Here is a 288,358-nt window from a genome sequence, read left to right as displayed (position 1 = left end):
TCTACAGTGTGCAAACTTCAGTGAAGACTTACGTTGTCATGAAGACAAAGTTCGTATGCATTTTTGCAGCGACGAACCAGCTGAAGTCGTTTCTTCAGTTTCTTGACGGTAGCACTGTAAACTTCAGAGTTGATCGTTGCACCATTAGCGAGGACATCAAACAGAATAAGTCCTTCAGAGTTCCTGGAGACGGGGGCCATGACTTTACAGCTTTGAACTTTTTCTTCGGAGTTGAGATGGTGAGGCGCTACTCCATGGATTGCCGTTCAGCTTCCGGCTCGAAGTAATGAATCCATATTTCATTGCCTTTGACTATGTTCGACGATAAACTGTCACGATCAGCCCCGCAACGCACAAGCAATTCCGCACAGATGGTCGTTCGTTACTCTTTATACTCTTCTGTTAGGCGGCGAGGAACCCAGCGTGCTGACACCTTCTAGTACCCCACTGGTGGACGAGTATGAGAGCACTACCAACAGAGAAAGCCGATTTGTTTGATTGTGATCCATCGATGATCTCGAATGAGAGTGAACGGACGTTCCAACATTCCAGAAGCCACAGCTGTGTGGGGTCAGTCGGCACGCGGGACGCCGGACAGGTTTGTTCGACCTAGTTGCGATGACAGACGCCTCACCCAACGACTCGCCGTGCTTTTGTTCACAGCCAGACCTCCGTTGAAATTCTGCGAGTGCCTGTGAATATCTGCAATGCTCTGTTTTCCACCAAAAGAAACTTCATTACAGTTCTCTGCTTGGAATGCATCTCCGTTGTAGACGCCATTTTGAAGGCTGCTTATGGTGTCGGCACCTATCGGAACTTCATAAAACTATGGGGGCTGAAGCGGGAATATTTCACAATGTCCCACTGAATGCCCCTCGTAAAAATAAAGCTACCAGTTTTCAAAATGTACATTGTACACATGGCTTCTCTTTATGGACTAAAATAAATTTGATATATGATTTGTCAATAATTATTATGTAGGAATATAAGCAACCAACCACATTCGTGTTTTCTCACGGTATCACGCTACTGCACACTGCCACAATCAGTTGTTGATATTTTTGTAGTGATGCACAACAGGTGGCAGTAAATGTGCATTATGAAGAGACTGAACATTACATAACGTGTACATGGAGTTTCCATAAAGGAAAATTACGTCTGTATCAACTAAGAAATAGTAAAAACTACTGTATACAGTTGTAACCAATGAGTCTGAAACGGTTAAATTATAAACGACGGACTAAAGCATAAGGCGAAACTAAAATACAAACTTATAACACGTTACTGAAACGGTGAAGAGCTTTTAGAACAGAGAATTGTACTTTCACTAAAAATCTGAAGGACCTGCACTGGGGAAACAAAAGGATTCGTGGAGGGGAAAATGTGTTCTATAGGGGTATATTGGACAATATCTACGGAGATGTTGGTGAGTCTTGGTCTGGATAGTGAGAAAAAAAGTTAATGTGTGTCTGGTGTCTGTGCAGGGTCTTGGTATTGAGGACAGAAGCGATAGGGAAAGATGGATAGGAAAAGTGAGGAAAGACTCCTGATGTAGAAAAGGAGTCAGTTGGAGTTGCGTGTTACGTGTAGGCGCAGAGAGGGTAAAATGTTTTGGCGTAGTCGGGGCAGCTTACCAGTATTGATGATTGAGAAACAATAAGATTATTAGAATCGAGTGTCTGGTTGGTTGGTTTGGGGGAGGGCAGCAAACAGCTAGATCATCGGTCCCATCGGTTTAGGGAAGAATGGGGAAGGAAACCGGCCGTGCCTTTTCAGAGGAAGGACCCCGGCATTTGCTTGAAACGATTTAGGGAAATCGCGGAAAACCTAAATCAGGATATCCGGACGCGGGTTTGAACTGTCGCCCTCCCGAATGCGAGTTCCGTGTGCTAACCTTTGCGCCACCTCGCTCGGTGGTGTTTTTGGATAGTGTTGGATATGTGGAGTTGTTTAGTTCAGGTTAGAAGGGGTGGGATTTTGATGAGTTGCTAATAGATCCATATGACGGAAGGTAAACGGATACAGATAGAAAGATGGTGTCCATAGCGCTGACAGTTTTGCAGGGAATAGAACTTGGTTGGAGCGGTCATCGAGGCAACACTGGCGTAGGAGATGACAGCGTAGATCGGTGATTTTTAGGTGCGGGTTAGAGTTTGGGGTCACAGTCTTCACGTTCGGCCAGTTAGCAGCTTTAGTGCATTTAGTGTATCGTGAGCATTCTATTGGATGTTTAGTAGGTGTGGTTTCCATGTTAATAACTGGTCGAGGGTTAGTTCAAAATACTGAGTATATAACTTAATTGGATAAGATAGTTGTAAATAGTGAGGTGTAAGTCATAGATATGGAAGCTACGGGTGGTTTGCTTTATCGTTGTTGCCTGTGACGTAGAGTGGTTTACCTTCAGTAGTCACTGGTTAAACTGGTCGATGAACTGATTAACATGTTGGGATATGGGTAGGGACTAGGAATGCTGGGTCACAACCATACTGAAGTGGACTGGAGGAGGTGATTTTTACATATCAGTAATGCAGAGGATATAAAGGAGAAGATCGAGGACAGAGCCGTGGGGCACATCTGTAGTAGGACAGAACATACGTCCGCAACAGCAACAGCTTATTGTGTTCTAGTTTTGTAATCAACTAGATAATCACACCCTGTTTCACGCAATCTGCTCGCATGTCGGGAAAACACTATCATTTCTAGCTTCCACAACGAATTATAATTCAAGTGGTGTTTACTTTATAATTCTAGGTTATGAAAAATGAAATAACACAGGACTTGTGGTAACACCTATTTTTAAACACGGGATCATTACGATAATAATAAATAGTCATGATTGCACGAGAACGGATACAGCTGATTTCTATAAGTTTCATGAGCAAAATCGATGAGAGAACTATGTGTGTCCAAACTCTTACCAGTTATGCCACGTCTTGCTGTAGAATACTGTCAGTGTGTTGACACCGAGTGTATTACGTTATTTGCGTATTATTTAAGTTTTCAACATACTCCTTTCTTCTCCGATTCTGCGCATAACCTCCTTATTCCTTACCTTAGCAGTACATCTACTTTTTAACATTCGTCTGTAGCACCACATCTCAAATGCTTCGATTCTCTTCTGTTCAGATTTACCCACAGTCAGTGCTTCACTACCATAAAATGCTGTGCTCCCAACGTACATCCTCAGAAATTTCTTCCTGAACAGACTAAAAGCACTGAAACTACATTACGAGGGGTGGGATTTTGATGAGATGGTAGTCGATCCATATGGGGGACGGTAAACGGATGCAGAAAGGAAGATGGTGTCCATAGCGCTGACCGGTTCGCACGGAATAGAACTTGGGTGGAGCGGATATCCATGTTTGGGTTTCGCAAATTTCTAGAAAACGTTACCTGCCTTCAAGCGTAATGCCAAAAGTGAAGTAAGCTGGAGTTACGATATGGAGCTGCTTGTTGCGGTTAGGGTTGGTCCCTGTACTGTGTTGCAGAAAACGCTGATTGCAGAAGGATGTGAACACATTTACAGCACTGTGTCCTGTGTACAACAGAACAACAACTCCTGTCATAAAGCATCGTCTGTGACACTCTGGTTTGTGATCTGCTCAGATTCCAGACCTGAAGCCAATGGAATGTTGTTAGGATGAGTTTGAACGTCGAACGCGCTCGAGACCGCAGAGACCAACATCACTTTTGTTTTTGCTCTTGAGAAAGAATGGGCTGCCATTCCTCCACAGACGTACAGACTTCTGACTGACAGTGTCCCCAGCAGAGTTAAAACCAGCGTGAAGGTGAAGGGTGGACGCACCCCATATTAGGGTCCACGAGTAGGTGTCTGGATACTTCTGATCAGATAGTGTGTATCACAAAAGTAAACTTTCACACCTAAAAAATTAGCAATAGTTTTGCGCCACCTCCGACAATGGGATGGGAGTTTCTCATTACGAGACGGCTGGAAGAATCAGTAGTGCATATGTACTCCTAAAGCATGCCGATACTTCGTCCATGTTAGTAGTACACACTACAGCTACAGTAACAAAGAAACATTGCCGCTGGAAACGAAATATAAAACTGGGGAACCCAGACGAGACTTTTCGTTTAAATCATCTTTCTTTCGACAGGCTTCGTGTTGTCCTCCATCCTTTCTTGTCTTGCTCTCATCTGCCCATCCTTACAGAACTGCTCTACCCAATATCATCCACAGGGTGAATCGGAACCTCATAGATGTTTCCAGCGGCTAAAGACGGAGATATGTCCAGCCGAAATTTTTACATACGAGCTGACATTGTTCAGAAAGGATGTATTAAATACAGTTGGTGGAGGCATATTTCTTGTTTTTACAAGCAGACTAACTAGTAGCGAAATTGAAGTAGATTGTTCCTGCCAGAGTATGGATAGAGGTTACACTTGACAACCGGAACAAATTAATAACTGGTTCCTTTTATCGTCCTCTCGATCAAAAAATGGCTCTAAGCACTATGAGACTTAACATCTGAGGTCATCGGTCCCCTAGACTTAGAACTACTTAAACCTAACTAATCTAAAGACATCACTCACATTCATAAGTGAGGTAGGATTAGAACCTGCGACCGTAGCAGCAGCGTGATTCCGGACTGAAGCGCCTAGAACCGCTCGGCCACAGTGGTCGACCCTCTCGACTCACTCAGGCGATACAGTTGCTCAACAGTTCGAAGGGAACTTGAGTCTCCAAAGGAGACTTGAATCTAATTTTAATAGGTACTCCACTCACACAATTATACTTATTATGTAGAATTACCTTCAATCTACTCTCAGTTTATTGGTGAAACTACATGTTCAGTGTCGGTGATAGGAATAACAGATCATCGGAAATAGCACTAAATACTTTCTCCGAAAATTATCTTGAGAAATTAGTTCAGCAGCTCTCTCGAAACGTAGATGGCTGTGAAAACATGTTAGACCTCCCAGCAACAAATAATGGCGAGCAAAAACGTTGTTGTAGCGATACTGAATACCATAATATCCAAACCCACCAAAATTCAACGAAAAATATATCTACTTAAAAAAGTGGACAAAAATTTGCATGTCGCCTTCTTGAGACACAGTCCCCAGTTCTTCCCAACTTCCTATGTAAGCGTACACCAGATGTGGCTTGCATTCAGAGAAATAGTATCGACAGCAATGAAAAGTTTTATACCAGATAAATTAATAAGAGACGGAACTGACAGTCCTCATGGTACACAAAATTGGTCAGAACACTGTTGCAGAAGTACCGAGAAATGCATAACATATTTAAAAGTTTCCACAACTAAACTCTGTCTCTAAATGTGGTAAAAAATCCATAGAGAGTCTGGTCATATGTAAAGTACACCAGCGGCAAAATACATTCAATACCTTCACTACACGATAGCTATAGTAATGTTGCCGATGACAGTGCCACTAAAGCGAGTTACTAAACGCGGTTTTACGAAATTCCTTCCCCAAAGAAGACCAAGTAAATATTCCAGAAATCGGATAAAAAACTTCTGTCAACAAGCGTAATGTAAAAGTAGGCATCCTAAATGTAGCGATACAGCTTAAATCACTTAATAGAGGGAAGTCCTCCGGTCCAGATTGTATACCAAGTAGATTCCTTTCAGAGTATGCTGATACAATAGCTCTGCAGTGAGCAATCACATAAACCGTTCGCTCGGCAAGAGATCCGTAGCTAAAAACTGGAAAGTTGCACGGGACACACCAATCCTCAAGAAAGGAAGTACGAGTAGCCCGATGAATTACAGACCACCATCACTGACGTCGAATTGCAGTAGGATATTTGAACATACACTGTGTTTGGACGTTATGAATTACCTCGAAGAAAATTACCTGATGACACACAGTTAGCCCAAATGCAGAAAATATCGTTCTTGTTAAACACAATAAGTGCTTTATTCTCACGAACTAATGAGAGACATTGACAGGGGATCTCAAATAGAGTCCACCTTTCTAGATTTCCCAAATGCTTTTTATACCGTGTCTCGCAAGTGGCGTCTAATAAAGTTGTGTGTCTACGGAAAGTCGTTTCAATTGTGTGACTGGATTTTTGTTTCGAGTCAGAAAGGTGACAGCTCGTAGTAATCAAAGAAAAGTCACTGAGTGAAACAGGTAATATCTGGAGTTCCGTAAAGAAATGTTGAGTCCCCTCTGCTGTCTGTGATCTATATGAATGACTTCGGAGACAATGTGAGCGGTCATCCTCAATTGTTTGAAGACGATCAGTAAATTAAGCAGAAGATCAAAACTGTAGCATGGCACTACGGTGACAATGTGTGTGTGATCGGGTTAGCACATTATGAATGGAGAGGTCGTGAGGGGGATTGAACATTGTTTTTCTAAAAAAACATTCTTAAATTCGATGGGACACAAATATATTATTATTACAAATTAAAATTGACCACCAGATAATTCAAAAATGGCTCTGAGCACTATGGGACTCAACTGCTGAGGTCATTAGTCCCCTAGAACTTAGAACTAATTAAACCTAACTAACCTAAGGACATCACAAACATCCATGCCCGAGGCAGGATTCGAACCTGCGACCGTAGCGGTCTTGCGGTTCCAGACTGCAGCGCCTTTAACCACACGGCCACTTCGGCCGGCACCAGATAATTATTGTGAATTAAAATGACTTTAACCGGGGAATCGTATTTCATTAGAAATAACGTAAAACAGAGCCGTTAAAACTATCGAACGAGGTGATGCAGTAGTTGGCATACTAGATTCGCATTTGGGAAGACGATTGTTCAAATCCGCGTCCGGCCACACTGATTTAGGTTTTCTGTGATTTCACGAAATCGCTTCAGGCAATGTTACAATGGTTCCTTTGAAAGGACGCGGCGACTTCCTTCCCTAATCGGATGGGAAAGATAACTTCTCTGTTTGGTCCCCTCCCCCAAGTCAACCACCAACCAACCATTAAAACTTACTAGATGGGTAACAGAATTTGAGTGCTCTTTCGTGACTCGTTTGAGAAGGTGATGCCTCGAGAGAGTTTGCAACTCTTAACAAATTCAAGCATGAAATAACAAAAGGTGGTAAAACAACCAAACATATTTAAAAAAATTAAATCATTACAGTAGCCCTGACTTGATGCATGAAGCCCAACCAACTGGTGAGCACAGTAAATCAGCTTGTAAATAGAATCAAAAAGCTGATGCGCCACTTCAGGGCAAATGGGCAAGCTGCCGACTAATATTACAAGAACCGTGATAAACACTTCACTGTGGAAATCCGTCAAACCACAAGGATAATTAAGGCGCTCTCCCTGTGTCAAGTCCATGAACAGCAAGGCTTCGTTCTCCGGATCAACCAGCATCAACAGCGAGATCTGATAAACAGAAGTTGCCACAAGGTGCACGTCTTCTGGCTGTGGCAAGTCCCCAGTGCAGGAACTCTTTCCTTGGTGCGGTTACTCTGTTTCTCCTTACCCGCCCATTGAGCTCCAAGCAGAGTCATTCTATACCGAGTACTTCGTAGCCAAAACAGACCGTCAGCAACCTCTTTCGACAGCAACCACCAGAAATCTCTCCCCGCGTGCTTGCCCAGCCTGCTCTGTCTAAACAAATCAAAGAGAACCTCGAATCACGACATCACAGACGTACTCGCAAGTCAGACACGAAATATCGACCTTGCACCACGGCTCAGCGTCCCCCCTCCCTCCCTTTGGTCGTTTGGGGCTAGCACTTTTGGCTTGGCTAACATGTACTCTCTGGACTTGTCCCATCTCTTCATTTTGGAAGCGGATGGTGACTGGGACCAATGAAGCCCAGCGCTAACTTTCTCGATATCGCACTTCTCTGCAGCCCATTCCTGTTACTTGATTTGGGCTTTGCTAACTAACGCACCTCGCACCAGCTGACATGCCACCTAATACCTTTATACAGAGATGGCCAAGTTACGACTTCTCTAACTTTGTGTATGATCTTGCATATTAAAATATGTCATTTTGAAAGGGACTCATGATAATAGTCAAAGACTGCCAGCAACAATACACGGGGCAAACAAACAAACTGATCCCGGCATTGAGCCCTGAGACACAAGGTTCCCTTTTTGATCTGATACCCTAGCACCTCCTCGCCTGGCAATAAACACCACCTAAGAGCACATGACTCTTGATCTGCTTCTTGTTCCTCCCGTAAACAATGCCGGCACCTCTGCAAAAACACCTCCCACTATTTCCCACTCATCAGAGGGTCAAAAAATCTTCTACACCTTACTCCTCGAACTTGAGGCTGAGGGCATCAGTCACCACATGCTCACTGTTCCTAAGATGCGTCACTAAGAATATGATAGCAGTGAGCTGCACTGACCAATGAGCTATGCAGCAATTCTTACGTCGGCGACCAGAACCCAAGAGTAGTAGGGAGATGGGGGAACTACCCCAATTTTGGTATTAAATTGATATACAAATTGATTAAATTGATCAATTAATTACTCTGAACCTTAACCCCATTCCCAACCCTCTGTGATGCTATGCATTCCCCTGAGCCAACACATGGATGCCCCCTCCCCCTCTATACCCCTCCCTCTCCCCCACTTATAGGATTTCGAATTATGGCAGGAATTTCGAATTTTGGCTGGGGTTTCTTGGCTGTACTGACGTCCCACCACACCTCCCCACCTGGGAATTGGTAGGAAATATAAAATGGTGGTGCTGTTTCCAGGACTCGAACTCTGGTCATTCTGGACAGGGCACCCGAGTACACCCCCCAACACATAGAAACTATCCAGATGCAGAAGAGGATGGGTACGTTAGGGTAAATTATTTATTTTGGTTGGAAAACTGAAAAAAGAACGGTCCTAATTGCCTAATTAACCATAAAGATGGTCCTAATTACACAACTATATGTGTAGTGCTACACAAAATTCGCAATATAGCTCAAAAATTGACGATGGCTTGTAACTGGTGTTACCCCACAGGGAAATACCACTTGAAACTAGTGGCAGGCACACTCAAACTCTATCCTTCACCTAAAAGGAGGAGGAGAAGATTAGTGTTTAACGTACTGTTGACAATGAGGGCATTAGAGATGGAGCACGAGCTCGAGTTAGGGAAGGATGGGGAAGGAAATCGGCCATGCCCTTTCACAGGAACCATCCTGGCATTTTCCTGAAGCGATTTAGGGAAATCACGGAAAACCTAAATCAGGATGGCCGGACACGGGTTTGAACCATCGTCCTTCCGAATGCGAGTCAAGTGTGCTAGCCACTGCGTCACCTCGCTTGGTCCTTCACCTAAAAGCTGGCGGGAAAAAAGGCTGGAGTGGAAGGTACTATCTAGTTTTTTAGTGGGAAATGTGTTCTGCTGGAGAGATGCTAGTGTTGGTCCAAGAGGAGTTTAACAGATGTATTACCTGTAAGCATACAGCTGAGGACTGTATTGTCGCTGTTTGACATCAGAGTTCGCTACAGACGCTTCCTGATGCATTCCTCGGCAGTTACCCTGCAACCCATGTGCTCGAATATGTACGCACTACTATAACTCATGGTAAATGCTTCACTGTTGTAATTACACATCAAAATTGTCGTGAAAAAAAAAAACAGCACTCGTAAACAAGGCTCATAATGCAACACATGTACTGGGGATTGGGAAAAATCATAGTAATAACACAACTACAACAACAACCGACCCCACTAGATGCATCATGAGGGAGTGGTGGCAGTTGCAGCTGTGTCCCCCTCAATGCGGATCACAAACTATCTTACAGGCAGTCTTACCCTAGCCCCCTACCATCTCTCATCCGTCCCTCTCCTCGCCACAAGTAGGGATAGAGGCATGTTCTATCTTGCCATTGATGGTCCAGAAAGAGATCCTTCTGGTGGCATTGATATACTGTCTCCAGTCTGTGGAAATCAGCCACGGTACACTGAAGACACAAACAGGATTCTTCATACAGTCTGTTAAATGTATTTCTCAGAAAGGTTGGAACCTCCTCGAACGACAACGAAATTCTGGAGAACATTCCAGATCGCTTTTTCCAACGTCCGCTGATTGGAGAATAGGCAACTGCTTCCATCGCCTCTGACAACTGAAGCTCCCACACTTCCATATCTTAAGTCAACTTCGGCATACCACCCTTCTGCTGGCAAACGACTGGGAGCCCCACATGCAGCACCTGGACTTCGTTGAGGCGACACTCTAGGAATCGGCGCTTCGCCAGCACAAAAGGATGTAAACCCAACTAAACAACGTCAGATAAATGAGGGCTGCCTCAAGTGCAACTTGCTTGTTCAGCTAAAATGCAGTGAATGGCTCCAATAAACCCAGCCCAGTCCTATCGCTGGTGGATCCATATTTGAACCTTATCCTAAATGTGCCACACTTTGTATCATCTTCTAGACACTGTACCGGACATAATGCATGGTGGCACCACCTTCGAACCCTGTCTGAGACGTAGTGCATTGTGGATCCACATATAGACACCATTCTGGGTATAACCTTGAGGTGGATCTGCATTCTAACAGTGGGATCCATCTGTAATACTTGCATAGACTTGAATATACAGAAAATAGAGCAAATGCACTGCATCTTTATCTTATTTGGTTGTGGGTGACTGGGTGCATTTGAGTACAGTACTATACTATTCCATTTGACCAGTGTGCTGTTCTATTGTGTACGTAAGAATAATACTCATGAAGGCCTGTCTCCATCCTTCCACCAGCCGGAGTGGCTGAGCAGTTCTAGGCGCTACAGTCTGGAACCGCTATGGTCGCAGGTTCGAATCCTGCCTCGGTCATGGATATGTGTGATGTCCTTAGATTAGTTAGGTTTAAATAGTTCTAAGTTCTAGGGGACTGATGACCACAGCAGTTAAGTCCCGTAGTGCTCAGAGCCATTTGAACCATTTGAATCCATCCTTCCAACGGATATCTGGCACACAAAATAGTGGAATTGGGATGTTCATGTGCCATCATCATGTATATTTAAGAGCATAAAAGGTGGAGTGACGGATGTGAAAGGATGACATGGTTTGTTGTTATTACTGGATAGTCTACACAATATTATTACCAAGTATCGGTAATGTAACTGGCATAGAAGAAGTTATGCTCTTTTTCGGGATGAATTTAAATGTACTTACATCCCTATAGAATCGTTTAGCGAAGGGGCTGTAGCACTGCCAAAAATAACGTACAAGTGGTTGAAGCCAAGACTTGTGATTGGTAATATGCATGCATAGTCTCTGTATATGTGTGCGTAGGGCTGTCAGCGGTAGACAGTTGCGGTTCGAATGCATAACTTGCTACTTGTTTGTCTATAAATTACATTGTCAGGTAGTGCACTCTGCAGATTTTCATGGCAGTCCTCCCAGCTACCTCTAATTAGTCCAACTGGTGCACACAATAGTTTTCCAGAAACCATAAAACACAGTGAAGTTAAATTCTTGTAAACATAAAGCTCAACGTACTAACTGATCAAGTATTAACTTAGCAGACATTAAAAACTGCGATGTACAGTCATCAGTATATACCTAAGCGTGTTTGCCATACAAATAGTAATGGAATTTAGTGAAACTAAGACTGTAGCCTATGCTTTTAATTCTCTAACTGGGTGATTTCTTTCAGACTTTGATAAGATGCCATAACCAAGTGCTATGCTACTCTGAGTAATAATATGATCCTTCTCAATTCCTTAAAATAAATGTATACCAAAACTCGTTTTCGAACTGTCAATGACAACGCAAAAATCACATGATAAATCTGGGTGATATAAGGTGGGAGCAATAAGAAATGCATCTTTCAGAGTTTGGAACTCGGTCTAAGCCCTGACATCACACTGGCAAACTATGTTCTTCCCAGCAAGTTCACATAAATTAAGTACTGATAAGTGCTTCAAATTAACAAAACGACAATAAAAAATTATAAGTCCTAGGAATCCTCTAACTTGAAGTTTAGTGATTGGAGCTGGAATTTCCCCAATAGCTTTTAGTTTCTATAGGTCTGGCTGAATTCCTCCTGCCAAAATAATATGACCATGGCACTTAATTTTGAATCTACCAAACTCCAATTTTTCAACATTAGTTGTAATGCCAGAATCTCAAAATACCCCTAGTTGAAACTTTAATACATAACTGTGTTCTGACCAAGACTTTTCCTCAATCAGTATGTCATGAACATAGGATGTAATCTTTTCCTTTCGACTATTAAGTAGAAAAGTGTTTTATCCTTGAATGTAACCAGCACTCGAAATATTGAGACTAAACAGTAACTTACAAAACTGATGACATAATCTAATACATAGAAAGGTTGTGTATTTTCTACAGGAAGAGTGCAGTTCAATTGCCAAAAGTTGGAATGTAAATCGAGAGAAGATAGCATCTTCGCATTAAAAAAACGTTTTTAATAACTCATCTAAGGTTTGCTGTCCATCTGTTTCTGGTGAACTGATAGTACTGATTTGCCTTAAATCAGGCACTAGTCTTATAGATTCATCTTTTTTGTTAGCAGTATGGAGTGGGCTCTTGCAAAAGCTTACAATAGGTTCAGTAATTCCTTGAGAGAACATCTAAATTTTTTGTTTTACCTTTTTGCTATACATAAGAGGAATCCCATATAGTGGTGAGAAATACTTAGCATTCTTTTACTTTGAATTCATAGAGAAAATTTCGTATATTTCCTAGTCTATTAGCGGGAACATTGGAATAAGAATTCTGAATTTCAAATAGGTCTTGCTTGTATGCCTCAGATGAACCTTGAGAAATGCCTACTTTATCTCATACCATATAATGTTCTTCAACGAATTGTTCACTTTCGTAATTAGATGCCATTACATTACCCATGACACTACAGAAAGACTCACATGAAATTTATGATGACACTACAGAAAGACTCACATGAAATTTATGATTTGAGTGGAGAAAAAATTTTAAACAATTCATATTTTTCCATTCCTTTGAAATCCACTCTTCAGACTTCAAGCACATGAACATACCATTAACTTCCAGTTTTCCATCTGCACCAATAAAGTGTAAAATCTCTTTATGTTCACTTAAGAAATCAACACCCAAAATTATTTCTGTACTAAGTAGTGGGACTATTAAAATATTTGCTGGAAACTTATGTACCTAGCATACAAAACCTAATCGACTGTGGTTCCTCACATCAACGTCCTTATCTGCAATAATATCTTATACCTCTATACATGATAGTAGTAATGTTGGACAGACAGCTACTTTCTCACATTTACCGAATGCAGTGGCACTAATAGCAGAAATGGGACTACCATAATCTAAAACAGTAGAGAACAACACTTTTCCAATTGAGGTGTTGACAATAGGTTGAGATAAAGTATTTTGTGTGTTGTCATCTCCCTCTGAGTGTCTTTAATGTCTTCCAAATATAATCTACTATATTTACTGTGTTAGCTGAAATGTTTCTGTGTCAGCAAATATATCTGTTATTGGCTGTGCTATGTGTCACTGTTGTTATGCACTGATGCATCTTAGATTATGACATCAGTCTGGTGGCCTAAGTAGGGTGTCTACAAGGGTGCCACCCCACATTCCATTGTTACCAGATGTATCCAAGATGGCAGCGGGGATGTCATCCAAGATGGCGACCGTGAGATCATCCAAGATGGAGGATTTTGGCAGGAAGTTTGAATTTTGGCGGGAAGATAGGACAATTGGGCTACCTCCACTAACCTAACCCCCCTCCTTTCCCCCAGAAAATGGCAGGAAGTTCAAATTCCAACAGGATAATGCATCATACCACAGTTATCTCTACCAACCTAAGAAAATCAGAGGAAGATAGGTCACTTGGGCTACCTCCACTAACCTAAGTTACTCGACCACTACCTCCTCCTAGGGATTGGTGGGAAAATACTTAGCCTGCACTGGGCTGCTGGAGAGAGGAAGGAGTGTACGTTACTTATTTTGGAACAATTTATTTAGGAATGGTGTATATTTATCACAGTGATACAGAACACACTCTCTGACATGCCACACAGCATACATAACTGCAAACTACTCCTAAATAACTCATTTATAATGCTCTACACACACGTTTGCTAATTGTAAACTGTCAAAATAACACATTGCACTACCTACAGACATGCAAACACTCAATACATTTACGTCCAGAGAGCCGAACAACTCGTAAATTGTAAAACAATAATCCATCTAAAAGACTCTGCAAACATGCTTGCTAATTGTCAACTGTCAAAATCAAGCACCAGTCTTTATTAAAACAATTAGAGGCAGCACCACCATCCAGTGTGTTTGGCACGAGGTCGGCACTCCAACTAACCTATTACACAGTACCACTACCAGAGGGCACTGTTGTCCATTCCGTGATATAATCCAAAATGGCAGTCGTGGTGTCAACTGATGACGCATGTACCATTATCCAATATGGCGGCAAACAGTGTATTCACCACAAGGCCTGGACTTAGTACACAGTACCACCACCAGAGAGCACTGTAGTCCATTTCATGACATAATCCAAGATCGTGGGGGGAAATGGTGGGAAAACGACTCTGTCTGTGCTGGACATAAGTTTTTATTTTGCAGGCAGTGTCTCAACCACTGGATCTAGACTCCAACTCACCTAGTACACAATACTGCCACCAGAGGGTGCTGTCATCCCTCCTGTGTTGTAATCCAAGATGGTCGTCTGGAGTGGGAAAAATGGCTCGATAATGACTCACCCTGCGCTGGGCTGCTCGAGAGAGTAAGGGAGGAGTGTACTTTATTTATTTTGGATCAATAATTTAGGGACAGAGTATATTAATCGCACTGATATGAAACACATGCTTGGGGTCGCGCCACACAGCCCACAGACCTGTAAACTACTCCTAAATAATGCTCTGCAAAGACCCAAACAACTCCTAATTTACTGAAATAATTTCAATATAGACTCCTCCTAAATAACGCAGTACACAGGTGTGTACACACGCTCTGTTCTCGTAAAATGTCAAAATAATGCATAGTGCAGCCTACTGACCTGTTCGCAAAATAATGCAACAGACATGCAAACAATGTACACAACACTGTATGCCAGCCCCTGTCCAGTAGATGGCACAGGAGACTACCTGCAGCCCCGTGAAGTGACGCAGCCGTCAGCTGTCAAACAACGCACAGATGCCTTCAAACATGAGGTGGTGACATCCCTTTCGTACTTGGTACCTGAGAAATTCCTCTCGAAATTCATGTTCACCTAGGCACCATTGCTGACACGACCGGGCGGGGGTGCAGGCCCTCCAGGGGCACATGCTCCATCATAGCTGCGAGCATCCACCAGATGTAGGTGAAAGTTGTTTCTGTTTTCGGTTATGCAGTCAGAGTTATACTGACGTCACAGAACTCCAAGGTATGCTCACGCTGGTCTCGTATGCGGGACACCTCTGGGCAGCATATGTCTTTACCGTTGATGACAGAGTAGCACAGGGTGCATTGTTTCTTGTGCGACGTGAGAGACATGTCTAACCATGCTTAACTGCCCATCATGACTGACACAATGCAGCGAAGTGCGTTCTGTTTCTACATGGGTTGCAGAAGGTGGTGGATATGTCTTTCTCTGACTTTTGTTCAGTTCTAACTTAAATTGGAAGAATCACATGCACTATTCTGTAGAATTTGGATCAGTTGCAAGATGCATAGGGGCTGACTAAAAGCGCATTGGAATTTTACTGCAGCAGAAGTATTCGAGAAAGGTGTGTCGTTTGGAGATAAGAGAGTGCCAGAAATATGATTCACTTGTGGATGTGATCTAACGCAAGTATGTGGTTGAATGGAAAGACTTGATTCCATATAATGGACATCATTTCTAGCAGACAGTGTAATGCTAGAGCTCTGAAGAGCTAGTGTACATTTTCTTAGGACCTCAATCAGCACATCCTGTCCTACTGTTGTTTGTGCTCCTTCTCAATCAGTCATTGCCTATAACTCAGTGGATATATCGCAGAACCTCTGATATGGTACCAAGTCAGAATACATTACAAGTACTATAGAAATATCTAGCTGGGGGGATGTGAGTTAGTTCCAATTACTGCGTACATACCTCTTCCCATAGCCGAATCACTGTCAAAAATCAGCGATATTATAATGAGGTTGCATCATAGGCTATGTGTAACTGAAGTGCTGATCTGATAATATGCACTCCAGCAATCACTGTCTCGGTATTTGTACGGATAGAAAACCACCTCAATCAGAGGTAATTGTCATACCTTGATTTATAAAGCCTGTATAGATTTTAACATGGATACTTGTGTGCAACTGTAGAACCATGACCACTTCTGACAGTAACATACAGTAGTTGTTGGGTTTGAGTTAACATCTGGCTGATTACATCTCTCTTTCTAGGACACAGTGGTAGCACTTATATGAAAAACTTATGAGACATGTCCACCTATGGTTGATTTTCTCTCAGTATTATTTCATATCGCTAGCGATCAGTTATTGACGAAGTATTACACTTAGTAGTGTTTGCATTTGAGCATCTGGTTTATAAAGTATCTGTTTGTGTTCCTACATGTGCAAAGGAAATGACTATGTCCAGTCGTAAGGGAGGTATTGATTTAATATGGAATACTGTGATAGCATGGGAAGAGTATGTCAAGTCATAAGAATGGTACTGATATTTCTATTTCCAGAGCCACAGCCATCAACGGAGTGTATTTCAGATACTTTGCTTATTGTCGAATGTCGTTCAGCTGAGACCATGATCATAACATTAGTTGTATGTACAGCGATAAAATATATATGTGACCGATTTCTTAGGATAAACATTCTACTGGTGCATGTGTTCTTGTAATCCCTGAGTCTGGAGATGTGTGTAGAAAAGCTGGTTCAGACCAGAAACAGTAATGCGTTTGTGCTGAAGGGAAACGAGTCAGAATTTGTAGAACAGTTCTGAGAGCGACTTCAGTCTCCAGATGGTGCTCTGGTTGTACATTGGGGTTGATGACTTGTGATAGTCGTCTGCAGGAAAATATCTGGTGCTTTGAGGAGTATATACTGTACTGTCCATCTTCACGGTATATGTGCAAATGATGTAAAAGGGATGATTTTGTTTGGTGAAGATACGAATTGTATGTTTACTACATCGACACAGTACGTGTTGATATATTGCTGTGTTGGAGATCGGTTTTGCGCACTAATATTCAAGCTCCTGTGCTCAGTGGGAGAGTAGTGTAATTGAGTAGGAGTCTTTCTGTATTTGACATTATGTAGGGTACACAGTGATATATTGATGGCTTGCGGGTCAGTTTCACATTTTAATATTCAAGCACATGTCCTCAGTGGGAGAGCAGTGTAAACGAGCAAGAGTCTCTCCATGTTTGAGGATATGTAAGGTAGTTTATAAGATTTCATTGCCAGTGCAATATTGTGATCTGTGTAAAATAACTGCTGAAAGTCTCATCTGCAGAAGGAAAAAAGGCGGATGGTGCTTCGATACTGGCGGCGTCAGTAATTCGGTAAAAGCCAATCATAATGCTCAATTCATTCACATCCTTTGTGCTAGGATATAGGAGCCTCTACGTAGTGGACGGACCGTTTGTGTGTGTTGAAAGCAGGAAGGGAAACACCTGATGGATGGGGCACCACGTTAGGTCTGCGAGGAAGACTGCGTTCGACGTTATTCTGCGTTGTTTTCATAAACAGGATATATTAGGGCAAGAATTCCCATGCATACAAGCAGAGAATTAACGAAAGCGAGCATTAACTATTTCTGGGACACTATACAATTTCCGCGAGGTCGACTCAGTTCTTATTTTTACATTGTCATGTGACATCAGTATAAGATTGAGTACCTTGCTAGATGCGCTTGTGACGATTTGTAGTTACAGTAGCTACACTCGTGCACTTTGCAGCATTGTGTCAGTCATGCTGGGCAATTAAGCATGGTTAGACACGTCTCTCATGTCGCGCTAGGAACAATGAGCCCTGTGCTGCTCTGTCATCAACAGTAAAGACCCATGCTGCCCACAGGCATCTCGCCTTAGAGACCGGCGTGAGCATGCTTTGGATTTCTGTGACGTCAGTATAACTCTGACTGTATACCCGAAAATAGAAACAACTTTCACTTGTGTCAGGTGGCTGCTCACAGCTGTGATGGCACGTGGGCCCCTTGAGGGCCTGTGCTCCTGCCCGGTCATGTCAGCAACGGTGCCTAGGTGAACATGTATTTCGAGAGGAACTTATCAGGTACCAAGTATCAAAGGGATGTCGCCGCCTCATGTTTGAGGGCATCTGTGCGTGGTTTGACAGCTGATAGCTGTGTCACTTCACAGGGCTGCAGGTAGCCTCCTGTGTGAACTACTGGACACAGGATGGTGGACAGTGTCTGCGTACGATGTTTGCATGTCTTTTGCATATTTTCCGAGCAGGTCTGTAGGCTGCACTACGCGTTATTAGGAAATTTTACAAGTACAGAGCGTGTTTACACATCTGTGCACTGCATTATTTAAGAGGAGTCTGATGGCTGTACTGAAATTATTTCAGTAAATTAGGAGTTGTCTGTGTGTTTGCAGAGCATTATTTAGGAGTAGTTTACAGGTCTGTGGGGTGTGTGGCGTGATCGCAAGCATGTGTTTTGTATCAGTGCGATAAATATACTTCAACTCTAAATTAATTGATCCAAAATAAATAAAGTACACTCCTCTACTCTCTCCAGCAGCTCAGCGCAGTATGAGTCATTTTCGAGCCATTTTTCCCACTCCAGACCACCATCATAGATCAGCTGGCCAGAGTGGCCATGCGGTTCTAGGTGCTGCAGTTTGGAGCCAAGCGACCACTATCGTCGCAGGTTCGAATCCTGCCTCGGGTATTGATGTGTGTGATGTCCTTAGGTTAGTTAAGTTTGATTAGTTCTACGTTCTAGGCGACTTATGACCTCAGAAGTTAAGACGCATAGTGCTCAGAGCCATTTTGAACCATTTTTCGAACCATCTTAGATTATGACACAGGAGGGATGACAGCACCCTCTGGTGGCAGTATTGTACACTAGGTCAGTTGGAGTCTAGATCTCGTCGTCGAGACACTGCCTGCAAAATAAAAACTTATGTCCAGCACAGGCAGAATCGTTTTTCCGTCATTTCCACCCCCCCCCCCCCCCCCCCCCCCCGCAATCTTGGATTATGTCACGAAATGGACGACAGCGCACTCTGGTGGTGGTACTGTGTACTAAGTTCAGTGAACACACTGTTTGTCGCCATCTTGGATAATGTTACTTGCTTCATCAGCTGAAGTCATGGCTGCCAACTTGGATTATGTCGTGGAATGGACGACAGTGCCTTCTGGTCGTGGTACTGTGTACTAGGTTAGTTGGAGTGCAGACCTTGTGGCGAACACACTGGTTGTTGCTGCTGCCCCTAATTGACTGGTGCCTGATTTCGACAGTTGACGATTACCATGTTTGCACAGTCTTTTAGATGGATTATTATTTTAACAATTTACTATTTGTTTGGCTCTCTGGACATAAGTATATTGCATTATTTACGAGTGATTTGCATGTCTGTAGGTTGTACAATGCGTTGTTTTCACAGTTTACAACTAGCAAATGCGTGTGTAGAGCAGTATAGATGAGTTATTTAGGAGTAGTTTGCAGGTCTGTATGCTGTGTGGCATGTCAGAAAGTGTGTTCTGTATCACTGTGATAAATATACTCCATCCCTAAATAAATTGTTCCAAAATGAATAAAGTAGACTCCTTCCACTGCAGGCTAATTCCTTTTCCCACCAATCCCTGGGAGGAGGTGGCGGTTGGGTGACTTAGGTTAGTGGAGGTAGTCCAAGTGACCTATCTTCCCACGATTGTCTTAGGTTAGTGGAGATAACCATGGTGTGATGCATTATCCTGTTGGAATTTGAACTTCCCGCCATATTTCTGGGGGAAGGGAGGGTGGATCTGGTTAGTGGAGGTAGCCCAATTGTCCTATCTTCGCACCAAAATTCAAACTGCCCACCAAAATCCGCCATGTAGGATAACCACAGGACCGCCATCTTGGATGACGTCGTGCGCTGTTGGCAAGTTACACGCCATCATCTTGGATGACGCCATCGCCGCCATCTTGGATACATCTGGCAACAATCGAATGTGGAGTGGCACCCATGTAGCCCCCCTGCTGGCCTGATCTCAATGATCCCCACATTCAACTTTAGTCTAAAATTTCTTTGATCTCGCCAATTCCGACGAGATCTGTCGTCATAATTACTATGATTAAAATGATTTTCATTTCCATAAGTTCTTCAGTTCCAAAGGCAAGAATTTCTGTTGCTGCCTCGGTAGCCTTTCAAATTGTGAAGATTATCTCTGAAATTCCAAGTATTAGCACAATTTGGGTGATGCCATATTGTGTGTCTCCTATTTTCTCGATCACAGTTAACTTGCCCTCTCGATTTCCAGTCATGCACCTGATCGTGCTGTAGGTAGTAGTATTGTCTGTAATTATAATTATTGTTATAACGTGGTGGCTGTTCATCGTTGTCCAATTCAAATTCTTGTAACAAACTTTGGAATGCTTCTATGTCGTCCTTACAAAGATCTCTCAAAATTATGTTCCAATATGATAAGATTTGTTGAGAAAATAGGGGTATGTCATGACAGCACATTCTATAGATCATTCTTTTGTAAAAGATTTTTTGAGTGGGCTGCTTAAGTTATTCCAAACCGACAGCACCCTGCATCCCCCCTCTCTTTCATACAGAATCTGTTTACGCTCCTGAAATACTATAATAACTGAAACTAGAAATTCCATGCAAAATTAAATCTTGAAATACGTGCATTCTTGCACTATCAAATAACCAAACACGCACAATTAAAGATTAGGTATGCTTTGTCAGAATTGTATCTTTTTGTGATGCATTTTATTTTATTTTAAATCTATGTGCAACAATGAGTATTTCTTAATTCTTCACCGACCAGACGGCTCTACGCATTGAGGCATTGTACTAGCAGTTCCTGGATTTGGGAGGTGAGGTGCTTCGAATCCATCGACTGGCAACTTTGAAAATGTTGTGTGTTTTCCCATTTTCAGTTTAGGCTAAATGCCGAGGTTAGTCTCCAGCTATAGGCCACAGGCAATTACTTCTGAACTTTTTTCTTTCCTGGCGGATTCAAATTCCCTTAAAGATGCAGCTTCTCTTTTTAAGTGGAGAGAGCTGCGTCCAGTTCAAGTTCTTGTAACAAATATCCTTTCAGAGACTCTTGCCACTAAAAGCCATACCATAAATAAATAATAAACCAAACTGCGCTCATTTAGGCTCATGCATTTATCTGCCAGGACACACTTTAACGCAGAAAATGATCCTTACACATTGACAGAAGTTACAAATCCATAAATGAGGTAATCTGGGAAATTATAAGATTAAATAAACGCAGATTACTTATATTTTCACCATCAAAAATTGTTTTGGCTTCCTGTCCAAGCGAACACTATCAGATCCGTCTATTCCAACAGTCCTGCTGATAACGATCCCGAAGTACAAAGAAATTCGCGCTCGCCCTTTCCTGACCATGTCCTCAGCTCAAACCCTGACTGTAAGAAGAAGACTGTTGAATGGCCTTGGAGAGCGAAGGGCGACTGGAAAATAACTGTTTCTTAGGGATTTGCCAATATATAACACTATTAAGCAACGAGATTATATCTCTGAAGACGTCATATTTTAAGGATCAAAATTCAGAAAATGCACTGTTATGCACAATAGCTTAATAAAATGCACTAAAGGCAGAAACGGGTGAGTATATGCAGGATTAAAGTGTAAAACTTGTCAAATTAAGTATTGGGATTCAAAGTATGCAGTATGCGTAAATTTACTTCCTGTAAGGTCAAATGCACAAACAAGCATGGAAAAAATATGGTTGTTTGCTATTACTAATCCATGAATTAAATAATATCAGAGTTTGAGAAGTGTAATCAGCAGATACAAAACCATACGTTTGCTTGTAAATCCTGGCTGTGATACCAGTTATAGCCGAAGTGAGTCTGATTGCAGATAAACTGTAAATACGTTAATTTTTTAAATTTATTTGTAAACATCTATTACACAAGAATTTTAACTACTATCGGTGCAATACAAATAAGTAAACAACAAAATCGTCAGTTGACTCGACGAAAAATACAGGAGGAAAAATGATTTCACAATTACAGTAACGAAAACAAACATAACATTCCGCATTGTCACCATTTCCAGCTGCCAACAAGACTTTTATGCAATGAACAAACTGCTCAATTCGAAAACATCTCAGTCAAACATTAAGCTGTTATGGGAATGGATACTTACTAGGGACACTCCGGAAGACTGTTATGTTAATATTCATATGCTGATCTATTTGTTGCATGTTTGACAACGCATTATTCGTCTATTGGACGTAAACTGCGAAAAATCTTGTGTGTATTGGTTTGAGAGCGACATAATACTTCGATTATCGCCGTAGCACAATGCACAAGTGCAATTAGACACTTTGGGAACTTGAACACGACGTGTTGTTGGCAGTAGGTGAATAGACACCACGCAAGAGGAGTAGATATTGCACTTTACGTTTTTTTCAAGAACTCCAAAACGGTAAAGTAACATTTCATTTATTCTTCTCCCACAGTATGTCTCGACCAGTCAGGATCAGACCATTATATATGCAGTGCGACATGTTGTGAACAGTCTGAGATGAAAAATAGTAAAAATTGGAAGTTAAGTATCTTGGTCAATTGTGGAATTTGCATAAAAATTTGTGACAAAAATTTCTTGTGAACGAGATATGTTAATATCGTAAAATAACAAACAACCGCCTTCAGTCATAATCGTCATTTCATTTCAGTGCATTGGAATGAAATCGCGATTGTGACTGAAGGCGGTTGTTCTTTATTTTACGAAGGTGATACAGTCATGGAAGACACACTGACAGCAATAGATATAATTAAACTATATTAAATTTGGCTCTATCTCCAAAATAGACCTTTTTAGGTATTTTAAATGTGTCTTTATGGATGGTATCCTCTTTGAAATGTATAAGATTATACGCAGGTTTTTATGCACATATCAGCTAAAGATTAAAATAGGTTTTTACTTCAGATACGAACCCCAGTGACGAGTAAGGGGTTTTGCATTTATATGTGCAGATAATCAAGCCGTGATCCAAAAATGGATGTGGTCGCAATGAGGGAAGGAAACACCGTGATGCAAAACATAGAGGATCTCAGTTTGTCGTAGTTCAGTTCTAATAGTAAGTCTCTTTACTTTTCTACTTTCCGACCCTACCGAGAAACATGTTTCTTGCGATCTGTGCTATGTGGGGTTTAGTAATCTATGTTCTGACAAAATAGTCAGACAAATTTATACAGGCTAATCGGATCAGTACGAAATTTCAAAATTGGATGGATGTCGAAAGTTGATTCAGTACCTAAGTCTTCAACATTTTTCTTCCCTTGTATAGTGTAGGAGTAGTTTTTATTTTAATGTAGTTTAGTTTTTTCAGTCGAATAAATGAACTTACACAGAAAAAGTCTTTGAAATTTGTAAATCAGTAATTCATCATACTTTTGTCGTATGTCAGAAGTCGTTGAAACTTTGTTTTATAGTTCTTATAATGAATGTGAACCATCTACCAGCTCTCAACCTGAACTTTTGCTTTTCAATACTTGCTGTATGAAGCAACAACTAAGCGAAGTACACCTCCATCCAGAGCCACTGAATGAAACAGCCTGTTTCCTCCAAGCAAACGTAAGTCATTCACAATCTGCAAATAATATCTTCGAATTTCCTACACCAGTGAAGACTAGTGATCTAGAAAGTCCCAAATACTATTGTGGCAGTTTAATACCATAAAAAGAACCTTAAATCCCAACATTTCAGGCTTCAAAGATAGGGAGTAGCTGGGTTATTTGAAGATGAATGATGTAATTTTTTGTAAGTACTGAATCATTTTTGGGCCAGAATACCTTGGGAAAGATGACTACTCAATGAGAAACGCTTGATTAACAGGTCAAACCACCAGAAACTGGAAAGCCGCAGTCGACAAGTTCCAAGGACTTTCCAAAAAAAAAAAAATCATTTCTGCTGTAGTTCCTGCTGATAATTTTCTGTAACTAGTTTCAGGTAAAGCTGAGGATACTGGTACTTGGTCAGACAAAAAAAGGTGGCTATAAATAGAACAAATCAGGGCTGCTTCACTGCCTATCATATAATCAATTATATTTTGTGAAGAGAATGAATCACACTTCTGAAGAGGTAACGATAGTGACCCTATCACCCTTGGAATTCCCAACAAGAGAGATGGAAAATTTTGTGCCATAATAAGGTATCATGCTAAGTAAGCCTTGAAATCCAAAACGATATTATACATACACGTGGAAAGTTGATTCAAGAGAAATTAGTAAAAGATATTAATGGGTCTGAGTATTTTTGTATTATTAGGGATGAATTATCTGATGTGTCTGCTCATGACCAGTTTTCATTGTGTGTACGATATGTAAAAGAAGAATCCGTCCTTCCTGTACTAATGGAAGGTTTTGTTACTCTGTTTCCACTAACAGATCTGTTTGCAGTGAACGTTTCTGCAAAGATTCTTGATATATACAGTAGTTTGGGCACTGATTTAGAGAAACTGATAGGTCAGGGACGTGATGAAGCTTCAACAATGAGTGGGTGTAATACAAGAGTACAAACTAGGATTTCAAAAGCAATGTATTTTCATTGTTCAAGCCACTGTTTCAATCTCGTTCTCAGTCATTCTTGGTACTCAAAAAGTAGTCACCAAATTTTTCAGGCTCAATACCAAAAAAAAAAATAAAAATAAAAAATGTTCAAATGGGTGTCAAATCTTATGGGACTTAACTGCTAAGGTCATCAATTCCTAAGCTTACACACTACTTAACCTAAATTATGCTAAGGACAAACAAACACACTCATGCCCGAGGGAGCACTCGAACCTCCACTGGGACCAGCCGCACAGTCCATGACTGCAGCGCCCAAGACCGCTCGGCTAATTCCGCGCGGCTCTCAATACTCAAGCTGAACATCTTTTGAAAGAGAATATAGTAAATACCCCATCCACATAAGAAAGGCAAGGTTTATGGCTATCTGTGACACCAGATTACTTCTTCTTTTTCTTGTGCCTTTGCAGAGCGTTTTCACAGGGTCGCTTTGGTTATGGTTGGATTTGGCATGGTTAATTTAAGAAGTGGCTGGATGCCCTTCCTGTCGCCACCTCTTTGAAGACGACACAAACACCCAGTCCCTGAGCAGAGAAAATCTCTGACCTAAGCGGAAATCGAACCCAGGCCCCTTGGTGCGACAACTTGTCAAATTGACCACTCAGCTATAGGGGCAAACTATCTGTGACACCAGACTTACTGGCTTCAGTCAGTGTTTTTGTTGAACTTGTTCCTGCAGTTCTTCAAAATCTTCAAGAACTTTCTGTTTTGGGCAGAAGTTTAAGTACTGCGTCGACACTTTTTGCTGCTATTGAAAAAGGAGCTTTACAGTGACTTTGCTAATTACTGAAAATGTTTCCAGCTTTATATTAAAACTTTCAATGTATCCTCAAAATCTGCAATGTATTTTGTCCCCATTTCTTCGATATAGTAACGAGATTGAATATCACAATATATTTGAAAAGTAATCAGCCTTAGCTAAGGAAGTGTCTGAATCTGCTATTAAGGACCTGGACAGGTAAAAAACAAACTGAAAGAGACAACCATCCACATGTCTCTCCTGAAGTGTGTTATAGAAGAGCAGTATTTTTGTCAGCAATAAATGGACCCATTCAAAACCTGGAGATGAGATTTCATCGAAACGAGTATTTTTTATTTTCAATTGAAATAATGTTACCCATTAACTGTTATCAAAAGAATTTAGATAAGCAGTATGAATTGAAAGTTATTTTGGGAATAGGGAACCTCAAACTGATATTTGGAGCAGAGTAAACTTTATAGTGTGAGAAATAGTGGCATCAGGAAAAGCCTGTCCTCTTTGCAAAACTTATGCTGATTACGGATGCTTGTGACAAGAACTTTTATCCAGGCATACGATACCTTTTGGGTGTACTTGCGTCCCTACCAGTATCAACATACAAAGCTGAGAGATCAATTTTCACAATGTATTGGGTGAAGACTGTTTCTGAAAGACAGTGGGCAATGAAAGATTTAGCGGACTAGCGTTAATGTCAGTGCATTATTCTCTTTATTTTTCAGCAGATGATGTCTTAAATATCATGGAATGCTGTGGCAAGAAATGGGAAACGAAGACTTTGACTACAGATGTCAAGTCAAGTTCAGTGCTATTTATATGTGAATACAAGCAAATTTATTGTTATTTAAGGAAACTAATGACAAATTGCAGTCACACCAAACATATTTTTAAACAATTTACCATTTAAGAAGTCCATCCTTTATGTAAAAAAATTGCTGTTTAGTTGACAGGCCTATTTAATCTTCAATGAATACTCATGGCCAGTGTAAGGAAATAACATTTTCATTTCATTGTACTTGTACATTGAAATATTTTTAGTTAAATACATTAACTCAGTTCATAATTTCCTTGTCGCTATCACATAAAGATAATTGATATATAAGATATTCACATAACGATTTGTGTGACCAAACTACAACTGAAGTACTGTTTTAACCTATTTAAAATTATTCAAATTAATTATTTTACTCATGTATCTTTGTTTGGTAGTTATTATTCTTATTCAGATGTATTATTATTTCTTCTAACTGTAATGTTATTAAGTTGTAGAAACAGTGATATAAAAAGTGGTTTCAGTACTTTTGTGACAGTACTTATCTCGATTTGTGGAGTAATTATTTATTCCTTGGGCAGACAGTATTTAATTTTAATGTTGGTTCACATAAGATTTCGACAATAAGTGTAGTTCAGCGATATTTAGATTGGAAGTCAGTTAGTGATCATCATTTTGTACTATGTATCTGGGGAAAAAGATGAATCACTACTTGTGGAACAGCGATATATCATGCATTCAAGTTTTACAAGAAGATCGATGTTGTACTGCGAAATGTCTTATTTCCAATATCTTTATAGCATGAGACCCAGAACCACAACTATAAAATATTTGTAAATGACTGTCACATAAACGACAATGCATGCTGCACATCATGAATGAGTTAATTATCATCAAAGACTGTATTACCATATTATCATGGATAAATACAAAATCATTTATGATGTTGCATACATTATAAGTCTAGCTGAGATGAATGCATGAACAGTGTCAATATCCCAAAACTGTAAGTCTTAGTATTTCTCTAATCAATTTTGTTTTATAAATAAATTTCGCTGCTACAGTTTTAATTTGACTGTTGAAATAATGATTAAAAAAAATTGTTTGTCAGTTATGGAAATAAAAGAACTTTAATGAGATGAACGATATTTCAATAAAATTTGAGACTGAAGTTAGGAACTTGGGATGCTTTGATGTCTTGAAGGAATTCTGAATTGGTTTCAGATAATTTAAATACAAGAGTTGTAGGAAAAAGATAGTTGCTGTCAAAAGAGATTTGAACCAATTTAACTTCAAAATTTATTCAACTCAACATGATGAGTCTTCTGCTTTGTCATAGTGAACCTTATGTTAAAAGATTGAGTTGTGTTTTGTTCGCAAAGAGGCAATACAATACATTAGAACTTTAATTCATTTGGCAGTAGAGTGCAGTTATCATATGGAAATATTTATTTATGTATTTGAGTTTTTCTCAGACATAGACTGTTGAGAATGTATGTCATATTAAAAAAAAAGACTTTTCTTGCTTAATTTTGTGAACAAAGTATTATTTATATGAAGGCCTTAAAAAGCAAATTATGCACATAAAATTAAAAAATAAAAGTTTTAATGTTAAATGAAGAAAACAATCCTTTTAATTGTCCTCTTTAATAAATTGGGTCCCCTTTGATAAAATCCTGGCACTGTCCTCACCTAGGGTGAACTTCATTACCAACATTTTCCCAACAGTGAGACAATATTGATGGTAATTCCTGTGAGTATTGTGTGTGCCTGAATTTTCACTTGAAGTGTTACATTCATGAGTAAGCTCTCTCATGTGCCATGAGCTCATTTGCCCATCAGAATCTCCAGTATGAAAACTGTCTACCCTATTATGGAGACATGCCTGATTAATTTTCTTTTTAATGTAAGAAACATGTACATGAATTTTCTTAACTTCTTACTTATGTAGTTGGTAAATGGTCACATGACCTTGTTTGAAACGTTGCATCGACTGAAGATCCTCAGTGATGGTAAAAGGGACTGGCTGAATATCATCAGAATTACTATTAGACTTGGTGGACAATTGTGCTATGCTCATAGTGAGTTTCTCTACCTGTTTTGTAGCTGTGATCAAAAGCTGATTAATTTTTGCAGACTCAGTTTCCAATGTAATTTGAAAGTTCATAATACTTGTATGCACATATCGTGTTGATTTCCTTGCTCTTTAGCAAATTTCAACCGTATCTGTATATCGACTTTTTTTTAAATTTCAGGTTTGAAATTCTCACACAGCTCTTTCCTACTCTGTTCTGATAACCCATTGAAGATAACCAAAATCCATCTCTAAGCTTTTTGTTGTTCTCTCCCAGCCTCCTAACAGTGCAATTGTCTTGTGTTTTGTTACTTTATGTAATTTCTTTCCGAAACTCTCTAACAATATTTTCTTCCTGTCTTTGGTAAACTCCTCTGAGAAGTCTGCAAGTGGATTCTGCATAGCCTTCACATCTAGAGAAGAAGAGGTTATGTTAGTCCATTAATCTGCAAGGGATCCTTTCTATCAAGTCCTGTGTTATTACTGGAAGATGAAAAAACTGTATCAGTCTTCGTATATGCCACTGATGCAAGACCTGAACCAACATCCACTAAACTAAAATGTTATGACAAGTCACATTCTACTGTTTATTTTCAGGTATGGGCTCTCCTATTACATTCTCATATTTACCTCTGTTTACTAAAAGGAGATTACTCTGATTATGTTATTAGTAGTACAATATTTTATTAAAAATGTAGTTGAAGAGCAGTGCCTTTCCATGTAACTGCGAAACCAAAAAACTGCAAAGAAAGGTCTTATCCTTAGCAGATCCTGAGCAGAAAGGTCGAGAAGTGGAAATTTCTAAATATAATTTGCTACTGTAACTGAATGAACATGATGCGACTATTACGTTTTACTTGGAAACTGAGTAATTTTTAAATTTTGGTTATAGGTTCTGATCAAGAGTCGCCTTAGCTACCCTATTTTTCAACGTGAATGTAACTGCGTAAATTACTTTCTATGTGTGTGATACCAATTAATCTAACCTACATCCATCTGTAAATGGGACTTAATAGGAAGAATAGTTTTCAGTAATACTCAAAATGGATTTTCATGAAACAAAGGTTAACTGTTATGTATTCAAATTGTGCCCTATTTTGTCCTGTATTTTGCTAATGAATAATGCTCCTCATTTCATGTCAGAACGTTCATTTAGGCCTTAAAATTGTCTCTTAACTTTCCAAGAGACAAGTCGGTTCCACTCTGTTTGCATACTGCAGCAATCTGAAGTCGTGATTTGAATGTTCCTGAAATAAATCACTGTGCGGCAAACTGCCTTATGTATTTTGTTTTACTTTTGTAAATTAAACTTCTGTTTTTTCCCAAGATATGATTCATTGTCCACGCAGTAGCGCAAGGCTTGATAGGACGATAGGACGGGTATTACAAAATTTGTCTTTCACTTACTTTGTGGGGATAAGCTTCTGTCCGAAAATTTGTAAATGAGAAAACGAAAATATTCTGCAGTTATACTGAGCTGTTTTAACGAGACAAAAAAGATACTGGAGAGTAACTTTGTCTTGGCATTGCCAAATACCATAAAATTGCTTTTATGCAGAATTTTTAAATTGCGTAAGATTTACACTTTGCCTTTTGAAATGAAATACTACTAATTAACAATGCTGGAAGAAAACTAATTAGTATACTGAATACATGACTGATAGTTCGTTATGGATACCAACACAGACATTATTAAACACAATGGAATCTTTACATAACAATGGTTATTCAGCTAGTGCTTACAACAAAATAAACTCATTGCAAATAACCTTTCTTCAAAAGTGCCGTTGCTCTATAAAAACATCTAAAAATCATCCTTTTCTCCTGATCCTTAATTGCACTCCAGGAAGGGTCACAAATAAAATTCTATTGTTCGTGCGGCACGTCCGCCATCCAGGGTCTTCATTCTGTCATTACACCATACTCTACCTCTTTAACTGAAAGCTGTTTCCCTCTCTCGCTCAAGTTCTTCTCAATCGTATTACAACCCCTGCAGCCAAAGAATACGCATAACTCATGTGTTCAGACATGCAAAGGTGGCCATGGTGCTAAAGATCCCAACTAAACTGTCAATTATACCAAAAAACTGTCAGTTTACGTTATATACATATTTTTCACAACCATTTCTCCAAATACGTACACTTTTCAAGCTTATCGATCCGATCACTTACGTTTTTGATAAAAGGGAGATAAACTTTGCTCCTCTGTTGCCATTTTTCATGGTTGTTCTTAGATCTACTATTGTCTGGCCGCAGAACTCTATTTACTTGTTTTCGGAACAGTCATTTATCTGGAAAGCTTGCTTCAGCTGTTTTTATTCGTCGTAGAGGTGTTCCGGTGTACAAATTCTTTCGTGCTGTCGGCAACACTTTTACTGACACCCTTCTCTTGCTGTGGATAATGGTAGGAGGTTTTTATATAAATACAATTCCCGAAAAACTTTATATTCGAACCTTCTATCGATTTGACTCATACATCTTGTGTGTGAGTTGTAGAAGTTGATGCAGCAATTGAAGGCGTGGCTGATAATTAATGAGCGAAAAAGAAGAGAAATTTCCATAATATTTGACAATTTCTTTCTTTACGATAATATACAAGAAAAGCTTCGCTCTTGAAGCATTATTCGTCGTTGTTAAGGGTGTAACGTCAACTTTCTTATTTTAATATTACTCTTCTGCATTTACATTCTGAGGACTAATGTGTTCCTTCCTGTTCCGTCCAAGGATGCAGTATGGAAAATCGACAGTTTGTACACCTCTGTGCAAGGTGTCACTCTGTCAGTGAATCGCACGCGCCATTTGATTTGGTTAGTAGATTTGGGGTAGGGGACCAAATAGCAAGGTGATCGGCCCCATCAGGTTAGGAAAGGATGAGGAAGGAAATCTGCCGTGCCCTTTCAAAGGAACCATCCCAGCATTTGATTTTAGCGATTTAGAAAAATCATGCCATTTGATTTGCCTGCGACTGTGTGGTTGTTGCATTATTTATCTTTACACAGTTTTACCCCCAAATATTTGTAAGATAAGACTGATTCTTGTAGACACTCGCTGATCACATACCCAAGTGTTACTGTAATTCTACGACTGGTGAAGTGTCCAATTTCTCATTTATCTAAATTAAGACCAAGTTGTCACGGTTAGCATCAACGATAACTAATCGAGATGTAGTTGGATTACTGCAATTTTCTCTTCGTAGATAATTGCATCATTTCCGAAAAGAAAAATATTGCAATCAGTTTTATTAACTTAATAATTAATCGGACCGGTAATCCTGTGGATACGATTAACCAACTTTTTGAAAGGAGGATGATGCTATACTGCTTTCTAACTTCGAGGCCCATAAGTTGGTGAACCAAAATCTTACGAACACTGCCGACAATGAGACAGGATGAGGCCTAGTGGTGTTGCAGGCACATGCAGTAAGGAAAGTAGATAAGTGGAGCAGAAACGGACGGGCAGTCGTTTTGGCGACGATACGGACCACAAAAGGGGAAATCCATTGATAAAAGGGACTTTGAGAAATGACAGATTTTTATGGTCTGGCACTTGGAAACGAGCATCTCGGCGTAGCTCGTCGTGTGTATCTATATAAAGTGGTTGAAAGACAAGGTGTTCCACGTAACAGTCTAATAAGAGAACGAGGCCTCAGGCTTACCTGCTCTGTAAAGCAGGATAGGAGTCAGAAACGACGACATAGTTCAGTGTTGGTGCAGGAAAGATGTTTTTGAGCACAGCTTTCACCGCACCTAGTAGAAAACGGGTTCAGGTTAGATGATTCGTTCGTGTTCCCGTGTTAACACAACGAACCCGACTGTTACTATTACACTGAGCACGGGATCATCGAGACTGGATTCGTGAAAACGTGACACCTGGTCGGATAAATCACGTCTATTGTTACAACAGGTCGTTGGTCGTATGGATATGCCATCATCCATGTGATAGACTGTTACAAACATGCACCGCACCATGAACACAGGTTGGTGGGGGGGGCAGTATTAATCTACAGGTGACATTCACCTGGACTACCACGGGACCTGTGGAGTATTCTATCGCACCATGACAACTGCAAATTATGCGAACATTATTGCGATCCGTCCTCATCCCTTAGTGCTTGATGCCTTCCCCTACGGTGATGGCAGTCAATGTCACAAGGCAGAGTCATGCTACAGTAGTTTGAAAATCATGACAGTCAACTCACGCTTGTTTTCTGGCCAGCACATTCGCCTGATCTGAACCCGTCTGGGACGATCCGGCGGCAGGTCGACACCCGCAAACAACCGGTCCGTGCTCTACAGAAATCACATGATCTGTATGTAGACATTTGGTGTTACTAAAATGATTGAAAAGCCACGATCGCTTCAATATCGTTTACTAGATGTTGAAGCGATCGTGGCTTTTCAATTATTTTAAAAACAGAGTGATCGGCCGACGACACACCATGTGTTCACTGCAGAATTTGATGTTACATACCTACTAAGGACACGTATCCATGCTTGTGACACCGGTGCTGTATGGCATTTCAAAGATGGACCAGCACGCTGTTAAGCGAACGGTCATAATGTTTTGGCTCATCAGTGTATATATAATTACTGAAATGTCCAAACAAACTCTCTCTCCAAAACCCAGAAATCGGCTACAATGGATGCTATCGTGCATACGGCTCCGAAAACACCAAGAGGGCCCAAAGGCCACCATTTCAACAGATTAGCCGCTGTCTGTACCTGTTGCCGCCTCGTACCATCACCAACTCAGCAACCGAGGCGCGGTCACATTTTTTCCTCTCTCGCAAATAGCGATGAACCGAGCGAATCAGTGCGACACTCGCGCCTCCTACCGTCACGCCGGTCAGTCAGAGGATTCAAATACAGCAGAACGCTACCACGCCTCAATTATATGGCATCATTTGTCTGTTATAAAACATATAATTATTACTTCAATGAAAACTGCGAGCGTGTTGTTATGATTTCTATAGTAAAATGTTTATTTAATCAGGTCCCTCATAATTATTTTTATTTTGCTTTTCTGTTTCACATAATTGAACAGAATATCCGTTTCCATACTATTCTTTTGATGAAGAGGTTCTACTGTTTGTTATATTATAATTAATGCTCATTCAGCATGTATTGCATGTAGTAAAATATTTACGCCCCGTGAACTGTGTAACATTTATGTACATACTGTAACCTCTACATCTACATCTACATACCTACACACATACTCCGCAATCCACCATACGGTGCGTGGTGGAGGGTACCTCGTACCACAACTAGCATCTTCTCTCCCTGTTCCACTCCCAAACAGAACGATGGAAAAATGACCCCTATATGCCTCTGTACGAGCCCTAATCTCTCTTATCTTATCTTTGTGGTCTTTCCGCGGAATATAAGTTGGCGGCAGTAAAACTGTACTGCAGTCAGCCTTATATGCTGGTTCTCTAAATTTCCTCATTAGCGATTCACGAAAAGAAAGCCTCCTTTCCTCCAGAGACTCCCACCCGAGTTCCTGAAGCATTTCCGTAACACTCACGTGATGATCAAACCTACCAGTAACAAATCTAGCAGCCCGCCTCTGAATTGCTTCTATGTCCTCCCTCAATCCGACCTGATAGGGATCCCAAACGCTCGAGCAGTACTCAAGAATAGGTCGTATTAGTGTTTTATAAGCGGTCTCCTTTACAGATGAACCACATCTTCCCAAAATTCTACCAATGAACCGAAGACGACTATCCGCCTTCCCCACAACTGCCATTACATGCTTGTCCCACTTCATATCGCTCTGCAATGTTACGCCCAAATATTTAATCGACGTGACTGTGTCAAGCGCTACACTACTAATGGAGTATTCAAACATTACGGGATTCTTTTTCCTATTTATCTGCATTAATTTACATTTATCTATATTTAGAGTTAGCTGCCATTCTTTACACCAATTACAAATCCTGCCCAAGTCATCTTGTATCCTCCTACAGTCACTCAACGACAGCACCTTGCCATAAACCACAGCATCATCAGCAAACAGCCACCTATTGCTTCCACCCTATCCAAAAGATCATTTACGTTGATAGAAAACAACAGTGGACCTACCACACTTCCCTGGGGCACTCCAGATGACAGATGATACCCTCACCTCCGATGAACACTCACCATCGAGGACAACGTACTGGGTTCTATTACTTATGGAGTCTTCGAGCCACTCACAGATTTGGGAACCAATCCCATATGCTCGTACCTTAGTTAGGAGTCTGCAGTGGGGCACCGAGTCAAACGCTTTCCGGAAGTCAAGGAATATGGCATCCGTCTGATACCCTTCATCCATGGTTCGCAAGATATCATGTGAAAAAAGGATGAGTTGCGTTTCGCAGGAGCGATGCTTTCTAAAGCCGTGCTGATGCATGGACAGCAACTTCGCTGTATCAAGGAAATTCATTATATTCGAACTGAGAATATGTTCGAGAATTCTGCAACAAACCGATGTTAAGGATATTACTCTGTAATTTTGAGGATCCATCCTTCTACCCTTCTTATATACAGGAGTCATCTGCGCTTTTTTCCAGTCGCTCGGGACTTTACGTTGAGCAAGAGATTCGCGATAAATGCAGGCTAAGTAAGGAGCCAATGCAGTAGAGTACTCCCTGTAAAACCGAACTGGAATTCCATCAGGACCTCGCGATTTATTTATTTTCAACCCATTCAGCTGCTTCACAACCCCAGGGATGTCTACCACTATGTCCTCCTTACGGGTATCTGTACGAGACTCAAACGGCGGTATGTTTGTACGATCCTCCTGCGTGAAAGATTTCTCAAATGCTAAATTTAAAATTTCAGCTTTCGTTTTGGTGTCTTCCGTTGCCAGGCCAGACTGATCAGTGAGTGACTGGATGGAAGCCTTCGACCCGCTTACCGATTTTACGTAAGACCAGAATTTCCTTGGGTTTTCAGCAAGATCTTTTGCTAAGGTATGATGGTGGTAGTGGTTGTATGCTTCGCGCATCGCTCTTTTTACAACAGCACGAATCTCTACTAACTTTTGCCAGTCCTCATTCTCTCGATCTTTCTTGTACCGCGAGTGCAACTGTCTTTGCTTCCTGAGCATTCTCTGAATTGCGCTGTCAAACCGTAACCCACTTTTTCGGCACATACTTGTCCAATACGTGATTTACAATGTGTTTAAAATTTGCCCATAATTCTTCCACGCCCATCGTACCGGAAGTAAATGAAGTCGATTCATTTACTAAGTGGGATGCTAACAACTGCTTATCTGCTCTTTCTAGTAATAATACTCTCCTAGCCTTCTTGACCGACTTTTTAGCTTTCGCAACCATAGTCATAATGACAACATCATGATCACTAATCCCTGTCTCAACACTGACACCGTCGATGAGGTCTGGTATGTTCGTGTCTAAAATATTTCCATTACGCGTTGGCTGTCGATTTAGCTGCTCAAGACCGTTTTCGGATAATGGGTTCAAAAGTAATTCACATGACGGCTTGTCTGTACCACCTGTAATGAATCCATAGACATCCCAGTCTATACTAGGTGAAGTGTATGACAGAAATATTTTGGCACCGCTTTGTTTTCATAAATTGCCATCTTTGTACGACAATTTCCGTGTGTCCGTAATATCTGTTTGTGTGTGTGTGTGTGTGTGTGTGGTACTCTACCCTGTATCTTCAGCGTTGTGCCTTGGTTACCAGATACGACCGACAGATTAAATAAAGAAACTTCAAAGAAGAACAGCGTGTTTCGTCATAGGTTCATGTAGTAAACGAAAAACAGTCACCCGGGTACCCAACTACAGACGCTACAAGAGAAGCCTTGTGCATGACGATGTGGCTTACTGTTAAAATTGCGAGCCCCTATAGGTGTCATTCATTGCCTCCTTCTATGTATATTTTCGGAAAAGACCATGAAGAGAAGATTAGCGAGTTGCGAGCTCTCACGGAGGCCTACCAGCAATCATTCTTCTCGTTTACCATTCATTATTCGAACAGGAACTGGGGAAGTGAGAGTGACGTAAAGTACCCTCCGCCACATACCATAGTGTGGCTTGCGGTGTATATCTAAAACTGTCTAAAGGTTTTCAATCTTATCTATTATTTGGCAAAACATGAAAGCCTTCAAAAGCAATCGACAGTGTTATAAAGGACGCAGTATTTTCCTTACGTAACTCAACTGTTATCTTAGAAAACTGACTGTGTTATTTAATTCATTGCTATGACCAAGTACAGTAAAGTAGTTATTTTTCTTGCATCGGTTTTTGCTGCAGGACATCAGAACCAAAACGAAAACCAGTCATCATTGCATGCATAGTATAATAAACGCTGCTCTGTACGTGAACACCTCTTTGATGATGAACCTGTGAATTCGAAACGGGTAACGGCGTTATGCGCTCTTCATAAATAGCACTGTGAACAGTTCCTGGTTGCTGTTTTGACTAGGTTGTATGATTTAAATTGTAACATTACAAGCAACGAAGATAACATGCCTCAAGAATGCCTGTTAGGACTTGTAACGTTTTCAGTACGCAAAAACAATTTACGAGGTAATGTCGTGTGACTAGGGCCTCCAGTCGGATAGACAGTTCGCCAGGTGAAAGTCTTTCGATTTGACGCCATTTCGATGACTTGCACGTCAATGGGGATGAAATGATGATGATAAGAACAACACAACACCCAGTCCCTGAGCGGAGAAAATCTCCGACCCGGCCGGGAATCGAACCCGGGCCCTCAGGCTTGACATTCTGCCGCGCTGAGCACTCAGCTACCGAGGGCGGACATTTATGACATAGAACCCACAGCGCTGAAAGATTGTTCACTAACGGTGCAGTTCTGCATAGAAAAGTATCATCACTGAACAACGGATGCATCTTGAGAAAAATTCCACTCATTGTAACGAATGGCAACTCTTTACAAATGGATAGAAGTAAGATACGAGTCATAACAAGGAGAAAGAACCGTATAGTTTCTGATTATAAGTAATGTGGTAAACGTACTGGGCAAGTCACTTTATGCAAGTATTTAAGGGTGACGCTAAGAAGCGAATGAAACTGGACGATCACGCAAAATCAGTGTTAGGAAAGAGTTCTGGGGAAGAGCGGTGAGTCTGTAGAGGAAATCACGTACGAGGTGCTACTTCGACCAATCCTAGAGTATTTTTTCAGCGTTTGAAATCCTCACCAAGCAGGCACGACAACAGGCATCGAACGCACTCAGTGTTGCACTGCTGGGATCGCCACAGTCGCTATAGCCCATAAGAAAATATTACAGAAATGTTTGGGCAATTTTAATAGGAATTCTTGGGAAAAAACGATGTAGTTCTCTCGAAAGACTGTCGGGTAAATTAAGAGAACCTGTACTGGAAAATGCTGCCACAGATATACAAAGTGTGGACACAATATGGAAACTGCAAGAGAAACGCATGGTTGCTCATAAATGCGGATGCTAGCCAAGCCTGCCGGTTGCGCCGTTTTATTTCACCACGAACGCCGTCTGTGCAATGTCTTCAATTCGTTGCAAGTCAGAATAGTGTTCTGTGTAGTAGTGAGTGCGTTACGATGGAGCTAAGTGGCTTCGAACGTGGGCAAATTTTTGGTGCTCTTATGGTAGGTGATTCCGCAAACAAGGTAGCTGAAGTGTTTGATGTTTCAACAGGCACCTTGTGGAAGATTTATACCGCATACAGGGAAGGCGTACAAACATCGTCCGCTAAGTCACAAGGCGGACGAAAGCGTAAAGCGTGTGTTCAGTGGTCGTGACAAACGGTTGTTGTAGAGAACTGTGACGAGAAATCGTAAGACGACAGCTCCCAAAGTCACTGCAGAGCTGAACCCTGCCAACACTAAAACAACAATAAGTGAACTACAGAAGCAGGGAATTTCAGGGTGAGCTGGAATTGCAAAACCAATCATCAGTGGTGAAAACTTCCTTAACAGGAAAACGTGCTACCGAAGCCAACAAAACTGGACTAGGGAGCAATGGAAGAATGTCATTTGATCGCCTGAGCCTTGTTTAACACTGCTTACTTCCCAAGAGTGAAACATGGCGCCGGTTCGGTGATGATTTTGGATGTAGTCTTTCGCCCCTACTGTTCAATGTGTACATCGAAGAAGCAGTGGTGGAAATGAAAGAAAGGTTCAGGAGTGGTATTAAAATTCGAGGTGAGAGGATATCAATGATACAATTCGCTGATGACATAGCTATCCTGAACGAAAGTGAACATGGATTACATGACAGGCTGAATGGAATGAACAGTCTAATGAGTTCAGAATATGGATTGAGAGTTAGACCAAAGTAATGAGAAGTAGCAGAAACGAGAACAGCGAGAAACTTAACATCAGGACTGATGGTCATAAAGTACCGGGTGATCAAAAAGTCAGTATAAATTTGAAAACTGAATAAATCACGGAGTAATGTAGATAGAGAGGTACAAATTGACGCACATGATTGGAATGACATGGGGTTCTATTAGAACAAAAAAAAAAAAAAAGGAAAAGTTCAAAAAATGACCGACTGATGGCGCTTCATCTGATCAGAATAGCAATAATTAGCATAACAAAGTAAGACAAAGCAAACATTATGTTCTTTACAGGAAATGCTCGATATGTCCACCATCATTCCTCAACAATAGCTGTAGTCGAGGAATAATGTTGTAGCAGCACTGTAAAGCATGTCCGGAGTTATGGTGGTGAGGCATTGGCATCGGATGTTGTCTTTGAGCATCCCTGGAGATGTCGGTCGCTCACGATACACTTGTGACTTCAGGTAACTCCAAAGCCAATAATCGCACGGACTGAGGTCTGGGGACCTGGGAGGCCAAGCATGACGAAAGTGGCGGTTGAGCACACGATCATCACCAAACGACGCGCGCAAGAGATCTGTAGGACATTTTGTGAACTTTTTTTTGTTCTAATAAAACCCCATGTCATTCCAAGCATGTGTGTCAATTTTTACCTCTCTATCTACATTATTCCGTGGTTTACTAAGTTTTCAAATTAATACTGATTTTTTGATCACCCGGTAGATTAAGTTAAGGAATTCTGCTATCTAGGCAGCAAAGTGACCAATGACGGACGTTGCAAGGGGGACATCAAAAACAGATAAGCACTGGCAAAAAGGACATTCCTGGCCAAGAGAATTCTACTAATCTCAAACAAAAGCATTAATTTGAGGAAGAAATTTCTGAGAATGTACGTCTGGAGTACAGCACGGTATGGTAGTGAAACACGGACTGTGGGAACTGAAGAGAATCGACGCATTTGAAATGTGGTACTACAGACGAATTGAAATTTATATACACAGGGTAAAATGTGGTAAGAAAGTTTTATATTGAACCAGAGATGGTCAAATTTAGTAACAATTGTGTAGTGGCGTCGGTGCTCAATTTCGATCGCTGATTCAAGGTGTTACGGGTAATGCGTTAGAGCAACTTTAGATCTAGAGATGTGTGGAGGACTCTCAAGCGTAAAAGCGTGTTGTATAAGATGTCGCTGGATGTATACTAATTCGTTACGGGCAGTAATGATTCTTTATTTGCAAGATACCATACTGGAAATAATTTAGGTAAAGAAAGTTGTTTTGTTTCAATTGCAATGCACTTTTTCATAAGTGATGATTGTGACAATGTATAGCACTCTAATGATTTTGTAAAGCTAATTGTTAATGTATAATCAGTTTACTGTGTGTTAATTGTGAGCATTATTAATTTTCAAAGAGGCAAAATACAAGTTTTAAAGTTAGTGCCATATTGTTACTTACCACAAATAAATACCAGTTCCCAGATCCAAGTCGTTTTTGATTAACTATTTTGCTCAAGAAGTTATTGACTCAATCATAATCGATTTAATTAAAATGTGTGCTAAGCAACAGCCTTGCACAATAGCTGTATTCTAACTATACAATTTAAAGCGCTAACAGACAGCAGAGAGCATTACGCAGTTAAAGCTAAGAAATTTTATTATTTCAGGGATAGCATTCATTAAGTACAGGGACCGTTATTTTCAAATTGATCAAGTTTTGTTTTATTAGCAGGACGAATTTTAAATCAATAGTGTTGCTTCAGATTCAGTTTTTGTGTTACGTAAATTCATGCAGTTTTCGTTTAGTTTGAAGTTATTGATAGTTTACATTCTCGCAGTCATTAGAGTTCAGTACAGGGAAAAGCGCATAAGTGACGAGATAAAATACACGTTCACATGCCATTCCCATTGTAACAGGCGGCCCGAGTGGCCGAGCGGTTCTAGGCGCTTCAGTCTGGAACCTCGCGACCGTTACGGTCACAGGTTCGAATCCTGCCTCGGGCATGGTTGTGTGTGATGTCCTTAGGTTAGTTAGGTTTAAGTAGTTCTAAGTTCTACGGGACTGATGACCTCAGAAGTTAAGTCCCATAGTGGTCAGAGCCATTTGAACCAACCATTGTAACAGATGTGTTGCAGGCTACTGTCAATTACGTTATTTCAAACGTACATGTTTCAGAATGTTGAAAATTAGGCGGACTGATAGGGAAACGAATGAGGATGTTCTGCGCAGAATCGAAGAAGAAAGGAATATATGGAAAACACTGACAAAGAGAAGGGATAGGATAATAAGATATCTGTTAAGACGTCAGGGAATGACTTCCATGGTACTAGAGGGAGCTGTACCGGGCAGAAACTGTAGAGAAAGGCAGAAATTGGAATACATCCTGCAAACATCCAGGACGTAGATTGCAAGTGATACTCTGAGATGAGGAGGTTGGCACAGGAGAAGAATTCTTGGCGAACCGCATCAAACCAGTCAGAAGACTGATGACTCACAAAAAAATAAAAAAATAAAAAAAGTAAATCGTGGTATTCCACGGGGCACATGGTTACTCTGAATGTTCGCATTACTGGGGTTGTGTTGGGGGTCATAGGTCTCATCGGATTAGGGAAGGACGGGGAAGGAAGTCGGCCGTGCCCTTTCAAACGAACCATCCCGGCATTTGCCTGGAGCGATTTAGGGAAATCGCGGAAAACATAAATCAGGATGGCCGGACGCGGGATTGAACCGACGTCCTCCCGAATGCGAGTCCAGTGTGCTAACAACTGCGCCACCTCGCTCGGTGGTCGCATTGCTGCCAACGGTTATTGCGTAACCATTCTAGAGGATCAGTTTTCCTCAATGGCGATGCTGTGTTCCAAGGTGACAGGGCCCTTGTTCATACTGCGCAGATCCTCCAAGACTGGTATTTTAGCACAAGGTTGAATTTTCGCCTGTTCCCTGGCCATTGCAGTCACTGTATGTCAATATCATCGAATCCTTGTGGTGTGCTTTGGAGAGAATGGAGCTTGGTCACTGTCAATCTCCATTTCGTAACCTGAAGTTGCAACTATTGTGCGGGAAAAATATTATAAGATTGAAGAATAGTATAAGATTGCATTGAAAACCCTACAATGTGTTTATCCATTCTTAGACAACTGGAACTGGAAGCTGTTTTGAATGAAATGGAAGCTGTTTTGAACGCCACTGGTTTTTCTGCACCGTATTAGGCGCTGTAATGCCTCGTGTTTTTGGTGTTTCCGTATTTCTGTCCATCCCCCCCCCCCACCCCTCCCCCCCCCCCCCACCACCCCAGTAGTTTCTGCGAAAGAGAGAACCTATACTCGAAGATGACTGTGCTACCTTTATGCTGCCACGTAAAATATATCTCATGTGTAGATCATGAGAAAGAGATAAGAAAGAGATCAGGGAGCGCACTGAGAGATATAGACAGTGACTCCTCTTTCGTTCGATAGCAAATGGAAGAGGACAGAAAACTTACAATACTGGTACGATGAACACTGTGCCATGCACTGCGCAGTGCCTTGCGAGGTATTTACGTAGTTGTAGATGTAGTCAAGGCCCCACCGTGTGAGGGATCGAGAAAACTGCTAGCTGTCTTATTGAAGACAGAAGACCAGGTGGTATTCAGGTTTGTTAGAAGGTGCAGTTTCTGGATAAGGACTGCCGCGGAGTAACTATCGCCCGTGAATGGGGTAGCGCGCCGTGTTGAGTGACTGGCTGGGGAAACCAGTGCGCTGCGCTAGTCGCGCTGTTTTTGCCGCTCGCACTGTCGCGTCGTCCCAGAGGCCGGAGAGCGGCTACCTCTTAGTATTCGGCGTGCGTCCAGTGTCGCGTCCTCGTGGCCCATATAGCACGCACTCACGCACTCGCACGCGACCACACCCCGACAAGGAAGGGCAGCTTTCCCTCGTCTCGTACCGGGCACTACGGGGAACTGAAGCCGGAAGCTGCGAAGTCGCCTAGCCGTGGTACTCGAAACAGTCCACGGTGTCGGAAGGGGGCGAGAGAGGCGGGGAGCTGCGAAGGAGGACTGCAACTAATTTTTTTTTATAATTATCAGCCTTATGGCTGTTGATTTTCTTACAAAGAATGGTTGTTTTGCCTAATAGCCATTAGATAGCATCCGATGCGATGCGCTAAAGTTCATTAACACTGTAAGTTTGTTTTACAATGCGGCTCGTGAGAGGTACATAGATAAATATCCCCTGGGAAAATTAATTTCCCGGTAGCTTAAAATTCATAACTGGAGCGCTAGATGTAGTATCCGACTGCAATAAAATGTTTCGCTGCTAACAAAACAGTTAAGGGAAAACGATAATTCACAGAATAAATATTTCTCTGAGGAAGATCGCAATGTAGCTCTCCAATAAATCGCCACATTAACGACAAACCGACAAATATCGAAACAAGTTGCCTTGGGGTTGATAAGCAACTGAAATCGAGCAACAGGGGAAAGGGCACTGGGTCCGAAGGCACACCAGTACGATTCACATATATTACGTGAAAGAACTTGCCCTTCTCCTAAAACAACAGTGTAGGTAGTTCGTTGGAGAAGCGAACCAATCATAATTATTCAAAAAGAGTGCGAGTCATTCCGGTTTTCAAGAAGGGTCGTAGAACAGCTGTACAAAACTATAGGCCTCTGGCTGTCTGTTGTAGAGTTTTGGAACACGATTTATGCCCGCTTATTATTATATTTCTAGAGGCCGAAAATGTCGTCTGTTGGAATCAACATGGGTTCTGAAAACAACGATCGACTGAAACCCAGCTTGCGCTGTTCATCTACGAGACCGAGAAAGAAGTTGATACGGACACCCAGGTTGATGCAGTATTCCTTGAGTTCGGGAAGGCTTTCAGTACCGTTCCGCACTGCCACCTAATAATCAAAACAAGAGCTTAAACAATATCAGACCAGCTGTTGACTGAATTGAAGAGATCACACCATGTCGTTCTCAACGGCAGAAATCTTCAGACGTAAAAATAGCTTCGAGTGTATCTCAAGGGAGTGTTGTAGGAGCATTACTTTTCACAGTATACAGAAATGACCAACTGGATAACAATGGAAATTGCATGAGACTTTTCGCGGGTGATGCTGTTGCATACATGTAAGTCGTGCGGTAGAAAATTGTAGAGAAATCTAGAAAGACCTACAGAGGATCGACATTCAGCGCTGGGAATTGCGACTGAGCTTCAGCATAAATAAATATAACGTACTGCGCATAACTAGCTCAAACGTCGATTCTCTCATGATTATACGATTGCAGAGCAATCATTGGAAAAAGTCACATCCATGAAGTACGTAAGAGTAAGCGTACAGAGCAATTTAAAAGAGAACTATCACATAAAACTAATCGCAGGTACGGCAGAGGCCAGACGGACATTCTTTGGAAGAATGTTCAGGAAATGTAGTCCACTCCAAAGAAAGTAGCTTAGAAGGCCCTCGTTTGACCGACACTTGAATATTGCTTGTCAGTCTAGGATCTGTACCAGAAAGGAGTGATAGAGGAAACAGAGAAGATTCCACGAAGAGCAGAGCGTTTGGTTACAAGTTCATTTAGTAATTTCGAAAGCGTCACGGAGTCAACTCCAGTTCTTTATCAGAAAACTTAGAAGGTGCAACAGGTGTACTAAACAGACTGCTTACACCGCGGTTGTCTGCCCTATTCTGGAGAATTGCTGTGTTATGTGGGATTCGCATCAGGTGGGGCTGACGGATGACATCGAAAAAGTTCTTAGAAGGGCAGCCTGTTTGGTATTATAGTGAAATAGAGGAGATAGTACCAGAGACATGATACGTGGATTGGAGTGGCAATCATTAAAACAAAGGCGTTTTTCTTTGCGGTGGTATCTTCTCATGAAATCTCAATCATCAGTTTTCCCCTCTGATTATTCTGGTACCCACCTACATAGGGAGAAATGATCATCACGATAAAATAAGAGGAATCAGGGCTCGCTCAGAAAAATTTAAGTGCTCGTTTTTCCCACGCGCCGCTAGACAGTGAAACGGTAGAGGGACAGCTTGAAAGTGGTTCATTGAACCCTCTGGCAGGCACTTTATTGTGAATAGCAGAGTAATCACGTATACGTAGACTTAGTGGCAGACACTGCAAGAGAGGCACTCTGCATGACGGTGCTATTTACTGTAAAATTCCGAGCTCGTACGTTCCTGGAAGAGTCAACCATTCGCGACAGGAACGGGAAAGGTAGGAAGTGACAATGGTTCACAAAATACCCTCTCCCACACACCGTATGCCGGCTTGGGAAGCGTAGATGTAGACTTCAAACTAATCAAAACTCTTTGGAAATAAATCGAGCAAACTTTTATATACATTGATGTTATAAAGATAAACTATCGATCACAGATTTAGAAACATAATGTATTCTCCGCACTGAGTTGCAAACACTGCACCTCGTAGTATTAAACTTGACAATAGCTTTTTAAAATATTAATACTCATAACTGCAAGATTTTTGGTCTGGAGGAACTATAAACACGTCAGTCCACAATGGATATAAAGCAATGAGTGACTACAAGTAAGATGTAATCAAAACTTAATTGCGCCTATTAAAAGATGTATCCCCCGTGCCGAATGTCCTACGCTTCCACAGCACACACGTTAGTTTCCCAGCCACCCATTCACGGTAGCGAAGTGCTGTACGGCGGATGGAACGTTCTTGGCAGTAGACATGCCATACATTTTTACAAAACTATTAGTAAGAGATTCTTTTCCCCCTTGCAGTCAGCAATCGTTAAAGATTGATTATCTCTGTTTATTGATATTAATTTAATGCTTTTGAAGGGAAATAAAGTAAGAGATTAAACGCAAACAAACACGGAAAACGATAGTTCAGGTATACGTGCCTACGTCGCAAGCTGAAGATGAAGAGATAGAGAAAGTGTATGAGGATATTGAAAGTATAATACATAAAAGGAGATAAAAATCTAATATTCATGGGGGACTGGATGCAGTTGTAGGCGAAGGAATGGAAGAAAAGGACGACGAAAGAGAGAGATGAAAGACGAATTGAGTTCCGTAATAAATTTCAGCTAATAATAACGAATTCTCTGTTCTAGAATCACGAGAGGAGGTGGTACACTTGGAAAAGGCCGGGCGATACGGGAAGATTTCAGTTAGATTACACCATGGTCAGACACAAATTCCGAAATCAGATACTGGATTGTAAGGCTTACCCAGGAGCAGTTACAGACCCAGATCGCAGTATAGTACTGATGAACAGTAGGTTGAAGTTTAAGACATTAGTCAGGAAGAATCAATGCAAAAAGAAGAGGAATACGGAACTACTAAGGAATAATGAAATACGCTTGAAGTTCTCTAAGGCTATAGATACAGCAATAAGGAGTAGCACAGTAGGCAGTACAGTTAAAGAGGAATGGACATCTCTAAAAAGGGAAATCACAGAAGTTGGAAGGAAAACATAGGTACAAAGAAGTTAACTGCGAAGAAGCCCTGGATAACAGAAGAAGTACTTCAGTTGATCGATGAAAGATTGAAGTACAAAAATGTTCAGAGAAATTCGGGAGTACAGAAATACAAGTACAGAAATACAAGTATACAAGTCGCTGAGGAATGAAATAAATAGTACACGTAAGCCAAGACGAAATGGCTGCATTAAAAATGTGAAGAAATCTAAAAATAAATGATTGTCAGAAGGACTGACTCAGCATAAAGGGAAGGTCAAACAACCTGCGGTGACATTAAAACCAAGGTGGTAACATTAAGAGTACAATGAGAACTCCACTGTTGAGGAGAATGCGGATAGATGGAAAGACTATATTGAAGTGTCTATTAGGGGGAAGAGTTCTCTGATGACGTGATAGAAGAAGAAACAGGAGTCGAAATAGAACAGATAGGACATCATATCATTCGACGTAACATTAATGTACCCTTGTATTCCAATAAATGAAACAATCAACATCATCACACAAAGATTAAAACAACAAGGAAACAAACCAGACACACACATCCATGAAATAACAACCATACTCAAGACCATAACTTCACAAAATTATTTTATATTCAACAAAGAATTTTTTTCTCAATTGAAGGTGCCAATGGGATCATCAATCAGTGGCCTCCTAGCTAACATACTCATGAACAACCTGGAGAATATGATCTTCAGACACACAATAAAACCAAAATCTACAAAGTTTTATGCTGGTACCGTTATCTCGATGACATAATGTGCCTGATTGATGAAGCACATACACACATAGAATAGCTACACAATGAAATAAACAACTTACACCCAAAAATTAACTTCACATTAGAAATAGAAACTAACAACACACTACACTTTCCAGACCTCACCACACATAAAACAAACAACACACACACAACTTCACAATATCCAGGGAACCGACAACCACAAGCACCACCATTCACAACCTATCAAACCACCCATTGACACATAAGCATGAAAACTTCAGATTCATGCTCCAAAGATTAAACAGAAGACCCATGAACAAACAGAACTACACACAAGAACTAAACACAATAAAACAAGTAGCAGTAGAAAATGGTTATACTACCCATATGGTACACAAGTTAAATCGAAAAATATGCAAACAATACAAAAATGAACACACCACACACACAAATCCTCACCCAGCACAGAACAACACAAAACACAAACAATGACCACACAAGGCACACAGCAACAACACACACACAAAACGAAATGGCACATACTCACCTACAATAACAAGATTGTTCACAGAATAGGTAACATATTAAAGAAACAGGTACTCCAAATAGGATAAAGGATGGAGTACTTCACACAGAAAAAGATCAGAACACAAGAAACACCCATGGATAAATTTAACAATCAGGAATATATGAACTCACATGCAACACTTACCAGTCAGCGTACATAGGACAAACATCCAGAAATTTCAGAACCAGATATTCAGATCATCTTAGAGCATTAAAAGCAACAGCTCCCACAGCACATTTGTTGAGCACCTTATAGCCAACAACCACCACCCAACCACAGTAGAAACAGACTTAAGAATGCTAAAACACAGCCACAGCCTATACAGTAAACTGACCATTGAGGAAAACTTCCATATACAGAAGCCAATAACAGAAGGAAAACAGGTCTTAAACGAATACACTACACTCTGCAAGGGCACACTATTTAACACATTAAAGGAACTTTACAAATAAAAACAGCAGAAACATATAAAGCCTACACACACACACACACACACACACACACACACACACACACGAAAAATAGATACACTGAAATCTACAAAGACGCACCATTTACACACAAAAGGAATACCATTTAAAAGACAACATACACAGCCGAGAAGCGCACAGAAAACTCTCACACACACACACACACACACACACACACACACACACACAAAGATAAAATACAAACAAAATTCAAATTTGACGCCGAACTCTCTGGTGAACAAATGAACACTGACTGGGCTAGAACACAAAACAAACCACAATCACACTGTGTTTTGGTGAAGTGAAAAGTGTTTTACTATGTTATTTGTGGAAAATACTTGTTATAGTTACGTGTGCATCACAACACCTCAGCATGATGCGGAGAATGGAAGTGCTTGCCACACGAAAACGTAAGTAAAAACGAATATGGGTGCGGAAACATCGCGACAAACTAAATTACTTCATAGAAGATAGGTTAACTCCCAGCAGAAAACTTTCTCATCAACATCGTTTGGTTGCAGATGACAAGCTACCTGTAGTAACTGACACACAAGTGATCCAGAAAATTCATGCACACCAAATGTAAAGGTATTTACAAAAAGATACGCTCTGTTGATTGAACTAAAGATGCACATAATTTTATAATCATGTAACAAAAATGTTCACATTGCAGAATAAATAAAAACGAAAAACCACGGAAGATGGCACAGTGGTGCCGAAACATGTTTGGGTACTGAGAAAAAACGATGTTTTGCATAACTGGCGGACCTCACATCCAACAAAAATTACAGGATGTGTTGAGTGGAATGAACAGTCTAATGCGTACAGAATAGGGATTGAGAGTAAACTGAAGAAAAGCGAAAGTAATGAGAAGTACCAGAAATGAGAACAGCGGGAAACTTATGAAATTGAGGAATTCTTCTACCCAGGCAGCAAAAGAACACATGACGGGCGGAGCAAGGAAGACATAAAAAAGCAGACTAGGACAAGGAAAAGGTGAATTCCTGGCAAAGATATGTCTACTAGTATCAAACGTAGTACTTATTTTACAAAGAAATTTCTAAGAATGTAAGTTTGGAGCACAGCGTTGTATGCTAGTGAAACGTGAACTTGGGAAAACTGGAACAGAAGAGAATCGAAGTATTTGAGATGCGGTGTTACAGAAGAATGTTAAAAACGAGGTAGACTGATAAGGTAAGGAATGAGGAGGTTCTCTGGAGAATCGGCGAGGAAAGGAACATATGGAAAACACTGACAGGAAGAAGCTACAGGATGATAGGACAAAAAAAAAAAAATGGTTCAAATGGCTCTGAGCACTATGGGACTTAACATCTGTGGTCGTCAGTCCCCTAGAACTTAGAACTACTTAAACCTAACTAACCTAAGGACATCACACACATCCATGCCCGAGGCAGGATTCGAACCTGCGACCGTAGCAGTCGCGCGGTTCCGGACCGAGCGCCTCAACCGCGAGACCACCGCGGCCGGCCGATGATAGGACATTTATTATGGCATCAGGACATAATTTCCACGGTACTAGAGGGTATTCTACATGGTAAAAACCTTAGAGGAAGACTGGTATACATCGAACACAGAACAGAGGACATAGGTTGCAACTGACACTGTGAGACGAAATTGTTGGCCCAGGAGAGGTGTTCGGGATGGGCCACATGAAACCAGTCATAAGACTGATGACTCATTCCATATTTCACCCCCTTAGAGGTTGAATTCCCGAAAACCTCTTTACTTAGCGTCCGCTGCTTCGCTCATGTAGACTGTATGGTGTGCACTATTTCTCTTTGTTTTTCTGCAATCGAATTTTTATTTTGGTCACAAATTACAGCACCTTCTTAACCTTTCAACCTAATTAAGGCCATAGAAGGATGTTTCCCAATGTACTTCTGGCCAAAAAGCGATACTAGTAGGTGGAGTCGGAGACTTTTTTACGCCCGCCTTTTAATTTATAGTGGTGACATTTTCACAGAAACATTCATCTCGAGCAGTGAAATACCAATGTTAGTAGATGTAGCTTTAAATTATGTAACGAAATATTTTCTTAAAAATTTTCACCCCTGTTTCACCCCCTTGGGTGTCGAATTTCCGAAAACACTGAAGCACATGTCTTGTTTTTATTTGGAACAGGGATAAAACTCTTAATTCCTATTTCGGTCTCCTAGGAATTGAATTTCCAAAAACATTGAAATACATAATTCTATACTTCTGACCTAGAAGTCAAGTACCAATTTCCACAGATGTAGCATTAAAATGATTTAGTAGATCTTTAAAATGATTTATTTTTAAGAAAACTTTCACCGACTATTTTATCCCCTTAGTGGTTGAATTTCCAAAAATGCTGAAACATGTATTTTTTAATTTCTAACTGCGAAACTAATTACGAGTTTTCGTAGTTTTAGCCTCAAAATTGTCCTAACAGGATCATATTTTCAAAAGCATTTAGCCTCCTATTTCACACCCTTAGGATTGGAATTTCGAACAATACCTCCGTAAACGATGACTGCAGTATAAGATCAACACCCTCTACAAATTTCAAGTTTCTGTCCTTAGCGGTGTGCGCTGGGCGATGATGTCTCAGTGAATCAGTTAGGCCCCACGCCCCATTCCACCCCTTTGGGGTTGAATTTCCAAAAACAGTTAAACGTTCAGTTTTTAATGTCCAACGGGGAGACAAAATACCAATTTCATAGATTTAGCTTTAACACGGATTTAGCTTTAAAAATACTTTCACAATGAAATATTTTCAGAACAATTTTCAGGCTCTATTTCATTTCCTTAGGGGTTGAATTTCTAAAATCAGCGGAACACGTATTTTTTCTGACTGAGAAGCCAAATGCCAATTTTCATAGATGTGGCTTTGAAAATGCTTTAGTAGTTCTTTAATAATGATTTATTTTTTAAAAAATCACCTAATAGAGGGTCAATTTTCAAAAATGCTGAAACACGTATTTCGTCATATCTGACCGACAAACCAAATACCAATTTTCGTAGTTTTAGCTTAAAACTTGCGTTGACAGCGACTTATTTTCAGACAATCTTTCATCACGTATTCCACTCTCTGATGGGTAGAATTTCGAAAAATCCATTTTTAAACGATGTCTACAATATAGGATCAAGACCCTCTCCAAATTTCTAATTTCCATCCCTCGCGATCTGTGTGTCACACGAGACACACACAATGTTTCGGCTGAAGTTAGTGATTCTGTCAACGATTACAAGTACACAATGCCACGCTGATAGGTAGAATTTCTAAAAATCCATTTTTAAACGATGTCTGCAATATAGGATCAAGACCCTCTCCAAATTTCTAGTTTCCATCCTTCGCGGTCTGTGTCTCACATGAGACACACACAACGTTCCGGCTGAAGTTAGTGATGCTGTCAACGATTACAAGTACATAATGCAAGGCCTGTTACTTTGGGAACTATAGCATGTTAACGTGATTTAGTATAAGGCCAAATTAACGTACATTTGATTAACGAACTATATGTCCAACATGTGGCTTACCTTTTAGCGAAATTGAAGTAGATAGTTCCCTTGAGTTAGTATGGGAAGAGGTCGTTCTTGGCAACCGGAATAAAATAATAACTGGATTCTTTTTGCCGACCTCCCAACTCAGATGATACAATTGCTGAAATGTTTAAAGAAAACTTTAATTTCGAACACGTACCCGACTCATACAATTATAGTTGGTGGTGACTTTAATTTACATTCGATATTTTGGCCAAAAACACGTTTAAATCCTGCGCTACACATAAAACATCATCCGAAATTGTACTAAAAGCATTCTCTGAAAATTTTTTCAAGCAGTTGGTTCATGAACCGAAGCGAATAGTTAACAGTTGCGACAACATACTTGACCTCTTAGTAATAAATAATCCTGAGCTAATAGCGAGCATCGAAACGGATACAGGAAATAGTTAACACAGGGTTATCATAGCGAAATTACACCTATTCAAAACAGCGGGTCCTGAGAGATAATTTCCACAGATTTTTTACCATACAGATTAACGAACAACGGAGCTGATCCCCCTTGGTACACAAAATGGCTCAGAACATTGTTGCAAAAACAACGAAAAAAGCAAGCCAAATTTGAACGAACATAAAATCTTCAAGATTGGCGATCTTTAAGAAAAGCTCCAAATTTAGTGTAGATTTCAATGCGAAATGCTTATAATACACCGAAGACCCAAAGAAACTGGTACACTCGCCTAATATCGTGTAGGGCTCTCGAGAGCACGGAGGAATGCCGAACCACGACTCGACTAGTGCCTGATGAAGTGCTGGAGGGAAATGACACCATGAATGCTGCAGGGCTGTCCATAAATCCGCGAGAGTACGAGGGGCCGGATGTCTTCTCTGAACAGCGCGTTGCAAGCCATCTCAGATAGGCTCAATAACGTTCACGTCTGGGGAGGTTGGTATCCAGGGGAAGTGTTTAAACATAGAAGAGTGTTCCTGGAGCCACTCTGTTTTATGTCCAGCCTTGTCGTCAAATATGGGGTGTCTAGGAAGTCTGTATAAAACATTCAAACAAATCGTATTCATAAGTTTTATTACAAAATGAAAGGAGACAAACTTGACTTTGAAAACTACGCAGATGTGTCGCAAGCAAAGGGCGACATACGAAATACTGAATCTTCTTCAGTACAAACAATCTTAAGTCGCTGCTATACAAGTGCCTAATATTGAAGCTACTATGCAACTGACCACGACCAGTCGGTCGCGGCGCTTATATCCTCTTCATATAGGAGCCGCTGCTGTAGCATTGTAGTCTTGGAGGGAGGTCCAGTCAGCGTGCGATTGCCTAACTTCTTCTCACAGCCATCTTTTCTCTATTGTTCCCAACTGGCGTGCGGGTGCCTGACTTTACGCCCTAACACTCTGTAGCAATCCTATACTTGTGGGGTGTCGCATTGTCCTGCTGGGATTGGCAAAGTCCGTCGGAATGTACAATGGACATGAATGGATGCATGTGATCAGACAGGATGCTAACGTGCGTGTCACCTGTCAGAGTGCTACCTAGGCGTATCAAGGCTCCCATACGCTGCAATTGCACACGCCCCACACCATTACAGAGCCTCCACCAGCTTAAACAGTCCCCTGCTGACATGCAGGGACCATGATGTCATGAAGTTGTCACTATACCCGTACACGTCCATCTGCTCGATGCAATTTGAAACGAGACTCGTCCGATCAGGCAACGTGTTTCGGACCCAGGTGAGGCGTAAAGCTTTGTGTAGTGCAGTCATCAAGGGTACATGACAGGGCCTTCGGCTCCAAAAGCCCATTTCGATGATGTTTCGTTGAATGGTTCGCATGCCGAGACTTGTTGTTGGCCCAGCATTGAAATCTGCAGCAATTTGCGGGAAGGTTGCACTTCTGTCACCTTGAAAAATTCTCTTCAGTCGTCGCTGGTCCCGTTCTCGCAGGATTTTTTCCGGCCGCATTGATGTCGGGGATTTGATGTTTTACCGGATTCCTGATATTTATTGTACACTTCATCGCTACCCCGGACATGCTGTGTCCCATCGCTCGTGCGCCGACTGTAACAGCACGGTTAAGCTCACTTAAATCCTGATAACCTGCCATTGTAGCAGCAGTAACCGATCTAACAGCTGCGCCGCACACTTGTCTTATTTAGGCGTTGTGATCGCAGCGTCGTATTCTGCCTGTTTACTTACAAGGGAACCTCCCCATCACACCCCCCTCAGATTTAGTTATAAGTTGGCCCAGTGGATAGGCCTTGAAAAACTGAACACAGATCAATCGAGAAAACAGGAAGAAGTTGTGTGGAACTATGAAAAAATAAGCAAAATATACAAACTGAGTAGTCCATGCGAAGATATGCAACATCAAGGATAATCGGAACTCAGGAGCGCCGTGGTCCCGGTGTTAGCGTGAGCAGCTGCAGAACGAGAGGTCCTTGGTTCAAATCTCCCCTCAAGTGAAAAGTTTTTCTTTATTTTCGCAAAGTTATGATCTGCCCGTTCGTTCATTGACGTCTCTGTTCACTGTAATAAGTTTAGTGTCTGTGTTTTGCGACCGCACCGCAAAACCGTGCAATTAGTAGACGAAAGGACGTGCCTCTCCAATGGGAACCGAAAACATTTGATCGCAAGGTCATAGGTCAACCGATTCCTCCACAGGAAAACACGTCTGAAATGATCTATACGACACTGGTGAGGGCATGTACGTCATATGACAGGAATATGTTGTCGACCCACCTAACTTGTACACTTGGCGAATGGGTAAAAAGATTCTTCAACATTGCCCGATTTAGATTTTCTTGTGGATATGAGAATTACTCCCAAAAAAGTGATGAAAACATAAGAGTTTGTCACATAAACTGCAATAAATGAATCCAACAGTTTCACTGTCGCACACTTTTCCCTGTGCTCTGTCAAAACATATGTTTTTAACGTTTTCAAATTTTTCCAAGTGTAGACCGTCAAATACTGCATATGTCCAAGCAAATCTGAGCATGTCCTGGAATTCTGGAGAGCGAAATTGATTATGTGTGAGTGCCTGAACTTTGATAATTGTCTGAAAATAAAAAATAAAATTTTACATTCGAAGGAAGACTTGAACCACGTACCTCTCGGTCCGCAGCTGCTCAGGCAAACCACGGGATCACGGCGCTCCTGAGCTCAGATTCTCCTTGATGTTGCCTTCTTCGCATGGACTACTCAGTTTGTATATTTTGCTTATTTTTTTCATAGTTCCACACAACTTCTTCCTGTTTTCTCGATTGATCTGTGTTCAGTTTTTCAAGGCCTATACACTGTGCCAACTTATAACTAAATCTGAGGGGGGGTGCGATGGGGAAGTTCCCTTGTTAGCACTGTATTTGAATACGCATGCCTGTACCAGTTTCTTTGGCGCTTCAGTGTAGTTTCCACAAAGAAATTTTGTCTCGAAACCTGGCGGAAAATCCAAAGAGATACTGGTCTTCTGTAAAGCATGCTATTGGCAAGGCACAATCGACACCTTCTCTACGCGGTAGCAATGGAAATACTCTCGACGACAGTAGTGCTAGAGGTGAGTTACTAAACTCAGCCTTCGAAATTCCTTCACCAAAGAAGACGATGTAAATATTCCAGAATTCGAATCAAGAACAGCTGCCAACATGAGTGACCTAGAAGTAGATATCCTCGGAGTAGTGAAGCAACTTAAATCACTTAATAAAAGCAAGTCTTCTGGTGCAGACTCTATACCAGTTAGGTTGCTTTCAGAGTATGCTGATGCAATAGCTCCATGCTTAACAATCATATAAATCCGTTCCTCGACAAAAGATCCGTAACCAAAGACTGTAAAGTTGCACGGGTCGCACCAATGTTCAAGAGAGGTAGTAGGAGTAATCCACTGAATTACAGGCCCATGTCATTGACGTCGATATGCAGTAGGATTTTGGAAATACGAGGGTTATTCCAAAAGTAAGGTCCGATTGATTGCCAAATTGAAACCACAGTGAACATCAGAAATGTTTTACTTGTAACAATTAGCTACACCTTTCAGCTACTTCTCTACGTAGTCGCCGTTCTGACTTAGACTTTTGTCATAGCGTTGTACCAACTTTTCAATAGCCTCATCATAGAAGGCAGCCGCCAGTGCTTTCCGCCAATTCTCCACGCTGGCCTACACCTCGTTGTCTGTGTCAAAATGTTGTCGTCAAAGACAGCGGTTCATGTGACCAGAGATGAAACTCAGGGGGAGACAATTGCGGACTGTATTGTGGGTAATCTAACATTTCCATTTGAAAACGATGCAGGAGCATCTTCATTGCCCCTGCAGAATGCGGCTGAGAATTGTCGTGAAGACGAAACAGCACGACAGTTATGTAATGTTGGCTGCATAGCTTCAGGCGAAATTTCTCACCAGGCCCTCGTACTTGGCGGCAGACACTATTTTCTAGACATCTTTACGCACTCACTGCGAGCTCAGAAATGAGAAGAGCGACGTGATGCTAACTGGGGTTATACTAGAGACACTACCCAACACATCTGTGCAAAGCTTTATCGGATTTTCATAGTCGTTTCCATTCCGCGACCGATCGGACCTTACTTTTGGAATAACCCTCGTATATTGTGTTCGAACATTGTGCATTACCTCAAAGAGAATCGTCTATTACACACAGTCAACACGGGTTTAGAAGACATCGTTCTTGTGAAACACAACTAGTTCTTTACTCATACGAAGTGATAAGTGCCATTGGTAAGGGGTGTCAAATTGATTCGATGTTTCTAGATAACCGGAAGGCTTCTGACACTGTACCACTCAAGCGGCTTGTAGTGAAATTGTGTGCTTATGGAATATCGTCTCATTTATGTGAGTGGATACGTGATTTCATGTCAGAGAGATCACAGTTAGTAGTAATTGACGGAAAGTCATCGAGTAAAACGGAAGTTATTTCTGGCGTTCCCCAAGGGAGTGTTTTAGGCCCTCTGCTGTTCCTTATCCATATAAACAATTTAAGAGAGAATCCGAATAGGCGTCTTACATTGTTTGCAGATGATGCTGTCGTTTATCGTCCAGTAAACTCATCAGAAGATCAAAACAAATTGCAAAACGATTTAGAAAAGATACCTGAATGGTGCGAAAAGTGGCAGTTGGCCCTAAATAACGATAAGGGTGAGGTCATCCACACGAGTGCTAAAAGGAATCCGTTGAACTTCGATTTCATGATAAATCAGTCAAATCAAACCTAGGAATTACAATTACGAACAACTTCACTTGGAAAGAACACAAAGAAAATGTTGTGGGGTAGGCAAACCGAAGACTGCCTTTTATTGGCAGAACACTTAGAAAATCTAAAATATCTACTAAAGAGACTGTCTACACTACGCTTGTCCGACCTCTTTTGTAGTACTGCTGCACGTGTGGGATCCTTACCTGACAGGATTAGCGGTGTACCCCGAAGAAATTCAAAGAAGAGCAGCATGTTTAGGATTATCGCGAAATGGGGGAGAGAGTGTCATTGGCATGATATAGGCTTTTGGGTGGGCATCATTAAAGCAAAGGAGTTTTTCGTTGCGGCGGAACCTTCTCACGAAATTTCAGTCACCAGCTTTCTCCTCCGAATGCGAAAACCTTTCGTTGACGCCGACCTACATAGGGAGAAACGATCATCATAATAAAGTAAGGGATTTCAGAGCTCGCAAGGAAAGTTGCAAAGGGTAAAAGGGAACAGGTGTTCGCTTTTTCCGCGGGCTCTTAGAGGTTGGAGTAATAGAGAATGATTGTGAAGGTGGTTCGATGAACCCTCTGCCAGGTACTTAAATGTAATTTGCAGAAAATCATGTAGAAACTTGAGACTATGTGTGATATGACGCCAACTTTTAACACGACTTCACTTAAGCTACTAACACGGAGGAAACATTTTGCAAAACATTTCACAGCATCAGCTTCAGGAATTACGACAGAAATGGATTTCTTGAGTCTTTTAAGTATTCTGCCAATAAGAACGTATCAAGAATCCGCTAGGCAATACTGCATTACGGTGACTACATGATCGTTCTCTAATTCATTATCTGTGGAATGTTAACTGAGAGTTTCAGAACACGAATATTCAGGCCAAGGGCAAGGTTACTTTCAGAGCTCCAGCATACCGAACGGCGTTTACCGTGGTTTAGTATCTACAGCCTCTCAGCTACTCGAAAATTCACATCTCGTCGGAGCAACTTCACACTATTTCCCTACCGTTCCACTCACGAATAATGCGCGGGAAAAACTAACACTAAAATGTCTCCATACGATTTCTGATTTCTTATGTCTTATAGCGGTCGTCATTTGTCCGTATATAGGTGGGAGTCAGCAAAATATTTACGCATTCAAAGGAGAAAGTTGACGACTAAAATTTCGTGGCAGGATCTCGATGCCACGAGAAAACTCCTTTGCTTTAATAATTTCCACCCTAACCTGGGCACCATATCTGTGACACTCTCTCCCGCATTTCGCTGTAGTATAAAAGGAACTGCCTTTCTTTGTACTCTCCCACTGACCTCCGGTCAATCCTACCTGCAGTACTTTAGCAGAGGACGGACAAGCGAAGCGTAGGCAATCTCTTCAGTGGATTTCTTGCGTGTCTCAAGTATTGTCAATAAACCGAAGTCTTTGGTTCGCCTTCTCTATAACATTTAATGTTTGATCATTCAACTTTAAGTCGTTTGTAATTGTTATCCCTATATATTTAGTCGATCTGAGAGCCTTTACATTTGTTTGGTTTATCATGTAGCCGAAATTTAACGGATTCCTTTTAGAACTCACTTAGATGGCGTCACACTTTCCCTTATTTAGAGTCAATTGTCACTTATCGCATTACACAGATACCTTGCCTAAATCATTTTGAAATTGATATTGATCTTCTGATGACTTCACTGCATGGTAAATGACATCATAATCTGTAAACAATACAGCTATTCAAACTGTCTCCTGAGTCATTTATAGAAGGTATTCGAGAAATAAGCACAGAGTTTTTGTGGGATGATGTGTTAGATGTATACAGGGTGAGTCACCTAACATTACCGCTGGATGTATTTCGTAAATCACATTAAATACTGACGAATCGATTCCACAGACCGAAAGTGAGGAGAGGGGCTAGTGTAATTGGTTAATACAAACCATAAAAAATGCACGGAAGTATGTTTTTTAACACAAACCTACGTTTTTTTAAATGGAACCACGTTAGTTTTGTTAGCACATCTGAACATATAAACAAATACGTAATCAGTACCGTTTGTTGCATTGTAAAATGTTAATTACATCCGGAGATATTGTAACCTAAAGTTGACGCTTGAGTACCATTCCTCCGCTGTTCGATCGTGTGTATCGGAGAGCACCGAATTACGTAGGGATCCAAAGGGAACGGTGATGGACCTTAGGTACAGAAGAGACTGGAACAGCACATTACGTCCACATGCTAACACCTTTTTATTTGTCTTTTTCACTGACGCACATGTACATTACTATAAGGGGTGAGGTACACGTACACACGTGGTTTCCGTTTTCAATTACGGAGTGGAATAGAGTGTGTCCCGATATGTCAGGCCAATAGATGTCCAATGTGGTGGCCATCATTTGCTGCACACAATTGCAATCTCTGGCGTAATGAATGTCGTACACGCCGCAGTACATCTGGTGTAATGTCGCCGCAGGCTGCTACAGTACGTTATTGCATATCCTCTGGGGTTGTAGGCACATCACGGTACACATTCTCCTTTAACGTACCGCACAGAAAGAAGTCCAGAGGTGTAAGATCAGGAGAACGGGCTGGCACATTTATGCGTCTTCCACGTCCTATGAAACGCCCGTCGAACATCCTGTGAAGGGTCAGCCTAGTGTTAATTGCGGAATGTGCAGGTGCACCATCATGCTGATACCACATACGTCGACGCGTGTCCAATGTGACATTTTCGAGCAACGTTGGCAGATCACTCTGTAGAAAAGCGATGTATGTTGCAGCTGTTTGGGCCCCTGCAATGAAGTGAGGACCAGTGAGGTGGTCGCTAATGATTCCGCACCATACATTTACAGTTTTACGGTCGCTGTCGCTCTACCTGTCTGAGACAGCGAGGATTGTCCACGGACCAGTAATGCATGTTCCGTAGATTCACTGCCCCGTGGTTTGTGAAACCGACCGTGGCCCGTGTTTGTTACAACACGCAACTGAACGTCGGAGGTTTCAAGCGTCAACTGTAGGTTACAATATCTCCGGATGTAATTAACATTTTACAATGCAACAAACGGTACTGATTACGTATTTGTTTATATGTTCAGATATGCTAACTAAACTAACGTGGTTCCATTAAAAAAAAACGTAGGTTTGTGTTAAAAAACATACTTCCGTGCATTTTTATATGGTTTGTATTAAACAATTACACTAGCCCCTCTCCTCACCTTCGGTCTGTGCAATCGGTTCGTCAGTATTTGATGTGGTTTACGAAATATACCCAGCGGTAACGTTAGGTGACTCACCCTGTATAATCATTTTAAGTGTACGAACATGTGGTCTCTGACAGTAATAGGGCCACAATGATATGGCCCCACTCTATTCAAGATAGCGCATGCAAGATGGCGGCCATAGACGAGGCAATGTCGCAGTTCAAATTTTGGCAGGAAAATAGGTCAGTTGGGCTACCTCCACTAACCTAGCCCCCTCTCCTCCCTCCCAACCCCTCCCCCCCCCAAAATCGAATGGTAGGAAAATTTTGGCGGGAAAAAACGGCGGGATAAAAGGTCACTTGGGCTACCTCTACTAACCTACGAAAACGGAGGGAAAATTTGGGCGGGAAGTTCAAATTTTGGTGGGAAAATAGGTCAATTGGGCAACCTCTACTAACCCAAGTCATCCAACCACCACCTCTTACTTGGAATTGGCTGGAAATGATATCTGTCCAGCTGCTGGATAGGAAGGAGTGTACTTTATTTATTTTCAGAGGGAAGCTGGAACAATTTATTTATGGGGTGAATTTCACATAGTTAATTTATTATGCTGATACAAAAATCATGCCTTGACGTGTTTGGAGTCACAATACATAGAATACAGACATGCAAACTATCCATAAATTAGCGAAATAACGCAGTACACTGAAGTAGACACTGAAAAAACTCGTAAACTGCGAAAATAATGAATGTGAAACGTTTTGCAAATACGCCCACAACACTTAAATAGCCAAAACGCTTTCGAACTACCATTAGAAAATTCGATCATGACATATCAGTGATCTTTTCCCTACAATGGCCAAGGCGCAGATACCAGATGGAGTGTGCATGCTGGTCCAGACTGCCCCACATGCGAGATGCCTCTCAGCATGGATGTGTTTACCTGGCCAACATGGCTGGTGCGCTGTCACGTTGCCTTTGTACATCCTGGTCCAGCGCCGGCCTAACTGTCAAGCAAGATGTTTTCCCAGAGATCCACCCTCGCAGGTGCAGCTAAAAGGTGCATAATGATTGACTGAGATCGCTTGTTTGAGATGTAGAAAGAGTCCTGGAGAGGCAACACCTTCTGGGGATGGCTAGCACTGACACAGTGATCGTGTGCATGACCACAATAGGAGGAATTAGTCGAAATGGAACACTGAGTCATCAGCTATTCCATCACTGTGAAATATGAGTTAAAATGTAGAGGCTGTCAGTCACTTCAGACAGCAATTTGGAAACGCTCCACAAAGCTGCAGAACTCTTCCAGCTTCCATATCTTATGACTGTCTTTTATTTAAAATCGTCCAGTGAGTGTATGTGTGTTGTGGTAGCTGCAGCAACAACATGATTTACGCCGTGCGACGTTTAGTTTTCAGTGAGAGGCAATGGATCAACATGTGTTAATGTCAGTTTAGAACCTGACACAGACGTCGAAGTCGTGGTGGAAAAAATAAAATGTATAGCAGTGTACAAAGCGTGTGACAGCAGAAAAAAGAGCAGTGTATCAAAAAACAAATCAGGGACCCTCCTCTTGCAAGTGATAGTATTTGAAATACAGTTCTCAGACAATACAGGCGATGAAACTTTACACTGGTCTGTGCAAGCGACTCCGATCACTCTCCACCTGCTCCAGTAGAACATTACCTGTATATTTAATAGGGTTGACGCAAGTGCTCCATGCCAGCACATAGACGGTATTTGTTTTTGATATATCAGAAGAGAGTGACACGGTAAAAATCTTATCAAGTTCTCTATCGGATGAAGTTAGAGGAGCTTTTATAGTTCGTAATTTTTTTCTGTTGGATTGTACAGAACAACAATGACAGAATGTTGTGCTGATAGATGTGAATGGACCTTGACGGACGTGGATCTGCTTTGGACTGCAGTATCTGTGTGATGTTGAGTCTTTCTAATTTTCCTGACAAGGAACACCACCATAACTGTTCATACTGCCTTTTATACTATCTTGTGTTGCAGGGGCAGGTTTTGTATGGCGCTGCTCTTACACATCGTACACAGTTGGCCGAGCTACGACAACATGTTCCCTTTTCCACTGAGCGGTCAAAACACTGTCTTGTTGCATTAACTCAGATTAATCTGTTTCTATACAGGTTGCACGATATGGCAGATAAAGCTCCCTCCAACTTCTGCTGACTTCCGACTTAAATTGGAACGATCACATTCCCAAGGTGCAAGGATGGCAGGGCAGAGTCTGAGGAGCAGTTACAAGATGCATAGGGACTATCTAAAACCACGTTGGAAATTTACTGTAACAGATAGGTCCGAAAAAGGTGACTCGTTTCGAGATATGAGAGTGCCACAAATGTGATTCACTTGTGGCTGTAATCATTAAAAGGCTTCTCCATAGGCTCCAATGCAGGTTTGTGACTGAATGGAAAGACTTGATTCCAAATCGCAGACAGTACTTCTACCGGAAAGAGTAACACTAGAGATATGAAAAACCAGTGTACATTTCTTACGACCTGAATCGGTAAACCATCTACTGTATGTGATCATTTTCAATCAACCGCCGCCTATAACAGTGGATATCTCGTATAACCTCTGACATGGCATTGAGACCGAATGCTTCACAAATAATGGAGAAATATCTAGCGGCAGCATGAGGAAATTGCAAATACTGGCTTCATACCACGTTCCTTAGCCGAATCATATCTAAATTCAATGATTTTATTAAGAGTTTACGCCGTCGGCGGCGTGTAGCCGCGCTATTGGTCAGTTAATATACACTTCGACGATCACTGTCTATGTTCAGTGTCGTGGTATTTCTGTGGAAAAATACTTCCTTCGGAGGTAATGCTATACCTCGATTTATAAGGCTTGTATAGCCTTTAACGTGGATATAGTTAGCGATACTTGTGAGCAACTGTAGAACCAAGACCGCTTATGACAGTAACATGGCCGCTGCGATCGTGTTTTAAACATTTCGTGGCTTGTGAGACGATTACACCTCTTTTTCTAAGACACAGTGGTACAATTCGCAAGAAAAACTTATGAGACATGTCCACCCATCGCTGACTTTCGCTCAGTATTGTTTCGTATCGCCAGTATTCAGTTATTGATGAAGTATTGTACTTAGTAGTAGGGGATGCGTGATAGATCTGCCTTGAGCAGCAGGCTTATGAAGTATGCGTGCGTTCTAGCAGGTACATAGAAAATGACTATGTCCTGTCGTAAGGAGGGTTTGGATTTGACGTGGAAAACTATGATAGCTGCAAAGAGAAGGAAAGATTTTTTTCCTTGGAAAATTATGTCCAGTCATAAGAATGATACAGATATTTCTATGTTCTGAGCCACACCTGTCAGCAGCGGGTATGTCCGATACTTTACTCATTGTCAAATGTCGTCCGATTGAGTCTGCAATCGTAATATTTAATTGTAAGTACAGTGATGAAATGTATACGTTATCTGTTTCCTAGGACGATTCTGTCTGGTGTGCGAGGAGTACATGGCGGCTGTGGACTGTGGCGGGAACGATAGATGCTTCCAGTGTACAGTGGGATCCATTCCAATGGAAAGGTCAGCAATGTAGCTGACCTAATCATGTCGACCACCAGATGGCTGAATAGCGAACTAATAGTATGAGTTGGACAGCCTTCGTGATCATGTGTGTTCTCTATGCAAATTTAAGCTGTACCGTTATACCCTCCCATGTAAATTGTTTGGTTGACTGCGTCTGTACATTTGCCGTCTTTATTTTGTTGAGAGAACATCGGTTGTGGTGTGTGTTGTGTGCATCCAGCAGGTGAAAGATGAGTGGAAGACACTTTGCTGGTTCTGTAGACATGAGAGACACCTATGTTGACTTTGTAAATTATAAGCATGATTTGGAATCGTTATATCACCGACATTGGTATTCGCGAGTGGAAATATCAGTTTCCTCTATCGTTTTCGAGTTTTCACGTAAAGTTCTTCGCTGACGAGATAAGTTTCTAGTTCTCAGTGGTTTACAGAACGTTCCATCTCGCTGCACCTCGCTGAAGTTTTAGGTTTCTGTCTGTATCTTCGAAATTATACTGTGCAAGCGACTGGTAGCATACTGCTATGTGTTTGATATCGAGAAGCATCGCGTGAATGGTATGATATTCTGGCAAACCATGTGATAATACATATGTCCTTGTAATTCCGAGTGTTGATATGGGTGCAGAAAGCAAGCAAACAAGCATGTCGGAACCAGAAACATTAACATTTTCGTGTGGAGGGGAACCACCCTGTGGTTCGTGTATGGGTGTCTGGTGGTTCATAACTATATGCAGGATGGAGAAGTGATGATTTTGTATGGTGCAGGATATGAATTGTATGTTTACTACATCGATACGGTATGTGGTGATATATTGCCAGGTTGGAGATCAGCCCACAATGAAATATCCAAGCTTTCATCGTCTGTGGCACAGGAGTGTAATTGAGGAAGTGTCTCTCTGTATATCATGATTTGTAGATCACTGTTGCAGGGTTTAACTGTCAGTGTGATATGCCGATCTGTACAAAAAAGTGTTGGTGCTGGAAGTCTCATCTGCAGAAAATGGCGCACGGTGCTTCCACACGGGCAGCAGCAGCAGCAGCAGTTTCGCTGGTAAATTTAGTAAGAGCAAATCAGAATGCTCCATTTGCTCAGAAGACATCCTTTGTACGGGGCATAGGGGCCTCTACAGACTGGTGTGAACAAGGTAGGAGAAAGGTATCTATGGAAAGTTCTGAGAGTGAAATGATGTCTTCTCTGTCCTAGTGATCAGAGACATGTTCAAGCAGACAATCCATCTCTGGCAGGATGCTGTCCCTCATCCGCCATTGTGGCATTAGGACCTCTCCAGACCAGCAGCGATAGGACACCAAAAATTCCAGCCATTTTTCTTTTCTGTAGGACAGTGCTTCGAATTCTGTTTGGGTAATAGTTCTGATTTTCCCATCTGTGGTTAAAAAGTCCTCTCTTTCCAAACAACATGTGTAAGTAGGCTGTTTAGGTTTTTATATTGGTAACGCCACCTCTGTATGAAAATCACTGGCTGTGCTGTGTGCAGTCTGTGTCTAGTTTGCATTGTTGTCTGCCATTGTAGTGTTGGGTAGCGGCAGCTGGGTGTGAACAGCGCATAGCGTTGCGCAGTTGGAGGTGAGCCGCCAGCAGTTGTGGATGTGGGGAGAGAGATGGCGGAGTTTTGAAATTTGTCATGAACTGCTATATATATTATGACTATTCTGGTATATACATTGGTTGTTCTCTATCAAAATCTTTCATTTGCTTACTATCCCTATCAGTAGTTAGTGCCTTCAGTAGTTTGAATCTTTTATTTAGCTGGCAGTAGTGGCGCTCACTGTATTGCAGTAGCTTGAGTAGCGAAGATTTTTGTGAGGTAAGTGATTTGTGAAAGGTATAGTTTAATGTTAGTCAGGGCCCATTCTTTTGTAGGGAATTTTGAAAGTCAGATTGCGTTGCGCTAACAAAATATTGTGTGTCAGTTTAAGCACAGTCCTGTATAAATTGTTCTAAGGGGACGTTTCACATGAATGCTTTTATGATTAACAGCACTTTTAACAAGGATGCATAGACATGATGAAGGCATTTAGTGGTGCGAACAAGAGCGAATGTTTACCTTTTCTGAGACGTTTGTTGAAGGCAGGACGTTGTGATTTCCAATAAGGGTACACATAATGGACAGGGTGCCACGTCAGGACCGTCAGGAAGAATGCATTCGATGTTTTTATTGGATATTTTCGTAAACAGTTTCTGAAAGCATTGCAAAAGATTCCCACAGTGTGTCGAGAGGGAGATCTGGCTTTCGTTTACATGGACATTGAGACGTCAGTATAACACTGACAACCTTTCAGCTGCGCCTGCGAGGTGAGTCGCTAGGAAAACATATCGCTTGACAGTTAGGCCGGCGCTGGACCAGCAGGTACAAAGACAACGCTTCAGTGCATGAGCCACAGTGGCCAGGTAAATAAGTGCGCGCCCAGATGCGTCTTGTGTGTGGGACCGGCTGTACCAGCGTGTGCATGTTGCTCTGGCGTGCGCGTCTTGGACCTCTGTTGGGAAAAGATCGCTGATATGTCGAATTTCTTAATGATGGATCGAAATCGTTTTTACATGCAATGAGTGTTTGTGCACTGTGTTATTTCGGGGGCTTAATCGTTGGGAGCATGTTTGGAGACGGTATACATGCGTTATTTTGACAGTTTTAAGCATAGGGACATGTCTGTACATCAGTGTACTGCATCATTTTGTGAATGTGTCTGTAGGCTGTGCAATGCATTATTTCGACAGTTTACATTTAGCGAGCTTGTTTGCAGACCGTTCTATACGCATTATTTTGGCAATTTACAATTGTTTGCATGTCTGTACATCAATGTACTGCATTATTTAACCTAATTTGCGAGTAGTCTGCAGGACTGTAGGCTATGTATTGCGGCCTCAAGCACATCAGGGCGAATGTTTTGTGTCAACATAGTAAATTAACGATGGGAAATCCACCCCCTAAATAAATTGTTCCAGCTTCCCATTGAAAATAAATCAAGTAGACTCCTTACTCTCTAGCAACTGGATGGATACCGTTTCCCTCAATTCCAAGGAAGAGATGGTGGTTGGATGATTGAGGTTAGTGAAGGTTGTCTAGTTAACCTATTTTCTCACCAAGATTTGAACTTTCCGCCAAAATTTTATCTCAAATTTCTTAGGTTAGTGGAGGTAGCCCAAGTGACCTTCTTTCTCTGCCATTTTGTCCGCCAAAATTTTCCAACTATTTTCTTGGGGAGAGAGGGAGGGAGGGGGGAGGGGATGGGTTAGGTTAGTGGAGGTAGCCCAGTTGACCTATTTTCCCGCCAAAATTTGAACTTCCTGCCATGATGTCATTGTGATGTTGCCACATATATGGCCTCCATTTTGGATCACATCTTGATTAAAGTTGGCAGCAATGGACAGTGGTTCCATGACCCTGTTGTCGTACTACTTCTGACACATAGCACTCAAGAAAACGCCAAAACCCATTGGCTTTGCCTGGAAGAAACATCACTGTTCATTGTGATTATTGCAGTAAATGCTCGAAGTGTACGCCATTGACTCGATGGCATAACTCAAACCGTCGAATCACGGATCGGTGGACTTTGGGTAATTTTGAATTGGCTTGATCACCGACTTCTGCTCCAGCAACAGCAATTCGAGCTGCGAGTTCTTCCACAGTGTTTACAGGAATTCGATGCACTAGGAGCTTGGCGAGGCCCAAAGATAAAAGTCAAGTGGTGTAAGATCTGGGCCAACTGTCATGCCGCAGTGGTAACACCGGTTCCCGTCAGAACACCGAAGTTAAGCGCTGTCGGGCTGGGCTAACACTTGGATGGGTGACCATCCGGTCTGCCGAGCACTGTTGGCCAGCGGGGTGCACTCAGCCCTTGTGAGGCAAACTGAGCAGCTACTTGATTGAGCAGTAGCGGTTCCGGTCTCGGAAACTGATATCCGGCCGGGAGAGCGGTGTGCTGATCACTTGCCCCTTCATACCCGCATCCAGTGACGCCTATGAGCTGAAGATGACACGGCGGCCGGTCGGTACCATTGGGCCTTCGTGGTCTGTTCAGGGGGAGATAAGTTTTAGTTTTAGGTGTTTGACCTGGGGATCTTACAGATCAGTGAACAGTTTCATTACGTCCAGTGCTCAGGGTATTGTCTGTCCAAGAAGCTTCTGACTTGATTTGTGAAATGGGGAGGTGCCCCATTATGCTGGAAAAACATTTGTCTTCTGCTTTGAAGCGGCACATCTTCTAGAAGGCTGGGAAGTGCGTGTTCGAGAAGTACACGACAAACAGGAGCAGTTAGACGGTGTGGAATAATGTATGGCCTCACTAATTCGTTGTGAATAAACCCAGTCCAAACATTAACCGAAAATCGTTTCTTAAAATAGCGGACAGCCATACCTCGAGGATTTTCACGAGAACATACATGCGAGTAGCAACTGTCGAACATTCCTTCGCGGGTGAAAGTCAATTCATTTGTCCTCAAAACAATGTTTGCGAAGTTGGGAGTTGGCATTCTTTGCTGCAAAAAACCATACAGCAAAATCGTTCCGAATCGGAAAATCAATGGGTGCCTTACACAACTTGTAGGGACGAGATGATCACTACTCAGGATTCAGAAAACATTGCTGGATCTAACATGTAGGGCATGAGCAACAGACCGTAATCTACCTGAAGGATTGTTGTCGAATGTTAGTAGTACTCGTTCCTTGAAATCAGAATTGCCTACCCTCCGTAATAGCCCTAGAACTCTCCCTGTAATTTGCTCTTTCCACTGAGACGACGATCCACAGCAAATGTTCACTGATTTGAGATTCGTCTCTTTGCATAACGTTCTGCTTACAAACGACGTGCTCCTTCCGTAGTTTCTGCACCACTAAAGACCAAGTGCGTGTCGGCAAGTTCATTCCAAGTGAAAAATTTCATGTCCTACTCATGGTGACACAGAGTAAACTACCTTTTTAAATTTGCAAGTGCATACCATTGTCCTACAACCTTAAGTTTGCTACAACACTTGATTACGAATTACGTTGAAGTGGAGTCGAAGTCCACAAACGACAACACACTTCAGGTACACAGCAACGAATGAGGACAAAGGGAATTAGTACAGAGATTCCTCGTTAGAGAGCGAGTATCGACATCCAAACTTATGGATACGTATTGTCGGCTATTGCACCATCAGGCCGACCGATGAATTTTTGAGGTCACCTACCGTCGTAAATAGGCGTCAGCTACCCCATATTCACATACTAAAAAAGATTACTTTTATCCAAACTACCATCCCAAAAAAATTCTGTACTTATTTCTGAAACTCCTGGTATAGATTAGGAACAGCAGAGTGTCCATAACACTGCCTTGTAGAACACTAGTTATCACTTTCGTTACATTCGATTAATTTCCGTCAGTTCCTGCGAAATGTGACCTTTCTGACAAAAAATCATGCATCCAGTCGCACAGATGAGATGATATTATAGATACACGCAATCTGATTACAAGTCGCATGTGAGGAACGGTATCAAAAGTGTTCTGGAAATCCAGAAATATGGAATAAATCTGATATCCCTTGTCGATAGTATTCATTACTAGATGAGAATAAAAAGCTAATTGTGTTGCTCAAGAACGATTTTTCCTTAATCCGTGCTAACTATGTGTCAATGGATCTTTCCCTTCGAGGTAATTCATAAAGTTCGAACGCAGTATATGTTCGAAAATCCTACTGCAAAGAAATATTTTGAGTAGGCGATATTGAACAGCTTTAACAGCGATTACAAACTGCCCCATATAACACACAGCTCTACTTACTCTTATTTTGACAGTAGATTTCGGTCACAATCCGACCGTCCTCGGCCCACAGCCCACCTGTATCATAAGGAACAAGCTATATATCAAGTGCATACTATAACTGTACAGAGTGATTTATAAAACTTTTATAATTACGCTGCATTTGTATGAGTTACTTTCATTACTTGACTGTTTTTATTGATGGTAATACGAGGGTTGGAACTTAAATAGTGGCAACTATTTATTTACAACCGATACAAAAGAGATACATGTTTTCTCCTGTTACTGTCCTTCAAAGTAGTCACCAGCGTTGTGTAGAACCCGTTGCCAGCGATGTGGAAGGCGTAATATACCGTTAGCAGAGCCTGTTCTGTTGATGGTGCGAATGGAGCAGTCTAAAGTTATAGTGATTCTCGTGTACGACTGTGATGGTGTTATCCTAACGCATTACTTTCCTCCACGGCAGACCATCAATGCACAGTATTTCTGTTCGTTTTTGAAGCAGCACCGGCGACCAGCTTAGCGAAAGAAGCGGCAACACTTTCTGCGCAACCCACGCATCATTTTGCACGACAATGCGAGGGGAGCATACAGCGCAAGCTGTGGCCGCTCTGTTCGGTCGATGGGACTGGGAAGTACTGTACCATCCACCATACTCCCTGACTTTGATTTGATTACGAAGATGAAGGAACTACTTCGTGGCATTCGCTTCAGAACGGTTCCAGAGATTCGACAGGCAGTAGACTGCTCCATTCGCTCCATCAACAGAACAGGCTCTGCTTACGCTATACTACGCCTTCCACATAGCTGGCAACGGGTTCTACACAACATGTAACTCTTTTGTATCGGTTATGAATAAGTAGTTGCCACTATTTAAGTTCCAACCCTCATATAACAATTTAATCTCAATTGTTATTAGTATGTAACGAAAGAATAATGTAAACTCCACCAACTGCGATAATTTATCGAAATTTTAGATCAATATGACCGGGAAATGTTGCTGGTCAGAATATATTGACAGTCAAAATGTTTGTAATATCTAGAGCCCGTAACGTAAGATATTTGGGCAGTTGTAGATGTACACAAAGCACTAGGGTTGTTTCAAGAGTGTTAACAATTTACTTCATTAAATTATTAGTTACATCCCAAATTTTAACAAAATGGAACATTTCAATATTTCGATTACTTATTGCATCTGTGTAACGCACAGTTAAACACATCTTTTGCAAGTACATTATTTCTATAATGAAGTGACTCTCTCTGTATAATGCACGTATACTTGATAAAATGTGTTTGAGACGTTAGGTATATTTATTCTATGTACCTGATATATAGTTATTTTCCTTTGATGCAGATGGCTGGAGGATGGTTAGATTGTGACAGAATTCAATGGAAAAAAATAAATAAATAAAATAAAATAAAAATAAAAGACAGTTATGTATTGCATGTAGCAGCTTCGTAATACTATAAAGAGTTTAAACAATGGTGTAGGATTATTTTACAGTATACACATTGGTATAATATTTATAACTGAAGAATGTTGATATTGCATTAGCTATAGGTAAAACGTGATAAAAAAGAAGAATCCAACAGAAACTGGAGATCATACACTTAGAGATTGGAGTATGTAACTGCAGATAGTGTGCCAAATTTCACGGACACACATTTCTGTCTCATATAAAAACAAAAACGAGTTTCTATATTTGAGTGTCTCAACAACAATAAAAAAGGAGCATTTTTTTGGAAGGGGAACCTTATATTTAACAACGATTTGCAGTAAGCAGTTTTGGTATGCCTCGAGGAAATTGCAGGAGCGCTGCAAGTGGCTTACAGCTCCTTCTTTCTTCTCACAGTTGTAGAAAGAGTTATCCTTGAGCTTATATAAGTGTTTAGGGCTATGTTCTTATTGGATCTGCAGCCGCTTCATACAGCACTCTCATCTGAACATGGAAACCAGATGGACGGCTGAAATACTGTGTCAAGATGACTATATGATCCAGTAACAGACCCGGCAAGAATGTAATAAATTAATCGCAGTGGAAAGGAGCTGAATCGCATCAGCCTAAGCTCATCAGAAACTGTCTAAACCAGGGGAGCTTCTGATTACTGGTTGAACTGCAGTTTAGTATTGGCCTTTGCTTTAGACTCAAACGTGTCAACCCTCCGATCCTTCATCTTCGGCCAGTTTCCGTATCCATATTCTGTAAAGTTTACAAAGGACTTAATGGCGACAAACTATTGTCAGAACTCTGCGTGAAATAAAAACAAGAACCCATTTATTAAATATTCTGTCATCTTGCAACTAATGATCGATAAGGCAGATGTTTTTAATACGCGTTTTCACAACACATTCGTGGATTTGCGATTTCAGTTATGTCGCTGTATTTTTATGGAAACTACATAGCAATGTTAAATCCATGATTTAAATAAATAAATAAGTCATCATCACTCCGTTTTTTTTCTAAATGGAGTCATTACTGCGCTTATGAGCAGTGGAATCTGTGGCAGGGGGTAGGCTCCATAAATACACTGCGGGAAAGGAAGGAAAGAAAAGTACACCTGGAAAGAGGATTTTTATCCGGTGACGGCATATGCTACCTGGCGATAGTAGATCGACTGATAATGATTTCAACGTCGTCCGCCAACAGACGGCGTAGTGGCATAGTTACCAGAGAGCCATCTGTGTCTACGCTTTAATAGGGAATTCTCACAACCAGAAGCCTCAACGTCGTGCAGGCAACCAAGCCTGCCATGAAATGCACTCGCGCATCCTACAGCCAACTGATCGAGTCTGAAAGCGGTCAAACTGTGGCCTTCCGAAAGGTGGGATGGTTCTTTCGGAGAACTGTAACACAAGTTGGGCGTGCTGCGTCAATTGTGCAACGATGCGGGTATCATTGGTGACGTGAACATTCTCACATCCGTAGATGAGGCTCTGGACGCCCGCCGGCCGTTGTGGCCGGGCGGTTCTAGGCGCTACAGTCTGCAACCGCGTGACCGCTACGGTCGCAGGTTCGAATCCTGCCTCGGGCATGGATGTGTGTGTTGTCCTTAGGTTAGTTAGTGCTCAGAACCATTTGAACCATCTGGACGCCCACACAGCACAGATGCCCGTCAGGATCGTCGTACTGGAAGGGCAGCAGCGGCTGATCGTACAGCTACCACAGCACAGATAAGGCGGCTTGTAAGCCCAGACGTGTCAACACGAACTGTTGCGAACCGGTTATTAGCAGTGGGACTGCGGCTACACTCAGCATTAGTCCGTCTCCCACTCACACCACGGCATATTCCTGTTATGACAAAGTTTGACGTTAGGTTAAGAATTTCGTGATAGGTTAAGAATCTCGAACTATTGGAAAAGACGTTCATATTTTCCACTGCTTCGCACATATTTTCCTCGTTTGACCTATATTTAATCAGTGAGTGAAAGCCGAGCGCCTCTCCCGGAGGCCTCTGACCTTGTCGGTGGTATGTGGTCGTTGCAGCCTGTATGCAATTAATAGAATAAAAAATCCGATTCAATTGAAAGTAATTTCTTATTTTTGTTGATTGGAACGGGCGAGGAGTGGCTGTTGGCCTGAGAGAATTGGCTGGGAACACGTGATGTACTCGGTGTCCCGCTCAAGCAATTTTATTAGAGATATATAAATACTTGATCGATAAATGTGATAACTGCATTTGTAGCGATGTAAGCACGTACGATGCCGATCTTTGAATTAAGGTATGATTGTACTGTGCCTCTGCTCTGGGTTTACTGAAGAAGCCCCGTGGAATTCTATGTAACGTTGCCTCTGTAAAAGGAAAACACGCCATATACAAGTTCTATACTCCTGAATTAGTGGACAGGATAGGAGCAGCGATTGAGGTGTGCTGTAACAGAAGGGAAGCCATTTTTTGTATTCAGTATACATTTCTGTACCTCTGTAAATGATACTGTAGAAGGTCTTCATCTAATAGTTTCTCACCTGGATCGGAAGACTAGTGGGTTCCATACATCAATATGATTATATTATGATTTTATATAAGTAATAATTTTGGATTTGTTGTTTTCAAAAATTCTTGTCTTAATAATATCCTGTTAAGATTTTGATTATCAGGAACTATATCATGGAAGATAAAGGTTATAATGTGTTAACGGATAAGATTTTGCTGCAGAAATTCAATTTTTAGTAGCTTTATCCTGAAAATCATTCTTATATTAACTTACAATCATTATGCTGTACTAGTTATGCCGTTTATTCTGGGGGTCACTACTGCGTAATCTGACATTAAATTTGGCTTTGTATTGTACCTTCAATCAATCGACTACACGAGTAGTTATTCCGAACCTGACTTCTTGCTTTTATCGCATTGGTTAATGTACAGGCATTTCAGCCTTTTTTAAAGTTTACGATCAAAGATTCAAAAATGGCTCTACGCACTATGGGACTTCATATCTGAGGTCATCAGTCCCCTAGACGTAGAACTACTTAAACCTAAGTTAACCAAAGGACATCACACACATCCATGCCCGAGGCAGGATTCGAACCTGCGACCGTAGCAGCAGCGCGGTTCCGGACTGAATGAAGCGCCTAGTACCGCCGATCAAATGTTGTTTGGAGTTCTATAAAGGACAACCTTGCTACAGTTAGCATGTATAAAAGCGTGATGGATCGTTAATAATAGTGTCTCATCCCTGGATATTTTACTGTTATAAAATTAGATCGTGTTTAAATGTGTAAGACAGGTGGTCACTCCCTACGTACAGCCTCTGGCGGCTGGCATTAAGAGTCGCTTATCTGTTTCTGGTGTGAGAGAAGTGGTTTAATTTCTTTGTGTGCATGCGGCAGCCTTTCCCTGAGCGTGTTGTCCGATCTAGGCACCTTCTGGTAACTTCTAGTTTGGGCAGATCCATACTAACATATAATTCCTAAGGAAGTTTCTCATGTTGGAATGCTGAGTGGTAGTGTAGAAATCCAAAGGTACAAAATTCGAAATTACATCCGTTCCACGATTCGTTTCTGTCACTTATCTCGTATTTCACCTCTGGCATTTACTTTCTTAACGTGAAATGCCAAGCTGCATCGTGGTTCTGATTCCACTTTAAGATGTAGGTCCCTTTGAAGTGGCTGGATAAATCGATTCAAAGTTGGAAGGAAGTCAAAGGCAGCTGCTCATAGGGCCATGCGTGCAACACCCCCATAAAAATCATATTGTATTTTTGATGTCGATCTGTAGAGAACTCATAGGAGATATGCTATGCACGTTTTGATGAGTTTTGTGTCAACAACTCTTGATATAAGGCCGTTTAAGCTCGCTCGATACGGCCGATACAGACTTGAAATTTGACCAGTAAGTCTATTTTGCTAGTTTCATGATATACAAAGTGATGTAAAGTTATTTAAATTTTCCCTCATTTTCTCTGCCATCTTGCCTTTACTTTCTGGTTCACAATGAGTATTTGGAATAGATTGTAAGACCAAATGTAATAGTAATGTGTGGATTGCTATATTTCATTGAAGATTAAGTTTCATTGAATCTTTTGGCAACCCTAAAGTATCTGAATTACGTGTTCTAAAAAAATTATGCAGTTTTTATTTAGTAGAGAGTTAGGGCGATATTTTCCCTCTTGCTTTAAGTGGAGAATAGCCCTAGCCCGAATAAATCCTCGCTTTAGAACGGTGACACGATTTGTGGATGAATGAGTTCGGTGGCAGTTGGAAGAAGGAAGGAAGATTAGGTCATTAAATTTGGAGCACAAGCTCCAATTGTGTCCTTAAGGATGGGCAATGAAATTCACCGTGACTTTCAAAGGAACAATCCCTGCATTTTCCTGGAGCTATTTTGAGGAATCACGGAAAACCTAAATCTGGATGGCCAGACGCGTATTTGAATCGTCGTTCTCCCGGATGTGCGTCCAGTGTACCAACCATTGCGACTCTTTCCTGCCGGCCGCTGTTGGCGAGCAGATTTAGGTGCTTCAATCCGGAACCGCGATGTTGCTGCGTTCGCAGGTTCGAAGCCTGCCTAAGGCATGGATCTGTGCGATGTCCTTAAGTGAGTTATGTTCAAGTAGTTCTAAGTCTAGGGAACTGATGACCTCAGATGTTAAGTCCTATAGTGCTTAGAGCCATTTGAACCATTTTGACTCTTTGCTCGGTACTGCTAATCGTGGTGAATGTCTGAACGTTTTAGCTGAGCGTTGCTTAAACAGCGGGTCAGTCTGGGCACGGAATAAAGCCAGACTTGTTAGCTATACGGATTTGTCTCGGTGAACGTTTTGCAGAAGCATTAAAAATGTATTTGTGATTTCGATCTGTTATAGTACTCTGTCACGACTGCCTTTAAATTTTCTAGACCTGAGCACTCCGAATTTAGACCTTTTGCTAGTGTTTATTTGTGATTTCGATCTGTTATAGTACTCTGTCACGACTGCCTTTAAATTGTCTAGACCTGAGCACTCCGAATTTAGACCTTTTGCTAGTGTTAGCGGCACCAGGAAATGAGTTTCGATTGATTATGGCGTGTTACCTTTTTTTTATATATAAGAAACTACCGTTCAGCGTCTATGTGTAGATTTGTTAATTGTAATTTTTGTACTGGCCGAAAGTAATCGACCAACGATTGTATACCGATTGTAAATATAGTAGACGCTCTGGCAAGAGGGTTACTCCATGAATGTTGAATCGGATTGTGCATATGTATGGAATGTGGACGATATTGAATTGTGGAGGGAAAGAGAAATAAAATTCAGTCATCATCACGAGATCGCTGCTGAGACTCTAATTCAATCATATAAAGTACTCACTTTATCAATCAAGAAGTCAATTTTCAGGTGGTACGAATTATATAGGATGTAGGATGCTGCGAACAAGCCTGAAGCACTGTCGCCGCTATTTCACACCTCCGTTACAACAACAGTCCAGTTTCACTATTTGGGCTCGCATTGTGAAGTCCCTCAACCATAAATTAGTCTTTATTTACAAGTTCTGCTGACACACCTGGAGATGTAAATCTAATATTCATAGTAACAGGCAACATACTAAGAGTTAATTCTTTCTGGCAACACGAAGAAGTTAGGACGTATTGTGAAATAGGAACATTATAGATTTAATATTAGAGATTTATACCATTGAAACGAGATCGTTGACTTGTACCTTATCTGAATCAATTTTGGACTTTAGCTTTGGACTAATGATATCAAGGGCTCCGAGTCACTGTAGACACGCAGTTCACTAGTATCAGTCTCCTTTAACGGCATGAGACAGTCAGTACATCGGCCATTTCGATGTCTGTATTTAGTCCTACCTAAATCTTTTTAGAGGTGTGAAACGCAGCTTTGTTATTGGTTATGTCAGTTCGTTTCTGTTATTCTGTGATGCTGTGTTACGAGATTTCTGGTCACCACGGAACTGGTTCATTGGTGTGGATCTACTGTTAGCACGTAAGAGATAATTGTTCAACAGTCTGAATAAATTTTATGACGTGTTGTGGTTATAATCCATCACATGTTTAAAATGTCACAACGAAACGAAAGGAATATTCAGCAGGCAGTGAACAGTGGGGCTGTAAGTAGTGAATAGGCTTTTCACAAATGTTAATAAGATCCGTTCGAACACCATGACGAGGACTTGTCGGAGCCTTTAAAACAAGATTTATGTGAGAGTTTAATTCAGGAACTGTCCATGAAACAGCAAACTTTCAAACAAGTTTTGTCTGAGAGTTCAAAGCAGAAACTGTCCATGCAGCAGCAAACTTCCAAACAAGACTTGTCTGAGAGTTTAAAGCAGGAAATATCCACGCAAATACAGAGATCGAAGGAGTTTGATTTATTCTCCAGAAAGAGATATCCGTTTCTCATACTGCCCTGCAGAGTGGAATAAAGGAATTTTCACAGTCTCATTCTACTATACTTAATGAGATTACAGAATTTTGGGAGACACACAGGAATCTGCCTGAAGTGATTAGAAACTTACATGGTGAAGCGCCAGAATTAAAGAAAGGTCATGAAAGCTTATCTGTCAGTAAAAATTAAAAAGAAGGTTATCTGTTAGTGTTGATGGATAGCTAACCGAGTTTCGCAGTTGTTTCACGAGCAAGACGAGGCTATAAACGAAATGTACACTGCACCGAAAGAGAAATTAGCTGATGACTTCCTTACACAGTAAGTCATAAGGATAATCAATTAATCGGCAAAGTACCGGAAGAAGTAAACTTAGCTGCAGAGACAATTATATTGCAGAAAGATAATTTGCCTAAAAAATTTATTAAAGGATTAAAGTAAGTGAAAACACAGGAGGTTATTTTAACCAACGGCAGAATGGGAAAAAAATCGTCGTATAGACACAGTGAGGCATGAATTAGTTGGAATAGAGTGAGAATTGTGCAATAATCAGTTTTTTAACAGTGATACCGAAAGAGGAAACGGACAACATTCCATGGATTTTGTTTCACAATATCAAACCATACCTAGCGATCCGAATTTGTCAACCCATTTGCATACAATGCAGGGGGCACGGAATGAATTTGCTGCTCTCATTATGGAAGAGAAACTCATTAAACACCATCAGTTTCAAGCGTTTAAAGGAGCATTTCCACGAGTGTCGAGTGGAGCACAGACGACTGGTTATGTGAGTGGATTTTTATATGGTGTAGTGCACTCTGGGCAGTGGATGCAGCTAAATCATGTCATACCTACGAACAATTCGAGAAAGCACTTATTGCGAAATATTGGTCAAATGCGATAAAGGAGTGTTTGTGTAAAGAAGTATTTGATTCTGAATATTTTAATGTTTTTCAAGTCAACTTACGTAAGTACCTTGAAAAATGTATTAATAAAACCAAATATTGTCTGGAACCAATAGCGAATAAAGATTTGCTACGGATTCTCAAGGCCAAGCTGCACCCTACAAGTCAAGAAAGACTGATACATTTCAGTGACTCGAATCTGGAAAAGTTCTTGTCTGTATTAGACACTCATGATATGTTTTATAAAGACTCAGAGGTGAATGAAACACAACTCACCATCGCCGGCCGCAGTGGCCATGCGGTTCTAGGCGCTTCAATCTGGAACCGCGCAACCACTACGGTCGCAGGTTCGAGTCCTGCCTCGGACATGGATGTGTGTGATGTCCTTAGGTTAGTTACGTTTAATTAGTTCTAAGTTCTAGGGGACTGATGACCTCAGATGTTAAGTCCCATAGTGCTCAGAGCCATTTGAACCATTTGAACAACTCACCATCAGACGAGTTCTAGTAATCAGATCAACTATCACAGATCCAGGACAACACACACTACCTTAATAAGAATAGGATAAGTTCACAAAATCCCACTGTAGATAAAATGCACAACAATGGCAATGGTGAAAGAAAAGGTAACTTGATGAATCATAACTGCTTCTCAGGTAGGAGACAAGAAAGGAGATCTAATCCTAGTTATCAGGCAAACCAAGGACGTAACGATTGGCATAAAAATCAACTTTCACCATCTAAGATTGACAATGAGTGGCGGAATAATCCATTGCTCATAATAGAAGTGTGGAGGAAAATTGTCCTTCTGGACCATAAACGTCAATAAATTAAATGCCACAACATCATGCCACAATATGTTGGTCAACAATTGTTATAATGGCCATAGTAGTAGTAGTTTATTGATGGTATGGCATAATAATGGCTGTGACACGTAAGAAGAACTTATGCAGATCTGCATCCATATAAATGCAACTCAATTGAAGGACCTCAATCTGCTGTTTGTACTGAATAGAATTGAATAGAGGGCTTAGTTGTAAATTGCTGTACTGGACACAGGAGCACGTGTTAATGCAGTACTGATTGGATTATTCCAAAGGATTCAGGAAAGAGCTCGCATTCCCACTGTTCCTGCACTTAACTGTTGTGTAGCTGGGGCTGACAGAGGACGTTCTCGATCTGTAAAATGGATGCTCGGTAATGTAGCAACATTTTGGACATGACTGATAGCGCCAAATTTAGATGTTGACTGTATACTGGGGCTAGAGCAGCTGCAAGAAAAGGACTCAACAGTAGACTTGTCTTCAGCCACAATGATATTTGCTATTGGGAGAGTCACAATAACAGTTAACCTGCTGTCAAAGGAACACATCTGTGGGAAATACTGCCAACGATTGGTCATTAAATGAATTAGTCAAGAAACTGCAAATAGTCTAAACAAATGCCTGTGGTTGCAGAGATATCGTCAGTACATGAGCAGATTAAAGCCAAGATTAATAAATCAACTGTTTTATTACCTTCCAACCAGGGCGAGTTATTAGAACTTTTACAGAAGTACGTCCAGCTTTTTGAGGAGAAGCCAGGTATAATTAGTGGATATGTTTTCCACCCAATTGTGAAGCCTCACTCTTTGTGTAGCTACAGCCACTAAGAAATTCCATGGACACTGAGGTCCTCCACTAATCAAGAGATCAAGAGGATGCTAGACTGTGAAATTATTGAAACATTAGATACTCCAGATTTTAGTCCTCTGCCAGCCCCTGTAGCCGAGCAGTTCTAGGTGGTTCAATCCGGAACCGCACTGCTGCTACGGTCGCATGTTCGAATCCTGCCTCAGGCATGGATGTGTGTGATGTCCTTAGTATGTTAGGTTTAACAAGTTCTAAGTCTAGGGGACTGATGACCTCAGATGTTAAGTCCCATAGTCCTTAAAGCCATTAGAACCATTTTTTTAGTCCTCTACTGGTGGCGCCTAAAGTGGAATGCAGTGTTCACATGGTATTGGTCACACAATAAATCAACAAAACAATTATACCTGTACACGCCTGACTGAGCAACATTTAGGAGATAATACAAAATTTTCCTTGTGTGCAGTACTTAACAAGTGTATATCACCGGTCCTCCTACTGGCAAGTACCACTAGACGTCGAATCTTGCATATTTACTGTATTCATATGTTCTGAAAAAGCTATCAATTTTCCGTCTTACCAGTCGGATTGAATGTGAGCTCTTGAGTGTTCATATCATCTTTGGGTGCAGTATTAGGTCCAGAAACGAGTGAACAAGTTACCTTATTCGTTGATGACTTGGTATTAGCATCACAAACCTTGGAAGGACATATCACTATTTTGCATAAAGTTTTGGAAAAGTTTTATCAATCTGACATTACTGCCAATCTTAAGAGGTCAAAGTTTGGTTTGCCACAAATAAAATTTTTACATTTCCTAATCTGTTCTGCCAGTATACTACACAATAACAAAAAAATTAATGTAATTCAGAATGCACTTTTACCGAAGAATCATAAACAAGTTAAAGGATTCATAGGATTGCCCTAATTTTATCATCGGCTTTTCTCAGATCAATTTGAGAATGTGGAACCTCCGTTGAGTTTGCTCAAGAAAGAATGCTCCATGGTAGTGAACTACTGAGTGTCAGTAGGCATTTGAGGGGATCAGAATAGCTTTAGTGTCTACTCACCATTGTTGCACTATCTGCACGTGAATGTCAGTTTTGGACTAATGACAAATGCTTCTTAATATGGGTTAGGTTCCTGTCTATTTCAAGTTCAAAAAGTAAATTGCGTGCCAATATGCTGTGCAATTGCCTTTTATGGTCACATTGTAAGTGATGATGGACAGATTTATTTCGCTACTGAAGTAGGGGTTGTGGCAATTGTCTGGTGGTTTATAAAGTTCCATTACTATCTCACCGGTACTGGTACAATTGTGTATTATGATCACCAGGCATTAAACATTTTGCCGGCCGCGGTGGTCTCGCGGTTCTAGGCGCTCAGTCCGGAACTGCGCGACTGCTACGGTCGCAGGTTCGAATCCTGCCTCGGGCATGGATGTGTGTGGTGTCCTTAGGTTAGTTAGGTTTAAGTAGTTCTAAGTTCTAGGGGACTGATGACCATAGATGTTAAGTCCCATAGTGCTCAGAGCCATTTGAACCATTAAACATTTTACAAACATGTAAACTGACCGCCGAGCTAGATGGATGACAGTTCTTCTACAATATGAAGTTGAGATCGTTTATGTCAAAGATCGTGACAACGCAACTACTGATGCATATCTTTCTCCCGGAATGAGAATTTCACTCTGCAGCGGAGTGTGCGCTGATATGAAACTTCCTGGCAGATTAAAACTGTGTGCCCGACCGAGACTCGAACTTGGGACCTTTGCCATTCGCTGTCAAGTGCTCTACCATTCTGGAAACATCCCCCAGGCTGTGGCTAAGCTATGTGTCCGCAGTATCCTTTCTTTCAGGAGTGCTAGTTCTGCAGGTTCGCAGGAGAGCTTCTGTAAAGTTTGGAAGGTAGGAGACGAGATACTGGCAAAAGTAAAGCTGTGAGAACGGGCATGAGTCGTGCTTCGGTAGCTCAGGTGGTAGAGAACGTGCCCGCGAAAGGCAAAGGTCCCAAGTTCGAGTATCGGTCGGGCACACAGTTTTAATCTGCCAGGAAGTCTCATATCAGCGCACACTCCGCTGCAGAATGAAAATTCTCATTCTGGAAACATCCCTCAGGCTGTGGCTAAGCCATGTCTCCGCAGTATCCTTTCTTTCAAGAGTGCTAGTTCTGCAGGTTCGCAGGAGAGCTTCTGTAAAGTTTGGAAGGTAGGAGACGAGATACTGGCAGAAGTAAAGCTGTGAGGACCGGTCGTAAATCGTGCTTTGGTAGCTCAGATGGTAGAGCACTTGCCCGCGAAAGGCAAAGGTCCCGAGTTCGAGTCTCGGTCGGGCACACAGTTTTAATCTGCCAGGAAGTTTCATATCTTTCTCGTTTACCAGAAAGATTAAGTGAGAACAAACACATAGATGAGCACACGTATGAGTTCTGGATTCTTCTAATGTACGATTCAACTTAAAGGAAGTACTACTTAGAAATGTAAGTCAATATGTCTGCACCACAGAAAGAAGATGCATGTTGGATCCAAGTGATGGAACAGCTGGAATCAGAGCAGTACCCCAGGATTAATGCCTTATAGAAGATCTATAATGGAGTATTATTTGATACAAGACATAACAAACAAGAAAAACGGTTTTTGTGTATTTCTGCAATATATGAAGCTAAATTAGATTCATACAGGTTGATTTTTTCCACTGTGTGCAAACTCTAGGCATTGATGATGAGAGGATATGGAACAAAAAAGACTAATGAGCTTGTGTATGGAAATGCATAATTGCCATGCTAGAGACCATTCATTCAATCATACTTTGTTAAAGTGACTATGATCTGATACACACTGTACCATGCAATCACAGTTACAGTATGCATAGTTTCCTCCTGGACAGTGGTACTGTTCCTCATATGTCACACCGTAGCACACTCTCCTGCCATAGTAATTGGTATTGTTGTGTCCAATTCACTTCTCTTGCTGACTCACCTTGTAGTGATACAGCGTGGCACACAATGGTTCCATATACGAATCGAGCTGTTGCTAACATACCAATATGGTGTTTATTTAAAGAAAAGAAAAGAAAAGTGAATGGGCAGCAGACAGCAAAGTCGTATCAGGAGAACTATCCCCGCCAACAACAACCACAGCATTCAATATTTGCAAGAGTGTTTCGAAGTTTGTCTGAGACAAGTTCGTTTCAGGAAGCAGGAAATCGTGAAGGACATTCCCGAAATGTTCGGAAGCCAGACATGTAGAAAAACATGATTAACACCGTGGAAGGTGACCACCATGTCAGTACCAGGCAGGGTAAGTCAGACCACTGTTAGGAACATTCTTCATGACAGTTGTTACTACTCTTGTCACTTAGAGTGTGTTCGGGTCTTACTAGCGACAGACTTTCCACATCGGGAGCAGTTTTGTAACTGGTTTCTTCACCAGGCAACCGTGATTCCAGGACTTGTGTCATCCATCCTATTCACAGATGAGGCCACCTTTCATAACGGTCATCTGTGGGTTAGTAAGCTGAACCCCCATGCAAACGGCATATCATAGCTCATGATCTTGCTGAATGGAAACGTATTTAGTAATTAGGTTTAGCCTTAAGTCCTGAGATTGTATTACATTTTATTTTATTTTTTGCTGTCTAGGTATATGTGGAATTATTTACAGATGTAAATTACCAATTAATTGAATTTTTTGAAGCAAGATACAGGAATGAAATGCACAATTCAAAGGAGAAAAATATTGTGTCTTATCTAGCCATGTCGTTACAGCGTACTAGTCATACTGAAGTTTTTGTCAGTAACTAGAATCAATTTTCATGTAGTTACCTCACCAGTGAATAATAATAACAGTAATGATGAATTACATGGTACAACATTAGTCGTTTGAGGGTGTTAATGGTGGTATCTGGTTGTATGGTAACGAATTTTTCGTAATTAGCTTTCAGAAACCAGTCTTGGTACTAGTGAGCATTCATGACCAGTGTGTGTCCACGTTTGTCTTCGTACTCCAGCAAGCTAGTGTATAATGCTTAGGTTACCAACTAGTTGTTAAATAAATAAACCCATAGTATCGAGAAGATGAATCAGTGACTGTGAAATGAATTCTAAAGACTTTTAGATTGAGAATCTATTTTGATCTCTAGTTGATTGAATCACTGTTGTAATGTCTTCACGGACGCATCTTTTCAGTAGCTAGATGTGATATTTAGCTGAACAGTAAGCTAGCAGTGATTTATCTGACTTGCTGAGCTGAGTGATCAACATTAGGTGAACAAGGCAAAGTATACAATGAATAGCAAGTGTACCGAAAATCTACATGAATGCTGTTGTAGTGGCACATGATGAGCAAACACCTGAATCCTCGGAGTGCTGACTGTCGTCATGGTCGAAGGAAGACATTACAAATTAATTTTACTAGTAGTTGACGAAGTGACACCAATATCATGAATCTGAATACCTTCTGACTTCAGCTGAAGTGAAAGTGTGTGTATGATTACCAATACTAAACTGTTTCTTGCAAAATCTCTACACAAATCGGTCTTCGTTATCTCTCACCTGACTGTTCAATCGTTTCATGCCTGATGATATTGCTGGGTGGAGTCCGCCACTACCTGAATGAGAGTGCTGCCACCTCAGGGCGTCATTCCAGTCTCAACCATTTCCCAACTGGATCTGCCCTTTCAGCTTCCCGACTCCTTGTCTTTATCTCAAGCCGACAGTATCAGTTAAAGACTTACAGCCAATCCCAAGTTTTTTTTTCTTTAAGCTGACGCGCTCTTGACTCACACTCATTCTTAACAATTCAAGTGTAATAACATCAATATGCCACTATAACGAACATAGACATATGCAATTACGTCCCTCAGAAGTGAAGGTCTCACTCGAGTGTTTGCCTCGTTTTCCTTGAACTATGCCTGAACGAGGTGACAGTACTGTTAAACCAGGGTTTAGAAGCTTCTCCGGTTCTAAGATACATAATTGTGATTGGGAATGGGTCATGAAAATGATACTGTACCTACTCAACAATACAAGAAACGAATACGTACGCATATTAGTGTATTGACCTCTAGCCGAAACGTAGGTGCAACCACAACGTAGGGATATCTGTTGAGAGGCCAGACAAACGTGTGGTTCCTTAAGAGAGGGCAGTAGCCTTTTCAGGAGTTGCAGGGGCAACAGTCTGGATGATTGACTGATCTGGCCTTGTAACATTAACCAAAGCGGCCTTGCTGTGCTGGTACTGCGAACGGCTGAAAGCAAGGGGAAACTACAGCCATAATTTTTCCCGAGGGCATACAGCTTTACTGTATGGTTAAATGATGATGGCGTCCTCTTGTGTAAAATATTCAGGAGGTAAAATAGTCTCTCATTCGGATCTCCGGGGGCGGTGGAGGGGGGGGGGGGGGAACTACTCAGGAGGACGTCATTATCAGGGGAAAGAAAACTGGCGTTCTACGGATCGGAGCGTGGAATGTCAGATCCCTTAATCGGGCAGGTAGGTTACAAGATTTACAAAAGGGAAATGGACAGGTTAGAGATAGATATAGTGGGAATTAGTGAAGTTCGCTGGCAGGAGGAACAAGACTTCTGATCAGGTGAATACAGAGTTATAAATACAAAATCAAATAGGGGTAATGCAGGAGTAGGTTTAAAAATGAATAAAAAATAGGAGTGCGGGTAAGCTACTACAAACAGCATAGTAAACGCATTATTGTGGCCAAGATAGACACGAAGCCCACGCCCACCACAGTAGTACAAGGTTATATGCCAACTAGCTCCGCAGATGACGAAGAGATTGATGAAACGTATGATGAGATAAAAGAAATTATTCAGATATTGAAGGGAGACGAAAATTTAATAGTCATTGGTGACTGGAATTCGATAGTAGGGAAAGAAAGAGAAGGAAAACTAGTAGGTGAATATGGAATGGGGATAAGGAATGAAAGAGGAAGCCGTCTGGTAGAATTTTGCACAGAGCATAACTTAATCATAGCTAACACTTGGTTCAAGAATCATGAAAGAAGGTTGTATACATGGAAGAGGCCTGAAGACACTAGAAGGTTTCAGACAGATCATATAACTGTAAGACAGAGATTAAAGAACCAGGTTTTAAATTGTAAGACATTTCCAGGGGCAGATGTGGTCTCTGATCACAATCTATTGTTTATTAACTGTAGATTATAACCGAAGAAACGGCAAAAAGGTGGGAATTTAAAGAGTTGGGACCTGGATAAACTGAAAGAATAAGAGGTTGTAGAGAATTTCAGAGAGAGCATTAGGGAACGACTGACAAGAATGGGGGAAACAAATGCAGTAGAAGAAGAATGGGTAGCTCTGAGAGGTGAAATAGTGAAGGCAACAGAGGATCAAGTAGGTAAAAAGACAAGGGCTAGAAGAAATCCTTGGGTAACAGAAGAAATATTGAATTTAATTGATGAAAGGAGAAAATATAAGAGTACAGTTAATGAAGCAGGCAAAAAGGAATACAAACGTCTCTAAAACGAGAGCGACAGGAAGTGCAAAATGGCTAAGCAGAGATGGCTAGAGGACAAATACGAAGATTTAGAGGCATATATCACTAGTGGTAAGATAGATTCTGCCTACAGGGAAATTAAAGAGACCTTTAGAGAAACGAGGACCAATTGTATGAATATCAAGAGCTCAGATGGAAATCCAGTTCTAAGCAAAGAAGGGAAAGCAGAAAGGTGGAAGGAGTATATAGAGGGTCTATACAAGGGCGATGTACTTGAGGACAATATTATGGAAATGAAAGAGGACGTAGATGAAGATGAAATGAGAGATACAATCCTGCGTGAAGAGTTTGACAGAGCAGTGAAAGACCTAAGTCGAAACAAGGCGCCGGGAGTAGACAACATTCCATTAGAACTACTGACAGCGTTGGGAGAGCCAGTCCTGACGAAAATCTACCATCTGGTGAACAAGATGTTTGAGACAGGCGAAATACCCTCACACTTCAAGAAGAATATAATTTCAATCCCAAAAAAAAGCAAGTGTTGACAGATGTGAAAATTACAGAACTATCAGTTTAACAAATCACGGCTACAAAATCCTAACACGAATTCTATACAGACGAATGGAAAAACTGGTAGAAGCCGACCTCGAGGAAGACCAGTTTGGATTCCGTAGAAATATTGGAACACGTGAGGAATACTGACTCTACGAACTATCTTAGAAGCTAGATCAAGGAAAGGCAAACCTACGTTTCTAGCATTTGTAGACATAGAGAAAGCTTTTGACAATGTTGACTGGAATACTCTCTTTCAAATTCTGAAGGTGTCTGGGATCAAATACAGGGAGCGAAAGGCTATTTATAATTTGTACAGAAACCAGATGGCAGTTCTAAGAGTCGAGGGGCACGCAAGGGAAGCAGTGGTTGGGAAGGGAGTGAGACGGTGTCGTAGCCTCTCCTCGATGTTATTCGATCTGTATATTGAGCAAGCAGTGAAGGAAACAAAAGAAAAATTCGGAGTAGGTATTAAAATCCATGGAGAAGAAATAAAAACTTTGAGGTTCGCCGATGACACTGTAATTCTGTCACAGACAGCAAAGGACCTGGAAGAGCAGTTGAACGGAATGGACAATGTCTTGAAAGGAGGATATAGGATGAACATCAACAAAAGCAAAACGAGGATAATGGAATGTAGTCTAATTAAACCGGGCGATATTGAGGAGACGCTTTCGAAATGTGATGCTGCAGAAGAATGCTGAAGATTAGATAATTAGATCACGTAACTAATGAGGAGGTGCTGAATAGAATTGGAAAGAAGAGAAATTTGTGACATAACTTGACTAGAAGAAGGGATCGGTTGGTAGGGCATATTCTGAGGCATCAAGGGATCACCGATTTAGTATTGGAGGGCAGCGCGGAAGGTAAAAATCGTAGAGGGAGACCAAGAGACGAATGCACTAAGCTGGTTCATAACGATGTAGGTTGCAGTAGGTACTGGGAGATGAAAAAGCTTGCACAGGATAGAGTAACATGGAGAGCTGCATCAAACCAGTCTCTGGACTGAAGACCACAACAAACAACAGTATTATCTAAATTCTTGAAGTAGATGTATGACAATGACTATAACATGATAAGATGAAAAAATGACTATAGGACTGATTAAGTGAAAAACCCTTCACGACACCCTTGAAATATTTATCATTTGTGGTGTGAACTTTCATTATGTACGAAACTGAACTAAGTGTTATATTCAACAGCTAAATAAGATGGTACTATTTCGAGTTTCAAGATTATGTTCCAATTGGGCAGGAGGGGGGGGGGGGGGGGGCGGTTGTCTGTATCGTAATCCGTTCAGTGTACATTTGAGGATCTGTTAATTACAATAATTATGTGTATTGCTCAACAGTAGTCGACCAAAGAGTGTATAACCTATCGTAGATGTACTAAACGGTGTCTGCACGTGGGTTAGTCCATGAATGTTGAATCGGATTGTGTACGTTTGTGGAGTATGGTCGACCTTGAATTGTGAAGAGCAAGAGCAATAAAATTCAAGTCGTCATCACGAGATTGCTGGTGAGACACCAATTCAATCACATTACTTACTCATTTTATCAGTCACGAAGTCAATTTTCAAGTGGTACGGATTCTATAGGAAGCTGGATACTGCGAACGAGCCTGCATCACTGTCGACGCTATTTCACACCTCCACTACAACAGCCGTCCACCTTCTCTACTTGTGTCCACATTGCACACTGTAGAATACCTCCGTCAAAAAATTAGCCTTTGTTTACAGGTTCTGCTGGAGCATTATAGACCAGACAAGAAACTAAATTTAATATTCATAATAACAGGCATCATACTAAGACATAATTCAGCCTCTCGCAACGTTAATTTCATTTACGCAGCTTTCATAACAGGTGCAAGGGAAGTATTAGTTTGGTGCACAAGTTCGTAGCGTTTTTCCATTAGTTTAATAAACGCAACAGATGTACGTAACAAAGAGTTTAGTCGTCAATGATATATTCTCCTTCACTATTTACAACAGTCTGCCAACGCTGGGGTAACTTTTCAATTCCGTAGTTTCGAGGCGAGGTACTGATCGAGCCATGTTTGGAGAGCATTTTCATCTGGAAAGGAATTTCCTTCAAGGCTGTTAGATAGAGAAGGGAAAAGACCAAAAATCTGAGGGGGCAAGATCAGGTGAATATGGTGGGCGCGGAATGACTTCTAAACCCGACTCCTGTACAGTGTTTTCTGACATTTTAGCAGAATACATGTGGGCATTATCGCGGAGTAGCATCTCTTCACGCAGTATTCGTGGTCTTTGTTCCTGGATTGGGGATGCAAAACGTTTCAATTCTTGAAACTAAATGTCAACAGTTATGATTGCACCTCGCAGAAGCAATTCGTAGTATTGCACAGCGTCGCTGTTCCGCCAAAGAAATTTGGGCTCAACCATTCCTTTTTTCCTATGTTAGCTCCAAAACACCATTTGTCGTCACCAATAACTGTACAGGACCGCAGTGGTCGGTGTTGTTCACTAGCCAGTTGATGAGCAGCAAGCAGAGACGCACATATGGCCAACCGCTGATTTGTGTGATTTCGGTTTAGAGCATGCCGTACCCGTACACCCGGTTTTTTAACCTTACCCCTTGCATGCAGTTGTCGCACGATCGTGGATGATCACAGTTCATCACATTTGCAAGTGGATCACTGTGGATTAATACGTCTAAACGGTCTTCATCGAACTCAGGATGTCTTCCTGAACATCAGGAGTCATCAATATCAAAACGATCCTCCTTAAAACGAGGAAATCATTTTCTTGCCTTGATCTGTCCAGCAGCATTGTTCCCATACACTTGACACTCCATTTTCTAGCGCGCGCAGCTCCGCTCACTACTTCCAAATGAGAAAATGACATTATGTAAGCTCAGATATCAATAGTGAACTACAAATAAAAAGTGACTATCGACAAATAAACCCACAGCAACCGAAATACTAGCATGCAAAGCGAAAACGCCACGAATTTACGCACCAATCTAATAGATTTCATATAGAAATTTTTGTGGACAGCGAAAATATTTTAAGCCTTTGTTGCATTCTTGGATTCTGCTAGCTGTTTCTTAATATTATCTTGATATATCAGAACAATAGGCCTTGGTTGTTTAGTATCTACGCGAAGAAGCCACATTTAATGTATGCAAACTTTTAGTTGTAAGTGTTTCTGTTTCATACGATTTTGTAAACTGCTCCCTCTTGTACGCAGGCTGGTTTATTAAGAGGAGCGGACCCATAAAATGACGAACATTTATTTTTTGGACTTTTTGTATACCAAAATAATAGAGACTTTCCTTTTAAAATGACGTATGTATTTTGTATTTGTCTTGCTTCCAAGAATTTCTAATTACTTCCTAAAAATAGTCTGGCACAGGTTTGTCGTGTTTGTTTTCTGAAACTATCTGTCATTCTAGCGGTTCAATAATTGCAAATATTGCGCATTTAGTGATCGAGTTTTTCAAAAGACGAAGATTACGTAAAAGTATGGTACAAGAGTAACATAACAATGACACTTTTATCTGATAAGACGGACTTGCTACTAGCAGTACTTAGGTCATTTGAGAGAAAACATCAGCTCCAGCATCCAGTGTGTGGAAACATGGATCTGAATACTAGAATTGTGGTCGAAACGATGTCATTCATTGTCTCATTTCGATTCTGTTTACGACAATGACTGCATTATCTCACTAACTCGGTATCAGACGAATCTTTCCAAAATCTCTTTACGGTTTCCTTGTTCACATGTATGAACATGATCGGATTATTTTATCTGTAGTATTTCCGCCAAGTGTCTGGTCTCTCTCGACATAATCCACATAAAGCTCAAGATTTGTAGACCGGGTATATTTTTCTCTTCATTTTGGAGTATATGATGCTATTACCACATACAACAAGGAAATGTTGTCAAGTGTTATGTCCTCTGAGGAGTCCATGGTCAGTACTATGTTATTCACACACAGTAAGGGAAATATAACAATGAGAGGGAACAGAAAAAAATGGAAAAGCTGTAAGTAGGCTGTTTATGTTTTCTTTATGTAAGTAGGCTGTTTAGGTTCTTATATTGGTAACGCCGCCGCCACGTAGCGCTCTCTGTATGAAAATGAAATCACTGGCTGTGCTGTGTGCAGTCTGTGGCTAGTTTGCATTGTTGTCTGCCATTGTAGAGGGGCAGCTGGATGTTAACAGCGCATAGCGTTGCGCAGTTGGAGGTGAGCCGCCAGCAGTGGTGGATGTGGGGAGAGAGATGGCGGAGGTTTGTAATTTGTCATGAACTGATATATATATTATGACTTGTGATGATATTAAGGTAAATACATTGTTTGTTCTCTATTAATATCTTTCATTTGCTAACTATCCCTATCAGTAGTTAGTGCCTTCAGTAGTTTGAATCTTTTATTTAGCTGGCAGTAGTGGCGCTCGCTGTATTGCAGTAGCTTGAGTAGCGAAGATTTTTGTGAGGTAAGTGATTTGTGAAAGGTATAGGTTAATGTTAGTCAGGGCCATTCTTTTGCAGGGATCTTTGATAGTCAGATTGCGTTGCGCTAAAAATATTTTATGTCAGGTTAAGCACAGTCATGTATAAATTGTTCAAAGGGGAAGTTTCAATGCAAGCTCGACGAAGGGAAACTATATATAATGGCTCAGAAAATTCTTCCTAGGGTCCCACTGTTCAGTTGCAGCCACAACTTAGATTTTGAATAAAAATTATCAGCGATGGCAGCTGAAAACTTCCGTTATGAGCCATACTTGGTCTGCTGACGGCCTCGTTAAAGAGAACGGAGGAACGCATTTCAAGATAACCTCTTGCCCTTGGGGTGGGAAATGGCTTAAAAAATGGGAAAGAGTCAACAAAATTCAGTGACACGAGGACCCAGAAGACAATGGGAACCACCATATTAAAGACACATAATGCACATCAATGGGACATATGGCTTGTAACCGAGAAAGTGTCAAGATGATTTCTGCATTAGCGAAAGATTGGGAAATAATCTCCCAGAGAGACCCCTTGAAGGGGGCTCATGAGGTGTTAATTAAAAAAGAATAAACAAAGAAATTCTACGAGTCAGAAGTGGAATTACAGAAGTTGTGCGTGGTAGGGAAACCAGAAAATCTGAAAAGTGCAATGCAAAGTCTCTCTCTAGATATTGTGGGGATCAGTAAAGTGAAATGGAAAGAAGACAACAATTTCTGGTCAAACGAACACAGGATAATATCAACAAAAGCTGAAAATGCCTCAACGGTAGATTTGTTACGAATTGGAAGGTAGGGCAAAGATTGAGTTACTGCGAACACTTCAGTGATAAGATTGTTCTCATCAGAATCGACAGCAAACCAACATCGACCACAGTAACTAAGATACACTTGCCGACGTTTCAAGCGGAAGATGAAGAGATAAAGTATATGAGAATATTGAACGGGTAATTCAGTACGTTAAGTGAGGTGAAAATCTAATAAAAATGGGGTTCTGGAATGTGATTATAGGGGAAGGAGTAGAAGAAAGGGTTACGAGAGAATATAGGCTTGAGAATGGAAGAGGAGAAAGAATGAGTTCTGCAATAAATTTCAACTACTAATAGCAAATACTCTGTTCAAGGATCACAATAGTAGGAGTAACACTTGAAAAGGCCGCGAGGTACGGAAAGATTGCAGTTAGATTACATAATGGTCAGGCAGAGATTTCGAAATCATATAAGGAGTTGTGGAGCGTTACCATAAGCAAACATGTACTCAGGCAACGATGATGAAGCGTAACCTGAAGTGTGAGAGTCTAGTCAGGAAGAATCAGTGAGCAAAGAAGTGTGATATGGAAGTACTAAGGAATTAAGAGACACTCTTGAAGTTCTATGAGTTTATAGATACTGCGATAATGAATGGCTCAGTAGACAGCTCAATTAAAGAGGAATGGACATATCTCAAAATGGCAGTCACAGACATTGGAAAGAAAACCATCGGTACAAAGAAGGTAACTGCGAAGAAACTGTGAGTAATAGAAAAGAATACTTCAGTTGATCGCCAAAAGAAGGAAGTTCAGAAAAGTTCAGGGAAGTTCAGGAATACAGAAATACAAGTCACTTAGGGTTGAAATAAATAGGAGTTCCAGGAAAGCTTAGACTAAATGGCTGCATGAAGGATGTTAAGACATAGAAAAAGTAATGATTTGTCGGAAGGACTGACTCAGGATGTAGTAATATCAAAACAAGAGCGGTAACACTAGAAGGGCAATGGGAAATCCAACGGTAAATGCACAGGCGAGAGGGGATGGCTGGAAAGACTACATTGAAGGCCTCTGCGAGGGTAGGACTCTCCTGATAACGAGACAGAGAAGAAACAGGAGTCGACAGTTAAGAGATAGGGGATCTATTATTAGAATTTGAATTTAAAAGAGCTTTGGACGACTTACGATCAAGTGCGGCAGAAGGGGTGGATAACATCCCATAGGATTTTCTAAAATCATTGTGTAAAGTGGCACGAAAATGACTATTCACGTTGGTTTGTAGAATGTATGAGACTTGAGATATACCATCGGACATTCAGAACAATATCATTCACACAATTCCGAAAACTGCAAGGGCCGACAAGTACGAGAATTATCGCACAGTCAGTTTAACAGCTCTTGCACCCAAACTGTTGACAAGAATAATGTGCAGAAGTATAAAGACGAAAATTGACGATCTGTTAGCTGACGATCAGTTTGGCTTTGGGAAAAGTAAAGACACCAGAGACGCAGTTATGACGTTGAGATTGAAAAAGGAAGCAAGACTGAAGAAAAATGAAGGCACGTTCGTAGGATTTGTCGACCTGGAAAAAGCGTACGACTATGTAAAACGGTACAACATGCTCGATACTCTGGGAAAAATACGGGTATGCTATTGGAATAGACGGTTTTGTATACAATATGTACAAGAACTAATAGAGAACAATATGACTGGAAGACCAAAAAATAAGTGCTCGCGCTATTGTTCAATCTATACACAGAAAGTTCGGTGACAGAAACAAAGTTTTATGAGTAGGCTTGAAACTCAGGGTGAAAGGATATCAACGATAAGATTCGCTGACTACTTCGCTATCCTCAGTGAAAGTGAAGAAGAATTACAGGATAAGTCGAATGGAATGGACAGTCTAATGAGTGAAGAACGTGGCTGTGGGTAACTAAAAAATGACGCAAGTAATGAGCAGAAGCAGAAGTGAGAACAGAGAAAAACTTAAAATCAGAACTGGTATTCACGAAGCAAAAGAAGTTAAGAAATTATTTTACCTAGGCAACAAAATAATTCATGACGGACGGAGCAAGGAGGTCATCAACAGCAGACTAACACTGGCAAAAAGGGCATTCCTGGCCAAGACAAGTCTACTAGTATCAAACATAAGCCTTAATTTGTGGATGAAGTTTCTAATAACGTTCGTGTGCAGCACAGCACTGTATGGTACTGAAACAAGGGCCGCAGAAAAACGGAAACAGAAGAGAATCGAAGCGTTGAGAAGTGTTACTACAGCCGAATGTTGAAAATTAGGTGGACTGATAAGAAGTGATGAGGTTCTGTGCGTAATTGAAGAGGAAGGAAATACACGGAAAAGAAAGGAATATATGGGAAACACAACAAGACGAAGGGATAGCATGATGAGACATCTGTTAAAACATCAGGGAGTGGTACTTGAAAGAGATATATAGTGTAAAAACTGTAGAGTAAGAAAGAGACTTTAATACGTTCAGCAGATAACTGAGGACGTAGGTTGCAAGTGCTACTCTAAGATGAAAAATTTAGCATAAGAGGAGGATCAAACCGGTCACAAGATTAATGACTCAAAAGAAATATTTAAAAAATGGCGCTTACACTGATCAAAAATTATAAGAGATGTACTTGAGTAGGCATGTAAATGCAGCAAAATTCCAGCTGGATTACATGATAGCCAGAGATTGAGATGAAAGATATTCCATTGTAACGTCTACAGAAGAGCTTATACACAATCAGATCTGTAATAATGATGACTAATAGACTGAGAATCGTTCAGAAGAATCAATGTAGATGGAAGTGAGATACTGAACTGTTGAGGAATGATGAGTTGTTTTTGAAGTTATCTAAAGCTGTAAATAGTACGATAATGAATGCCACAGCAAGCGATTCAGCTGAAGAGGAAAATTATAGAAGCAGGACAGATAAACATAGGTGCAAGGAAGAAAACTGTGAACAAACCTTGGGAGACAAAGTAGATACTTCAGTTGACAGACGAAAGAAGAAAGTTCAGAAACGTTCAGGGAAAGACAAAAATAGAGGGATATAAGTCACTTACGACTGAAATAAATAGGAATTGGAGGGAAGCCAAGACGAAATGGCTGTATGAAAAATGTGAAAAAATCGAAAAATGAAATGGTCGTTGGAAGAACTGAAACAGAAAACAGAAAAGACAAAACAAATTTTGGTGAAATTAAAAGCGAAGCCGACGACATTAAGAGTGAAATGGAAATTCCACTGTCAAACGCAGAAAGACAGTGTTTAGGTGGAAAGAATACATTCAAGGCCTCTAAGAGAGTCAACACCTGCTTGTTCATGTGGTAGAGGAAGAAATCTGAGTCAATTTGGAAGACATTAGGGATTAAGTATTAGAGTCAGTGTTTAACAGAGCTTTGGAGTCTTAAAATCAAATAAGACAGAAGGAATAGACAATCCTTCAGAATTTGTAAAATCATTGAGCAAGTGCCAGCTAAAAGACTATTTAAGTTTGAATGTAGAATCTATGAGACTGGAGATATGCCATCAGACTTCGGCGAAAGCATCATCTCACACCTCTAAGACAGCAGGGGCAGATAACTGCGAGAATTATCGCCCAATTGTACATAAGTTGCTGACAAGAGTAATGTGCAGAAGAATGGAGAAGAAAATTGACAATCTGTTAGATGACTGTCAGTTTGGTTTTCGGCAAAGCAAAGGCACAAGAGAGGCATTTTTGACTCTTGCACTTGATAATGGAAGCAGGACTTAAGAAAAATCAAGAAACATTCATAGAATTTGTCGACCTACAGAAAGCTTTTGACGATGTAAAATGGTGCAGGATGTTAGAATTCCTCAGAAAACTTGTTGTAAACGATAGGGAAAGGCGAGTAATGTGCAATAACTATGTATAACAGCCACAAAGGAACAATGAGAGCAGAAAACCAAGAACGAAGTTCTCAGATTAAATAGGGTGTACAATATGGATGCAAGCTTTCTGGCATTGAAATTTGTGGTGAAAGGGTGTCAGTGATTAGGTTCACTGATGACACTGCTACCCTCAGGGGGAACAATACATGTACTCAGATATCACATTGTGATTCAAACAGCATCTCTAATTAAATTATTTTAAACATATATACACAAACTACCCATTTCTTGAAAGATAATCGACCTACTCCAATTGTAGTAATAGAATAAAATAACATATTCTTCTTCATGACCTCATATTTCCTAAGCACAGTTATTTTCTGGCGTTACAACAAATTAAATTTGGTCAATACAGTTAAAAACTACAATCTTTGAAACTGATCCATGTAGTAATTTCTTCTGTTAAAGCATTAAGCATCTTAATTCAATAAAACACTAAATAATTTCCTTGTTTAAATAATGTGATATTAACTGTCAATTGTAGAGACTTATTGTCATTATTTCCATTAACATAATTAAGGTGGACACTGCCATTTCTTTAGTAAACATCTAAAAGATTGATCTCAACTACGAGAGATTATAAATACTTGTTGTAGTTGTGTTTGCTATTCATTGTGTGATTCACATTTTTGGCAATAATGTCAGCACCACAAAACTTTTTTTTATTATATGAACTAAGATAACATAGAATGTTGATTCATTATTAAATGAACTTGTAATGTAATTTGTTTTCGTGTAAGATTAAACGGAGGTTACAGCTACAATAATAGAATCAATGTTATGTGAACTACACAGAATAATCTTTATATAGTCGATGCACTACATCATCCATATTACTGCCACATGATTGAAAATGTGAAATTTAGTATGTATCTGGAATCATCCTATATGTGAGACTTCAATATATAGAGAGATAAAGTTCTGTTTGTGTATGTACTTTGTGAGTTACCTGTCTGCTACTGTTATATTCCTGTGATTGATAGAAGAAATCATCAATAATCAGTCATTTATGAAAATTATGACACTTGCATTTCAGCTGGTTGCTGTTGTGTCTAAATTTTCATCCATAAATCGTTGGTTATTTACAGCTCTAGACTTTGTATTATTACAGTATGTATAAAGACAGAATAAAACTTTGATCATATAAAAGCTATTAAGTAAACTAAACTTAAAATTTTGTCATAAAGGAATATGAAAGAGTTGAAAGCAACATTGAAACGTTTTTCGCACAGATGCAAAGATTAGCTGAAGATTTTATCTGTAACCATTAATTTATTGAAAAATTTACAAAAAATATTCACAAAATAATTTGCAATTCTCAATAATCACACAAAACTTCCTGTATTGGTGTGTTTTGTGTTGTACTCATTGATATATTCGTCTATTGTTTCTTCTGAAAAAGAGAACTTTGTTTCAAAAGATATCTGGCATTGTTTGAAGTATCAGGTACTTTAATCAATAAAAATGAAACAACTTGTAAATTTACTATATCAATAAATATTAAAATCACATTCATATTGCAACAAACTACATAAAACATTTTAAAATAATTTAAATAAATAAAATTCATACTTAACATAACAAGCATAACAAAATTTTTAATGGGAGACGTATGGTTAGATACACTCCAATGATAATGTGCTGTAACAAGCAGTGAATGTTCTTTGTGATTAGTTGATATATGGAATGATCGCTAGATGAGACAAGACATGTACGAGACACCACATGTACTAATAATGTCTTTTGATGGTGTAACTGTGAATGGGAGTTGAGGTAGCTCCAAAGGGATCCATGACAAGGTATTATTTTAAACTTCCTATCGAAAACAAAACAAGATGAAGAAAATTGTGATATAGCATCGAAACAGCCCCTAAACTGTCAATATTTATGTTATTTCATAATATTCTCTCCTGTAGTTCATATTTGTAATCTGATTCTTGTTTACTAGCAATAATAGTGCTGGTTACTAGCAAGCAGTGAACAAAACTGTAACTGCTGTATTCGTTGTTGTTTTTGAAAATTGTGTGATACTTCACTCACCAAGCTTGGGATATTGTGAACATTTATGGACTAGTTAGATGCTGATGATAAAATTCAGTTTTTTCCTTGGAGCCAAACAACAAACCAATAAATGCCAACTTCGTAAGTATTTTGTACCATAGGTCTTAAATGACCTGTTTTACTTATAACATCAGTTTTGTTCCCTTGCCTTACACGATCACAGATACGCGAACTACTTGCCCAATAAAAGGTGCGAACATGACAACTAAAGGGGCGGGTGTAGCTTTTCTCAGTGTGTGTATGTATGTGTGTGTGTGTGTGTGTGTGTGTGTGTGTGTGTGTGTGAGTGAGTGAGGTGGCACTTCAGCACTGAAGGAGCAGAGAAATGGGGATGCAATGACGTGACAGTGTACTCGTTGATTTGCATACAGTAACAGAAAAATGCGGTGGGAATGTAGTTTCGTATTTCTCGCTTAGTTTATTATTTAGTATAAAAAAATAAGGAAAAATGCTTCAGAAACACTTCTTGAGTGTTGACGAATTCAGTCTCACATTTGCTTCGTCTTAAAAAGGGGAATAACTCTCTGGTAAAAACACCGTAGGCATTAAGATTTAAGCGAAACAAATAAGTCACAGTCTCAATGAATGTATTTTGATACCAGGCGTGTATTGTCCCGAGACGATACGTATGTATCCAGCATTGAGAGGCGTTAGGAAAGCGTGGTGGCCTGATATATTTTTAATGAAGATACAGGTCTTCAAGTACGGCTTTCCACATCGAGAATTTTCGCTAGTGAAGAAGCAATAACAGCACCAGCTCCAGACCCTTGGCCTTGCTGGACTAAGAGACCCTGTAGCAGCTCCTCCGCTGTGTCTTCATCTAGTGGAATTAGCTCCCCTAGTTCCTCTAATACCTGCCTCCCCTTGGAAGACTCCACTTCTTTGTCGTCGTTGATTACAGTTCTCGTAGGAGAAATAACAGTCTCTGGCGTCGTCCACTGTCCCTGTTGCATAGTCAGCTGACTGTCAGGACCAATGGACGCTGGTTCAATTTCAGTTGTAACTTCACTTTCTGGTTTGGCACTGTTATACCGCAGGAGCTGTTCATCGTGTCCGTCGGAATCATCGTAAGTGGTAGCATTCTCTGTCGCAGCAGACGCATCATCGGTAGTGACACCAGGGTGTTCTTCAGAAACTTCTAGAAGCTGACGTTTATTTCTATGCGAATGGATTGTTTCTGTCTGGGGTTTCTCTTTCGATGATATGGTCCCAGAACGACGTAACGGAATTTCTATGAGTGATGTTGTTCCTGATTGTGTTGCATATCCAGGTAATGTACCAAACTGCCGTGACATCTCACGATTTTCTCGCAATATGGCCTCAATTTCTTTGACAGTCGCCTCTGCCATCACATTTTCAGGAGCAGCGGCTGCTTTTAATCCAGATGAACGCCATTGGTAACCTGGTAAATTTTGGAGCTGCTTCGACATTTGACGATTTTGTTTCAGGATTGCTTCGATTTCGCGAGTGGTAGCCTCTACTGCGCTGTGCACCCGCCTAAATGTCTTCATGCCTTTCAGTCTCCGCTTCCGGTAGATATCAGCTCTAGATGTTATGCTGGTGACTTTCTTGGGATTTGCTTTACCACTTCGCTGCAGAACTTTGGGCTGTGTTGCGACTCGAGGCACATCATCTTGGCCAGAAGTGGTTTCGGATGGAGGCTTAAGTTCGTCGCTGATATCATCAGCAGCTCGCTTCTTGCGACGAGCTCTCGCTGGCTTAGATGGCCCAGTGTCATCGAAGACGTCGTTGACGTATTCCGTGGACGAACGCGGCGTTCTTCTGAGTGTATCATCCTGCCCCGTACCGATGGTGTTTGATTCGTAAGAAGATGCCACACTGTAGACCTCGTCATCGACTGCACGGCCAGATCTGTCAGTCTCCATATCCTGCTCCTGCTGGATGTCGTTGGAGTTCTGGATTGGAATTCCGTGGTAGCTGTGCTGGTGCTTATTGGCGGCGCCGTACGTCTTCACTTTGGAGTGGCCCTGGATTATGAGGTACATGGGCCCCCGGAGTGGTTCCGCCGGTTGCTTGTAATGGGAAAACAGAGGGTCAGTGGTCAAGGAGGCCACGGTCGTAGCCACGGGGGTGGCACACGTGGTGACGGTCGTGGTGGGAGTGGCAGGTGGCGTCGTTACGGTGAAGGCGTCGGACTGGGGAGCGACGGCGGTGACCGGCGTCGCCTCGTCACGCAGCAGGCTCTGCAGCAGCGAGGAGAGATCCACGGCGTCGTGGGCGGCGGGGGGCCGCGTGGGGGCGGCGGCGGTGGGCGGCGCTGCGGCGACCGTGGCCAGCTGCGTCTTGCCCTCCTTCCAGTCGAGCGCCTGCTGCAGCGGCTGCGTCGTCGACGCGTGGTACACGAGGTTGGCGTGCTGCAGCGACACCGACGTCTGGCCCTGTGTCGGCCGTGCCAGCGCCGAGGCCGTCGGGGGCGGCGGGGGCGGCGGCATCAGCATGGTGTACGGCGGACGCATCGGCGGCGCCGACGGCTTGTGGTAGAAGGGCGACGGGTAGTAAGAGGCCGGCAGCGAAGAGTAGTGGTGGTTCGAGCCGAACTTGGACGCGTCTACGATCTTGAGGAACTGGTCAAAGACGTCGCGCCGGGATTCCAGCTGAGCCTGTGACGACTGCGGGGCGGTCGGTGGAGCCGCATCGGCAGTGGTGGCGACGGGCGGCGGCAGCGGCGTGGGCTGGCGAGGTCGCAACACCGGCACCTGCAGCAGGAAGTCATCGATGTGTCAGAGGGGATGACACTGGTGTCCTCAGCAAAACAGAGGAAGAATTACGTGATCTGTTGAACGAACTGAACAGTGTAATAAATACTGAGTATCTTTAGAGGATAAACCGCGGAATGACGAAACTAATTAAGAGTTGTAGAAATCTCATTAGCGATAGAGTAACATAAAAACTGGTAACAAAGATGTAGGTGAAGTTAAAGAATTCTACTACCTTGGATGCAAAATAACACATGGCGGACGAAGGCAAGGAGGACATAAAAATCAAACTAGCGCAGGCAAAGAGGGCATTCCATTCCACAAGAATTCTGAATGTGTCAGTATGGTTCAAATGGCTCTGAGCACTATGCGACTTAACTGCTGAGGTCATCAGTCCCCTAGAACTTAGAACTACTTAAATCTAACTAACCTAAGGACATCACACACATCCATGCCCGAGGCAGGATTCGAACCTGCGACAGTAGCGGTCACCCGGTTCCAGACTGCAGCGCCTAGAACCGCTCGGCTACCCCGGCCGGCTGACTGTGTCAAGCCTAGGCTTTTATTTAAGGCGGGGTAGGACGTCAAACGGGCCGACTTGGTGCAGGAGAGTCACGACAGGACATTTTAATTTCTACTGTCTATACTTTTACAAATAAATTCATAAAACTTTGTCACCATGACCAGGAAGGATTGAGGACTCACACTCATCACAGTGGAAGTTCAGAAACGTAGCAAAATACCTTTTTTTACATGTGAAATTTCGTCATTGTTTCACTTATTACTGGCTGCATTTGTTGCTATAGGTACACTTTTCTTCCTAAGTAACAGAGATCCTTCGATGAATTTTTCATAGCGTACAAACAGTAGTTACATGTGTATGTGACTCTAGAATTTTCCAAATCTATTAAAAAACTGTGGAAGAAATTGAGATAATTAACTATAAAACTTGATTTTTTTTCTAAACATGATGTTTAAAATGTAACAGTTCATTCATTTTTTCATAAATTAAATAACTTCTAGAGTTTCATACACCTGTAACTATAGTTTGTATGCTGTGCAAAAGTCATCGAAGAATCTCTCTTACTTAGGAAGAAAAGTGTACCTATAGCAACAAATGCGGTAAGTGAAAAAATGATGAAATTTCACATGTAAAAAAAATGTGTTTTGTTACTTTTTGAGCTTCCACTGCTATGAGTATGAATCCTGAATCTTCCTGGTCATGCTGTTAAAGTTTTATGAATTTATTTGTAAAAGTATAGACAGTGGAAATTAAAATGTCCTGTGATGCCTCTCCTGCTCCAAGTCGGCCCGTTTGACATCCTACCCCCCTTAAGGAAGAAATTTGGAGTAAAACGTTGTATGGTAGTGAATCATGGACAGTGGAAAAACCGGAACAGAAGAGAATCGAAAGATGAAGGATGCTGAAAATTAGGTGGGCTGATAATCAATGATGTGGCTCTTCGATTAATCGGTGAAGACAAGAACATGCGGAAAGCAACGGTGAAATTGAAATGAGCGTTTGGTGTCAATGCCCAGGAGGCCCCCTACGGGGAAGGTGCGGCCGCCTTGGTGCACGTCTTATTACATTACACGCCACACTGGCGACCTGCGCGTAGGATGGGGATGAAATGATGAGTAAGACAACACAACACCCAGTCCCTGAGCGGAGAAAATCCCCGACCCAGCCGGGAATCGAATACGGGCCCATAGTACGGCAATCCGTCACGCTGACCACTCAGCTATCGGGGCGGATGGAAAGTAACGGTGAGAATAAGGGAGAAGAAGTATCTTAAGACATTAGGGAACAACTTCTATGGTATAAGAGGGAGCTCAAACAATGGTTCAAATGGCTCTGAGCACTATGGGACTTAACATCTATGGTCATCAGTCCCCTAGAACTTAGAACTACTTAAACCTAACTAACCTAAGGACATCACACAGCACCCAGTCATCACGAGGCAGAGAAAATCCCTGACCCCGCCGGGAATCGAACCCGGGAACCCGGGCGAGGGAAGCGAGAACGCTACCGCACGACCACGAGCTGCGGACAAGATGGAGCTGCAGAGGGTAAAAACTGTCAGGGAAGACAAAGGCTGGAATACATCCAACACATAATTGAGGCATCAAACCAGTCAGAAGGAAGATGACTCAAAAAGAGTCCCTACCTTGAGGCTTACACCTTGCAGTAGAGTAACTCATTTGTTTACTTAACCTGATATTTATTCCTTTCATCTGACAAGACTATGGTTATCAGTCCCTGTGTTGCATCTAACCTGGTATTGCACATATTTTGCATTTTATTCATTACGATAAACGTGTAATTAGTTACTCCTAAAAAAAACACAACGTTCTAAGTCCACAACTGATTGCTTGACACTTCACAGAATGAACAGCTTTTTATTTTCTTTTTACAGGTGCAGAAAGAGAAAACAGTAGAGTTCACATTCGTTCACGATAAGTTCAACTATAACGACAAGATACAAGAAGGTAGTTTTAGTGCTGTGACTGACTCAGAAATGATAAGAGAAAGAACTGACATTGCGAGACGGCAGCATTAGTGCCTGACAGAAGGAAACTGGCGATATACTTTAATTTTTGGGTGAAAGTTTGAGGGTGACAGAAGAAAGTGCTTTAGTTTCTTCTCAAAAGCAACAGGGCACAGCATTGTCCGGATAAGTGCTAGTTAATTTGTTCCAGAGGCGGACAGCGCAACGTCGATGAAGTTTGCGAATGTTTTTGTTTTGTGGATGAGCCCAGTAGGATATTAGATAAGTGAGACTACGTGTTTCGATTATGATGAGATGACTAGTATTTAACCTCTGTTGTGAGGTACTGGGGTGCATGGGCACTGAGAAGCCGTTGAAGAAGTCGTAGCATATGGCAGTCACGTAATTTATCTGTCTGAAACCAATCTAACTCAGCCTACGAGGAACTGATATTGTAAAACAGACGAGTGTTGCAGGTATAATGCACACATGCATTCTTGCTTACTCACAGCCTTCAAATATGTTCTCTATTAAGTGTTGTGTTGCGTTACATCGCAATAGTGGAGTTTCGATGCAATGTCTAACTTCACAAATTCACGTTTCGCATCTGTGGAAATACACTGAAGGGCAAAAAATCGCATCACGAAAAAATAAAGAAAAATTCGGAGTAAGTATTAAAATCCATGGAGAAGAAATAAAAACTTTGAGGTTCGCCGATGACATTGTGATTCTGTCAGAGAAAGCAAAGGACTTGGAAGAGCAGCTGAACGGAATGGACAGTGTCTTGAAAGGAGGATATTAAATGAACATCAAATGAACATCAACAAAAGCAAAACGAGGATAATGGAATGTAGTCGAATTACGTCGGGTGATGCTGAGGGAATTAGATTAGGAAATCAGACACTTAAAGTAGTAAAGGAGTTTTGCTATTTGAGGAGCAAAATAACTGATGATGGTCGAAGTAGAGAGGATATAAAATGTAGACTGGCAATGGCAAGGAAAGCGTTTCTTAAGAAGAGAAATTTGTTAACATCGAGTATAGATTTAAGTGTCAGGACGTCGTTTCTGAAAGTATTTGTATGGAGTGTAGCCATGTATGGAAGTGAAACATGGACGATAAATAGTCTGGAGAAGAAGAGCATAGAAGCTTTCGAAATGTGGTGCTACAGAAGAATGCTGAAGATTAGATTGGTAGATTACATAACTAATGAGGAGCTATTGAATAGAATTGGGGAGGAGTTTGTGGCACAACTTGACATGAAGAGCGACCGGTTGGTAGGACATGTTCTGAGGCTTCGAGGGATCACAAATTTAGCATTGGAGGGCAGCGTGGAGGATAAAATCGTAGAGGGAGACCAAGAGATGAATACACTAAGCAGATTCAGAAGGATGTAGGTTGCAGTAAGTACTGGGAGATGAAGAAGCTTGCACAGGATAGAGTAGCATGGAGAGCTACATCAAACCAGTCTCAGGACTGAAGACCACAACAACAACAATTAAATTTAGAAAAAAACATTTTTGTAGGTAACATATTTAAGTGATTAACATTGCAAGATTACAGTTTGATGTTAGCATGAGATACCCATTGAAAATGTGATATGCAAGTACATTAATAACCGATGTAGCAACCAAAATGTTGAATGCAAGCATGCAAACGTGCTTCATTGTGTTACACAAGTGCCGGACATCAGTTTGTGGGATGGCTTTCTATGCCTGTTGCACTAGGGACATCGATACACGGGCGGTTAATGCTGTTTGTGGATGACGCTGGAGTTGTCGTCCGATGATACCCCATATGTGGTCGATTGGAGACAGATCTGGTGATCGAGTAAACCAACACTCTGTAGGCCTTGTTGGGTTACAACATCGGTATGTAGGCCAGTCTTTTGCTATCGGAAAACAATCCCTGGAATGCCGTTCATGAACGGCAGCACAACAGGTCGAATGACCAGATTGATGTATAAGTTTGCAGCCAGATTTCGTGGGATAACCACCAGAGTGCTCCTGCTGTCATACGAAATTGCACTGCAGACCATAACTCCAGGTGCGGGTCCAGTGTGTCTGACATGCAGACAGGTTGGTTCCAGGCCCTCAGCTTGCGTTCTTCTAACCAACACACGTCACCGAAGCAGAGCCAGCGTTCATCAGAACACCCTGCCCTCCAGTGAGTTCTCGGTTGACACTACTGAAGCCGCAAATGACGATGGTTTGGGGTGAGTGGAATTCACGCTACAGGGCATCTGGCTCGGAGCTGTCCTTGAGAAACCGATGTACAACAGTTCGTTCCGTCACTATAGTGCCAACTGCTGCTCAGATTGCTGCTGCTGATGCAGTGCTAAGTGCCAAAGCAATACGCCGAACTCGATGGTCTTCATTCTCTACAGTGCTACGTGGCCGTCCGGAGCTCGGTCTTTTTGCCACTGTACATTCTTGTGACCACCGCTGACAGCAGTGATCTACAGTGGCAACATTCCTGTCAAATCTTTCTGCGATATAGCAGAAGGAACATCCAGCTTCTCGTAGCCCTATTATAAGGCCTCGTTCAAATTCAGTGAGGTTTTGATAATGGCTTCTTTGTCACCTTAAAAGCATTCTAGACTAAAATCAACTCACCACGTCCAATCTCGAAGCTGATCAACGACCACTGCCGTTACAGCGTGTATTTAAAGCAAACCTGATTTACATCTTCGCAGTGGCGCTACTGGCGCCTCTCTTATGCAAATGTTGAGAAAGTTGAATAGACGTCATCTTTCATATGTAGAAACTCGCCTACCAACTTTCATATAAGTCGCTCAACTTGTTCTTTGTGTTGAGATTTTTTCTCCGTCACTGCATGCATAGAGGTAGGCGAAAATCTTCCTGTTGTGGCGACAGTATTTTCTGTACAGTTGGGATACTCGGCCAAAGTTACACACAAGTTCTTCGCGGATTTTTAATAATGTATTGGAATATTCATCGAGTGGAATAGGAGGCCATTGTCTGCGGGGTTCAGAACTTATTAATTTCTGATACTAAAAGTACTTGGGACATCTTTGCACTGTAAGTTCCAGGTCTTGCGCCCATCTTACCACTGGAGACAGAACATCATTCCTCTGAACCATCGTACCATTGACGTCTTCAAGTCTATCATTAAACTACAGCACGTAGAAGTTACTTGTGCAGGTGGACGGACCCGAGGAGATGCCACTGATATTACGTTAATTTGTATTTCCCTTAATGATGCATTACACAAAATGTTTGTAGTGTTGTAATACTTTGTAAGGAGATGTTACATGACTTAGGTGTAATTAATTTTCTTTCGTGTAATGCTGCTACTCACAGCACTTATTATTTACACCTTTTTTCGGTTCTATATTAATCTTACATTGACTCTGAGAGGCTGCTATTTTTCTCGTTCCTCGTGATCTTGTTCAAGTGATTTGTAATTTTACTATACAAATTTTTTATATCTAGAGTCAATACTTTATTTAACATGTTATAATAACTTTTAACCTGAATGAATGAAGAAGTTTTAGTTATATCTTACAAGGAGTCTTTGAGGGCGAGGTCGCAAGCTCAATCTTTAGTAAGGCTCACTTGAAAGTTTTGTGTTAACAGTTATGACAGGAAAAACATTAGCTGCTAATGACTCACTCTGTGCATCAGGAGGACGATAGAAAATAAGTGTCCGGGAGCCGCAGAGATCATAATTCTGTGGGATGTATGTATTATACGTCATAGAATGAACATCGTCGATATTCATGAAAACATCCTACGTATCGAACCAGTAAGAACGCTGTAGAAAAAAAGAAAAATGGCCATTTCTCACAGCGCCACATGCAGATGCTCCTGTTCCGTGAGCCAAGCAACACATGAAGTGGACAACAGCTCTCTGGAGGCGTTTGGTGTGGTCCGAAGAGTCTCCATTTTGCCTCTTTTGAAATAATGCACGCTGTCAGTGGATCGACGGTACAACGTGGTGTTTTACCTGCAGTGTGTGGAAGGTGTAGTTGAGATCCGGCTGGTTCTGTGATATTTTGGAGCTAAATTTACTGTGAACTTTGAACCAGTATGTCAATGTTATGAGTATGCTGTGGACACTCGCGTCTTACAGTAGTTCAACAGCTTTGTTCACAGGGATGCATGTATACGTTCACTGCTTGAGGAACATTCAAGCACCCTATCGTACTTCGACTTGACGGCTAAATCATCCGATCTTAGCGCCACGGAATATCTGGGACTGTCTGCAACAGTTAGAGAAGCGTAGCACTCAGCGTCCAACAAATTGGTACCTGTACTGGACGTAATCTTCAATGAATGCCTTCAGCTGGTAGTGGCATACCTGAAAGAAACGACCCTTTAAGGCAATGGGCAGTGTTATATGGCATTAGCGTGAAGTCTCCTGGGCGTGAGAAACTATTTGTCCGAATGGTTAGGTAGCATTGCCACGCCGGGTAATCAGTATAGAATTATAAGATTGGTTCCCAGCTTCGCAACGTGAGGACCCTGTTCCCTTCTTAGCAATAACTTGTATTTTCGCACCCTCTCTTCTTTAAAGGATAGAACTCTCGTGTGTAAAAGAGCTTCAGACATCTGATTGCTTTACAAATGAGTTAATGTGTTAAATATTTGGCATTTAGCATGTTAAAACTTCATATCTGAAGGTGAAAAATTAAAGTTATGTTTGTTGTATTACTTTCGGATTACTCATGAACAGACTAATGAAAAAGTCAAAAACACAACTGGAAATGTATCAAGCGTTAAACTGTGTTCGTTTCTCTTTTTTGTGTGGCTGTAAGCAAGAAAAGGTCTATAAAATGTTTGAAATTATGTTTTAACTTTGTTGTACAGGGGATGGTCAAAATAATGTGAACAGTGGGAGTAATGGGATGTTTGTGTTTGATGGTCAACAACGCAGGGGAGACACGTGTCGCACTTGACTGTGCGTGTTCAGTACGGACTAGGCATCAGTGCAGGTTGTTTACGACTAGTGCACGCTTCGTATCTGCTTCAGAGGCCCAGGTCGACGTGCAATGAAAGACCTAACAGAGTCCCAAAGAGGGCAGATTGTGGGGGCCCGATTAGCTGGAGCATCAGTAAACAAGACAGCAGCCAACTTATTGAATGTTTCGAGAACAATTGTTTCAACAGTCAACAGCCTACACAAAACACGGAAAGACATCATCGTGTGAACGTAATAGTGGCGTAAATCAAAACTAAATGACAGAGATCATCGTACGCTAACACGAATTGCGTCAAAACAACACAAAACTACGGCGGCTACAGTGACTGGAAGCTCAATAGCCATTTTCGAGACCATGTATCTATCGACACTGTCCGCCGAGACCTCCTTAAAGCGAATATTCGTGGAGGAGCTGCTATACCGAAACCATTAGTGACGAAAACCAATGCAAAGAAGCGTAAAACGTGGTGTCAAGAGCATAAATCCTGGACTGGAAACACGTCATATGGTCCGAGTCAACGTTTTCGTTATTTCCAACATCGGGCCAGGTTTAAGGTTGGAGAACGCCCAATGAGGTCTACAGTCCTGATTGCTGGATTCCAGCGGTTATGCATGGAGGTGGAAGTGTGATGATGTGGGCAGCCATATCATGGTTTTCTGCTGGTCCCATCATAGCTCTCAAAGACCGTGTTACAGCCAACGATTACGTGAACGTTTTAGGTGATTAGGTGCACCCCATGATTCAAATGTGGTTCCCCAACAATGAGGCCATATTTTAGGATGATAATGCACCTATTCACAAAGCCAGGACAGGCGGATGCAACTGAACTCCAGAGCCTTTCCTGGCCAGCACAGTCCCCGGACTTGAACGTTATTGAATCCTTGGGGGCAATATTGGAGTGAAGACTCCTGAGCAGATTTCCGTCTCCCTCTTCGCTTCAGAAGTTAGAAGAGGGCCTAATGAAAGAGTGGCATAACATACCACTGGAGACTATGCAATCATTATATGCCAGCACTCCAAGAATAATCTCCGCTTTATTACTGGCAAATGGGGGTCTGACCCCTTATTAATAAACCATTCCCAAGTAAGTACAGGTGTCCACATTATTTTGACTCTTCCCTGTAAGTCGCTAAGAGCTATCACTGCTGGATACTGGATGAGTATAGTTTGGATAATATGGGCACCGCTTTAACAAAAGCTAGTTTTCAAGCATGTCAATGTTTATGACGTAATATCTCCTGTACTATGTGTCGTACAATGATACAATGCTGCACGTACGTTCAGTGGTATCTACATCTACAGCTACATTTATACTCCGCAAGCTACCCAACGGTGTGTGTCGGAGGGCACTTTACGTGCCACTGTCATTACTTCCCTTTCCTGTTCCAGTCGCGTATGGTTCGTGGGAAGAACGACTGCGGGAAAACCTGAATGCGCGCTCGAATCTCTCTAATTATACATTCATGTTCTCCTCGGGAGGTATAAGTAGGGGGAAGCAATATGTTCGATACCTCATCCAGAAACGCACCCTCTCGAAACCTGGACAGCAAGCTACACCGCGATGCAGAGCGCCTCTCTTGCAGAGTCTGCCACTTGAGTTTGCTAAACATCTCCGTAACGCTATCAAGCTTACCAAATAACCCTGTGACGAATCACGCCGCTCTTCTTTGGATCTTCTCTATCTCCTCTGTCAACCCTACCTGGTACGGATCCCACACTGATGAGCAACACTCAAGTATAGGTCGAACGAGTGTTTTGTAAGCCACCTCCTTTGTTGATGGACTACATTTTCTAAGGACTCTGCCAATGAATCTCAACCCGGCACCCGCCTTACCAACAATTAATTTTATATGATTATTACACTTCAAATCGTTCCGTACGCATACTCCCAGATATTTTACAGAAGTAACTGCTACCAGTGTTCGTTCCGCTATCATATAATCATACAATAAAGGATCCTTCTTTCTGTGTATTCGCAATACATTACATTTGTCTATGTTAAGGGTCAGTTGCCACTCCCTGCACCAATTGCCTATCTGCTGCAGATCTTCCTGCATTTCGCTGCAATTTTCTAATGCTGAAACTTCTCTGTATACTACAGCGTCATCCGCGAAAAGCCGCGTGGAACTTCCGACACTATCTACTAGGTCATTTATATATATTGTATATATGTAGATGATATCTTCAAAATAAGTTACAAATAAAGTTACTAGTAAAGGAATAATAAACTAAGACATTACGGCTAGTGTTGCATTTTTGCTGCACTAACAGTGAAAAATGTGGTAAGCAATAAAAGTTTTTCGTTTCAGTATGTTGTGCGCGTTGTGAATGAGAAAAAGTTTCGGAAGGGTTTGAAACTAAATGCAAAGTTTGTTGGAAGAAAGAGCTCACATTCCCAAACACTGTGTGAATGTGGATGAATTTGCGCGCCATGAGAAATGCTGCCTCAAGAAGGATAACCAGTTCCTAATCTTGATACTTGGCTTACTGTGGTAAGATTAAACCTGTTAATGAGCAGATTATGGCAGCGTTTAAAGTTTTAATTTCGGTTGATAATTACGTGAAATATCGAAAATCAATTCTCTTTTGCTCTTGGAAGCTGTTAGACAGGCAATCTTTAACTGGGACTCGCTGACCGTTCCGGTCGTTTAGTGATACGGATGCCAGACTGCAGCTGGAACAGTACCCGCCAAGTTAGCCGGGAGCGGTAATGCGCTGCTTCCTGAACTCGGGTAGGCTCGCCGGCCCCGGTTTGATTCCGCCCAGCGTTTTAACGACGTGGGATGATGTGTCGGCCAACCTGGATGTGGTTTTTAGGCGGTTTTCCACATCCCGCTAGGTGAATACCGGGCTGGTCCCCACACCCCGCCTCAGTTACACGACTAGCAGACATTTGTAACACTTCCGCACTGTTTCATGGTTTACACTAGACGCAGACAGGTGGGGTACACTGATTCCGTCCTTGGGGGTATGGGATGGCGGCAGGAAGGGCATCCGGCCACCCCTTTCAATTAACCTTGCCAATTCCGTTGTAACCACGCCGACCCTGCGACCATTGCGGGTCAAAGGCGCAAGTGAAAGAAGAAGCCTGTAGCTGGAACAGTGGCGCCCGTACCTCTGGCTGTGGCGTGGTGGCGAGCGGCGGGTCCGGTGTCCTGGAGGCGGGCTCCAGCCAGTAGTGCACCCTGTCCAGCACGGGCGGCACGTAGTCGTACGTCGGGTCGTTCTTGAGGGGGTCCCCGCGGCCCAGCGGCGTCCACTCGTCGTAGTCGACGCGCGGCGAGAACACCCCGCGCCCGTAGCTGCCTGCAACGACACACACATGAGCGTCAACGTAGCACTCTACAGTTCCTCATTGGTTCAGAAAGGACAACCGACACAAACTCTTATACAGGATGGTGCAAATGAAAATGGCGCGGATGAGTGGATATGATTGGACGTTAATGCATGCGTACAACCACACCTCGGTGACGGGCACACCACGTGTACGCCCGCCACGTGATCCACATCTCAGAGTGTAGTGCGAGCTGTGTCAGTGTGAGTGGAGCAGTGCATATGTTGAAAGGCATATGCTAAGGTCTGATCAGGGTAGCTCCAGAAAATAGTCGGTAGTTGCCGAGCAACTTGCAACTTATAGTATGGGGGCTGGCGGTTGGGGGGGAGGGGAGGGTTGTTTGGGGAGGGAGACCAGACAGCGAGGTCATCAGTCTCATTGGATTGGGGAAGGAAGTCGGCCGTACCCTTTCAAAGGAACCATCCCGGCATTTGCCTGGAGCGATTTAGGGAAATCACGGAAAATCTAAATCGGGATGGCCGGACACGGGATTGAACCGTCGTCCTCCCGACTGCGAGTCCAGTGTCTAACCACTGCGCCACCTTGCTCGGTCGGTAGTTGCCAACCGCAAGGTGTAACGAGTATAATATCTTTGAGTAGGAGGATCTTTGATGGTTGAGAGAGCTGGGCATGCACAGTAAAAAAACCGGGGAGTCGCAGCTAGGTGCCCGGAGGAAGCAGACGTGTGATGATAGCTTTAAGGTAGGTCGCTGCTCCTGACCAAACTTCAGCACGTAAATGAGAGAAGATACATATAATCATTTCAAATTGGTTTTTGTTAGATAATCTTGAGAGTTAGGATTTGTATGTCCAAGGTTTGACGCAGTAAGCGTTTTGTAAAAATTTTTGTAAGCCTGATTCGTGCTACGAAAATGTTTGAAATGGTAGGTCTTCTGTATGACTTAAAATTTTAACAATATACATATATTCAGATCAACATTGTGTTTAAATCTAACAGCCTGAATCATAATTCACATCCTTTGCTTGTAATGAATATGAAAATGAGTAGTAAACTAAAGTTACCCACCAATGAAAGAAGATAATGTTCAGAGTTAGGATTTGTATGTCCAAGGTTTGACGCAGTAAGCGTTTTGTAAAATTTTTTGTAAGAGTGATTCGTGCTGCGAAAATGTTTGAAATGGTAGATTTTGTATATGACTTAAAATTTTAACAATCCTGATTTAGGTTTTCCGTGATTTCCCTAAATCGCTCCAGGCAAATATATATATATATATTGAGATCAACATTGTGTTTAAATCTAACAGCCTGAATCATAATCCACATCCTTTGCTTGTAATGAATATGAAAAATGAGTAGTAAACTAAAGTTACCCACCAATGAAAGAACCAAGTAAACATCAGGACCAAAAGTTAATTTTCCAGTACCATCTTAATGCCATTGCACAAACGGCATTATTCTCTTTAACTTGATTGCTGAGTCAAATACATGTTGCATTTCTGGCAAAATGGAGGAGTGCAAGAAACAGGTTCACAGACGCAGTCATATGCAGGTTTGCTGAATAATGAATTTAGAACAATCTTATCATTGATACTTTCACAGAATAAAACGATACAATTTTGGATAGATACTTACAATGTGACGAACGTGCTCACAGATGAGCAGTTTTGGAAAGTTACATGACAACAAAGACAAGGAAACGGTGAGGTCAGTTGTTTGCTGAGAAGTTTCAACGTGACTAAGTGCCAGCAAAGAGTGATGTGCAACGATTAGTCTGAAAATGGCGTCAGGCATGACTAGTTTTGACCAAATCAAAAAACATTCCGAAACCCGACCGCACGCCAAAAAATGCAGCTGCGATTCACCAGAAAATCAGCTGCAATTTGCACGAAACTGGTGTGAAACGAAGCAGTCATTTGGATGCACTTTAATAACTTTTCTCATATCTTGACCACACTTTTATTATTTCGAACAATATCTTACGCGTTTCGTCGTTCCTTCATCTTCAAAGGCAGTGTTATGTCAAAATATAAAATCGTTCATTAGATACATTGTATCACGTCAACATAGTCAATAACGAGACAGTTCACATTTGTCTCGTCCTAGACAATGTTGACGTGATACAATGTACAAGGTGACAATTATTGAACTATATGAAAGAAAACATAAGTTAGTTACAAAGTGCGGCTTGCACCCACTTTATTCAACATTTAAACATCACTACAGATATTCGGATTTAGGTTATGACATGTTCGATATGCCTGCCATCATTGGCGATGATGTGGCGCAGACGAACAGCGAAATTCTGCACAACCCGCTGAAGTGTCGGAACATCGACGCTGACGTTGACCTCCTGAATGGCCGTTTTCAGCTCAGCAACGGTTTTGGCGTTTTTGCTGTACACCTTGTCTTAAATATTTCCCCACAAAAAGGACTCACATTTGTTCACATCCGGAGAATATGGCGACCAATCGAGGCCCATGCCAGTAGCCTCTGAGTACCCCAGAGCCAAAATGCGGCCCCTAAACTACTCCTCCAGCACATCAAATAGGCACCCGTTGAGGGTGAAGAGACTTACAGATCGTGAAATGCGGATTCTCAGTCCCCAAAATGTGCCAATTTCGCCTATTGACGAAACCATCCAAATGAAAGTGAGCTTCGTCGCCAAACCAAACCCTACTAAGTCTCATCATGTCCCGCGGCCAACCGAGCAGTTTGAGCGTCCTAACGCAAACCGTTCAGAAGTTATGACGATTTTATTTCACATAATTCAATAATTGTCACCCTTTATCTAATGAACAGTTGTATGTGGTTGACATAAAACTGCCTTTGAAAAGGACGGAATGTCGAAAAGCGAAAAGTGTCGTTGTAAATAATAAATGTCTGGACAAGAAACTATTGAAAGTTATTGAAGTGTCACCATAAAATGCTTCAGAGCCCTACCAAATCAACCAGACGCCTGTCTCAGGAGACCAGCACATCGCGTCGATCATGCGGACGTGTACTCCACCAGGTCCTGCACATGACCCCTACCGAGTCCAAGGTATAGTGCATAAGGAGTACTTGAACATTTGAAATACATACGACAAGAATCTGAAGACACCGAGTTCGAAATTAAACCACAATTCTGACTTTTTTATGGCAGACAAAAAAGCAATCAAATTTTACAGCTGAATGGCGAACAATACACACATAAAATTGTATCAAATGGAAAAGAAACTGAATGCTCTGTAAAGGAAACTACACAACCACACACTGAAGCAGATCATAACTGCAACTAAAAGTGCTTCTTTGAAAATGAAATTAGGTAAGAAAATTTTAGATCTACGAATAGAATAAAGAACACAAAGAGCTTAAAATTCGCAAATAAAAAACTGGAAACCACTGAGTCTGTAGACATGAAGTCATACAAACGTATTACACAATATATGACGAAAGAAAGAGAGAATACCGACGAAACACGTGAACTGAAACGGAAAACAGTGTGACAAAGATATGTATCAGAAGACACCACTTTTAAACACACACACAAAAATATACAATGAAGGAAATCGAATCAGAGTAGAAGCCAACTTTATAAACAGTAAAGCATACAAATAGTCCCAGAAGCTAAGAAAAAGTAAAGAAAAGATACACATATGGTACAACACATTCTATAAAAACAGCATTGCTTTAGGAGAACTAAATGCCACAAAAAAAAAATCCTCAACATGCTTAGTTTGTATCACTGTCCACTACGGGTCTCTACTCATTCATACCTACACGAGAAGCTGTAGCAATATTCCAGAAGAACTTATGACATGTAACAGACTCCCGAACACAGAGATGGTAGAATTAATCGAGCTCCTCCAGGTATTCGTCTTCACGTCACATTCAAACCAGATGACGTAACAATGGATTTGTGTTTATCTGGTACCGTAGCTGACATATACATACTCAAAAACAGTTAGCGGGTAGCTGACGGCTATTAAATTTCTCAATTTGATTGCATCTGTTTCTATAAAAATGCGACCTTGGTTTAGGGGTAGCGTCTTCGGTTAGCAATAAAACATCCTGCGTTCCGGATTCGATCCTCGCCGTTGCTTAAACTTTGAATTAAAATCATCGGCCATGACGGCCGAAGACTTCCGGCATAAGAGGTCACCCTCGTTCTGTTAACGGCATTTTTAAAGAGGGCGAGGAGTGGACAGAGGTTCAGGGCACTTTCTTGTCGTTGGGTGGGAAACTGCTTCTAAAACTTGGAAGAACCAGCAATGATTATCGGCATGAGGATGCAATGGGAACCACTGCATTCAAGACACATATTGCGTATCCACAGGACATGTGGCCTGAAATTTAAAAAGTGATCTCTCCGTTGGCAAAACATTCCGGACTAGCCCCCATTCATATCTCCAGGAGGGGAACTGCCAAACGGGAGGTGCTCACGAGAAAAAGATTAAATAGCCAACGAAAGGATAACGTTCTACAAACTGGGGCGTGGAATGTCAGAAGTTTGCACGTGGTAGGGAAGCTAGAAAATCTGAAAAGTGGAATGCTAAGGTCCAATCTAGATATAATGGGTTCACTGAAGCGAAGGATTTCTGGTCAGACGAATCCAGAGGAATGTAAGCAGCAGCAAAAAATGGTAGAACGGGAGTAGGACTTGTTATGACTAGGAAGGTAGGGCACAGAGTTCATTGATGGGCTTGTTTTCATCAAACTCGACAGCAAACCACCACAGACAACAAGTTGAAATACACATGTTACCGTCGCAATCAGAAGATGAAGAGATGGAGAAAGTATGTGAGGATATTGAACGCGTAAGTCAGTATGTAAAGAGAGATGAAAATCTAAGAGTCATGGGAGACTGCGTTGCGGTTTTAGGGGAAGGAGTAGAAACAGCTACGACATGGTATGGGCTTGGTAGCAGGAATGAGAGAGAAGGCCGGTAGATACGAGAAGATTTCAGACAGATCTCGTTATGGCCAGACAGAGATTTCGAAATAACATATTTGATTGTAAGGCGTACCCAGGAGCAGATATGGATTCAAATCACAATTCAGTAGTAATGAATAGTAGTCTGAACTTTAAAAGACTAGCTCGGAAGAATCGATGTGCAAAGACGTGGGATGCGGAAATACCAACGAATGAAGTGATACGCTTCATGTTTTCTACGGCTATAGGTACTGCGATAAGGAATAGCTCAGCAGAGCTGCAAAGAAACTATGGGTGACAGAAGAAATGCTTCAGTTGATTGATGAAAGAGGGAAATACAAAAATGTTCAAGCCCATTCAGTAACACAGAAATACAAATTACTTAGGAATGAAATACACAGGAAGTGCAGGGAAGCTAATGAGAAATGGTTACATGAAAAATGTAAAGACATTGAAAAGGCCATGATTGTCGGAAGAAATAACTCATCACAAAGAAAAGTCGAAACAACCTTTGATGAAGTCCGTAAAAGCCTTCTGTGTGTATGACCGCGTTGTTAATTTGTAAAATTCTCCGTAGTTTCGGCCGCTGTTGCAGTAGGCCTTCGTCAGTGTGTCTTTGCTAACAGCAGTGTTACACATTGACAATACGGTCACAATTCAAGTGGTAGCGAGTAAGACGATTCTGAAATTCTGTAACAAGAGGAATACACATTTGAAGGAAGTTTTCTGTAATGATTGATTGATTAATGAAATGATTAGAGTGAAAAATATTTTTGAATAATTTTGCGTGACACATATACTCTTTAATGATGTGAAAAAAAGTTCACAGGCAGGATTTTAACCAATTCGATACACTTACTTGTTCGAAATATGATGAACATCGCGGGTATAGAAGATACACATGAAACATTTTCTCGCATGAAAAACTGCAACCGGGTACTTACGACAAGTCCCTCTACAACACACCTAAGATTCGTCAAAATCCGTGTTTAACAGGTCTGATGGTCCCAGGACTACAGAAATGGAGAACATTTTTACGAGGACAACAGAGGAACATTCTCTGTATCAATGTAGGTTATGACAACACAGGCAAGATGCTATCTTATTTGAAAGATGACACAGAGACCTCGAAAATAGGGCACGGATTACACACAAACGAAATGCAACGGCTCCTGTCAAATTACTAGTTATGCGAACCAGAGGTAATCGTGTTGTGTACCTAAGGGACCTATTACATCACGCCTTGCGCTGAGCCCATATGTCGATGACAAATGCACTCTGGCAGCTTTCGTCCTCTTCGGAGCCTCCACAAATGGATACGTCTGTGGCGGTACCGTACACGGAACAAAGACTTACATCTCAGTATTGTCGTTGGATGATACTCTTACCAGAGCCGTTAAGATCCCGCGTTACGTTGAATACGGACCTACTGCATGCATCGATTCCATATTCGCCTGACAGTAGTAGAATCTAGACCTGCACGAACACTGATATCGCGGAAAGATAGACAGCAGTCTACAGAGATACTGTGGTCGCATTGCGACGTGTGCCGCTTCTCCTTTCTACACAGAGCTTAACACGATTTTCGCGCAAAAAATAATGTATATGTGTTTTCTGTAGGAAAAGCACCTTGCGTAATGTTTCCTTACATATAAGATTTAGACTGCAATATTTCTTTCTATTTCATGTGGTTGTGTCGAAATGCCATTAATTCGAGTGTAGTACGCTTCATGCCACCTTCATGTTGCAATTTAAGAGCCCCACAATGCATCTGAGGGTCACCTTTCGTTCATTCAAGTTCTCAATATTAACAAAACTCATTCATGCTGAATAAAAACATCAGTGCTTTGCCGTATAAACATCAATCAAAATTTGAAAGGACACACTCAAAATCATGCGAAATATTACACTTACGAAAGAAAGACTGGAAATTATACTGTCTCCTCCAAACATATGCGCCTCCTATATACCTTATTTTCGGTTTTACTGTTGTAAGATTTTCCGCATCTGTTACATATTTTTAAAAAAGTTTTTGAGTTTCAGAGCTCCTCTGAATAATTTATTCGAGAACGGTCAGTTTTGTGATTAAGCATTTGCCTTATCGTGCAAATTTGTCGACGCCATGTTCAGATCATCCACAGGCGAGACAAATCATAATCACCGCTTCCCAACACGAGGTTAAATGCCGCCAGGTGGCTTTGCAGGGGAGTGACACGGCAAGGGAAAGCACATATGCGGAGCAGAGACGAGTGGATAATCGTTCTAAGGACGATACTGACCGCAAGTGGAGAAATCCACTGACATAGGCAACTTCGACAAGGGCCAGCTTGTTGCACTCGGAGCCTGGGGACGAAAGTCTCGGAACAGAAAAGTTGGTCGGCTGTGCGAGTTATACTGTCGTGATCGTCTATGGAAAGTGGTTAAACTACGGTGAAAGCACAAGTGAGCGACAATCACACCTCATCACACAACTTGGAGTTAGGAGGCTTTCCCGCTCTGTAAATAAAGGTACCGATCTGTGGCAAATGTGACGACAGATTACGATGCTATATACTTATATGGATATGGTGTCTGTTCTTTCGGACATGTCCGAAAAACAGACACTGTTGATGACTTGCAGCCGTCTAGAACGAAATTAGAATTATATATTAATACCTTCGGCTGCTGACGGGCGTTGATATATATCAATGGGGACATGTGAAAATGCGTGCCCCGACCGGGACTCGAACACGGGATCTGTTGCTTACATGACAGACGCTCTATTCATCTGAGCCTCCGAGGGTGCAGAGGATAGTGCGACTGCAGGGACTATCTCGCTCACGCCTCCCGCGAGACCCACATTCTCACCTTATATGTCCACACACTCCATTCGTAGTGTCCCTACCCAACACACTCATTACTCGTGGAAGACATTCTTACCAAGTCCTGTAAGAGTTCGGGTAGTATGTGTGTATCCGCACAGGATAAGAAGGTCATGACCGGTACAGCTGATTTCTCTGTTATCTAGAGCACGCTTTTCAGCCAGGAAACCACGGAGTGAAGTTTTCTGAAACAGAAATTTTATCTACAACGTCAAATTATTATCCACGACTATGTAGAGAAGCAATTGAAATTTGTAAGAATCAGGATAATTTTAATAGGTAAGAGGAGGCAATGAAACTTAGCGATATATGGGCAGTAGCTCTGCAGAATCGCTAAACAATTTTATCTTTGACAAGACGACAATCGATAGTTAAGTTTTATCTTTGACAAGGATTATCTCTACTCATCACTTGTTATTTCGACCACGCTCCCTTTCCTACAGTATATATGTAACTCTCGGATGCCCGACCAGTCATTCGACAAGACTCAGCGGAAGAGCACCTCTGAAGATGTCCAGCGCAGTCATGGACGAAACGTCAGGAACGGAAGAGTTTCTTGGACCACGACCTCACATCCCGAAAGGTTTACCAGCAGCAACGCCCCATGTTGTCTCCATTTCCAGTGAACACCTCAGCTCATGTGTATCGTACTGCATTTGTCAGCTAAATAGTGTCCATCTCATTCTTATTATCAACCAAAGACGTGAATTCGTCGATCAGGATGTACAGAGGCGTTGGCGCATTAGGCCCCCACCAAGGGCGCGGGCAAAGAGCAGGCACCAAAAAAGACCGGAAGAAAGAAATACAGAAGGAAAGAAAATTTAAAGAATTAACAGGGAGAGGAGTTCGTGAGTACTTATAAGTTCGTGTTCCCGTATTCTGCTTGCGAGCCTTTCCCTCCGCTCACGACTCAAACCGCACACTTTTGCACATTGTCGTTCCTACATCATGTCGTCCACGCGGGACCGTAAATGAACTACTACTGACTATGTCACCAGAGGTGTGTTTATACGCTAGCAGTGCGGTAGGCTCACACAACTGCCGCCTACACAACTCGCTGATGTTCAACAAAGGAAGGAACGGAGATTGGGTTTAATGTCCCGTCGATATCCAAGTCATTAGAGACGGAGCACAAGTTCGGATTGTGTCAAGGAAGGGGGAAGAAAATCGGCCGTGCCCTTTCAGAGGAACCATCCCGGCGTTTGCCTCCAGCGATTTAGGGAAATCGCGGACGCGGATTTGAACCGCCGTGCTCCCGAATGCAAGTCCATTGTGCTAACCACTGCGTCACCTCGCTCGATTTCAACAAAGGAGAGCTGGTACTAAAACAAACATTCTGTTTGAGTGAAAGCTTCCGGTTTCTGCTGAATTCTGCTGCCTGAGGACTGCCGCTAGACAGTTTGTACTAGTCTTCTTCAAAGCATTTGATAGAACAATATGTGAAATGGAAAACTGGTATATATCACACAATTTCATTTGGTTTTCATATCCGGCCAGGAAACATCTTAAGTGAAAACTCTTATCTTGAAAAATAAGCAGCTGATTTCCGAGTCAAATATAGCACAGCTATTGATACACTAGAGCTAGTTAACGCAATAATCACTGTCCAAGTTTCAGGTGAGTGAGCTGGTGGAGACCATTGAATCGGCTTTTCGTTCGGATATTTTAGAGGTTTCTTTTTTCAAAGGCTGGAATAGGAGACGCGTATCCAAGTTTCGAAATAGCTTTTGGGATATTTATTAGTATGCCCGTGGCAGCAGCATCTTGTGAACTCAGTTTGAGGAAATTAAATACGATAAGAAATCACTTAAGCTATATAGTCGATACAGTTTGACGCAGTTGATAAACTTTACTTCAATGACATAATCGGTTTCGCTCAAAGCAAGGAAACGCAATATAAAATAATAATAAAAGCACAATTCCTAGAAAGCGATGTTTCCTATATTCTTCAATTATAGTCCTCTTTCTTTTATTTCTAGTTGATAGTTTGTGCACTAATAATTTACAAAGAGCAAATAGAAACATGTCCTTTATTGTATATCATACTACAAGGATTTTACACGAAGCAAGGTGGCTTGGTTTTTAAATCTGCAAGGTAAGCCTAGCAGGTGTCACAGTAATATTAGAGTGTCCTCCAAAATAATGACTGGGAAAACTTATGACTACTAAATGAGATGCGAGTTACAATTGCCTTGATTTATTCCGAAGAATGACAAAACAAATGACAAAGAGTGGGAACGTTAATATAATAATGCCTTGACATATCTTACATAGGGGTACGGGGAAAGATGCTAATAATCGCACAAGTGAAATAATTGTAATCGCAAAGTCCCCAGTGACTGTTGCAATGTTAGTTGAAAACAACAGTACTATAAAAGGGAATACATCACGTCTGTGAGTGGAATTGAAAGAAGACTGTTCACTGTCGTTAAAATCCCAGTCATCAGAGTGAAGCTTGAAATAACCGAATTATAATAAAATGACTTTAATAGCCCTACACAGAACTTCGCAATTGCATTTCGATCTCACCATAGTATTGCAGGTGGAGGCAGAAGTGGCTCTCCAGCGGCTAAATGCAGATCAGCCCTAAGTTTGTTTGAGTCCTCAACACATCAGTTCAGACGGTATGGCAGGCCAGCTGAGAGAGGGGCTCTCGGCGTGGACGTCTGGAGACGGACGCTTCCAAAAATCGCGTGATTTCTGATCGAATGTTAACTACAAGAAAAACCTCACGTTGCTGTATTTTGCGTCTGTTACTAAATTCAGATTGGCTGGGCTCCGGCTCTTCCAAGCACGGACCGATAAAAAGGCTCCTTAGAAAAACACTGGTCCCCTTCCTCTAGCTGGTTAACCAGTACTGTTCGTCCTACCATCTTCCACAGAAAAATGGCTCTGGGCATTATGGGACTTCGCTTCTGAGGTCATCAGTCTCCTAGAACTTAGAACTACTTAAACCTAACTAACCTCTAAGGACATCACACACATCCATGCCAGAGGCAGGATTCGAACCTGCGACCGTAGCGGTCGCGCGGTTCCAGACTGTAGCGCCTTGAACCGCTCGGCCATCCAGGCCGGCCCACAGAAGAAAAGTCACTTCACTCTCTCTCCTTCTTGACTCTGACTAATGAGGTGGCCTTCGTCATCACAATTCTCTTTCTGTCTCTAACTTGTAGTTTATTTGCGTTAGGCAATGCTGGCGTTTCTTACATCGTGTCAACATTTGTTTTTTGCAGAATCAATAGGTTTTGTTGCATCTCACGTTTTCGAAGGCCTTAAACTATGCGACGACAATCCATTTTTGAGATCTCTGGAGCTCGACTGTTTTCTGAAGAAACAGTAAATAGTGTCTTCTGCTACAAATTGGGCCATCTCACTCCACTCACAGGCTATGAACTGCTTTTGCCAGAAGTTTGGGCCACAGGAGATACTATCTGCATTCTTTCAGAACAAAGCTGGACATCCCGGAGCGGCACTACAAAACGTGGCGGATGGCCAGTGGGATGTTGACCGTGGCCTCTCCCTCGGCAGGCCTTCTACGAATTGGTTCTAAGGGTGGTGACTCACTACACTGTCCCTGGCGATATGTGTGTTCCCCCCGTTCGTAATGCTTTCAACTTCCCTCACTTTTACAAGGCATGAAAATTCGTATCAAGAGTAAAAAGACGAGTGAGGTTAGATCCGTCAGCTACCGACAATCATCAGTATTGCTGTTTATCATATCCCTCAGCGTCAGTTAAACATTCCAATTAAATGGGTCAATATGAATTTGCATACATTATGTCCGCCTCCGTCGCGCAGCGGTACCGTTACCGCCTACTACGCAAGGCCGCTCGTGTTCGTTTCCCAGCAGGGGCAAGGTGTTGTGTGTCCATCATAATTTTCATCATCATTGACACGTAAGTCGCCGAAGTGGGGTCAACTAAAAAGCCTTGGAATACGGCGGCCGAACACCGAAGGGGATGTCCTGGCCAATAAATGCTATATGATCATTTCTTCTCATGCATACATTATGTGACCGTTTCTAGAAAAATTGGCCACGCAACAAGTTGCCATGTTTGCTATACATGCACACTAAGTTGACACTTGGCGCGGTGGCCGATGGGACTGTCTGTAAATGGGAAATGCCTTTATAGTCACTCCCACCAGCCTCTGTGCCGAGTATCAACTTAGTTTGTACATTTAGCGGTAGGATATAGGCTCTATTTTACTTTCAACTTTTTCAGAAAGTTTATTCAATATGTAGTTCATTTACTACAACGGTACATTTAATTTGTCCTGGACAAAGTTTTTCATCAGTGTAATTCATTTAAGTAAATTTTCTCAATAACGCTACATTTTCATTAAGCCTATGGTACTAAGAAATTTACAGAATTTGCCAAATCTACTGTGCAGTATGGGATCCTTACCACATAGGATTGACAGAGGACATCAGAAATGTTCAATTGTCATGAAATAGAGAAGAAACTATCAGTGATACATTAAGGGAGTTGGGAGCGATAACCATTAAAACAAAATTTATAAAATACATGACACATAAATACTGACTTTATTTATATATATTTTATTCCGATCAGTTTTGGTCATAAACCATGTTCATGACTTTGTATGAAATACAAAACAAAAATCATGTCAAACTGCAGAAAGGAAATGACCAACAAGGTCACAAGATAATTTGTAATGTAACAGCAGAAAAACTACTTATATCGAAAAATTAATCTGTGGCCAACAGTATACACCAAAACTAGTCTTTGTTCATTTGGTATGGTATTTATCTATTTATTTAAATTTCAAGTTCCGTAGGACCAAATTGAGGAGCAAATCTCCAAGGTCATGGAACGTGTCAGTACATGAACTTACAACATACAAAGTAATAACAGATAAAAATAAATGTATTGTTGAACCTGAAAGAAAATCAGTCCATAAGTTTAAGCAAACGCTATCAGCAGTACAATGAGAATCATCTTAATTTTTCAAGGAACTCCTCGACAGAATAGAAGGAGTGACCCATGAGGAAACTCTTCAGTTTCGATTTGAAAGCGCGTGGATTACTGCTAAGATTTTTGAGTTCGAGTGGCAGCTTATTGAAAATGGATGCAGCAGTATACTGCACACCTTTTTGCACAAGAGTTAAGGAAGTCCGATCCAAATGGAGGTTTGATTTCTGTCGAGTATTAACCGAGTGAAAGCTGCTTATTGTTGGAAATAAACTAATATTGGAAACAAGAAACGACAATAAGGAAGATACATATTGAGAGGCCAATGTCAAAACACCTAGACTCGTGAAAAGAGGTCGACAAGAGGTTCGTGAACTCACATCACTTATTGCCCAAACCGCCCGTTTCTCAGCCAAAAATATCGTTCTAAAATGGGAAGAGTTACCCCAAAACATAACACCATTCGACATAAGTGAATTAAAATAAGCAAAGTAGACTAATTTACATGTCGAAATATCACTCTCTTTCGATACCGTTCGAATAGTGAAAATGGCAGTATTAAGTCTTTGAACAAGGTCCTGAACGTGGGCTTTCCACGACAGCTTACTATCTATCTGACACCTAGGAATTTGAACTGTTCAGTTTCACTAATCATATGCCCGTTCTGTGAGATTAAAACGTCAGGTTTTGTTGAATTGTGTGTTAGGAACTGTAAAAACTGAGTCTTACTGTGATTCAAAGTTAGTTTATTTTCTACAAGCCATGAACTGAGGTCTTGTACTGCTCTACTTGAAACCGAGTCAATGTTGCACACAACATCCTTTACTACCAAGCTAGTGTCATCAGCAAACAGAAATGTTTTAGAGTTACCCATAATACTAGAGGGCATATCATTTATATAAATAAGGAACAGGAGCGGCCCCAACACTGATCCCTGGGGCACCCCCCACTTGACAGTACCCCACTCAGATCCCACATCACAGCCGTTATCAACATTGTGAATAATGACCTTTTGCTGCCTGTAACTAAAGTAACAGGTGAACCAATTGTGAGCTACTCACCTTATTCCGTAATGGTCCAACTTCTGGAGCAATATTGTGTGATCAACACAGTTAAATGCCTTTGTTAAATCAATAAATACGCCAAGCGTTCGAAACTTTTTGTTCAGCCCATCCAGTACCTCACAGAGAAAAGAGAATATAGCATTTTCAGTTGTCAAACGACTCCTAAAGCCGAACTGTACATTTGATAGAAATCGTGTGATATAAAATGATCAATTAATCTTACATACACAGCCTTTTCGATAACTTTTGCAAACACTGATGGCATAGAAATAGGTCTAAAATTATCTACATTATCCCTTTCTCCCTTTTTATAAAGCGGCTTTACTACTGAGTACTTTAATCGCTCAGGAAACTGACCATTCCTAAAGGAAAAATTACAAATATTGCTAAATACAGGGCTAACATGTGCAGCACAGTACTTTAATATTCTACTAGACACTCCATCATAACCATGAGAGTCCTTAGTCTTCAGTGATTTGATTATTGTCTCAATCTCCCTCTTGTCTGTATCACAGAGGAGTATTTCAGACGTCAATCTCGGAAAGGCATTTGCTAAGAAATTTATATTATTTCCTGTAGATACTAAATTTTTATTTAATTCACCAGCAATGATCAGAAAATGGTTGTTAAATACTGTATTATATCCGATTTATCAGTAACAGAAATATTATTACTGCAAACTGACTTTATATCGTCAACCTTGTGCTGCTGACCAGACACTTCCTTCACAACTGACCACATGGCTTTAATTTTATCCTGTGAATTAGCTATTCTATTTGCATACCACATACTTTCTGCCTTGCTAATAACATTTTTAAGCACCTTACAATACTGTTTGTAATGGGATACTGTAGCTTGATTGTGACTACTTCTAACATTTTGATATAATTCCCGCTTTGTTCTACATGATATCCTTATCCCACCAGTCAGCCAACCGGGCTGTCCATTACTACTAGTACCCCGTTTAGAATGTTCTAATGGAAAGCAACTCTCAAAGAGCATGAGAAATGTGTTATGGAAAGCATTGTATTTATCATGTATATTATCGGCACTATAAACATCTTGCCACTCTTGTTCCTTGACAAGTTTTGAAAAACTCTCTATTGCTGTTGGATTAACTTTCCTACGTAGTTTGTAATTAAATACGACATTGGTTAGAGTACAAAAACCTTTTAGTGTTAAAATTTGTGCATCATGGGCTGAAAGGCCATTCACCCTTTTACTAACAGAATGCCCATATAGTAATGAAGAATGAATAAAAATATTGTCTATGTCTGTGCTACTGTTCCCCTGCACCAAAACACAGTTTGCATCAGATCATATGAATTTAGGAGATCTACCAACATCCTTTTTCTTGCACAATCATGTACAAAATTGATATTGAAGTCACCACATAGAACTACTTTCTGGTACTTCCTGCAAAGTGAATCAAGAACCCTCTCTAGCTTAAGCAAAATGCTCTGAAGTCGGAGTTAGGGGACCTATAAACAAAAGCAATTAGAAGTTAAGTTGCACTAAATTCAACTAATGGTGCACAACTTTCAAATATCTGTTCAGTGCAGTGTCGTGATACGTCTATGGACTCAAATGAAATACTGTTTTTTACGTACAGAGCCGCTCCCCCACCCCGCAAGGAACTCCTTGAGAAATAGCCAGCTAATCTGTAGCCTGGTAAAGGAAGTCTCTGAATTATCAATTTATTTAAGTGGTGCTCTGATATACCAATAATTTCAGAGTTAACATCTATTAGCAGTTCACTAACTTTATCTCTAATACCTCTTATTTTTTGATGAAATATGCTAATTCCTTCTCTACTTGGAAACATTACATCCTCTGGAGGTGAGCCCTTAGTTAGAGGCACTTCCTTTAAGCAGGTATACCTATCAGCTGACTTCAGTCTAAAAAAGGTGCAGCTCTAACACCAACTGCTATAGGAATTTTTCCATGAGTGATACCACTACCACCACCACCCATTACACTGTCACCTATAAGCTTAGCCAGCCTCCCCTTCCCATACCTGTTGAGGTGCAGGCCATGCCCAGTGATGATTTGCGGTAAGCATTAATTTTTTGTTTTCATTTGAAAAAAAGTGCTGCAGAGTCGCATCGAATGTTTGTCGAGGCATATGGTGATCATGCTCTATGAGAAGCAACATGCAAAAGATGGTTTCAACGGTTCAGAAATAATGATTTTGATGTAAGAAACGAAGAACGTGGAAGACAACCAAAAAAGTTCGAAGACGCCGAAATGCAAGCAATATTGGATGAAGATGATACTTTGAGACAGAAGCAAATGGCAGCAATGCTAAATGTTGCACAACAAACAATCTCTGGCCGTTTGAAAGCTATGGGAAAGATCCAGAAGTGTGGAAAATGGGTGCCACATGAATTCAATGAAAGACAGATGGAAAACCGAAAAACCATTTGTCAAATTTTGCTTCAAAGACATGAAAGAAAATCAATTTTGCATCTACTTGGTACTGGCGATGAAAAATCGATGTATTTTAAGAATCCTAAACGGGAAAAATGATGGGTTAATCCGGGACAACCATCATCATCGACTACAAAACCAGATCGATTCGGCAAGAAGACAATGCTCTGTGCTTGGTGGGATCAGAAAGGTGTGGTGTATCATAAGCTTCTAAAACCCGGTGAAACTGTGAATACTAATCGCTACAGACAACAAATGATCAATTTGAACTCTGCATTGATCGAAAAAAGACCAGAATGGGCCAGAAGACATGGCAAAGTAATTTTTTTACACGACAATGCACCTGCACACGAAGCAAAACTGGCTCAGGATACAATCAAAACACTTGGCTGGGAGCTGCTACCCCACCCGCCGTATTCACCAGACTTGGCCCATTCCGACTACCATTTGTTTTCACCATTGGGACACGCATTGGCTGAGGAACACTACCATTCCTACGAAGAAGTCGAAAATTGGGTGTCTGATTGGTTTGCTTCAAAAGAATAACATTTCTATTGGCGTGGTGTCCACAAATTGCCAGAAAGGTGGTCATAATGTATAGAGCGCAACGGTCAGTACTTTGAATAAAATGTTTTCACTTTTCAATTCAAAATCAGTGTTTCATTTTCACAAAAAAACGCTCATTTCATACCGGTACACCTGGTAAATAAAGGAAACCATTTGTAATGTAATTTAAATGTTTATTGCTGTGTCTTCTTGAAAATGTTTGGTTGGAAAATCATTTTATTACGAGATGTATGATTAGTGTTATTTTCATCCTGCCTATGAATGTAATATCTTCGTAGCCCTTGATCTCTGAATTGTTTACTTTGAGATCCAGCCTGATAATGCCAATGTATGTCTCGAATGAGACATGCATTGTTTTGATATGTAATGCTGCCTGCTGATTAATTTTTCGACGTAAGTAATTTTGCTACTGTCACATTCGAAATAATCGTCTGACATTGTATGTCATTTCGTTTATGAATTCTGACATGATTTTTGTTTTGTATTTCATACAGGACCGAGAACGTGGTTTATGAACGCAACCCGTCGAAATAAAAATAGTGTAAATAAAGTCTGCATTTGTGTCAGGTGAATACCGGGCTGGTTCCCACGCGTGGCCTCAGTTACACGCGTCGCAGACATTTGAAACACGTCCGCACTATTTCACGATTTACACTCGACACAGACAGTTGGGGTACACTGATTCCGTCCAAGGGCGTACGGGATGGCGGCAGGAAGGGCATCTGGCCATCCCTCACACTAACACTGCCAAATCCGTTGTATCCACGCCGACCCTGCGATCGCTGCGGGACTATGGCATAAGCGAAAGAAAGAAAGTCTGCATTTGTGTGTCCTACATTTTATAAAGTATTTACAAGCTGATAACTGCCTTCAGAAGATCAATAAAGCAAAGGCATATTTAGTTGCTGCCATATCTTTTCACGAATTTTCAATCATAACTGACTCCAAAAGCCAAAATACTTTGTCGACTAACATCTACAAAGGGACAGTGACGATCTTTATAAAATAAGAGTTCGCGCAGAAAGAATTTGGTGTTCATTTTCGCCATGTGCTATCGAAGAGTGGAACAGTCGAGAAACAGACTGAAAGTGAATACTAAACACTTGAATGTGAATTGCAGATTAGTCATGTAAATGGAGATGTCGGTCTGTGTAACCAAAAAATTAAAGGAAAGTATTGGTCGAGGAAGTGGGGGAGGGATGGGGGGAGAGGAGGCGGTGGTTACTTCGAAACGGCTCTGGCGTCGATTGGTGCCTCATCGTAATCTGCACTGTATCGATACCGCCCGCGATTGGCAACCGGTGTCAGCCACTCCGACTAGCCCGCCTCGGTCGATACTATCTGCGCGACCTCTCGCTAGCTGCCGGCGCGGCGGCCACCTTCTCCTGTATTCGCGATCTCACGGTTGTTCTTTTCGGCACACGCGGCCGGCTGATTGGGTGAGGAGACTCGGCGCAGGCCGCCGCCGGCCACCTGCCGCTTGATTAATGGCGCCCGTTTACGCCGTGGAGAATGCGCTGCACACACCCGGCCAGGTGGCTATGCCGCTCGCCTCTCCATCTTCATCACTGCGTAATGCGACGCACAAAGGCGCCTGCGTCAGGCACCGCCAGATCTCATTACTCCTACATTAGCCGTTGTGCTTCGCGCCAGGTGTCGGCTTCCGTAGCGCTCGTCTGCCGCTCCTGTCCTCGTCTCTTTCATGATAATTACGCCGTAATCGACCTTCTTTCTTCAACTGTTAGGTATTTGTGTGTTACCTTCTCTTGTCCAGAGCCTTTATTGTCTGCGGTTAGTTTCTGTTTGATCTCTCGACCTCTTTCTTGGTCTCCCTTTTGATCTTCTCCCTCTTGGTCGATGATTCATTACTATTTTTCTTATGTTATTTTCATGCTTCTTTTCACATAGCTTCTCTATTTATTTCTATACTTCTTGATGACTTTCTCCATTTATTAGTGTTCCATACCTCAATTGGTAAAAACAGAACGTTTGCAGGATCACTTCGTGTCCGTTTGTCTGTCTCTCTCTGTCAGTCCGACTGTTCCGTTTTACTCAGGAACGGATAGAAGTATCAAGTTGAAATTTATGTCACACATTAAGGTTGTAAGAGGTCCATGACTAAGGAATTTATTGCTAGCGCACTCGAGCAGATGTAAGGCCGGTATTACACTGTCAAATTTCTTTGTCAAATATCTTTGTCAAAAATCTTTGTCAAAGATATTTGATGGTGTAATGGGGAACTTTGTCAAATGTCGTCCAGTATTTGATCAAATCTAGAGCCTCGCTGTAGATTTCATCAAAGAAGTCGCTTGTCTTCTGTTCACTGCAATGTGACATGTTACCACATGGAGCGCTAGCATCGCTGCAGCGTTCTGTCGTCTGTAGTGTTTTTATAAACATTGCCGGTAAATACAATTGGTGTATAACTACAAAATTAATAGAGATGTATGAAGCTGATGAGGCACTTTACAATGCGAGGCACCCTGAATGCAAAAATACATTAAGAAGATTGGAGACCTGACCTGACCTAACCTAACCTAACCTGACCTAACCTAGCCTAACCTAACCCTCTCCTGTAGCAAGGAATCGGAGGGTTACAGTGAGCCTGTCTTCTGCAGATGTAGCAGTTCTTAAGTGAATATTGTGCTGTGTGATATGAGGATACACTTCACTGAGCACATACAGAAATGTATGCTCATCTATTCTTAAGTAATTGATTTACGACCGGACGTCCTCCACTATATGCTCACATAACAAGTTTTGTTGAATGCTTTTATCGTGTCGTCGTAAAACCCACGGCTTCACCCAGGTATGTTTCCTTTTTTCCCCCCGCTTCTCTTCCGCATGTGCACACAGTGCAATTGTGGTACATGCAACTGCTGTGGTTAATAACAAGTTATTGTTGTCAGAATGTCAGCCATCTTGAACTTTGACGAAAAATATGATGACAGTGTAATACCCCTTCTAGCGCTACGTCAAAGATCTTTGTCAAATATATTTGACAGAATATTTGATCACATCATTGACCAAATATTTGACAAAGAAATTTGATAGTGTAATACTGGCCTAACTTCGATGGATTGCTCACGCGCTGCCTGCAGTATGTAAGCTACAATACAATCGCAGACCAGAGAGCAGTGTCGGCAGTAGTAGTAGTAGTAGTAGTAGTAGTAGCAGTAGCTCGCAGTCAGGCGGTTGGGTCAGGTCGCTCGTAGAGAGCAGCTGTCGAGTTGTATGCACTTGTGTCCAGGAGTTCGGACAATGCAGGCCACTAGTGGTGTTTCGTAGCTCGAGAAGAGCAGTGGAGTTGCCAAGGCCGGTCGTGGAGAACGATGGCGGTGCCTGAGCGATGAAATATAAGATAAAAGCAAAATATTATTGTTCTTTATTGCCGCGCGCATATGTTAATTGCTACAACTGATTTTTGTACTATTGTTATATCAAAGTCCCATGTAAATGTTTTCAAAAATCTTTCAATAATAATCTTTCTTATAAAGATAACTTTTGACAGTCATTCATCTGAATTTAAAGTTCTTACTAATTTCTCCTATCCATAGTCATGCCGATTATCTTAAAGAAAATCAATTGTTTTTCATACATAACAAAATCTAGAGACCGGCACTGCACTGGGCTGTGCCAGAAAATTTCTTACAGGAGCAAATGCATATGCGTTATCCGGCGACATCATTGAGGTAAGAATTTTCAGTTTATTCAGAATCACTTTTCAGGGCCATGACGCAACACTGCTGACGTCCAGATTTAACAGTTTAGATTCATAGTCAGTTAATTAATCAAAGGTTACATTACGAGACTTCTTTTGAAAGGTTATATATGAGTCACATTATTATTGGGAGGTTAGTCACCTTTTTATTGCGAGGTTACGGAATTAATCTGTTGGGAGATTACAAGATCTACGCCCCCTTGGCGATGTACAAAAGTGAAGATTCAGTGTCAGTGCAATCAAACGATACGGCTATACATGTCACACATTTTGATACTCGTAAATTCAGTAATCAAAACCTACAGGCTACTTCTCGTTGATATAGTGTCAGGAAATTTGGCAATAAGCAATGTTTCACACTAGAACAAAAAGGAAAAACCGTAAAATTATTGATTTGTAATTACATCACACCAAAAAAGGTTTTGTCATCTGTTATCTGACTGTCTACCGGCCTGTTGCTTGAACAGCCTTCCTCTGAGGAACGCGTAGACCTATTAAGTTGAAATTTATGTCTGAAATCCTTTGGTGGAAGAATAAACGTTCGCTTCTAAGTCAGTGCAGTGAAAAGGTACGGCCATTTATGTCACAACTTTTGATACTCTCAAACTCACTCATTAAAAAAACCGTAGGGTATAGTTTCCCTTGACGTATAATCCTGAAATTTGGCAAGAAGAAAAGTTTCACCGTACAAATATAGTCACCCCTCATTTTGCCAACGGCCTTGTCAAAGATGGCGCAGGAGCGCGCAGAGGTTCAGGGCACTCTCTTGTCCAAGGAGTGGGAAACCGCCTCTAAAGGCGGAAGAATCTGCAATGATCAACGGCATGAGGATGCAGAAAGCAATGGAAACCACTGCATCAAAGACACGTAACGTGTATCCACAAGGAATGTGGCCTGTAATTGAAGAAGTGTCATGATGATCTCTCCATTGGCAAAAGATGTGTTCTTGTATGCTTTTAAAGCCCCAGTACTTGTATGATTACCGTATTCTCTATCATCCCAGACTGTCTATAGCCAGATGATTTTCTTAAAATCTCATAGCCAAAGCTTATATTCCGTGTTCATTTCAAGCTCTTACTGACCAAGTCTCACTGTGTAAAGTATAGATCGTATTGCCGTTGTTTCTAGAACTTTATTTGTGTTTCCTTCCTCACACTTTTATTCAGTGTTCTGTACACCGGGTGTCCCAGCAAAAATGGACAATATTCAGCGATGTGACAGGAACGGTCATTCTAAGCAAAAATGTTTAGTAAACATGGGCTCTAAAATGCATACCTTAAGAGCTATGAGTAATTCGTCTTCGCGACAGTGCAACACATCACTTATGCTGAACAAGTGCTCATTGCTCTTAAGGTATGCATTTTAGAGCCCATGTTTACTTGACAATTTTTCAAAATGTTCAAATGTGTGTGAAATCTTATGGGACTTAACAGCTAAGATCATCAGTCCCTAAGCTTACACACTACTTAAACCTAAATTATCCTAAGAACAAACACACACAACCATGCCCGAGGGAGGACTCGAACCTCCGCCGGGACCAGTCGCACAGTCCATGACTGCAGCGCCTTAGACCGCTCGGCTAATCCCGCGCGGCTGACAATTTTACCTCGGTTTGGTCCATACTACCTCGCCCCAAAATATGAAAAGCAAAGAGCGTACAGTAGAAGAGATTTGTTTCGATCGAGGAAGAAGAGGTGCTCATACTCTTATAATATGCATTCTAGAGCTCATATTTACTAGACATTTTTGCTTCGAATGATCGTTCCTGTCATATCCCTGCATGTTCACCATTCCTCCTGGGACAATAGTATATTTCCTGTTCTTATTAGTTTGGCCTACGACTACATGAAATAATTTAGGTCTTATTTCTTTTCTGCTTTCTTTCCTTCCAGTGATTTTCCTACGTCATTCTCTTTCTTCGTGTGTCTGGATTGCACGAGTCTTTTCCTTTGCTTTGTCCTGGAAGCCAACGAAACTTTTTACTCTTGTTTTGTCCTTTTTCCTATTTATTCTTCTATCAGTTTCACTTCCCGCGCGTCTACTCTAACTTTGACGATCCATTGTCCTTAATTATTTTGGGTTTGTGTCAAAAGAGTTAAAAACGCATTTTGTTGTTCTTTTCCCGTCTAACCTATTTATGCGTCCACAGATACAACTTTTCTAATATTCGTTCTAATCTTTCAAAAACTTCTTCATTGCTTCTTATTTCCATCTACCATTCTCATATTTTGGTCCCAAAATTTTCCTGACTACTTTTCTTTCCTTCTTTTCTATTTTGCTCTATTGTTTGGCTGCATTCAGAGAAAGGCATGCTAAAACATGTAGGCATTCTGGTATAATGACAATGTCGTAGCGCCGAAGTTTCGCATTTATGGATGAAAATACGAATTCTGCGTATGGCGTTACTGGTCGGGAGTCCCCAATCGGAGAATTCGGCCAACTGGTGCAGCAAGTCTTGTTATTTGACGCCACTTCGGCGACTTGCGCGTCGATGATGATGTAGTGATGATGAGGGCAAAACAAACACACACACACACACACACACACACACAGCACCGATCGGAGAAAATCCGCGACCCGGCCGAAAATCGAATCCAGAGCTCTGTGAACGAGAGTCAGCGATGCTACCCACAAGACCACGACCTGTGACTGCATTTACGGGTAAAGATTTCTTCTTGTACAAGCTTATTGTTAGCTGAAAAACCACGTCCATTTTACCTGTCATTTTAATTTTGTAGCATCTTTCATTCTTCCGTAATCAGTTTCCGTGTATTTCGGTGTCTCCATCGCTGCTGTCATACACTCTGTTTTTTGAAAAGGTATACCCAGATCTACTTTTGAAGTTCTCTCTTGTGGCACATTTATCTGTACTGTTGTGTCTACAGATCAAGCTAAGATGGCAAGATCGTTTGCAAAAGCCTCATAACAAGTTCTCAGGTTATCTCCTTTTCTCCCAACTGTGATTTTTAAAATTCCTTCCTCTGCTATTCTTTTCCTTCATTACTTGATTACATTATCTGGTACACATCTCTACAGCAATTGGGACAACACATCTTCTCGTCTTACAACAATTCTTACCTCAAAAGCTTTGCTCGTTTCACCTAAAAATTTAATTTTGCCTTTTGTATTTCTTAATATGTCTTTTATGACTGCAACTGATCTGTTGTCAGTTCCCAACTCTCAATAATATTTTTCTGTCAGTCGAATCATCTGCTTTTCTGAAGTCTACAAATGTTGTATAAACGCATTTGATTATAAATTTCAGATTTAAAATTCGATCCAGAAAGGATCGTCTTTTCCTAAATACTCCTTGGAATTCTAATTTCTGATCCAGTTGGCATTTCAACCTGTTTTTTAATGGTTTTGGAAGAATTTTGTAAATCACTGGTAGGAGAGAAACTCCACTAAGGTTGTTGTGGTTAATTTTATTATATAATTTCCTTGATTAAGGTTATCACCCAAGTTATCCCGAATAAATGTGGTCATATTGATGTCTAATTGATCTCTAATTTTTTTCAATGTCTCCTTTTCTCAAGAAGTTGAAGTCATTCACTTTATCAATTTTCTGGTGTTTTGTTACAGTTCTGCTTGAGACCGGCTATTAATGTTGAGTATGTTATTTCTTTCACCAGTTATAGTTAAATGAGAGAAAGCATTTGCCTGCAGGGGAACAGCGATCGTCAGAAATTAACATCGTAGACCAGCCACAGGCCGCGTGGAACTTTTTCTTTATTTTGACATCTTTCACTTGACCAGCGCGACCATCTTCAAAATTGTGGAATGCAATGTGTTTCACCACCATACAATATGATAAATTCATGATTGGACTTCCAACGTGATAACTTACATTACGTATATTACGTACATAACTAACATTATTCTCAGTCTTGTACGATGTATTGGCTCTTTATCTATGCCCAGGAATTGGAAGCATATATGCAAGTAGCGTGAGAAGATATGTTAAAAACTTGCTGCAAATGATGCCTTCACAGTAACTGCCGGTTTCTACTGGACGTTATCGCATCATCTGATTGCAAAAGTAGTTAAACGAGATCACAGTTTAAATTGTGTTATCATCATTCCCACACGTTACTACCCTGTTCGCCCCACGTATGTTCTTTGCGCTTGCAGTTCACTTGCCAATAGTAAATAAAGCGACTTTTTGTGTTCCATGTCATTTATGTTTACATGCTGACAGCATTTACGTTTCATAGCCGGTGTTCCACGCTGAGCCATCATGGGAACTAACTGTTCCAGTATGTATAACCGCCATCACATTATAATCATAATGAATAACATCCGAAAATAACTGAAGAGAATGACTGTTGCGACTTTTCAGTGCCACCATGACAGTTTTTTTGCGCTTGCCACATTAACGCCGGTAGAACGGCAATTGCAGAGTTATTTTAATTTATTTTTTACTATGTCGTATTAAAATAGTGGTTAATATTAGACATTTGTTCTCCTGTCTGTCGAAGTGGTTATTCATTACCACATTTGGTACGTTATCGCTGCCAACAAGAATGGTCTCTTCGCCGTCTTGCTTAAATGCGAAAATGTCATGTACCTTAATTTGCAATTTCTTAAGCTTTTTCATCTTGACGAGCTGTAATCCTTAGACGAATCATGTTGCCATGTTCGACTTGTGCAATCATTTACACTTAGTTGTAGACGGTAATTATTGAAATGGAATTTTACAGTTATGATACACAAAAGTCAAACTACGGAAAAATAATAATTTTAATTTCATTTTTAGGTTAATTTAAAAGGTACAGGGTGTCCAGAAAAGGACTCGCTGATTTCAAAATTAAATATCTCGAAAACAAAGATCGATAAAGGAATGCAGTAAACGGTATGTTTATTGTGAAAGCTGTAAGAAGTTTATACAGCAGTTTGAAATAATAGTTACAAAAGCTGCTAACAGATGGCGCTGTAATCGCCATACGTAATGCCTAGTACAAATAGTGATCCGAAGCCCAGAGCGATCAGTTCCACTATTGAAACGTGAAAGGAGGTTAGCGTACCGAAGGAAGAGATAAAAACCATGTACTCCATTGAACAACGCGTTTTTCTGGTGCTAGAGTGCCATAGGTTAGAAGAGAGTCCTACGGCAACAAGGCGAAGTTTTCAAGCACGATTTAATGTTCCAAAAGGACCCGATGCGAAAACCATTTGTACGCTATTCGCAAAATTTCAACGAACGGGCAGCGTAACTGACGAACCAGTGGGACATGTTGGCCGCAAGCAAACCGCAGTTACGCCTGAAAATATCGCCACAGTTTCTGAAATTATTCAGTGAAATCCAATGTCATCCGTCTGTAGAATTGCATCTGAGACTGGTTTGAAGCGTTCCAGGACGCAGAAAATACTAAGAAAGAGCCTACACATGTTTCCATTCAAAATTCAAATGCACCAGGCCATACCCGTACGAGCTGTGCAACAAAGGGTTGCCTTTGCTAAACAGATGCTCACAATGATTGATAGTGAAGGATTTGATGTTGGCTGCATCTGGTTTACAGATGAAGCACACTTCCACCTGAATGGATACGTGAATAAGCAGAACTGGCGATTTTGGGGTTCCGAAAAGCCATATTGGTGTGAAGCGAAACCCCTGTATTCTCCTAAAGTTACTGTGTGGGCTGCAGTATGCTGCAGAGGCATTATTGGCCCTTTTTTCATTCGAGAAACGGTCACTGGTGCACATTACGTTGCAATTTTGCAACAATTTGTCGCCACACAGCAAGCGTTAGAGGATCCACCAGTTTATGAATGGTTTATGCAAGATGGAGCCCGACCACATCGGACCGAACAAGTGTTTCGCTTTCTTGAGGAATACTTCGGGAATCGAGTCATTGCTTTGGTATATCCCACATTTACTGGTGCAGGCATGGATTGGCCTCCATATTCGCCGGATTTGACTCCCTGTGACTTTTTATTTTGTGGGACACAGTGAAAGACATGGTCTACCCGAAGCATCCCGCCACGCTGGACGAGCTTGAATCGGCGATCTCTGTGGCATGTGAATCCATTTCGGTTGAGACACTACGAAATGTGATAGCGAATTTCATTCTTCGTTTGCGCCATCTCTGTAGTGCCAATGGTGAACATTTTGAAAACATTGTGATGTGATTGTTTGCAAAGATTGTTTTCATTCGATTATTTCACTTATGTATGCTGATATGAGCTGTACAGCGTACAGCGCCCTCTGTTAGCAGCTTTTGTAATTATTATTTCAAACTGCTGTATAAACTTTTTACAGCTTTCACAATAAACATACCGTTTACTGCATTCCTCTATCGATCTTTGTTTTCGAGTTATTTAATTTTGAAATCAGGGAGCCCTTTTCTGGACACCCTGTATTTATAATCGGTTGTGAATTTCAGAAATTTGTTCATACCCGTAAAAGCGGCTACTCTTTACCATTTTTACGACGCCAGCAGTGCCAAAATGAATAGCCTTCCTAATAGCCCTTTGGTTTAAATACGAAAGTCTCACGCAATCTGAAATTTGTTACATTTATGTACCAAATACGTTTACTGTAAGTAAATATGTACATTGTAAATATTTTAATACCAATGAAGAGTAGGCTGAATTTTAAGAGACTAGTCAGGAAGAATCAATGCACAAAGAAGTGAGAAACGAAAATACTAAGGTTTGTAGAGACACACTTGAAGTTCACAGAAGCTATTGTCTCTGCATTCATCAATATCGCGGTAGGCAGGGAGAAACCGTGGGTAACGGAAGAAATACTTCAGATGAACGCCGAAAGAAGGAAGCAAAAAAATTTAATTTTATCCATATTTTGCTTCTTCAAACGTGACTGTACTCAATACACTCTAGGTATGTTGGAAACGAAACATGTTATCAAATGGTTCAAATGGCTCTAAGCACTGAGGTCATCAGTCCACTAGACTTAGAACTACTTAAACCTAACTAACCTAAGGACATCACACACATCCATGCCCGAGGCAGGATTCGAACGTGCGACCGTAGCAGCAGTACGGCTCCGGTCTGAAACGCCTAGAACCGCTCGGCCACAGCGGCCGGCAAACATGTTATCAACAGTCTAGAAAACAATTTGGTAGTATTACATAATGAAGCGAATGGTAAGACCCTAAATCTGTTAGAACAACTGGAGATATACCTCCACAAAATCAAAAAATCAGAATCGATGTTAAATGAAAAAACAGATTTCGCAAGCCACAGCTACTTCAGTAATTTTAAAGATCTGTTCTAAAGTTATTTCCTGCGTATGTCAATTGGTTCCTGCATATGTCAATCGTTTAATAATTATATCTTTACCTCTATGAAAAATTCGTCTTTGATCACACCATGTACAAAATCATCTGTGAAGTGTCTACAAACATGTGTTAGCGAATGTGCCTCTTGAAGGAAGTGATATGTTTGAAAACGATGGAGAAAAACACGTATGCTGTTGCTAAAACGTGAAAAACGCTTTTCTTGGATTGTTTGGTAAGTTTACACTATTTATCTTTTCCACTACTTCGCCCTTATTTTCCGCGTTTGACTTACGAAATTCGTAACCTAACATCAAACCTTTCCGTGACAGGAATATGCATTTCACCTCATTCGAGAGAAAAAATGTAATGCATATATTAAATCGAATTACACCCGAAGATGGATCCATGGGGTTCGAAATGCGTCGTGTACTAAATAAAACACGGAAAATTGTGACTGAAGCCATTTTTAAATTCATACCTCGGAAGTACAAAAATATTTAGCCAAATGCAATAGAATAGAAATACAAGTCACTTAGGAATGAAATGAACAGGAAGCACAGGGAGGCTAAAGCGAAATGGCTACATGGGAAGTGTGAAAAAATCGAGAAAGAAATGATTATTGGAAGGACTGACTCAGCAGGTACACTGACAGAAAAAGAAATCGCAGTTTCACGAATGCATTTGTCTAGGTAACACTGAGAGGTGGAACGCCATTCTCTCAATTTAACAACATTGTTGGTCAGATTAACATTCATACTTTAGGACACAACCTGAGTGTTCCCCGCCGGCCGGTGTGGCCAAGCGGTTAAAGGCGCTACAGTCTGGAGCCGCGCGACCGCTACGGTCGCAGGTTCGAATCCTGCCTCGGGCATGGATGTGTGTGATGTCCTTAGGTTAATTAGGTTTAAGTAGTTCTAAGTTCTAGGGGACTGATGACCTTAGAAGTTAAGTCCCATAGTGCTCAGAGCCATTTGAGTGTTCCCCGGTACTACATTTGCTATGTGTGGTTGCTGACTTTCTCTACATGAAGAAAATGTGGGTAGAATGTTCTTGTAACTGCATGTGTAACCTTTTAGAGAGCTTGCCCCCAAGGCGCCTTAGTGGAGGCAACTGCGAACAGGGAACAAGATGAATCGAGGATCATAAACGCTGAGCGCTGTGACCTGGCCATGTGAGTTATTCTGGAAAACAGTGTTCAGTGGTTCTCAACTGCAGAGTGACTTCTGGCTGAAGCTCTCTCCTCCTTCTCCTTAGTTTTGGATAGAAGGGCGCTGGTTCACAAACATTTCACATGGCTCAGGTACCAGTCCGTTGCAGAAGACAGCGGTCTGGCTGAAAGCGGATCGAGCAAGCCATTTAAGAGGAACTGATGTAGCCTGAGCTTTCGTGCAAACGGTGGGAGGGTAATAAAACTCCAAACATTCTCATGTTAAAAGCTGGGACGACACAGACAGAACAGCTGGTGTACGTGCCTAGTGGAGGTAGAACTGTGACCCCTCCCTGAAGCCAGGAAGTCGTCGGGTGCGTTTAGTCAGCGGCAAAAACATGTATTTCATGGGCACGATCGTCTGAGAAGCTTAACAGCCATCTTTCAGAAATTGGAAATGATCAGCCCAGAAATATTAGATCACTTCATAATGAGGGACTATGGTCCCATCTAGGTAGATGTCTTTTACTAAAACATGGGAGCATGCTTACCCTAGTCTGAAATCTACTTTCTTCAAACAAGAGAGATATGGAGTCGCTGATTGATTCTTCTCAGGATAGGCAAAGTAGAGGCTAGCCCACTCAGCATGGGAGCCTCAGTGCTGTGTCTGGTATGGCTACCAGGCTTGCAACAGTCGTGACTTTAATGATAAATATATGTCTGAATAAAGCTGCTCATGCACCACTACAGTAAAATACAAACAGTGAATAGCAGAGAGCATATGAATGTAAACACTATCTTATTTAAGTTTACAAAATAATGACAAGTTTTATTCAAAGTTTTGAAAGCATAGCTAGCTGATAAATCTTACATAGGCAAAGTATACTTTGGGATGTAAGCAATAAAAAATTCTCCCCTGAATTAATCCCTTTTTCAATGCAATCTGACAGTGTTTACTTGAATTCACAGTGAGACCCAATTCTGTTCAAATAGGATCAACTACGATTAACTATATCACAAACTATGGTTGCCTTGAAAATAGAAAGCTGTGAATATCGTTTAACAACTCTTTTCTGGTGCAGCAGCACTTTACCCATTTACGTGTGGGGGAGGAGCGGTCGCGGCAGCAGCTGCAAAATTCTGACACATCTATAAAAATATGTGAACTACGTAATCTTGCGTTCTGATTGTCAGAGCATGTGAAACTTCCCTATCACAGCCCTGAAATCCCAGCAGATTTCAATGTGAGGTGCACTCCTTCGCTGGTCTGGCCAAACCAGTTTGACTCACAGGCACAACGGTGTCTTCTGGGATTGTCAAATATCAGATGGTCGACTCGGGATGAATAAGTTCACGCCCATCAAACATATGTCTGAGATGATATGCAGGTCCACTGTTGGTACAGTTGGAAACTGTCACTGGCTCTTAGTCCACCACAAGATACAGACCCCAAGTGTCACCCACTAGGGTAAGTCCTGAATTTCTCTACCAGGGGAGGACCAGAAGACGAAGGTCTTGAAGGATCACCAACACTTTCCACCACAACTTCGTATGCGAGCTGAATTAGCAAAATGAAACTGCCCCCATATTGCACAAACCAATCAAACTATCCTCTACTCATTGAATCTCCCCTCTTCTCTTTGCCTGGTAGCCAATCTAGACTCAGCACCTGGGTTCCCACATAGTGGGAGCAAGCGTCTACTTTGCATATCCTGAGAGGAGACAATCAGCGACTCCAAATCTCTCTTGTATGAAGAAAGAAGATTCTATACTAGGGAGACATCGTTCTCATAGTAAGCATGCCCATGTTTTGACAAAAAACCTCTACCATAGCCCCTCATTTATGATGTGATCTAATCTTTCTGGGCTGACCATTTCCAATTTCTGAAAGATGGCTGTTCAGCTTCCCATAAGTCACGTCCATGAAATAGACGGTTTTGCCACGCACTAAAAGAACCTGGCGACTTCCTGGTATCAGGAAGAACTGAAGTCTTACCTCCACCAGCCGCTCTGTCCATATCGTCGACTGCCGATCCCCCTGTCCGTCACACCATTTATGTATTACTTAATATAAGACACAACAAACCAAAAAACTGATGTGTATGTGTTTGTATTTCTGCAATGTATGACGATAAATTAGTTTTATACAAGGAGATTTTTCCATCGAGGATAAGGAACAAAAAAGGTCTATCGAACGTATTTCCGGAAATGCATGGTTTCCGTGCTAGAGACCATTTATTAAATCATACTTTGTTACAGAGACTGCAGTCTAATACGCCTGCCGGCTGCAGCGGCCGAGCGGTTCTAGGCGATTCAGTCGGGAACCGCGCTGCCGCTACGGTCGCAGGTTCGAATCCTGCCTCGGGCATGGATGTGTGTGATGTTCTGAGGTTAGTTAGGTTTAAGTAGTTCTAAGTTCTAGGGGACTGATGATCTCAGAAGTTAAGTCCTATAGTGCTCAGAGCGAGACACAGTTACAGTATCGTTTGAAAACAGTTTCCATATGCGTGTACGTAAGCAGCATAGCATATTCTGTCTCACACGTTCACATCGGCCAGGCTGCGACCGAACAGTGTCAAAGGCAGCATGAGTACGCTGCTCTATGTGAATATGTGATTTGTGTTAATTCATCCAAATGATGTGAAACTTAATCTTATATGTAAAGCGATTGACAATATTAGTACTAGGTGATAGTTCTAGTAAACTGTATGGAAGTGATAGTTCTAGTAAACTGTATGGAAATTGTGCTATACAATTATTAAATAGTGTTATAGTAAAAGATGAATGTTGTTCGTTTTGTATTCTATTAGTTAAGAAGTCTTCGAGCCACTAACATACCCGTGAGCCTATTCCGTATGCGCATACCGTCATCAATAGTCCGCACTGGGGTACTGTGTCAAATGATTTCCGGAAATACAGGAATATGAAATCTGCCTGTTGCCAGGCCCGACGAGACAGAGGGGGGGGGGGCGGTGCAAAATCCCCGGGGCCCAAGCGTCTCTCGGGCGCCCATGTGTCACAAGGATTCGAAATCCCCAGGTAAATATCAGACTAGTATGGAATAATTACTATCTATTACTTTGCCAGTTCGTATAATTGTATTTCTCATGTACGCTTTAATAAAATTTTCATTTATAGCTAGATGGTAAACAGTTTGATATTTTTGCAGTGTTCAATGATAATGTAGGAAATAGAAATAATTCAACTGATGGTGAAGCGTCCGTTAAACTGAATGAGAATTGTGGTGAAGTCCAGTCATTAAAACTGTAGAATAAATCGTATATCGCTTTTTAATATCTAGGAGCTACGATTTGGCCTGACTCTGATCAATATTTCTCGGTAAATGTCAAATACCGTCGTCGCTAAACAACTGCCAGTGTATTCAAGCTAACAGTGGGTGACACTATATTTTTATCAGTGTTTTGATCCATTGTACTGTGACTGATGGTGAGTGACAATGACTGGAAAGCTATAATGCGCTTTCGCGAAACATTACTACTTCCACACGTCATTTCTATTACAGCAGACTATCTGTATGACATGCGAAGTTACCTGTACCGCACACCGTACTTCATCATGCAGCCCCCGCCGTAGGGAGTGGAATGTAGCGGTGGGAGATTAACGGAAATGCTGATAATATTTTCAGTTCGTGCTACTGTTTGACTACTTTCTGTGAGGGTAATGACTTCCGGAAGTAATAAAGTTTCTTGCATGCGCAAAAAAAGTGACGCTCGTAAGATAGAGTGCCCCTGGCTGAACTTCCAAAACAGCCCTCCCCCTTCTCTCGTTCCCCCCTGGAAAGTTCAAATTCAAATGTGTGTGGAATCTTATGGAACTTAACTGCTAAGGTCATCAGTCCCTAAGTTTACACGCTACTTAACCTAAATTACCCTAAGGACAAACACACACACATACCCATGCCCGAGGGAGGACTCGAACCTCCGCCGGGACCAGCCGCACAGCCCTGGAAAGTATCTTTCTTCTATTTTTTCTTTTCTAATCGCATTTGAGAAGTTTTAATTTTGTGAGTAGGTTTAGTAGAACTGAAGCAAAGAGGAACCGATTTTTCATTGAGATTTGATACAAGAATTACATGAGTTAAATGTTGAGCAAAGTGATTAGCAAGCGATAGTTAAGTTATCAGAAGTTTCAGCATGTGTCAGAGTTTGGTTCGCACTAGAATAAAACAAAATACCTCATACTAAGTAAGGGCTACTTTCGGTGTCCTTACGACACCAGATGCTTGAGCAATTCGGCTGGAGCAACCAATGGAAACATATAGATTTTGTTTATACGAGGGTTCAACGTAGAGAACATAGCTCAACGACTGACAACTCTGGTCATACTAAGTAATCAGTCACAACTTTTTTTCTCCCCGTCTCGGATCGTATCAACTGAAACATGGGAGTAGTAAAAGTATCGGTTGGAAGGGAAAGTAAATTATATATATTATCCCCTCCACCTCAGTCGGCAGAAATCACCAAAAGGCTGGAGCCTTTGGTCAAATAACATATCGATAGTAGCAATGAAAACCTCGTAACTACAACAGTCCGCGAAAACTCGTAATTCCAGTAACCAATATCTCCATAATCAAAGAGAGATTTGGAAGTTCATGGATTTCTCTTATCTCTCAACAACCATGCTATTATTATACACTTAGACATGTAGGAACCTGTTATGCATTTTCAACTTCTCGTGACACTCTGAAGATGGCCGGTCGATATGCGACCGAAATATCAGTGATAGAAGTTTTATTGGTTCAGCTGCATGCCCGAAGTTTAATGAACTATGTAGCAACTTTCTTTATCACTTTATAATTTTTTTAAGAAAGCGTTTTTCCTTCACCACGGAAATATAACAAAATGGAGTTACTAGATTATCACTGCCTACCATCCAGTTTGCTTCAGCACCCGCTAAACGATCTCTGAGATCGGTCAATACTGAAGCGAAGCAGTAGCAACTTCATTGTTGAGCGTGGGATAGCTGCTGTGTAGGTGGAGTCGTGTGAACAGAGCGCACTGTTGCCAAATAAACCCGGACGTCTGCTGGGTAGTAGTTATTTCTTTATGGTGCTACTTGGGCGAATTGACCGCAGAAATGACACTGTGACTACAGCGTGCGTTTGCAGTCCTGGGACGGGGAAAGGGCGTATTCTCATAGGCAGAGGATAACCACAAGAGGTTTAGGAGAATTACGTACTTATCTTGGTTAATTCTTAAATTATGTTTTTTATTTCTTTTTAGGTCAGTGTTTGCGCTTCGTCTGCGCCTGCGACCTTCGCAGGAGCCTACCTCGCCACGCCTTCCGTACGGCCCCGCTCAGAGTTAAAAACTACTTCATAGGTAGGAATGAGCAGTTAGCAGCTTTTAAGTCAGACTATATTCCCCACTTCATGTGGGTTCCGATCACGTCAGCTGATGCTGAAGTTATTAATACTTCCTGTCACTTACCACATCCTCATAACATAATGCTTTTTTTTTGCTTGCGTATTCTGACAAATTTTGTAACATTGTCTCCTTGGTTATGCTACCAATTATCTGCTATGTTTTAAGAACTAAAACGTGGTCCAAGCAGGCTGTAATCTAATTATTGTCTGTGCTATTGGCTAATTCGGCAGTCGGTCGTTTTCAAGAGCTTATCGCAAGCCTAAAGCTTCACGTCATAATCGCCGGCCGGTGTGGCCGAGCGGTTCTCGGCGCTTCAGTCTGGAGCCGCCCGATCGCTACGGTCGCAGGTTCAAATCCTGCCTCGGGCATGGATGTGTGTGATGTCCTTAGGTTAGTTAGGTTTAAGTAGTTCTAAGTTCTAGGGGACTGATGACCTTAGAAGTTAAGTCCCATAGTGCTCAGAGCTACTGGAAATTTGTAGCTACCGCAATCTCTTCTACTTATGAATGAAACTGTGTATGGAAATCTAAAATGTGAGCCCGGAAAATATGCTCAGAAAAAGTTACTTACTGCAGCCATGAAATTTAACTCTCAGCGTCAGTTCTAAATTAGGGAGCTTATCTATCCGCATTTCCCTAGAAAAACTCTGTTATGACCTAATAACCGAAACTAAGTGAAAAAATTTCTGATAAGATATTCTGTACCTTACCTGTTTTGAACTAGCTAACTTCAGTCGCTCGTTGTTTCCATGATAAGAATAACAGCTGAAACAAAAGATTCTAAAATCTGAGTGATGAGCACTGGCTTTTGCAAGAAAAAGAACGATTTGCAGACACTGTATTTCTTACAAGTAATCTTTACGTTAAATTTATTCCCTGGCAGATTAATCGTGCTGATTTGTGGACAGAATCTTTTCGTCTGTAGGAAGTTTATTATATTCGAAATGAGAATGTATTCATTAGCCGGCCGCATTGGCCAAGCGGTTCTAGGCGCTTCAGTCCGGAACCGCGCGACCGCTACGGTCGCAGGTTCGAACTACTTAAACCTAACTATCCAAAGGACATCACAAGCATCCGTGCCCGATGCACGATTCGAACCTGCGACCGTAGCAGCAGCACGGTTCCGGACTGATGCGCCTAGAACCGCTCGGCCACAACGGCCGGCGCTGGAAACGGTATTGGCGTAAAATATCTAGGAGTAACTATACAGAGTGACCTTAAGTGGAATGACCAAATAAAACAGCTGGTGGGGAAAGCAGCTGCCAGACACATTCATAGGAAGAGTCTCAAGGAAATGTAACTCATCCACGAAGGAAGTGGCTTATAAGGCGCTTGGTCGAACGATACTTGAGTATTGTTCGTCTATCTGGGATCCCTATCAGATAGGGCTGGTAGAAGAGGTAGAGAAGATCCAACGAAGAGTGGCACCTTTCGTCACGGGATTGTTTAGTCCACACGAGATGGTTACGGAGGTGCTCAACAAACCCCATGGCGGACGTTACAAGAAAGGCGCTGTGAATGACGGAGAGGTTTTGCTATTGAATTTTCGAGAGAGCACTTTCCAGGAAGAGTCGGACAACGTATTACTTCTCCCAACGTATGTCTTGGGTAATAGCCACGAGGAGAAAATTCGAGAAATACGGTTTAATACAGAGGCTTAGCGACAACCATTCTTCCCACGCGCTATGCTCGAGTGGAACAGGGTTGGGGGGCTCAGTTAGTGGTACAAAAGGTACTCTCCGCCACGCACCATTAGGTGGCTTCCAGAGTATGACGTAGCTGTAGATAAAACAAAAAACTGGTAGCCAAGATCGCAGGAATTCTTTTTATTCCATGATTACCGGTTTCGGCGGAACTAAAGTCGCCATATCTGATCTAGGGAGGACAGAAAACACTATAACATTGGTCTTGGATTCCACTTATATAACGTGTATACATATAAATTTAATTAGATACATTAGGACACATACAGGTCACAACATCAAGGCAAACAATGGTGATTTTAATAAGTTTCCTTTAATTTACGTCTATGGTCACAATCTTTTTGTTTAACAGATTTACGGTTTCGGTCTTTAATGACCATGATCAGATCTGTTTCATAAAGACAAAGTCCTAATGTACTGCAGCCATAATGGCATCGTCAAATGTTAAATGCGGAATCAGCACCAGCATCGTCAATGTTTTCGCGACGATGTCGCAACAGGTGATGTTAATAGTTGCCCGTTATGGTGAAGCATTGGCGTCGGATGTTTGTTGTCTTTTAGCATCCCTAGAGATGTCGGTCGATCACGATACACTTGCGACTTCAGGTAACCCCAAAGCCAATAATCGCACAGACTGAGGTCTGGGGACCTGGGAGGCCAAGCATGACGAAAGTGGCGGCTGAGCACACGATCATCACCAAACGAGGCGCGCAAGAGACCTTTCACGCGTCTAGCAATCCTTTGTTTTTGTTTTTGCTGCTAATAAAACCCCATGTCATTCCAAGCATGTGTGTCAATTTGTACCTCTCTATCTACATTATTCCGTGATTTATTCAGTTTTCAAATTTATACTGACTTTTTGATCACCAGGTACATCTGTCTGATCCTATGCATTTGCTCTTCGATATGTCTTATATGTGACCAAGCAGATGTGCAACTGTGTAGCTCTGCAGCTTTCATAAGTTTTGTATATGTTTACGTGATACAGTAATCTCTACAATTATGTACAAGCCCTAATGACGTAGTGTTACCACACACGCAGAGCCTGTAATGACGCGAGCTGTGACATTCATAGGCGCCTCTTCTGCTAGCGCCATCTCACGACGCGGCCTGTAGTGTAAGAACAGAGCCGGAGGTGCGGTAGTACCTAGCTTGCGCTTGTATGTGACGTAGACACTTTTTATAATGTCATCTCTCTTGGACGCCTATGGGCTACTTACGACAATTTTGTAAGGCCTGCGTGTTACAGGCAACTATTAATATCACCATTGTTTGCCTTGATGTTGTAACCTGTATGTGACCTAAGGTATGTAACCAAATATACCGGGTGATAAAATGGCAGTATAAATTTGAAAACTGAATAAATCACGGAATAATGTTGATAGAGAGGTACAAATTGACACACATGCTTGGAATGACATGGGGTTTTATTAGAACCAAAAGAATACAAAAGTTAAAAAAAGTCCGACAGATGGCGCTTCATCTGATGAGAATAGCAATAATTAGCATAACAAAGTAAGAAAAAGCAAAGATGATGTTCTTTACAGGAAATGCTCAATACGTCCACCATCATTCCTCAACAATAGCTGTAGTCGAGGAATAATGTTGTGAACAGCACTGTAAAGCATGTCCGGAGTTATGGTGAGGCATTGGCGCCGGATGTTGTCTTTCAGCAGCCCTAGGGATGTCGGTCGATCACGATACACTTGCGACTTCAGGTAACCCCAAAGCCAGACCAAACATGACGAAAGTGGCGGCTGAGCACACGATCATCACCAAACGACGCGCGCAAGAGATCTTTAACGCGTCTAGCAAATTTTCACAATCAACATGTGTGGGCTGACGAGAATCCGCACGCAATTTTGCAATCACGTCATCAACACAGATTTTCTGTGAACGTTTGAGCAGGCTTTGTTGGTGATGTCTTGATTGGGCCCCATGTTCTTCCACATACGCTCAACGGAGCACGTTATCACGAACCTGTGCTGCTAGAACATGTGCCTTTACAAGTACGACACAACATGTGGTTCATGCTCGATGGAGTTCCTGCACATTTCAGTCGAAGTGTTCGTACGCTTCTCAACAACAGATTCGGTGACCGATGGATTGGTAGAGGCGGACCAATTCCGTGACCTCCACGCACTCCTGACCTCAACCCTCTTGACTTTCATTTATGGGGGCATTTGAAAGCTCTTGTCTACGCAACCCCGGTACCAAATGTAGAGACTGTTCGTGCTCGTACTGTGGACGGCTGTGATACAATACGCCATTCTCCAGGGCTGCAACAGCGCATCAGGGATTCCATGCGACGGAGGGTGGATGCATGTATCCTCGCTAACGGAGGACATTTTGAGCATTTCCTGTAACAAACTGTTTGAAGTCACGCTGGTACGTTCTGTTGCTGTGTGTTTCCATTCCATGATTAATGTGATTTTAAGTGAAGTAATAGAATGAGCTCTAACATGAAAAGTAAGCGTTTCCGGACACATGTCCACGTAACATATTTTCTTTCTTTGTGTGTGAGAAATGTTTCCTGAAAGTTTGGCCGTACCTTTTTGTAACACCCTGTATAAGTGGAATCCAAGCCCACTTTTATAGTGTTTTCTGTCCTCCCTAGATCCGATCCTAGATCTGGATCCTAGATTAATAAGTCACAGCTGCAAAATACAAACGCGAATTCTTTACAGACGAATGGAAAAACTGATAGAAGCCGACCTCGGGGAAGATCAGTTTGGATTCCGTAGAAATATTGGAACACGTGAGGCAATACTGACCCTACGACTTATATTAGAAGAAAGATTAAGGAAAGGCAAACCTACGTTTCTAGCATTTGTAGACTTAGAGAAAGCTTTTGACAATGTTGATTGGAATACTCTCTTTCAAATTCTGAAGGTGGCAGGGGTAAAATACACGGAGCGAAAGACTATTTACAATCTGTACAGAAAGCAGATGGCAGTTATAAGAGTCGAGGGGTATGAAAGGGAAGCAGTGGTTGGGAAGTGAGTGAGACAGGGTTGTAGTCTATCCCCGATGTTATTCAATCTGTATATTGAGCAAGCAATAAAGGAAACAAAAGAAAAGTTCGGAGTAGATATTAAAATCCATGTAGAAGAAATAAAAACTTTGAGGTCCACCGATGACATTGTAATTCTATGAGACAGCAAAGGACTTAGAAGACCAGTTGAACGGAATGGATAGTGTCTTGAAAGGAGGATATAAGATGAACATCAACAAAAGAAAACCAGGATAATGGAATGCAGTCGAATTAAATCGGGTGACGCTGAGGGAATTAGATTAGGAAATGAGACACTTAAAGTAGTAAAGGAGTTTTGCTATTTGGGGAGCAAAATAACTGACGATGGTCGAAGTAGAGAGGATATAAAATGTAGACTGGCAATGGTAAGGAAAGCGTTTCTGAAGAAGAAAATTTGTTAACATCGAGTATAGATTTAAATGTCAGGAAGTCGTTTCTGAAAGTATTTGTATGGAGTGTAGCCATGTATGGAAGTGAAACGTGGACGATAAATAGTTTGGACAAGAATAGAATAGAAGCTTTCGAAATGTGGTGCTACAGAAGAACGCTGAAGATTAGATGGGTAGCTCACATAACTAATGAGGAGGTGCTGAATAGAATTAGGGAGAAGAGAAATTTCTGGCACAACTTGACTAGAAGAAGGGATCGGTTGGTAGGGCATATTCTGAGGCATAAAGGGATCACCAATTTAGTATTGGAAGGCAGTGTGGAGGGTAAAAATCGTAGAGGGAGACCAAGAGATGAATACACTAAGCAGATTCAGAAGGATGTAGGCTGCAGTAGGTGCTGGGAGATGAAGAAGCTTGCACAGGATAGAGTAGCATGGAGAGCTGCATCAAACCAGTCTCAGGACTAAAGACCACAACAACAACAATAGATCCGATGACGGCGATTTTAGTTTCGCCGAAACCGGTAATCATGGAATAAAAAGAATTCCTGCGATCTTGGCTACCAGTTTATTGTTCTACAACCATCTAGATCGCTCCCACATGAGCACAATGAGCTGTAGATACTTGCAAATCTCCCCCCCCCCCCTCTACCCTCCGCTGAGCAATAAGGTACACCTCGCAGAGAGCAGGAGGTGGGCAGTGCGAGATGGGAGCAAAGAGCGCCTCCGGGTGGGGCAGGACAAGTGTGCCGTGGTCGGCCGGCGATGGCGCCGCTACAGGACGGACCTGCTCGCCCGAGCTTCTGGTACTGGTACTGGCTGTCATACGCCCGTCACTCAGCGCCGTCTGCGCCGTATACGGAGGGGCCTGCCCCTTATCGGCATCGCTCACACACGCACACACACCCATACACACACACACACTTACATGCGCACGCACACGCACACACTTTGCGAACGTGCGCCGGAATACCAAGCGGACGGCACACTAACCCGCCCTTCTTGCTGCCGCTCACTTCAATTACCTCCCTCTGTACTCGGAATCGCTCCGGCGCTCCGAGGCAGCCTACGGGCCCGTCGCCCATTTGTCCGCGTGGTGGTGACCGAGGCTGCCGTGTTCGCCGTGACAAACAACAAAAGAGTCCCGGACGTAAAGCCGCGTTCACACGTGAAACTAAAATGACACCACTGCTCCTGCCATACTAATATTCTACCGTACAGGAGTTGGACAAAAACTTGTGAACACCAAAAAAACAACCACACTACACGGTGCAGGAAACACGATGGCATTCAAAACAGCTTCCACTCCTCTCCGAATGGCTAAATACAGGTCCTTTGTAAGTAAGCTGATACGATTATTTCTACAAGGACTGCAGTGGGTCTGCACCTTTGGTGGCCCACCAATACCATACTCTCTACCAAGACTATAGTGGGTCTGCTCTGTGATGACCTACCTACCAATATTCTTCAACTTCGACTGACTCTGCTGTGGGTTTGCTCTGTTGTGGCCCATTACCTGTCTGCATGTCAAGAGTCAACACTGTCTTTCCGTTGGAAGGACAACACTACTTCTTGAAGACGCATGGAAATCCACTACTTCCTTGTGCTTTTCTTTTACTGCTCAGACTTTGAGAAAAACACTGCAATTTTACTGTGATGAACGGTCAGGACTGTCTTTATGGACTGTGAGAAAATTTTAGCTTTTGACCAACATTGTATCGATCAGTGTGTGCATTTGATTTCTTTGTTATTGTAATTATGAAAAATTTTTTCAAATCTGTATTGGCCACTGCCCAAAACAATTTGTAAATTTTTTTGTGGCGAGCATGGGGGCTACGTAAGTAGGCTGTTTAGGTTTTTTTTATTGGTAACGCCACGTAGCGCTCTATATGAAAATCTCTGACTGTGTTGTGTGCAGTCTGTGGCTGGTTTGCATTGTTGGAATATTCGCCATTGTAGCGTTGGGCAATTGGCTGTTAACAGCGCGTAGCGTTGCGCAGTTGGAGGTGAGCCGCCAGCAATGGTGGATGTGAGGAGAGGGATGGCGGAATTTTGAGAGCGGACGATCTGGACTTGTGTCCATCAGAAAGAGTAAATTTGTAATATTGGATATCATGGACTGATATATACATTATGACTTTTGAACACTATTAAGGTAAATACATTGTTTGTTCTCTGTCAAAATCTTTCATTTGCTAACTATGCCTATCAGTAGTTAGTGCCTTCAGTAGTTTGAATCTTTTATTTAGCTGGCAGTAGTGGCGCTCGCTGTACTGAGTAGTTCGAGTAACGAAGATTTTTGTGAGGTAAGTGATTTGTGAAACGTATACGTTAATTTAGTGAGGGCCATTCTCTTGTAGGGATTATTGAAAGTCAGATTGCGTTGCGCTAAAAAATATTGTGTGTCACTTTAAGCACAGTCATTTATAATTTTTCTAAGGGGACGTTTCAACTTTACGGTTCTCAAGAGATTCTTACATCATTCTTACTGCAAAATAGTGGCAAATTCAGGCAACGCTGATGGGGGTGGACAGCGATCAAGCACCCTTCTCTCCAAAGTAGACCACAAGTGCCTTACATATTGCGATCTGGTGATTGTGGTGGTCAGAGGATGTGCGAAAATTCATCCTCATGCTCACGAATCCAGTCCTGGACGATGCGAACTGGTGAAGTGGAGCCATGTCTTCTAGGAACACGGCGTCACCGCTGGAGAGCAAACGTTACACCATAGGGTGGACCTGATCAGCCAACGCGGTCACATGATCTTTGGCAGTAATGGGACCTTGCCAATACCACGGTATGGCTGCCTAAGTCATCACCGAACCCCAAGCCATGTTTCACTGCTGGCTGGTTCAAATGATTCAAATGGCTGTGAGCACTATGGGACTTAACAGCGGAGGTCATCAGTCCCCTAGAACTTAGAACTACTTAAACCTAACTAACCTAAGGACATCACACACATCCATGCCCGAGGCAGGATTCGAACCTGCGACCGTAATGGTCGCGCGGTTCCAGACTGAAGCACCTAGAACCGCTCGGCCACACCGGCCGTCGTACTTCTGAGACATGACATCGTGAAAGTCATGGATGTAGATGGTCACGTACCTACACTACTTGTCAATTTCAGAAAGGCATTCCACGCAATACTACACCTACGTTTATTATCGAAAGTAAGATCGTATGGCGTATCAAGTGAAATTTTTGATTGGTTTTTTGACTGGTGGTGTGTTGGGATAGTTGCTGTTCATGTTGTATGATGATGGCCTTGTAAACAATATTGATGGTAGTCTCAGACTTTTTGCAGACGATGTACTTAACCGCAACTACTGTTTGAGAATAGTTGTTCAAATATTCAGTCGTATTTTGGTAAGATTTGAAAGTGGTGTGGTGCAAAGATTCGCAACTTGCTTTAAAGTTTCAAAAAAGTAGAATTGTTCATGAAAGGGAGCAGTATCGTATGACTGGTGTACCAGTGAATCACAGGGGGAAGAGGCCAACTCATACCTGTGTGTAGCAATCTCTAGGGATATGAAATGAATGATATGTAGACCCAGTCATAGCTGAAGCAGGTGTCAGACATATGTGTTAGAATATTAGGGAAATGTAGTTAGTCTACAAAGGACATTACTCACAGAACACTCCTGTGACCCTGCGTTTAAGGAACAGTCAAATTCAAACGAGGTTGTTTCGAGTATGCTGCAGAAGATACGTGGGGAAGCCCCAACACAACCTTCATACAGTCCTTATCTCCCTCCATGCGATTTATATACACTCCTGGAAATGGAAAAAAGAACACATTGACACCGGTGTGTCAGACCCACCATACTTGCTCCGGACACTGCGAGAGGGCTGTACAAGCAATGATCACACGCACGGCACAGCGGACACACCAGGAACCGCGGTGTTGGCCGTCGAATGGCGCTAGCTGCGCAGCATTTGTGCACCGCCGCCGTCAGTGTCAGCCAGTTTGCCGTGGCATACGGAGCTCCATCGCAGTCTTTAACACTGGTAGCTTGCCGCGACAGCGTGGACGTGAACCGTATGTGCAGTTGACGGACTTTGAGCGAGGGCGTATAGTGGGCATGCGGGAGGCCGGGTGGACGTACCGCCGAATTGCTCAACACGTGGGGCGTGAGGTCTCCACAGTACATCGATGTTGTCGCCAGTGGTCGGCGGAAGGTGCACGTGCCCGTCGACCTGGGACCGGACCGCAGCGACGCACGGATGCACGCCAAGACCGTAGGATCCTACGCAGTGCCGTAGGGGACCGCACCGCCATTTCCCAGCAAATTAGGGACACTGTTGCTCCTGGGGTATCGGCGAGGACCATTCGCAACCGTCTCCATGCAGCTGGGCTACGGTCCCGCACACCATTAGGCCGTCTTCCTCTCACGCCCCAACATCGTGCTGCCCGCCTCCGGTGGTGTCGCGACAGGCGTGAATGGAGGGACGAATGGAGACGTGTCATCTTCAGCGATGAGAGTCGCTTCTGCCTTGGTGCCAATGATGGTCGTATGCGTGTTTGGCGCCGTGCAGGTGAGCGCCACAATCAGGACTGCATACGACCGAGGCACACAGGGCCAACACCCGGCATCATGGTGTGGGGAGCGATCTCCTACACTGGCCGTACACCACTGGTGATCGTCGAGGGGACACTGAATAGTGCACGGTACATCCAAACCGTCATCGAACCCATCGTTCTATCATTCCTAGACCGGCAAGGGAATTTGCTGTTCCAACAGGACAATGCACGTCCGCATGTATCCCGTGCCACCCAACGTGCTCTAGAAGGTGTAAGTCAACTACCCTGGCCAGCAAGATCTCCGGATCTGTCCCCCATTGAGCATGTTTGGGACTGGATGAAGCGTCGTCTCACGCGGTCTGCACGTCCAGCACGAACGCTGGTCCAACTGAGGCGCCAGGTGGAAATGGCATGGCAAGCCGTTCCACAGGACTACATCCAGCATCTCTACGATCGTCTCCATGGGAGAATAGCAGCCTGCATTGCTGCAAAAGGTGGATATACACTGTACTAGTGCCGACATTGTGCATGCTCTGTTGCCTGTGTCTATGTGCCTGTGGTTCTGTCAGTGTGATCATGTGATGTATCTGACCCCAGGAATGTGCCAATAAAGTTTCCCCTTCCTGGGACAATGAATTCACGGTGTTCTTATTTCAATTTCCAGGAGTGTAGTTTTGGAGCTCTGAAGAAAGGCATTCGTGACCATCGATTTGTTTCGAACAAAAAGAAAAAATCCCGTGAAAGCAATGGCTGTGATGTCTCACAGTGGAAATAATTAATAACAGTTATAGTGATTGCATTTGTAAGAATAACGGTTTACTTACTTTTCTCCATCTGTCTCGTTTTCATTACACTGCCCCTTATAGATAATTGCTCAGTTATGTTGGACCCACACCAAATAGGACTTACAGGGCATACTGAACGTATAGAAGCAAGGGCAACACAAATGGTTCAAATGATTCAAATGGCTCTGAGCACTATGGGACTTAACTGCTGAGGTCATCAATCCCCTAGAACTTAGAACTACTTAAACCTAACTAACCTAAGGACATCACACACATCCATGCCCGAGGCAGGATTCGAACCTGCGACCGTAGTGGTCGTGTGGCTCCAGACTGTAGCGCCTAGAACCGCTCGGCCACTCCGGCCGGCTGGCACAAATGATAACAGCTATGTCTGACCTACAGGAAAGCATCACGAAGATTCTGAGGAAACTGAACTGATAGGTACTTAACACATACAATAAAAAAAAGCTTTAAATGATGTACCTAGGAATCCAATGTAACCCACCTACATAATGCTCTCATAGATATGACGAGGACAAGATTAGACTAATTACAGTGCGCTCAGTGGTCTTTAAACAATCATTCTTCCCTCGCTCTCTATACGCATACCATTTCACTGTGTAAGGTGTCATACAAATAACACACCTTACACTGAATTCCTGAAACAACTCTGGTGCACTCGATACGTCGCACGACATAGTCATACAACATAGTTATGCGAATTTGAATGAATGTTATTAAAATGTTGATGTAATAAATAAGCCAGCATTTCGTGAATATAAACCACATTCACTCGCACTAGTAATTGCACACAAGTAATTTCCCCGATCCGAGCTACGAGACGCAGTTCTGAGGGAAAGAGAATTTTACGACAGCAATGCCGTCCCATATAGACCGACACCTTTCGCAACGAAGCATCTAGCGGACGCAATGAGACGCCTGCCGCCACTGCGTAGGCTGTTGGCAAAAGCTGCCCCTTGTCCCCACTTTTAACGACGACTATTCGGAACGCCTTTCTACAGGAGCACGGTGGGAGATGACAGATAAAACGTCCGGAGATAAAACGTTCAGAGAAACCCAACTCAAAACATAGGTGACTCATTGTAGCCACCTGCATTAAAAACTCGTATGAATGAAAAAGCTGTTTATCTCAGTATTACATAGCAAAAGTTAAACTTTGTCCTACGGAAGAAACGATGCCTGTGATAGGCTACAAAACCTTTAGTGGTTGGAGTCATAACAAAGTACGAATGCTTTGATTGGCAGAAAGAAACATGTGGCCACCAGCCACCAGTCAAATTACAGACATAGTAAATGGTTCTTCTCTTGCGGAAATTGTCAAGTGTTTGAGTAAGGCGACTAGCGCCGTGCTGAGACGATTGCGAGAGTCATTATGGGAACAATTGTTCACGTGCTCATCTTAACTCGTAAGGAGTTAAACTACAAAGTCTCTTAGTATGGAGAACCGCACCGAGCACTGACAGCCAATGCTTGCGAGCGATTTGAGGGCAACGAAGTACGCGCTATTCCAGCCAAATAGCGTGCACCATGCCAATAACTAGGAGTCTATGCTTCACGGAAGACGAAGGAAATGTATCCGACTGGTGTCTAACAGTCGAGAGAGATTTAGAATAGATTCTCAGGTTCACAGCTCGTGCCGACAGCCGCCACTGCTTCCACCGACGCAAGGTAAACACACGCACCCCGCGCCACGCCAGCAAGTGATATTCAATAATTGACACTGAACTCCTTTTTTTTTCATTCAACCATGAGCTGTAGTTAAACATATTCACGATTGTCGGGGTTAAATGAAGCGGAAACGCGAGATGTCTGATCTGACGAAAAGGATTGATCAGCCACTGTAGAGTTATGAATTGTTTAAATTGTGTACTTCTTCTTGATTGCTCTTTACCAACCCACATTCAATTTTGGGTATTTTAATTGTGCATTTTAGCGTAATTAATATCTATGGCACCAATTGTATTAATTTTTTTGGATTTTTATCTACTCCAAACATGGTCATCAACCAGCTTACCATTAAAGAACCTTATAATAGTTAGGAATTTCGCTTCACAGTTGTGAACACCAAGTATCTATATTTTACCATCCTGTACGTAATTTAGCTAACATTACTACGTCATGAAGTAATACTTAGAGTAAAAGTATAGTTACTCCTGGACCTATACACTAATTTCTGTTAGTGATAACGTTTTCTTTACAGGGAGTGTAGTGGAACCGACTTTAAGATCATTGTCTGTTTACATCACTGTCCATACTGCTGCACACTTCTGATCTCTGCATGTGTGAGATGGTGTCTTCCTACCTCGTAGGCTGTAGGCTCAATACGAAATTCCTAAAACACTCACAGAGCGTCCTTGCGCAACTGTGGTAGAAAGATAGATCATGGCCAGTCTCACACCTGTTAGAACCGTCTACATCTACATCTGTACTCTCCAAACCACTGTGAAGTAGACTGCAGAGGATACTTGCAACTTTCGGGTACGGTTTTTGTCTGGGAGCAGTATATCTTCTGCGCTTATTGTGGGATGAGCTGTTCTCTTCATTATAACAGCCAATTTTTCTTTCATCCATTTCCATATCGTCTGTGATTTATAAGTCTGTGCTTTTTGTGTCTTAGAAGTTTCAATAAGGACATATTGGTTAAAGAGTAGTAAATTGTAAGTCCTCTTTCGAAGAATTTGCTATTTATTGCGATCTTCCTACGCACTGCTTCGTTGCACATCGTTGCATTTTACATTGGATCTGCTGTTACACTGTAATTCCACAATTTTATATTTGTAACGTTTCGTTTGATGATTTCGTGGATAAGACTGTGTTGAATGGAGCTAGCTACCCAGGTACGACTTACGAACCACTGTCAACGCCCCAATACAGTATCTCTCTTTCCACCCGATACACAGTTTTAACCTGTCAGATAATTTCAAAAAACACACACAGAGCAGTGCAGAGAAAAGATTCATTCTGGAAAACACATCTAGGATGTGGCTACTTCCATGTAAAATTTTTTTCTTTCAGTAGTGGCTGACAGTATGCAAGAGAGCTCTGTGAAGTTTGGAAGGTAGGAGGGAGGTAGTGATTGAACTGAGGATGTGAAGGTCTCAGTCGCTAAGAGCATTCTACCTCTACATCTACGTACATACTCAGCAGGCCACTGTTCGGTGCATGGCGGAGAACACCCCCCCCCCCCCCCCTATTCATTTCCTTTACCCTTCGACTCGCAGACAGAACGAGGAAAATAAGACAGTCTATATGCCTCCGTGCGAATTATAATTTCTCTTATTTTACGTTCTTGGTCCTTACGCGAAATGTACGTTGGCGGCAGTAGAATCGTTCTGCAGTCAGCTTGAAATGCCGTTTCTGTAAATCTTCTCAACATTGTTTCACAAAAAGAACGTTGTCTCCCCTACTGGGGTGCCCACTTGAGTTGACGAAGCTACTCCGTAATACTTGCGGGCTGATCGAACCTACAGGTAACAAATCTAGCGGCTCGCCTCTGAATTGCTTCGATGTCTTCTTTAACCGCTTTGACGATACGAAAAAGTATTCCATCTAGGCCCGGCGACTTATTTTTTTTTTTTTTTGTCAGTTCGTTCATTTACTTGTGTTGGACGCGAATACCCATTACCTGAGATAGACAATGTTCTGGGCCCGAGTCCCAGCCCGAATCACAGTTTAATTTGTCAGAAAATTTTGGTACCAAATCACTTTCGAATTGCCGGTGATCACAGGCTCGTGATATGGAGATATAGAATAGCAAGCAACAATCAACAGGAATGAAGTCAGAAATGAAGATTATTATTTTTCTTCTCTAGGCTTTTTACGTCTAGGCTAAGATAAGACTGTCCTTATCTCATCAGGTCATCTTCAGTCTGCCTGCATTGATCTTCTCCTAAATAGTTATAATTTAAAGATTGCGTTAGGTTCCTGATATACAAAATTCGAAAAACACTTCTCTTTCACTATTGTTTGTTGTAAATTTCACACCTAATTCTGCTCTTATGTATTTGTTTTCGATTTGACCCTCTCTACTACAATCTTTTACACATCTGTTCCTCGCAACTTGATCGTCCGCGTAAATAAGGCGTCTGGATATTACTGGCTTTCTTATACCAATCGCAAAGACATCTCTCCACACATTATCAAGTCACATATAGGCATACATGAGCAGAAGTTGGATAGTGATTGAGACATACTGCATCCATGCATTAAGACACTGAATCTATTGGATCAAGTATCTTGAACAATTTTTTGCCTACATTATCTCCCATAACATCTTCCTGTTAAATTGTTCTCCCTGTCATGATCATCTATAAAGCCTATGTGTATTTTTATATATTTTCTAATTATCTGTACCATTGCGAATAACACTGGAGGATATCTTTTACAGAATGGTACACTGAAGAGCCAAAGAAACTGGTACTCCTCTCTAATATCGTATAGGGCCCCCGCGATCACGCGTAAGTGTCGCTGCACAACGTGGTATGGACTTGACTAATGTCTGAAGTAGTGCTGGAGGGAATTGACGCCATGAATCCTGCAGGGCCGTCCATAATTCCGAAAGAGTTCGACGGGGTGCCGATCTCTTCTGAACAGCACGTTGCAAGGTATCTCATTTATGCTCAATAATGTTCATCGCTGGGGAGTTTGGTGGTTCAGCGGACGTATTTAAACTCAGAAGAGTGGTCCTGGAGTCACTCTGTAGTAATTCTGGATGTGTTGGGTGTCGTATTGTCCTACCGGCATTGCTTACTTGCGTGTCACCTATCACAGTCGTATCTAGACGTATCAGGGTCCCATATCACTCCAACTGTACACGCCCCACACCATTACAGAACCTCCTCCGGCTTGAACAGTCCTCTGCTGACTTGCAGGGTCCATGGATTCATGAGGATTTCTCCATACCCGTACATGCCCATCCACTCGATACAATTTGAAAGGAGACTCGTTCGACCAGGCGAGACGTTTCCAGTCATCAACAGTCCAACGTAGGTGTTGGTGGGCCCAGGAGAGGCCTGAAGCTTTGTGTCGTGCAGTCATCAAGGACACACGAGTAGGCCTTCGACTGCGAAAGCCCATACCGATGATATTTCATTGAATGGTTCGGACGCTGACACTTGTTGATGGCCCAGCATTATAATCTGCAGTAATTTGCGGAAGGGTAGCACTTCTGTTACGCTGAACGATTCTCATCTGACGTCGTTGGTCCCGTTCTTGCAGGATCTTTTTCCGGCCGCAGCAGTGTCGGAGATTTGATGTTTTATCGGATTCCTGATATTCACGATACACTCGTCAAATGGACGTACGGGAAAATCCCCACTTCATCGCTACCTCGGAGATGCTCTGCCTCATCGCTCAGGCGCCGACTATAACGCCATGTTCATACTCACTTAAATCTTGATAACATGCCATTGCAGCAGCAGTAACCGATCTAACAACTGCGCCAGACACTTGTTGTCTTACGAGTATATAGGCATTGTCGACGGCAGCCTGTTTACATATCTCTGTATTTGAATGTGCATACCTAAACCAGTTTCTTTGGTTCGTCAGAGTATTTATTCCTCAGTCCAAATAGCGTTAGAAATATTCTGGAGCCTTTTATTTATAATTTTACCATACTTTTGCAAGGTGAATTTAATAAATATTTGTGTATGTCTTATGTTAGTTTATTTGTCTCTTTTTTGGAACGAAAGACGGCTTTGGGTGTGTCCTATTTAGCAGGTACTTCATGATTTCGCCAGGATGTGTCGAAAATGCCCAAATTTTAAGTTTTAAGAGTTGATCTCCTTACTAGGAAGGTTTATTGGGCGTTACACATGACAATAACAGTAACACTTAAGAAAAATCAGGATACTTCCAAAGAAGTCCTTGACATCGAAAAAGTTAAGCAAGGTAAAGTAGCGTAAACCGTTTGGTAAACTAAAAAATACGCAACAGGGAAAGAAAGGTAACATGTGTTATGCCTAAGAATTAAGAGGGAAGAATTGGAACGTGATTAAAGAAAGAAGCGCTCGAATTAAAAAAATTATGTATGGCTGGGATGCAGTCTTTCTCCTCTTCCGACGTTAATGAAAAAGTATAAGGTAACAGATACATGTATACGTGGCAGATACCGCAGCCGAAATAACTACGTATTTGACGCCAAGGAACCTCTCTTTAACCTGTTGTGTTGTTAAATAGTGACTTGAAGATGGTCACTTGGCTGTAACTGTCTGTGAATAAAACATACATTATAATTGTTTTTGGTGCTTCCAGGAGGACATTTTTGAATATTCTTCTTTTCATTTATCTGGTGCTTATACACCTTTCATTGTAAGGTATCGCCAGCCAAACTTTTGTGGTAATTTTAACATTACTTAATTTATCTTGTTTTCTTACACCTTTGACATTTTGCCTATAAAAATCCCAACTCCATAATAATGAGTATTTATTAAAAAACGAGCGGTATTCCGGATGAAGTTAAACAACATATTCAGTTTCTCAGAAAATGTATATTGTAAACAGCCGAAAGCGACGGTTATTCAACAAAATACTTACGCAAAGTTAAAAGCGTTACAGATACAAAGAAATCAGAAAAAAGGAAATCTCAAATGGACAAAGCCATATATTACAAAGAAGGTCACATTTTCGTGCAAACGCTTATAGAATTATTATACGAGGACTGCTTTTTTAACTGTCCGATAAGTCGCCGAATTAAAACGACAGCGAAAATTCGATGATGCTTTGCGCATTTTCTCTAGTATGCCCATCTATAGGGGCACGTCCAGCTTTTCAGTTCTGAATGGACAGTGAGCACGAATAGCTGTCTAGAACAGTAGTCTACTGCCAAGTGGTAAGGGCATGCTGTCAACCACTTTATTCATGCTGAGGGATTCTGACTGATATCACGCAGCCCACATAACGTAGCTGTCATGCGTAAGAGCCAAATGCGGCAACGCTCCCAGGAAGTTTGAAGCTGGATGTACAGACGTTCATCACGCAAGCGGTCATGAAAGAAGTCGACTGCCTACTGATGATCTTGTTCAGCTAATGGATCAGGCGATTCGAGAAAATTATCTACTAAGGGCAATTAGGAATAATCGAAGAGGAATGTTGCCTTCAGACAACGTCTCCTTGATGAAAACACTTGGCTACACACTGCGGTTACAAAGAAGACACTCCTGCACCGTTTTCGACGGAAACTGTGTGATTACCTACCATACAGCCAAGCCTTGGCTCCCTCTGATTTTTAGGTCTTTGCCAACGTGAACCACTGGTTGAGGAAAGAGTAGAGAATTAGCGGAAATCACAGGCGGCTGCGTTTTACGAAGAGGGTACAGCGCTACGATAAATGCCTAAGTCGGAGTAGCGACTACGTAGACATTAGCTGGCAGGTGGAGCTAAATGTTTCAAAGAAAACTTTTTGGTATCCACTGTGGTTTCTATTTCTCGATCATCGGACCGTGATAAAATAGTAGCTCTTGTAGCATATGTTGAATGAAGCAAAACTATTCGAAACAGCCTTCGAGATAATGTGAGGTGACACAATAATAACTGTTAAGAGAATCAATTGAAAAAAAAGTGAAAAATGCGAAATAGAAACTTACGCATGCGTCGTATTTCATATGATAGGATGAGAGATAAGCTTGTATAAACACTCTATATTTATTTAAACATATGTATAGGTGATGCGATGGATGAAAAATATTTCAGAAACACTGCCAGAAGAGGTGTATTAAGCCATTGTGCGTATGAAGAGAGGAAAGGAGCTTGGAGATTACTGTGTTGCAATAACGGAGGCCACGTAATTCAAAAATAGCTGTCAAAATAATGTATAATAAGGAAGACGGCCCTCCAAAACTGGAATATTGTGATTGTTATACATCTTAAAGTGCGATTGCATTCACCATCATAAGGAACAGATTAAGGAGTGTACGGAGCAGAAAACGAGCCTTACAAAATCTAGGGGAATCGCAGAAGATAGAAATTTTAAATTATTCATCCTGACACTTTTTTTTCTCAAAAAGCACTGTATTTATGTTCGTTTGTTTTTGGTGCTATTACCCAATTGTCGGTCATTTTCTTTTCGTATTACTTAGCAGCACGCAAAATAAAAATCTGACCAAAAAACGCAATCTCAAACAGAAGAAAACAAAATTATGACAGCATATTAGCAGAAGTATCACAAATGAAAAACGTTATAATACTATCACGTTTACAAAAACAAGGCCAACAGTAAGCCGAACAGGCAGATGTCTGCTAGATTGTATAACAGAACCGATATGTGCGTAGGAAACAAAATGGAACTGTGCTTTGCTCAGAGCAGAAATCTCAACTATATTTATTAGTGTGTAGAGTATAATGTAAAGCTCGATGTATTATGAGTTTTGCGCACCAAGAATATTAAATGCACGAGTTATACAAGGGACAGTCACATGAAAATGAGGTAGACAGAAAAACTGTGATAAATACGAGGGTTATTCCAAAAGTAAGGTCCGATCGGTCGCGAAATGGAAACGACTATGAAAATCCGATAAAGCTTTGCACAGATGTGTTGGGTAGTGTCTCTAGTATAACCTCAGTTAGCATCACGTCGCTCTTCTCATTTCTGAGCTCGCAGTGAGTGCGTAAAGATGTCTAGAAAATAGTGTCTGCCGCCAAGTACGAGGGCCTGGTGAGAAATTTCGCCTGAAGCTATGCAGCCAACATTACATAACTGTCGTGCTGTTTCGTCTTCACGACAATTCTCAGCCGCATTCTGCAGGGGCAATGAAGATGCTCCTGCATCGTTTTCAAATGGAAATGTTAGATTACCCACAATACAGTCCGCAATTGTCTCCCCCTGAGTTTCATCTCTGGTCACATGAACCGCTGTCTTTGACGACAACATTTTGACACAGACAACGATGTGTAGGCCAGCGTGGAGAATTGGCGGAAAGCACTGGCGGCTGCCTTCTATGATGAGGCTACTGAAAAGTTGGTACAATGCTATGACAAAAGTCTAAGTCAGAACGGCGACTACGTAGAGAAGTAGCTGAAAGGTGTAGCTAATTGTTATAAGTAAAACATTTCTGATGTTCACTGTGGTTTCAATTTGGCAATCAATCGGACCTTACTTTTGGAATAACCCTCGTATATTAACAGTTAAGGCGATTACTTTTGAAATAAAGAACTGCATTTTTTTCATCTATCTCGTTTTCGTTTGACTGCCCATTATAGAACCGAAAAAGTTCGCATCACAAATGTGACTCATGAAAGGGCTGATGACATACCTACAGACAACGGTAACCTCAAACTACAAAAATTTCGCTGAAATGATAAACTCGTTGATACTCGCTTAAAGTGCAATGTAGGGCAGCAGATTAAGAGAAGTAAGGGCGCTAACTAACAACAGTCGTACACTCTTGACTTGACGTTTTCGCCTGTCTGGTTTTGCGATTGGTTGAATTCAAAGTTTCATTTTCACAATGGGGTCACTTCTCCTATGGAAGTTGTTGCCAAAACCAAGCAGTGCCATATTGCTCATTTACGAACATTCTACCGTAGTGTGTTTCTGTATTTTAACGACGGAAGCGGAAGACCTCACCTTTCTAAAAATTTAAAGGAATTACCCTGGCTGTCGCGATGTAATTAATCTGATACAGTATTAATCACCTTTTGGTGCTGCAGTTCTTCTTCTTATGTCCGTGCTTGCTATGAAAATATGCAAGTTCCTGATAAGCTGCACATGTTCGATTTATAAGAAGAACGATATTACACTAGCAAGTGGTGTGTTATGTCACATCTGTTCAAGAAACACTTGGCCTCACCTTCTTTGCTTGAAAGTCCGGTAATGAAGTAAAATAGTGTATTATGATGTTATCCACCGCTTTATGACGACCATTTTTTATTTATTTTTGTATTTTATTGGAAACCAGGCTACTCCGATACATTTCAACACTGTATGACTGATGTACGTATTGACTGTAACCCAAAGACGTCTTATAAGATTTACTTTATTTTATTGTTATTTTTATTCTGTCGACGGAGATTTGAACTTCGTTCCTCGCAAATGGGGTTGTTACTGTAGGGATCAAGTCTAAGCTGAACATCAGTAAGCGCAACTACATTCGGTTTCAACTACCCGAGATGAAATCAAGATGTAACCTCCATATACTGTTACTCCCAAGTTACCGATACTTAACTTCTTTAGGAACTAAAATCAGCGCTACTGAAAACCTCTACATCTGAATATCTAGTCCGCAAGCCACTATACGATGTGTGGTGGAGGGTACCTCTGGTACTTTTGTCGTTTTATTCTTTCTCTGTTCTATCCACGAATGGTGAGTCGGAGGAAATCTGTAAACTCTCTAATTTCACAGATTTTCTGATCAGCGTCATTTCGAGAGGTAATGTGAGCAGAAAGAAATGTGTTGCCTTTCTTACAAAGCACACCCCCAGGAATTTCAACATATCCCTGTCCGTGATACACAGCGCCTCCCCTGTAGCGTCTGCCACTGATGTTTGCTGAGCATCACCGTAACGCTGTCCGTCCCGGTAGCTGAGTGGTCAGCGCAACAGAATGTCAATCCTAAGGGCCTGGCTTCGATTCCCGGCTGGGTCGGAGATTTTCTCCGCTCAGGGACTGGGTGTTGTGTTGTCCTAAGCATCATCATTTCATCCCCATCCACGCGCAAGTCGCTGAAGTGGTGTCAAATCGAAGGAATTGCACCCGGCGAACGGTCTACCCGACGGGAGGCCTTAGTCACACGACACTTACAATTACCGTAACGCATTCTCATTGAGTCCCGTCACGTGACTAAACGTGCCGCTCCACGTTGGATCTCTTCTGTGTATCCTACTTGAATACTTCGTGTCTTTGCCAGACGGTTGCTCTAGAATCGATCGAACAAGTGTTGTGTAAACTACACTCCTGGAAATTGAAATAAGAACACCGTGAATTCATTGTCCCAGGAATGGGAAACTTTATTGACACATTCCTGGGGTCAGATACATCACATGATCACACTGACAGAACCACAGGCACATAGACACAGGCAACAGAGCATGCACAATGTCGGCACTAGTACAGTGTATATCCACCTTTCGCAGCAATGCAGGCTGCTATTCTCCCATGGAGACGATCGTAGAGATGCTGGATGTAGTCCTGTGGAACGGCTTGCTATGCCATTTCCACCTGGCGCCTCAGTTGAACCAGCGTTCGTGCTGGACGTGCAGACCGCGTGAGACGACGCTTCATCCAGTCCCAAACATGCTCAATGGGGGACAGATCCGGAGATCTTGCTGGCCAGGGTAGTTGACTTACACCTTCTAGAGCACGTTGGGTGGCACGGGATACATGCGGACGTGCATTGTCCTGTTGGAACAGCAAGTTCCCTTGCCGGTCTAGGAATGGTAGAACGATGGGTTCGATGACGGTTTGGATGTACCGTGCACTATTCAGTGTCCCCTCGACGATCACCAGTGGTGTACGGCCAGTGTAGGAGATCGCTCCCCACACCATGATGCCGGGTGTTGGCCCTGTGTGCCTCGGTCGTATGCAGTCCTGATTGTGGCGCTCACCTGCACGGCGCCAAACACGCATACGACCATCATTGGCACCAAGGCAGAAGCGACTCTCATCGCTGAAGACGATACGTCTCCATTCGTCCTCCATTCACGCCTGTCGCGACACCACTGGAGGCGGGCTGCACGATGTTGGGGCGTGAGCGGAAGACGGCCTAACGGTGTGCGGGACCGTAGCCCAGCTTCATGGAGACGGTTGCGAATGGTCCTCGCCGATACCCCAGGAGCAACAGTGTCCCTAATTTGCTGGAAAGTGGCGGTGCGGTCCCCTACGGCACTGCGTAGGATCCTACGGTCTTGGCGTGCATCCGTGCGTCGCTGCGGTCCGGTCCCAGGTCGACGGGCAATGCACCTTCCGCCGACCACTTGCGACAACATCGATGTACTGTGGAGACCTCACGCCCCACGTGTTGAGCAATTCGGCGGTACGTCCACCCGGCCTCCCGCATGCCTACTATACGCCCTCGCTCAAAGTCCGTCAACTGCACATACGGTTCACGTCCACGCTGTTGCGGCATGCTACCAGTGTTAAAGACTGCGATGGAGCTCCGTATGCCACGGCAAACTGGCTGACACTGACGGCGGCGGTGCACAAATGCTGCGCAGCTAGCGCCATTCGACGGCCAACACCGCGGTTCCTGGTGTGTCCGCTGTGCCGTGCGTGTGATCATTGCTTGTACAGCCCTCTCGCAGTGTCCGGAGCAAGTATGGTGGGTCTGACACACCGGTGTCAATGTGTTCTTTTTTCCATTTCCAGGAGTGTATATGTTTCGTGTATGACTTTTCATTTGCTTAAGATTCTTCCAACGAGCCTTAGTCTGGCAACTGCTTTTCCTACAATCAACTTCATGTGGTCATTCCACTTTAGGTCGCACCGGACGATTACCCTCAGATAGTTTACGGTTGTTACTGTTTCCAGTGTTCACCAACAGCGTATTCGAACAGAAGCGAATCTCTTCGCCTCTTTACGCACAGTAAGTCACATTTATTTACGTTCATGTCAACTTCGAATCCCTCGACCAATCATCGGTCCATCGCAGGACTTCTTGGATTTCGTTACAATCCTCTGGGGCTACCTCCTTCCTGTAGGCAAAAGAGCATCTTCTGCAAAAAGTCTCGTGGAGCTTTCGATGTTCTCCACTTGAACAGTAATGGCCTTTTAACACTCCCTTTGGGCAGTTCGGAAATCAGCTCTACAGCTGTCGCTTTCGTTGCCACTACAGTGTGAGAACTGCTACACTGCGCAACAAAATTGAAAGATCACGTTTTTGAAACCTCGTAATTGTCTCCCGTTCCGACGAGTAAGTTTGAAATTTGGCTAAAAGATGCCTACAGCCTTCCTCTGTAATGGCGCAAAAGCTTGGCGCCCTACGACGCCACCCTCGGAGTCGGCGACTGTTCAGACAGAAAGGCATCGACACACAAAAAAGTTAACTGTAAGGTGAGTTATTGACGTCATGTTGACATCAAATTTCACTAAAATTCTGTTAAACCCCACTTTGCACGTGTCACGTTGGGAAGGTAGTTACAACCCCTCTTACCTACATTTCGCCCTTTTTTTTGACGCCTCAGCGATAGGGTTAGAATCGCGACTACCAGCGTTGATATTACGCGATTTTCTTGTGTGGGGCCGAGGAGTACATTTCAGACACACTGTCGCTCAGAATCGACACGAAAAGGCCTTACAGGGTCGCATAAAATGCGTCAATGGAGCCACCCTTTCCCATGCCCCGTCGATTCCCACACATTTTGCGATCGAAACTGAAAGTTCGCAGTGTGATAGGCAACAGGACGACGTTCTTGACAATGTTCTACACTGCTGCCACCTCTGGGCGTTTCATCCCTACTCTAATGACATCGTGGGGCTGTAACCCGACTGAACAAGATCTGACCCCTTCGGAGCGTAGCGCGACAGCAATTTTGCTCTGCTGTACAGTTTGGAATTCAGTAGGGGCTTTTAAAAATCATTCGGCGAAATCTGAACACGATCCGAAGCAGTGAATGGTTCATGTGCTTTTTCATCCCTCCTTTTCCACGTCCTCCTATGGTATATTCATTGGGACTGAATCACTAAGACGTGTCTGAGTAATAATAAAGGATCACTTAAGCGCCCCCTTCGGTTCGACGACACCCTCAGTACCACCCATGCACGTTAATTGCACACGTAACACACGTACCTGTCAGAACCATCGACACACATACTACGTTGCGTCTGCTCTAGCGCCTGAAGGTAAGAAAACACCACCTGAGGGATGTCGTAGGAGTTTGGCTAACCCTCAGGCGCTAGATCAGCCATGAGGCTGAATGCTGTGTCGAAGATTCTGTGAGGTACATACGTAACGTGCTCATCTAAGATCCCGGGGTCCCAGGTTCGATTCCCGGCCGGGTTGGGGATTTTCTCTGCCCGGCGACTGAGTGTTCGTGTTGTCCTCATCGTTTCATCATCATTCGCGAAAGTGGCTAGACTGGGCTGTGTAAACATTGGGACTTTGTACGGACGCTAATGACCGCGCATTTGAGCGCCCCACAAACCAAACATCATCATCAACTAAGGTGCGTGGTTGGCGCCAAGGATGTTCAGATGTATGTTTTTCGTGATTTCTCTGACTAGTTGAAGGAAAATTTCGTGTTGTTTCCCTTGACCAACACATGACCGACTTTCCTCCGTATCCTTTTCCCAGCCAGAGCTCGTCCTCCGCCTCTGATGACCGCGCCGTCGACGGGACGTGAAATGCTGACTTTTCTTCCTTCTTGTGTGATGTGGTGTGACAATTATCGCTAATGTCAGCTGGACTCACCTTTAGTTTGAAGTAGGAAGAAAGCCAGGAGCGTCCACCGACAGCGGTACACGTGGGCGCGGCCTCTCGTCATGATTCCTGCAACACAGAGCGTCACTACTGTTAATTCCCCGGAAACATGTCATACTAGCGTGCTACACAGACACCAATGACTAGAAATTTGCAGTATTCTGATAATATGCAGACTGATGGTTGTGTTAAAGGAAAAAACAGCTAGTTTCTCAGTGTAGTGGCATGCTTACGACTAAAAAATAATGTGTTCATTGATATTAACACTAACCATGTCTCACGTGTACGTATAAACGATTCGTTCCACATAATTTCGTTAAAAGATGAGTTCAAATGATCTAGAGAACATGTAACTAACTAACTAACATCAAAAATGTTACTCATCGACGAAAAACACTATAGATGTAAAAATGAATTTTTCCACATAATGGCAAGAGGTGCAATTAAATAAGAACACTGCTGAACAAACACTGTTATTTCGTAGAAGTGCCATGACGCAGAAGATAATTCCATCAGATGGCAGTTGAGTAAAAATATATAAGATAAGCCAGCACTCTTGTCTTTAGGCCAACACAATAATAGACACTTCTAATGGTAAAACATGCAGAAATGAACATTTTGATTATTTTACATGTGTGTTACCTTTATTTTCAACTTATTATTCAGTTAAAATTTAAGCAATTTGAAGTGTCTGCCAGTCAATTTACGACTGTAAATGTCTATTTATGGTGCCTGCATATCATTTTAGATCGTTAGAAATCGCGTGGTACGAGTCTCTGACATTAATACTTAAACTGTTAGCTTTGAACCACTTGAAGGCCTGACCTGTTACCACCTGAGAAATGTCATGTAGGGTTGAGTTTAGGCAGTTAATTAGCATGTTCGCATCATCGACGATCACAATGGTTTTTGTACCAACCCTCAGAGTCATAGGAAGGTCATTTAGTGTAGGTTAACGATAACAATGGACCAAATATCAGTCCTTGTGGGGCACCATATGTCATATTACCCCATTCTTATGTTACTTTCATGCCTGTGACAGTCTTTCCATAGACCTCTACTTTCTAGTATGAGGGCCAGACCCCATTCATGCAATATGGATGCCATTAATGCCTCAACTCTTTAGTTTGCGAAGTAGAATTTTGTGGTCCACACAACCAAAGGCTTTGGCAATGGGGTAATTTTTTTGTTTGTTTAGCTATGCCATCACTTTACGAAATCAAAACTGAGAACCGGTTAACAAGTTCCGGTGAATTAAATGAATCAGTGGACTATCAAAGAACGCCTTGTCAAACACTTTTGTACAAAGACTGGAAGCAGTGAAACACATCTATGCTTCAAGGCCCCTTCTCTCCAGTCTTATTAACGGTTATTAATACAGCATATGGAAGTCAGTCAAGAAATACGTTCTACGTTATTACTTGATTAAAATGATAGCTTGATGGTAATCCTATCAAGTCCACACAAGATTTCAATTTTTTCTTAAGAACACCACCATAACAGAATTGCTACTTTCTAGTGGCATGGTGGATTTTTAATATTCCTGGTAGCTGTATTACTGAAATTAATCTGACTTGCTGTTCATGCAATGTCTCCACACGTCAATCCATTCCTTTATAATTTGGTTGTTTATTAGTGGGCGCAATGTTTCCTGTCGCTGTTAGGAAGAGAAACCTGAAGGATTTATTGGTAGCCGACTCCTTCTAATCCATTGATGTGTTTCTTAGTAGAACCAACTGAAGTGTATATGTTACTAATAATATCAAATAATACGAGTATTGGTACAATTGGGTTCTGTAAAAATTCAGTGCAGTAATGCGATAACTGTAAATAAGTGCTATAACATGAATTTTCTATTTGATGCATGGCTACAAAACACTAAACATTATCATATGTGCCTCATTGTACTAAACATTTACATTTTTTGTGACATTTATTATCTTGTAAATAAAAATACGTTTAAGATTTTCTTTTTACTTGTACCACATCCATAAGAACCATTTTACTTGGGATCTGTGAAGGTACATTAGCACATAAGGTTTTCTTTGTAAATATTTATAGTGTATTCTTGTTTTCTGACATGTTTTACATCTGCGACGATTGCCTCATTATGGATTCATCGTAACGAAACGTACGTCTAATTATTTAACTTTGAGCTGTTACTTGATACTATTCGCTTTGAATGTGGATTATGACATCCAGATTGGTGAAACACCCAACCTCTGTTCATTTTGATCATTTGACACTAGTTACCATGGCTGACGAACCGATCCACGAAAGGCGCTAACACCAATTTCGCACCTGTAATAAAACTGTGGCAACTGAAAAGGTTCCAGTTCCTCATTTGTTTTATATCTGACAGTGATTTACAGTCCGGGCAAAAGCCGAATATCGATGAAGACGTTCGGTCAGAGATCCTCCTGTGTAGTCATCGAGGACGCAGTCATCAGTCATAGGTATTCTGATACGCTGAATGCCACATGCGACGATTTTGTCGCATATGGCAAGCTCTTCATTTCAGTGTAGCAATTGCAATCTTTCTTTCTTGGCTCAGTCTTCTGACTGGTTTGATGCGGCCCGCCACGAATTCCTCTCCTGTGCTAACCTCTTCATCTCAGAGTAGCACTGGCAACCTACGTCCTCAATTATTTGCAGGACGTGTTCCAGTCTCTATCTTCCTCTACAGTGTTTGCCCTCTGCAGCTCCCTCTGGTGCCACGGAAGTCATGTCTTAACACATGTCCTGTCATCCTGTCCCTTCCCTTTATCAGTGTTTCCACGTATTCCTTCCCTCTGCTATTCTGCACAGAACCTCCTCATTCCTTACCTTATCAGTCCACCTAATTTTCAACATTCATCTGTAGCACCACATCTGAAATGCTTCGATTTTTTTCTGTTCCGGTTTTCCCAAAGTCCATGTTTCACTACCACACAATGCTGTACTCCAGACGTACATTCTCAGACATTTCTTCCTCAAATTAATGCCGATATTTGATATTAGTACACTTCTCTTGGCCATGAATGCCTTTTTTGCCATAGCTAGTCTGCTTTTGATGTCCTCCTTGCTCCGTCCGTCATTGGTTATTTTACTGCCTAGGTAGCAGAATTCCTTAACTTCATCGACTTCGTGACCATCAGACCTGATGTTAAGTTTCTCGCTGTTATCATTTCCAATACTTCTCATTATCTTCGTCTTTCTTCGATTTACTCTCAGTCCATACTGTGTACCCATTAGACTGTTCATTCCGTTCAGCAGACCATGGAATTCTTCTTCACTTGCAACCTACATCCTCAATTGTTTGTTGGGTGTATTCCAATGTGCGTCTTCCCGTACAGTTACTACTCTCCACAGCTCCCTCTAGTACCTAATTAGTAAAAGATTCTTCCTTCTCTTTTTATAGTTGGTGTCTCCCAGATATTACTCTCCTCGCTGATTCTGCGGAGAACCTCCTCATGTCTTACTATTCCACGTAATTTTCAACATCCTTCTATAGGACCTCATCTTAAATGCTTCGATTCTGTTCTAGTCCAAGAGCCACTTCTATACAAAGCTTGCTCCAGACGAACATCCTCGGAAATTTATTCGTCAAATGATGGCCGATGTTTGAGAGAGGATTGCACTCTTCGCCTATGGTAGTCTGCTTCCGATATCTCCCTTGCTTCGCACATCAAACAGTATTTTGTTCCTATGTAACAGAATTCCTTCATTTCGTGTATGTAGTCCTCAGTTTTAACGTTGAGTTTATCACTAATCTCATTTCTGCTACTCTTCATTACCATCGCCTTTCTTAGGTTAACAGTACCCCAGTCCATATTTAAACACATTAATCCAATCTACATGTCCTGTAATTCCTCCTCCATTTCATTAAGGACAGCAATGTCACAAGCGAATCTTAGCGTTAATATTCATCCACTCTGAATTTTACACCAGCATCTGTACTTCGCAGGACACCTTACGGTGCGTGGCGGAGGGCACTTTTTGCACCAATGTCACTTCCCCCTTTTCCTATTCCAGGCGCGTATGATTCGCTCGAAGGACGATTGGTGGTAAGCCACCATGTGTGCTCGAACCTCTCTGATCCGAGAACTCCGTTCCTGACCCGTCATTATTATGGTTCCATCTTGTTTACTGTACATGTGCTATACTGACCATCTTTCCCAACAGCTTATACCCGTTTTCCTGATAATTTCTAACACGATGCACTATCTGACGCTATATCGCTATTTATCAGTCACTCTCTTGTTTAATCTACGAGATTTTTGTCTTTGTAGCATTCGATTGTTTTTAGCATTTCTCGATTTAGACCACTCTTTAGCCTCTATTTATCAGTTTTTAGAAATACCTGCAATCTACTCTTGCCTTCATTTGTGTCGTGACCAACCGCACGGAACTGATTTCCATTCCGCTGGTAATACGGGTCACCATCTGCTTTTACCCGCGGCCGACTAGGGCAGAAAATTTTGTTTTCTTTAGACACAGCGTTCCAGATCTATACGGTCACAATTATATAGGTGGCAGATGACCCCGAATACTCTCAGAACGCGAACCAATGGATTGAAACGAACAGACAACTTACACCGTTTATCAGCCACTTAAATTAATAGAAAGTGTTCAAAGTGACGCCGGTCCCGGTGCGGTTCTAGGCGCTTCAGTCCGGAACCACGCGGCTGCTAAGGTCGCAGGTTCAAATCCGGCCTCGGGCATGGATGTGTGTGATGTCCTTAGGTTAGTTAGGTTTAAGTAGCTCTAAGTTTAGGGGACTGATGACCTCAGATGTTAAGTCCCATTGTGCTTAGAGCCATTTGAACCATTCAAAGTGACGACCTTCATTCACAATACATTCAGTACAGAACCCTACAATATTTTTGTGAGCAGTTTCATACAGCTCTGTTGTACAGCTAGGACACGACTAAGCAGTTCCTCTTCAATTTCTTCTTGGGTTGCATGCGTCGACAATTTCGCACGGGAGTGAATTGGATTTTGTCTGTGTACCGTATTAATCCTTCCTGGTAAGGAAGCAATAGTCAGCAATCAATAGAAAAAAGGGTAGTTACCTCGTGGGTGAATTAAATTGCCGAGGAACCTTCCCGGTAGATTAAAACCGTATGTCGGATCAGAACCCGGACTCTAGCTTTCAGTGGGGTACGTTCCTAGCGATTGGGCTACACAACTCACGGCCCCCCCTCCCCCCCCCCCCCCCCTTCACCACCACGCCTTCCATCGCCGACGCCCCCCTCCCCTGCCTCCCCCCCCCATGCCCCTCCACCACGTCACTACATCTCTCGTAGTTTACAAACATCAAAGAAGCTCTCCTACATGTCTTGCTACACTAACGCTCCCGGAAGAAAGGAAATTACGGAGAATTGGCGTAGACAAGTCTCGTTGATCGTATCCAGAATGAATTTTCACTCTGCAGTGAAGTGCAACGTTCGTGTGATTTCCTGTCATATTGAGCCTCGCGGGGTAGCTGTGCGGTCTCAGGCGTCTTGCCACGGTTCGGGCGGCTCCCCCCCGTCAGAGGTTCGAGTCCTCCCTCGGGCATGGGAGTGTGTGTTGTCCTTAGCATAAGTTTAAGCTAGGTTAAGTAGTGTGTAAGCCTAGGGACCGATGACCTCAGCAGTTTGGTCCTACAGGAACTTACCACAAATTACCAATGTCACATTGATACTGTATGTCATAGCACTGCCGAGTGATTTTCTGAAGACTGTTCCGAGGAATTTCAGCTTTACTGACAACTATGTTTTATCTGGCTGAATTGAACTACGCTATGTACATCCTAAGGACATTGTAATAACAAGTGCCTTTACAAGCCTGACTGTCCAGGGCGAACATTAATGAAACCGGCACACTGCAGGGACGGGTTTCTGACTGGAAATGGAGGAAAAAATGTCCTATGAACGAGTGTCGGGAAAATCAGCGTTTCCACGGTAGACGGCGCCGACCAATAAAAGTTCCTCTGACTATTTATGTCAGGAATAATCCGAGATGGTGTTTGTGTGCGGCCGAACAAATGGAAACGGTCGAGAGGCAGCACGATTACACCAAAACAAGTACCCTCGCAGACACCGACCACATCACACATTATTTCTAGCCTTTTTTGGGCGTTTGTGTAATCATGGGTCCTTTCAGGCAGATGAAGGTGCAGAGAGGCAGTGGAATGTGAGTACTATAGATTTGGAGGACCAGGTTCTACAGGATGCTGAGGCAAACCGTAGTACAAGCTCCAAGCAAGTAGCGAATGCACGATTTTACTGCATGACAACCGCTACTGTCCCTCACCCACAACGAGTACAAGGAAAATCAGCAGCGCCACTTTGAGGATGCAAATCGGGTTTGCATTACGCAGACGCTGCGGTCGTCGTGAGCATTAGTTATCATTGAGACTGGACGTGGTGAGTTGATGTTAGTCAAGAATGCCTTTAAAGCGACAAAGATGCCACTATCAACTCCTCACTGATTTTGAATAGGTCATGTAATAGCGCTACGAAAAGTTGGATGTTCCTTCTGCGATACTTCAGAAAGACTTGGCAGGAACGTAGCCACTGTACATGACTGCTGACAGCGGTGGCCACGAGAATGTACGGTCCCAAGAAGACCGGGCTTCGTACGGTCTCCTAATACACCGAGAGGGGAGACCATCGTGTTCGGCGTATGGTTCAAATGGCTCTGAGCACTATGGGACTCAACTGCTGTGGTCATCAGTCCCCTAGAACTTAGAACTACTTAAACCTAACTAACCTAAGGACATCACACACACCCATGCCCGAGGCAGGATTCGAACCTGCGACCGTAGCAGCAGCGTGGTTCCGGACTGGAGCGACTAGAACCGCACGGCCACCGCGGCCGGCTTCGGCGTATGGCTCTGGCGTATCATACTGCATCTACAGCAGCAACTGGAGCACCAGTTGGCGCCAGAATGACACAGCCGTTACAAATTGGTTACTTCAAGGACAGCTCCGATCCAAACGCCAAATAGCGTTCATTCCAAGTACCCCGACATTTAAGACTTCAGTGGGGTCAAGCGAGAGATCATTAGAGGACAGCGTGGACGTCTGTCGTGTTCTCTCATGAAAGCTTGTTCTGCCTCGGTGCAAGCGATGGTCGTATGTAGATCAAAAACATGCAGGCTGGGGCCTTGCAAACAACCTGTCCACGTGCTAGACACACTGCACCTACACCTGGTGCTATGGTCTGGGGTGCAATTTCGTATGATAGCAGAAGCACTGTCGTGGTTGTCTCGCGCATCCTGACTGCAGAATTGAATGTCAATCTGTTGGTGTGACCTGTTTAGCTTCCATTGACGAACAACATTCCAGGGGGTGTTTTATAACAGGATAAAGCTCGCCTACATACCGCTGTTGCATCTCAATATGCTCTACAGAGTGTCGAAACGTTGCTTTCGCCTGCTCGATCACCAGATCAGTCACCAATTGAGCACATACGGGACACCATCGGACGACAAATCCAGCGTCATCCACAAGCAGCATTAACCGGCCCTGTATTGGCCGACCAAGTGGAACAGGCATGGAACTCCATTTCACAAACTGACATCCGGCACCTGTACCAACAACGCATGCACATTTGCACGCTTGCATTCAACATCCTGGCGGTTACACCGATTATTAATGTATCAGCATTTCGTATTTGCAATAGCTTATCTCGCGCATACATTAAACTGTGATCTTGCAATGTTAATCACTTAAATATGTTACCTAGAAAAATGTATTCCCGAAATTCCATTAGCCTGCATTAATTAGTTTGTGGTAGTCTCATAAAACTGCCTTAAGAAAATTTAGTTTACTCACAGACATTTCAATTTTAAAGATTGTAGCTGCCCTTCTCACTAAAATATGCGGCCCCTGACGAACTAAATGGAGCACTCAGAAGACGTGGTCGATATCAAACTAACTTCCTACACGTACACATCATCAGCAGATATGAAAATGATTAGAGTAACAATTCTCTGTGCCAGGTATAACAGTCGCCACAGTCAGTGTTGTTCCTGTTTGGCGTTGTTACCAGGCCTGATAGGTAATGTAATGAGCGTGAACAGCGTCAGATGTTAAGTGACTACTATATGCTAAAGAATTATGGTGTTGTTGGAAAAGGAAAATCTCCTCTATAAAAATCAACATGAATTCTGCAAAGACAGATCCTGCGAAACTTAGCTCGCTCTGTACCTCCAGGAGAGCCACAGCGCCATAGATAGTGGCGCTCAGGCTGACACCATGTTCCTTGACCTCAGGTTGACGCCTTGTTCCTTGACTTCACGAATGCATTTGACACGGTCCCGCACTGCAGTTTAGTGGAAAAAATACGAGCTTATCGAGTATCGGAGCAGATTTGCGACTGGATTCAAGACTTCCTTGCATACAGAACTCAACATGTCGCTCCTAACGGAACAAAATCGACAGATGTAATGGTAATTTCCGAATTACCTCAGAGAAGTGTGATAGGACCGTTACTGTTTATAATATATATAAATGATCTAGAAGAAAGCGTCGGATGCGCTCTAAGGCTCTTCGCAGATGATGGGCTTGTCTGTAACAAAGTAGCAACATCAGAAGATTTTTACGATATGCAGAATGACCTCAAGAGAATTGATGAATGGTGCAGGCGCTGTTAGCTGACCCTGACAGTAAATAAATGTAACATATTGTGCATACATAGGAAGAGAAATCCGCTACCGTTTAGCTACACTACTGATGATAAACCACTGGAAATAGTATATGCCGCATTATATCTAGGAGTAACTATACAGAGCGATCTTAGGTGAAGTGACCACATAAAATAAATGGTGGGGAAAGTAGATGCCAAACTCAGATTCACGAAGGAAGTGGCTTAAAAGGCGCTTGTTCGACCTATTCTTGAGTAGTGTTCATCTATCTGGGATCCCTATCATATAGGACTGATAGAAGAGATAGAGAAGATCCAACGAAGAGCGGCGTTACAAGACAGGCGGTGTGCATGACGGAGAGATTTACTATTGACATTTCGAGAGAGCACTTCCCGGGAAGAGTCGGACCACATAGAACTTTCCCCCACATACGTCTCGCGTAATGACTACGAGGAGAAAATTCGACAAATTAGAACCAACAAAGAGGTTTACCGACAATCATTATTTTCACGCTCTACACGCGATTGGAACAGGGTTGGGGGCTCAGTTATTGGTACAAAAAGAACCCTCCGCCCCGCGTGCATGAAGTTGCCGCGGAATCGAGTCTTTGAAATTGGCCTCATTGTCGGTCTCCATTTGGCCTGCTGGTCGTATAGTGCAATGTCCCGATTTGTGAGGCATTCGGATGTGACAGTGGCCCGATGCTGAACTATATCGGAAAGCGACATCACACAAATTCATCGCAAGGTTCCGGTCGACGACGTCAGGACAGCGGAACGGAAGATCAGTGATTTGTGCACGAAGCATATCGTAACCGCTAACAACTGAGCCTGCCAGCCGAGAATAACTAATGTTCTCCATGCAACATTCTTTGTCTTCCCGCACCACGGATCAGAGACTAGCAACAGCTGCCGTTGGCACCACATCACTAACTACTGAGTACAGTGTAACTAACCTGTTAGTACGGGTTATTACGTTATTATTGGGAATGTAAATACTTATTGCTTGTGAAGTTCGCTTGAGAAGATTAGGGTCGCCACCGACTCTAACCATACAACTAATCGAAGGTTTGGTCGAGTCGGAAAATAAATTAATTTGATCACAGACCAAAAACTCACAAAAATGCATACGTTGTGATGTCGCTCATAGCGGATACAATGTAATTAATAGTATTGCCCGCGCACTGTTCACGACAATCAAACATTTAAAATAAAATAGAAAATGCATGAGCACTGCATAAGATCAGCTCCCAGAACACACCTGAAAATAAGACTTAATCTAAAGCACTTGTTTTAAAATAAGAAAGGAAACTAATCACTGGACCTGTGCGTAAGGAAACGCGTTGGATGTGCTAACGGGAAAGCTATGAGTTGAGTGGCTTAGGCTGAAAAACGTAACCTCGGAACACAAGAGAAAATTGTGGATAAAATCATTTATTCCTAAGACATTAAGGTAAAGCATCGATACATTCACCGTTATAATCTACTACTAAAATCATTGGTGTGATTCATTCATACCACTGCTGTTGCGTGATCCCAATAACTCGTAAAGCGGTACACGTTTCGCAGTACACCCGTGTGCCCACGTGGTTTGTGGAGACGCACTTCGTAGGTATTGTGTCCAAGTTGTAACAATATCACATCACACATTCATGAGCGGTTAAAGTTCTTTAAAACAAGCATGAGACCGGACAGTTAGTGATGACGGTAGTCCAACAAAACTTTAATGTTCAACCACGTAGTCGGCTCCCCACGGACGAAAGATAACATTAAGCAAGGAAAATTTACGAAAAGGCAAAGCTATTAATATTTAGAAAAATGAAAGCTTATACAGGCACAGCTGAAGGCAAACAGACATTCATACAGCAGCGAGTGCTCGCTTCTTATCGACACCTTTGTGTGGCGCTCTTCCGGTGGATCCAAGTCTGCTATAGAAATTTACTAAGTGAAACATCTGCCAAAGTTTTGCATTCCTTGCTGCGACAAGGCAAAGCAATCTTTCAGAGTTGAAAAGCGAGACCAAAAGCTAACAGCTCTCCCCTCGCCAAGTAACAACGCGCCACCCGGTCAGTCTAACTCACCCTTCTTCGACTGGAGCACAGCTGTGGACGCTTCCCGTACCGGCGGCAGACTGCCCTCCCGCTTCTTCTCCAGCCTCTTCCACGCTCCGCGTGGCCCGGAAAACCCAAAGATGCCATTTCCGCCACCAACCTAACGCAGGTGGATTTCTCACAAGTAGCGAAAACCTCTTTGCCTACTTGACCACTACGCAAGTTGGCTATTCTGTACAACTGCTGCTGAATCTGTACGACTATCGCAGACTTTCTGCAGCAGACTACGCCACCGTCTAGCAACGTGACACACAACCACATTCATTCAATCACGCCACTATGAGAGTAAAGAGAAAAGAGAAACAAGGAAAAGAAAGAGAAATGGCAATGAAAATGGGCTACCGGACTAATGAAAGGTGGCTACAGGACCCTTTCAACAGAATGGCGTCGCATTGTGCTCAGCTGTGAATCGCGGCTCTGCAGTACCCCAGATTACCAACCCCGGAGAGCGTGGGTGGCGCCTACCTGGGCAGCGGTGTTGCTCTTCTAATATTTTGGAGGGGCACAACGGTCTTATTCCTGGCGTCACTGTTTGCGGAGCAATCCGATATCACTTCAGGTCACGACTGGTAGTCACGACTGGTAGTGACTGAGGTACCTCTGATGACACAAAGGTACGTCTTCGGAGACATGCTGCGTCCTTATGTGTTACATCTCATGTGACAGTATCGCGGCGTAGTTTTCCAGCAGGACAATGCTCGTCCACATATGGCATGTGTCTCTACGAGTTGACTAAGTGACGTTAAGGTAATCCCGTGAGCAGCAAAAGATCTAGATCTTTCCCTGCAGCTCCAGCATCCAAGATACAAGGGACTAGTTATAAAAGTCGACGACCAGCAGGTCTCCAGCGTCATTCTGATGAGAAGGCTCAAACTGCCTAGTTCTTTGTAAACTTGACTCGTTTTGTAACCACCGAAATAACATCGCATACCCTCCCAATCCTTCAAGTTTCGTTTCGTTTTCTCCTCCTCTTCTGGGTGCTTCACTTGATTGGTCAGACAATGCGTGCCTGCTTTGGAGTGGTGACCGTCCTGTTACCTTGCAATAGCTAGTAACAACTTTGGACCTAAAACGGATTTTTCAACCGCATTTCTTCGGACATACATTCTTAGAAATTTCTGTCTCAAATTAAGGGCTGTAGTCGACACTAGTAGAGTTATTTTGGCCAGTATTGCCCTCTTTGCCTGTGATAGTCAGCTTTTTGTCCTTTTTACCATCTATTATTTTACTTCGAAAATAGCAGAATGCCTTAACTTGGTTTACTTCGCAGTCACCAGTTTTTATGTTAAGCTTATCGAAAAACTATTTCTGCTATTCCACACTACTTTCGTCTTTCTCCAATTCACTATCAATCCATTCAATATGTCCTGTGGTTGTCCTTCCCATTCACTCAGGATAGGAATGTCGTTGGTTAATATTACTACAGGAAAAAGTCTAATTATAACAAAAATGTAACAATATAAAACCCGAGGAAAAATGGAAATAAAGATAGCAAAGAAGGCAAATTACACCCATATATGGCATTATTACAACAATACGTAGAAGAGATGACAAATACCATGACCGTTTTTAAATGGTTGGAGTAATATCAGTGGCTATGGTACTCTACGTTGAGTTTCCTTGAGCGAGGAACCTCGTGGATCCGAAACGAAGTCTATGATTAACTGAAGTATTTCCTGTTTCAAAACAATTGTAGTAGATTAGGTCTGAAGACTCAGAGTTATGGATAGCTTTGAAATGCTACATCAGTATAACCGCGCCAAGTTTCGTCATGAATCCTTCGACTGGTTTGGTACAACGCAGTAACGCAGTAGGATTCTTCTCCTGTGCCAAGCTATTCATCTCAGAGCAGCAGTTGCACTCAATATCCTCAGTTATTTGTTAGATGTACTCCAGTATCTGCCTTCCCCTATAGTTTATATCTTTACAGCTCATCCTAGTAGGATAGAAGATATCCTCTGATGTCTTACCACATGTCCTACTATCATGTCCCTTCTACATCTACATCGATATTGTACATATCACATTTAAGTGCCTAGCAGAGGGTTCATCGAACCACCTTCACAATTTTCTATTGTTCCAATCTCGTATAGCGCTCGGAAAGAATGAACACCTATATCTTTCCGTACGAGCTCTGATTTCCCTTATTTTATCGTGGTGATCGTTCCTCCCTATGTAGATCGGTGTCAACAAAATATTTTCGCATTCGGAGGAGAAAGTTGGTGATTGGAATTTCGTGAGAAAATTCCGTCTCAACGAAAGACGCCTTTCTTTTAATGATGTCCAGCCCAAATGTTGTATCATTTGTGACACTCTCTCCCATATTTCGCGATAATACAAAACGTGCTGCCTTTCTTTGAACTTTTTCGATGTACCCTGTCAGTCCTATCTAGTAAGGATCCCACATCGCGCAGCAGTATTCTAAAAGAGGATGGACAAGCGTAGTATGGGCAGTCTCCTTGGTAGATCTGTTACATTTTCTAAGTGTCCTGCCAATAAAACGCAGTCTTTGGTTAGCCTTCCCCAGAAAATGTGTGTTCCTACTAATTTAAGTTGTTCGTAATTGTAATACCTAGGTATTTAGTTGAATTTATGGCTTTTGGATTAGACTGATTTATCGTGTAAGCAAAGTCTAACGAGTATAAATCCTCTGCTCTCTTACGATTTCGGGTCACTTGATAACTGCCATACATTAGTGATGATGATGATGAAGTCCCATACTCATTGGCAGAGCGTAGGGGAACGATGCGGGAGACCTGCACCGCCGTACTATTCAAGATCCTAGTGGAGGTGGTTCGCTATTGCCTTCCTCCGACCGTAATGGGGATGAAGATGAAGACGACACAACAACACCCAGTTATCTCGAGGCAGGTGAAAATCCCTGACCCCGCCGGGAATCGAACCCGGGACCCCGCGCTCGGGAAGCGAGAACGCTACAGCGAGACCATTGTTTTCTACGTGTACTTTTCCTCTAAAATTTTAACGAGAAACTTTTCATTTTTTATCTTATCAATGCACTTAATTTTCAGCTCTAGCACCATACTCGTAACACTTCAATTTTTTTTTTCTTCCCCGGTTATCCCTTAGCTTCCGTAAACACTGTGCTCCAGAGGTACATCCAGCAAAATGTTTTCCTCTGACTGAGAACTAACTTTTCACGATAATGGACTTTTCTTAGTGAGAAGTGCCCTGTTAGTTGTCCTGCTCTGCTTCCGACAGCCCCCTTGCTGCGTAAGTCATGCGTTACTTTGCTTTACTAAACGGCTAAGCGGGACCACAGACCTAGCAGCAGGTTGCCTTTCTGACGGCTTGCATAGGTAATAAAAATTTTATATTGAATATTTCATACAGTTATTGACAGAATTTAAAAGTTGAAAATACTGTCATGAATGTTTAACACAATAATTCAGGTATAACACATGAAAACTTTGTATGTACCTTGAGGCAGCGTAACTTAAGGCGCGCCAATTATTCAGAACTTATTCATCCACTGTTTGAGAATGATAGCACTTAGCAGCTTCCAACAAATTTTGCACATAATTTCAAACATTTACAAAACATTTGCGCGCTGACATCCCTCAAAAATGATGAAAGCAAAGAAGTATATCCCTTACTACGTTTTCGCTGTTCGTGCAATAAAACTGCAGCGTCAGGCATGACGTTATAATTTATTACCTCTTCACTACTAACTTCATTCGCAACATATTTTGCAGACAATATTCACATATACCACTGAATGTATCTGGAACCAAATTTCGTTGAACAAGATATACTTCAGGAGATATGAGACGTTTTATACGCGAGAGGTTTATTCTTTAAAGAATCGGACAGGGGCGTTTGTTGATACTTGTTAAGTGGTTCTTACTTTCGATGTTAATTTTATCATTCGTCTGATTTCTGCTACTCCTCATTATCTTCGCCACTCTTTTGTGTTTCATCAGTTCTTATTCTGTACAGATCAGCTCGCTCTATCCACTTAACGAGTCCTGTAATCCTTTCTTTCAAACAGGACATTATGTTATCAGCGAATCTTGTCATTGTTGTCCTTTCACTCTGAAACTTAATCCCATTCGTTCCTTTCTGTCATTCTGTCTTTCTGTCGTTGCTTCTTCGAAATACTGAATGAACGGTACTGAGAAAGGCTGCATGTTTCCCTTACTTCCTAACTAATCTGAGCTGTTGTCTCGTGGACATCCATTTTTATCGATCCTTCTTGGTCACTGTAAACAGTGAACTCCACCGGCCAAATTTCGGAGCTTATTTATGAGTATTTTGGAATAAGGGACATGTGGTATCCGACAGCCCATTACAAAGTAATTGCAATTCGTTGGATTATTTTACCCCCTTCATTATTGTATCTGTATTGGACTGAAAATATTGCACAAGAGTACAATTGTTGACTGTGTGAATAACAAAAAAAATTATTTGTTCCACTCACTCACTATACTTGCTGCTTGAAAGAATGATGTTCACTTTATCCTCAAGCGTACATTCAGAAATGCTCGGTTGTGTCTCGAGTTTGTTTTTCCGGCTATATTAGGTGTACACAAATGTTCAAATGTGTTTGAATTCCTAACGGACGAAACTGCTTAGGCCATCGGTCCCTAGACTTACACACTGTTTAAACGAACTTAGCCTAACTTATGCTAAGAACAACACACACACCCATAGCCGAGGGAGGACACGAACCTCCGGCGGGAGGGGCCACGCAGTCCATGACATGACGCCTTAAACCGCGCGGCCACTCCGTGCGGCTAGGTGTACACAGTGATACAGACTAGTATGCATAGGTTTACTGATGAGGTGTTGGCCGATATGCACCTCGTGCTTGGGTTTACTGAATGGATTGAAAGTAAAACACAACGACGCTACGGTGAGCTGTTCCCACAGCGACAGCAACCACATCACAGTAGGGGAGCTTGTCAGACAGTTGATGTTGAATCGCTGTACACTCTGCCGTGAGCGTATAGGTCGGTATTTCGAAAATAATTCTAAGGGAACAGTTCTGAAATTTTTGCGTAATGTACTAGCGCACAGAACTACTAAAAAGGGGGAACTGATCTTCATAAGCGGATCCACAAACTTATTGATATGGAATCAGGAAATAATCCCAGACGAATGGATCTTAGATGTAATCCAGCCAATACACAGGGGAGACAAGAAATTATCCTGCTGAGTGTAACCTGTAAGATCTTCTCTTGTATTATCTACAACAGAAGAGACTCTGGGGGAGTATCAGTGTCTGTCAACAACAGACCAGATATTTGTGCTGAGGCAAATACATGGAAAGGCATGTGAGTATGACAGTGCGCTTCATAACCTCTACGTACTTCAAGCAGGCCTGTGATAGTCTCGATAAGAGCACAAATGCTAAACGATTTGCTGCTGCTTGGTATATCATTGAAGTACGTCTCAATTATTCAAGCAACATTGGCTGGTTCCAAGACTGCAGCGCAAGTGGATGGAGAACTGAGCAATTGCTTTAGCATTAGTAAATGAGTCAGACAAGTGGATGCACTCCTTACAATGCTTTTCAATCTGACTCTTGAAGCAGCCATGCGGAAGCTTGAGATTCCTGTTTACAAAGGCACGAAATCGACTCAGATATGCGCCTATGCTGGTGCTTAGCAACTATAAGAAGAAGAAAGGAATCACTAGAGAGGACAATATGCGAGCTGAAAGAAGCCATAGAACCTAAAGGCCTTTCTATAAATGAAACCAGGAATGAAAATAATACCTTGGTCAGATTATCAGCAGACGGTTTCAATTTTGAACATGTGCAGGACGTTGACTAATTGGGTTCTAATATTAACAGCACAAATTCCATGTCAACTGAAGTAAAACTACACATCGTAAGTGATAATAAATGCTTCCACGCGTTATAGAAATTGCTGGCCTCTAGGTTATTAAATATGCAGCTGAAGCTGCAATTTTATAAGGTCATGATCAGGCCAGTTGCAAGTGGATGCGAAATGTGGACGCTAACGAATGTTGATGAGCAGCAGCTCAGGATATCTGAACGTAGAATGCCGCCCAAGATCTATGGGGCAGTTCAGGATAATAACGGTTTCTGGAGGATGAATACTGACCTGAACCGCCTCATATAAGGAGCTGACGTCGTAGGAATTATAAAAAGTAGAAGAATAGTAGGAATTATAAAAAGTAGAAGAATAGCCTGGCTTGGACATGTCCTCAGGATGGATACTGGAAGAACAACAAAAAAGATTTTTGAATAGGGGCCAACCGGAAGAAGACAGAGAGGAAAGCCACAAGAACGGTGAATAGATGATGTGGAAAAAGAGATAAAATCCTCAGAGTCCGAGGAGAGGGCAGATTGGAGGAAACTTGTTGATGAGGCTAAAACCCACACACGCTAGTAATACCATGGGAAGAAGAGAAGAGTACTAGTTCACAGACACAAAAGATTCAACACAGTGCGATAAAAGTGTACGCATTTCGTTCGAAGGTTGTTGTATTAGTCTTTGACTTGTGTTGTAGGAATATTACAAGTTGTGCCACTAACATATCAAGCAAACTGCCTACACCGTGACGCCGGGTGTTGGGCAGAATGAATACTAGGTTGTGTCTGGCTGCTGTGCTTGACCAATTCAACAGACAGCTGATAATTTTGTCGTGGAGGCTTCATGTTTACTTTGTGCTTTCAATAAGTCAATATTTGTTTGTAGAGCTAAGCATCAGTACACTTACAGATATGTAAAGTCTATTTATAATTTATATTACTAATAACTATACTTATTCAGTGATAATGTGTAGTAAAAAGTGTCTTTGAAAAGTATGAGGTCGTCTTATAAGTTCGATTACCGTTTTTCTTATATACCGTACCGGTACACTTTAAGACAATTTTTACCTTACGAGATGTAACAACCAAGTTCATATAATTATTAATCCAATAATTGTACTGCTATGTGTGTAATCATGCTTTGCATGCCTCCGCACATCATTCATCGCAGGCTAAGGCAACTAGATTTTGCTTTTTTAAGCCACCTTCAGCTTATTACAGCCAAGCAGTTTACAAATGGCTTCACATAAACCCTGGCAGCGGTATTAGTCAGACTAGGATTACTCAGCGTATGGGAGCACTGCGACAGTACAAAATTCTTTCAGCAGATTCTCCAAAACTGGTACCTGGCCGTAGGAGTCACGTATTTTTCGGGATTCGGACTTCGAGGTAACTAAACCCAATCGATAATCAGTAGCTAAAAATTAAGAAGAAGAAATAAATGAATAGACAAGTCAAGAATGCCAGGGAAATTAATACAAAATGATGGAAATTACGCACTCCTGAATCAATTAACTCACATAAAGCAAACCTCCGGTAGGAAGTGTGTCAGGAGGCCTACAAAACATCTACCCTAATCTCAACTTTGCAAAAATGAGTAAGAAGACGTGCAATATCATCTACTGTTGAGATCACAGGTAGTTCTTTCAGGAGGCTCCTCCTTTCGAACGAATCTGAGAAAAATTAGAACTGGCCTTAATAAAAGGTAAAACTGGCAAAACGAAAAGTTGCAATATGTCTACAAGTTGGTTCAGCAGGGTCTGCCATGTTGACCAAGAGGGAGGAAGGATTAAGTTCCTCAGATGTTGTGTGCAGTTCCATACCTGGAGTGCAAAAGTAAGAGTGCAGAAAAAAGTACGTTAATGTGACAGCTGCAAAACTGAGTGAGTAACTAATGGTGAGACTGTTCTGTGTAAGGCAAAAAGTTGCTTAATATTTTAGACAATAGGTATATAAGGTGATTCAGCTGCCCCTACCGTTGGGTTTTATGCTACCTGCAAAGCACCACACACAAGATTTTCATGTTCTCTCGACTACACACAAACTATTAGTCTAACAGAAAAAAATGACAGGATCTCTTTGCAGGAAATTTCATGTAGTTAATTAAATTCTGAACTGGGATCCGTTTTCGCTAGAAACCGTAGTTTTCGAATTGTTCTTGAAAAACATGCAAAAGTGACCTTCAAAGCGTTTTTCTTGAATAACTCGAACACCGTGCCCTACAACGGAAACGTATCACAGTACAGAATTTAGCTACATTAAATTTGCTACAAAAGGGCCATGTCCATTGTTTCTGTAGGACTAATAATTTCTGCGCAGCGAGCGAGAGAATAGGAAAATCTTGCGAGTGGTATCAGAAGGCATTGTGGGCTGCATAAAACCCAGTGGTAAGGGCAGCTAAATCACCCTGTGTACTAAGTATTTGAATCTATTTGCTAATTTCTAAAATATTTAAACAAATAATGATCAAGCACTCAAAATTTTATGTATTTCATGCTATAGTTGAGAAAAAATTTTAGTGACACAATTTATATTTACAGTGGCACAATTTAGAAGACCTGCGTCGCTGCCTCTGTATCACGCACGGGGTTCCGGGTTCGATTGTCAGTGGGCAGGAGTTTTTCTTCGTTCGGTGGTTGGTTGTTTTGTGTTGTCCTAATCACTTCATCCCATCCTCATTAACGTGCAAGTCGCGGAAGCGGCATCAAATAGAAAGACTTGCTCCAGATGGCTGAAATAAAGGCGAAATAAAGAAGGGTAGATTAGGGCTTAAGCACCGTCATTAGAAACGGAGCACAATCTCAGATTTTTTTCTTTCTTCTTTTCTTTTTCTTTTTTTTTTTTAAAAAAAAAAAGAGACTCCAGTGTGATAACCATTGTGCCACCCCGCTCGGTATAGCAAATAACGCAGATGGGGTAACACGGCCAATAATGCCATACGGTCATTTCCTTTTTCTTCATTCTGGGCTAACTTTCGTCTTAGATGTGTCATCTTATAACGTCAGCGTCTCATACTGGATCACCCTATTTTCTTTAGCACTTCGATGTTGCTATTATTTGTACTACTCCCTTAGTTCTTCGATTTTTTCATATTCTCCATTGCTTGTTATTTTCGTTGATTGCAGGTTCACATTTTTTCTCGATATTTTTCTGTCAAGTACGGTTTTTGGTCGTCTTCTTTAGAAATTATATGCTTCACAGCAGTATAATATTACTGGTAAGAAATCTGAATGTTACAATCTAATTTTGAAGTCACCGCTAAGATACTGATAAAGTGTTCTGGTAACTCGTGCTATATTGGAATCTACACTATCTGGTGAAACGTACCAGGACACTCCTACGAATTGGGGCGATAGACATGATGAGAGGGTTACCCGCAAGTATATTCTGTTGTCAGCTGAGTAACGAATTCATGCCCAACTCGACCGTTGGTGATGTGATTGTGAAGCGGAAACGTGAAGAAACAACCACAGGTAAACCACGACCAGGTACACATAACGTACTGTCGGCCACGGACCGTCGGCTATTGCGGTAGATGGTTTTAGACATCAGAGGAAGGAATCAATCAAAGTTCGGAACTTCTACTAGCAGCCCAGGACGTACAATGACTGTGCGTAGGGAGTTAAAAGGAATGAGGTAGAATGGTCGAGCAGCTCCTCATGAGCCACACATTTCTGTATCAGTGCTAAGCGACGCTTCAGGTGGTGTGAAGAGATACGCTACTGGACACATGGTAACCGCAAACGACTGATATGGAGTGAAGAATCACACTGTACCCTCTGCCCATCCGATAGAAGGGTTTGAGTATCACAATTACTTGGAAAACGTTACCTGACAACATGTGTAGTGGCCATTGTGGTAATACAATATGAAGGTGTGGTTATCATGCGGCCCCCATCTTACACTTACGGAAACCCTAGGTAAGAGTACGAACACATTTAACAACCCTGTGTAGCGTACGGCAGAGGAACAGTTCTGAGGCAATGATCAGCACGCCGGCCGGAGTGGCCGAGCGGTTCTAGGCGCTACAGTCTGGAACCGCGCGACCGCTACGGTCGCAGGTTCGAATCCTGCCTCGGGCATGGATGTGTGTGATGTCCTAGGCTAGTTAGGTTTAAGTAGTTCTAAGTTCTAGGGGACTGATGACCTCAGATGTTAAGTCCCATAGTGCTCAGAGCCATTTGAACCATTTGATCATGACATATAACCCAAGGGACAACCTTTTGAATGAGTTAGAGGTCGAATGTGATCCAAATCCCTAGCGTCCGATATCTATGGTTTTGGGTCTTGAGGAAGAAAGGGCTCTCTTTTCTCCACAGATAGTCAGACGCTTCACCGAAAGTGTCCCCACCAGAGTACAAGCCGTCATAAAGAACGCAGCATGTCATTCTCAATGGAGAGAAGTCTCCCGAAGTAAGAGTGATTTCAGGTGTGCCGCAGGGGAGTGTCGTAGGACCGTTGCTATTCACAATATACATAAATGACCTTGTGGACAATATCGGAAGTTCACTGAGGCTTTTTGCGGATGATGCTGTGGTATATCGAAAGGTTGTAACAATGGAAAATTGTACTGAAATGCAGGAGGATCTGCAACGAATTGACGCATGGTGCAGGGAATGGCAATTGAATCTCAGTGTAGACAAGTGTAATGTGCTGCGAATACATAGAAAGAAAGATCTTTTATCATTTAGCTAAAATATAGCATGTCAGCAACTGGAAGCAGTTAATTCCATAAATTATCTGGGAGTAGGCATTAGGAGTGATTTAAAATAGAATGATCATATAAAGTTGATCGTCGGTAAAGCAGATGCCAGACTGAGATTCATTGGAAGAATCCTAAGGAAATGCAATCCGAAAACAAAGGAAGTAGGTTACAGTACACTTGTTCGCCCACTGCTTGAATATTGCTCACCAGTGTGGGATCCGTACCAGATAGAGTTGATAGAAGAGATAGAGAAGATCCAACGGAGAGCAGCGCGCTTCGTTACAGGATCATTTAGTAATCGCGAAAGCGTTACGGAGATGATAGATAAACTCCAGTGGAAGACTCTGCAGGAGAGATGGTCAGTAGCTCGGTACGGGCTTTTGTTGAAGTTTCGAGAACATACCTTCACCGAGGCGTCAAGCAGTATATTGCTCCCTGCTACGTATAACTCGCGAAGAGACCACGAGGATAAAATCAGAGAGATTAGAGCCCACACAGAGGCATACCGACAATATTTCTTTCCACGAACAATACGAGACTGGAATAGAAGGGACAACCGATAGAGGTACTCAAAGTACCCTCCGCTACACGCCGTCAGGTGGCTTGCGGAGTATGGATGTAGATGTAGATGTAGAAAGGTGAAGACGTGTACCACATATTAATGTCCACCAGTAGGCGTCCGGATACTTTCGATCTGATAACGTATTTGTAGATCTCTTTGTGTGTCTTTACTTAAGGATTTCTTAAGTACTTGAAGTGGTCAACTGTCTTGAAAGCGAATTCGTCTACAGACAAAGGTGCGTCACTTTGGATTTCCTTAACACGTCTTATCTCAATTCTGAGGTGATCCGGTTTCCTCAGACATTTGTCGGCGGAATTTGTGTTTACCCTCGGCACCACCCGCCTCGTTCTGTCCTGCTACAGCGACTCATTAAAACGTGCCGCCAGAAGTCGACGTATGTGGAACGGACATCCTGGCGAGTTCTCGGGAAGAAGGGGTAACTGCGGCGGAGCAAGAGAAACCCGGGAGGGGTGACTGTTTGTGACGGGACAAGGCGGCCGCACTTGACAGATGCCGGTACCGGCTGCAATTGCGACCGCTTTTTGCGACGAGTACTGTGCGCCGGTGTGTGTCGCCCGATCGGCCTTGATTCCGTCGCGTCGCTAAGGCAACCGGATCACGTGTACCTGCGCCCTCTGCGAGCCGGGCCGCCCTCCATACGCAGCGGAACGCCGCTCTGGACGGCTGCCTTGTTAAGACTGCCGTGCCACTAAGCTTCTAAAATGGTCGAGTTTTTCGGGTGCAATGGAGGAAAAAAAAATTGTCAAGACTGTTACCTTAGTTGAAACAGGCCCGACATTTTCCAGAGCACAAGCTAACGACCGTGCGGAGTTGTCCAGCCTCGATAACGTCACCAGTTTGAGCTGTAAGGCGTCGCGAAAGTATTACAATTTGCCCTCTTCACGATAAGAATACTTGAGACAGTATGCCAAATCAGCACTCGAACCCGAACCTTCCATTTCGCGTACAAAACTCCAATCCAGGCATGGGCAACCTTTGGTTACCCACGGGCCCGATGAAAGTTTTTCCTTCAGCTCGCGGGCAGGCGCGTCGCGTGATGCGACAGGAATGCTCCTAGCGCATAAAGTCAGAAGTATAGTTCCCGTGCGGTTAATGTTTATGGGATAATGCGCCTATGTGAATGGCACCCCTTTTCCGACAAGCTACGCCAACAAATCCAGCGTCAACACACAGTTTTTTGGGAGTAGACTCATTTTGTGTCCACACAATCTTCAGATATTAACATATATTTTCGGGTCGTGAACATTGTTTCTTTACTTTTACATTTTACGGTAGCTGTCTTAAAAACTTAAATTCCAAAATTCTGCAAATATATATACCATCGACGTTGCTCCCCATAAAACAAAATTTCAGCTCAAAGAATTAGGGACACGTTGTATTAGGCCCACAAGTGCGAGTATGTTTGTACGGTGGTATGCACGCTACTGATCATCCAACACATAGTGACTGCCTGCTTCATAGAGTGTTCGTCTGCCTTTCGAACGCAGTGCTGCAGCGATTCAGCGTAGCATGGTACTGGACAAGACCTTGGTAGTTTTCCGGAAGTATCACCAGATGTCTACGCACAGATCACGCAGTTCCAGAAAATTACTCGCTGGTGGTTAGGGGAGAAGACGCGGCGCCCAATAGTTTGTCAGATGTGTTCTATCGGGGCTCACATCAAATGGCCTTTCCAAACCAATGTAGTACGATTATGGTCTCGAGAGTAGCGTAATACTTTCTCCGCCAGCCTGCGACGGTGTCACTGTACACGTTTAGAGCAAAGATCGTTTGAAGGACGGCGTATCCGGATACCTCAAAAAAGGAACGTGTAAAAAAGGAAGGTGATTCGTTCGACAGGTCTCCATTGATATACCATAGATTCCATGTTCCCGTGCCTACTGCAATAGTAATTTGCTATGTAATTCGGTCAACATGTGGCTTTCGTCTCCTACAGAGCTGCCTGTTCACCACTGTGCACTAAACGGTATACTCCGAAAGACAGCAATGTGCACTGTCATCAAACATGCCATGCCTACCCGGCTATCCTGCTTTACTGTGCTTGTAAGTCTCTTACCTCCACCTTCTGTGACGAGGAATGGACGTCCAACTCATTCTTGCCTACTTGTGCTTTCACCGTCCTTCAACCAATTGCAGTAGATTAAAATCACTCCACTACATGACTACCACAGTGGCGCTAGTGCAGTGCTTTGGAACAGATAAAACGGTCTTTGTTGCGCAAGGAAGGTTCATTTAATCTTCAAAAGCGACTCGTTTCGCCTGTTCTAGGCATCATATGACAATCTGGGGAAGTTACAAACTGGTATAAATATAAATTGCTGTTAAATGCAATAATAAATGAATAAATCAAAAATAAGAAGAGGAAGACATACACCGTTTGAATTATAGAGCTTGGGGCCACATTTGTATTTCAGGGGGTAGTAAGGGGTGAACTTCAACTCATTAAATATTGCACCTTAACTGGGCCACCTATATTACTTATTGATTGTTTAAGCCTTAGCCATTAGTTTATTTTTTATTTTTTTTTATTCGTGTCAGAAGCACCATGGATACAGGAATATACAAAAATGAATGACACACAGAAAAAAAAATTAATTACAGGCATATGAAAATATATATAAATATATATACAAATATGTGTGCACAGAAACAAAATGTTATAGGCATTTGGCCCATAAGCGGGCTACGTCGACAGCATTTGGGGTTGCCAACATCAGATCCTCTAAAGTGCAGTGTGAAGCACATTCAGGGCAGTTATACATGTGCTGGGTCGTCTGCACCTCTCCACAGTCGCAGAGATTAGATGTAGTAGAATATCCCCACATCAGAAGGTTATCACTTAACCGTGCAGTGTTGGTGCGTAGCCTGTTTAGTGATCTCCAGACCACCCAGTCCTCATCGTAACCTGGCGCCAATTCTTCCTTTGGTTCCATCCAGTGCCCTTCTCCCGACCGCTTCCATCTCTCCACCCTAGATCCAGGTTGGTCGCTAAAATCTTCGGTTGCTCCGAGAAAACTGCGTCTAGATTTCAAGCGTTTGGTGGCTGGCTGAGTTTTGTGGAGGGGGTGGCTCTCTGCCATCTCAGCCCTCGCTCTTTCACTATAGGCTGCCGCTTCTCTTCGCACTGCAGGAGGTGCAATCCCAGCAAGATGGTAGAGCTTGTCTGTTGGCGTCGGTTTCAGACATCCAGTGACGTGCCTGCAGGTCTCGTTCAGAGCAATGTCGACCTGTTTAGCGTGGGTAGAGTTGTACCAGACACTGCTTGCATATTCGCCTGCTGGGAAGCAAACTGCTAGTGCTGTGGTCCTCACTACCTCTGGCTTTGCGCCCCACGAGGAGTTCGTTATTTTCCGAAGAATATTATTTCTGCCGCTCACCTTCATTTTGGTGTTAATACAGTGCTGTTTATACGTCAGAGCCCTGCCTAGGGTTACTCCTAGGTATTGGGGGTTAACACAGTGTTCGAGGAGTGTGTCCTTCCAGAAGACACGCAGCTTACGGGATGCCTGCTTGTTACGGAGATGGAAGGCGCAGACTTGTGTTTTGGTAGGGTTCGGCTTGAGTTGATTGTCAGCGTAGTACTGACAGAGCATGTCTAGCGCATCCGTGAGCTTTGTCTCAACATCCTCAAAGGAGTCACCCTATACGGCTATAGCAAGGTCATTGGCGTAGATATAGTTTTCCGTACCAGCTGGCAGTGGTTGATCGTTGGTGTATATGTTAAAAAGTAAGGGTGCCAGTACGCTGCCCTGAGGGAGACCATTTTTCTGGGCCCGCCACCTCCTATGCATCCCTTGGAATTCCGCAGAGAACCTATGGTTCTCTAACAGACTTCTAACTGTGGATGTGAATTTAAAGTCCCTGGTAATGGCATACAGCTTCTTCATTAGCAGACGTAAGTTGACGGTGTCATATGCGGCTGTCAAGTCTATAAAGGCGACACCGGTTATTTTCCGGTTCTCATAGCCGTCTTCAGTCAGCTGCGTGTGGTTAATTACCTGAGATGTAGTAATTTTCCCTGGGCGGAAACCTGCTTGTTGGGGGATTAGGTAGGATTCTATGGCACTGGAGAGGCGATCCTCGAGTATTCTTTCAAAGATTTTAAAGATATGGCAGAGAAGTGATACGGGTCGGAAATTTCTGGGGTCATCAGCATTTTTGCCTGGTTTTAAAATGGCAATAACTTTAGCCTTCCTCCAGATTGTGGGAATCTGACCTGTTTCCATGCAATTGTTAAGCAGTTTCAGTAGCCATTGTTTAACGTTGGGACGAAAGTGTTTAATCTGTTCAACAAAAATCCCGTCCAGGCCCGGGGCCTTCCTTAGCTTTCATTTCGCTATGGCTTTGTCCAGATCTGCCATTGTGAGAGGGGTGGCCAGAGTTGAATTTTCTTGGTGTTCAATCCTGCTATTTTGGTCTCCGACTTCCTGATTTTGGTGTCGGGTTTCCCATTGTTGAGAAGCTGGTGGGCTATTTGGTCGGCTGTGACGGGTGCATGTCCTGGAGAGAAAGTCGTGTCGTTGTTGAGACGTTTAAGGAGTGTCCAGGCTTTCTGACTGCTCCTTTTCATGTCCAATTCCTCTATTATTCTCAGCCATTTCTCTCTCCTGGGTTTAGCTAGTGACTCGGTTAGCTGCTCGCCCGCAGTGATAGTTTCCGCGGATAGAGGGTTTGCGTCGAACAGTGTCAGGTATTGCTGCAACTGATCCTCTAATTCTGGCGTAAGGCTTTCAACATAATTGCTTCTGCATCCTCTAGGGATCGATTGCTTGGAACACCACTGCACAGCCTTCACGAAATTGTCATAGAATCTTGGTTCAGGTGGTAGGTTGTTTACAGAATCTTCCATGAGGTTTTGAAAGGTTGACCATTCTGCTTTCTTAAAATTGTACCTACGGCGAAAAGGTACGCAATGGGGTTTAACAACAGATGTGATCTGGCACATTATTGGACGGTGCTGGGTATTTGGTATTGGTGAGCAAACTCCTTTTGAGCAATGGGACGTTACTTGATGGCTAACGAAGATGAGGTCCGGGTTATAACCTCTCCCCCATCTGCCACTGTTGTAGGAAGCAGGCAGTTTATTGTCATGTATCAGTTTTAGGTTGTTTAGCTCGGCCCAGCAGATCACAGCCGTGCCATTGTCGTCGTCTTCTTGGTAGCCCCACTGCGTACTGTGGCTGTTGATATCACCAATTACAAAATTAATTCTGTCTTTATTAAAATTGTCTACGTTGGAGCTGGAAAAGTCCACAGTTGGTGGTTTGTACACTGATGTAACAGTGCAGTCACTAAGTTCAATGGTTAGCACTTCAGTATCATTGATGTCGTTTATACTGCTTGAAAGGATCTGTATGTTTGGCCTGGTAAAGATTGCGCTGCCATACTGTCGGTGTGGCCTTTCAGCTACTAGTCGCATGCCGTTTATCTTGGGTCTTTTGAGTGTGCTATCTCTGTGAGTTTCTTGTAGACACAGGACGTCACATTTCTCTTTCTGACAGAGGTCTTGTAGTAGGCGTTCTTTGCATGCAGACAGGCCTTCAATATTTACAGAGATAATCGTCAGTGCTGGGCCTGATAAGGTCCTTTTCTGTAGGATTGTCATGTTGCTTCTGGAGTGAAAGGATCAGCCGGTATACAACCGCCCAGGAGACGCCCGAGTATGTGTATTGCATTCACATACTCTTCGTGGAGGCTCCTTTCTTGTCCCCCAGCCATTAGTTAAGAAAGCTTTAGTGCACCACCTTGTGAGCCTTTTCTCACTACTGCTCCACGGAACGTTGACATTTGCCTGGCAGTCTAGTTGCCAGCATGACAGCGCGTGCTTTCTTCATCAGTAAGTTACTATCGTTGTAGTTAGTTTTCCGGTTTAACCTTGCTTCTGGCTTCTTTGCTTCACATCTTTACTAAAAATTTAGCTGTTTCTTTATTCTTGTTAGTGCCCAGTCACGTACCAAAGGACTATTAGCGTAGCCGTTATATGAGTGTATTTTACTCTCGTGTTTTTTATGCTCACTGAATGCGCCTATTTGCCTTGCAGGCTTTAGTAGTTTTTTTTTTCCTGCTGTCGTTACCTTTCTTCACGTTGCTTCTAGGGGATGTAATGAAGCACTGAAAGTGGCTACCTGGCTGTTACCTGCCACTTCTTTGAGACTCTTAATTACGTTCGACGCCTCATTTATGATTAGCAAGAACTTTTATCGGTAATCTCAGTTATGGTACAATATTATATGAATTGAAATATATCCCTTACCACCCCCTGAAACACAAATGTGGGGCTGTGGTCCGTAGTCCAATCGGTGTATGTCTTCTACGTCTATATCTACATTGACACTCCGCTTGCCACTGTAAGGCGTTTGGTGGAGGGTGTCCTGTATCACTACTTGTCATTTCCCCTCCTGTTCCTCTCGCAAGTAGAGCGACGGAAAAACGACTGTCTGTACCCCTCCGTGTGAACCTAAATTTCTCGAAACTTACCTTCGTGGTCCTTACGCACGATGTATTTCGGTGGGAGCAAAACCGTTCGGCAGACAGGTTCAAATGCCTGTTCTTTAAATTTCCCGACAAGAATGCCGCCTTCCCTCCAGGGATTGCATTTGAGTTCCCGAAGCACCTCCGTAACACTTACGTTTTGTTCGAACCTATCGGTAATAAATCTAGCAGCCCTCCTCTGAACTGCTTCGATGTCTTCTTTCAGTCCGACCTCTTACGGATCCCAAACACTCGAGCAGTACTCAAGATTGGTCGCACCAGCGTCTTCTTTACAGGAGAACCACTCTTTCCTAAAATTCTCTCAATAAGCCGAAATCGACCATTTGCCTTCCCTACCACAGTTTTCACATGCTCTTCCAACCTCATATCGCTTTGCAAGATATTTAATAATGATTGTGTCAAGCTGGATACTAGTAATATTGTATCCAAACATTACTGGTCTGTTCTTCTCACTCATCCGCATTAACTCACATTTTCTTCCACATTTAGGGGTAGCTGCTATTCATCGTACCAACTGGAAATTTTGTCTAAGTCGTCTTGTATCTTCCTACAGTCATTCAACTTGGACACCTTACCGTACATCAAGGCATCATCAACAAACAACCGCAGACTGCTGCCCACCCTGTCCGCCAAATCATTTATGTATATAGGGAACAACAGCGGTCCTATCACACTTCCCTGGGGCACTACCCATTGTCTCTGATGATGAACATGCCGTCGAGGATAACATACTGTTTTGTATTATTTCAGATTCTTCGAGCCACTCACATATCTGTGAACTTATTCCATATGCTCGTATCTTCGTTAACAGCCTCCAATAGGGCACCGTGTCAAATACTTTCTGGAAATTTAGAAATATGGAATCTGTCGGCTGTCCTTCATCCATAGTTCTCAGTACATCGTGTGAGAAAAGTGCAAGCTGAGTTTCGCACGAGCGATGCTTTCTAAAACCATGTTGATTCATGGACATATGCTTCTTAGCCTCAAGAAGAACTGAGCTGAGAATGCAGCAAACCGAAGTTGGTGATATTGGTCTGTAATTGCGTGGGTCCGTTCTTTTACCATTCTCATATACTGGAGTCACCTGCCCTTTTTTCTAATCGCTTGGATCTTTGTGCTGGACGAGAGATTCACGATAAATGCAAGCTAGGTAAGAGGTTAACGCCGTAGAGTAAAATCGAACTAGGGTTCCATCCGGATTCGGCGATTTGTTTGTTTTCAAATTCTTATGTTGCTTCTCTGAGCCAGGTATGCTTATTCCTATGTCGTACATACGGGTGTCTGTACGATGGTCAAATGACGTTCTCTTAGAATGGTTCTCCTGCGTGAAGTTTAAAACTTCGGCTTTCATTTTGCTGTCTTCAACTTCCATTCCAGACTGGTCAACAAGGGACTGAATGGAAGCCTTAGACCCGCTTAGCGATTTTACAGAAGACCAGAATTTTCTCGGGTTCTTTGTCAGATCTTTTGCTAAGGTTTGACGGTGGTAGTGCCTCGTGCATACATCTTTTCAAAGACGCACGAATCTCTGATCCTTCGCTTGTCGTCGTTTGTGAGTCCCGTTATGAACCTAGAGTGCAACAGCCTCTGCTTCCAAAGCATCTTCCGAATTTCGTTATTAAACCAAGGTGGGTCTTTCCCAACCTTTACCCACTTACTAGGCACATAACTCTCTAGACCACGATTTACAGTCTGCTTAAACGTTGCTCATAATTCCTCTACATCCATCTTACTGGTACTAAGTGAGGCCAATTCACTATCTATGTAACGTGTTAATATCTGTTTATCTGCTCTATCTAGCAGCAACACTCTCCTAGCCGTCTTGACTGATTTATTAACAAAAAATGGTTCAAATGGCTCGGAGCGCTATGGGACTTAACATCTGAACTTAGAATTACTTAAACCTAACTAACCTAAGGACATTACACACATCCATGCCCGAGGCAGGATTCGAACCTGCGACCGTAGCGGTCGCGCGGTTCCAGACTGAATCGCCTAGAACCGCTCGGCCACCCCGGCCGGTGATTTATTAACTTTCGTAGTCATAGTTGCTATAATGACATCATGATCGCTGATACCAATTTCTATACTGACATTGTAATTTATTAATATCTTTAATAGCAATTTACACTTACATAAGTTTGTAATTCCCATAGATTGTCTGATGATGCCTAGAACAGTCGAAACGCGTCAAATATGAAGATTAAATAAACCTGTCTTGTGCAACCAGGAGTGTTTTTTCTGTCCTAAACTTGCAATAGATGTTCAGGAAGCGAACAGCTGACAAGTTTGACTGTTTCCGAGTAGCTCGTTCCTAGGAGCCGGGCCGTAACACACTGCCATTTGTTAAAGTCGTTTATGAGGATTATCCTATTTGTGGCCCGTAACGGCGTCGCTATAATGATTTCCCATTCGGTCTGGCTTCGATTATATATATCCCTTAGCGAGTCACGTGTCTGCAACACCACTAGGTGGTCATAATGTTTTAAGCCATCAGTATATATAATGCAATGGAGATCAAAGAGAACTGCGACCGGTGTTAGAATGTACGACGTATACTGTCAGACAAAAAAAAAAAAAAAAAAAGAGAAGCACCCAGAAGAGGAAGAAATGACAGGAAACTTCACAATTTGAGCGGGTAGGTGATGTTACCTGAAAAGCTGATAAAGCTAACTGAAATGTGTGTGATGGAATCAAAGTGTAGAGTGAAAGTACAGGGGAGTTCTCAGAAACGTTTGAAGTAAACACAGGAGTGAGACGGGGAGATGATATATCGCCAACCCTGCCAAATTTGGCACTCAACAACAACCTGGGGAGAGTAACGTAGGAATGTACAGGAGTCACCACAGGAAAAAAAAAAGTTAATGTTCTGGCTTTCGCGGAGGATATTGTGGTGGTAGGGAAAAGCGTGGAAGACCTGGAGAAAACGGAAGCTGTACTGATGGAAGAGGCTAAGAAAGTAATAATTTTTTCATAGTGCGAGGCCACAGTCATAATATATTTCTTTAAAGTAAGTACTGGAATTAGACTGTTGTTTATTTACTGTGTTACATTTACGCTTATACAATCATGATTTCGGCTTCTAAGTGCCATTATCAAGTGTTTTAAGTGTTATAAATTGCCTAAGATGGCATACTGTCGTATTAAAATACACTATGAGACACATTGTCTAAGAGTCGATATTTCTGGCAGAGCCTACTGCTTTGTTTCATTACTGACTACACGATCTTGACTCAAGAGTCAAGGCTAAGGGTGGGCCAACGCCATATTGAATTCCAGCATTACCGACGGAGGGCACCACGAACTTGTAAGTCATTTTCAGCCAGCTGTCCGGATACTTTTGATCACGTAACGTGTAATTCCCGTCCGTCTCTGCTCAGCTTACACGCTTTCCTTGCCGCGTACGTATGTGCCCGCAACGCCACCAGGGCTGACAACGCAAGTAGTGTACAGTCAGGGCGGAAAAGCCTCGGAGGTGTCTTGTTGACATAAAATTAATTAAAAAGTGCATTGATTCAGCACAATTTCTGTGATTTTTATGCTTATACCATGAATAAAGGAAAGGTTCGTGAGCGGGATTAAATTCAGGGTGAAAACGTATCAGTGATATTCGCTGATGACATTGTTATCCTCAATGAAACTGAAGAAGAACTGCAGAACCTTTTGAAATGGAATGAACGTTCTGATGAGTACACCTGAGAGTAAACCGAAGAGAGAAGGTAGTAATGATAAGTAGTAAAAATGAGGTTAGCGATGAACTTCACATAAAAACTGGAACAGGGAGAGTTGACGAAGAGCATTTATCCTGATGTGCTGGAAGCGAAATAACATATGAAGGACAAAGCAAGGACGACATAAAAAGCAGACTAGCACAGGCAAAAAGGTCATTCCTACCCAGATTGGCTATATGAACCGTCGGCCTTAATTTGGGGAAGAAATGTCTGAAAAATGTACATTTGGTGCACGGCTTTGTGTGATAGTGAAACATTCGCAGTGGGAAAAGCAGGAAAAATAAGAACCAAGGCATTTGAGATGTGACACTATGGAAGGGCGTTGAAACTTAGGTGAACTAATAAGAAATGAGAATATACTCAGCGGAATCGGAAAGGGAAGAAATATGCGGAAAACATTGAAAAGAAGGAACAGAATGATAGGACATCTGTTAAGACATCTGGGATGAACCCTTTGTGCTAGAAGGAGCCGGAGAGGGCAAAAACTTTTGGGGAACTTGGAGATTGGAATACGTATAGCAAATGGGTGAAAATGCTACTCTGACACGAAGAGAGTGGCAGTGAAGAGTTCGTTCCAGGCTACATCAAACCAGTCAGAAGATTCATTACACAAAACAAATCGCAAATACCTCTTGTGCTTCCATTTGATGATGTGCGTCTTTTGACCAAAAGCAATACCGCTGGCAAAAGAGAAGAAGAAAAGAGAAGAATGAAAACGAAGAGAGGAGTATAAACCTGAAGAAGAGAGGGGAGTAGAGAGAGGAGAAAGGGGTAGGAGTACAAAGAAGAATAAAAGAAGTAGCGGAATAGGAGTAAAAGTGGATGGATCCTAAGAAGAATGAGAATTATTAAAACTAAGAGAATAAGAAGGGAAAGGAGGAAGTAGAAGGAGTGGAATGAGTGAACAGAATGAGGAGGATAGAAGGAAAAGTGGGACGAAAGAAGGGAGACACTCGATTTGTAGGAAAAACGAGAAACGAGGGCAACTAGAGCAAATCAGTGGGCGGTGTAAAGACCTGCAGGCATCTCCGCAGCAGTGATCAGTATGCAGTGTTCTACTCACGCACCAGCGATCCGCTGGCAAGTCAATGGGCGTACGGCACGCAGCAGTACCGTGATGCGTAGCAAATAGGTAGATACGGCATATAAACGACGAAATACGACGACCATTCGCGCCTACTCATCTCCACATCCGTAGTTCACCCCTATCATGTGGTGCACCACAGTTGGTTCGGTGCTGGGTTTTGGTAGCATCATTTTTCCATGCACAGTCTACTTTAACAAAGACGATAGGCGAACAGTTTACATGCTTAGCCTTTTCGGAAATGCCATTGATGATGCCCTTTCGGACATCAGATACACTCATGCTCATAAATTAAGGATAACTGCAGAATGTGGTGCCACACAAAGTGGCACTACCCACAACTGGAGCTGATAGCATAGGCGCATAGGAAACACACACGACACAGATCTGTAAGTCCACGGTATTCGTGATAAGTTGTGAAAACCGCCTCGGAGCACATGTGCTTCAAAACGCCACTGTTTCCTGCACATGTACCCCAACATCAATATGGGATATGATCACCATGCACACGTACACAGGCCGCACAACGGGTTGGCATACTCTGGATCAGGTGGTCGACCAGCTGCTGCGGTATGGCCTCCTACTCTTGCACCAGTGCCTGTCAAAGCTCCTGAAGTGTCGTAGGGGTGTAGCGATACGTCGACCGAGAGCATCCTAGACGTGCTCGATGGGGTTTAGGTCTGGAGAACAGGCAGGCCACTACATTCGCCTAATATCTTCTCTTTCCAGGTAATCCTCCACGATGGCAGCTCGGTGGGGCCGTGCGTTATCATCCATCAGGAGGAAGGTGGGACCCATTGCACCCCTGAAAACGCGGACATATTGGTGTAAAGTGACGTCACGATATACCTGTTACAGTTCCTCTGTCAAAGACATGCAGGGGTGTATGTGCACCAATCATAATCCCACCCCACACCGTCAAACCACGACCTCCATACAGGTCCCTTTCAAGGACATTAAGTGGTTGGTATCTGGTTCTTGGTTCACGCCAGATGAGAACCCAGCGAGATTCACTGGTCAGACTGTACCTGGACTTGTCCGTGAACATAACTTGGGACCACTGTTCCAATGACCACGTACTGTGTTCTTGACTCCAGGCTTTACGGGCTCTCCTGTGAGCAGGGGTCAGTGGAGTGCACCTTGCAAGTCTCTGGGCGAATAAACCATGTCTGTTCAGTCGTCTGTAGACTACGTGTCTGGAGACAGCTGTTCCAGTGGCTGCAGTAAGATCCCGAGCAAGGCTACCTGCAGTATTCCGTGGCCGTCTGCGGGCGCTGATGGTGAGATATCGGCCTTCTTGTGATGTTGTACACTGTGGACGTCCCGGACTGTAGCGCCTGGACATGTTTCCTGCCTGCTGGAATTGTTGACATAATCTTGAGATCACACTTTGTGGCACACGGAGAACCATGATACGACCTGCTGTGTTTGACCAGCCCCCAGTCGCCCTAGTATTCTACCCCTCATAACGTCATCAATATGTGTTCTTTGAGCCATTTTCAACACCCAGCCACCATTAGCACGTCTGAAAACGTCTGCACACTTACTCGCTGCACCATACTCTGACATGCACCAACACACCTCTCCGTATGTGGACTGCTGCCAACGCCACCGTGCGGCGACCACAGGTCAAATGCACCGCATGGTCATACCTCAAGGTGACCTAAACCCGAAAACTGCCCACCAGAGCGTTGTTTCACCATGTTTCAGCATTATCCTTAATTTATGAGCGTGAGTGTAAATCGCTAATTTTCCGCATTATGACAACGACTGCGCTGTTTTCCGCGTTCTCCCAACACGCTTTATATATCCTCCACTGCTAGTACTTCCACCTGCCGGCTGTGAGCGGTTATTGCACTTGGACGTCGAATATAGCCGGTGGTCATGTTAACATGACAGGTCAGTGTAGTAATATAGATTCTTCAGTCTCGTACGTCTCGGTCTGAGGGGACAGAACTGCAAGCTAGCCGGAAACTGTCCTGTGAAAATCCAGTTCTAAATCTGAAGAATATCGACTAAATGATAAATCTAGGAAAATACACTACTGGCCATTAAAATTGCTATACCAAGATGAAATGCAGATGATAAACGGGTATTAATTGGACAAATATATCATACTTCAACTGACATGTGATTACATTTTCACGCAATTTGGGTGCATAGATCTTGAGAAATCAGTACCCAGAACAACCACCTCTGGCCCTAATAACGGCATTGATACGCCTGGGCATTGGGTCAAACAGAGCATGGATGGCGTGTACAGGTACAGCTGCCCATGCAGCTTCAACACGATACCACAGTTCATGAAGAGTAGTGACTGGCAAACTGTGACGAGCCAGTTGCTCAGCCACCATTGACCAGACGTTTTCAATTGGTGAGAGATCTAGAGAATGTGCTGGCCAGGGCAGCAGTCGAACATTTTCTGTATCCAGAAAGGCCCGTACAGGACTTGCAACATGCGGTGGTGCATTATCCTGCTGAAATGCAGGGTTTCGAAGGGATCGAATGAAGGGTAGAGCCACGGGTCGTAACACATCTGAAATGTAACGTCCACTGTTCAAAATGCCGTCAATGCGAACAAGAGGTGACAGAGACGTGTAACAAATGGCACCCCATACCATCACGCCGGGTGATACGCCAGTATGGCAATGACGAATACACGGTTCCAATGTGCGTTCACCGCCATGTCGCCAAACACGGATAGGACCATCATGATGCTGTAAACAGAACCTGGATTCATCCGAAAAAAAAATGATGTTTTGGCATTCGTGCACCCAGGTTCGTCGTTGAGTACACCATCGCAGCCGCTCCTGTCTGTGATGCAGCGTCAACGGTAACCGCAGCCATGGTCACCGTGCTGATTGTCCAATCTGCTGCAAACGTCGTCAAACTGTTCGTGCAGATGGTTGTTGTCTTGCAAACGCCCACATCTGTTGACTCTGGGATCGAGATGTGACTGCACGATCCATTACAGACATGGGGATAAGATGCCTGTCATCTCGACTGCTAGTGATACGAGGCCGTTGGGATCCAGCACGGCGTTCCGTATTACCCTCCTGAACCCTCCGATTCCATATTCTGCTAACAGTCATTGGATATCGACCAACGCAAACAGCAATGTCGCGATACGATAAACCGCAATCGCGATAGGCTACAATCCAACGTTTATCAAAGTCGGAAACGTGATCGTGCGCATTTCTTCTCCTTACACGAGGCATCACGACAACATTTCACCAGGCAACGCCGGTCAACTGCTGTTTGTGTATGAGAAATCGGTTGGAAACTTTCCTCATGTCAACACGTTGTAGGTGTCGCCACCAGCGCCAACCTTGTGTGAATGCTCTGAGAAGCTAATCATTTGCATCTCACAGCATCTTCTTCCTGTCGGTTAAATTTGGCGTCTGTAGCACGTCATCTTCGTGGTATAGCAATTTTAATGGCGAGTAGTGTAGTACAAACTCCTGTGTATCGGTCCCGTAGGTATGGTGAAGGCAAGATTAGACTAATTCCAGCGCACACACAGGCATGTCAACAATTCATCCCGTGCTCTACACGCTATTGGAAAAGGAAGAAACCTTGATGTGAAATGCAATGGGAATGGTACTTCCTCACATGCACTTCACACTGATTTGCGTAGATCTACGCTATCTGATCAAAAGTCCCCCGACACTTATTAATGGAAATTAACATACAATGTAGCTACCCTTCCCCTTTATGACAGCTTCAACTCAGTTGGAACACTTTCAATAAAGTGTATGAGTGTTTGTGGAGGAGTGGTAGTTCACTGGTGATGGTAGCGAAGGTGTACGCTGGAGTCGGGAGCAAAGTTGATGGTCTAACTCCTGTCAGAAATATTCCGTTGGGTTCAGAACGAGGTCCGACACACCTCATAAATGTTATTGTCCGCAAACCGTTGCCTCACAGAAACTGCTTTAGCCATGCTGATACGATAATTGTCTTCAAACTGTTTCCCTACTGCACACAAATGGTTCAAATGGCTCTGAGCACTATAGGAGTTAACATCTCAGGTCATCAGTCCCCTAGAACTTAGAACTACTTAAACCTAACTAACCTAAGGACATCACACACATCCATGCCCGAAGCAGGATTCGAACCTGAGACCGTAGCGGTCGCGCGGTTCCAGACTGAAGCGCCTAGAACCGCTCGGCCACACCGGCCGGCCTACTGCACACAGTACACAGTGTTCTCTTAAGCGCAATAATGGGATCACGAAACACACACTTTACCTTAAGACCACCTCATCCGTACTTAGCTCTTTCGCTACACATGACTAAAGATGCATGCATTCACCAAGTCCACAATCTTCCTTCGAATCACTACAGGATATAGCGTGGTTCATCACTCGTTTCCCGTCGTCCACTCTCCAGTGGCGTTGATTTTTACACCATCCCACACCGACTACAGTGATTTATGAGTTATGGGGAGCTCCAAGGCCAATGTAACCTACTCTTTTTAACTCCCTACGCACATTCATCGCCTATGACAACAAGCATCCTAATACTGTCACAAATGCCGCCTAGACCTAGTGGCGAAGACCGTTTAACTTATGACATGTTGCACTGGCTGAGCCAGTGAGAAGATACCTTCTATCGATGCCAAAGATATGTTAATCAGCAACACAATATTGATCCACTTCATCTCACACTATAGTGTTACGCTACATATCTGATTATGGTGTAACTCGAAGCACGTCACGAGAAGTTAAAAATAAAGAAAAACGGTTTTGACCACGAGGACAAGTCTACAACTGAACATCTTGCTTAGGCGATGGTTAACAATAAGTATAAATTTAAAGCCGGCCGGGGTGGCAGAGCGGTTCTAGGCGCTTCAGTCTGGAACTGCGCGACCGCTACGGTCGCAGGTTCGAATCCTGCCTCGGGAATGGATGTGTGTGATGTCCTTAGGTTAGTTAAGTTTAAGTAGTTTTAAGTTCTAGGGGACTGATGACCTCAGATGTTAAGTCCCATAGTGCTCAGAGCCACTTGAACCAATCATATTTACGACTGCAAAAAATGGTTCAAATGGCTCTGAGCACTATGGGACTTAACTGCTGAGGTCATCAGTCCCCTAGACTTAGAACTACATAAACTTAACTAACCTAAGGACATCACACACATCCATGCCCGAGGCAGGATTCTAACCGGCGACCTTAGCGGTCGCGTGGTTCCGGACTGTAGTGTGTAGAACCGCTCGGCTGCCCTGGCCGGCTACGACTGCAGTTGGTACGAAAAAGTGTGCTGTGTAAAACGTAAGAAATACATAGTTCTGTAAAGCAACGAAAAAGTCCCATAGTGCTCAGAGCCATTTGAACCATCTGAACAAATTTAAAAAAATTCATGTCTACCCTGTCTGTAATAATGTTATTTTATTTTGCTACAGGTTTCAGTTCTCAACCATCATGAATGGCAGTGGACAATGTGATAAAGCCAACGCAATAAGAAAAAATGTTCAAACGTATGTGAAATGTTATGGGACTTGACTGCTAAGGTCATCAGTCCCTACGCTTATGGACTACTTAGCCTAAATTATCCGAAGGACACACACACACACCTATGCCGCACAGTCCGTGACTGCAGCGCCTCAGACCGCTCGGCTAATCCCGCGCGGCAACAACGCAATAAGAAAAACAGCATAACGTTAAATTGATCAAAATAATCACGAAAAGTATCACAGATGTATCATATGTCACACATGCTTTAACATAAGTTACCACAGGAAACCATAATTGCCAAGATACTACAAAATAAAAATTGTAACAAGGTAAAAATATGATGACACACTGACACAAGGACAACATGTGATGTACAGCAATACAAGTCAAAGAGAAAATTACCATTAAATAATTACGTCATAATCGGATTACAAAACTGAATTAAAAATGTAGAACAGTTAATACTTTAATTTTCTGATCTGATTATCACATAATTTTTTGATGGAATCCTCTTTGTATTCGGTCAAGACTGTCATATTTGGCTCTTAAGTTCTTTGACTTGTATTTCTGTACATCCCCTCATGTCCTTGTGTCAATGTACCGTCATATTTTTACCTTTTTACACTTTTTGATTTTATATTATCTTGGCAATAGTTGTTTCCTGCGGTAACTTACGTTAAGGCATGTTTGACGTGAGATACATCTCTGATAATTTTTGTGTGTACTTTGGTAGATTTAACGTTTTTGAGTTTTTCTTATTTCGTTTGGCGTTGACACGCTGTCCACTTCTGTATGTTCTACAGGCTGCCGTTGATGATGGTTAAGAACTGAAACCAGCAGCAAAATAAAATAGCGGTATCACAGACAGCACAGTGGTCTGCATTTTTTTTTTTAAGTCTGCAATCGTTAGTACCAGTATTGTCGCAGATCCCCTCAAAGACTACTCGTCTAAGGCGATGGGAAATACAGGCACTCTCATTGGTTATTTCTTGCTTCTTCTTAGAACGATCCTGTGATGTGGTACCTCCTGGGGTGACATCAGGAAATGTTTATGCACTGGAAGTCGGAGGTTCGCCAGTACAGGGCAAATGCTGGCCCTTAAATCCACCCACTCCGGAACATTACATCTACATCTACATCCATACTCCGCAAGCCACCTGACGGTGTGTGGCAGAGGGTACCTTGAGTACCTCTATCGGTTCTCCCTTCTATTCCAGTCTCGTATTGTTTGTGGAAAGAAGGATTGTCGGTATGCCTCTGTGTGGGTTCTAATCTTTCTGATTTTATCTTCATGGTCTCTTCGCGGGATATACGTAGGAGGGAGCAATATACTGCTTGACTCCTCGGCGAAGGTATGTTCTCGAAACTTCAACAAAAGCCCGTACCCAACTACTGAGCGTCTCTCCTGCAGAGTCTTCCACTGGAGTTTATCTATCATCACCGTAACGCTTTCGCGATTACTAAATGATCCTGTAACGAAGCGCGCTGCTCTCCGTTGGATCTTCTCTATCTCTTCTATCAACCTTATCTGGTACAGATCCCACACTACTGAACAGTATTCAAGCAGTGGGCGAACAACCTACATCCTTTGTTTTCGGATTGCATTTCCTTAGGATTCTTCCAATGAATCTCAGAATGGCATCTGCTTTACCGACGATCGAATTTATATGATCATTCCATTTTAAATCACACCTAATGCGTACTCCCAGATAATTTATGGAATTCACTGCTTCCGGTTGCTGACCTGCTATTTTGTAGCTAAATGATAAGGGATCGTTCTTTCTATGTATTCGCAGCACATTACACTGGTCTACATTGAGATTAAATTGCCATTCCCCGCACCATGCGTCAATTCGCTGCAGATCCTCCTGCATTTCAGTACAATTTTCCATTGTTACAACTTCTCGATATACCATAGCATCATCCGCAAAATGCCTCGGTGAACTTCGGATGTCATCCACAAGGTCATTTATGTATATTGTGAATAGCTACGGTCCTACGACACTCCCCTGCGGCACACCTGAAATCACTCTTACTTCGGAAGATTTCTCTCCATTGAGAATGACACGCTGCGTTCTGTTATCTAGGAACTCTTCAATCCAATCACACAATTGGTCTGATAGTCCATATGCTCTTACTTTGTTCATTAAACGACTGTGGGGAACTGTATCGAACGCCTTGCGGAAGTCAAGAAACACGGCATCCACCTGCGAACCCGTCTATGGCCCTCTGTGTCTCGTGGACGAATAGCGCGAGCTGTGTTTCACACGATCGTCTTTTTCGAAACCCATGCTGATTCCTACAGAGTAGATTTCTAGTCTCCAGAAAAGTCATTATACTCGAACGTAATACGTGTTCCAAAATTCTGCAACTGATCGACGTTAGAGATATAGGTCTATAGTTCTGCACATCTGTTGGACGTCCCTTCTTGTAAACGGGGATGACCTGTGCCCTTTTCCAATCCTTTGGAACGCTACACTCTTCTAGAGACCTACGGTACACCGCTGCAAGAAGGGGGGCAAGTTCCTTCGGTACTCTGTGTAAAATCGAACTGGTATCCCATCAGGTCCAGCGGCCTTTCCTCTTTTGAGCGATTTTAATTGTTTCTTTATCCCTCTGTCGTCTATTTCGATATCTACCAGTTTGTCATCCGTGCGACAATCTAGAGAAGGAACTACAGTGCAGCCGTCCTCCGTGAAACAGCTTTGGAAAAAGACATTTAGTATTTCGGCCTTCAGTCTGCCATCCTCTGTGTTAGTACCATTTTGGTCACAGATTGTCTGGACATTTTGCTTTGTGCACCTACCGCTTTGACATAAGACCAAAATTTCTTAGGATTTTCTGCCAAGTCAGTACATAGAACTTTACTTTCGAATTCATTGAACGCCTCTCGCGTAGCCCTCCTCACACTACATTTCGCTTCGCGTAATTTTTGTTTGTCTGCAAGGCTTTGGCTATGTTTATATTTGCTGTGAAGTTCCCTTCGCTTCCGCAGCAGTTTTCTAACTCGGTTGTTGTACCACGGTGGCTCTATTACGATCTTGCTTGGCACATAGTTATCTAACATTAGGGAAAGACGCCTTCCCCCTGCAGCCGGAAAATGGCTGAGGCAACTACAAAAATGAACAGGGGGAGGCAACTACAAAAATGAACAGGGCCAGTACACTTGGATGGCTAGGAAATGGTACGTTACACAGTTAATACAACACCCTGTCGAAGGCCACAGTGACCAGAACGTTGTGTTAGAAAAGAACGCGATGATGCAGTCCCGCAACCGCAAAAGTTTTCTTTAAAAAGACGGCCTGTCGGTCTAAAGCGGGTCTCTCCCCCAGCGACAGGTAAGGACAGCGGTTGGCTGCGCTGGCGCGTCCGATATTTTGGCGAGGCGGCCGCGGCAGCCGGTAACCTGGCGCGGGGTATCGGCGCCAACCGTTCTCTCCGCCTCCGCCCCCGCCTCCTCCTACGCAGCAGCAGAAGCGGCTGCAGCCGAGACGGAACTGGGCCGGCGCCGTTTCCCACGGCTCGTGTGAACCCCGGCCTCCGGTATCGGCTGCCGATGACGGCACAGAAGGCCCGCACACCGCACGCCGCACGCCGCACACCCGCTCTCTCTCGCGCTCTCCCGGAGCCGCCGCTCGCCATTGTGCGCGCGCCGCCATTGTTCTGCAATTTGCCTACAAACGGTGCCCAGTCCGTCGTGACCGCCGCCCCCGCCACCGCCCCCGCGCCACACCCTGCCGCCGCCCCCGCGGGCACCTCCCGCACCCTCCTCGCGTCACCACCACTTCCTCCTCACCTCTTTGCCGGCCTCCGGTGTCCGGCTAAGCATCCTGCAGGTGTTTCCAGTCGGCGGCTGCCCGTCTCTGGGATCCGCTTTCGACTGACCGAGCAGAGGTTGCCTCAGGTCTCGCCCGCTGCTCACTGACTACTTATTTATAACCCACTCGGAATCACGCAGCGTTACACGTCATGTACTGCGTATCCAGAACCTTCGTGGTTTTTTTTTTTTTTTTGTCTTAAGTGCAAATATGCAGTTCCCTGTGCTAGTTTATCCTCTTCATCTCCGTAAACGGAGGTAGCAACCTAGTGTCGCTAAGAACGAAGTCCAACGTATCACCTAAGTGCAAGTTATTCCACAAAGAATTCACAGTCTACTTAGACGCAAGGCTACTCAAACGAAACAGGAACTCGAAATATCTAAAGGATCGCGTTTGTCAAAACGCTCAGGTGTTGTGGTCTTCAGTGCAAAGACTGGTTTGATGCAGCTCTCCGTGCTATTCTATCACGAGCAAGTCTCTTCATCTCTAAACAACTGCAACCTACATGCTTCTGAATGTATTGATCTTTCGGTGTGCCTCTATGATTTTTGCCGCCTACGCTTTGCTCCAGTACTAAATTGATCTCTTGATGCCTCAGAATGTGTCAGACCAACCGGTCCCTCTTCCAGTCAGGTTATGCGACGAATTTCTGTTCTCCACAATTCCATTCAGTACCTCCACATTAGTTAAGTGATCTACCGATCTAATCTCCGGCATTCTTCTGTATCACCACATTCCAAAAGCTTCTACTCTCTTCTTGTCTAAACTGTCTATCGTCCATGTTTCACTTCCACACGTGGCTACACTCCATACAAATACTTTCTATGCTGGTGTTAACAAATATCTCGTCTTCAGAAACACTTTTTTTTCCAGTACCAATCTACATTTTATATCCTCCCTACTTCGAACATCATCACTTATTTTGTTGCCCAAATATCAAAACTCGTCTACTGCTTTAAGTGCCTAATTTCCTAATCTAATTTCCTCAGCATCACTACATTCCATTATCCTCGTTTTGCTTTTTGTCTATGTTCATATCAAAATTACCGAACTATCAGTTTAACAAGTCACGGCTGCAAAATACTAACACGAATTCTTTACAGACGAATGGAAAAACTGGTAGAAGCCGACCTCGGGGAAGATCAGTTTGGATTCCGTAGAAATGTTGGAACACGTGAGACAATACTGACCCTACGACTTATATTAGAAAATAGATTAAGGAAAGGCAAACCTACGTTTCTAGCATTTGTAGACTTAGAGAAAGCTTTTGACAATGTTGACTGGAATACTCTCTTTCAAATTCTGAAGGTGTCAGGGGTGAAATACAGGGAGCGAAAAGGCTATTTACAATTTGTACAGAAACCAGATGACAGTTATAAGAGTCGAGGGGCATGAAAAGGATGCAGTGGTTGGGAAGGGAGTGAGACAGGGTTGTAGCCTATCCCCGATGTTATTCAATCTGTATATTGAGCAAGCAGTAAAGGAAACAAAAGAAAAATTCGGAGTAGGTATTGGAAATGGAAATGAGCGTTTGGCGTCATTGGCCGGGAGGCCCCTCGCGGGGCAGGTCCGGCCGCCATATCGCAGGTCTTATTACATTCGGCGCCACATTGGGCGACCTGCACGCCGGATGGGGATGAAATGATGATAAACACAACACAACACCCAGTCCCTGAGCGGAGAAAATCTCCGACCCAGCCGGGAATCGAACCCGGGCCCAGAGGACGGCAATCCGTCACGCTGACCACTCAGCTACTGGGGCGGACGGAGTAGGTATTAAAATGCATGGAGAAGAAATAAAAACTTTGAGGTTCGCCGATGACATTGTAATTATGTCAAAGACAGCAAAGGACTTGGAAGAGCAGTTGAACGGAATGGACTATGTCTTGAAAGGAGGATATAAGATGGACATAAAAAAAACCAAAAGTAGGATAATGGAATGTAGTCGAATTAAGACTTGTGATGCTGAGGGAATTAGATTAGGAAATGAGACACTTAAAGTAGTAAAGGAGTTTTGCTGTTTGATGAGCAAAATAATTGATGATGGACGAAGTAGAGACGATATAAAATGTAGACTGGCAATGGCAAGGAAAGCGTTTCTGAAGAAGAGAAATTTGTTAACATCGAGTATAGATTTTAGTGTCAGGGAGTTGTTTCTGAAAGTATTTGTATGGAATGTAGCCCTGTTTGTAAATGAAACATGGATGATAAATAGTTTAGACAAAAAGCTTTCGAAATGTGGTGCTACAGAAGAACGCTGAAGATTAGATGGGTAGATCACGTAACTAATGAGGAGGTATTGAGTAGAATTGGGGAGAAGAGGAGTTTATGGCACAACTTGACTAGAAGAAGGGATCGGTTGGTAGGACATGTTCTGAGGCATCAAGGGATCACCAATTTAGTACTGGAGGGCAGCGTGGAGGGTAAAAATCTTAGAGGGAGAGCAAGAGATGAATACACTAAGCAGATTCAGAAGGATGTAGGTTGCAGTAGGTACTGGGACATGAAGAAGCTTGCACAGGGTAGAGTAGCATGGAGAGCGGTATCAAACCAGTCTCAGGACTGAAGACCACAACAAAAACAACATCCTATATCCTCCTTTTAAGACACTGTCCATTCCGTTCAACTGCTCTTCCAAGTCTTTTGCTGTCTTTTATAGAACTACAATGTCACCGGCAAAGTTTTTATTTCTTCTTCCTGGACTTTAATTCCTACTCCTAATTTTTCCTTTTTTCTCCTCTCTCTTTACTGCTTGCTCAATATAGAGAGAGAATAACATAGGGGTAGGTTACAACCCTGTCTCACTCCCTTCTCAACCACTGCTTCACTTTCATGCCCCTCGACTCTTTATAACTGCCATCTGGTTTTTGTACAAATTGTAAATAGTCTTTCGCTCCCTATATTTTACCCCTGCCCCCTTTAAAATTTGAAAGACAATATTCCAGCCGACATTGTCAAAAGCTTCATGTACAGCCAACATTGTCGAAAGCTTTCTCTAAGTCTACAAACGCTATAAACGTAGGTTTGCCTTTCCTTCACCTATCTTCTACGAGAAGTCGTAGAGCCAGTATTGCTTGTCGCGTTCGTGCATTTCTCTGGAATCCAAACTGATGTTCCCCGAGGTCGGCCTTTACCAGTTTTTACAATTCATCTGTAAAGATTCGTGTTAGTATTTTGTACGCTCAGGTATAAAAATCTATTAAGAACAGCGGCCGAAACCAAAACTTGAAGCTACGTTCCCCAGAAACCCTGTGACACATCATGGGTATCCTCTGCATCGACAGTTCGTACCGAGTTCCCGTGTTCGATTCCCGGCGGGGTCATGGATTTTCTCTGCCTCGTGATGACTGGGTGTTGTGTGATGTCCTTAGGTTAGTTAAGTTTAAGTAGTTCTAAGTTCTGGGGGACTGATGACCATAGATGTTAAGTCCTATAGTGCTCAGAGCCATTTGACAGTTCGGCTCTGGGACTGATTTACCCTGTTGTGAAATATTTTTCCCCAGTTTTGATGAATTCTACTGAGACAAGACTTGTAGATACACAGCTCACACGTAGCATGCGTCTTGTAATTGGTACAGTGAGGCATGTACCCGTATTTACCCATGTAACGTCTCCATCCTTGCGGCGCGGAAGTACACTTTTGCGGGACTACAAAGTAACTCATGGCTCTGTTCACGCAGACATTCCAACAATCAGTAAAGAAACGCTCCGCTCTGCTCGCCCACACGTAGAAGCTGCAAGGTTGATAGTTGGCAACGGCTTTAATACTAATAACTCGTGTAGACACTCGTGTCAGATTAATTCGAAGACGGAACAATTTAAGATGCCATGCCTATTGACCAATCCGCCTGGCTGTGAACTACCAGGCAAGATCTGGTCGGTTCTCAAGCCAGGCTCTTAACCAAAATACTCCAAAATTCGATTTTTATTGGATTTTTTGAAAGGTACATGTGTCTAGAATGTTGGAACGAAAACGTTTTTGATCGGTGCGTTACAAAAGTTTCTAAAGCCGACTGTTCGAAGCAGTGTCAGTTTTACTGACCTTCAAAGTAGTCACCAGCATTGTGTATAACCCGTTGCTAGCGATGTGGAAGTTGTAGGATACTCTTTGCAGTGCCAGATGTGTTGACAGTTCGAGCGGCGCGGTCTATTGCCCGATAAATTTGTAGCAGTTCTGAAGCGAATGCCGTGAAGTGTTTCCTCCAGTTCAGAAATCGAATTGAGCTCACGAGGACTTAAGTCAGTGGAGTGCAGTACGTGGTATAGCACTTAGCAGCCCCATCAGTCAGACAAATCAGTAACAGTTTGCACTGTACGTGCTTGAGCATTGTCCTGCAAAATGATGGTCAGGTCCTGCAGAAAGTGTCAACACTTCTGTCTCTATGTTGTCCATTTTTGAAACACAATCTACGACCAGTTTAGAGACAGGAGTTTGACACTTTCTGCAGGGCCGCGCGGGGTAGCCACGCGGTCTAGGGGGTCTTGTGAAGGTCCAGGCGGCTTCCCCGTCGGAGGTTCGAGCCCTCCCTCGGGCTTGGGTGTGTGTGTTGTCTTTAGTTTAAGTTATATTAAGTAGTGTGTAAGCTTAGGGACCGATGACCTTAGCAGTTTGGTCCCATAAGACCTTACCACAAATTTCCACTTTATTTTCTTGAAGACCTGACCATCATTTTGCAGCACAATGCTCAAGCACGGACAGTGCAAGCTGTTACTGATTTGTGTGACTGATGGGACTGCTAAGTGCTATACCACCTGCTGTACACCCCTGACTTAAGCCCTGGTGAGTTCAACTCGATTTCTAAACTGAAGGAAACACGTCACGGCATTCGCTTCAGAACTGCTACAAATTCGTCGGGCAATAGACCGCGCCGCTCGAACTGTCAACACATCTGGCACTGCTAAGAGTATCCTACTACTTCCTTATCGCTGGAAACGGGTTATATACAATGCTGGTGACTACTTTGAAGGTCAGTAAAACTTTGAAACTCGTATCTATTTTGTAAGAGCTGTAAATAAATAGTTGCCACTATTAAAGTTCCAACCCTCGTACTTTATCTTGCATAATTCTTTATTACTTCTACTATAAAAGCAATTCAACAATTGCCTCTAATAGTCCCCACAATTTTAATTTTTGAGAGAAAACTGAAAGGTGCACCCTTTCGATATTAGTTTCAGTCTGAATTTCTTCTGCTAGGATAAGAACCATCTTAAGCAAATAAAGGGTGATTATAATTAAAGTTCCAGTTTCGAAACGCTGTGAAAAAAAGAACCACTGTTCAGGATGACACCACATTTGAGTGGACACTATCGAAGAAGGGGGAAACATTGTACAAAGGAAAAAAATTAACGAAAATTTTACCAGTAGATGACGCTGTAAGTGTCAGTATATGCAAAATAGAAGGAGCGGGCTACACGGCTGCTCCTCATTTTGCGTCTGAGACACTCCTCATGACTGTCTCAATGCAGGATCGCGCACTGCTGGTAACGCTCTTTTCCAAGAACGGTCACTGTGTGCCAGTAGCCCTGCAGAAGTTCCGGACACTTAAGGGTACGAAAAAAGGTTTTGGTCCGATGTTTGCCAAGGGTCTGGATAAAATGATTACGAAATTCGAGATGACGGGATCTTCTGAAGTGAAATATGGTAGAGGGACTAAAGCAGTTCATCCGACATCAGTAGAAGTTATAGCCAGAGTTTTGCACAAGGGGTCGAGTGGTGGTGTGCAAACATACAGTGCACGGGGAATTGCCCAAACTTTGGATATACTTGTTAGCACGGTATGTAAACTTCTACGAAACATCCTACATTGCTATCAGTGCCAGATTATCTATGTTCAGGAGTTGCTCCATGCTCACCTGCAGTAAGACAAACGTTTGCTCTGGAATTTCTTGCTCTCACGGCAGTGGGAAATGAATGGCCATGGAACATTTTGTGGTCAGATGAAGCCTAGTCCTGTCTCCAAGGACATGTAGGTACAAATAGTTGCAAAATGTGGGCAACGGAAAATACGCTCGCATATCAACCAACACTGCTTCCTGCCGAAAAGGTAACTGTGTGGTGCGGGTTTATCGTTCGGCCATATTTTTTTGAGGTGACGTATCCTACGGCTTCTTTTACCTGTTTCGTACTGGTAAACGCTACAAGAGCCTTTTGCGCAGCGACGTCATTCCAGCTCTTCAACAGCGTGAATGTGTGGATAGGATCATTTTGATGCGAGAAGGCATTCTTCCGGACAATGGACAGCCCGTAAAGCAGCTGCTGCACAGGAATTTTGGAAATGCTAGAATTATCAGCGGTCGTTTCCATACTGCCTAGCCATCCTGATCACCTGATTTTAATCCGTGCGAGTTCTGGCTGTGGGGTTATCTAAAAGATGCTGTGTTCATTGCTCCAATTACAAACGTAGCTGAACTGAAGGCACACATTGCGCAACCCATTCTGAACGTGACCTCTAAGATACTCTAAACTGTTGTGGAATATGTTTTCTCTCAATTTCAACAGAAGGGTCTCTCTGCGAGCCTCTCCATGGCGTTTTATGTAAAACATCCTCATCTCGATATCTCTGTTACCTCAACTTACGGTGCAGTCAGTAACTTCACCTTTGTATAGAAAAGAGGGAGCAGCTGAATGTGTTCATATCAGCCATTGTTTACATGTTTTTCTTATTTGTTTTTCAAATTTTGGTGTAAACGTCTGTGCTATTAGTCCGATTTAGAGGCTCTTGTGCGGTATCTATTAAGTTTTGATAGTTCTTTCAGTCGCACGCTCATGTCTACAAAGTCTCAGTGCCACATTCCATTACACATATCCTTTCCTTGAATGTGTGCGTGCAGTTACAAATTCTGTATGCATAACCGTGGGAATCGGATCGTCTGCTAGCGTGACAGTGTGGTAGGGAATATTGTCTGTTAGCGTGACAACATGGTCAACTTTAGTAGATCGGTTTCTCGCAAGAGAATAGTAAAACGAATGAATGTGTGCTTGCAGTTACAAATTCTGTATGCATAACCGTGGGAATCGGATCGTCTGCTAGCGTGACAGTGTGGTAGGGAATATTGTCTGTTAGCGTGACAGCATGGTCAACTTTAGTAGATCGGTTTCTCGCAAGAGCTTCTCCTCGTCAGTCTAGTTCGAATAGTGTAAGTTTTCAGTGTAAAGAAAGCCCTAAAGCTTTTCTTCCATAGCTTCATAGACTATTACTTCGTGTGACGAATTTTACTTTAATGTCTCGCGTTTTGAATAATCTGAAATGTAGGTGATTTCGTAGGCTATTGTCTGATTCAACACGTCACTTAAGCACGTGGAGGTATGTCAAATGGGTAACGATTCATTTCAGTCAGCTTCTTATTTTTCTAACCGCGAGTGTCTATGCATTATATGATACCAATGTAATTTTGCGACTGATTGTTCAATCCATTTTATTCCCGTCCTTCCATTGGTCGGTACTTGCTTTGTCCGTTACCATACGTGTTAGTGTTCATGTTTAACAGCCTTCAACTTTCACATCTCGTTGCCTTTGCGATACATTTAGCGCAATTCCAATCCTTTTATCTTGAAATTCTTATTTGCTCTGTACTTTCTTCCGTTACCACCATGTGCCACCATGTGCTCGTAACCTCCCTCTTACATTATGCATTGAAATTAAATTTGTTTCTTAGCTCATGTTTAATCTTCGTTCGGGTATTGCAACGGTAATCTTACACATTAGTTGTGTATGTTGAAGCCAAGTGAGGGACAGCAGTTTGCTAGCAACGTGTGTCATGGTGCAGAGCCTTTGTCCTTTTTTTGTCGTTCTTTTCTCCTCTGGGTAATCCTCATCAACTACATGTGGGCGTTAAGTGCTCATACGGTTAAATCGTCCTATGATTAATCCCGTTCCGGAAACTACGAATTTAGTGCCAACCGAGGTTTAATATTTATCAAGTACGGAACTTAATGTACAACAGGCATCAGCAACCGCCACTTTTTATAGTGTTCACAATTGTTTTTAGTTAAGCTATGAAAGTCGATAAATGCTCCTTCTTTTAATCCGTAATTATATTGAGGCTTTTCATAAAGCAATGCACCCCACGCCCCATCCATGCCTGATCCAGGTCACATCCCACAGCACTACGTATTATTTAAATTAGCCTAAGGGTAGATAAGCTGGTTCTTACATTCTTAAGTACACGGCCTTAGCTACAAAACCAGAGCCAAGACTATTCAGGCAGCAGTCGCAATTTTTAAGTGGACAGATTCTCGCGACGTAGCAAGCTTTTATAGTTTGTGGCAGGAAACAGTAGACTGCATATTGAACACATCTTGCGCCAGTCTCACAGCAGTTGAAAACCTATTTCATTGTTTTTTCTATGCGGTGTTTGTCCTCAGGACAACTGGAAACCGATCTTTCCCATACGATGTGGAACGATCTGGCCGTGGTGGATAGACTTGCCTACCAGAGTCAAACTTGTGCGGTCATGCAGATTGCACAGTACGGTTGGTTTAATGTGCAACAATGACCTTAGCCGTTGCAGTGCAGTTAATCTCTGATTTGTAGCCAGGCCCATTTACGTTATGACAGATACAACGCCATCTAGTGGGAAAAGTTTCGTTAAGTTTTTGTTTCCAATACATATCTTCCTTCTTCCACAATAGTCCATTGATACTTGACGTCATTCTAAGCAGTGGTCCTTCTTTTTACATCGTTTTAGAACTGGGACTTTAACTACAATCACTCTATACATCGGCACCTTCTTCTCCTGCTCTTAAATGACTAGCAGTTGAAATGAAGTCCGTTGTTTACCTCGAAGCAACAAATAAATTTCCGTTACCACCACAACTGGTTTTGGTGCAGAGAACGCGAGAATTGTTAACTGTCGATCGCTTTTGAAGAGTACAAAGTGAAGAGCAGCAGCAGCAGATGTAGGACATAGCTCTCTGGCCGGCCGCTGTGGACGAGCGGTTCTAGGCGCTTCAGTCCAGAACCGCGCTGCTGCTACGGTCGCAGGTTCGAATCCTGCCTCGGGCATGGATGTGTGTGATGTCCTTAGGTTAGTAGTTCTAAGTCTAAGGGACTGATGACCTCAGTTGTAAAGTCCAATAGTGCTTAGAGCCATTTGAACATAGCTCTCTGCAGGTGTCTGCTAGGGAGCGCAAGAGGGGGCAGTTGTCCCCTCCTGGAACTTCGGAAAACAGAAGGTATGAAAATAACTCAGTGTATCTATTAACATGATGTAATGTTCTGTTAGCAAACTAAGTGTTGGTAGATGGCATCAGAGTTGAATAACCGTTTTTGAAGTTTATATCCTGTGTCTCTACTTTAAGAGTGTCATTTTTTTAAACTTTACTGGCTTTTCTTATATTTCTGATTTTTAATTTTCAGAGTCAAAGTAACAGTGTTGGATTGTGAATATAAATGTCTGTCATGAAAGTTTATAGCTTCATTTTCTAACTGGATTGATACGCTCGATTTAACAATATGGGAGATGTAACTTCACATTGTTAAATCGGAAAGGAGGAATCTGTAATCCTATTGATAATACAAAAAGTTGTACTTGGGACGTATTAATGAAGTGTGCTGACCTTCTAGGTATCAAAGTAATCTACCGTCAAAAAATAGCAAGTTGAAACTTTCAATAGATTGACGCAAACAAGTTTAGTACATCTTCTGCCAAAGTTGCTTCTGGAACTAAATGGGTTATAACAAATATAGCAATTTCGGTAAGATGCCTTCATTTGGATATATTTCTGCGGACCCCCATGCATCTCTTTCTTGTTATCTCAGGAGAGACTCCAACGCTGGCGTCTCGTCACCTGCAGCTTGTTTACCACCATCGTCCACAGGGGTGAGCTTTATATGCTCCGCTGCTGACTGTCATAAACCTGTTTACGTGTCGCCCTGTCGCTAGATGTCATTGTGAGCTTCCTGCTCAAAAGATTCTCCGCCGTGCCTCGTACTGCTTGCTTCTCACTCACTTCGTTAATTACTCGGCATCATTCACTGTCACACTGCATCGGCAGACGTGATGGTGAGTGTTGTTTCATTCAATACCTATTTTCATTCAAGTAGACTTCTCTTGACCAGGAGCCCCCTTATTGCCAGTGTTAGCTCGTTTTTATGTCCCCTTCCTCCGTCCGTCATGGTTCATTTTGCTGCATAGGTAGCAGAATTCCTTAACTTCATCTACTTCGTGATCACCAGCCCTGGTTTTAAGGCCAGCCGCGGTGGCCGTGCGGTTATAGGCGCTTCAGTCCGGAACCACGGGACTGCTACGGTCGCAGGTTCGAATCCTGCCTCGGGCATGGATGTGTGTGATGTCCTTAGGTTGTTTAGGTTTAAGTAGTTCTAAGTTCTAGGAGACTGATGACCTAAGATGTTAAGTCCCATAGTGCTCAGAGCCATTTGAACCATTTTTTTTAGTTTTAAGTTTTTCGCTGTTCTCACTTCTGCTACTTCTCATTACTTTCGTCATTCTTCGAGTTACTCTCAATCCATATTCTGTACTCATTACACTGTTTAATCCATTTAGCAGATCTTGTAATTCATCTTCACTTTCACTGAGGGTAGCAATGCCATCAGCAAAAACTAACATTGACATCCTTCCACCTTGAATTTTAATCCCGCTGTTGAAACTTTCTTTTATTCCCATCATTGCTTGGTCGATATATAAATTGATCAGTAGGGGTGAAAGACTACAGCGCTGTCTTACACCCTTTTTTAATCCGAGCACTTCGTTCTCGTCTTACACTCTTATTGTTCGCTCTTGGCTCTTGTACATATTGTATATAGCTTACCCCTATTTATCTCAGAATGGCGGATCTCTTGCACCGTTTGACATTGTCGAACGCTTTGTCCAAGTCGATAAATCCTATTAAAGTGTCTTGACTTTTCTTCAGTCTTGCTTCCAGTATCAACTGAAACGTCAGAACTGCCTCTCTCGTGCCAAACTGATCGTCGTCTCACACATCTTCAATTTTCTTTTCCGTTCTTCCATGTATTATTCTTGTCAACAGGTTGGAGGCGTGAGCTGTTAAAATGATTATGTCATAATTCTCTCACTTGTCGGCTCTTGCAATATTTGGGATAGCGGCAGACAACGACTACAACTTTCAAAATATTTTGACTATAGTAATTGCTTAGGGATGAGAAGATCAGAGCAGGAAAAAATGGACAGGTTCAAGGCATCAAATGACTAACGTCGCAAAAGAAGAAAAAGAAAAGTTGTGGCTAAGCGATGTCTCCGCAGTATTCTTTCTTCCACGAGTACTAGTCCTGCAAGTTACGTAGGAGAAATTCTTTGAAGTTTTGAAGGTAGGAGAAGAGGTACTGACGGAAGTAAGGCTGTGAGGGCGGGTCATGAGTTGTGTTTGGGTAGCTCAGTCAGCAGAGCACTCGCCCGCAATAGGCAAACGTCCGAGTTTAGAGTCCTGGTCCGGCACACACTTTTAATATGCGATGGAGTTTCATATTAGCGCACCCTCCGATGCGGAGTGAAAGAAGAGAAGCGCCATTTGCCACGCTGGGTAAACACGGTGGCGCAAGGTACTGATATAAAAACACCCTGCAACCATCCCTTGCAGGACTGTGGGCCAAGGCCACCGTACTATCTCGCCCTCCACATTGTTACTGGTTCTACACCGTGAAGACGATCTTTACTCAACCTGACCAAAAGCATACGGACATCTCTGTATAATGCTGAACTGATCACTAGACGCTGCAAGAGATTGACCTGCCGGTATAAAAGGAAGCTGTAATATCTCTTTATATTCCATGAATTATTCTGATACAATTCTACCCTTGAATGACGTTTACTAATTTTCTATCTTCATACTTGCAGAATCCATGCGCAAAGTAGTTTCATACAATAGCTATGCCATGAGCGCATAATTATTCTTTGTAGTACTCTCTCTGGTGGTTGTTAGAAAAAAAGCTTCCGAGATTGTCTTCGAGCCGATTAGCCTGAGCATTGTTTGAAGAATTGTAATCTGAATATTGAGATTTATGACAAAAGATAACTGATACGAAATTGTACGATTAAAAGGGATATATATATATTGCTCCTTCATACAAAAGGTGATATATATATATTGCTCCTTCATACAAAAGGTGTGTAACAATTATTTGACATTAGAAAATTAATGATATTCATCGATATATTGCGTAGTTGTTAATCAGAAGCGAACTTCCGAAAGACTGGATACGAACCTGCATTTAATAATCCAAGAGCTCCATTACTTCTTCGGAAGGTTAAACTTCATCAGAGCCAAATATCCGCTTGATCTGAGGTTTCCCGACTGATTATACAACGCTCCCAAAAATACGAGGCATTTTATTTGTACAGATTAGCAGACTACCGCAAAGCACGAGCCTGCAGAGAAGAAGAATCATCGCCTGATTTCATTCTAACAAGTAAAATTTCTGAATCATTTTGAGTTATGACTGTGTTTCCTATTATGAATGATTGATTGCTCGAACGAATTGAGAACTGCATAACTACATAATTACATAGATAGGAGGAAAATTTACAAAGCGCAGAGTGTTGTGTTGTCAGTAGTGATGCAGTAGCAACAGAATGGATCGAGCTCAGTGAACGTGGACTAGTCATTCTGTGGCACCTGAGTGGAAAACCCCCTTCTAAAGCTGCCCGGGTTGACTATCGGTGCTGTGATTGTGAAGTGGAAACGCGAAGGAGCAACCGCAACTGAACCAAGACCAGGAAGAGCTCATGTACAGACGGACACGGACTGGAAGCATTACGGAGGATATCCGTAAAAAAAAAAAAAAAAGAAAGGCATACCTGCAAAAGGCTGGAACGTGTTTAATTTTAATTTTTGACTTGGGCATATCTGTTCTAAACTTTGACAATTAACTTCTCGCAATGTAAATTTACGTTTTCTTAAAATTTCATTCTGATGATGACATCCTTAGAGGCGTCGAAACCTAGATCAGTATACCAAACAGTGACTCGCAACGTGTTGGCTGTATGATTGGCTCAAATGGCTCTGAGCACTATGGGACTTAACATCTCAGGTCATCAGTCCCCTAGAACTTAGAACTACTTAAACCTAACTAACCTAAGGACATCGCACACATCCACGCCTGAGGCAGGATTCGAACCTGCGACCGTAGCGGTCACGCGGTTCCAGACTGAAGCGCCTAGAACCGCTCGGCCACCAGCGGGGCTGTATGATTGCTATACTGAAACTTACATACGGTTCCTGAGAGATAAAGTTGTTTAAAACTGCTTTATTTATTTATTCAGTTTTACTTAGTGTCTTTGGTTAAATTCAGCTAAGGGTGGATACGTTTGGATGGTGCAGCTTTTTGTAGATGAGTGGGTTTCTTTATAGAGTCGCCTTTCGGCCATGGTTGTTCTTGGGAGGTAACGTTTTCCCCTCTTTGCTGTCAGTGTGATATTTCATCCGAGAGCAATAAAGTTGGCCATTCTTTTAATTTTGTAGTTTTTCAACGCAGACGATGACGGCTTCACAGTGCTGTCCGCCAGTGGTCATCTCCAGATTAATGGCACATGCTGCCACGCTGACAAATATATCTACTATTGCCGTTGGTATTGTTGACAGTCCAACGGAAAGCGCTTGCAGAATGTGCCTTTAGACCACCGGTATCAGGATTGTGAAATGCTCTTGTGATTGTGTCGAAAAAGTATAAAAATTAAAAACGTAAGTCATTCACCTTCCTTTCAAAACAGTATGACATTCGAGAGAGCAGCCGGAATGTATTTCGCACCCGACCGCTATCACTGTTAGTAATAAATTGACAAATGTTAACTCACGTTTGCTAGGTGGCGTGCTTTTGCACTAGGGGGCGGATGTGTACGATTGGTTTTCTTTCAGCATCGTTATTGTAAAGGTATTATATTTTGTCACAACCTAAAAGTTGCGTTTGTAGTGATACATTCAAGTATTAATTGATAGTGTTGCTGACGAGGTTAACTGAATATACAGTTCGTAACTCGTAATCTTCTTCTCTTCACATACAGACGACGTGATGACAGAATGAAAACGAAAAACACCTTACGGAATCCAGCTAAATTGACGGACGACGGGAGATGCCCTCTTACTCTCTGGTAAGTGCCTATTTAGCAACTAGTAGCTTCATTGGTCGATTGGAGGACAGATTCAGCTAACCTAAGCTAAGTCAAAGAACTTTCGGAAAATTTGAAAGCAAAAACGTTAACATAAAGAACAGATAAGAAAGGAGGCAGTGGATGGGTAGCAAGAGGGCAATAAGTGTCAGTATGTCAGAAAAGAATAATCCGTTAACGTGACAGAACAAGAGATAGGTTCGATTTGAAAAACATAAAGAATCCAGTATTGGACGAAATGGAAAAAGTTATGGTTCTGATGGATGGCATAGTGATAAAAAAATCAAGACATTTTCATACTATTTGCCAGCCCAGGACGGCGTTCAATTGACACGTGCAAGATATTTGAAGTCCTCAGACGAATAGTTATAACACACAGGAAAAGACGGACAATGTTCAGTATGTATAAGAATCAAGACGGAACAATATGATTGGCACATCAAGAAGGAAGTCCTCAGATTGAAAAGCGTGTAAGACAGGGATGCAATATTTCTCACCTTTTCTGCAACCTGTACTTCGAAGAAACGGTGACTGACGTAAGTAATGCTTCAGGAACGAGATTATTGCTATTCTCTGTGAAACTGAGTAAGGTTTACACGACTTGTTGAATGATATGACAGTAAACCGAGGAAAGACGAAGACAGCAGGGGGTTAGAGAAACGAAATTAGTGACAAATTTGACATAAATGTTGAAAATGTGTAGTTGACAAAGTGAATGAGTTCGGCTACCTTGGAAACAACATAATGTATGTAGGGAGAACAACAGAAGCAGACCAGCACGAACAAAGACAGCGTTACTCACAAAAATGTCTACTAATATCAAACATGAACGTCAGTTTGAAGAAGAAACTTCTGAGAATGTGGATTTGGAACACCACTTTGTACGCAAGGGAATTACGGACTCTGGGAAATCCGGGAAACCTTACAGTCCACGTTTGGAACGAGGTGTTTCAGATAGAGTGGACTGATACGAGAGAATAATTTCTGAGGAATTAGAAGCAATTTTCAATGGCAAAATTTGTAGCCGAAGATAGGGATCCAAATATAGCCAAGAAATAATTGAGGACGTGAGCATTAGGCGCAAAAGATATTACCGTGGGGTAGGAGAATCAATTTACTCAGGAGTCTGATGCCAAAACACAAAAATAGAATATATGCAGATACAAAATTCGTACACACGGAACTCAAAACTTCTGAAAAAAATTGCGATTGAGAGATTATAACAAATGTGTACTTAACATCAAACACCATTGCCAAGCTATTTTCCTGCAAAAGCTAGAGATATGTAGAAGTGGACGTGAAAGCTAAACTGCTACTCCTGACTTTCACAATAAGAGGTTCCCAAATTCACTCTGACATGATACTTGAAACATAAGTGACAAATGTGTCGCTATTCTTAATTGGTGATATTTAACATCAGCCGTGGAAAAATATACTGGATGTCAACGCATCCATCATTGAAGCGCGCGAGATGTAATTCGCCTGCAAAAGCTCTGGTATGCAACCTGCCTCGCATTTGGCCTACGCCCCATTCGGCTAATACCGCTTCTTGCCCTTTCTCTCCAGAATGCAGCAGCAAATATACCGTGACAGTGACAGTGAATATGGAGTATTTTCAGGTATTGCGTTGTCATTTCACTAATTCTGAAAGAAGTTTTGAGTGGTTTTCATACGCGTTGGGTTTCAATGCAATTTTCTAGCGCTGCAACTTGCCTACACACAGCATCGTCATCTCTGAACTTCTCTCGGAATTTTCACGTCATCTGCCATATCAGTTGTAAATATCGTATCATTAACGGCCCTACAGATTTCGCTTGGGGTTTTCAAAAAGCTCAAACATGTACAGTGTTACAGATAAATGACCTTGATGGGTGATAGAACTATCACATCTAAATATTACAAAATCGTTTTTATATGGTATTAGCAGTGTAAGCTGAATCACTTCCCTTGTTAGAATCTGGACGACAGAGCACAATATCTGAAACCTCGAAGACAGTTGGAATGAATCAAGAGGCAGATAAAAACCAAAAACCAAACAAATATTGAGAAAAATATAAGGCAGGTTGGTACATATTAGTTTTAGTAGTGTGTAAGTGTAGGGTCTGATGACCTAGCAGTTTGGTCCCTTAGGAATTCACACACATTTGAACATTTTCTGTACAGAAGGACGGAAGACCCAGAAGCCCTATCGGAAGCCATTAAACGCAATTGTGCGACGTCGAAGTTCCTGCAACAGACATATGATTTATAATGCGGTGAACAGTAATCTGTGGTAGCTTCGTTTTTTATTGACACACAGTCTCGCAGTTGATCCAAAAAGCATTCCATATTTCCTTTTTCAGTTCATATATGTAATGTTACAAGTGCTCTTAACATATGTTAGGACGATTTTGATCTATGTTGTATTTATAAAAAATAATTGCAGCCTGAAGGAGGGCGTTAAATTCGAGCTAGTTGGAAGGTAGCTAGTGAAGTAAACCATGGAATCATAATGCGAAGTAAACCACGGAATTAGAATGAAGAGTAAGTGAGACTAGCAAACATTGTTGGATTAATACTGCTGGTGTCATTCACTTCTGTAATTGCTGCTTGCATTCTAAACAACGACATTGCCCTCATAAAGACGGCTGCACTCCAGCTAGCATGAGGACTGGCTATATATTTGGTAAACGCTTTCACACATCGTATTTGATAAAGGCCAAAATGAGGAAAACCTTTAGACAAGTGGCACAAAATCGTTTATATCTTAAATGCAACTACATGGTTTGAGAGATCTTTTCAAGTCTCAAGCATCTATGATGGATATATGCATGTTGAAGCGACGAATGAAAATTTGTACCAAGGTTGGTTACTAACCGCTGCGCCACCTTGACACAGTGGCTTTGCACAAATGCATGGACTATACTAGCAGGCCTCTCTCCTCAATCTAAACTCCCATTCACGACTGAGCCTACTTTGTATTCCCCCTAAACTCGAACAGCGCCGCAGAGGCTCCCTAACAGTACTGGAATAGAAATTCAGAATCGAACGAAGCGGTTGGAGAGCCTCTGCAATGCTGCTCGAGTTTAAGGGGAATACTAAGTGGACTGAGGCGTGGATGGAAATTTGGATGGGGAGGGAGGCGTGCTAGAGTAGTCTATACGGTTGTGCAAAGCCACTGTGCCAGGACGGCATAGTGGTTAGTGCATCTGCCTATTGGGTAGGAGATCTGGTTTCGAATCCCCCCCCCCCCCCACCACCACCTTGGTACAAATTTTCATACATCGCTTTAGTTAACATATATACATCGCGGGTGCTATACATGTCGACATGCTGGATTCTACTTTCAAATGTTGCTTTAAGAAGGAAAATCAAGGATTACTGTCTTGGATTAGCTTTCACGGCACTGAGCCGATGGCTGACACAGATATTAGTAACTGATGTTGAGAAACGGTTGAAGTCACTAAAACTGTGCAATTCTCCACTGTCCCATCAAACCCCATCAGATTCTAAACAGTTTACTGCTGAGTTAGCCTCTGTTTTAACTACGATAGAAACTCTGAGCAAGGAATTGTGCCCACTAGTACCCAGAAGGATTGTAGAAGGAATTAACAAAACTATCGGCCAAATCAATTATGTGCTGGCTGTATCCCTATCTTTGACTTCCTCTACGTTTTTTACCCTCTACAGCACCCTCTAGCACCATGGGAGCTATTTAATGATGTCTTAGCAGATGTCCAATCATCCTGTCCCTTCTTCTTGCAAGTGTTTTCCATATATTCCGCCGGCCGCGGTGGCCGAGCGGTTCTAGGCGCTTCAGTCCGAAACCGCGCGACCGCTACGGTCGCAGGTTCGAATCCTGCCTCGGGCATGGATGTGTGTGACGTCCTTAGGTTAGTTAGGTTTAAGTAGTTCTAAGTTCTAAGGGACTAATGACCTCAGATGTTAAGTCCCATAGTGCTCGGAGCCATTTGAACCATATATTCCTTTCCTTGTCGATTCTATTGAGAACTTCCTCATTACGTACCTTATCAACATCCTGCAGCATCACATCTCAAATGCTTCTATTCTCTTGTATTCCGATATTCCTACAGTCTATGTCTCACTAACATGCAATGCTGTGCTCCAAGCATACATTCCCATAAATTTCTGCCACAAATTAAGACCTATGCTTGATACTACTAGACTGCTCTGGGTCAAGAATACCCTTTTACTAGTGCTAGTCTGCTTTTTATGTCCTCCTTGCTCTGTCTGTCGTGGATTATATTGCTGCCTGCGTACCAAAATTCCTTAACTTCATCTACTTCGTGACCCCCAATCTTGATGTTAAGTTTCTTGCTGTTCTTATTTCTGTTACTGCTCATTACTTTCGTCTTTCTTCGATTTATTCTCAGCCCATAGTCTGTACTCATTAAACTGTTCATTCCATTCAACAGATCTTGTAATTCTTCTTCACTTTCACTAAGGATAGCAATGTCATCAGCGAATCTTAACATTGATATCCTCTCACCTTGTATTTTAATCCACTGTTGAATCTTTCTTTCACTTCCGTCATTGCTCTTCCGACTTGTAAACTGAACAGAAGGGGCGAAAAACTACATCCCTGTCTTACAGCCTTTTTTTATCCGAGCAATTCATTCTTGGTCTTCCATTCTTATTCTTCCGACTTTGTTCTCATACATATTGTATATTACACGGCATACCTTACCCCTATTTTTCTAAGGATTTCGAACATCTTGCAGCATTTGACTTTGTCGAACGCTTTCTCAGATCGACCTTGGTCGAACGCTTTCCCACGACGACAGTTCCTATGAACGGGTCTTCATTTTTCTTCAGACTGGCTTCCGTTACCAACGGCAACGTCAGAACTTCTCGTGTGTGGCTGCCACCTTTCCTAAAGTCAAACTGGTCATCGTCTAACAAATCCTCAATTTTCTTTTCCGTTCTTCTGTACACTATTTCTATCAGCAACTTGGATGCACGAGCAGCTAGATGATTGTGCGATATTTCACGCACTTTTCCCAGCTTTGGAATTATCTGGATGATGGTTTTCCGATGGTATATCGCCAGTTCAAATGGTTCAAATGGCTCTGAGCACTATGGGACTCAACTGCTGAGGTCATTAGTCCCCTAGAACTTAGAACTAGTTAAACCTAACTAACCTAAGGACATCACAAACATCCATGCCCGAGGCAGGATTCGAACCTGCGACCGTAGCGGTCTTGCGGTTCCAGACTGCAGCGCCTTTAACCGCACGGCCAATTCGGCCGGCCCGTATATCGCCAGTCTCATGCATTCTACACACCAACGTAAATAATCGTCTTTTTTTGCCACTGTCCCCAATGATTTTAGAAATTCCGATGGAATGTTATCAACACTTTCTGCCTTATTTAAATCTTGCAAAGCTCTTCTAAATCTTGATTATAAAACTGGAGCCCCTACCTCTTCCCTCTCGACTCCTGTTTCTTCTTTATCACTTCAGACAAGTTTCCCTAACATGGCGGCTCTAAATGTACTTTTCCACTTATCTGCTCTCTCCTCTGCGTTTAACAATGGAATTCCCATTGCTCTCTTGTTGTTAACTGTTTAAAAATTCCTATAAAAGTTTTTAATACTTTTAAAATTTTTGTATATAGTTTCTCAGTTGCATTTAACATTAAAACTTGTTTTTTCCAAAATGATTACCAGTTTCGGTATCTTAACTACCATCTTCAGATCTGAGAACAGACTGGAAATACTTCCTTAAGTAACAAAGTTATGTAAAAATTGCTATTGGTGTATTTTAAAATTTTTTTTACGGTGAATTAACGTACCGCGTGTACTGTTATAAAGTCACTCGCAGTGCACAAGACCGTTGCAGTGTCCATTTTAAATCTCGAGGTAAAATGTATGCCCTGGCTTTTAATCTCACAGATGGTTCTCTTAGCTATATATATGCTGCCTGAGTCCTTCAGACAATCATTTCCTTTCGATGTACCCTCATTTTTCATGCAGCCATTTGGCCTAAGCTTCCCTGCGTTTATTTCATTCCTAAGTGATGTATTTCTCTATTTCTTAATTTCCCAGAACGTTTTGCGCTACCTTCTTTTGTCGATCAACTGAAGTATTTTCTCTGTTACTCAGGGTTTCTTCGCAGGAACATTCCTTGTTTTTCTCTCCAACTTATGTGACTGCCCTTTTTAGAGATTTTCATTCCCCTGTGACTGAACTGCGTACTGAAACATTCCTTATTGCAGAATCTATAGCCTTAGATAACTTCAAGCGTATCTCTTCATTCCTTAATATTTCCGTATTCCCCCTTTTTTGCCCATTAATTCTTCTTGACTAGTATATAAAACTTTACCCTACTGTTCGTCATTACTAAATTATGATCAGAGTCTATATCTACCCCTGGACGCGACTTACAAGCCAATATTTGACTTCGGAATCTCTACCTGACCATGAAGAAATCTAACTGAAATCTACTCGTGTCTCCTAGTTTTTTCAAAGTATACTTCCTCCTCTTGTGATTATTGAACAAAGTATTCGTTGTTTCAAGCTGAAATTTACTACAGAACTCAACCAGTCTTTCTGCTCCCTCATTTCTACTACAAGCCCATATTCTCCCGTAACCCTTTCTTTTACTCCTTCCCCTCCAACCGCATTCCAATCCCCCATGACTATTAGAATTTCATCTCCCATTACGTACTGAATTACCCATTCAATATCCTCATGTACTTTCTCTTTCTCTTCATCTTCTGCTTGTGACTTCGGCATGTGTACCTGAACTATCGTTGTCGGTGCTGGTTTGCTGTCGATTCCGACAAGAACATTCCCACCACTGAATTGTTCACAGTAACTCACTCTCTGCCCTACCTTCCTATCTGCCATTTTTCTATTTCACTTTACTGACTCCCACTATATCTAGATTGAGCCTTTGCATTTCCCTTTTCAGAAATTCTAGCTTCTCTACCACGTTCAAACTTCTGACGTTCTACGCCCGACTCGTAGAACGTTATCCTTTCGATTATTATTCAATCTTTTTCTCATAGTCACATGCCCATGGGCAGTCCCTTCCTGGAGATCCGGGGGACTATTCCGGAATATTTTGCAAATGGAGAGATGATCGTGAAACTCTTCAATTACAGACCACATGTCATGTGGATACACGTTATGTGTCTTTAATGTAGCGGGTTCCATTGCTTTCTGTATCCTCAGGAAGATTTTCATTGCTGTTTCTTCCGCCTTTTAGAAGCATTTTCCCACCCCAAGGGCACGAGAGTGCCCTAAACCTCTATCCGCTCTTTCGCCATCTGTGACAAGGCCTTTGGTCGAATGACTTCTTACCCCGGAAGTCTTCGTTCGCCATTGCTAATGATTTTTATTCGAACTTTAAACAGTGCTAGGGTACGAACCAGGAACAGAGGACGTTTTGGTTACCAAGCAAAGACGCAAGCCCTAGACCACGCATCGAATGAAATTTTCGACTGGATGAGGGAGGACACAGCATGTTATTTCGGGCCGAAAGTCTTAAGCAGATAAACACGTAAGTTTAGGCGTGCAACGGTGAAGTGTGTTGGAACTCTTGCTATTTATGTTGTATATTAATGAAAGAGCAGAAAACATTAATAGTAAACTCAGACATCTCGTAATTCACGCAGTTATCAATAACGAAGTGTTATCTGGGAACGGCTGTACAAAAATTCAAATGGTTCAAATGGCTCTGAGCACTATGGGACTTAACTTCTGAGGTCATCAGTCGTCTAGAACTTAGAACTAATTAAACCTAACTAACCTAAGGACAACACACACATCCATGCCCGAGGCAGGATTCGAACCTGCGACCGTAGCGGTCGGGCGGTTTCAGACTGTAGTGCCTAGAATCGCTCGGCCACCCCGGCCAGCTACAAAAATTCATTCAGCTGTTAAGATGATTTCATTGTATTGGAAACTTGTTCGAAATTTTCAAAATATGAGATTTTACGCTTCACAAAACGCAAAGAAGTAGTGTCGTATGCCTACAGTTTCAGTGAGCCGTAAATGGAGACTGTCAAATCATACAAATACGTAGGTGTAACAGTTTGAAAGAATATGAAATTGAACTATCATTTAGGCTGTCACAGGTAAAGCAGGCGGCAGACTTTGGGTCATTGGTAGGACACTGGGAAAATACAGCCAATCCACAAAGGAAACTGCTTAATACTCTTGCGACCCATTCTAGAATACTGCTCTGGTGTGTTGGGCTCTTACCACATACGACTACCAGGGGATGTTAAACTAATCAAGCAACGGCAGCACACATAGTCAGAGCGTAGTTTGACTAACAGGAGAGTGTCATGGAGATCCTGAAAACGTAAACTGGCGGATAAATGCCAACTACCCTCGAAAGACTACCTACAAAGTTTGAAGGACCAATAGCCAGTGAGGAGTCTAGGAATGTACTACAACCAATGCCTTCCTCCAAGCAAATCACAGTCGTTTTCAGAGCATAGCCGCCGGCCGAAGTGGCCGCGCGGTTCTGGCGCTGCAGTCTGGAACCGCGAGACTGGTACGGTCGCAGGTTCGAATCCTGCCTCGGTCATGGATGTGTGTGATGTCCTTAGGTTAGTTAGGTTTAACTAGTTCTAAGTTCTAGGGGACTAATGACCTCAGCAGTTGGGTCCCATAGTGCTCAGAGCCATTAGAGCATAGCCCAACAACCAATTACATTTTATACTGAACTGGTAACATTGTTATAAACAGGCACTACTTTTATGTATTTGTATAAAAGAAGGTATTTAGGATGTTAGCCTCTGCAACTCAGTGATCATAGTGTCTGACTGCTAGGGTGAAGACCCAGTTTCTATTCCCGATACTGCCAGTGATTTTTCACTGGAGGGAGGACTGGAAACGTGTGCGCTCAGACTCTTGATGTCAACTGAGTAGCTACTAGAGTGACAAGTATTGGCTCTGACGTTTAGCTGGAAACCCGACAACGGACAGGGAATACCGTGCTGACCTGTCCAGGACAGCAGTGTCTTGACCATTTCTGAGGATGACATGGCGGTCGGACGGTCTCGATTCGCCCACCTGGGTCAGAACGCGGAGCTTTGAAATTACTTAGAATAAAGCTATCGCACTTCCTCCTACACTGCTCATATGCTGTTTCTCCTAGAACTCCACATAAAGAATCTGCTCATTTCAGTGAACATCTCTATACAGTGAAGTTAAAACCTAAAGTTAAAATCTTCTGGGACGTTAGGCCGCGTCATATTTCCTCTAAGATAACCGACGCTTCGACCCTTCTGCTGGGATCTTCTTCAGGATTTTCCGGTGGCCACTACTGCTAGAACACTGTCTAACGTCTGAATGATAACATTTTAGCACACTGACTGAGATTGGAATAATTAAAGCATGCCTTCAATTTGTTACCACTGCTGCACAGTTTCGGCTTTGAAGCCGTTATCGAACGTTTTTAGAAGTACAGCTCAACAAGGTGGCCATACGCGGGTGAGACTGAAATATCAAGTGTGGCCATTGTTGTCGGTTTTAATTTAAACAAAACAACACCACTATTGTCACAAAGAACAACTCCGAAAAGTATGATAGAAGCTGAAAAGTTGTGGGACAAACGTTGCATGGGACCACGGGGGCGTGTGTGTGTGTGTGTGTGTGTGTGTGTGTGTGTGTGTGTGTATTTCGCAATTCAGCTACAGTGTGTTGTTATACAAGTGCGACTCAGTAACAAGAGCAGTTTGTTCCGCGCTTGTGCAATGTGTCGATCGCCATAACAGAAAGCCCCACCTTTTTGACGCGTACGGTGGCTATAAATATGGCTCTGAATAGCTTGCGAACTAACAATGACTAATTCTCACTCCCGAAAGATAAGTACGGCTATACAGGTGAGTCACTAACTATTGCCACCAAGAATAACTCCGAAAGTATGATAGGAGCTGAAAAGTTTGCGGGACAAAAGTTGCACGGGACAACGGGGGCCATAATAGGACGTTGGTTTTTTGTTGCTGGGTGGGATCGCTTCAGAGATATGAAGGTCAACTGTGCTTTTTAAATGGGATGCTGTAGTTTGCTACTTATTTTCTGTTAGCCGCTATCGAAACGAATACAATGATGTGTAACAGTAAGGTCTTTGAAGGTCAACGGTCACAAAGGTGGCATGAACGTCCATTTACAGAAGGTGTTCGAAGTGATGACCATTGGTATCAGTGCAGTGCTGCAATCTTCTTATCATGGATTGATTGGTATTCCTTATCACATCAGCACTTATCGAAGCACATCCTCTGACAATTCTCTCTCGCATATCTTCAGATGTAGTTGAAACGTCTTTATAAAAAATGTCTTTTACGAATTCCCACAAGAAAAAAATCCAGAAGCGTCAAGTCTGGCGAACGAGCCGGCCACGACACATCTCCTCTGCGTCCAATCCAACGATTTGGGAATTGTCTCTGCAACTCATATCTAGCCATCAGCAAAAAATGTGCGAGACACCCACCGTGTTTATACCGCAATCTGTTTCTTGTTCCTACAGGTATTTCTTCCAATAACAGACCTAATGTTTCTTACAGGAATGTGGTGTACTTCCTACCATTAAGATTTCCTTCGATGAAATAGGGGCCTATAATTCTGTCCTCCAGAATCCCTCACCATACATTCACCGACCACGGTTTCTGGTGTGCAACTTGCCGCAGCCAACATGGATTTTCAATTGCCCAATAATGCACGTTATGCAAATTAACATTTCCATGATTCACGAAGGTAGCCTCTTCAGTAAATAAAATCAAATTGATAAATTTGTCATCCCTCTGAATCTGAAGCTGAGCCCATCGCCAGAATTAAATGCGACTCATACAATCCATTCCAGTTAATTCTTGGTGGAGACTGATAAGGTAAGGATGATATTTATGGCGATGCAGAACACGAACAACACTACTCTGGCTCATGTCAGATTCCCATGCGATTTGACGCAAACTAACACAAGGTTCTCGAACCGCAGTGGCAAGAGTCCAATTTCCGTTTCCTCTTTAGTAACTTTCCTTTGCAGGATATGTTTCTGATGCGTTAAAGATCCATTTGTTCTCAGTTGATCATACACATATTTAAATGTACGACGTGTAGGGTGAGCACGTTGAGGATATCTTTGAGCGTATAAGTCTTTAGCTCTCACTTAATTTCGTTAGCATTCTCCGTAAATGGGAAGCATATCGACTTGTTCTTCGAAGGAATACATCGTTCACATTCGCTTGATTCGACGATGCTAGTCTTACGCTCCTAATAGCGTAGTATTGCGAAACCGTCGAATGGTGTTACATGTCAATGGCACATTAGATGGATGCGCCGTATTCTGCGAATATTTACTATTTTCACGATATACGAGAGAGAATTGTCAGAACATGTGCTTCGATAAGTGCTAGGTAACAAGGAATATCAATCAATCCATGATAAGAAGATTGCAGCATTGCATTGATACCAGTGGTCATCACTTCGATCACCTTCTGTAAATGGACGTTCATGCCCCCTCTTTGACCTTCGTTGACCTTCAAAGACCTTACTGTTACACATTATTGTATTCGTCTCGATAGCCGCTATCAGAAAATAAGTACCAAACTATAGCATCCCATTAAAAAAAATTGACCTTCACATCTCCGACACGACCCCACCTGGCAACAAAAAACCAACGTCATATTATGGCCCTTGTTGTCCCATGCAACATTTGTCCCACAAACTTTTCAGCTCCCATCATACTTTCGGAGTTTCTAGGTGGCAACAGTTAGTGACTCAACATGTATATTTACGAGGTCACTACAGAGGAAGAACATGCTATGTTGGGTAATTACAGGTCATGCGCCTCTTAAATGAACTATCCAAGTTTTTTAAGTAAACAGTTTAAAAAAACTGTTTAGGCAAATCGCAGCACACTACTAGGCGTTTAAGTCTTTTGTCCGTGACCGGAAAGCCAACTCGCTGCACTGTGAATGTGTAACAAGGAAGAAATTATACATAAGGACCAGGTTAGAATTTATTCATGTGTCAACACAGAATAACACACTATTAATCATGTATTCGTGACACGATAACTCTCTGATTAACAATTGTACCCTCATTCACCATAACAAGGATGAAAATCTGTATATTTTTGTTTCTATATTTTATGAACACTCGTGTCAGCAAAAGTCAGCTTATAAAAGAATTATACAGCTTGAATAATATTTGATGTTCATAGTCTTTGGTTATTTTCTGCTGCATAAGTGACAATAGATCAGTCAAGAAGGCTAGGAGATTGTTTCTGCTAGGAAAAGCAGACAAGAAATTGTAAGCATCTCACTTAGACAATGAGTTACAGTAATTTGGTTCCTGGGAATGGGAGAAAGCACCACAATTTCAAAACCTTAAGTTACACAAAAAAAACGTCATTGACTCATTTCCGTTCGTAAATGCATGCCGGCCGCGGTGGTCTAGCGGTTCAGGCGCTCAGTCCGGAACCGCGCGACTGCTACGGTCGCAGGTTCGAATCCTGCCTCGGGCATGGATGTGTGTGATGTCCTTAGGTTAGTTAGGCTTAAGTAGTTCTAAGTTCTAGGGGACTGATGACCACAGATGTTGAGTCCCATAGTGCTCAGAGCCATTTCGTAAATGCATAACAAACAGAAAAATAAATTACGTTTTGCTGACTGCAGATGACAAGTTGTGTATTGTATAGCAGAATAGCTACCAAAATAAATGGACGATAGCATCATATAAGGTATGTTAATTAATGCATACATCTACTTTTCGCCAATTGAGCTATAAATGGAACTTTGACATAATGTTATAAAGAACACAAATGTTTATATGTAACAACAATTTTACAGTTAAAAATAAAAAATTAAACCCACTGAAGATAGCAGAAAAGTGCTGAAACATGCATGGGTGAAACAAAACAGAAAAAAGGTGTCTTCCATAGGGCGGAATTTCTCATCCTATTTTCGTAGCAAGCAGGGACAGAACAAGAAGAACTGCAGCACAAGATGATTAATTTGGTTCCTGTATGGCGGATATAGAGGAACTGTGCGTAAAGGTTGGATTGTAAGTTGTGCTCTGGACAAGTATGTGCCTACTAAGTGGATTAAGGACGGAAAAAGACCCATCGTGGTTTAGCAACTAAATTCGGGAAATGCTGAGGAAGTAAAGGCTGTTGCACTCTCACTTCAAAAGAAAATGTGCAAATGACGACAGGTAAAAGTTAGTAGAGATTCGTGCGCTTGTGAAAAAAATCTATGTGCGAATCATACAAAAACTACCACCGTCATAACTTAGCTGAAGGTCTGGCCGAGAACACGAGAAAATTCTGGTCCTTTGTAAAATCACTAAGTGGGTCTAAGGCTTCCATCCAGTCTCTCGTTGAACGGTCTAGTGTGGCAGTAAAACGAAAGGCGAAGTTTTAAATTTCCCGTTTAAGAAGCCTTTCACACAGGAGAATCGCACAACAATACCGTCGTCTAACCATCGGACAGAGTCCCGTATAGATGACATAGTAATAAGCATCCCCGGGCTAGAGAAACAACTGAAAGAGTTGGAAAAAAAAGGTCGCCAGGTCCCATCCGGTTTTACAAAGAATACTGCGTGGAATTTGCCCCTTACTTAGCTTGCATTTATCACCTACCTCAAGCGCTTCGGGATGTGTCAAGCTACTGGAAAAAGCGGAAGTTACTCCTGTATATACGAAGGGTAAAAGAACGGACCCGAAAACTTGCAGGCCAGTATCCTTAATCGGCTTGCTGCCAACTACAGGAACACAGTAATGTATAATAGCATGGACCAGTACATTTGTGTGAGCGTTTTTCTCAGTAATAATTCAAGTGCTTTAAACCTGTGTTTGAGCCCTGACATTATCCTAGTCATGAACCGATGCAGGGTCCTATCCCAAGTGTGGAGAAATCCGAGCATCCTGTTTCTAACTAAATGATAATTTGGTTTTGCTTTAAATGTTCAAAAGATCAGTGCTAGAGTGTGTAAGTGTTAATGTAAAAATACCTGCTTCAAAGGTGACGAGAAAGGCACTTTGAGCTAACACGAAACGTAATTTTGCATCGATTATTACCATGAACTACTTTCTACAGTTAATTAAGCTTATTGTTTGAGTAAATTGTAATTTGTTTATAAAATAATCACAGAGTTTGCCTGTAGAAAAGTAACAGTTTATGGGTCCCCACAGTTATCTTTTCTCAAATTAAAAGATAATTGGGAATTTCATTGCTATTAAAGGAAATCTGTGACATTCTAATAATGAGAGTATAAAAAGTGTCTACGTATGATTATTTAATTTCATTTGTGGTATGTATATGTTAGCTAAATCAGGACTCTTTTCATACCCAACTTCAGTCCAGTGTGTACTGTGGTAACATCTCAGGGCAGAGTTGATTAATGATTGCTATAGTAACTATTATTATTATGTGTAAAGTACCTTTGTCTTCTTGTGATTATTGACTTTTGCAAATGATAACTACTGCTATCCACTACTTAGTTCGCCCTGTAGTCGTGAGTATCCAGTGCACCATTCAAAGAGAAAATTAATGAAAATCACTTTTGCAAAATCGTATTTAAATTGTTTGAATATAATATTTCAAATTATTATGCCCAATTAGGCTGGCGACCGTTTGTTGTTTCATTCACATGAACTTCATTAATTGTATCCTCTCCAAAGTAAAGCCTGTTAAGGCCGGCCGTGGTGGCCGAGCGGTTCTAGGCGCTACAGTCTGAAACCGCGCGACCGCTACGGTCGCAGGTACGAATCCTTCCTCGGACATGGATGTGTGTGATGTCCTTAGGTTAGTTCGGTTTAAGTAGTTCTGAGTCTAGGGGACTGATGACCTCAGTAGTTAAGTCCCACAGTGCTCAGAGCCATTTGAACCATCTGAAAGCCTGTTAAGTCTTTCTATTGACTGCCACTTATACGAAATAAGTGTTCGATACCCTCTGTCCATTAGGTAATCGCACGGTCAAATACAAAAATCCTCCGAGAGGGTAACACTAGTCTGTGAGTATGGCGGCCGGCCGTGGTGGCCGAGCGGTTCTAGGCGCTACAGTCTGGAACCGAGCGACCGCTACGGTCGCAGGTTCGAATCCTGCCTGGGGCATGGATGTGTGTGATGTCCTTAGGTTAATTAGGTTTAAGTAGTTCTAAGTTCTAGGGGACTGATGACCCCAGAAGTTAAGTTCCATAGTGCTCAGAGCCATTAGAACCATTTTTTTTTTTTTTTTTTAGTATGGCGCTATACTTGGCGCAAACTCGCGGGCAAGTGTTATAAGGTGAGTCGCAATAATTTCGTTCACAGTTGTCTTGGTGCCTTTGATTACTATCACAGATTCTATGGAAGTCCAGCTCGTAGCATAATACTGCCCCCTCCGGCCTGCGATAGTGACGCGGTGCATGTTTCGAACAGCCGTTCGTCTAGATGACGGCGTACCAGATCAGCAGAAGAGATATGTTTCACATTAACGAAGATGGACGAGTGCTCATACCTCTTAAGGTATGCATTTTCGAACCCATATTTACTGAACTTTTTTCGTTGTGTTGGGCCAAACTACCAGCTCTGAAAGTTGTCCAACGTCCGATCTTAGCAACAACAGGAACTGTACTGTCTGAGGCATCGGAACGATTTTCGCTTGTGACCTTCGACTCGATCGTTTACGGACCAGGGTCCCTGACCTCAAATTGACACATTTACCCTGCTCTATCACCGCTGAAAGTCTGTAACATAATCACGGAATCACGCTGTTTACTGTAGTTTCCTTACTGGGTCAAGAGCCCACAATGACGTTAGGCGTAATTCAAACACACAGCGTACTGTGGTCATTGTATTTTGGGTCAACAGTGTACATCTGCCTTTAAAGCGTTTTGAAGCCATGTGTAATGCTCAGGTCATCCAGGGTCGAACTTAAGGAAGCAATTTAATCCTACTCACCGGAAAAATGTTTCGCTCACTACACTGGTGCAAAAGCGGACAAACTGAATAAAATGCGTTACTTCCTCAAAAAGGTCCGGTAAATTTCTTCTTGCCATCGTAACCAGTGTTTCCAGATAGAGTGATTGCACAAAGCAGCCGCAGCGTTGGAGAAAGTAAAAACACTGTCGTGCGGTTCTTTAGTGGAAAGCCATGTTGCTCCTCAACCAACGTTATCTCAGTGGGCCACTACGTATGTTGGACGGGCGTGTTCTGCTGCAACACGCCACATAGCCTTGGCGAAGTCGCTTATGGATCTCGGAAGCAAATACAGAATGTTAAGTTAAGGTATGACACTCTTCAAAGAGACGAAATTTCTAGAAAATGCTTAATTATCAGTAAGTCAAAGAAAGCAGGATATGTATATGAGAGGTGCTACACAATCTGTGTGAATTTGTGCAATGTCATCATACGCTTATCAATGGAAATAAATAGAGTAAAACTGCAGGATGATGTATAGTCCATCAGCAAAAACTGTGCCTGAGGAGAACTGCCGACATTTGGCTGATTTATCAAAGAGAGAATTACGACAGATCAGAAGCTACCTAAAAAAATAATGAACTTGTTAAATCATTCGATACTGTGCGGTGGAATGAATGAATGTTAATCCGACATATTTAAGAAGTGTAGCTAAACTTATTATTACCTTGTATTTTGAAGAAGTAACGATGAAACTAAGTGAAAGTAGACGCAGTTTTCATAATTTATAAATGACTCTGCACTTCCTTCGTAAAGTAAAGAATACAACGATTGTATGAAATTTGCTGGCCACCGCACATAAATTGCTTTAAGGGTAAACAGGACAAGACAGTAGTGGCAAGTAGCGGAGAACAGCTTAAGGACCTGCTAACAGGGAAGGATACAGCAGAGTTAATGAAAGTCATATCTCGTGTAAGTCTCAAAGTCACACAAGTTGCAGCAGGGTGCCTGTATTCTGCAGGCGGCAGAAGCGGAAAGGGAATAACTTTCTTTGGCAGACAAATTCAAGAGATATAATTTTCTTGAAATTGAAAAGATTCTGAAACTTGGCATCTGTATCAGAATGTAAAGAGACCTTGTAATGGTACTTGAATTACGCAACCATTCAATCATTACGGCACCTCACCTGAACCTCTCGATACCAGCTATATTCTACTGTGTTTCTGCAAAGTAGTTGACATATTTCTGAGACAACATTCAGATTTGATTTCATTTGTGATACGTCTATATGTTTATATTGCAATGATATTATTCTTATGTGTATTCTTTCTTTTGTCACTATGATCTTTGACGTACTTGTAACTCTGATTTTTGGGCGCGTAAGCGATTATTAGTTAGTTGTTAAGTTGTTAGAGAGTCGGACGTGGAGAAGGTCAAGTCTTGGACGTCATGTTGGAAAGACGCATATTATAGTTGGCTTATAAAATGTGAGGAAGATGTTTTCAAGTATGTTTTGTATTGTGAAGTGGTGTTTTGTGTGATACGTGATATTGCAATAAAAGCAGTTAAAAGGAAGTGTAACTTAAATTCGGAGTGCTGATTATTTTTTTACATCACCGTTGTGCTAACTATGAAAGGTTTAATCTCCAAGAATGGTTTGAGAAGCGCATCTAAAAACTTTTGAATATAGCAGAATAATACCTAGGCCTCTTTGCATCCGAGCTTGGAATCATAACCACCTAGATTTTCAAAGATTGAGCCATGATTTTACGACGAGACCTGCGTGGGAAACACAAAAAGATGAGTGCCTAGTTTTTTCATTATTACATGAAATGACTATTAACTGTGCTCTAATGACACCTGCCACATGATATGACTGTTGTTGCCCGATAATGCAGTATTTAGCAGCGTGAGCAACACCACAATCGTTATTAAAATTTTGACTTTTGTTGTGGTAGGGTTGTTAGAACCTGGATGGCGATGAAACTGAAATGTATTAATAAATATTTTTACAAAGTGGTGCTTCACAGTTGATAAATTGTTTAGACAGTCAAATACCAGGTAAATTGTTTTTGTTCTACAGTCAGTTTGTTTTTCAGACCACCTTCAGGAACTGAGACGTGAAAACTACGAAAAGAACTTAATTCATCAACACGGAAATAATTCCTGAGGGTACTTTCGTTCCGTCTTTACAACTACAAGAATGTGCGTGTTTTTTCATCAGACATGTTACGCCTTATTGAGGTAAAACATCATCAGAGGTGGTGATTTCTGCTTGATCTCTCGGCTACATCAGGAAATGCCGTCTGCTAGCACGTCTTTGGGGTCTTTCTTCATTAGACACTGATATTTGTAGTCTAATTTTTCGTTGCTTTACAGAACTATGTATTTCTTACGTTTTACACAGCACAGTTTTTCGTACACTACCGCAGTCGTAAATATGGTTGGTTCAAATGGCTCTGAGCAATATGGGACTTAACATCTGAGGTCATTAGTCCCCAACAACTTAGAACTACTTAAACCTAACTAACCTATGGATATCACACACATCCTTGCCCGAGGCAGGATTCGAACCTGCGACCGTAGCGGTGCGCGGTTCCAGACTGAAGCGCCTAGAACCGCTCGGCTATAAAGGCCGGCTCGTAAATATGGACAACATACATTGGCTTTACTTACAAAAATCATCAACACAGTCTACATGTGTTCACATTATGATTCCAATTACCATTAAATGTTTGGAAATCATAATGTGTAGATGAGTAGGCCTACACTGTTGGAAAACTTTTGTAAGTATAGCTAATGTGTGGTATCGATAGTATTTATATACTAAGATGGTATCTGTTCTTTCAGACATGTCCTAAAGAACAGATACCATCTTCTTCTTCTGTGCGAATGCACAAGCAGTACCAGAACTCTTACGGGAATCGGCAACGCGCCGCGAGTAATGAGTATAATGTGCGGGGGCACTACGAATGTAGTGCGGGACAATACGTTGAGTATGTGGGTTTCACGGGAGGCCGGCCAGAGATAAATCCCTGCAGTCGCGCTATCGTCTGTGTCCTCGGTGGCTCAGATGGATAGAGCGTCTGCCATGTAAACAAGAGATCCCGGGCTCGTGCCCCGGTCGAAGGATACATTTTCATCTGTCCCCTTCGACGTATGTCAACGCCTGTAAGCAGCTAAGGGTGTTCATTTCATTGTAAATCGATAGTGGTTGTTTACAGTTCTTTCCGCTTTGGAAAACTAAGTCTGTTTCGTACGTGTTCACGTTCAAGCATCTAAAAATGTTTGGGAAATCCTTCAGATATTTCTTAAATCCATTATTTAAATCAACACTTCCGTCAAATGATAGTACAGACTTGAGCTAAATGAGTATACACTAAAGGAATAACCGAATTTGAAATTCCACTGAATTTTCTCATTTTGAGAAGACAAAAGGAGCGATCTGTTTTACTTGCACAAAATATTCAGAAGCCAAGATTGCATAAATATTTCGTTATTCAAAACAACCAGTTCTGACACACTTTGCAGGTCTTAAACAATCTTTTTGTTATGAAACGTGTTCACTTTAAGTTGGACCTCACGCCAACTTGTCATGTGCATAAAAAGCAGCAAATTATAAAAGATATATATATATATATATATATATATATATATATATATATATATATATATATATAAAATAAGCACTAAACGAAAAAACTACAAAGAACGAAACTCGTCTAGCTTGAAGGGGGAAACCAGATGGCGCTATGGTTGGCCCGCTACCCGCTAGATGGCGCTGTCATAGGACAAACGGATATCAACTGCTTTTTTTAAAAATAGGAACCCCCATTTTTTATTACATATTCGTATAGTACGCAAATAAATATTAATGTTTTAGTTGGACCACTTTCCTCGCTTTGTGATAGATGGCGCTGTAATAGTCACAAAGGTATAAGTACGTGGTATCACGTAACATTCTTCCAGTGCGGACGGTATTTGCTTCGTGATACATAAACCGTGTTAAAATGGACCGTTTACCAATTGCGGAAAAGGTCGATATCGTGTTGATGTGTGGCTATTGTGATCAAAATGCCCAATGGGCGTATGCTATGTATGCTCCTCGGTATCCTGGACGACATCATCCGAGTGTCCGAACCTTTCGCCGGATAGTTACGTTATTTATGGAAACAGGAAGTGTTCAGCCACATGTGAAACGTCAACCACGACCTGCAACAAATGATGATGCCCAAATAGCTGTTTTAGCTGCTGTCGCGGCTAATCCACTCATTAGTAGCAGACAAATTGCGCGAGAATTGGGAATTCCAAAAACGTCGGTGTTGAGAATGCTACATCAACATCGATTGCATCTGTACCATTTTTCTATGCACCAGGAATTGCATGGCGACGACTTTGAACATCGTGTACAGTTCTTCCACTGGGCACAAGAGAAATTACAGGACGATGAAAGATTTTTTGCACGCATTCTATTTAGCGGCGTAGCGTCATTCACCCAACAGCGGTAACATAAACCGGCATAATATGCACTATTGGGCAACAGAAAATCCATGATGGCTGCGACAAGTGGAACATCAGGGACCTTGGCGGGTTAATGTATGGTGCGGCATTATGGGAGGAAGGATAATTGGCCCCCATATTATCGATGGCAATCTAAATGGTGCAGTGTATGCTGATTTCCTACGTAATGTTCTACGGATGTTACTGCAAGATGTTCCACTGCATGACTTACCGAGCGAGGTGGCGCAGTAGTTAAACACTGGACTCGCACTTGGGAGGACGACGGTTCAATCCCGCGTCCGGCCATCCTGATTTAGGTTTTCCGTGATTTCCCTAAATCGCTCCAGGCAAATGCCGGGATGGTTCCTTTCAAAGGGCACGGCCGACTTCCTTCCCCGTCCTTCTCTAATCCGATGAGACCGATGACCTCGCTGTCTGGTCTCCTTCCCCAAAACAACCCCAACCCCCAACTCAACCCCAACTGCATGACTTAATGGCGATGTACTTCCATTTTGATGAATGTCCGGAACATAGATCGCGTGCGGTTGAAGAGGTATTGAATAACATATTTCATGACAGGTGGATTGGTCGTCGAAGCACCATACATGGCCCGCACGTTCACCGATCTGACGTCTCCGGATTTCTTTCTGTGGGGAAAGTTGAAGGATATTTGATATCGTGATCCACCGACAACGCCTGACAACATGCGTCAGCGCATTGTCAATGCATGTGCGAACATTACGGAAGGCGAACTGCTCGCTGTTGAGAGGAATGTCGTTACACGTATTGCCAAATGCATTGAGGTTGACGGATATCATTTTGAGCATTTATTGCATTAATGTGGTATTTACAGGTAATCACGCTGTAACAGCATGCGTTCTCAGAAATGATAAGTTCACAAAGGTACATGTATCACATTTTAACAGTAAAATGGTCTAACGTACCTAAGTTCTGTATTTTAATTTAAAAAACCTACCTGCTACCAACTGTTCCCCTGAAAGTGTGAGCCATATGTTTGTGACTATTAGAGCGCCATCTATCACAAAGCGAAAAAAGTGGTCCAACTAAAGCATTCATATTTCTTTACATTATACACTAATATGCAATAAAAATGGGGGTTACTATTTGAAAAAATAACGCAGTTGATATCCGTTTGACCTATGGCAGCGCCATCTAGCGGGCCAACCATACCGCCATCTGGTTTCCCCCTTCAAGCTAGACAAGTTTCGTTCTTTGTAGTTTTTTCGTTTGACGCTTATTTCGTGAGATATTTGGCCCAGTCACGATTGGGTGGTCCATTGATCGTATATATATATTGAACACGTTTCATAACAGTAAGTTCTTTTAAGACCGGAAGATGTCCAAACTGATTGTTTTCAATAAAGAAATATTTATGCGACCTCTTGGCTTTTGAACGTTTTTAACACATGAAACTCCGCTCTCAACTCCTGAAATTTAATAAATATTTAGATGTCAGCCAATCACTGTTGTAGCACGAGAATGATAGCCTTGTCTGTCGATTTACGGTATTTTCAGTTTGTAGCCCCTCTACATCCAATAACAGCTCTCCACTTAGTGCTGTTGCGTACAATAAACACAACGCTTGTAACCATAGATGATAAATTTATGGCAGCGAAAGGACCCTTAATGTCATGGAAAATGTTCTGAATACTCAATGCTGTGAAAGCATTGCTTTGTCTCACAGTATACCTGAATTTGGGACGCATCTATCTGTCCACCAGTACCAACGACAATGACCGTTGGCGGGGAACGCTGTTGTCTATGCGGAGGCTCCAACCCTCTATGGCTGTAATAAAATGCAGGAAGATCTGCAGAGGACAAACTATTGGTACAGAGACTAGGAGCTGCCCCGTCAAAAATAAAGGTACTGTATTACACGTAAATGCGGGGACGAGGTTAACTACAGTTCGATAACACTATGTGTAATAAATGACAGGAAACAGTGACAGTCAAAAAATACATATGTGTATTCGATGCGATGGGAAGTGGATTGACCGCATAAGAAAAAGTGTAGGAAAAGCAGATGCCAGGATGGAATCCACTGGAATAATGAAAGAAATGGCTTGTGACTGACTCGCTCGACCGATTATGAAGTATGGATCCTTACCCGGTTTCAGTGATAAAAGCTATAGAGGTGGTCCAGTCAAGAATGGTGGATTCGTCAAGGGTTCGTTTAGTAAGAGCTATGGATGCTAACCTGACTCCCGTGGAAGACGCTACAATATAGACACTGTGCATCACGGAGATGTCTACTGCTAAAATTCCGAAAGCGTAATTTCCATAAAGAGCCTGCAATATATTACTTTCTCCCACACAAGTGTCGCGAAATGACTATGCCGAGATAGTCAGATAAATTACTGACACTCTATCTTCAAAAATGGTTCAAATGGCTCTGAGCACTATGGGACTTAACTTCTAAGGTCATCAGTCCCCTAGAACTTAGAACTACTTAAACCTAACTAACCTAAGGACATCACAAACATCCATGCCCGAGGCAGTATTCGAACCTGCGACCGTAGCAGTCGCGCGGTTTCGGACTGAGCGCCTAGAACCGCTAGACCACCGCGGCCGGCACTCTTTCTTCCCACACGACATTCGTAAACGTAATAGGGAAGCGGAGAAATGAATGCGGTATCAAAAGCACCTCCTGCCACGCACCACATGCTGGGTTGCTGAGTATGCAGAGGGCTGTTCCACAGCAGTTCTGAGAGCCTTCCGAAAATCGCTGTGTGACTGGCGCCCCTCTCATCTACGACGGTCTGTAGACCGATTGAAGGAGAAATGCGCCCTCTTAGTAGAATAATTATCCTGCTGAGAACTGATTCCTACCAGCGTGCAAAAGATATGTTATAACTTAATTGTACATGTTGTCTGTGGTGTAAACTTAATAAGTATGCTTTTATAAATGCTGGAATTTATTATCTTTTGTGTCAAATATTATCAGCAGAATATTTTAGGGAAATTATCAGTTGATTTCGTTGGCCACGAAACGGTAAAATAAGAAAATAATGTGTTGGCTGTTATGGTTATTCTGAATATCGCCATTGTAACTCGTTTTGTTGATGACCCTCACATATTTATGACAGATTTTGTGGAACTGTGTTATCAGTTCTTACTGGATACAGCTGAGCGACAGGAATACGAATATTATAAGTGATTCTAACGACTTTGCTGTCCTAGAAACGGTAAAATAGAAGTAACTCATTTCGTAGTTATTGTTGCTTTGTTTTTCTTTATCCACTGTCGGAACATATTTTCCGAATCAGCAATGTACGGGAAGGAAAGTTTAGAAGATGGCTATGGTGCAGAGATAAAATTAGTGTATCCGATTGACAGCGAAGGAACTGGTTATGTCACAGAAATAAAATTAGCTGAACCCAAAATAAAATGGCTCTGAGCACTATGGGACTTAACTTCTGTGGTCATCAGTCCCCTAGAACTTAGAACTACTTAAACCTAACTAACCTAAGGACATCACACACATCCATGCCCGAAGCAGGATTCGGACCTGCGACCGTAGCGGTCACGCGGTTCTAGACTGAAGCGCCTTTAACCGCACGGCCACACCGGCCGGCCCCCAAAATAGGTCCTTGTGCAACTGTGGTGTCAATACTTTCCTAGCTAATGCTGAGCGAAAGGAATACGGTCTTAAACATCAAAAGTGAGCTAACGTTCCTGTTCTACCAACTTTGTTGTCCGTGAAACGGTAAAATAAAAGTAACTCAGTTTATTTCCTAATTATTGCTATTTTGATTTTCTTTATCAGCGACTGAAGTGTATTTTCTGAATAACCCGCATATGCCTGTAAAGGACTGTTGACATGGTTACGATGCAGAAATAAAATTGTCTTAACAAAAGAAGAGAAATCGATTATGTCACAAAGCTAAAATCAACTGGCCCCAGAATAGATTCTTACGGAACTGTGGTATCAATACGTTCCTAGCTGCAGCTGAGCGACAGGGATACGGCCTTTGACATTAGAAGTGAGTTAACATTTCTATTCTAGCGACTTTCCTGTCCATGAAACGGAAAAACAATAATAACTGATCTAACTTCATAGTTATTGCTATTTTGATTTTCTTTATTGGACTTTGCAGCACATTTTCTGAATGGCCTACATGTATCTATGAAGGAATGTTTGGGAGATAGTTATGATATAAATATACAATTAATTTGTCTGATTGATAGAGAAGAGAATTGTTATGTCACAGAGATAAAATCAGCTAGTCCCAAAATAGATCCTTGTGGAACTGAGGTATCAGTACCTTCCTAGTTACTGCTGAGCGAAGGGAATATGGTCTTCAGCATTACAAGTAAGCTAACGTTTCTGTTCTAACGACTTTGCTGTCTGTAAAATTCAATTTATATCCTAGTTAGTTATTGTGAAGCTGATTCACTGAACCCTCTGCCAGGCACCTAAGTGTGATTTGCAGTGTATCCATGTCGAAGTAGATGTAGATATTACAGCTATTTTGATTTTCTTTATTGGACACTGGAGCATATTTTCTGAATGACCCATGTATATCTATAAATGGAAATGTCGTGTGGCTAGGGCCTCCCGTCGGGTAGACCGTTTGCCTGGTGCAGGTCTTTCGATTTGACGCCACTTCGGCGACCTGCGCGTCGATGGGGATGAAATGATGATGATTAGGACAGCACAATACCCAGTCCCTGAGCGGAGAAAATCTCCGACCCAGCCGGGAATCGAACCCGGGCCCTTAGGATAGACAGTCTGTCACGCTGACCACTCAGCTACCGGGGCGGACGTGTATATCTATGAAGGAATGTTCAGGAGATGGTTACAATGAAGAGATAAAATTAGTTTTTTTGAATAATAGAAAAGAAATTGGTCTCAGAGCTTATATAAATTGGCCCCAGAATAGATCCTTGTGGAAGTGTGGTATCAATACGTCCCTAGTTGCAGCTGGGGAACGGGAATACGGCCTTTAACATTACTGGTGAGCTAACGGTTTCTATTCTAATGACTTTGCCGTCCATAAAATGGTAAAACAAGAATAACTCACCTCACATCATAGTTATTCGTATTCTGATTTTATTTTCTGAATGACTCATGTCTATCTATGGAGTGTTTGGGAGATAGTTATGATACAGAGATGAAATTAATTTGTCAGAAAGAGAAGGAAATGGTTCTGTCACAGAGATAAAATCAGTTGGTCCCAAAATAGATCCTTGTCGAACTGTCGTATCAATACTTTCCGATCTTCAACTGAGCGACAGAGATGGGAACTCCTGCTGCAGAATCGAGCTAACCCCAATAACTTCGTCGCTCGTGGCAGGGTAAAATAAGAAAGAAAATATTTTAATAGAATGTGCAGTGAGCGCGGCGGCGATCGGAACAGGCCGGCCCGGCTTGTCGCGGCGCCTGCACTATGTCTGCGCGGTGAGTCAGCGCAGTGCCGCGGCGCGCAGCGCACGTTGACCTCGGGGTTAGGCTAGCAGCGCCCAAACCAGAACCAGACGCACCACTTAGTGGCGCCGCTGCGGCCAGCGCGGGTAACGCGCGGCCTGCCGAACCCAACGGGGCCTGCTCTGCTGTCTGGTGTCTGCCCTGCTCCAAACAGCGCGACTGCCTTCACCGTGTCCCGCCTGCAGGCGATCGCAGTGCCCACGTTCCATGAAATAGCATCACCACCACCGGCTTCAGGTCACATCTACAGAGATGGACCCAAACTAAAGTACGTGGATAAACTGCGATGCGTGTATTTCTGCACACAGTTATTCCGACTGCCAGAGAACGCGCAGATTACTTGTTCTACTGTTATCTAAAGACCCATCAAATACTGCCAAAACCTGATTTGAAATACCTCATTAACGCTTTCGCCAAGATAATCGACTTTGACGAAGGGCTGATAGTTATGGCCTCAGCCCTGGGAAGGACCATCTCGGAAATGGCGAAGCTGGCGTGTTACTGTCGTATCACTGGATAGTGGCTTATGGAAAGTGAAAGGAGTAGTAAGAGCCAACGTCTTGGGCGTCGGTGCCTCATCACATAAACTGTGCTCATCCACTCTGTAAAGAGCAGTATTTCTGTGGAAGATATGATAACAATGCTGATGCAGGGGTAGATGTTTCAGAGCGCACTGTTGAACATGGAACTCCACAGCAAACGACTCCCTGGTGTTTCCAAGTTGAACCATCGACATCAGTAACGTTATCAGCGAATTCAGGATAATCCAGATCTGATCGTGGACCAATGGAAATTTGTCACCTTCTTGGATGAGGCACCAGATCGATGGTCGTACCTGGATGCGTCGTCATTCAGGCGAACGGCTGCTAGAAACATGTCGCAGGTAGTTTGGGACAGTATTATGCTATGAGGGACATTCGCCTGAGTTCCATTGAACCTGTAGTAGTGATCAAACATACCTCGACAACGATGGACTACGTGAACAGTACTGTGGACCACTGACAACCATTCATGCTTGATGTCATCCTCGACGGCTATGGTATCTTTCGGCTGAGTATCTGTCCGAGTTGCAATGCCATAACTGAGGTACAGTGTTGTACAGTGCTTGAGGAGAATGTTGGTGAACTCACCTAGACATCTTGGCTACCACAGTGGCCTGAACTGAACCCAGACGAACACAGCCCGGACGCTATGGGGCGCCAGCTCCACGCTCACAAACCACTGGCACGAAATTTACGGAAACTGCGTGGCCTTTGCATAGAAATCTGATGCCATGGATCTGTAGACACCTGCCAAGTACTTTTCTAATCCACACCACGCAGATTCGTTCCCGTTTTGCACTCCAAAGGATAAACAACACCCATCGATGTATATCCTGTAAATGTACGTCAACATCATCTAGTGCAATGGTTCACAACCTGGGGAATTACCCACTAAAGGGGAAAATGAAATTTTCTGAGGGGTAAAAACTAAACGATTCGATTCTGTCCAGTAACGAAACTAAATTATTTTCAAAAGATCATTATTACTATCACAACTTTGTAAGACTCTAATATTGATTATACACTGAAACGCCAACGAAACTGATATAGGCATGCTTTTTTAAATACAGAGATATGTTAACAGGCAGAATACGGCTTTGAGGTCGGCAGCGCCTATATAAGACAACAAGTGTCTGGTCCAATTGTTAGATTGGTTACTGCTGGTACAACGGCAGGTTATCAAGATATCATTGAGTTTGAGCGTGGTGTTATAGTCGGCGCACGAGAGATGGGACACAGCATCTCCGAGGTAGCGATGAAGTGTGGATTTTCTGTACGACCATTTCACAAGTGTACCGTGAATATCAGGAATCCGGTAAAACATCAAATCTCCGAAATCGCTACGGTCGGAGAAAGATCCTGCAAGAACGAGACCAACGACTACTGAAGAGAATTGATCTACGTAACAGAAGTGCAACCCTTCCGCAACTTGCTGCAGATTTCATTGCTGGGCCATCAACAAGCGTCAGCATGCGATTCAACGAAACATCGATATGGGCTTCCGGAGCTTAGGCCCACTCGCGTACCCTCGATGAATGCACGACACAAACCTTTACGTCTCACCTGGGCCCGTCAACACCGACATTGGACTGTTGATGACTGGAAACATGTTACTTGGTCGGACGAGTCTCATTTCAAATTGTATCGAGTGGGTGGGCGTGTATGGGTACGGAGACAACCTCATGATTCCCTGTCCCCTGCATGTCAACAGGGGACTGTTCGAGCTGGTGGAGGCTATGTAGTGGTGTGAGGGGTGTGAAGTTGGAGTGATATGTTTCCTCTGATACGTCTAGATACGACTCTGACAGGTGACACGCACGTAAGCATCCTGTCTGACACCTGCATCCATTCCTGTCCATTGTGCATTCCGACGGACTTGGGCAATTCCAGCAGGAGAATGCTACACCCCAGAATTGCTACAGAGTGGCTCCAGCAAAACTCTTCTGAGTTTAACCACTTCCGCTGGCCACCAAACTCACCACACATGAACATTATTGAGCATAACTGGGATGCCTTGCAATGTGCTGTTCAGAAGAGGTCTCCCCACTCGTACTCTTACGGATTTATGGACAGCCTTGCAGAATTCATGATGTAGTTCCCTCCAGCACTACTTCAGACGTTAGTCGAGTTCATGCCACGTCGTGTTGTGGAACTTCTGTGTGCTCGCGGGGCCCTACAAGACATTAGGCAGGTGTACCAGTTTCTTTGTCTCTTCAGTGTATAAGTTATCAATAGTTACTTTTTCTCCAGTAGTAGCATTAATGCAGTGGAGGTTACAGTTTCCCGACATAACCCCCCAAATACATACATATGTAATGCTTTCTCCCGTACATCGCTGATGATAAAAGTGAGTCAATATACATACCGTATGCTAAATATTTCAAAAGTCTTCTCCAAGTTGTAGATGATGCCTGCAGTAGTTCAGAAATTGCTTCATTACTCGCTTATAAACAAATAAATGAATTAATTGACAGCACGACAGAGCAGTAATTACGTAAGGGCTAATACATTGTTGTACACTGTATTGTTATAATTATTTTTGCTATGACTATTAGTGGCTGTGGTCAGGCACAAAGCATTAAAAGCCTGAAGTCTTCCAATTTCGCCAGTTCAGAAGTCAGTAGTGCAGAACTCAAGTGAGTTACGAACAGTAAGTACGGTGCATGGATTTTAATTCGGTTGATTTTACATGGGTTTGTAGTGTACAGGTCCAGCAAGTACCGCAAAGGAGATGAGTAATGCAGGGGAAATAAATTGTACAAGTGTCTACCCTTATTGTGGATATTCAGCTTTCTTATCTGAGAAGGAATTGTGGGTTGCACTTGCGATCCCCCACGAATTCCTTCCTCATTCACACACACACACACACACACACACACACACACACACACACACATACACACACACACACAAACCAGATATCATTCATCTTTCATCATTTTCATTCGCCAGTTTAGTTAGGAGCTAAACTTGGCGATAAGGTGGGGGTCAAATTGTACTCAGGCATAATAGTCTAAGAAAGGTTGGAACCGCTGATCTAGTGCAACCCATAAGACTCTCATGTTTGTCTAAAACGCCAGATTCATTCAACAGCTAAAGGCACATTTTTACTCCAAAATCGACTGCAGTTAAATTAGAACAATAAACAGAGCTCAGTGGAAGAAAAGTAGTAAGTGAGTAAATCGTATTTATCGTCCGTACAAATTATACGATGCTGCCGTCCCCAGTTTCCAGCTCTATGAAGACAACAACATTACCGTAATTTCGCGGGTTATGATTGTGATATATGGAATGCTGCCATTAGCTTTCTTACATTTTAAGGTATCTAGCATAGCATATGATAAAGAATAAAAGTTTACGATATTTTCTAGCAAAGTAAAGCTTGCAATCGGCAGCAGGAGATAAGCGTACAGTCTTCCTGCAAACTGATGAGCAAACAAGCTGCTCTCCACTGTCCCCGTGCAGCTACCCCCATCGCCCCTCCCCCCTCCGTCTCCCTTCACCCCAACCAAACAACATTTCACGAAAAAACTTTTATATTTTTACTTTGGGGTTTGTCAATTTCATAGTTCATTACATAGTTACATAGTTTTCAGAAAACAAATTTGCATGGCATCAGTCTCAAAATGGCAAGGAATTTTAGAAAATTGCAGGCTGTAACAGAGGACACTTTTCAGGTGCTGGCTTTAGGGCTAGCCCATATGAGTAAGCTTGCTGACTGATCGGCTGTACCAAGCAGAACAAAAAATAACAATAAAAAATGCTCAATTCACAGGCAGGTCATACCTGATGATGACAGTAAGCTCGACACGGATCTTGAGTCCATGGGTGGAGCCGACAAACCACAGGAAGTTGAGCAATGCAAGACAGAAAGGGAAAGACCCTTCACTAGGGACACAAAACAACGGAAACATTCACCTTCTTAACAACAGGCTCTCATTCGTTTACATGTTCGCATAGCTGTAGTCTGGGAAACTGTGTTCACAGTCGTAATGCTAATGAAATACTGATAATGCCGAGAGCACACTCCGATTCTATATCATGTAAATCACATTTCTGGTGCGTAGTGCTAAAGTGATGTATTATGCATTATTGTAAATAATTTATTAATAATTTTGAAAAAATCATAACATTCTCTGAACGCAAATACGAGAGATATTCGGAAAGTAAGTTCCGATCGGTCAAGAAATGGAAACCACTATGAAAATCTAATAAAGCTTCGCACATGTGTGTTCGACAGTGTCTCTAATATGCCTGTCGGTTGCGTCACTTCGCTCTTTTCAGTTCTGAGCTCATGGTGAGCACATAAAGAAGAGTAGAAAATAGTGCCTCCCGCCAAGTATGAGGTCCTGGTGAGAGATTTCGCCTGATGTTATGCAGCCTACATAACAGAACTGCCACACGGTTCCTACTTCGTGACAATTCTCTGTCGCAATCTGCAGGGGAAATGAGAATGCTCCTGCAGCGTTTTCGATGGGAAGTGTTTGATCACCCACACTACAGCCCGTTACTGGCTCCCTCTGTGTTTCATCTCTGCTCACATTAACTATTGGCTATGAAGACAACATTTTCGCACAGCTATAGATGAGCGGAGAAAATTGACGGGAAGTACAGGCGGCTGCCTTCTATGATGAGGGTATTGGAAAGTTGGTACAACACTACGAGAAATGTCTAAATCGGAGTGGTGACTATGTAGAGCAGTGGCTGGAAGCTGTAGCTAACTGTTGCAGATAAAATATTTCTGATTTTCACAGTGGTTTCCATTTCGCGATCAATCGGAACTTACTTTCCGAATAGCCATAGTATTTGTGTGTTCAAATACCGGTTTCGATCGTTGTGATCATCTTCAGATTGATCTAACAAGAGCGAATGCAAGAGCGAATGTGAATGTTTATGAAAAAATGGGCATAATAATAGACTATCAACTATTACAAGCAGTATAGTAATATACTCGTACATGGTCTGGAATGTTGGCAAACATATCTCTCTTCATGAAGTTAACGGAGTAAGAAAATAAAACACATAACCGTAAATGACATCGTCACAAAGAGGAAAAGCATGATAAAATGGTAAACATTCATGGCGCATAAGGTCGGTTCGTCTCTGGCGCACTGTGTTTGCAACTATAGTGCAAACAGCTGAGGGAGTGTGGCTGCTGGGCGTTGCGGACCGAAGGTAGTTTCCAATGGTGTGATAAAAAGTCAGAAATATGATCGTACACATTCTGCACAAAACTAATCGGACATATTAAAATGCAATTAAAGAAAGAGCTAGAGTTTTAACATGGGCCCACAGGGAAATGTTAGTTTAAAATATAAAAGATACCTGCAAATAAGAGTCTATGAAATACAAAAATGGCTCTGAGCACTATGGGACTTAACATCTATGGTCATCAGTCCCCAAGAACTTAGATCTACTTAAACCTAACTAACCTAAGGACAGCACACAACACCCAGTCATCACAGTTCAATAAAGTTATTTGACAGCAGCATCTTAAAGGATTAAAAAATCATAGGCATCGCGGGCATATGTGCATATCAATAACGAATCTAAGAAACTGCGGACTGTGCGGGCCCAAGACATAATGCAAACGGACAGAATCAGAAATACAGATAATAAGAACTCTGAAGCTCTAAAGCTGGTTCCTAGTGGGTGTCTGTGACGTACACAAAGGTCATGTGGTGTCACCGCCAGACACCACACTTGCTAGGTGGTAGCTTAAATCGGCCGCGGTCCATTTAGTACATGTCGGACCCGCGTGTCGCCACTGTGTAATCGCAGACCTAGCGCCACCACCAAGGCAGGTCTCGTGATACGAGAGAGCACTCGCCCCAGTTGTACGAGAACCTAGCTACCGCCCAGTTGTACGAGAACCTAGCTACCGCCCAGTTGTACGAAGCCTTTCTCTCTCATTAGCCGAGAGACAGAATAGCCATCAGCTAAGTTAATGGCTACGAACTAGCAAGGCGCCATTAGCCATACAGTGATTGTACTTAAAGTCTTCTGTGTATCGTCAAGATCGAAGTACCACAAGGAATGAGTAAAGTTAAGTATTAAACATGCTCCGTACTTTTCTTCCTAACATTAATTACGTATCCTGTTCCAGTACATCACGCCCGTCTGCGTTAGTCTAGAGTGCCTTTTCAGCCATCTCAACTTCACGGTGTCGGCCCAGCTACCGACACAACAGGTCAAATAAGCGAACTGAAAGCACCATACGTATCAGAACATGATAAAAAAGAGGCAGTGGTCACGGCAGATTCGCCGAATCCGAGAGAAGGATATGTGAGAAGCGCAGAATCGGGGAAGAAACAGCGCGCCACTAGTACAAAAGACATCCAACATCCTGTCATATAATGAAAAATAGGCGGTGGGTGTAAATTCATTCTGTTCATTGGGAAGATAAATCTCTACTTCTTCCAAATCACTGAATAGAGCTACCTTAGGTGCAGTGTGCATATTGTAATGTACGTTAGTTACAATATGGTTGTGCGCAGTCAAGTGCTGTCCAAATGCAGCTCTCTTTGGTGGATGTGTGTGTTCTTTGAACCTAACGTTAACAATCCTGCCCGTTTGTCCTAGAGAAAACTTCTCTTTTGTATTCTACAGACGCCTGAAATTTATGGCTATATATTTTATTTGCTTACTCTGTTAACTTCATAAAGACAGGTATATTTGCTAACCGTCCAGACAATGTTTATTAAGATACAGCTTGTAATAGCTAATAGCCTACTATTAGCTACATTTTTTTTATAAATATGTGCATTTTCTTCTTTTAGACCACTCTGAAGATGATCATGATGATAGAAACCGGTAATTGAATAAAGAAGTTTAAAAATCTCTCAAACGGCTCTGAGCACTATGGGGCTTAACATCTGTGGTCATCAGTCCCCTAGAACTTTGAACTACTTAAACCTAACTAACCTAAGGACAGCACACAACACCCAGTCATCACCAGGCAGAGAAAATCCCTGACCCCGCCGGGAATCGAACCCGGGAACCCGGGCGCGGGAAGCGAGAACGCTACCGCACGACCACGAGCTGTGGAAAATAAAGAAGTACTTGCGACCATGGCTATTTCAGATTTACAAAATTTCGCAAAATTCCTCATCAAGTCATTAATATTGTCATTCCGGGTGTTCTGCAGAGTCCATTTTATGCACAATTTTTCGACAACCGACCCATGCGTCTTCTTAACTCGGCAGCGGCAGTGAGCTGGAGTAGGGAGTTAGGAGAGGCAGCCACATATGTGTACCGCAGGTAAGAGAAGATGCCATCACTGCGGGCGCGGTACTCACCGGAAGGTCTACGAGGCGGCGTCAGCTGCGGCTGCCCGAGGCGCGATTGGAGACACGTGCTGCTGGGTCCGTGGGTGGCGGCAGAGCCAACCGTCTAGGAGGCGTGGCCGCGCGGGCGGCGGGGGCGGTCTCTGCTCGCGGCGGGCACGGCCCGTGACCGCCTGCCAGCCCTGCGCACAACAACAACAACACACACACTTCCAGCTGCTGCTAGCTGACGCCGCCACATCAGCGGAAGGTTGCCATAATGTTACATCAGCGCGGTAAACTACAGTTATGTGCACTACTGGCCATTAAAATTGCAACACCAAGAAGAAATGCAGATGGTACACGGGTATTCATTGGACATATATATTGTACTAGAACTGACATGTGATTACATTTTCACGCAATTTGGGTGCATAGATCCTCAGAAATCAGAACCCAGAACAATCACCTCTGGCCGTAATAACGGCCTTGATACGCCTCGGCATTGAGTCAGAGCTTGGATGGGGTGTGCAGGTACAGCTGTCCATGCAGCTTCAACACGATACCACAGTTCATCAAGAGTAGTGACTGGCGTATTGTGACGAGCCAGTTGCTCGGCCACCGTTGCCCAGACGTTTTCAATTGGTGAGAGATCTGGAGAATGTGCTGGACAGGGCAGCAGTCGAACATTTTATGTATCCAGAAAGACTCGTACAGGACCTGCAACATGCGGTCGTGCATTACCCTGCTGAAATGTAGGGTTTCGCAGGGATCGAATGAAGGGTAGAGCCACGGGTCGTAACACATCTGAAATGTAATGTCCACTGCTCAAACTGCCGTCCATGCGAACAAGGGGTGACCGAGACGTGTAACCAATGGCACCCCATACCATCACGCCGGGTGATACGCCAGTATGGCGATGACGAATACACGCTTCCAATGTGCGTTCACCACGATGTCCGCCAAACACGGGTGCGACCATCATGATGCTGTAAACAGAATCTGGAACATCCGAAAAAATGACATTTTGCCATTCGTGCATCCAGGTTCGTCGTTGAGTACACCATCGCAGGCGCTCCTGTCTGCGATGCAGCGACAAGGGTAACCGCAGCCGTGGTCTCCAAGCTGATAGTCCATGCTGCTGCAAACATCGTAGAACTGTTCGTGCAGATGGTTATTGTCTTGCAAATGTCCCCATCTGTTGACTGAGGGATCGAGACGTGGCTGCACGATCCGTTACACCCATGCGGATATGATGCCTGTCATCTCGACTGCTAGTGATACGAGGCCGTTCGGATCCACCCTACTGAACCCACCGATTACATATTCTGCTAACATTCATTGGATCTCGACCGACCGACGCGAGCAGCAATGTCGCGATACGATAAACCGCAATCGCGATAGGCTACAATTCGACCTTTATCACAGTCGGAAACGTGATGGTACGCATTTCTCCTCCTTACACGAGGCATCACAACAACGTTTCACCAGGCAACGCCGGTCAACTGCTGTTTGTGTATGAGGAATCGGTTGGAAACTTTCCTCATGTCAGCACCGGCGCCAACCTTGTGTGAATGAATCATTTGCATATCACAGCATCTTCTTCCTGTCGCTTAATATTCGCGTCTGTAGCACGTCATCTTCGTGGTGTAGCAATTTTAATGGCCAGTGGTGTATTTAACGTTTTATTGGTTTGCAGGTCCATTTTGCAGTACTCTTAGACACTGGACTACTCGCAAGCCAGCCTCTGCAGCATGCCCCTATAGAGGTAAAACAAAATGGAGCAATCGATTAATAAAGTGGAGTATTGTATGATAATCCGTTTTCTGGATTTGAAGAGAAATGATGTCAGAGCAACCCATGCTGATGTGGTGGAAGTGTGCAAAAAGTATCATGAAGGGACACAGTGGGCAGGCAGAGTACATCCATCTGTTGTGGGCAAACAAATCCGTATGACTAAAACCAAGTGGCAGACCATTCCTCTGTCGAAAACAGAATATGGCATGTGAAGTGTAGGCTTCAGTGCTCCAAGACTGTTCTAACACAGTCGACAATGTAGAAAGCGAAAGTAAGTCGAGGCTCACTTTTAAACGAAGTGCACTGTATTTTGACATCACGGAAGTCGCTAGACATTTGTTGGCACGACGGCCAACTTACATTCAAAAAGCCCACCGAACCGAGGGAGTTAGTGGAAATGGTACGGCTATGTCGGGCAAGTCCATATGACTGAGTCATTATGGACGTGAGGCCCACAGTGGAGCAAAGCAAACTATGAAGACATGTGGATTCGCCACCGCCAAAAAAGACGGTGATCCGCCCAACCGTCAAAGTAATGTCGAGTGTATGGGACTGCTATGTTGTGGTGCTAACATAGACAGGCGTTCAGAAAGTAATGCAATACATTTTTTTCTGAAAGCTGGTTCGTTTTAATCGGTAGTCCGATACATCATATTATTCCCCGCTCTTTTTCCTACAAAATCCGCCGCTCGTGGTCTCGCGGTAGCGTTTTCGCTTCTCGAGTACGAAGTCCAGGGTTCGATTCCCGCCGGGGTCAGGGATTTTTCACCTGCCTCGAGATGACTGGATGTTGTTTGTCGTCTTCATCATCATCATTCATCCCCATTACGGTTGGAGAAAGGCAACGCCAAACCGCCTCCATTAGGACCTTGCCAAGTACGGCGGTGCGGGTCTCCCGCATGGTTCCCCTACGCTCTGTCAAGAAGCATGGGACTTTATTTCCATTTTCCATTTGGCTACAAAACCCAATTTTCCAACATAATCTCCATTCAATGCAAGAGCTTAGCGCCACCTTACTGAGGGGGCGGGGGAGTTGTATGTCCGCATCGTACCACTCTACTGCTCGATGCCAGAGCCAACATTTTGCTGCATCAATAACCGCCCCATCATGCACGTACTGCTTCTTGTGGAGTGTCTCCTTCATTGGGCAAAACTCGTTGCTCTTTATGGTGTTCTACTAGGCGGCGAGAAACCACAGCTGGTGGACGAGTGTGTCAACACTCCCAACAGAGACATCTAGTCGGGTAGCAGGATGTTGCATTGTGATTCTTTCATAACTTCGAATGAAAATGTCCTCACGTTCCAACATTGCAGGAGTCACAGCTGTGTGCAGCCAGCTGTCACGTGGGAGATCAGATGAATTTGTGTGACCTTTTTGCCATCATGGCAGAGACCTCACCCAACCACCCACCGTGCTTTTGTTCACTTCCAGGTCTCTGTAGACATTCTGCAAGCGCCTGTGAACATCTGTGATACTCTGGTTTTCCGCCAAATGGAAGTCAATGATAGCTCTCGGCTTGGAACGTACCAACGTTACAGACCCTATTTTGAAGGCTACGTATAGTGCCCCAGGGACTGAAACGGGAATTTACTACGATATCCCACAGCAGATTCCACATTTTTCAACCGAAGATGGCTGAGAAAAAAAAGTGTTGCATTACTTATTTAATGCGCCTCGTATTATGGTTCAAAAGGCTCTCGCTACTATGGGACTTAACATCTGAGGTCATCAGTCCCCTAGAACTTAGAACTACTTAAATCTAACTAAACTAAGGACATCACACACATCCATGCCCGAGGCAGGATTCGAACCTGCGACCGTAGTGGTTGCGTGGTTCCAGACTGTAGCTCCTAGAACCGCTCGGCCACCCCGGACGGCCTCGTATTATGCTCGTAAGGGGTAAACCGTCAGAGGACCATACTACTGAACTCTCTTGACAAGTTTTCGGCAGGCTGTGAAGACGAAGCGCCCGGGGAAGCAGTCCAAATGGGGTAGTTTTGCTCCACTACAACGCCCTAGCTCATTGTGGCAGTACACGCACGCGTACTCTTTCTTTGGGCTACCAAATATTGTTTCCCCACCCCCTCCCCCCTTCCCAGGGTGAAATTTCTTCCTCCATTCTCCTATGAAGAAACCATTCCACGTCAGACGTTTTCAGAATGAACACGAGGTGCTCTGTTAGGTGTAACATTTCTCGAACTACAAGATTTCCACAGTCGAGGTCTCCGCCAAGATATCCATCACTGGAAAAATGTAATGCTTTCAAGGGTGAATAAACAGAGAAGGCATAATACTATCAGCGATCGTTGGGAAAATGTAATCCGTTGAGGGCGAAGATAAGAGAAGAACTAATACTACACTAAGTTTCATGGACGCATAAATGCGATAATTAAAACTTTATGACTACGTCTACATCCACAATCTGCAAACGTTTTCGAAGTGAATGGGAGAGGGTCAGTTGCACTTCCTATTGTATCGTATATTACGGTTTATCCGTGTTTCCTATTGGGGTCTGAGAGATTAATAGATCTGCACACGCTGTATTTGACCGCCTGTTGTTTTCGCAGTCCCTACTTGGGCGATATGTAGGGGGCTGTTGAAATACCTAGGTTCATGAAAAGTTGTTAAGTGGGCTTTCATGAAGTGGTTGAATGGGCTTTCACGAAGTAGCTGGAATCTGTCTTCAGCCACCTGCCAACTGAGATTTCTCAGCATTTCTGTGACGCTGTCATATGAATCAAACATACCTGTAACTAAGCATGCTGCGATTATTTGACACGTTCAGTATTTCCTACTAGTCCACCCCCTAAAATGGAGTCTCTCCCCCTTCACAGACGAGCAAATATTTTGTTTTCTAATCACACCTCTGACTGCTTTGATGCGACTCGCCCCGAATTCCTCCCTCCCCCCCCCCCCCCCCCCCCCCGCACACAGCACAAAGCTCATCATCTCAGATGTATTCCAATAACGCCTTTCCTTACAGTTTTGGCCCTCTACAGCTCCCTCTAATACCACGGAAGATATTCCCAGGTGTCTTAACACATGTCCTACCATCATGCCCCTTCCTCTTGTCAGTATTTCTCACATATTCCATCCCTCGTCCATTCTCCAGAGAACCTCCTCGTTACTTACCTTAACAGTCCACTTAATATTCAACATTCTTCTGCAACAGCACATCTCAAATTCTTCGATTCTCTTCTTTCCGGTTCTCCCGCAGTCCATGTTTCACTACCATACAAACGCACATTTTCAGAAATTTATTCCTCAGGTTAAAGCTAATGTCTGATACCAGTAGACTTCTGTTGGCCAGGAACGTCCTTTTTGCCAGTGCTAGTCTGCTTTTTATGTCCCCTTTCTCCGTCCGCCACGGTTTATTTTGCTTCCTAGGTAGCAGACTTCCTTAAATTCATACACTTCATGATCACCAATCCTAAGTTTATCGTTGTTCTCACTTCTTCTAGTTCTCACTATCTTCGCCTTTCTTCAATTTACTCTCATACCATATTTTGTGTTAATTAGACTGTTCATCCCATTCAGAAGGTCCTGTAATAATTCTACTTCACTTTCACCGAGGATAGCAATGTCATCAGCGAATCATATCGTTGATATCCTTTCACCCTGACTTTTAATTCCACACTTGAACCTTTCTGTGATTTCCGTCATTGCTTCTTCGATGAACAGATTGAACAGTAGGGGATAAAGACTACATCCTTGTTTTACAAACTTTTTAATTTGAGCTTCTTCTTGATCTTCCAGTCTTATTGTTCCCTTTTGGTTCTTGTGCATATTGCACGTTACCTGTCCCTCCTTATACATTAACCCTGTTTTTCGCAGAATTTCAAACGTTTTGCACCACGTTGCATTTAACAATTTACATTTGTAGGATACGTCTCATAAATGTTTTATAAGCAGTCTTTTCTGCTGACTAACGACATTCCGGTTCCTACCAGTGAATCGAGGCCTGCCACTTGCTTTACTAACGATTGAGACTATGTGGTCACATACAAACTGTTGCTACCGGTTATTTGTAAGAATTCACTTACGCCATTTGTGACTTATTGATATTGTAGTCACAGGATACGACTTTTCTAGGCTTCGCTAACTGTACACTCCTGAACATTTAAAGGATGTTGCGGATATTTGCACCGATTTCAAATCAGAAACCTGTAGTTGTTTCTACATATATCGATGCCTATCTAACCAAGGCAGCAAACTCGTTTTCACTCCCAAGAGACTCTCAGTCCAGTCACAAATTTCGTTTTATAAATAATTGTGCTTCCAGTAATAAGAATTGGTATAGTATCGAGCCAAATACTTTTAGGAATTCAATAAATACTGCATCTCTCTGTCTGTCTTGTACGATATACGTACTCGCAGCAGTTTAGTTACAGCCTGAAGCTATGTCATAACGCTTAACTCTGTCATCTAATGTGAGCACCATCCATAACAGAGGTAACTAGCTCTTCGTCTGTAGTCGATGATAACTGGTTCGAGTGAGAATAGTGGAGAACAATTCAGGATTAACAGGCGTTGCACTGATGTTCTAAATTAAATTCCAATAGTTCAAAATGGTTCAAATGGCTCTGAGCACTATGGGACTTAACATCTGATGTCATCAGCCCCCTAGAACTTAGAACTAGTTACACCTAACTAACCTAAGGACATCACACACATCCATGTCCGAGGCAGGATTCGAACCTGCGACCGTAGCTGTCGCGCGGTTCCAGACTGAAGCGCCTAAAACAGCTCGGCCACAGCGGACGGCTTCCAATCGTCTCCTCAACGAACAGAATGCATGTGACATGCGCAGAAGAATGTTAAACTCGTCGCTCCTGCTAGTACTATTCGAGACGTGAAGGCACTGCTCACTTTCTCTGTTTCCTCTATACGTCACTAACACCAACACAAATACGACTCAGTTACTTTGGGGCTCGCCTGGTAGGCATGACAGGTTACATTTTGGGAACGATGTTTTGGCGAATTGTGATATACACAGTGATTTTAATTTTGTAATGTCAACGTATCGCTCATTTCATGTTTTATGTACCTGGAAATTCAATGGAAAGATATTGTGTATAGCTGGCGCAAGATGTCTCTAATAACGTTTATGACGATGTGAAGATGGTAACTTAGATTTACCAAAACCGCTTCTCTACAATAAAGTTTCTTATAGAGCTCTCGGATAGGAAGTTCTTCTTCTTCTTCTAAGTAATCACTACGATCACCGCTTCGAGCTCAACATGAATAAAGTAAACGACACTATAGCTCCACACACACACTCATCACAATCCCTTATAGTTACTGAGTTACTGTGTACTTAATATACAAATCTCACACCTCGCAGAGGGAAGGTTCCGTTGTGCAAAAAGAAAAGTACCTTTATAATTAAGTGACTGAGCTTAACGTGTTCAGTTTCGCGATCAACAATGCCATACGACATTTATCAATGCCCATGTTAGGTTGAGCGCAAATCGTTTACAAGGTGAAGAATATTTTAGAACGGAGACTGTACCGAGCATATTAACAACGCAAGTCCGTAACTAAACGTACTGCCAAGTAAATTTACCGTAGAAAATGGACATAAAATAATGGCGACTTTGCAACGGTACAATGGCCTAAACAACATCTTCCATCACTGCCCCACAATGAATCTAACGTTAAGCTGTTTGGATAGCTGACAGGAATACAGCCGCATCGAAAGGAAAACTTTCTCAGTCAGCCGCGCGGGATTAGCCAAGCGGTCTTGGGGCTACAGTCCTGGACTGTGCGGCTGGTCCCGGCGGAGGTTCGATTCCTCCCTCGGGCATGGGTGTTTGTGTTTGTCCTTAGGATAATTTAAGTTAAATAGTGTGTAAGCTTAGGGACTGATGACCTTAGCAGTTAAGCCCCATAAGATTTCACAAACATTTGAACTTTCCCATTCACCTGTCAAAATATTTTAGTAGTTTTGCCTTGTCACTATTACACGGTGTATTCGAACAAGCAACACACCGGAAAAATGTTTGGGTACTGAAACGCCTGGAAAGTTTTGTTATCAAACACGAGATTTAACGAGCGTTTCTAGTTCTAGGGTGTTTTATTTTATTTGATGATATTCATATGCTACTTAATACTGTAGTACACACAATTAACGACTATATAGTACAATGATTTTAAGAGACAGAAAAATAGTGATAGTCAAACATGTTAGAAATAGAATGAAGTTTTCCATTTGCAGTTGAGTGTGCGCTAATATGAAACTTCCTGTCAGATTAAAACTGGGTGTCAGGCCGGTACTCGGTCCCAGGACACGGTTTATATTTGCCAGGAAATTTCGTATTCCACACAGAGTGAAAAATTCATTCTGGAAATAATCCCTCAAGCTGTGGCTAAGCCATGTCTCCGCAGTATCCTCTCCTCCAGGTGAGGTCGTCCTGAAATTTCTGCCAGAGAAGTAGTTTGGAAGGTAGAAATTGAGGTGCTGGTGGAGGTACAGCTGTGAGGGCTGCTCGTGAGTCTTGCTTGGGTAGTTCAGTCGCTTAAGGCAAAGGTCTATAATCCCGATGCGGCACATAGTTTTAATCTGCGAGATAGCTCCAGCTTAGAAATAACGACAAAGGATCATCACCATCAGCCATATGACGTACATTCCTGCATACATGCATTACGATCTTCAGTGATCTTTGCTGTGACGTACATCAATAATTAAATACAAAGTTACAGTATTTACTGGCCACCACATATCAATACAGCTGAATGCGCCAGATCCTTGCATACGGGAAAAATTAAAGCCTACAAAAAATAAAATAAAATATACGAAGTAGAAGGAACAGGCACCTGAAGTTCGGCAGGTGTCACAGAATGCAATCAAGTGACACTAGATTATACACTGCTGGCCATTAAAATTGCTACACCAAGAAGAAATGCGGATGATAAACGGGTATTCATTGGACAAATATATTACACTAGACCTGACATGTGACTACATTTTCACTCAATTTGGGTGCATAGATCCTGAGAAATCAGTACCCAGAACAACCACCTCTGGCCGTAATAACGGCCTTGATACGCCTGGGCATTGAGGCAAACAGAGATTGGATGGCATGTACAGGTACAGCTGCCCATGCAGATTCAACACGATACCACAGTTCATCCAGAGTAGTGACTGGCGTATTGTGACGAGCCAGTTTCTCGGTCACCATTGACCAGACGTTTTCAATTGGTGAGAGATCTAGAGAATGTGCTGGCCAGGGCAGCAGTCGAACATTTTCTGTATCCAGAAAGGCCCGTAAAGGGCCTGCAAAATGCGGTCGTGCATTATCCTGCTGAGATGTAGGATTTCGCAGGGATCAAATGAAGGGTAGAGCCACGGGTCGTAACACATCAGAAATGTAACGTCCACTGTTCAAAGTGTTGTAAATGCGAACAAGAGGTGACCGAGACTTGTAACCAATGGCACCCCATACCATCACGCCAGGTGATACGCCAGTATGGCGATTACGAATACACGCTTCCACTGTGCGTTCACCGCGATGTCGCCAAACACGGATGCGACCATCATGATGCTGTAAACAGAACCTGGATTCATCCGAAAAAATGACGTTTTGCCATTCGTGCACCCAGGTTAGTCGTTGAGTACATCATCGCAGGCGCTCCTGTCTGTGATGCAGCGTCAAGGGTAACCGTAGCCATGGTGTCCGAGGTGATAGTCCATGCTGCTGCAAACGTCCAACTGTTCGCGCAGATGGTTGTTGTCTTGCAAACGTCCCCGTCTGTTCGCTCAGCTATCGAGACGTGGCTGCACGATCCGTTACAGCCATGCGGATAAGATGCATGCTAGTGATACGAGGCCGCTGGGATCCAGAACGGCGTTCCATATTACCCTCCTGAACCCACCGATTCCATATTCTGCTGACAGTCATTGGATCTCGACCAACGTGAGCAGCAGTGTCGCCATACGATAAAGTGCAATCGCGGTAGGCTTCAATCCAACCTTTATCAAAGTCGGAAACGTGATGGTACGCATTTCTCCTCTTTACACGAGGCATCACAACAACGTTTCACCAGACAACGCCGGTCATTTGCTGTTTGTGTATCAGAAATCGGTTGGGAAATTTCCTCATGTCAGCGCGTTGTAGGTGTCGCCACCGGAGCCAACCTTGTGTGAATGCTCTGAAAAGCTAATCATTTGCATATCACAGCATCTTCTTCCTGTTGGTTAAATTTCGCGTCTGTAGCACTTCATCTTCGTGGTGTAGCAATGTTATGGCTAGTAGTGTATTATTTTTAGAAAAAACATAAGTGGCGCTAAATAAGGAAGCTAAAAAGCTAAAAATTGTTCACAATGTGCAAACTTATGTCACAATCACAAGTTATAATTCTCAACTTGATTGGGGCAATATTTTGGCGAAAATCGACGTTTTTACGAATATATGACGGCGGTAAATATTAAACTCGTAAAGTCGTATGTAGCCTCAGTTTGATATAATACCATCAACTACGTGACTCCATTAAGCTAACTCTATTAGTTTTCAAGTTATTCACTTAAAACTAACTTTGGAACGAATACCTCCCTGTTCATATTATGATAAGTATCATTTGTATTTGGTAATAGAAAGTTCGAATTACATCGCTCGATTAAATCGATGAAGCAATACATGTGTACCAAGTTTCAAACCTTTACTGTACCTAGCAACCACTACAAGGAATCTTAAAGTGGCAGTTCAGAGGTCATGTTCTGCTGTCGGTTCCGTTCTAAAAATTCTAACCAGGAAGTTTAAACGCAATCGAGCTAAAACTTTTTCAGTAACTAAAGCCAACCTATCTCCATTCATACACTCCTGGAAATGGAAAAAAGAACACATTGACACCGGTGTGTCAGACCCACCATACTTGCTCCGGACACTGCGAGAGGGCTGTACAAGCAATGATCACACGCACGGCACAGCGGACACACCAGGAACCGCGGTGTTGGCCGTCGAATGGCGCTAGCTGCGCAGCATTTGTGCACCGCCGCCGTCAGTGTCAGCCAGTTTGCCGTGGCATACGGAGCTCCATCGCAGTCTTTAACACTGGTAGCATGCCGCGACAGCGAGGACGTGAACCGTATGTGCAGTTGACGGACTTTGAGCGAGGGCGTATAGTGGGCATGCGGGAGGCCGGGTGGACGTACCGCCGAATAGCTCAACACGTGGGGCGTGAGGTCTCCACAGTACATCGATGTTGTCGCCAGTGGTTGGCGGAAGGTGCACGTGCCCGTCGACCTGGGACCCGACCGCAGCGACGCACGGATGCACGCCAAGACCGTAGGATCCTACGCAGTGCCGTAGGGGACCGCACCGCCACTTCCCAGCAAATTAGGGACACTGTTGCTCCTGGGGTATCGGCGAGGACCATTCGCAACCGTCTCCATGAAGCTGGGCTACGGTCCCGCACACCGTTAGGCCGTCTTCCGCTCACGCCCCAACATCGTGCAGCCCGCCTCCAGTGGTGTCGCGACAGGCGTGAATGGAGGGACGAATGGAGACGTGTCGTCTTCAGCGATGAGAGTCGCTTCTGCCTTGGTGCCAATGATGGTCGTATGCGTGTTTGGCGCCGTGCAAGTGAGCGCCACAATCAGGACTGCATACGACCGAGGCACACAGGGCCAACACCCGGCATCATGGTGTGGGAAGCGATCTCCTACACTGGCCGTACACCACTGGTGATCGTCGAGGGTACACTGAATAGTGCACGGTACATCCAAACCGTCATCGAACCCATCGTTCTACCATTCCTAGACCGGCAAGGGAACTTGCTGTTCCAACAGGACAATGCACGTCCCCATGTATCCCGTGCCACCCAACGTGCTCTAGAAAGTGTAAGTCAATTACCCTGGCCAGCAAGATCTCCGGATCTGTCCCCCATTGAGCATGTTTGGGACTGGATGAAGCGTCGTCTCACGCGGTCTGCACGTCCAGCACGAACGCTGGTCCAACTGAGGCGCCAGGTGGAAATGGCATGGCAAGCCGTTCCACAGGACTACATCCAGCATCTCTACGATCGTCTCCATGGGAGAATAGCAGCCTGCATTACTGCGAAAGGTGGATATACACTGTGCTAGTGCCGACATTGTGCATGCTCTGTTGCCTGTGTCTATGTGCCTGTGGTTCTGTCAGTGTGATCATGTGATGTATCTGACCCCAGGAATGTGTCAATAAAGTTTCCCCTTCCTGGGACAATGAATTCACGGTGTTCTTATTTTAATTTCCAGGAGTGTATAAAAATTAAGGAGACTGTAAATTAAACGACGGAAATATTAATTCCAGAATGAGATTTTTACTCTGCAGCGGTGTGTGCGCTGATATGAAACTTCCTGACAGATTAAAACGGTGTGCCTGACCAAGACTTGAACTCGTGACCTTGGTCTTTCGCGGGCAAGTGCTCTGCCAGTTGAGCTACCCAAGCACGGCTCAGGACCCCTCCTCACAGCTTTAATCTGCCAGGAAGTTTCGGAAATATTAATTATTATGTGTCTGAGAAAGGGGCCATTCAGACGCTGCTACCTGTGCCTAGAGCGGTTGATAGCAGACGTTCCGTTTGGCGGTCTGCTGCACCCATATATAAATACATCCAGCGAGGCAGTAAGAAGAGACACTTCGCACCAAGATATCAATCTGTCCACGTCAGTCAAAAAGCCTGTGTACGTTGTGCCTCGCATGACATCACAGCCAGGCAGCTAACAAACGCGTTTTCTGTAGAATAGGAAGTGAACTCGTGAGGACTGTTCACCGTACCTGTAATGTTGGCAGTACTGCGTGGAAAGTGGCGAGATTAATTTTCCACTTTTAAGTTGAGCAATTAGAAAGCAGGGCGATAGACCATTTTACTTGGAATTTTCCAAATAGGCTGCCTCTGGACTGTTAATAGTGCTGTATCTGATAGGGACATTATTATTATTATTGTATTATTATTATTATTATTAGGAATATTACTATGTATTGTTTGTGTGATCTTTTACTGAATACATCAATCAGTTCAAAAATCTAGGATTTTATTTATAATGGTAGTTTCCTTATCCTGCTGAGTAAATAGTATGGAGGAACATTTTCTTTGAGTGAGTACGACGAGTAATGTGGATTTGCAGACTGGAAATTATGGCCAGTGTGTTCTCCATCGCTTACTGGCTGACTGCAAAAATAGTTTTCAGGTTCTTGTAACGGCGAAGAAGATGTATACCTATTTTACCCGCGGCCCCACGAGGTCTGTGTCCAAGCTGCAGTGCATATTTCGAGTAACCGTTCACTTGGACACGACTATCGATCTGGTGTAACAACAAACGAGATTCGTATAACCAAGCGACATGTTTCTGTTGATTCGCGATTGATTCACGATGATCCCATGCTCTCCGCAATCGTAAATGACGATACATTTGAGTCAACAGCAGGACACGTAAGTGTCGTCATTTGAGGAGGTCCGTGATCAGCAATGTGCACTGAACGGAATGCTTCAAAACGCTTATGTCTCCACCGGCAATGCGTCGTAAGGTCTGCCGTAGCTAGCCACCCATTCGGCCTTACAGGCCTCCGAGCTCCATGTGGTATGAAGAGGCGTGCAGGCCCAACACCTTGTCGCTCCCTCGTGGTTTCACCGTCTTTCACTTTCCATGTACGCTCACGAGAGTAGCTTCGCTGTTTTTGAAATGTTCGTTCCGTGTCGTCAGGTCGTGACAATCTCCCCCTTTGCCCGTCTGCGGCCCGTATCGCCGCTAGAATGATCCCCATTCATCTCTGCAGCAGTTTACGTTCTTTCCTTACTCACCACTAGCTGACTCGGTTTAGCTGCTGGCGGTGGCCGTAATTATATAGCCCATGGATGTATGTTTTGTGGATGCGTGATACTTGGGCTCTGTAGAAAAGTCAAGGTTGGAGGAACTCAAGAGATTGTTACTTAGGCTGCATGCGTCGCTTTGTCTACAGGGAGAAGTGAATTTTATGGCGCACCTAATGGATGCACAGTGGGACATGGGCGCAGCAATCGCCAGAGGATTGAAGACAGTCTTATTTGCATGATTTCTGCACCGAGGGTGTACCAGCTTTGCCTCCTGGGACTTAAATGTGGGTGTGCTATCGCAGGGTGCACGTTTCGGTAAAATATCGAGCAAAAAGTTCCACGAAGCTAACCAGACATTTGTTTGGAGAGATATTTCTTCCTCCTCACAGTAAATTAAGTTAGTACCCGTTCTTGGTAACGTCTCTGAACATATCTCAGAGCAAAGCGATTTATTCATACACAAAATTCACACAGAAACAATTATTTGTCTGTAGTCTGTGAACAGTGTTTCTTAAATTTTAGATTCCTCTAACAGTTCTATCAAACAGTAAAGGACTTGAAAGATCATAGCCTCTTGAAGAGAGATTATAAGATGAATATCAAACTAAAATAGTGTTAATGGAATGTAGCCGTATGAATCCAGGTGAAGCTAAGGGAATTAGATTACTAAATGACTCACTAAAGTAGTAGAAGTGTTTTGCTCTCTGGGCAAAACTAGAGAGGATATAAAATAGTAAGAAAAATGTTCTTGAAAGTGAGAAATATTTGGACGTATAAACAAAACTCAGTCTGAACAGGCCTCGGAAGGACCAAAGGTATCGACCGACCGCCGTGTCATCCTCAGACAAAAGGCGACACTGCGCATCGCGAATCATGTGGTCATAACAATCGCCTTACCTCATAAACGATTCAAGATAACGGAATGAGTTTTTTGGAAATGATAGCACGCAATAAGGCACATACGTTGTAAAATAAATATTTGAAACTTTGTTATACGCCGAGATATACAGGGTGAAAAGTATTTAAACCGACAAACTTTGGGAGATTGTAGGGAACATCAAAACAAATATTTTTCCCTAGTGTCATTTTTTCCTATGAGGATTATTTAAAGCGATGGAGGCCGTATTACGCTCTTCAGTTGTAGGCAACTGCTGTACACCAGTGTAGTAGTGCATTGTCTCTGTTTACTAATGAAGCGATACACCTGGAGTGAGTACACTGATACGGTTGGTGCGTACTACGTAGCGCACCACAACGGACGAGCTGCACAGCGGGTTTATCAACAATAATATCCTAATCGCCGTATCCCGCGCCATATGACCTTTGCTGCTGTGTACCAACGTCTGCGTGAGACTGGGTCATTTAGCAGATTACCTGGACATGGACGCCGTCGCACGGTAAGAACGCTGCAATTTGAGGAAGCTGTCTTGCAGCATGTGGAGCGGGATCCTTCAATCAGCACTCGTGCAAATGCACGTAACATGGGGACGAATCAAACGAATGGAAGAGCGGTATATTGATAGTTTTTACTTATGGACCGCCTGACAGCAACTGAATACAACACAATATTAGTGCCATAAGCGTTTCGCCTTTATTTTCTGCAAGGCATCATCAGTGGCCTGAAATATGTACATATGTTAGCTATTTAATTTACATTTTAGTCACTGTGCCTATAGGTTATAAACAGTTCTGCTGGTTGGTATTTCCTATTAAGTAGTAATGTTTTGAACTGTACTTACAGGCTGCGTGGACAATTTCTTACATATCACACTCCTGTTGCATGTTTGGTGTTCTTCTTCTTCTTATGAATGCCAATTTGCTGTTTTTTTGTCACATTCCACAGTACTATGAACTGAACGCTTGTTTCAGTGCAATGTTTTGGTTTCTGTTGCCAACTGTCAAATGTTTTTGCCAAAGATCGAACGTTATTGCCAAATTTTCGAGTGTAATTATTGAAGTATCTGTGATCTGTTCGTGTATGCATTTGTGTGTGCGTTTGTGTGTGTGTGTGTGTGTGTGTGTGTGTGTGTGTGTGTGTGTGTGAATGTAAGAATGTGAATGTTGAATGTAAGAACAGTCCTTCGAGAGCAATTGTTACGTCCATTTCACTTACAGCGTGTCCAAAACCTGGAACCAGTTGATTATCCACCCAGAGCACAGTTTTCGCAGTGGTACCTGGAACAGTGTGAAATGCACCCTACAGTTCCAGTCTCTGTGTTGTTTACCGATGAAGTAAGGATCGGGCGTGATGGAGTCTTCAACATGCACAATTCGCAAGTTTGGAGTGACGATAACCGACATGCCACAGTTATTAGCGCTCATCAAATGCGGTTCTTTGTTAACGTGTGGGTCGGTGTTGTTGGGGACTGTTTAATGGGTTCGTATCTGCCACCTAGGCCATTAAATGGCAGGCACAATTACAATTTTCTCGCCAGAGCATTGCAAGAATTGCTGGAAGACGTCCAGCTTCCTACAAGACAACGCATGTGGTTCCAACATGACGGGGCGTCGGCACATTTCAGTCGTCGTGTGAGTCGATTCCTCGACCGACGGTTCCCAGAGACGTGGATTGGCAGAGGTGGTCCTGTATCATGGCCTGCTCGATCCCCAGATATGTCCCCTCTGGGGAGAGATGAGCAACCCTGTTTACGCTACTCCTCTTGCATCAAAAGAGGATCTGGTTTCCCAGATAATAGCAGGAGCAGGAACAATTCAGGATACTCCTGGGGTTTTTGCCCGTGTCAGACAGAACACGATCCGACAGTGTAACCTTCGTTCACGTGTCAATGGAGGCATTTTTTAAAATCTACTGTAATTGAAACTGGGTTGTATTAATGGGTTGTCTCTTGGTCATAAAAAAAATGGAAAAGTGTTTGTTGGTTTAATTAATTTGCCGCCAAAGAAATCTTCCTCTACTGGTTTAAATACTCCCCATAGGAAAAAATGACATTAGGGGAGAATATTTGTTTTGATGTCCCCTACAACCTCCCAGGGTTTGTCGGCTTAAATACTTTTCACCCTGTAGAAGTAACTCGTCCGCAGCAGTGAGAAGTCAGCGGCCCAGGACAGATTCACGAAAAATCCAAGCGGTGTGCGTACACGTGGCCACAGCACCTGGGAAACGGCGTAGCAGGACGTGTATACACGCCTTCAGAAGCGAAGAGGCTACTTTCCGTACTTGCTGCCAGCAAAAGATGTTTCGGTAGGAGCTAACAACGGTTGTATGAGGCCTACAGACGCCTGTTGTCGCAGAAATCTCAACTGTAACAGTGAGTTGTACACACAACTCATGTGTTGCCACGACCGTGTTGTTACGCAACGGCAGAGACAAGCAGGTGTTACTATGGATGAGCCGGAGGCTTGGCGCGCCGCTTCTCACCCGGCCACCTGACGGCTTGCGGGCAGCGACTACTGTGCAACCAGCTAGCCGTTGGCTGGGCAGGGCCCGCTGAATGGACGCGCCGGGATTTAGGCCAGGCGGGCGGCGCCCACAGCCCCGGGCTGCACACTATAGGCTAGCCACGAGCCAGCCTGCTCGACGCCCGCGGGCGCCGCACGTGGATCGCTAACCACGCGCGCGCTCCATGACCCCTTTGTGCTCTTTCTGATTATCTACGCAGATGACATAGCCATCCTCGCGCAAGATTGGAAACCATCAAACGTTACGTCACGCTTGCTGACCGCACTCAGAGTGGCTGAGCCTTGGTTAGAGAAAAGGCGTGTTAGAGTAAACGTCGACAAGTGCGAAGCCGATCTGTTCACTAGAAGACGGAAGCAACTGCGCAAACACCGATACTGCAGACCAATAACTCTACATGCACGCCCAATACGTTTCCGCGAGAAAGTCAAATACCTCGGTGTTTGGCTGGACCGGAAATTACTCTGGGGGGACCACATACAACACATGACCAACCGAGCAAGCGTGAGGCTCAAACAGCTCTACCCTATGCTCACCAGGCGTAGCACACTGAACAGAAGGGTGTCGAGGTCCATGTACATGACACTTATTCGACCCCTGATGACGAAGACAGCTCCTATCTGGGGATACGCTGCGCCCACTCGCCTGCGCCGTCTACAGATCATACGAAACAAAGTACTCAAAACCATAAGCAATGCTCCACGATACACACGCATCGCGGACCTTCACCGGGAATACCGACTTGAGACTCTCAGGGAGCTAACCAACAAACTCACCACAAGACTATACAGAAACTCCGGACATTCGGAGAACCCGTTTATTCTGAATCTGGGGAACTACGACCACAACCATAGATGGAAACATAAAAGACCAAAATACATACTTGTAAGGACCAAACATCGATGGCCAAGTAAACGCAAACATAAGGGTACAGGTGAGCCCCTGTTAATCAGACACCATTACTGGATACCCAGTTGGAACACACTTGCCGAATAACTGGCACCACGCGGGGAAGCCGTACCGTACACTACATGCAGACAAGCTCCACCCCCCCCCCCCCACACACACACACAGTGAGATGATCTATGGCCGATCTCCCACTACTATATAACGGTCTTGATTGTTCCAGGAATACAGCGGCTGCAGCAAACTCGGATGCATCGCCATCGCCTGCCACGGTAATGATGCGTGATACCCATACTAACAAAACCAACCTTGCATGAACTATCGCAGCTAGTAAGCCACTACTGCTCTTAGTACCCATCCCACTGCCGCAGAGGTTTTTTTCCCACGGCACGAGCCTTGGTACTTTTTTCCCTCTGCTCTTCAAACTGCTACCCTCATTCGCGTCTGACGGACCTGACGGACCGTGTTAATGCGTAGACGCACGGATAACATCACAGCCCAGCATCCTGTGATCCACCTATTAGATAACTAACGTGTTGACGGAGGTGACAGTAGAACTTTTGGTTTGGTCACCACGTTGGTGCGCTGGGGGCTTGGCCAGCTGGTGTCACCAGCCGGCGCCGCTCTAATTGAGGGAAGACGACGCTGGTATGATATGTAACGTGAGTTACCAAATTATTGATAGAGAAATGGTGACACGTTAGAAACGTTAGACTGGTTGGTCGGTTGGTTGATCTGGGGGAGGGGGCGGGGGAGGGGACCAAACAGCGAGGTCGTCGGTCCCATTGGGTTAGGGACGGAAGGGGAAGGAAATCGGCCACGCTCTTCCAAAGGAACCATCCCGGCATTTGCCTGAAGCGATTTTGGAAAATCACGAAGAACCTAAATCAGGATGGCCGGACGTAGGTTTAAACAGTCGCCTTCCCGAATGCTAGTCAGTGTACTAACTGAGCCGTGGCGTTGCTGGCGCGTACTGAGTTTTGGCTGCCTAATCCTTGCGTGAGTAGTTAACTGGAGGCTGCCGACAAGGATGGCAACAGTAGGCGTTCCATTTTAACTGAGGCCGGAGTGCGCTCGCAGTGGAGCGGGAACCGACACGTGTGTGGGGAAGCTTGGGGGAGAGCCTTTCCTGTCGCCTGTGAGGGGGTTTGTTGCTGCCTTGGATGGCGTACTGCTAGTTCCGGACACGGGTGTCTACGGTCGTCCGCTGCCTTATTGCCGCCTGCTGTACCCGACGCAAGCCATATCGGACGTCCACGAAAAGTTGAGATTGTACTTAGGGCATGTGTGTGAAAGTGTTGAGGGCTGCTACCTCACTTCTGGTAACTGTAAGCGCATTGGTGTTACCCTGGAAGTAAAGGTGTGCCTGTGAAGAGTTCATGGTGTTTAATACAGGTGTTAAATATTAATATAATGCCCGAGCGTGCCTCTTCCAGATCGTGGGAAATAGTAGTTTGATGTAATAGGTAATCAGCTTCAAGGCTGTAATCTGTTTAAACTGCATTCGAGTGTTTGGTAGCCTTAGCGCAGCAAGGCCCAGTAATGCTTATAATGAAATTTTCAGATTTGTGCTCGTTACGGTTTTCACTGAACAGTGGGGCATAAGAGATCACGAAATTTAGTTGTGACTAAGATTGGAGTGCCCGCTGGCTTTGCTAGCAATTGTAAGTTTTCTTTTTTTAAATGTCTTAATAGCAGGCAGTTCTCCTTAAGGTTAGTGATAAAATTTACGCTGTTGGTTGTACCTAGCCTTTGTAGTTCATTCGTAGTGGGGCAAAGGCAGTGTGCCGTTTTATCAGTGATTAATTTAACCTGTTATTTAATATCTTTTGGCGGTTGTTTACATTCTCCCTGCGGACCTGTTCTGTGCTCTTGTTAAATGTTACAGCTGGCTGGCTGGTGTTTTGGAGTAAATACTACCTTTCCACCTATGGGTACCGGGGCTGTGAAATCCTGGGTGCCGGCCGGGGTGGCCGAGCGGTTCTAGGCGCTACAGTCTGGAACCGCGCGACCGCTACGGTTGCAGGTTCGAATCCTGCCTCGGGCATGGATGTGCGTAGTGTCCTTAGGTTAGTTAGGTTTAAGTAGTTCTAAGTTATAGGGGCTGATGACCTCAGAAGATAAGTCCCATAGTGCTCAGAGCCATTTGAACCATTTGAACCAAATCCTGGGTAGCGGGAGGTGACTACTGGTCGAAACTCGAGAAGTGGGTCTTGTACGAATTGCCGCCTTCCGCCTTGGCTTCTCCAAGTTAAGATTTCGTTCTGCCTCAGAGCGACCTGGCATCGCTCCTCGCTAGTTATATTTACTTTTATATTTATAATTTTTATTAAACCTTGCCTCAAGAGCAACATACGATTTTGAAATGTTGTTCCTGTGTTACTCTTAGTAAGACTTTGCGCTGACTAATTGTATTACCAGGCCTTGGAGCCGAAGTTTGAAACCTTAATAAGCCTTGGTGATATTGATTGACTCTTGAGTGTGAAACAAGTGCCTTTGTATTAACTTCATCCCGCTATTTATAGGGTGCATCTCTGGCAGGTTGTTATTTAGGCAAATGTTTTTGAAAACATCAGTTCTCACTGTCCGAAGACTAGTCAGAAATATTGTGTGCCTTAATTTGAGCAGTCAGGCACATAACTGTCAGTTGTTTTAAAATTTTCTTAAATTTGAGACAGACCTTGTTTCATGAAAAGACATTGGTAACAGATTCACTAAATTCTTGTGAGTTATTATTGTTATTACCTAAAGTAACCAGGATTAAGATATTGTTGTTCTAAAGGAATTTGTTGATATGATTATTAAATAAAACGAGTGATAACAAAAGGGGTGTAACACCGCGTCCATCCTGTGAACCAAGTGATCATCGTCAATGGGAAATTGAACTACCGCCTTAGCAGACCGCTTTGGCGCGCCCCCTGTCCCCGAGGCCTTGGGCAGTCTGTGCTGAGGAAGCAGAGAGGGCCGTCGGCCGAATTCACCCGCAGCGTTTGCGGACAAGTATACTTACACGTTTCATCACTGAGGCAAGGCGTGGCATTTATGTACACTACTGGCCATTAAAATTGCTACACCAAGAAGAAATGCAGATGATAAACGGGTATTCATTGGACATATATATTATACTAGAACTGACATGTGATTACGTTTTCACGCAATTTGGGTGCATAGGTCCTGAGAAATAAGTACCCAGGACAACCACCTCTGGCCGTAATAACGGCCTTGGTACGCCTGGGCATTGAGTCAAACAGAGATTGGATGGCGTGTGTAGGTACAGCTGCCCATGCAGCTTCAACACGATACCACAGTTCATCAAGAGTAGTGACTGGCGTTTTGTGACGAGTCAGTTGCTCGGCCACCATTGACCAGACGTTTTCATTTGGTGAGAGATGTGGAGAATGTGCTGGCCAGGGCAGCAGTCGAACGTTTCCTGTATCCACAAAGGCCCGTACAGGACCTGCAACATGCTGTCGTGCATTATCTTGCTGAAATGTAGGCTTTCGCAGGGATCGAATGAAGGGTAGAGCCACGGGTCGTAACACATCTGAAACGTAACGTCCACTGTTCAAAGCGCCGTCAATGCGAACAAGAGGTGACCGAGACGTGTAACCTATGGCACCCCATACGATCACGCCAGGTGATACGCCAGTATGGCGATAACGAATACACGCTTCCAATCTGTGTTCACCGCGATGTCGCCAAACACGGATACGACGATCATGATGCTGTAAACAGAACCTGGATTCATCCGAAAAAATGACGTTTTGCCATTCTTGCACCCTGGTTCGTCGTTGAGTACACCTTCGCATGCGCTCCTGTCTGTGATTCAGCGTCAAGGGTAACCGCAGCCATGGTCTCAGAGCTGATAGTCCATGCTGCTGCAAACATCGTCGAACTGTTCGTGCACATGATTGTTGTCTTGCAAACGTCTCCATCTGTTGACTCAGGGATCGAGACGTGGCTGCACGATCCGTTACAGCCATGCCGATATGATGCCTGTCATCTCGACTGCTAGTGATACGAGGCCGTTGGGATCCAGCACAGCGTTCCGTACTACCCTCCTGAACTCACCGATTCCATATTCTGCTAACAGTCATCGGATCTCGCGATACGATAAACCGCAATCGCGATAGGCTACAATCCGACCTTTATCAAAGTCGGAAACGTGATGGTACGCATTTCTCCTCCTTACTCGAGGCAACACAACAACGTTTCACCAGGCAACGCCGGTCAACTGCTGTTTGTGTATGAGAAATCGGTTGGAAACTTTCCTCATGTTAGCACGTTGTAGGAGTCACCACCGGCACCAACTTCATGCGAATGCTCTGAAAAGCTAATCATTTGCATATCACAGCATCTTCTTCCTGTCTGTTAAATTTCACGTCTGTAGCACGTCATCTTCGTGGTGCATCAATTTTAATGGCCAGTAGTGTATGTTGAGCTGATTGGTTTCCTGATGACGCTGTAGGTGAAAGAATGCACTGGAGGACATAGTACGACGCCGAGCCTAGGGCAAGGGTTCCTGGCTGCCTAGCTATCTGTCAGTGGGTGGGGACTGCAGTGAGACGGCCACTTTGTTTAGAAGTCGTCTGTGCATTAGGAACTGACCAGCTGACCTTCATGCCGATGCGGTCAATGTGCGTGCGAGCGTGTTTTCCAGAGCACAATGACATCATGTTTTGTAAAATCAGGTTTCCTTTCGTGGTATTATTTCCACAGTTAGGTAAGTTTGTTGTTTCAGACATGTACTGTTATTGTAGCATGCAAACCGCCTGGAAGTTCAGTCGCTAACTGCTTTTGTTAGTTAACGTGCACTTTCTGCTGTTGGTTGACGCTGTTCAGTTACGCACATTGGGACTGCTGCTTGATAGTATTCCTCTATTACTGTGTTTGTATGTTCTGTGATGGCTGTGGAGTGACGAAGAGATAAACTGCACGTCACAAAGGGGAACGAGATCACTGTGTTGGCTGTTTGTTATTTGAAAAATTACCAACGCAGGGAGTGTAGTCACACCATCGTTAGCCAGACAGTTGGTTCGTCCGTTGTTTGCTGGAGGCCCATGGTGAAAACTACGTCTGAGAGGCAGGATGTTGCTCACAATAGACTGAGGTGGCAAAAGCCATGACATAGCGATATGCAGATAAACAGATGGCGGCAGTACTGTGTACAGAATGTACAAAAGGGCAGTGCATTGGCGGAGCTGCATTTGGACTCGGATGATCCATGTGAAAAGTTTTCAGATGTGATTGTGGCCACACAACAGGAATTAACAGGCTGTGAATCCCGAGCTAGACGCGTTGGACATTCCATTTCGGAAATAGAGAAATCAGTATTCCGAGATTCATAGCGTCAAGAGTGCGCTGACAATACCAAATTTCAGGAACTACCGCTCACCGCGGACAACGCAGTGTTCGACGCTTTCACTCAGTGACCGAGGGCAGCGGTGTTTGCGTAGAGTTGTCAGTGCTAACAGATACGCAACACTGCGTGAAATATTTACGCCCGATATTATCAAGTTAGGGGGCAACCTAGGTTAATGTAGAAACAGAAATACAGTTTCAAACTGCTAAGATCGCTGTTGTCAAGCATTTATTTTGATGACCGGTTTCAGCAAACTGCGTTCCCATTATCAGATCGGTAAAGCATAGATCAACATATTCAAGCACACTGTGATCAGATGTGAAGGGAGCGTAATACAATTTTACATAAACATGGACTATACCATGGAATATAACATACATTCTGCAGTACATTTCATTGCATCTTGATCAAATGGGTATTATACTGTATCATACTGCGGAACGCAACTTCATGAACATGAGAGAAGTAGTATATCAGCAAGTCAAGCATAAAATAAACATCACATAAACCAGCGTACATATTGCATTGATTATACAAGCTCATGTTCGTACGTTAGCAGAATAAAGACTGAGATTCTCAAACAAACATCATAGACATTAGAAATTTGTGCTAAGGTCTTATGGGGCCAAACTGCTGAGGTCCCTAAGCCTACCCACTACTTAATCTAACTTAAACTAACTTACGCTATGGACAACGCACACACACATGCCCGAGGGAAGACTCGAACCTCCGACTGGGGGAGACGCACGGACCGTGACAAGGCGCCCCAGACCGCGCCAACCCCACGCGGCCCCAAAAATTATAGATGGCACTGTACATAACAGGAAGCACTGTACCTTCAATATATCGTTTAAAACACAAGGAGTGAAGCCAGCCATATGGCATGTTCGTATTACACTACTGACCATTAAAACTGCTACACCACGAAGATGACGTGCTACAGACGCGAAACGTAACCGACAGGAAGAAGATGCTGTGATATGCAAATGATTAACTTTTCAGAGCATTCAAACAAGGTTGGCGCCGGTGGCGACACCTACAACGTGCTGACATGAGGAAAGTTTCCAACCGATTTCTCATACACAAACAGCAGTTTGCCGGCATTGCCTGGTGAAACGTTGTTGTGATGCCTCGTGTAAGGAGAAGGAATGCGTACCATTACGTATCCGGCTTCGGATTGTAGCCTATCGCGATTGCGGTTATCCTATCGCGACATTGCTGCTCGCATTGGTCAAGATCCAGTGACTGTTAGCAAAATATGCAATTGGTGGGTTCAGGAGGGTAATATGGAACTCCGTGCTGGATCCCAACGGCCTCGTATCACTAGCAATCGAGATGACAGGCATCCTATCCGCATGGCTGTAATGGATCGTGCAGCCACGTCTCGATCCCTGAGTCAACAGATGGGGACGTTTGCAAGACAACAGCCAACTGCACGAACAATTCGACAACGTTTGTAGCAGCATGGACTGTCAGTTCGGAGACTATGGTTACCCTTGAAAAATGTGTGTGAAATCTTATGGGACTTTACTGCTAAGGTCAGCAGTCCCTAAGCTTATACACTACTTAACTTAAGTTATCCTAAGGACAAAAACACACACCCACGCCCGAGGGAGGACTCGAACCTCCGCCGGGACCAGCCACACAGTCCACGACTGTAGCACCCTAGACCGCTTGGCTAATCCCACGCGACGGTTACCCTTGACGCTGCATCACAAACAGGAGCGCCTGCGCTGGTGTACTAGACAACGAACCTGGGTGCACGAATGGCAAAACGTAATTTTTCGGATGAATCCAGGTTTTGTTTACAGCATCATGATGATCGCATCCGTGTTGGGCGACATCGTGGTGAACGCACATTGGAAGCGTGTATTCGTAATCGCCATACTGGCGTATAACCCGGCGTGATGGTATGGCGTGCCTTTGGTTACACATCTCGGTCACCTCTTGTTCGCATTGACGCCACTTTGAACAGTGAACGTTACATTTAAGATGTGTTACGACCCGCCGGCCGGGGTGGCCGAGCGGTTCTAGGCGCTACAGTCTGGAACTGCGCGACCGCTACGGTCGCAGGTTCGAATCCTTCCTCGGGCATGGATGTGTGTGATGTCCTTAGGTTAGTTAGGTTTAAGTAGTTCTAAGATCTAGGGGACTGATGACCTCAGAAGTTAAGTCCCATAGTGCTCAGAGCCAATTTTTTTCTGTTTCTTTTTTTTTTTTTTTTTTTTTTTTTTGTTACGACCCGTGGCTCTACCCTTCATTCGATCACTGCGAAACCCTACATTTCAGCAGGATAATGCACGACCGCATGTTGCAGGTCCTGTACGGACCTTTCTCGATACAGAAAATGTTGGACTGCTGCCCTGGCCAGCTCATTCTCCAGCTCTCTCACCAAATGAAAGTATCTGGTCAATGGTGGCCGTGCAACTGGCTCGTCACAATACGCCAGTCTCTACTCTTGATGAACTATGGTATCGTGTTGAAGCTGCATGGGCAGCTGTACCCTTACACGCCGTTCAATCTCTGTTTCACTCAATGCCCAGGCGTATCAAGGCCGTTATTACGGCCAGACGTAGTTGTTCTAGGTACAAATTTCTCAGTATCTATGCATCCAAATTGCGTGAAAATGTAATCACATGTTAGTTCCAGTCTAATATATTTGTCCAATGAATACCCGTTTATCATCTGCATTTCTTCTTGGTGTAGCAATTTAATGGCCAGTAGTGTACATTAAGAACTTCACACTTAGCGGGAAGGTAATTTTGTCACAGATTTTGAAATCGCACAAATAAACAAAACGACGCTTTTTTGCTCGCTGTTAGCGTCAAACTGTCGCAAACGATCAGGAAGATCTATGACACGGCAGCGAGTGTATGTCAGGGTGGAATGGGGGTAGCGAGGGAGGGTGGGGACATTTGTGTGGCTTGTCGGATAAAACGTTCTTATGTTCTAGAATGACGCTCGTACTATCTACACCAAGAAGAAATGCATTTGATAAACGGGTATTCATTGGACAAATATATTGAAAGTTTACCGTCTAACCTCCTTGCCTAGGGACGCCAGATGAAAGTTGATGTCGTCAAGTCCTGAATCAAAATTGTGCAACGGATAACTGGGGAGGGGAGCGATTGCAGCAATTATTTCGGTTTACAGATATTACAATTTTACAACTTATAGCTTGGATATATTATATACTAATCTGCACGCACATTTCTAAGGGTAAGACGGAATTGCGTTGGCCAAATGTATACCACCAAAGCTTCCCAATATTTTACATAGGACATCGACTATGTGAGGAGGATAACGGGCAAACTACGGACCAGATATATTAACACAGGGTGCCAAATTTCCTAAATTAACGAGATCATTCATTTCCTTACACAATCCGAAGCTGGAAATAAAAGAATTAGTACGAATATTCAAATACCTCTCTTCCATGCGTGAACATTGAGACAGACGCACTGAGGGCACGCCTGCTCACTTACCCGTCTTCTGGAACACTCCCCGAATATGGCGGGCACCCGGAGGTCTTCCTGGGCCACGGTGGAGGGGGAGGCCGAACCACTTGGCCGTGAGCAACCTCTCCACCCCACATCTTGTGACACTGGAAAGCCTTTGACTTTTACCTGCCTGTGCTGTCTCTCTGATCCCCTACCCAGGAGTAAGGTTGGCACTACTATAATACAGAACTACTTCCCAACAAAGATTTGGCCACGATTTACGGAAAGATGTGAGGAGGATTAGGAAAGTTCATGTGCAGATTCACATTCACGTACAAGAAATGCATAATACACGACACATATAAATACGTAATATGAAGCCTGACACATTTCTTTCCACCCGTCCACATGGGTTCTGTTGCACCCGCGGCCGGCCGCGTCGTGCAGTAAAATTGGCTGCGGAGCCGCCTCTGTTTCTACTTCCCGGTGCCAGCGAGCAGCGAAACCTGCTGCTTATAGAGCGGGAACTACTGTACTGTTTCGATATTATACTAGAACTGACATCTGATTACATTTGCACTTACTTTGGGTGCATAAATCCTGAGAAATCAGTACCCAGAACAACCGCCTCAGGCCATAATAACGGTCTTGATACGCCTGGGCATTGAGTTAAACATAGCTTGGATGGCGTGTACAGGTACAGCTTCCCATGCAACTTCAACACGATACCACATAGAACTACTTAAACCTAACTAACCTAAGGAAATCACAAACATCCATGCCCGAGGTAGGATTCGAACATGCGACCGTAGCGGTCTCGCGGCTCCGGACTGTAGCGCCTAGAATCGCACGGCCATTCAAGCCGGCATCACGAGTAGTGACTGGCGTATTGTGACGAGCCATTTGCTCGGCCACCATTGACCAGACGTTTTAAATTGGTGCGAGATCTGGAGAATGTGCTGGCCAGGGCGGTAGCCGAACGTTTTCTGTATCCAGAAAGGCCCGTACAGCACCTGCAACATGCAGTCGTGCATTATCCTGCTGAAATGTAGGCTTTCGCAGGGATCGAGTGAAGGGTGGAGCCACGGGTCGTAACACATCTGAAAAGTAGCGTCCACTTTTCAAAGTGCCGTCAATGCGAACAAGAGGTGACCGAGACGCTTAACCAATGGCACGCCATGCCATCACGCCAGTACGGCGATGGCGAATGCACGCTTCCAATGTGCGTTCACCAGGATGTCGCCAAACACGGATGCGACCAACATGACGCTATAAACAGAACTTGGATTCATCCGAAAAAATGATGTTTTGCCATTCGTGCATCCAGGATCGTCGTTGAGTACACCATCGCAGGCGCTCCTGTCTGTGATTCAGCGTCAAGGGTAACAGCAGCCATGGTCAAGGAGCTGATAGTCCATGCTGCTGGAAACGTCGTCGAACTGTTCGTGCAGATGATTGTTGTCTTGCAAACGTCCCCAT

At 42.8% G+C, this 288,358-nt stretch overlaps 1 protein-coding gene and 1 pseudogene across 1 annotated transcript; one reads left to right on the top strand and one right to left on the bottom strand.

Moving 5' to 3' along the window:
- Positions 1 to 66,963: 66,963 nt before the first annotated feature.
- Positions 66,964 to 67,081, top strand: LOC124803503 (annotated as a pseudogene).
- A 29,818-nt stretch (positions 67,082 to 96,899) lies between these two features.
- On the bottom strand, positions 96,900 to 260,368 carry LOC124803217. The gene is made up of 4 exons (XM_047264397.1): positions 260,199 to 260,368; positions 170,073 to 170,150; positions 110,839 to 111,029; positions 96,900 to 100,291 (listed from the first exon to the last, which is right to left on the bottom strand). Exons 2-4 carry the CDS (start codon positions 170,143 to 170,145, stop codon positions 98,273 to 98,275), a joined length of 2,283 nt encoding a protein of 760 aa, XP_047120353.1. The 5' UTR covers positions 170,146 to 170,150; positions 260,199 to 260,368; the 3' UTR covers positions 96,900 to 98,272.
- Positions 260,369 to 288,358: the final 27,990 nt, after the last annotated feature.

The sequence above is a fragment of the Schistocerca piceifrons genome, chromosome 6, assembly GCF_021461385.2.
Source record: "Schistocerca piceifrons isolate TAMUIC-IGC-003096 chromosome 6, iqSchPice1.1, whole genome shotgun sequence".
NCBI classification, from domain to species: domain Eukaryota; kingdom Metazoa; phylum Arthropoda; class Insecta; order Orthoptera; family Acrididae; genus Schistocerca; species Schistocerca piceifrons.
Note: the sequence above shows the minus strand (reverse complement) of the source record. Positions and strands in the feature narration are given on the sequence as shown.

Coding starts and splice junctions, on each gene's coding strand:
- LOC124803217 (XM_047264397.1), bottom strand. CDS start 170,145: ATGACGAGAGGCCGCGCCCACGTGTACCGCTGTCGGTGGACGCTCCTG. Junction 111,030..170,072: donor CTTCCTACTTCAAACTAAAG/GTGAGTCCAGCT, acceptor GTGTCGTTGCAG/GCAGCTACGGGCGCGGGGTG. Junction 100,292..110,838: donor CCACCACGCCACAGCCAGAG/GTACGGGCGCCA, acceptor TTCCTGCTGCAG/GTGCCGGTGTTGCGACCTCG.